General features: G+C 42.3%; 2 protein-coding genes across 8 annotated transcripts; one reads left to right on the forward strand and one right to left on the reverse strand.

The window, feature by feature from the left end:
- Nucleotides 1-97,817: 97,817 nt before the first annotated feature.
- On the reverse strand, nt 97,818-226,469 carry znf462 (zinc finger protein 462). Of its 7 annotated transcripts, XM_052019387.1 has the most exons (16): nt 208,171-208,320; nt 207,869-207,909; nt 207,152-207,210; nt 147,234-147,485; nt 139,661-145,440; nt 124,039-124,212; nt 122,037-122,140; nt 115,950-116,068; nt 110,316-110,510; nt 109,887-109,925; nt 109,057-109,318; nt 106,535-106,671; nt 105,236-105,459; nt 103,530-103,656; nt 102,045-102,168; nt 97,818-100,298 (listed from the first exon to the last, which is right to left on the reverse strand). In XM_052019387.1, exons 4-16 carry the CDS (start codon nt 147,454-147,456, stop codon nt 100,061-100,063), a joined length of 7,746 nt encoding a protein of 2,581 aa, XP_051875347.1. In that variant the 5' UTR covers nt 147,457-147,485; nt 207,152-207,210; nt 207,869-207,909; nt 208,171-208,320; the 3' UTR covers nt 97,818-100,060. The 7 variants fall into 7 exon arrangements, 6 of the variants coding, with proteins under 6 accessions (XP_051875347.1, XP_051875346.1, XP_051875345.1 ...); XM_052019386.1 differs by lacking the exons at nt 207,152-207,210; nt 208,171-208,320 and adding an exon at nt 208,674-208,786; XM_052019385.1 differs by lacking the exon at nt 207,152-207,210.
- Nucleotides 226,470-233,658: 7,189 nt separating this feature from the next.
- LOC127572710 (histone H2B type 1-B-like) lies at nt 233,659-233,973 on the forward strand. The gene has a single exon (XM_052020238.1). The coding sequence runs from the start codon at nt 233,659-233,661 to the stop codon at nt 233,971-233,973; it is 315 nt and encodes a 104-aa protein (XP_051876198.1).
- The last annotated feature ends 54,385 nt before the right edge of the window (nt 233,974-288,358 follow it).

Consider the following 288,358-nt stretch of genomic DNA (forward strand, 5'->3'; position numbering starts at 1 on the left):
ATATATTGCAGCTGGAACAGTCTAGAGAAAGAGAACATCACTTTAATTTGAGAATTGGGCCATTGAGTGATATCAGAAAATGCTTCCTCACAAAACAGTTTGGAAATATGGAACCCCACCCACACAGGCAAAGGTTGTTGAGATTGGTAATCAATTGAAAATTTGAACCCTGAAACTGAAAAATGTTATTTGTATTTGAGGTCATTAACCAGGGTGAGTAAATGAAGTTCAGATACAGATTATGCTTGATCTAATTGAATGCTAGAATGGACATCGATTTGAATGAACTATTTCTCTCTTCCTGTTGGTTCCTCTTACCTTGCTAATTTATCTGTCATGACATTTCATTGTCTAAAGAACTTCCAATTCCACTGTAACCTTTCTGACCTTGAACATTCCAAAATACTTACAGCCAATGAAATACTTTTGAAGGATAGACCCTGTAAACACCACAATGCGTGCTTATGTTCAAACATAAAGTGCAAATGTAAGTACCAGCCTTCATTCATAGATGGGTCTTTCCATCCCCATTTAAAATATTATGAAAGAATAAATTATTATCACTGAAATGGTATTACTAGTGCTGATCTTTACAGTTGCACCTTTAAAGTGAGAGTATTGAAATTTTGATTTGAGCATATTTTTGATAGGGTGTTCTTTTGTACTGTTTTAAGCTTTGTTCAAATTTGACATTAGAAGCAGGCACACAAGTCTGCTTTCAGCCGTAGTTACTTTCAGACATCTGGAATATGGTGCCTGTCCTTACTTGCACACACTTCTTGCTAAATTATACAGATCTATTTATCATATTCTGTTCCTGGAAGTGTGTATCCTTTTAATTTGCCCTCTTCTGTGCAATGCACCCACAAATTTCCAATAATTTTGTTGTTCTTTCATGAGAAGTAGAACATTAAAGTTGGTTGCTGCTGGGACCATTGCTTCTCATTGTGTCTTTCTACCTCACCTGAACAATTAACTTTTCCCAACATTGTACTCAGCACTTACTTAACAGCAAAGTGTTGACAATGCCATACTACTTTGTCCCTGCCTCAGGAGGCTTTCGGTTCAAAACCCACCCGGAAAACGTTAAACTGAAACCCTATCTGCCCTTACAGCTGGGTTCAAAGAAATTTCACATCCACTAATAGTACAGCTGTAGAGTTGCTACCCCACAGCTCCAATGGCCCAGGGTTCAATCCTGACCTCTGGTGACATTCTCCCTTTGACCATATGGGTTTCCTCTGGGTGCTCCGGTTCTTCCCCCCCCCCCCCCCCCCCCCCCCCCCCCCCCCCCCCCATGTCCCAAAGACATGCAGGTTGGTGGATTAATTGATTAATTGGCCACTATAAATTGCATCCAGTGTGTAGATAAGTGTTCAAATCTGGGGGGAGGATTGTAGGTGGGAATGTGGGGTAGGATTAGTGTAACAATGGGTGCTTGAAGGTTAGTGTAGAGTGGTTGGGCTAATGGGCCTCTTTCCATTCAGTATATCTCTCTATGACTATTTCAAAGAAATGCACAGGAATTCTCCTCACTTTACTTGTCCATATTAATCCCTCAACCAGCCGCTAAGCAGATGATCACATTGCGGTTAAACAAATCTTGCGGCATGCGATTTGGCATTCTTGTTTCCTACATTACAACAATGAATACATTTTGAAGATAGTACTTTTGTTTTGAAATGCTTTTGGTTATTCTATGACAGTAAAAGGCACTATGGAAATGCAAGATCTTTTCATGTGCTAAAAGAAAGCACAGGTGCTTTGGATGAATTAGAAGGGGCACTTCGATGGTTACATGCCAGACCCAAATCTATAAAGGTCAGTGTCAGGGGAACTGTTTGCCAACGAAGAAAAGAAACTTCTGAATTTCAATCCATAACATTTGTATTATCTTTTTTAAAAACCATTCATTGCTTTGAACTTGTGGTAAATTTTTCTGTGGAATTAGAAGGGAAGGTTAGAGTAAACAAAATAGCTGATTCAATAAAGATCAAAGGGAATGAAGGGCTGGGAATTAATACATAATACATAAAACATAAGAAGTAGAAGCACGTTTGCCTCTTGAAGCCTGCTCTGCCATACAATAAGGTCATGCTGATCCAATGCTTGGTCTCAACTTCACTTTTCTTCCTGATACCCATAATCTTTCATTACCCTAAGGTACAAACATCCAGCCATCTAATTAAGATATAAATAAAGGAATATTACATGCAAATTGCAAGGTTGATTTGATTTTCAGTTCCCTACAGTAAGGAAATAAATATATCTGACCATAGGGCAAATGGATGTACTTACAGCTGAATCCAATTCACACCACTGATTCATCAAGCGAGAGCAAGGTTTTGCAAGTGCAAGAAGAAGAAACTTTGTTCGGGATAAATCTTAATCCACAGCATTCAAAATAACTAGATGTAATCACTCCTAGCTGATAGATGTTGCCATAATGTTAGAGGAATCTTCAATGTCAGCATTCTCGGTTTGATGTTACATGACTCAGGGTGCTGGATCCTTGCAGTAACAGTAGAGCACAAGCTTGGAAATGAGCTATGGAATATTGTCGGAATTTTCTAGCCCAGAAGGATCTCAAACCAAGCCCCACATCAATGGAGAAATCCATTGTCCAAATAATGAAAAGGAGAAGATGGAAAAGGGCTGGGTTTGTGCATCGTTCTACAGTTTCACTGATTAGAACAGCGTCATTCTGGACATCAGACAAGAACCAGAAGAAGTTTTGCCCAAGGAGACATGGTGAAAAACATTAGAGAGAAAGAGAGAGAGATGAAGGCATGCAATCTGGTATGACACCCCATCATCAGACAGGCTGCATACATCAGCAGTGCTGCTCTCATGTAGAGCCATATATGCTACTTAAAGCATAAAAAGGATTGAATGAATAGATGGACAAAGACATAGAGAGATGGGGAGAGTTTTGTGTGGAGCCTAAATGCTAGTGGGTACCTTTTAAACTGAATTGTAGACTTATGTACAGGAACCAGGTGAGGAGGATACTTACTAAACTGTTGCCTCATGGCTGTGTGTGTGTGTACATGTGGTGTATATGTGTGCAGAGAGAAAGAGTGGGCTGGAAGAATTCATTAGGTCTTTTTCCTTTAGAAAATACGTGGAAGAAAATGTTGAATTAATTTTTCAAGCCAATTACCAAAATAATAATTGTCCTGATTTATCTCTCAAGTAACATCACTAAAATTGATTATCTGGTCATTATTAAATTGTTTTGGAACTCGCTATGCACATATTAACTGCCACTTTTCCCGTTTTAAACCATGGAAACACTTTTGAAGTATTTAATAGGCTGCACATGCATTGAATGTGGTGAATGGTTTCATATAAGTGGTATAATTTTGACCTAATAATCCATCCGATGTGACTGATTCTCCTCACCCCTCCATAACTCTAGCGTCTAATCTTTTTTTTATTTCCTTTCTGTCCTTTTAACTTTCTCTGTAAGCAATTCAGTGATGCAACTTTGGCTGAGAAAAAGATGAGGTTGTCATACTTATTACAACACAGAAGGAGGTTATTCAGTCCATCATGTTCCTGTTAGGCAATCCCCTTGCCCCTCTCTTTATTCTGTTGTAGCCTTGCAACTTATTCTCTCCCACCTGATCATCAACTTCCCTTTGGCTCTTTTGCCACCTGCCTACACTAAAGGGTAATTTACAATCATCAATTCGCCTACTAGCACAGCTTTGGAATGTGGAGGGAATCTGGCGCATCCAACAGAAACCAGCATGGCCACAGGGAGAAGTTGCAGGCTGCACACCGATAACACCTTGGTCATGATTGAACCAAGTCAACAAGAGCTATGAGGCAATAGTGCCAACTATGGTAGCACCATGCCAACCCCTATGGCACTAACATTGTACCATCGACCATAAACACACAATATACACACAGTTTTCCTATTTGTTGCATTTGTAACATCAGCTTGCAATTTTTGTGACATGTGTGCCTTATTTATCAGCTTATCCCTTCCAAAACTCTCAATCAAAATGTATGATTGGAGCTACATCTGTTTAATAATCGGATTCCCAACTTTCTAAAGGATTGCCTTCTCTTGTATTATCTTTGGGTCAGAGGGAAAAAGCATTCCGTGTTTCTTCATATTTTTGCAAGTATAACAGCAATACTAAATTCCAGCAGCAATTCTGCTGTAAGGGATAATGTAGAAAAGATGTAAACCACTTTTTCCCAGATGTGCCATTGCTGTATTATGTAAGCCCATGAGTTTCACAATATTGTTTTCAGATGTCCTGAACATGCAAGTGCACAGAACAATTGATCTTGTAGATTTTGAACATTCTTTGAAAATTGGTTGGTTGTTATAGCTGGTAAGCCGTCTCATATCATATTTGTCTCAAATAATTCTGCAACTCAGAAACTTTATGGGATTTATTCAAGAAGATCCATTTGACTACAATGGAAATTGTCAACTTCGAAGCAATGCTATGGACAGCTTCAAACACCTAAAGAATAATTATATTATCCATCATACAACAATGCAAATTTTGTCTTTGGGATTCTCATGATGGGCATCAAAGCCATTTCAAGTTGTTTCCAAAGCAAATATGGTACTTTTTGCCTCTAGGATCACAGTGTAACACAGTAACTATCTTTCAGAAACCCTCCTTTTGTAGAGATTTTGAATTTTTTTTATACTTACAGCCTCAAGGGTTGAGAAAAATGGCCTCTCGTCTTAAAATCCTGCTTACCATCTGAACTAATTTGAGTGTTTTGCAGCAGGTGAGATGACGAGCTGAAGGATATTATAGCATAGGATTGAATGATAAATTTCTGTTAACTTTACTAATTTGATTTACAATTGAATAATGGTTCACTCCTCACTATGGTAATGGTTCACTCCTCACTATGAATAATGGTTCACTTTCCTCATAATACATTCATATTTTGAAGGTATCATTTAGCACCTCTTAAGTTATCAACAGCTAACTTCAACTGGGTCACACTCACCTCTAAGACAAAAAGTTCATATTTCAGAGACTTGAGCACATAAACTGAGCTGATGCTCCTAGTGCAGGGCAGAGGGAGTACTCCAGTGCTGGAGCTGCCATCTTTTGGATCAGATATTGACTTCAATAGAATTAAAATGGGAAGAGATGCCTGTTGATTTATTGACAGATTATTTCCAAAATGTCATGGACTCAATCTTCCAGATGCGCCTACAATGCTGTGAAGATCACTATTTGATCTTTCACCAGTGTAATGTTGAAGCAGTTTGCCTCTTCCAGTGTCAATGGTACTAATGCAGCTATTTCATATATTTGCAAGTACAACAGTAACATTAAATTCCAGCAGCAATTCTGCTGTAGGGGATGATGTAGAAAAAACTTAAACCACTTTTTCCCAGATGTGCCAATGCTGTGATACGTAATAATGTCCTGATGCAGGGATTTGACCCAAAATGTTGACAATTCCCCCAGACAGATGCTGCCTGACCCACTGAGTTCCTCCAGTCTGTTGTTTCTTGCTTGGTGGTAATAATATTTATACCTCTGCTTGAAGAATTAGCACAGTGATTCTCCTCATTCACTGTAATAGGGAGCAGAATGAGCTGCAGAGTGCTAGAGTTTCCATTCCCAGAAAAAGTCTCTCATCTGAAACCTGCAGAGAAATTGAAAGCAAAGTATACTGCAGCTGCTGAAACATCAAAATATAAACAGAAAGTGCTGGAAATACTCAGCAGGTCACGCAGCATCTCTGGAGAGAGGAAAACGTTTCAGGTCAATGACTTTTCATCGGGAAAAGTTAGGAATAAAACCGGTTTTAAATGGCAGAGAAAGGGCAGAGAGAAGAAAAGGGGAAGTCTGTGGTTGGGTGGAGAGCAGGAGAATTTGAATGGCGGAAGTGGTGGGGGTGCTTGCTGAGAGAAGATGGTGACAGGTAGGTTTGTCTGGGGTGGTATAAGTAGGAAGAGATGACTAACATCTGAAATGCCGAGAGAGAGAGACAGAGAGACAGACAGAGAGAGAGAGACAGAGACAGAGAGAGAGAAACTTTATGTCCTTCATGAAATGCAATAAGTGGCTCTGCCACAATAGCCACCTTTTGCAAATCCCAAAAATCCTCCTCTGAAATCAATTTGAGCTTCAAGTTGGAATAGCTGCATGTCAGTCTTGCATCTGTGAATGTGTGCCATGGAAGAATCAGAGAACTGAATGCTGGAGAGGTGATATCCAAGACTAGAATGGCTGATTATCTGATATCGTTGAATTCGGTGTTCAATCCTGAACTCCTGCTCTGCCAGATCAGAAGATGAGGTGCTGTTCCTCATGGTTACTATGAAGCTCCAAGAAAAAGAGCTTCAGTGATGTTGCAGAATGAAAGTTATAATGTGTATGTCCATAAATAAAGTATTTTAGTACATTTTGTAACAATAGTTTTCTTAACTTTTGTCTACAATTTCTTCCCCAAACCTGAAATGTTCTAAGTGCATTAGCTCTGGCTCAGTGGAGTCTTGCCTCTAGATCAGAGTTCCCAACCAGAGATTTGAGTTTAGTCAAGTTCAAATTTATTGTCATAGACACAGGGTGTAAATGCCATGAAAATTGTTTTTTGCAGCAGCAGCACAGTACATTACAAACATGAGAAACATAAGTTACCATAAAGTTAAAGTAATATAAATTATACATAACCTACACAACAAAATAAACATAATGACACAAGTGCAGGTTGAGAGGGAGAGAAAAAGAAATATAGTCCAAGGTAGCGTTAGGGTTTCTCAGGTTGGTTCAAGAACCTGATGGCAGTGGGGAAGAAGCTGTTGTTGAAGCTGGCTCTTCAGCACCTTACTGAAGGAGTGCTGCGGTGCTGGAGGAGCAGTCCTGAAGAGTCCTGCAGCAATGGATGTGTGTTATGAAGGGGTTACTATTTGGGCAATCCTGTGTTGTAAGGGGGAAAGTATTGAAGCTGCTGCCTTTTGAAGGGGTTAATTACACCAAAGCCCTCTCTGCTTTCTCAGATAGGTGGAAGGAATCCCACTATTTTGAAGAAGAGCAGGGGTGCTCCCCCAGCATCCTACCTAATAGTTATGACTAAGAGAACAGATTATCTCTGGTCATTTCTGTTTGTGGAATCTTGCCATGCATATCTCTATCTTATAGCAGTGACTTACAACACTGACAGGACTGTTTTGGCTCATCCTGAGGTTGTGAGTGAAGCTGTATAAATGCACGTTTTTCTTTTTCATTTAAGAAGTCCAAAATTGCTCTGCATGACATTCCATCCCTAGTCAAACAAGCTGTCTCTTTAATGTTTGAAAACAGGCAAAAACAGAGTTACATGAGAGATAAATACAAGTCTTCACCTTAGAATAAATGTGGCATTGTTGGTGCCTCACTACCCCTGGACAAACAGAAAACATTTGCTCTATCTGTTACATTTCACCACTAAACTGAGCTTTTCTCTTTCTGCTAATCTTCATCAACAGGCAAACCCATCCTCTGGGCAATTTCCATTTAATGTTAGGATGATCTTTTCGAAAGGTAAATGATGAAATATACTATTGTTTGCTAAGGTACATATTTATATGTTTAGCCTAAAAGGATTTTACTTGCTGCGCCTTATTTATTTTCCTTTGACTTATGGTGCACTAACATCTCTTGGTGGTTATAAATGAGAGCAATTAATGGTAATTAAATATTTAGATTAACCAGTCCTATTTAATGCTGAATCAATGCAAATGTTTTCTGCTAGTGTACAAACTCCCCTCTTAAGCAGTTTGCAAATTTGGATCTTTTGATGATATTCTCAGTGCTCTGGACTGCTCCTTTAAGACTCTGCCTGTACTTTCACCCTGCCCAGAAAATAACAGGTTCTTCCATTGCAACCTTCTTGGCCGTGATTCTCCTCAGCTTTTGACTCCCGGTTTCCTTAAAGCCTCTTCTCAATGAGAACAAAAGAAGCCTGAGTGTAAAGCAAGTTGGGTGGGATAGAAGTTCAGTCAATAGTTTGGTATTTGCAATGAGACATTATCAATGCTTATCGTTATAAGGGATGAAATATAGCATCAAGATCTGGAGTATGCATACACAGTTAAAAATGGATTATTCCAAGATTGCTAGTAGTGACTCCTTGTCCCTCTGCTGGGTGCATTGTTGAAGGCTTCTCCAGTGCGGTCAGCTAACAAGAATGCAACAACTTTTTGCAATCTATTCTAACTGTCAACATCTAATGAAAATGACATGTCTTGTTGAATGCATTGTAACTGAGATTTTAATTGCAAACTGAACCATAATTAATGCTGGACACACTCTTTCCTTGAAAATCATGTGAAATTTTATTTCATCAGAACTCAAAATAAAGCTAAGCCAACCAATGTCGGTCTTTTCTCCTGGGCCAGCATCCCCAGCATTGAGGCTATAATTACACCCAGTTGGCTCAGACAGGCAGGGTCACGTCATTTGCGTACCTGAGGCTAGATCCCCAAAACAGACAATCTATTCCAAGCTCCATTACAGCAAGAGATTACCAGATTCAAGGAGGAGCTTAAATCCTCAGTGAAAAGTGGAATATTCACTCCTGACCACTCAAAATGAAGAAGAAGCATTTGGGATGGAGAACCTCGAGTCCTTGCTTCAGGAGCACACAGAAACCCACATAAACAGCAGGAGGAGTATGATGACTCTCAAACTACCTACCTGTTGGCACCCTTCAAGTATCTCCTGCCCCACCTGTACCAGCCTACTGTTGCCATTTTGGCCTTACCTCAGAAGCCACAGAAATGGAGTAGAAGCAACATACAAAATGCTGGAGGAACTCAGTGGGTCAGGCAGCATCTGTGGAGGGAAATGCACAGTTGACTTTCCGGGCTGAGATCCTTCACCTGGGCTGAAAGAAAGAGGGGAGAGAGCCTGTGTAAAAAGGTGAAAGGAAGGGGTGGAGCAAGAGCTGGCAGGTGATAGGAGGATCCAGGTGAGAGGGGGAGAGTGACAGGCAGAGGGGGGAGTGGAGCTAGTGGAGGTGACAAAAGGCTGAAGATGATGGAATCTGATAGGAGAGGAAGGTGGATCATGGAATCAAGGGAGGGAGGTGGGAAGGACAGATGGAGGAGGGGAAAGAGACATAGTGATGCGAGCCAGGTAGATCAGTAGAGGAGATAAAAGGGATAGAGGGGGAGAAGTTACCGAACGCTGAAGAATTCAGTGTTCATACCGCCAGGTTATAGGCTAATCCAGGCAAAATATGACATGCTGTTCCTCTAGTTTGCGTCGTCACCCTTGAGTCTGAAGGACTGCCTAAGTAGGGGATGTACCTCCTCTGCTATTGAAGTCCAGAACAAGAGAGCAGAATCTTAAAATTAGAGGCCATGATGATGTTAGGAAGCAATCCTTCACAGGAGCATAAGAAGCTATTGAGGGGTTCAATCAAAAACATTTCAAGCTGCCATTATAGTTTTTTTTGCAGGGCAAAGATATGAAGAGTTGTGGAGCCGAGGTGGTTAGAGAGAGAGTTAGGATGCAGATCAGCCATGTTTTATTTGAACAGTGGAACAAGCTTTGTCTGGATGTCCTCATATCAGTAAAAAAGTACCCAATTTTTGGAGATCTGTGGAAATTAGCTGCCCTTTTAAATGTCTTACCTCTGTTCACCCAGCCTGACAATTCTAGACCCCAGTTTGTTGTGAATGTCAGTGAAGAGGGAAAATGTGGAAATTTACCTGGCTATTAATTGGATATTCATCAGCAAAGCTCAGTGCATAGGTAGAGAGCAAGTTGAGATCTGATCTGCTGATTTCTCTATTGAAGCCTCCAATCCTGATATCAGACCAGTGTCTATAACACATTGGGCCAAAGCCAAAGGAATGGAAATCAGCTTACTATCCATTTCCTGTAGTCCCCATGTCAATTCTACTGCACTGGAAATCTGGGACAGTGTGCAAGCAAAAATGACTGTCTGTTTCTGTAATGAATTAGACTGTACAATTCTAACTGAGGCACGGACTCTAAACCAGGAAAAGTGAGTTAGTTTATTTAATTTCAAATTGTGTTCAAAATGAGTTAAAAAGAAGAGACTAAGAGAAAATAAATGCTGAAACCAACTCTTTCTTTATTTTTTTAAAATTTCCAATAATAATTAAAATCTGGATGTATGAGAGTCCAAGTTTATAAAGTTAAATATCTAGTGCAGTGGAGGTTGTTTAAATTTGCTTAAAGCTGAAATGCTAATTTATTTCTGAAATTTTAGTGGGTATGCATCCCATTTTGTACCTTTCATGTAGTTTACTAGTGACTGTCTTAGTGAGATACCTGTGTAGTAAAACTTGGCGACTCTTTGCAAGCTGCCCTCAGCAGATCTATTGATTACATTTATTATATTCATTCTACTCTTTTAAATCTCAATTCTAAGACTGCAAGAATATCTGTTTTTTTTTCCTTTTGTACTGCCTCATATACTTATGTATGGAATGATCTGTCTGCATGGCATATAAACAGAAGCTTTTCACTGTATCTCAGGACATGAGACAATAATAAAATAATTAATACAAAATTAAAAATCAAAAATTGGAGCACAACTCCATAACTTCCACATATAGCTGTCCACGTATTGATGTCTGTTAAGTCCTGAAAACTTCACTACTTTTCTTACTACAAGATCTAGGCCACTAGTACTCTCAAAATTCCAACAGAGAACAAGTATGATACCTGTACTAAGATAACCTTTTTTATTTTGCAGTCAAAATCTCATGCAAAATCACCCATCTGATAAATATAATCACATTTTGATGTGTCACTGAACAAAAGTCCCAGAGTCAATTGCCAGAAGGCAGCTTGATAAGTGGACTCAAGAACAGGAATATAGATTCATAGAGTTATATGGAAGCAGGCCCTTTGGCCCAACTCTTTGTATATTATATAATCCACTTGTAGCAAACTAGGTTTGGTTAAAATTATATTTTGGTCATGAGGTTTTGTTAAGTTGGAAGAAACAGCAGAATATGATATGGAAATAAAGATTTTGCATTCACACCAGTCGGTCTGTGAACCACAAAAAGAAGAACAAATATAATGACATGACCTTCTCTTTAATGCAGTTGTGCTGCATTTGGAAAGTCTGCCTCATTTGGTAACTTTAATCATAGCGATCAGTGCAAAGTAAAACTATTCCAAATTAAACAGCAAATTAAGAGCAACATTAGGTATCGGCCATTGTCATTGGCAGCTGTATCTTGTAAAGCTTCAGTATTCTGTAGCCCAAGATATTGAATCCCAAATGTTAACCATCAATTGAAGACCCGGAATAAACATCTTATTAACATCTTTAATGGCTGTATATTCTCTTCAATTTTTAATGCAGTGTATGTTATATTAGTCTGTGCAAAAAGCACTGGTTTTGTTTATATATAGAATTCAGCTTTCATACTTAAATTTCAGTAGAGATAGATACAGTACTGCTTTCAATATCTAGTACAAGGAGGACCAATTTTTAGGGACTAACCTCCCGTCATCCAAAAGAAAAACAGTCCAAAATTCAATCTTTATTCCTTCTATCCCCTCCGCCAACCCCCACAAGCACCCAAAATAGGTACAGGGACTCTTTTGTAAAAGCTCCAGTGCTTCTTGGCCAATATTTGATCCTGGAAAGTGGAAACTTGTCCATGATTCGTACAAGTTCACAGGGTAAATGAAACTGAAACGTGTTCTTAAATAAAGAAAAATACAAATCAATCACTGCTGTGGAGCTATGAGACTTAGGAATCAATCCCCTGCTGCCCTATCTCCATTCCCTTGTTCTGTATCCTGAGATTCCTTTCAAACCTTACTTACTAACATACAAGCCCATCACTTGCAATAAACATTAATCAAGGAGGATGAATAAATAAGAAAGGTTAATGTTAATGAAAGCTGGTAAATATTAACATGGGATTATGGTATTGTGGAAGTTATATTACTCGACCAATAATCTAGAAACCCGGACAAACAGTCCAGAGACAGGAGTTCAAATTCCACAACAGCCTCAGAGGAATCTACATTCAGTCAATTAAGTAAATCTGGAATTAAAAGCCAGTATCATGGAACCACAAGAATATTGTTGGATGTACATCTTGTTCACAAAAGGGCCTTTTCTTTAGGAAATCTCCTATCTTTATCTAAACTAGGCCATACGTGACTCCAAACCAATATCAAGTGTCTTCTGACATGCTTCAGCAAGCTATTTGGTTTAAGAGGCAACTAATGATCATCAATAAATGTTGACTTTGTCAATGATGCCTACATCTCATGAGGAACAATTTCTACCAATTAGGAAGAAATTGAATGCATCAATTTGTTAATCTGCATCATCCTCTCCCCTTCCAGGAAACTTTGCATCAATGAAATTATGCCCACCTTCAATAAGTGAAAGTTCTGAAAACTTAACTAAAAACTGCAATTCAAGGCATGTAATTGGCGTGGGTGGGCATTGTGCAAACCCACATACCTGACTCCCTTTATAATAATCAGTCACAATTTTAAGCATGCTGCAGACTTGTGTACTTAGTAACCATTTGTCATAAGCATGTTTTCTGACACAGAAAGGTGGATGTTGTGTACAAATATGAAAGACTGTCCTCCAGGCTATATTTGTTGGAGGAGGTGAATTGGTTTGTTTGGTCTTCACAGTTAGCTGAGTTTGAATACTGTGAATTCAACCATTTGACTTCCCTTCTTACTGGGCTGTTGGATGCAAAGAAGTGCAATAACAACATCGGTTGCCATTTGTAGAAAGAGCAATTTCTCATGCTAAGTGTTTCATCAAATTCAACATTGCAAAGATTCCAGATAACCATAAGCAAAAATAACAAAATGCTTTAAATGGACGTTAATCCGATTACTTCCCAGAATGTTTTCTATAATTGAAACACCTAAAGTGGCTTATGAATTTGTTTAATAATTGAATATTCTGTCTGATATAATCATGCAAAAAATATGATTTCTCATGCATTCTCTGAACATCATACAGTGCCTCATAGTTAACTAAATACTTTGTGAAATGTTTATCCTTGCTTTAATATGTGAATGCAACAGTAATGTAAATTGAGGGGTAAATATAGACCAGACCACTGGATAGAACTCCTCTTCAAAATAGTACCATGGTGTCTTTTACACCTACGAGAGAAAATAGATGCTGCCTGATTTTTAAGTCCTATCAGAAGGATGACAATCTCCCTTGCCAACAATGCAGCACTCCCTCAGTATTATACTGAAGTATTAGCCCAGATTTTAATACACAAGTTTCTGGAGTGGAATTTGAACCACAATATTCTAACACAGATTTTGAGAAGGGCACACATTGATCCAAGGGTGGGACTGATGAAAACAATAATATATCTCACATTAGCAGCGATGGTTCCCATATCATTAATGTTTGAATTCAAAACTTTATCATCTTTACTTTTATCGGTTAATATCAAGGAAGATGATAACTTATATCTAGTTATCTGTAGCATCGACATTCTTTCATCTCTAACTGAACTGTGGAAATTGTGGCCAATCCAGCATATGAATATCATAGTCTAAACCTTACTGACAAACCTGCATTCCCTCTCGCTATTTCACTGAACACTTAACACTGAATTATGACAAAGTTATAGACGAGAGGTTTTCCAGAAGTTACATTAAAAAATGCACTTGTCATGGTGACTTTATGTCCCACAGAGCAATGAGTGGTGTTTATAACTTTTAAAACCTTTATATTAACCTAGTGCCTCGATTTTGGATGCCAAGGGATCCAATACCAATTTGAACCAGAGCTTATTGCACTGAATCCTGATGCAAGGTTTCAACACGAAACGTTGACAGTTCCTTCCCCACTCCCCCCCACAGATACTGCTCGACCCGCTGAGTTCCTCCAGCAGATTGTTTGTTACTCCAGATTCCAGCATCTGCAGTCTCTTGTGTCTCCTGATCGTACTGGACATCATTTCTGCATGAAATTGGACTGAACTCTTCCACATGCTATTCATGTGAGTGCTCCTGACATTTTCCCAGCATCCTATAGGCATCATACAACTGTGACTCTATCACTAGGAGCACACTGCAGTAAGTTCTTACTTTCCTCGCTGACATCGGGAAATCTGACTTCAAAGCTGATGGCAGACTGCTAAGGCATCTTCCAAAGTCCACTGAGTGTGCAGCGATTAACCACATTTGTCTTTACCAACATTTAACTGCTGAAATGTTCATTCAATGAGTGTCTCATTGGCAACACTGCCCTTAGCACTCCATTAATGGATGTAACAGTATCACAATAACTGGCCATTCATTGGGTAGGACGGGGAACCAAGGGCAGGAGATTGTCCTCCCAGTAGGTTTTCACACAATCTGGTTCCCTATATAAGTTTCCCAGTCTCTCCTGATGTTACTTGTCAGGGGATTCTTCCCCTCTCTCCTGCAGAGGAGAGATAACAGTAATAAAATTCAAATGGTAAAATGGAAAGATAATTGAATAGATAAATCTACTGAGGACTAATGAAAGGTCAGTAGCAGTAGACAGAGAAGGGAGCTGCAGGATAGCGCAGAAGAGAATTGGAAACTCATCACCACAGTTGGCTTAATGATGGCCTCTTATGCTCTATGTTTCTCTGACTTTGAGAAAAAAACTATGTTATTTAATTAATGGCTATTTGATATGAAATGTGTAATAATATGGGATTAAATGATTCATTTAAATGGGAAATATGATTCATTGGGATTGAAGAAATGACATGAGATACAACAGCACCCTCTAGAGGCCAGAAGGCAATATGATTGGTCCTGGAGAAGATCACTGCATTTAAAGATTATGTGTGAAATGTTCATTAAGATCACTCTTATATCCAATTACATTGAGATTGCACCACAGAAACAGGCCATTCAGCCCAAATGTTCATACTAGTTTGTGCTCTAAACACCGATGTTGCTTAATCCGCTGAGTTCCTCCAGCAGTTTTTTGCTCCAGGTTCCAGCACCTGCGATCTCTTGTTTCTCCTTTCACTTCTCTCCGCCCACTCTATCAGTAAAACCTTTTTCCCAAATGCAGCTGCTGGAATCTGGAACAAAAACAGAATGTTGGAGGAACTTGAAGACACAAGGGTCTCAGCCTCAAACATCAACTATCCCTCTGCCTCCACAGATTCTGTTTGACCTGCTGAGTTTGTAACTCAAGGAGGACCTGTATTCTGTTCGTCATATTGTGTTTCAGTGTTCATAATCTGCAATAACTTTCTACTCTTTATACCACAATGGATAGCCTAACATAGTAGACAAGGAGAAGATTACACTGACTGCAATGATTTACTTGATAAGGTGAATGCGAAATGTCAGCTAACAATTTTGAAAGCTTTATTTATTGAATCAGGTCTTCAAACAATAAGAGGACATTTGGTCCATCCTGCTTATGCCAGCTCTGAATGTTTTGTTGCTTTGTAAGTACTTATTTAGTCCGCTACATAGTTGCTCTTTAATCTACCTCCACTGATCTTTCATTGCAGACCATAACAAGTCTTTGCTTAAACACACTTCTCCTCAATTCTTTTGCCATTTACCTTAAATCAACCTTCTTACTGCTGGTCTTCGTTCCACTAGAAACAGTTTCTCCATACGTACTGCAGCAAAGTCTCTCATGCTTTTTGGTAATTGGAATTGGTTTATTATTGTCACATGTACTGAGATACAGTGAAAAGCTTTTGTTAGCGTGTCATCCAGACAGATCATTCCATACACAAGTACAACAAGGTAGCACAAAAGGTAAAAATACAGAATGCAGAATATAGTTGTTACAGTTACAGAGAAAGTGCAGTGCAGGTAGACAAATAAAGTGCAAGGGCCATGATAAGGTAGATTGGGAGATCAAGAGTTCATCCTTATCATACTAGAGATCTGGTCAAGTGTCTTATAACAGTGGGATAGAAACTGTCCTTGAGCCTGATGGTGCGTGTTCTCAAGCTTTTGAATCTTCTGCCTGACAGGAGAGGTAGAAGGGAGAATGATCAGGATAGGAGGGGTCCTTGATTTGTTAGCTGCTTTCCCGAAGTAGCAGGAAGTGTAGACAGAGTCAGTGCAGGGGAGGTTGGTTTGTGTAATGGACTGGGCTGTGTTCACAACTCTCTGTAATTTCTTGTGGTCTTGGGCAGAGCAGTTGAACATCCCTATTCAATCTCCATTAGCCTTCTCTGACTTGGTGTTTTACTTGTTCGTGGAACTTGGGCATCGATGCTGAGGCCTGTAGCTACAGACCTATCCCTAACTGCCCCTGCCCTTAGCAGTGTGCCAGGCCATTTCACAGTGCAGTTAAGGATCTGGGGTCACATATCTGACAAGCTGGGGGACTTCCACCTCCAAAGGACATCTGATGAGTTTCTATAACAATTCAATCACTTCATCATCCTAATCGATTTGGACAGAGATTTTGTTGTGGAATCCTTAGAGGATGAAGGAAAGGGCAATCAGAGAAGGAAGGAGAGGGACGAAAGGTCCAACAGTAATGAGGAGGAAGACAGAGCTTTCATTGAAGACCCTGAACCCATTGAAGACCCTGAATTCACCACACTCGAGTGCCTCCATTAACGAATCCATGCCTACATTCACTCTCCACTCTAATGTCTTCCCATTCTACCTCATCTAACTCTGTCAGCAGTAACTTCTCTTCCCTTCTCACTTATACACATCTTATTTCCCCAGGGTGTAATTGGGCAGGACTGTGGCACAGGATCCCTCTCACATTTAGATACAATGACTCATTTTAGTCTATCAAGTAAGGATATGCCTGCCTTGACGTTCACTCCTCCATCATCCTATGAAGAAAGATTCAGTAAGTTTTGCCAATATCTATTGTATTGCAATTTTGATATCACCACAACTCCCTTTCCTGCTGAAAGACAGGACAATAAGAAGAGAATGAGATAGTCTTGCTCATTCTGAGACTCTTGTGTATAAGACATTCTGATGTCAAGGGATAGGGTCAGTTAGCAGATGCAATTGGGATGTGGGATGATTAGCAGGTCGATGGAAACCATGCTATTTTGGGCTAGGAAACCAATAAAGTGCCTCAGTTTGACTCTCTGTGGTATTAGCTCATAATTTATTGAGACTTAATTTTTTTAAAGAATGCAATAAATATGGAAAAGATGTCCATCAGAGTGACCTTAGGAAAAATAACGAGGTGATAAGCATACCAACATTAGGACAAGAAAGCAAGCCCACTCCCTTCCCTTCTCTCCCGAGGCTGAGTGTTATTCTTCATCCTCATTTCTGGGCAGGTTTATGTGGGATGTCATGTCAAATAATGTAAAACAATGCAGCACCATCTGGTTCCACTGAAATTAATGATCTCGTATTAAAACCTGCTCTCTGACTAAATCGCTTAATGCCACAATGTAATTTTACTTCATTGTTTGCCCTATCACCCACATACATTCACACACACACACACACACACACACACACACACACACACACACACACACACACACACACACACACACACACACACACAAACGGACATGCAGACACACCAATGTGGGTAGGCATACATGCTTGCATACACATACAGACCCACGGATGCACTTGCAGACACAAAGTCTCCCATGGACATATGGCCACAGTTACATACACACAAGCACACACCTACATGCAGACAAACATGAGCACAAAGACAGACCCACAGAGTGAGGTTTAATCATGCTGAAAGGAAATAACTTCAATGATGAATATACATTGGCCGCTGATGTTATCAGCCTTCTCCTTCCCCATCCCATGCCAATACATCTTAATTACCATAAAACTCCACCTTAAGTCTAAAGTATAGCCCAGAATTTTCTGGGTTTTGCCAGCAGTTCCACATGCCAACAATTCTCAGCATAAATGCCAGTAATTTGCAGGATTCCCACTAAATACTGAGATTCCAAATTTATTGCCTGAGCAGCACCAATGACTTCCCTGGCTGTCATCCACTGGTGGACCCACCTGCCAACAACACAGCCCCTCATCACCTACATGTGGAGTCCAACATCGGGGAAGGAGCTTCCTGTGATTCTGGTGGCTGTTATGCCAGGGCATCATCTCTTGGATCCTGCACTGGTCAGACCTGACACAGAATCAGTGATCCCATTTATTCAAGGAAGGAAGATACATGAGGAATAAAAGTATGAATAAAATAATTTACATTGATTTTAATTTGTATTTTGTTTAATGTTTTGATTTAAGTATCATTTTGTGTTTTTAGTAAATGCAATAGTGGCACTGAGGTTAGTTCACTAAACTAGTAATCTGTAGGGCTGGACTAACAATCCAGAGGTCTGATTTCAGATCCCACTGTGGCAACTATTGAATTTTAAGTTCAGTTAATAATTTAGAACAACAATTACTCTTGATAATGATGACCACAGAAGCTGCTAGATGGTTGTAAAAACCCATCTGGTTCATTATGTCCATACAGGAAGGAGATCTGCCACTCTTATGCAGTCTAGCCTACGTGTGACTCCAGACCCACCCCAAGTGGTTGAGACTTAAATGGCCTTGCAAAGCCACTCCATTTTACCAATACCACTACGTTCCTTCTGAGGAAGAATAATGTGGACCAACCATATAGATTCGGATACAACTAAGTTGCTCCCAGCCCAGTTGGTCTTACAAAGTCCACCTCACAAATGTATTGGGCTGGTGTCTAAATTGGGAGAGCACCCATGAGGTGCTGTGTACGTTAGTAGCAGCAGAAATGTACACTGCCACTATCTGTAACCTCATCTCCCCGCACGTCCCTCACTCTGCCTTTACCAAGCCAGGGGAACAACCGGGGTTCAGAGAGGAGTGCAGAAGAGCATTCTATGAGCAGTAATGGGTGTACCCAAAAATGAGGTGTTAGCTCAATGCAGTACTGAATTGCTTGTGTGCCACACAGCCAAACAGCATGCAAAAGGCAGAGTTAAGCATCCCACAGCCACCCAATCAAATCAAAGCTCTGCTGTCCTACCCCATCTAGAAATGAATGGTCGCAGATAATTAAACAGCTAATTGGACAAGGAAGCTCCAAGAACATCCTCATCCTCAGTGAGTGCGAAAGACAAGGCTGAAGCATTAAGGACCAGGTTCAGCTCGAAGTGCCAAATCTTGGCTTCCTCCTGACATCCCTACCATCAGTAAAGCTAGTCTTTAGTCCATGTGAAGAAATGGATGAGAGCACCTGATACAGCAAAGACAATGGGACCAGGCAACATCTCAGATGTAGTACTGAAAACCTGCACTTTCTTCCCTGAGTTGTGCCTGTCACCAAGCTGTTCCAATATAGGTACAGCATTGGCATCTATCTGACAATGCAAAAACCTGCCCAGGTATGTCCTGTTCACAACATACAGGACAAATACCATTGCGCTAATCACCACCTACTCTCTACAGTCTACTCTCAATCATCAGCAAAGTGATGGGAGGTGTCATCGACATTGCTGTCAAAAGGCACTCAACACAGCAATAACTTCCTCACCAATGGCCAATTGGCTCCAGACCTTATCACAGCCTTGGTCTAAACATGGAAGAGAAAACAGAATTCTAGAGGTGAGATGAGACTGACAGCCCTTGATATCAAGACAACATCAAAGAGCCCTGATAAAGTGGAAGTCAATGGGCATCAAGGGGATACACTCCAGTGCCGCACACAGTGGAAGATGGTTGTCGCTGTCGGAGGTCAATCATCCCAGCCACAGACATCACAGCAGGAGTTCTTCAAGGTAGTGTCCGAGGCTCAGTGTCTCCAGCTACTTCATCAATGTGGCCTTCCTTCCAACACAAGGTTCGAAGGGGGGATGTTCACTGATGATTGCACATTGTTCAGTTCTGTTCACAACTGCTCAGCAAATGAAGTAGCCCATGTCTGCGAGCAGTAAGACCTAGACATCATTTAGGCATAGGCTGACAAGTGGCAAGTAACACTCACACCACAAAAGTGCCAAGCAAAGACATTGCCAACAAGAGAGAGTCCAGCCACCTACCCCTGACATTCAATGGTATTACTATTGCCAAGTCCTCCACTATCAACATCCCTGGAAATCATTATTGACCAGAGACTCTACTTGAGCAGCTACAAAAATACCAAAGCTACCAGAGCAGGTGAGAGGCTGGGGATCCTGTAGCCAGGGACTCACCTTATGACACCCCAAAGCCTTTCCACCATTTACGCAGAACAAGTCAAGAGTGCTTTGGAATCCTCTCCACTTGCCTGGATGAGAGCAGCTCCAACTTCTCAAGCTTGACACCATCCAGAACAAAGCAGCCCACTTATATGGCACCTGATCCCCCATTCTAAACATTCATTCCATCCACTACTGGCACACAGTGGCTGCAGTGTGTACCATCTTCATAATGCACCACAGCTAAAGTTTTTAATTGTTTTATGACAATTGTGTCCATCTTTATTTTTTCACTTTTTTCAATAATTTTCATTTATTTAACATTTATTGTTATTGATTGGTCCCAGTGAGTTTGACTATCTCCGAGGTCAGAGTCACAGAGGGACGTAGCACGGAAACAGGCCATTTGGCCCACCAAATCCATACTGACCGCCAATCACTATTTACACTAATCCCACATTAATCCCATTTTTATTTTCCCCACATTCCCATCAACTTGCCTATACACTAGGGGCAATTTACAGCAGCCATTTAACCTCTTAACCTGCACATCTTTGGGATGTGAGAGGAAATGGAGCACCCAGGGGACACCCATGTGGTCACAGAAAGAATGTGCAAACTCCACACAGACAGGTCCCAAGGTCAGGATTGAACCTGGGTCCCTGGCGCTGTAAGGCAGCGGCTCTACTAGCTGCACCACTCTGCCGCCCAAGAGAAGTTCACAAGCGTTCAATTTATAGGGCAGCTTTGGGAGCCAGTGAGCCTCGTGGCAGTGTCAAACAGCAGTCAGAGCCATTCTATCATTGCAGATTTTGCAGATCTGTCATTGTCACATGACGGGAAAGGCTCTGTGCCGTCAATCAAACTGGGGGGCTGGTGTCCTGGAGGAAGACTACATCCAGGACAACACTGGAGAAAGTGACACGACCAGGAGACCAATAACCCAGAGTAGATGAAAATCTGCTCCCAGTTGAGCAGCACCATAATGTTCTGATGAAGGGTCTTCAACCTGAAACATTAACTGCTTCTTGTCCCACAGATGCTGCCTGACCTACTGAGATCCTCCAGCATTTTCTGTTTTTATTTCAGATTTCTGGCATTTGCAGTTTTGTTGATTTTCAGGCATCAGACCAGTCCCCACTGGTTAATCTCTTGCTTGGTGAGAGCTAAGATGGAATAAGTTTTAAAATTTGCTCACTGTTCAGTGCTAATGTGAAATAGAATGCAATAGTTAAAATAGAAATTGAGGTTTGCATTTCTTCCTAATGGATTGTCTGGGAAGTATTTAAACTTCTCTTGACACCAAACTACAAATGTAATTCTCAAGAGCATCAAACTTGCTTTGCCTAAATGCAGTTTAGCTGACTCTGTAAAACTTTTGTTGATCTGCGCTAAGTTTGGCGAACATGAAAGCGACCTTCAAGCAACCTCATATAACTTCTGATAAATGGAGGCTGATTTTCAAATCCTGGCATAAGTCAGGTTTAAGCAACTATGACTTGCTTTTGCATAGTGCCTTTAGCATATCATTAATTCCTAAGGGGCTTCATAGCGGAGTTAACAGACAAAATATGTCTTCAAGCCATGTACAAAGCTATTAAAGTAGTTGACTGTAACCTGTGCCCAAGAAGTGGTTTAGGGTGGGAATTCCAGGGCTTGGGACAACCAAAAGCAAGGTAGAGATTTCTGGGATGGTTGAGAGGCCAGAATTGGAGGAGCATTGAGCTCATGGAGAGCTCTAGGACTGGAGGAGTTTGTAGAGTTAGGGAGGAGAAGTCTACAGAGGGAATTTGAAAACAAAGCATTAGTCTTAAAATTAAGGCATTGCCATACCAAGAGCTAACATAGGTTAATATGCACAGAGGGCGATGGCCTAATATGACCTGATGTGTGTCAGGACACAAGCAACAGAACACACTCACAAAATCAAAGGCAGAAATTTATTCTTTGCAAGTAGCAGCGTGGATTTATCTCCCATCCCATCAAGATTTATTGTGGAGCTTTCCGTCTGTTTATGAGCACGCTGGATTATGACCCAGCTTTATACAAGCATGAGTCACATCTGCACAAAGCCATTACTATTTAAAGTCTGTCACATTATCTTTCTCATGTTGAACTTGGCTATTCTCATTTTAACGGCTTTCTCTTTTAAAATAAAATCTTGTATAGAAAGCATATGTAAAGGAGATCTGGTTTTCCTTTCTCTCACTTTAGCCGGTTATTAATTTTCAAAGTTTGTACCAGCAAGTTGGCATTACTTGAGCACACACATTCTTTAAGTTCAATCTTGTACCCAGTTACAAGAAATATTGGGAAAGGAAGGTTTACACATTTTCCGATATCTCCTTCAAAAGACACTAGCAGCTTCTTGGCAAATAGATCACGAGAATTTCTCGAATTCCTTTTACTTATTGAGGGTTTTGTGGATTGTTTTCATTGACATAACTGAGGTGTAATTACTATTGATATCAGGTTCCTTCTCAGTCTGTGGGTGAATGTAGAAGTGTAGAATACATTGTTGTGTTTATTCCATTTTGCACTAATGCTAACTTTGTTACCTCTGGACTTGACTAATACAGTGTTGTCTGGGATGTCCTCCCTCATTCCAATCAATAACTTTGAGATCATCCATAGGGTCCATCACCTAACTCTCACCGTATCCTGTTCACCCATCACTACAATGTCCTCTGACCAACACTGGCTCCTAAAACAGACAGCATTGATTTTAAAATTCTCATCCTTGTGTTCAGATACCTCTGTGGTCCTTGTCTCCAATCAACCTAATAGTCTGAACTGGAGACACAAGAGATTGCAGATGCTGGAACCTGGAGCAAAACACAAACTGCTGGAGGAACTCAGCAGGTTGAGCAGCATCTGTGGGGGAATAAGGAATTGTTGCTATTTCACCTATCACGCACCTTCTTCTGTCTCCCAACTCCATCTCTCCCCCTCCCCCACCTGGTTCTATCTGCCCATCATCCTTCACCCCCCCTCAGTCCACCAATCACCTACTGGTTCCTGTCTCACCCCTACCCCTCTCTTTATGCTGGCTATATCCCCTCTCCACTCTCAGTCCTGATGCAGGCACTCAACACAAAACATCGATAATTTGCTCAACCCGCTGAGTTCCGCCAGCAGTTTGTTTCTTGCTAATAATTTGATCTATATCTTTAATCTTCCATGATGTCCGTACTCCTGAAATTTCGGCCTCATAAGTGTCCTCAAATTTGACTCACTTCATCAGTGGCCAGACTGTCAGCTACCTGGCATTCTCTACTTAATCTCACCATCTCCCCCCTCCATGTCGAAGTTGCTCCTTAAAGTACTCCGTATGACTAAGCCTTTGGTCACCTACCCTAAGTTCTTCATGTGTGCTTCAGTGTCAATATTTTTCATTATAATATTTCTGAGAAGGATTTCACAATGTTTTTGCTATATAAATGGGAGTTGCTGTTGGATATTTGCTTCAGTCTAACAGAGCTTGGGAAGTTTCAACTCGAGCTTTATTTTGCAGTCCTAAAGTGTACAGAGTCATAGAGTAATACAGCACAGAAACAGGCCCCTTGGCCCAACTTGTCCATTCTGACCAACATGTACACCTAAGCTAGTCCCATTTGCCGCATTTGGCCCATATCCCTCTCAAACTTTCCTATCCATTTATTTATCCAAATGTCTTTTAAATGTTGTTATTATACCTGTCTTAACTACTTTCTCTGGCAGCTCACTCCATATATGCACCAGCCTCTGTGTGAAGAAGTTGCCCCTCAGGTCCCTTTTAAATCTTTCCCCTCTCTCTATGCCCTCTTGTTTTTGGTTCCCTTGCTCTGGGAGAAAGACAGTGCACATTCACCCTATCTATGCACCTCATGATTTCATACACCTTTATGAGATCATCCCTCAGTCTCCTACCTTCCAAGGAATAAAGTTCTAGCCTTCCCAGCCTCTTCTAACTCAGGCCCTTGAGTCCTGGCAATGTTCTCATAAATCTTCTTTGCACTCTTTCCAGCTTAATGATGTCTTTCCTATGATAGAGCGATGAACACTGTACACAATAAACTGTAACATAGTCTGATTATATAACAACTGTATATAGACTGATTCCTTTTTGTTGTCTTGTCTCATGCTTTATACCTGCTTCAACACCAGTGGTGTAAGTAATATTGAGTGTGTACCCCTTTGTGAATTGTATCATGTGACCAACCAGTCTCGGAATGTCACCACAGATACTTCAGTGTAGAGCAGACAGAATCAGTTTGCCTGTGTGGAAGTAAGCCAGCGTGAGCATGCTATCCCTCGTTGTAGACACTTGTTTTTATTTAATAATGTGTCCGTCTTGATTTGAATCACCGTTGAATCTTAGAGATACTGAGAGACCTGCTGGTTATGAACAAACATTTGAACCCACTGCTGATGTCATGCAATGATATGTGTGCTCCAACCCAACAGGTCCAGCCTTGATTTCATTTGCATTGTAATTACTGTTGTGAGCCAATGACTGGGATCATTCTCAGTACAGCCCATTGAGTAATGGGAAATTCTTGAAAAGCTAAATCCTCCATCGAGCTTGAGCTTTCACATTGTCAGGTGTGACTTATTGTGAGGCAGCAGGTGATGGGTTCAAGTCTTACTTCGGAGGTTTGAATGTAAAGTTCAGGCTGGTCTTCTTAGTGCAGAGCTGTGGAAATGCTGCACTGTCAGAGGAGCCAATTTTCTGGAGTGGATGTTGAGTCTGCCCTCTCAGGTTAATGGTATTGGTTTATTATTGTCACATGTACTGAGATACAGTGAAAAGCTACTGTTTTGCCATCCAGACCAATCATGCCATACATAATTACATCAAGGTAGTTAAAGAAAACAGAATGCAGGATATAGTGTTGCAGTTACACAGAAAGTGCAGTGCAGGTAGACAATTAAGGTGCAAGTGCCATGACGAGGTAGATTGGGAGATCAAGAGTTCAAGAGTTCATCTTCTAGTCTATGAGAGGTTCATTCAAGAGTCTGATAACAGTGGGATGGAAACTGAACTTGAGTCTGGTGGTTTGTGCTCTCAGGCCTTTGTATCTTCTGCCTGCCAGGAGAGGGGAGAAGAGAGAATCACTGGGGTGGGAGAGGTCCTTGACTACGTTGGCTGCTGTCCTGAGCCAGCAGGAAGTATAGACAGAGTCAATGGAGGGGAAGCTGGTTAGAGTGATGGACTGTGCTGTGTTCACAATTACCTGCAATTTCCTGCAGTCTTGGATAGAGCAGCTGCCATACCAACCTACGATACATCCGGATGGGATGCTTTCTGTGGTGCAGCTGTTAAAATTGGTAAGAGTCATCAGGGATATGCCAAATTAAGGTAAAAGATGCCCAAAGCACAATTTCAAAGAAGAGTAGGAGAGCTCTCCCTGGTTTCCTGGGCCAAGGTATTAAGCCTCAATCAGCATCACCAAAATTGGATTAGTTAGCCTCTGTAATGTTGTTCTTTGTGGAACCTTGCTGTGCAAAAATTGGCCACCACATTTCCTCAGCTACAAAAGTGCTTCATTGGTTATAATACACTTTGGAACATTCCAAGTTGGTAAGGACTTTCTTAAGCAAAGCCTAGGCTCTGGTGTTTTGATCAAGTTTTAGAAAATGGTGAAGGAATTTGATTGTGTTAAGGCAGACCAATTTGTTTTTACTCCATAGGTTAGCAAGGGCCAGAGGTCTCACATTGTTTGCATAAAGGACGAAACTGGATTGGATATTACGTAGCATTTTTCCACAGAGAACTGCAGGTTTCAGCAGCAGGGTTCCACCGATGAGCTGGACAGTTTCTGGCTGAGGCGGACATGCCCACTTGTAGGAACTTGAGAATGAACAGAATTCTGGGCCAGCGTAAACAGAACCTTGTCTTCTATTGCGAGCTCAAAAGTAGGAAAGTCATGCTGCAACTGTGCATGACATTAGTGAGATTAGACCTGGAGTACAGCAATCAGTTTAGGTCTCTTTATTGAAGAAAGGATAGAAGTGGATTGAAGAAGGTTCACTCAATCGATCCAGATATGAAAATGTCATTTTACAAAGAAAGATTAAGCAGATTGGGTCTATACTTTCTTAATTTTAGAAGAATGAGAGGTGATCTTATTGAGGCACATAAGATTCAAAGGGGGCTTGAGGAATAGATGTTTCCCCTCAGGGGCGAATCTAGAACTGAGGGCATAATCGCAGAATTAGGGCTCAGCCATTTAAGACTCAGGTGGGGAGAAATTTCTTCTCTTGAAGGGTTGTGAATCTTTGGACTCGTTACTAGTTAAATTGAAGGCTGAGAGGGATCTTTAGACTCTAGAAAATCAAGGATAGTGGGGATAAGAGAGGAAAATGGAATCCAGTGACCTTATTGAATGATGGAGTAAGCTTACGGTGTCATTTAGCCTCCTGCTCTTATTTCTTACGGTCTTATGTTCTCGATTAGATCCAATTGTCCAGAGAGGTCAGGGATGATTTTCCCATCTCTCTGCTAATTGGCCATATTTTTAATCTTGTCCTACTTGGTGGTAGAGGTTGAGGATTTGGGAATTGCTGTCGGAGTCATCTGGGTGAGCAATGGCAGTGTATTTTGTAGATGGCACGTACTACAGCTATTGGGCACTGGTGGTGGACAAAGAGATTACTTAGAGCAATGGATAGTAATCTTCAACTCACAAACCTTATGTTCTTTCCCGTTATTTTTTTTGGCTGTAGCATTTTTATGAATTTGTGAATTGACACTAAAACTCTTTTAAAGCTTTTCCTACCACTGTTGACTGCTTTCATTGAAACTTTCTGTTGTCATCAACCAATAATCAACAGTCTAGCTGGTGTTATTTGCAAATGACTTTGCAATTGATATGCTACGATTAAGTTTTTAAACATTCCATGCTGTTTTATTATCAAGTATAAAAAATTACAACATCTGTCCAATACTCTCCAATCTGGAGAAGAAACTTGTATTCTTTCACTTCCATGCACAGTACAAAAAGATGTTATTAAAATTGTAGAGACTGGATTGAAATAACTGCAAGACTATACTTCAAGGTTAAGATATTTTTGTTTATTTTAATAAAGTGTTTGAAACTCTCTACAGTGCTGGCAAATTTATTATATATTGGCTTTAATCTATTTTAGACGCTTTGTGTGCTTACTGTGGCCGCCTGGGTTATTTCATTCTGTTGAGTAATCTGTCTCTTGCTTTCTCCTCCGTTTTTGCCTCTTCCACTTCTTTAGATGTTTCCGTTTGGAACTCTTCTTCTGAATTGAGTTTCTTTCCTCTGAGCTTGATACTTCAGCCTGCCCCTTGAGATGTTTATTCTTTCGACTTTTAAAGCAATAGCTGTAGCAAAACCCAGAGGATAACGTGGACAGAGATTGAAAAGTTTGAACAGAGAAAGCCTGAGCTAATCTTGCTCAACATAAACGTGAGATTTAGTCACCCTTCTGCCTCTAGTGATTGTATCATCCACAATGTAATAGCACTATTATTTCATAATATTATTCACTACACCATAGTAATATTCAATAAAAACTAAGATGAGAAGAAATTTCTTCATCCTAGGATAGTGAATTTTTGGAAATATCAACCCGAAAGGGCCGTGGAGGTTCATTCACTCAGCATACACAGAGCTTGATAGATTTGTAGGTACTAATGGAATCAAGGGAAATTAAATTCGTGCAGAAGAGTGATGCTGATGTGAAATATTGAATGGGAAACAAATGCGAGATTGAATGGCCCCTTCTACTTCCAATGTTCTTAACATTATTAATGGTTTTAGAACATTATTCTGTCTTCAATACTCATGATGCCATATTATTAACTTCAGCATAACAATATTCATGAAGTATTAAGATTTTCAATAACATTATAATATGCATTAAGCAACAACATTTTCAATGAAGTCATGGAGCTATACAACAGAGAAATAGGTCCTTAAGCCCACCCTGTTCATGCTAACCAAGTTGCTTAACTGAGCTAGTCCCATTTGCCTGCATTTGGCCCATATTACCCTCAACCTTTCCTATCCATATAACTGTCCAAATGGCTTATAAATGTTGTAATTGTACTCACCTCTACCACTTCCTCTGGCAGCTCATTCCACATACACAGCACCTTCTGCGTGAAAAAGATGCCCCTTAGGTCCCTTTTAAATCTTTCCCCTCTCACTTTAAACCTATAGGTTTGGACTCCCCTACCCTGGGGAAAAGACTGTGACTTTCTACCCTATCTATGGCCCTCATGATTTTATAAAACTCTATAAAGTCTCCTACGTTCCAGGGAAAAAAGTCCCAGCCGATCCAGCATCTCCTCATAACCCAAGCCCTCCAGTCCCAGTAACAATATCCAGTGGGTAGTAACATTAAATGTGTTATCACATCATTCGATAAGTAGGGGACCGATAGAGCTGACTGACAGTTGGTAGTGGCCAAGATGAGCAACAAATCAGATGTTGGCACATTCAACCTGCCACTCCATTGCTGGAATTGCCATTGAGCTTCAGTGGTAGAGCACAGGTCTGATGATGTGTGGGTGCCCCTCAGCTCTGGGGAACCTCAGCGCAAGGATTATAAGCCCATTCATTTGGATATGGTCACAGACAATGAGGAAGACAGAAAGCATGAGTAAGTGCTGGAGTTACTTTATTTTATTTTAATTATTTTGTTACTATATTAAGGTCTTTTAAATAAGCATTTTTTAATTTGTGAAGTTGCTTGAACTTTTATTTTTAATTATGTAAATCTATTCAAACAATTTGGAACATCTCAGACATTTAAACGAAGATTTAAAAACTTTGGACGCGTTGAGCTGACAAAGGCTGTCAGGATGATTTGGGGGCGGGGTCTCAGCGGGACTTCACCTGAGGCCAACTCACTGTTTGGAGCTGCTCCTCCTTACAGGGGAGTGAGCTCATTCAACCCTCCACATCCAGGAAAGATAAGCCTGGGTCGAGTCCAGGCTAATCAGCCTGAACATATTCATTGTCATCCAATTACAGCAACTGAGAAGGCAACGTAATTCTAGTTATAATCTGATAATACCATCTGCACTTGCATTCTGGGAGGCTTTGGTTTTTTTTTGGTTTGTATATATTATGGAAAATGACATATTTTCCAACAACATGGTCTCCAGGAGTTCATCGCATACTATGAGACAAATGTGGCCGCACAGAGTGCTCCCCATCCTTGGGTACCCGTCAGTTCTGGCATCACCATGATTTTCTAATTTTCACCCCCGTTTTCAATTCCCTGTGTGACCACTCCATCCTTTATATTACACTGGGGCTTTTTGAAAGGGCTATTTTATTCCCCAAAGTCCACTTTGAAAGGTGCTATTGCATCTATTTCCTTCCAGCAGTGCCTTGCATATGACAGCATCTCACTGCAAGTTATAACTGACTTTTAACTTTAACATCATCACATCAGATCATGGACTTAATGGCCAGCAAAGGTGCATTGGAGGAGAAAGCATGGTGAATTAAAACAAACTAAATGTGTCTGGTTTCAATAAACCAAGTGTATTTGAATTCTTTAGCCATTAGCAAAAAATAACAGGAATGCACCTGCAAACTATGTCACTGGTAGCCTTAGGAAACCATTTCAATATGTGAAAGAGCAGTGCTAAGTGTGCACAGTTCAATAATTAGCTTCAACTTTTCAGTCAAGGATAGAGTGACTGGTTTTTCACCAAAATGTATAAAATTGTAGTTTCTGAATCCATGTCAATGATAGAAGCAAACGTGAAATTTTATCTACTCAACTATCATGTGGCATACACTAAAAATGCAAGATATGCAATAAAAAAAACCTATCCCAATCTTTGCAGTGTAGTGAACGAGAACAACTCCCATTTATGGTCCCTTTAACACGGTGAAAGCTCCAGGATGGTTTATGGGGACATATATCAGACAATAACAAAAGAAAATGCTGGAAAAACTCAGCAGGTCAGGCAGCATCTGTGGAAAGAGAAACAGTTAAAATTTCAGGTCCCTTCATTGCGGGTCACTGGAACTGTGAGGCAGCAGCTTCACCAGCTGAACCATTGTGCATCTAGTATCAAAATACCAAATTTGATAAAAGACTTTAAGGTTCTTGCAGAATAACAAAGATGTGTCTTCATTTCCAAATGTCAAACTTTTTGATCCTACTCAATCACCCTAAATCATGATGTGATTTAATGTATGGGTGTCCTGGGAACAGCATGCTGTATAATTGTGTCAGTTAATCCAAAATTCGTTCCACTGACTTCAATGGAACAGAATTCCACTTGCAAAGTAGAAGACACTAATGCCACCATCTAGTGTTCAGTGCAACTTACTGGGGATGGCATTTTTGGCATTTGTATGATCATTTTCATTGAACACTTAAAGATAAAGATACTGGGTTGGGGATGAGTGTCTGATTTGGGTCGTTGGAAACAAGAGTTCAATTGGTCTAGCAATCGGTGTTATAGAAGTTTGCAACTCCAACCACAATAAGGCTGTGATTGTGGCTCTCTAACTTGTAAAAGTCATTGAGAGATCTGGCTTATCGAAAGATGAGGATCTGCATCTGAAAGAAGGGCAGGCTGGATGCTTATGGCACCATTAGGCTCCAATTCCCAGCCATTGCTCAGTGGATTGCACTGCTATTTCTGCATTCAAGTCCCACTCCAGAGGGGCGAGCAGAAATTCAAGGCTGACAAGCCACTGCAGTATCGAGGGAGCGCGGCACTGTCACGGCAGTCACCTCTTAGATTAGATGTTAAACCATGTAAAAGGAGACTATAAAGATAAGGTGCCTGCTCTCATCAGGAGACATGACATACCATGAAAGTATTTGAAGTACTCCCCTATCAATAATATTGTAAAACAGATTATCCGGGCATTTTCACATTGTCAGAACATGTGTGCAACCTGGATGTAATGTTTCTTGTATTAAACCATTGACTATACATCAAAATCACTTGAAAATCAAAATCTGAAAATCTAAAATGGAAGGAGAAAATGCTGGAAACACTCAACAGGTCAGCCAGCATCTGTGGAGAGAGAAACAGAGTTAATGTTTCAGGTGGAAGGATCCTTCGTCAGACATTAACTCTGATCCCCTTTCTATAGTTGCTGCCTGACCTGTTGAGTATGCCCGGCATTTTCCACATTTGCTTCAAAATTATTTCATTACCAGTGAAAAACTTTGGGATATAAAGAAAAGTGTGAATGATGCAATGTACGTGATATATAAATATATCAAACAGAAAAGAAAGAGCAAAACAAAGGATAAACAGTTCAATTCTGTACCAATTAAATATGGTGGCTCTTGAACATTCTGGGGACAAGAGTGACTGTGGCAAAATGGGTTGGGTACTAATTACCCAACTGTTTTTCTCTAATGAAATCGAAAATCATAGCACTTGAATTTAATGTTCTCAACATCATTTTCTTTCATTTGCCTTACCTTTGCCTTTCTTAACTGAAGACATAACTAAATGTTTGAATCTTAAACTGAAGAAATGGAAGAATAACTTTAATTCCAGACTTACTGCAGGCCCATCAGAATGCCTAGAAGTAGAACAATGGCAGCAAGAAGTGGCAGGATGATTATTGGTGTCATTTCACTGGGGCTGTGACTTTTCTCTGTACTAGTGACATTCACTCCAGCATGTAACATTCCTCTAGTCTTCTTCACTGAAAGAGAATAGCCTCCAATTAATCTTGGTGTTTTAACTCAACTCTGCTTCTTTCACATATCACTTGGTTTACATAATAAAATTACCTGCGCGGTAACATTCTCTCTGATTGGTCTAAACACAATAACTGTCTGAGTGGCGATGGCAGGGTCAGGGCAACGGAAAGGAGAGGTGTGGGGAGCTAGGGTGGGATGTGTGGGAAAGCTCTGTGTGGATGAATATTTGCCAGTTGGTGAGGGTGTCAAGATAGGTGATGTTTAGGGTATCATGCTTCATCCCATTTTCCGACTGCTCACCTTGGGACATCACCAACTACATAGAACGTAGAACAGTACAGCACAGGAACACACCCATAGGCCCATGATGTTGTGCCGAACTAATTAAGCTAATGACACCCATTGCTTCTGCCTGCACATGGTCCATATCCTTCCATTTTCTGCATATTAATGTACCTATCTAAGAGCCTTTTAAACACCTCAATCATATCTGCCTCCACCACCACCCTGGCAGCGCATTCCAAGTACCTATCAATCTCAATATAAAAAACCTGCCCACACATCTCCTTTGAACTTTCCCCCTCTCACTTTAAATGCATGCTCCCATAAAATGGCAGTATGGAAATGTCCATATGCATGGTTTTAGACGTTGAGAAGCAAACGTGGTTGAGGACCTGTAATGAGATTTGTACCCATGTAGCTCAGAACTGAATGCTACCCATTCAGCCATGGTTAACGACAAATCCCCACTCCTGTTCACTAAACACAGTGTCAGGAGGTGGCTATTTTAAATATTTATTAAAGGGATCTTTAGCTGCAATACATGAAAAGTGGAAGTAGGAGTTGGTTGAGAGTTTAGAGCTTTACAAGCACATGTGTTGTTTGTGCCTGTTGCTCAAAGTCAAACCTTCTGCCAGTCATTCCTCCTTTAACAAAGTAGAAGATTCTGTAAAAGAAACAGGAATAGATGACATACCCTCTTAAACCTGTTCACATTTGATAAGACCATGGCTGACCTTTGACAGCTCTGCATTCCCACTCAATCCCTGTGTTTCTTGATTCCATTAACATCCGGGAATCTACCTTGAAAATACTCAACATCTGACCATGCCTGCAAAATTACTAAAGATTCATAGTCCTCTGAATGAGGACATTTCTCCTCATGCAGCCCTAAATGGCTGACCTGAGATAAAGTCCTTCATTTTCTCAGCATCTCTTGTTTCAGTCCCTCTCAGAAACTTGAATATCCCAACAAGATCTCCTCTCACTCTTCTAAACTCCACTGAGTATTGGTGAGTCTCACACAATCTCTCCACAAAGGGCAACCCCCTCAAAGAATCAAACAACTTAATCTACAATGCACTGACTCTAAAGAAGGTATCTGCTTTTTTACATTACAGTGAAACTTCCACCTCTAAGCTCAGCACCCAATGAGTCAACAAAGTCTTGGACCTTGGCCGTTAATCGACTACAGAGGTTGGCGGTGGCCTTGAATCTGGAGGGCAGTCGCTGTATGTTGAATTGCTTCTCATTAATTCTGAAGATTAGCTTCACACCCACAGGATGGTCGATGGAGGTGAGGTGAAGCCTTGAGGCAAGAAAGGTCAAGAAATGTGTTGGCCAATGAAGCAGCCTTGTTTGGCATTGGTCTCCAAGCAAGATTGCCTCTGTTGCAGACCTATTGGTTAGGATCTTGGCTTGCATGTCATCATGAAGTAAATGTTAGAGAATTCTAAATTTCTGTAGGCAGCTGATTCCCATCTTACAACAGTGACTACACTTCGAAAGTACTTCATTGGCTGTTAAGTGTTTTGGGACATCCTGAAATTGTGAAACATTTTTTACAAATACACGTCTTCTTTACTCAAAATCCCTATGCCTGCAGAGGATCAAATATCCTTCCCTCAGCTTGTGCTCCTGTTGCTGAATTTATCCCACCAGGAGTGAATAATTGAGATTCAGGCATGTGCTGACCATTAATTTAACTGTTAGGTATTTTGTTAAAAGCATATGTGCAGATTTATGATGTGTGTTCTTGGAATGGCAATCACTGCCAGAAATGGAAGGTCAGTGCAGGAATCATTTACTACTAATTTTCAGAGAAAGGGGGCAAATTGCAGGGACCTTTAAAGGGAAGCAGAGATTTAGCAGCTTTGTAGCACAGTGTGGTAATTCAAGCCGATGATTAATGCAGAGATAATTGTCCCATTTTCCTAGGTTTAATATGCCACTTGTAAAATGATTGTCGAGAAGAAAGATTGAATTATTCTGGAACCGTGCTGAATTTTAACATAATGTAAGCACCAGCATGTTTCAGGCAGATTCAGACCTGCACATTTCAGTGCAATCTCCCAGAAGCAGAGGCAAATTAAACGTCCTAAAGAATAAGGGCACCTATTTTAAATATAAAATGATCAACCACATCACTCTGCTGTAGGAAGAAGACAAGTATTGAATTCTCTCCCAGAGTCCCTCAATGTAATACACCAGTATGGTCCTCTCACCCATACACTGGAGTGGATTTCAACTTTTCCCGAGTTTGACTAAATGTGAAGTTGGGCAGGGAGCATGTCATCTGATCCAACTGCATTTATGCTACAGCCAAGAAAGCAACAATGCATGTCCCTAATGACCCTTACTAATTATTACAGATGCACCATAGAAAGCATCCTATCTGAATGCATCATAGCTTGGTATGGAAACTGCTCTGCCCAAGACCACAAGAAAGTGCAGAGAGTTGCGAACACAGCCCAATCCGTCATGTAAAGCAGGCTCCCCTCAATTGACTCCATCTACACTTCCTGCTGCCTCAAGAAATCAGCCAATGTAATCAAGTCCCCTCCCACCCTGATTATTCTCTCTTCTTCCCTCTCCGATTGAGCAGAAAAATCAAAAGCTTGAAAGCACATACCATCAGACTCAAGGACAGTTTCTATCACATTGTTACCAGACGCTTGAATGGATCTCTCATACACTGAAGATGAATTCAATAATAAACCAATACCAATACTAATTAGCAAGTAGTATGCAATTTGTGAGATGTATGGTGGGTAGACATGTATAATGGGTGGGCATATAATAGGTGGACTTTGTAATGACAAGTGTATGATAGGTAGGTTGCAAAACAGGCACGTAGATATAATGGCAGGGATATAATGTACATGTAATCAACTGGTGTAAAATGGGCAGAGCTCAAAATAAAAGGTTACATAATTGACTGGTGTATAATGGGCACGGGGTGTCTGATCTGTATTCATAACATGCAAGTGTGATACAGGGATGAGTGACAGAGTGGGAGGATGTAAAATAGGTGAGTGTAGGAAGTTTGGGTGTATAAATAACAGGGGTAAATATGTGCAATGAAAGGGTGTGTAAACTGTGAGAATATAATGCACTCATGTATAACAGACAAATGTGTAATGGGCAGGAGTATAATGGATAGGAAGGTAATGGGCAGGTGTATGTTATGCATTGTTTGGTGGGCATGGACATGATGCCTATCTACCTGTTAAACATGTGGGCATTATAGAACTAGTAGTTCACATCCTTCCATTCCACAGCCTTCCAGTATACACCTTTATACCTCTTGGTGGTAGGCGCTGATACGATAGGGTCATTTAAGAGACTCTTAGATAGGCACATGGATGAAAGAAAAATAGAGTTATGGGAGGTGAAGTAGAGAGGGTGATAGATAGAATGTAGATAAGGTTTATATAGGTCGGCACAATATTGTGGGCTGAAGGGCCCGTACTGTGCTGTACTGTTCTATGCTCTATGTTCTATGTACATATAATGGCCCTGTGTACAATGGGATGGCTGAGTAAATAACTGGCTGGTGTATACCCATTGTGTTATAGCAGGGAGGGTGTATAATTGGTGTAACAAACTGGCATGCAGTGTATGGTAAGTATAACAGGCCCTTACATCAGGCAGGTTACTAGAAATAAAAGTAATTTATCTGAGCATTATTAGCATACTATCTGTGGGATCTTGCTATGCACAATTGGTTGTCACATTTCCTGCATCACAACAGTGACTGCACTTCAGTCGCTGGTGGTAAGGTGTTTGGGACGGTCCAAGACAGATGCTATGGACACATGTGCCTTTTTTTTCACATTATGGGTCATTCAGATCTGACCTGAAATAGTGGTTGAGTCAGAGACCCTTGGAAATTTCAAAGGACAACATAGGTATGTACTTGGTCTGGACTAATTCGTGGACTCTGCAGAAGACGGGATTGTGGGACTAAATCGGACTGCCCTTCCAAAGATGGACTGACTGGCATTCTTCCATGGTGTGAGAATCCTTGATTCTATCCTGCCTCCAGTTTACAACAGGAACCCATGAACATATTTGTATTTTGTGGATAGTACACACAAATCCTCACTGTGTATCGCAATTAGCCCTTCCTGCATTATATCACTGATGGACCAGAGTTACTCACTGCGTCGTTTAACATTCTGACAGGATGGATACAACAAAGACACTATCAGGATTTACCTGAACAATTGTGGCCACATTCCACAGGTTTGGTTTCACAGTTTGTGCAGTCTATGTAATCAACTCTGTATATTCCTGCGAAAGGAAAAAGCTCTAATTACATAAAAGACAATACCCTTCATTTCCTAATCATTCAATTTTAAAAAGAACTGGAAACTACTATTATCTCCCTGAGGGAGAATATGTATATCACAATATGTTAAGGTAATTAAGGCATGTGGGATACTTCCTTTTGTTGACCAAGCCATAGAATATAAGGGGTGGCACAGCACCATAGCTAACAGAGCCACTGCCTCACAGTGCCACGGTTAACAGAGCCACTGCCCCACAGTGCCAGAGACCAGGATTCAATCCTGACCTTGGGTGCTGTCCATTTGGAGTTTGCACATTCTTGCTGTGACCACGTGTTTTTCCTCGGGGTGCTCCAGTTTCCCTTCCACATCCCAAAGAGGTGTGGGTCAGTAAGTTAATTGCCCCTATTGTGCAGAAAAATAACAGAACCTGGGGGAAGTTGATAGAATGTGAGGAGAAAGGGATTGATGTAGGATTAGTGTAAATGGGTGGTTGACAGTCAGTACAGACTCAGTGGGACAAAGGGCCTGTTTGAATGCTGTATATCTCTATAACTCCATAAGAATCAGATGGTCATAGCAGAACTGTATGAAATACTAACTTGGGCACAGTCAGAGGTAAAAATTCTGTTTTGCCCCCACCCTACCAACACATGTCACCACCACCCGACCACCAAGGTATCAGGAATTAAGGAATCATTGCACCCAGCCTCTGTCCCACCACTGATTTACTGACAAATCTTAAATTTGTCCCTTCAATGGGTCAAAGTCCACACTGGAAAACATGCGTTAAAATCAGTGCCAGGTTACTCACAACCCAGAAAAAATGCATTTACTGAAGTAATACCATGACAGCTAGGATCAGTCATGAGGAGAGATTATACATTTCACTTTGAGGAAATGAAAATCAATCTCCTGGATCAGTGGAGAACAATAAAAAAGCAGGAGAAAAATCCAATGTGCATAAATTCTTTAAACATTTTCTTTGTAGATAAGGATATTGGAAATAATGGAAGAGGCTGTTTGACTGGCAGTCAAGAACATCCATTTGGGTAACAAGATAGTCCCAATTGGTCTAGAGATGGACCAATGGCAGATGTATGGGGCTGGGGTCAAGGTTAGGTCATGTGATTAAACCTCCAGGACAGCATCCAATCAGAATTGATCACACAATCAGGCAGAAATGCTGGCTCTCTGCTTTAAGCCCCCCTTTGAAATTAGCCTTGGATTTCTGGTGAGTAGGGAATTTGTTTTTACAAAGCTTTTGTCTACCAATTGCATGATTTTTCAGCATCAGTAGGACCTTGGTGTCTGAACAGGTAAAACCAGCACTTTAGGTGAAATCGTCTTCTGTGACAGAATTCCTAAAATTCTCCTTATGTTAAATGATTTATTTCTACCGGATAGTAAAGGGTAAATAAAATAACAGTGTACTCACCGCAGTGTTCAGAACAGACTTGTGCGGCTGAGAAGGAGACAGGAAATATTAATAAATCAAACCACTTCAACTTCACCAATAACTTTGAACAATCTAGCATTTAACTTCCACATTACTCATGGAAGATAAGGCAAGGGCCACATTGTATGCCTGAACTATGATCTTAATCGACTGTTAAATTATGTTCTCAAATGGTACATGATGTGCATGTATTAATCTTTGATGTGATTTATGAACAACATTTGAAGGGTTTGTGATCAGAGGAAAATCTAGGTCCATTGGTCAGTAACTAGAAAGCATCAACTTACAATGGTTTGCAAAGGAATGAAGTAAACAGGAGAAATTTACTTACAAATAGGATGTGGAGGCGTTGGAGAGGGTGCAGAGGAGATTTACCAGGATGCTGCCTGGATTAGAGCGTATGGAATATGAGCACAGGCTTAAACTGCTAGGGCTTTATTCACTGGAAAGGAGGAGGATGAGAGGAGACATGATAGAGGTATATAAAATATTGAGAGGAATAGATAGACAGCCAGCGCCTCCTTCCCAGGTCACCAATGCTCAAGACGAGAGGGCATAGCTTTAAGGTTACGGGTGGGAGGTTCAGGGGAGATGTCAGGGGGAGGTTTTTCACCCAGAGAGTGGTTGGTGCATGGAATGCACTGCCTGGGGTGGTGGTGGAGGCACAGATACGTTGGACAGGTTCAAGAGTTTGTTGGATAGGCACACGGAGGAATGTGAGATAGAGGGATATGCGGGAGGAAAGGGTTAGATAGTGTGAGGGTGGTTTGATGGACGGCACAACATGGTGGGCCAAAGGGCCTGTTTTGTGTTGTATGGTTCTATGGTTCTAAATAGAGTTATTGGAATAAAAATCATCTAGCCCTTTGAAAACAGCCTTTGAACAAAAAATATTTACAATTGCCTGCCAATGAGCATGATGCAAGAGGAATATTCTGGATAAATTTGACAGGTCAGGGAGCATCTGTAGAGATAGAAAAATGGGGTTAATGTTTCAACTCAATGACTTTTCAGTGGAAATTGGAATAGATGAAGATGAAAAGATATTATGATTCAGACAAAAGTGGCGTGAAAAGGGTTGAAGAAAACAATAAGGTCTGAAGTAGTCAGGAAGGCAGGAGAGCTTAAATTACTGACAAATTAATCATTTCTTTTTGTATATTTGATTGTCCAACTTGTCTTTACCCGCCCCTTTCATTCCCTTAATCATTTAATCTCTTCTGCCTTCCCTTATCACAGACCTTTCCTATTCGTCTCTCATCCTCTCCCCTCTATATGTTAAACCTTCATCACAACTGGGAAAAGTTAGAGAGAGGTCTTTAATGTGAAACGTTGACACTGCTTCTCTGTCCACAGATGCTGACTGACCTGTTGAGCATTTTCTGTATTTACAACTCGTGCAGTATTTTGCTTTTGAACTACATGTCTTCAGATGGAGGATGAGATGAACTGAGCTTCATTGGAACTGCGAGTGTGGCCTCAAATTTCCAGTAACCTCTCACTTCAATTCTTCATCCCATTTAGTAATCGGAAGAAGACAGAGTACAGAGTGAGATGAAGAATCGAAGTGAGAGGTAACTGGAAATTTGAGGTCAAACTCGCAGATTGAATGGAGGTGTTCTGTAAAGTTGTGTTTGGTCTCCCCATTGGGGAAGAGAGCACATTGTGAGCAGTGAATGCAATGTATTAAATTGAAACAAGTACAATTTAATTGCTGCTTCATCTGAAAAGGGTCATTGGAGTCCTGGAAGGAATAAGCTAAAAGGACTAGTGTTGTGTCTTCTGCACTTGCACAAGAAGGTGCTGAGGACGGAATGAGGGAACATTGAGGGATGAACCAGTATGTTCCCAAGGGAATGGTCCCTTTGAAATGCTAAATGTAGAGGAGAAAGGAAGTTATGCTGGATTGGGGTTATGAAATGGCAGACAATGGTGTGATGAATATGGGAAAAGTTATATAAGAGGGATCATACCTTTTTCAATTTTTAAAAACATTATATAGATTAGCACAGTAAAAGTGGGCCAGTATATTGCCTATGAATGAGAACTCACAGGGTAGGCAAACAAATCTCAATAACAGTTCCATAAGGAGTATGGCAGCTAGAATCAGAATCCGATTTATTATCACTGACTTATATGACATGAAATTTGTCTTGCAGCAGCAGTACTGTGCAAAGGCATAAAATTACTGTAATTTACAGAAATAAATATTGTGCAAAAGGAAAGGAATAGCGAGGTAGTGTTCATGGACCATTCAGGAATCTGATGACAGAAGGGAAGAAGCTGTTTCTGAATTGTTGAGTTGCTTCTATACCTCCTCCTAGATGGCAGTAATGAGAAGAGGGCATGTGCTGGATGGTGAGGGTCCTTAACAATGGATGCCACTTCTTGAGGCACCGCCTCTTGAAGATGTCCTCAATGGTGGGGAGGATTGTTACCGTGATGGAGCTGGCTGAGTCTACAACCCTCTGCAGCATCTTGCAATCATGTGCATTGGTGCCTCCATACTAGACTGTGATGCAACCAGTCAAAATGCTCTCCATCGCACATCTATAGAAATTTGTAAGAGTCTTTTTGACATACTGAATCTCCTCAAACTAATGAAGTAGAGTCGCTGGTGTGTCTTCTTTATGATTGCATTAATATGCAAAGAGGGAGGAGGAAATGAGAATAATTTTTTACAGGGAGGAGGCAGAGCAATGGGATCAAGTGAGACAGTTTCTGCAGTGAGACAGTTTGATCAAAGACCTCCTTGATGCTTTAAGATTCTATCATAAAGTATTAGCCATCACAAGACATAATTATTTCAGGGGGTGCAATGCAAATTACCTGAACTTGAAACTAATGAAATTAAATGATGTGAACAGATTTCATAAACTAAGCGTGCATTGAATAGAAGATTAAGGGGTGATCAAAGTGAGGGGTATAAGATAATTAGTCAGTTTCCTCAATAGGGTGCATCGGGAACAAGGGAAGGAACCTTAATTAGATTTAGTTTGTTCAAGGGTGATGTCAGGAAGCACACTAAAGATAATGGAAATCTGGAAATCTGGAACTCTTCCTCGGCTGCTATTGAGACCAAGAGTCAACTGAGATTGACAATTTTTTTTAATTGGGCAAGAAACTTTCTTTAGGCCACATTTGCAGTATTGTGTGCAGTTCTGGTCACCCCATTACAGGAAGGGGTGTGGAAGCTTTGGAGAGGGTGCAGAAGATGTTTACCAAGATGTTGCCTGGATTAGAGAGTATTAGTTATAAGGAGAGGTTGGACAAACTTGGATTGTCAGAGGCTGAAGGGAGACCTGATAGAAATATAAAATTATGAGAGGCACAGATAGGCTAGATAGTTAGTCTTTGTCCAAGAGTAGAAATGTTGAATTCTAGAGGACATGGCTTTAAGGTGAGAGGAGGGATGTTTAAAGGAGATAAACAGAAGAGTGGTAGGTGCCTGGAACGTACTGCCAGGGGTTTGAGAGACATTTAGACAGGCCCAGGAGCATACAGGGAATGGAGGAATATGGATCATATATAGGTAGATAGGTTTAGTTTAATTTGGCATCATGGTTGACACAGACACTGTGGGCTGAAGGGCCTGTTTCTGTGTTGTAATGTTTTATGTTCTAAGAGTGTTAAGGGTTAGGGAACCATGGTGGATGAATGGAATTAAGATTGGTCGTGATCCCACTGAATGGCAGATGTTGGCTTATAATGCTGCCTGGTCTCCTATTCCAAATCCCTGCTTTATCAGCTTCTTAAAGGCAACCATCTTAGACTGTGATGTTAATTGTAATAGGAACCTTGAGATCTGTATTCAGTCACAACATCACAGTATTTTTGAATAATATGGATGCATTTAGAGGTGTGAAAGAAAAATGTGGCCTGAAGCTAGTTTGTTGAAAATACTGTGGGAACCTAAAGTAAATTTTCAGATAGGTACATGATATTTAAAATAACAAGATATATTGTTTTACCTTTTGAAGCTGTGGACCATTTGCAGGTGGTCATAGCATGGAAACAGGCCCTTTGGCCCAACTCATCACGTCAACCAAGATGCCCACCTAAGCTAGTCCCATTTGCCTGAGTTTGGTCCATATCTCTCTAAACCTTTTCTATCCATACCTGTACATCCTCTTGAGGAGAGTAAACAATCATGTAGGGAGTGAGTAGAAGCAGCAATAAACAGGGTAGTCAGATTAACTTGCTAGCTCTTTCAAAGGTGGTCAGTATTCTTGATTAATCACATTGTCATTGCAAGGTTAGAAAGGAATAGAGCTCCCCCATTATTACACACTTCTAGCACAAACCCCATATCCACACGTGTTGTGGATCTAACACCCAACCAGATTTAGAACTCACCTCCTACCATTTAAAAGATGTCAGAATTCCAGAATCATTGTTGGATATGATGGGTGGGAGAACTTTTGGCAATGGCAGTATTTGTTACCCTTGAAGGTGGTAATGAATCACCTTCTTAAACCAGTGCAATCCAAGCAGCAAAGGTACTCTTTTGGTGTTATTAGCTGTGGAGTTCCAGGTAACCATTTAGAAATGAAGTATTTCCAAATCAGGATGCTTTGTGGGGAACTTGCACATGTGAAACCAATACAAATTACCGATCACCAAATGATGGACTAATTGCTGTACATTGATATGCCACATTGTTAACTTCTGATCTGTACATGATAACCAAAATGGAAGTATTTTACTTTACTGTGACATTTACTTACATTTTTTAATGGCTTCGGTGACTTTTTCTACTTCATATCTTTTTATTCGTTGTAGAGCTTTAGGAAAGTAGCCTGAAATATTTCCAGAGAATGTCATAGAGTTATACAGCAGAAGCAGTCCCTTCGGCCCAGCAAGTCTATACTGACCAGCAAGCACCCATTTACACTAATCCAATTTTTTTAATTCCCCACATCCTCATCAACTTCCCACCTCCCCAACCCCCCCCCCAACAGATTCTACATCCAAGAGGCAATTTACAGTAGCAAATTTATTCTACTAGCCCACATGTATTTGGGATGTGGGAGGAAACCCACACAGTCACAAGATGAACATGCAAACTCCACATAGACAGCACCCAAGGTCAGGTTTGAACCCAGGTCTCTGGAGCTGTGAGGCAATAGCTCTACTAGCTGTGCCACTCCCAAGGTGCCATTAAGGACGGATCATTAGTATTAGAATAATTTGGCAGGCACGGTAGTGCAACAGTTAGCGCAACACCATTACAGCACCAGTGACCCGGGTTCAATTCCGGCCGCTGTCTGTAAGGAGTTTGTACGTTCTCCCCGTGTCTGCGTGGGTTTCCTCCGGGTGCTCTGGTTTCCTCCCACATTCCAAAGACGTATGGTTTAGGAAGTTGTGGGCATGCTATGTTGGCGCCAGAAGTGTGGCAACACTTGCAGGCTGCCCCCAGAACACTCTACGCAAAAGGTGCATTTCACGGTGTGTTTCGATGTACATGTGACTAATAAAGATCTTATCCATCGTTATTAACATACTTTTTTTTAAAAATCAGAGAAGGTATTAAGTTTCACTAGATGAGAAATTGATGCCAGTTACATGGTGCATTACATGTCCTACCCAACAGGAAAAGAGGGGAAATACATACAGCAAACAACAGCAGCCTATCCACAAAATTGTCTTCGCAACAAACAGTGAAAAGTAAAATCTAACCTTGAATTTCAAGCAATACAATTAATGTATCAACAGCCTCTCGTCAATCCAATCGGGAACTCGGGAGAAACTTTGTGACAAAGAGAGTTATGAGATTGCGCAAGTCTCTCTTACAGGGAGTGGTCAAACCAAACAGCAGGGAAGTATTTAAGGGAAAGCTGGATAAACAAATAAGATAGAGAGCAGTGGAAGAATTGCTGATAGGGGGAGATGAAGAGGGGTGGGAGGAAGTACATGGACCATAAACATTGACCTATGAACGTCTTGTTATGCTCTGAGATTCTATGGATGCAATTATCTAGCTTTATATATTGAAGTGAAAATTTACATGCCTAGTAAGGTAGCATCGTTAATAGTGATTTTTTTTTGTTCATTGGTGTATTGCTCTTCTGCATTTTCCCTCAAGAAGGTGGTATCCTACCTTCTTGAACACTTCAGTCCATCTGGTGAATGTACCCTTGTAGACCCTCTAGCTTGGCCTGCCATTTTCAATACCTTGTATTTGATACCTCCATTTCAATGGCCCAGGCCTCAATCCCTCTTCTGTGCCAGCTCCCCATTGCTGTCAGTTCCCTGGTCATTCAAAATTGTATCTGCTTCATCTTTAAATAACCCCCAGGGATCCAGCCTGCTCAATCCTCTGAGGTAGAGAGCTGCAGAGATTCACCACAAAGTGTAGGATTTAGAGGAAAAAGATTCCCAGTATGGCAAATACAAGACCTCTCCGGGTTACACACGCCCGATGTGTACAGCCTGTACATACAAGCAAGTATTTGGAAGACCGGTGGGATGGATTTGCCAGCTGCTGCAGGGCTGGAGGCATCTTCTGCTGTGTGAGCTTTCGGTTTGTGGCAATATCTGAATGGGTGAGTTAAACACCCTGGTTTAACTACATGTTGCCCTTGACTGGCCAATGTCTTTAGTCAAGTCAAGTGTATTGTCATATGCACAAGTACATGTATGCACAGGTGCAATGAAAAACTTACTTGCAGCAGCATCATTGGCACATAGTATTAGAGACACAACATTCACAAGAAAATCATAAATTAAACATAAATTATAGAAGAAAGAACACAATTAGAATTTAAAAATGTCCATTGTAGTGAAAAGTAGTCATTGTGTTGCTGTATTGAGTTAGTGATTAGGGTTGGATATATTTAAATATATTGCCAGGTGGCTGCATTTCTGACTTATGAACTGTTCGGGTTATGAACAGTTCTCAGAAATGGAACCCTGCTGGAACCTGGGGAGGACCTGTACATGGTAAGATTAGACAGTCAAATTACGGAGGACAAATTACCGCTATAACCAGGCAGCCAAAGGCATCTGACACCTTGAGCCTGAACTGCCATTTACCTCTACTATCCCAGAGGTGCAATTCCATGAGTCATAGGGTCATACAGCTTGGAAACAGGCCCTACAGCCAACCAGTCCATGCTGACCAAGCTGCCAAGCTAGTCCCATTCGACCGTGTTTGGCCCATATCCCTCTAAACTTGTCCTGTCCTAAACCTGTCCAAGTGCCTTTTAAATGTTGTTAATGTACCTGCCTCAACCACATTTCTGGAAGCTCATTCCATATACGGACCACCCTTTGGGTGAAGAAGTTGCCCCTTGGCTTCCTATTGAATTTCTCCTCTCTCCCCAGCCCTACAACTTATTCTTTCACACACAAGCCCCTCAACCCCCCTTTGATTCTTTTACTAAGGTGGTCAATGCTTGTTCCTTATGTTTAGCTTACACACTCAATCAAACCTCTGCCGTGAGTCAATGGGTAGTTTTCTCTGCTCATTCAGATGGCTAAAGGTTCAAGTCCTACTCCAGGAACTTGACCTGTGCTAACATGACAGTTCAGTGCTAAGAGGGTGTAACACTTTCAGAATTGTCATCTTTCAGACAGGACGTTCTTATAGCAGGATTGAAGGATCCATGTTGGCTCTCAATGTAACAATTCTATTAGACTGATTCCCCTCTCCTTTATTCTCTGTTAGTCCTGCAGTTTATTCTGTCATGCACATGCCCATAACTCCCTATTGATTCTTTTGTCATTTACCCTCGCTGAGGGGTAATTTACAGTGGCTGATTAGCCTGCCAGTGCGTCTTAGGAAGGAAAGCCACAATGGTGAGAGTGTGCACAGACAGCGTCTGAAGTTGGGATCAAAGTCAGGATGCTGACACTGTCTGCTGAGCCACTGATTCGCCCTGTTCATGTTAAACTCAGTCCCTATCTGTGCTGTCTCAGGTGGGTGTAAACACTGTTTGAAGGAAGGTTTGGGGAGTTCTTGCTGGTGCTGTAAGGCCTAAATTAATCCCTCAGCCAACGTCGCCAGAAAATGTCGTCATTATCACATTGTTTGTCATTGTCGTCATATCACATTGTCGTCATTATCACATTGTTTGTTTGTGGGATCTTGCTGTGCACAAATTGGCTGTTGCATTTTCCACATTACAACAATATGTGCACTTCAGAAAGTACTTCACTGGCTGTAAAGAACATTTCTTTAGTCAAAGGAAAGTTTCTTGGGATCGCCTCTGCAGAGCGCACCATCCAATTCCAATAAAGGATGTTTGAAATGGACCTTTGTTCCTCACCTATGCCTGTGTGGGACAACTTGTACTGCTGATCCATCAGACTGTAAACTTCCTGAGCAATTGTCTTGAGGTCCTCTTTGGCTGCAGGAGAGACAAAATTGAGTCACAAACCAAAAAGCACAGGCTTAGAAAACATGCCATGAAATCTGATTGGGAAACAGAGGTCAGTACAAACTGCATCATCTGATAAATAACACCAATGTAGCCACTATCCAAACCTCTGAAATATGTACCTGGGCAGGAACATAGGCCTTTCTATTAACATGTTTGAACAGCTCAAACTTTTGCATGATTATTTCTTTCTCTCTACATTAACTGCAGACTCAAAATTAATTACAACTTTAACCCACTGTAAAGTTGTCGGAACAACCCTTCTTAGGAAGTGGCCTCAATTTTGGGGTCTTTGATTCACTTCTGACCTCAGAGGAAAGCTACCCTCTAAGAGAAGATACAAAAGTCTGAAAGCATGTACCACCAGGTTCAAGGGCAGTGTCTATCCCGCTGTTATCAGACTATTGAACAGTCCTCTAGTACGTTAAGATGGACTCTTGACCTCACAATCTACCTCGTTATGGCCTTGCACCTTATTGTCTGCCTGCACTGCACTTCGTCTGTAACTGTAACACTTCATTCTGTTATTGTTTTCCCTTCTACTACCTCAATGCACTGTTGCAATGAAATGATCTATATGGATGGCACACAAAACAAAGTTTTTCACTGTACCTCGGTACATGTGACAATAATAAACCAATTTACACTGTGAGGGGGACTTGTCCTTTTCCCTTCTTGTTACTTACAGGCATCAGTTTAACAGGATATTTGGGGTAAAAATAGTTATGATATCATCAAGTTGACGGAGGAGCCAATCACAATAAAAAAAACTCTCATGAATAACGAAGGAACAAACCAATGGTTTTGAATTTGTATTTGAAAATGTTACAGAACATGGTGAAGACTGGAACAAGCATAGGAGCAGAAGTAGAAACTGAAATAAAATATATTTTGTTAAGAAAAATCTATTATTTTAACTACTTTAATATCATTTTAATGAGAGAATGATGATCCATACACAGAAAATTAGTCTTATTAGACCTAAGACACTGCTTCAATGATAATTTATGGCTTAGCACTTAAATAAAACTTAGCTAGCACTTCTTGCAATGAAGTATAACTTTTACAGGAGTTTTAAGAACAGTTTATGAATATTGGAAGTTTTTGTCCAATTCACAGATCTCTGCAAACTATGCATCCTGTCAAGGGTCAGGGGATTGCAGAATAACTTTGGGATTTCTGCAAGTCTGTGTCCCCCAAAGGCAGCTTTCAACTTTGTGATGTAATAATGCCAAACAGTGCTAACAAAACTTCTGAAACCTTGAGATCGAGTCTGAAACTCACGCATGGCAACCTTGGTTTCCTTGATCTCATTCATCCAGGAGTCGATGAATTTTTGGCAATACATCAGATCCCCTGCCCAAGTTGAGCGCCACCACAGATGCTTCCTGTAGTAGTTGAACTTGTTGGTAAATTCCTTCTCGCAGTGAAGGCAGCAGCGAGCATTCCTTGGCATCCCAAAGAGTGCAAGGAAGTAGATGGAAGAGGCTACCATGAACTCTTGCGTCATGACTGTGAAAGATTTGACAGTAACACCTTGAAGTCATTAGGGGAACAGGGGACAGGAGAGGCATGCAGAAGCAGCTAATGTACCCCATGGTCCTTGGAATCTCCTGTTATTCTTTTGAGTCACAAAGGACCCCCTGGAAACCACAGCAAAGCAGATGCCTTTGTGACCATATACTTGTGTCAGTCAACAATACCCTTTGCATTCTATTCCTTACATCTAACAGGAATAAGCAACCTCAAAAAGAGAAAGATTTGCTTATTTTAGCAAGATGCAACAGTAGAGAATAGGTTGAAGGACCCAGACTGCTAACTCTAATTGGATGAATTTCAGGTGATTCTATTGCAGTCAAAGCAGACACTTTCCCCCCAACTCCAATTACTTTTGTTACTCATTAATGAAAATATTTGAAGCAACATTAAAAAAAGCAAAGACTTTTCTTCCCTAGTTTGCTTTCATCAATGTATGCCACACAAGTCCCATTTCCCTGACTTTGGCCCATGCCCCTCTAAACCTTTCCTATCCATGTACTTGTCTAATTGACTTTGAAACATTATAATTGTACCCGCCTCTACCACTTCCTCAGCTCGTTCCATATACCCACCACCCTCTGTGTGAAACAGTTGGCCCTCAGATCCCTTTTAAATCTTTCCCCTCTCACTTTCTACCATGCCCTCTAGTTTTAGACTCCCCTACCCTGGGAAAAATAATTGAATACATTTATGAAAAGGAAAAAAACTTAAATGGGACATGAGAGTTGGAGGAAAGGAACACACAATGATGAGTTAAATATTCTATGACTACAAAAACATGATGGTGGAGGAATTATTACTGACTGTTTTAGGGCCTCTTTCTTTGGTACAGGTTTTAGAGGCAAGCTAGTACACCATATTAGTGAGTAGTTATCTGTATTCACAGCTCCTCTAATGATTCAGGCATGACACAACACCATTTTTGTTCCTTCTCCTTGACATGTTATATGTGCCATACTCCTGCTCTGCACAAGAGTATTCCACAGGTAGGGGTATCAAAAATATGAGGGCATAGGTTTAAGCTGAGAGAAAGAGTTTTAATGGATAACTAAGGGGTACATTTTTTACACAGAGAGTGGTTGATATCTGGAACCCACTGCCAGAGGAGGTGGTGAAGTCAGATACATTCATTTTGTTTAACAGGCATATAGACAGACACTTGACTGGGCAAAGAATAGAAGGATACAGACCTAATGTGGGCAAATGGGATCAGTGTAGATGGGCCAAAAGGTCAACATGGATGAGGTGTGCCAAAGGGTCTGTTTATATGCTGTACAACCTCTTTGACTTGAAGTCTGAGGTGCAGACTAGAACACAAGGAGAAGGGAAATAAGGAAGTGCGTGCAAAATGGTTGAGGGCAAGTGAGCATGGTGAATGTCAAATTGGAAGGCAGGACAAGATGGTAACTCAGACTTACTGGGAACCTTGGTTAATGATAATGAGCAGGAAGCTCTCAGTTCACACAGAGAAAGAATGGAGATACTCATTGAGGCGAATAATATTGTTGAAATAGAGGGTAAAGGTGCTCTGTAAGGGCAGGACCTCTTAAAATCTTTTCCCTTTCACATTAAACTTGTATCCTCTAGTTTTAAACTCCCCTATCCTGGGAAAAAGAGTGTGACCATCCACCTTATCTATGCTTGATTTTATAAACCCCTGTGAGGCCACCCCTCAACCTCCTTCGCTGAAGAAAACAGTCCCAGCCTATTCAATCAGTGCCTACACTGCAGTATACAAGCTCAGTACTGCAGCATCTAGTCTCTCACTCCACTGAATCCAAGGACTTTCCACAACTTGCTGAGCCAATGCATCAGATACATTTCATATCCAATCCCTGAGCTTCATAGCAGTGTTGACTGACATACCCAGGGCAACCTGGTTCACTTGAACAGGCTCGCTGACCAATAAAAAGCTAGGCTAGTTAAGTCTCATATTTATTTCTTTGTTTCACTGTACTGTTAACTTTTTAATGTGTTAAATAAATTTATTATTTTTAAAATGTTTAGTTTCCTTAAAATCCTTTAAAGTTGTCTTAATCAATTTCAATTACTTCTAATTATCAGAGAGAGAATTAGCAAAAGACAGAGAGAGAAAAATGGACATAGAGAAAGGAGGACAGTAACTAGAGCTTACCAGAAGAGAGGGTGGGGGGAAAGGCAGAGACAAATGGAGAAAAAGAAATAGCTACAGTAAAGGAGGAAATTGAGAAAGAGATACAGTGAAGGCCAAAGGGCAAGCAGATGGATGGTGAGGGAGTAGGATAGGGAGGAGGGGATAGAGACGAGTCGAGATGTAATCTTAACATTGCAAAGTAGACTTCTTTTTTGTCTTTTATTTCTGAGGGTTTTTTTGTTTTCAGAAAGAGAATGGTATTGAATTGTGGAAGCTCTGCATTTAATTAGAGCCAGCTAATTATGTCACTTTTATATTTTTGCTTTGTGTTTGAGCAGCTAAAGACAATACCCATCTCATCCAACTGTTTAATATCTTACAGCTGTGATGGTTACAATAAGTGTCGGGTCAGCAACAATGTTATTGACCACTTTTTCATTTAAAACTGGCTTCAGTTTGGGAACCAGAGAGTTGTGGACACAGCTCAGCATATCACAGTTCAGCCTCCCCTCCGTGGACTCTGTCTATACTTCTCACTGCCTTGGTAAAGCAGCCCACCCACCCCGGACATCTGCTCTTCTTGCCCCTCCCATCAGGCAGAAGATACAAAAGTCTGAAAGCACGTACAACTAGGCTCAAGGACAGCTTCTATCCCATTGTTATAAGACTGTTGAATGGTTTCCTAGTATGACAAGATGCACACTTGACCTCACAATCTGCCTCGTTATGACCTTGCACCTTATTGTCTACCTGCACTGCACTTTCTCTTTCTCTGTGACACCTTATTCTGCATTCTGTTATCGTTTTCCCTTGTATCACCTCATTGCACTGTTGTAATGAAATGATCTGTATGGACAGAATGCAAAACAAAGCTTTTCACTGTACCTCTGTAAATGTGACAATAAACCAATTTACCAATTTATCGATTTTACTAGCTTCCAGAAACAAGAACTAAGATGAGCATCCAGGCTGATGCTGCATTGCAGTCTTGACTGAGTGTGGCACTGTCAGAGGAACAAACACTTGAATCAAATGCTAAACCAAGGTTCCACAGACGTACTCCTGCACATGTGAAAGGACCTTTTGCACCATTGTGAAGAAAAGTATGGGACAATTCTTTGGACTACTTACCAATATTTATAAACAACCTAGATATTATCACTGCAGTTGGTGGGATCGTGCTGAACACATTTCTTACTGAGCGCAAATTGGCTGTTGAGCTGTCTTGTTGTAGTCACATTTGTAACACAAGTACTTCATCGGGGGTAAAGCGTAAAGGGCATTCTGAGGTCTTGTCAAGTACAAAGGAAATTTTGGGCTTTTTTCCCCTTTCAGTGAACTTTTGTGACTTCTGTCCAGCTTCATCACCAATCTCCCTCTAAAGGTTATAAAGTATGATCCCCATGGAAGTGTTGCCTGTTCTCGTCAAGTCAACTTTATTGTCATGTGCACAAGTACGGTGAGGTACGGGTGCAATGAAAAACTTGTTTGCAGCAGCATCGCGGGCATGTAGGTACAGACAACATGTAGAATATAAATTATACAAGACAGTGAAGAGAGAGAAAGAAAAAGACTGCAAATTCAAGATCTTAGTGCAAAACAAAAGACATGATCAGAGATAGGTCATGGTAGTGCAATAGATGGTTCCAAACTCTCTCATCATTGCTCACAGACCTTCCACAGAGCCCAATCCTCCCCAGGCACAAACACTCCAGGTAACTGCCACCTTCCACCTCCTGAGACATTTTGACCCTCAAAGCAACAGACCTGTAAGTAACTCCCAATGATCCAAGGCTCTGCAACTGTTCATGTTAAATGCACCCCTTCCAAATAACATTTCACTCAACACACAAGCCCCCACCTCACCATTCCCCCACAATCATGTAACCTCCCAAATGTACTTGAACAGAAGAAAGAAGCTGTTCTTTGCCGTTTATAAATGATACCTGGACTATCCATTTCAGTCACATGCAGGGTGAAGCTCATGTCTGGGATCAATTACAGAATGCCTGAAGGAAGATTTGTCCTTTTTATAACTTTCACTGTCTTCCTTTTGAAAGTTAGGATTATATTTGATAACACGTACAATTCCAAACCCACCATGTCTCAGTGGGAATGCTAATTCCAGAAACCTGGCTTGCTCTGGGCAGAAAAAAAACCTGCCAACTTCAAAGAAATTTTGGATCAGCAAATCCCACCCAGTTAGAATAAACTGTGGTTCACTTGGGCAAGTATTGAGAGAAAGTACACACAATTGTCCTTTTGTAAAAAAAACACAATGGTAAACAACAGATTTGGATAATCCTGATTGCAGTCCCTGATCTGTGCTGGTATGGATGACCTCAATAAACTAACAGTGGGAACCTTGAAATCTACTGGCATTTATAAATAGAGGCATCAAAAATTAGCATAAAAGGGAATGATGAGGTCTTCTATGGGTATATAAATAATAAACAGGTAGTACAATAAATGGCACGGTTGATTAGGGACCAAAAAGGAGATCTAAAGTAAAAACCGAAAATGCTGGAAATTCTCAGCAGTTCAGGCTGCATCTGTGGGAAGAGAAACAGAGTTAATATTTCAGGTCAATTTGAAATGTTAACTCTTTTCCTTCAGGGTCTTCAACCAGAAATGAGTATTTCCAGCATTGTCTGTTTTTTATTTTAGATTTTCAGCATCTTTTTCCCAGGGTAGAAATGTTATAAAAAGTTCATAATATTCATTAAGAAATATATTCAAGATAAGATATCTTTATTTGTCACATTAGTCACATTATTATCTTTATTAGTCACATGTACATCGAAACACACAGTGAAATGCATCTTTGAGTAGAGTGTTCTGGGAGCAGCCCACAAGTGTCGCCACACTTCGGGCACCAACATAGCATGCTCACAACTTCCTAACCTGTACGTCTTTGGAACACAGGAGGAAACCCACGCAGACACGGGGAGAATGTACAAACTCCTTACAGACTGCGGCCGGAATTGAACCTGGGTCACTGGCGCTGTAATAGTGTCACACTAACCACTACACTACCGTGCCTGCCAGATGAGCAGGACAAGTTTTTTCTAACACAGAGAGTGGTGGGTGCCTGGAATGTGCTGCCAGGGGTGGTTGTGGATGCAGATACCATGGAGGCTTTTGAGACACTCTTAGATAGGCACGTGAATATGCAGAGAATGGAGGGATATGGACTATGTGCAGGCAGAAGGGATTAGTTTAATTAGGCTTCATTAGCTTAATTAGTTTGGCAAAACATTGTAGGCTGAAGGGTCTGTTCCTGTGCTGTACTGTTCTATGTTCTATGAGATGTGCAGGGCAAGTTTTCCACACAGAGAGTGGTGGGTGCTTGGAACAGGCTGTCAGAGGTAGTGGTGGAAGCAGATATGATAGTGGCGTTTACGAGACTGTTAGATAGGCACCTGAATGTGCAGGGGATGAAGGGATATGGATCATGTACAGGCAGAAGAGATTTAATTTAAATCGGCATCATGTTCGGCACAGACATCGTGGGCTATCTCTTTGCTGTACTGATCTATCTGCAATTTTTTTTGATTTTCACCAAAAAGATGCAAGTTGGCAGAAGGCAGGGCAGTGAAACTGAATGAATGCTCTGCACCTCTCTTTGTCAAGAATAAATTGTTATACATAGAGGAAGTGGTCAAGATACAAGTTTTGCTGAAAGTTGGTACAGGTGAGGTAACTGGAAGGCTGGCTGTGTTGAACGTACCAAATCCTGAGTTGCAGCTGGAGGTAAGGGTTGAATTTGCAAAGGTGCTGGTCATGATCTCCAAATTTGCCTTGGGAAGGTGTCAGAAGACTGGAAGATTGCAAATGTCACACCTTTGTTCACAGACTTGAACTGGGCTGCACAGTGCAGCATTTCCAAATCGACATTTGCCACTAATCTTGGTAAATAGGGAATAGAGAGGAGAGGTGGAATAGATGGGCAGAAGGCAGATAAAAATTAATGTGGAGAAGGGCAACATAGAGATACTTTGACGGGAAGAGTGAGAGAAGGGAACCTAATATTTTGCATACACATTTCTAAAGCGGATGCAGACACAGAGAGACCTAAATGTATAGATGCTCCCCAGGTCAAAGTTGAGTTTCTTATCATATACACAAGTACATGTATACACAGGTGCAATGAAAAACTTACTTGCAGCACCATCACAGTCACACAGCATTAGAGACATGACTTTTTATGTTTGTTCTTCATCGAGAGACAAACTTCGTGTGGGTTTAACACCTGAACATTTTTATTAACCAACACCAGACCGGCTTGCTTTCCCTCTCTTTTTACAGCCTCTTCCTGTTCCCCATGTGACTCCTTGCATTGCCTACTGGGAACTATAGTTCTTTATTATAACTACATAATAACACATCTTCCCCCTTTAAGGAAAAACAAACACAATACTTTGTCCTTATAAACCTGCCGAGAATCCTTGTCCACTCAGCAGCTTTCAATCAGTCTTTGAGGTGGTTTAATGGTCCTTTTTGGTCTGGTACTTGTTTTCACAGGTGCGTTGCTTTCATTTGCTGCATTACTGTTGGTGTTTTCCTGGGAACTCTGGTCTACGTGTTCATTTTCTCCACATGCTGGCCCCTTTGGTGTACTGACAGGGGACAGGTCACAGCCATGGGTTGGAGCTTGTGATCGTAGACCCATGTGGTTCCTTCTCAGAGGTATCCCTCGCTCCATCTGGATCTGGTATGAATGTGGATTTATTCCCTCTTGCACAACTCCTTGCATGGACCATGTGCCAGAGTCATGATCTCGGATTCGCACTTGATCCCCAGGCTTCAGGACTGGTAGGCTTTTCGCTGTCTTGTGATTCTGCTTCTGTTTTTCTTTCCCTTCCTCTTTAGCCTGTTTGACCTTGTGTGCTCCTTCAGGTGTCAACAGGTTTTCATGTATTGGAAGGTTAGTGCGTATGCGTCAACCCATCAGCATTTGGGCTGGTGAAAGGCCGTTCTGCAGTGGCACACTTCTGTAAATCATTAGACTTCTGTGGAAATCCTCTCGTCCATCTTGCGCTTTCTTCATGAGGCCCTTCATCACCTTAACTGAACTCTCTGCTAGGCCATTAGCTGTTGGGTGACGTGGGCTTGAGGTTATATGTCAAAACCCCCAAACATTCGAAAAGGATTCAAATTCACAGCTTGAAAATTGTGGACCATTGTCTGATACTACTTCACATGGAACTCCATGCCTCACAAACACAGCTTTCAGGAATGTGATAACGGCTTTGCTGGATGTTGATTGCAGTGTCGCAACCTCTGGGTAATTGGAAAAGTAGTCTGTTACAACAATATGGCTATTCCCATTACACTCAAACAAATCCACTCCAACTTTGAAATATGGCCTGTCTAGTACAGGGTGTGGTGTAAGTGGTTCTGCTTGCTGCTTTGGTCTGGAGGTAAGGCATATTTCACATGAAGCAGTGGTCTGGCTGATGTCTTGGTTCATTCTTGGCCAGTACATTACTTTAAATGCTCTACGTTTACATTTTTCCTCCCCAAGGTGCCCTTCGTGTATCTTCTGGAGCATCTCCTTGCATAGTGACACTGGAATCACAAATCTGTTCCTTTTGAAGACCATATCTTTCACTACTGACAGTTCAGCTCTGCCTGCCCAATAATCCTGAATATACATTGGACAGTTATCCCTTGCTGCTGGCCACCCTTTCCGTATTGTATCATTGAGTACTTTCATTGTTTCATCTGCCTCTGCTGCTTTCCTAATCTGCTCTGTTCTATCTGGAGATACTGGAAGAGAGGTGACAATCATGTCAATATAGGCCTTTATAACTGCATTAACCTGTTGTTCACTCATTTCTGTCTTGTCAACAGCTCAAGACAGCGTATCAGCAGCAAACATATATTTTCCTGGTGTGCAGATCATCTTCACATCATATTTCTGCAGCCTTATCAACATGCGCTCTATCCTCATGGGACAGTCATTCAGTGGTTCGGACATAATTGACACCAATGGTTTATGGTCTGTCTCCACTTCAATAGCTTGCCCATAGATGTACTGATGGAACCTTTCACATGCATATGTACTGGAGAGAAGCTCTTTCTCTATCTGTGCATAGTTGTCTTCTGCACTTGTTAAAGCCCTTGATGCAGGTTGCCATGTGCCATCATGCTGCTGCAGTAGTACTGATCCAAGGCCATGCCGGGACGCATCAGCTGATATCCTGATACACCGTTCCGGGTCATAAAACTTCAGCACGGGCTTTTCAAGGACCCTTTTCAACGTCTGGAAACACTCTTCTTGCTCATGAGTCCAAATCCATTCATTTTGTTGCTCAAGGGGTGACCTACGTGGTGCTGACACTGTTGACAGTCGAGGGATGAACTTAGCCAGGTAAGTCACTATCCCTAAGAAACGTCTCTCCTCCTCTTTGTTTTGGGGCCTCTCCATGTTTTCAATGGCTGACATCTTTCTTGGGTCAGGCTTCACTCTCTCTTCAGATATGACATGTCCTATGAAGATCAGTCTCTTAACACCAAACTCGCATTTCTCTTTATTTAATTTCAAATTGACATTCCTTGTTACGTCAAGCACTTGTCTCAGTTGAGTATCATGTTCCTCCTTGGTGAACTCCCGGACAATGATGTCATCCATCATGGTCTCGACACCAGGTATGCCCTCAAAAATCAAGTAGATGGTTTTATGGTAGACTTCTGGTGCGGACAGGATCCCATATGGCAGCCAAAGATAGTGATATCTTCCCTGTGGTGTGTTAAAAGTACACAGTCTTGAAATTGCCTCATCAAGCTTCATCTGCCAAAACCCAGACGATGCGTTGAGCTTGCTAAGCCATTTGGCACCTGAAAATCGGGACATGATCTCCTCCCATGTTGGCAATTTAAAATGCTCTCTCTTGATGGCTTTATTGAGATCTCTTGGGTCTAGACGTATCTGCAATGCTCCATTTTTCTTTTGCACAATGACCAGTGAACTCACCCAGTCTGTTGGTTCTTCAATTTTCCGTATGACATTCATCTGTTCCAGGCGTGCTAGTTCTTGTTTAAGTTTATCTCTAAGTTGAAACGGAACTTTCATGCGTGCATGGACAACAGGAGCCACTGCCTCATCTATGTGAATTTTGTGTACACCAGGTAAGCATCCAAGCCCCTCAAAAACATCTGAATACTCTTCCATGAGTGTTGTGTGGTCATCTTTGGTATGTAAAGCTACTATGAAAACTCTTTTCACTAGGTTGAGCTTTTCACATGCACTCAGACCTAATATTGGCTGTACTCTCTTTTCTACAATCAGTAGTTGTGATTTTAAGTGCTGCCCCTTGTGCTTAACAGTCACTATACAGCCCCCTTTTACTGGAACTTTCTCTCCAGTGTAGCCTGTCACTTTTAACTTCACAGGGTAAATCTTACTCTTTACTGTGAGAGTTTTATAATCATCCATGGATTCGCCTGAGCTCTGGTGTCAAGCTTGAATGGAATTACTGTCTCATTCAGTTACTAGAGCAATCCATTCTGTTTTACCAGCAGCCACAATCTGTACAGTATCCACAAAGAATTCCTCCATTTCCTCATTAACTGTGTGCACCTTTCTCTTGTTAGCCCTAGCTTTGCAGCACCTTGTAAAGTGATTCTTCTTCCCACAGCTATTGCAGGACTTCCCATAAGCTGGACACATCTTTGGAATGTGTCTACCTCCACATCTGCTGTATTTGCTGTTTGAGTCTTCCTCTTTGCTTTGCTGTTGCTTTTGGAAATGCCTTGTCTGCTGCTTCTCTGTTTTCACAGCATGTACTGTTGTGTCTGCCCTGTGCGGCTCCTTAGCTTGTGCTCTTGTGGTTTCTGCTGAACTACACATATTCACCACCTTTTCCAGGGTCAAACCTTTTTCACGCAAGTCTTTCTCTGAGTCCATTATCTAGAATTCCACAAACTATTCTGTCTTTAACTAGTGAGTTTCTCAAATCTCCAAATTCACAAGACTTACTCAGTGTGTGAAGCTCAGCTAAGGATTAGTTGAAGCTAACACCTTGTTTCTGGTCACAGGAAAAAAATTTATATCTCTCAAATGAGTGTTTACTTGGGATAAAATACTCAAATTTTTTCATCAAAGTGCCCAACTCAAAAGCTGTCTCATCAATTTGAAAGCTGTTATCGATGTCCAAAGCATCTTTGCCAATTACGTGCAGAAAAATAGACACTTTCAATTTTTCACCGTTCCTTCCCGTTCCACAAGCATCTAAATGCATGTCGAATCGCTGTTTGAAGCATTTCCAATTATTGGTTAGATTGCCAGTCAACTGCATAGGCTTGGGAGGACTTAGCTTATCCATAACGGGAACTCTTGGCCTTTCACCCAGATCTCTCTTGGCAAATGCGGTGACTGCTGAACTTCAGGAACAATGTGCTCCCTCGCCACGCCGGCCAGCTTTTTCTCCGTCTTATTACAGCTTTTCTTTTGTACTCACTGAGTCTCTTTCTCAATTGCACACAGTATTCATCTACTCTCCCTGTTCAGACTTCACTCCAACTTCTGACACCATGTTATGTTTGTTCTTCATCAAGAGACAAACTTCACGTGGGTTTAACATTTGAACATTTTAACCAACACCAGACCAGCTTGCTTTCCCTCTCTTTTTACAGCCACTTCCTGTTTCCCCCATGTGACCCCTTGCATTGCCTACTGGGAACTGTAGTTCTTTATTATAACTACATAATAACACAACAATCACAAGAAAAACATAAATTAAACAAATTATACAAGAAAGAATACAATAAGAACAATAAAAACAAAGTTCATTGTAGTGCAAAGTGGTCATAGTGTTGCTATACTGAGGTCGTGATTAGGGTTGTGCAGGTTGGTTCAAGAACCAGGTGGTTGAAGGGAAGTAGCTGTTCTTGAACCTGGTGGTGAGGGTCTTCAGGTTTCTGTACTTGCTGCCCGATGGTAGTTGTGAGAAGAGGGCAGGGCCCAGATGGTGGGGATCTTTGATGATAGATGCTACCTTCTTGAGGCAGCGCCTCATGTAGATACTTTTGATGGTGGGGAGGGATGTGCCTGTGAATTATTGGGCTAAGTCCACTACTCTCGGCAGCATCTTACATTCCTGTGCATTCGAGTTGCCGTACCAGACCTTGACGTAACCAGTCAGGATATTTTCAACAGGACATCTGTAGAAGTTTGTTAGGGTGTTCAGTGACATGTTGAAACTCCTTAACCTTCAGGTCACAAACAGGTTTGTCAGGTTACAAATGCTCGAGTTACAGACACCCCAAACACAAGGACAAAAGTCTGGGAGACCAGCAGGATGGATGGGGACGGATTTGCTGGCTATTACGGGGTTGCAGGCACCGTCTGCCAGGTAGGAATAGGACATTTACACATGCATTCTCTCCCCACTCCCTCACCTCGAGCAGCAACAATGAGGGGGTCTGGGTTGAGCTTAGAGCACCAAGCAGACTCACTCGCTCACTCACCGAGTCAGTGAGGCCGGCTGGTGGCAGCTCTTCCTGTGCCTGCTCGCCCTCCCATCACCACTGCTTCCGCGATCCTCTCCTACATGCCATTCTTGACTGACAAACTGTTCAGTTTACAAACAGTTCTCAGGAACAGAAAGAACCCTTCTGTAACCTGGAGAGGACCCTGTGTATGTACATAAATCTTTAGATTGAGATATCGATTTTAAAAAAAAGAGAGATATTGGACTTTATGCAAGAACACAAAAAGCAAGGTGAAAAAGTTAGACCTCTATAAACCATTAGTTTGGCCACAACTAGAGTATTGCATCCATTCCTGGTCTCTTCTCCATAAAAAGAATGGAAAGATTTAGCATAATGTTCCCAGGGATAGGGGAGTTCAGTAATGCAGATTGACTGGATATTCTCCAATCATTGTAGAATGTTAAAAGGCAATTTAATAGAAATGTTGCACATAATCTTGAGCCTTCATAAAGTGAATGAAGACAAACTGTTACCACTGGCAAAAGGGCCAAAAGTAGAGGAGACTGATTTCAGATGAACGTCCAGCAGTAGGAATGTTTTCACTTGGTGTGTAGTCACGATCAGGAATCCACTGCCAGAACAGGTGGTGAAAATAGATCTGGTTGTCACTTTCAAAAGGGAGAAGAGCCTGGGAAAATGGGACTGACTGGATTTCTCTTGCAGAGGTCCCACGTGGGCCCAACTAGGTGGAATAACCTCCTTCTATGTTGTTATAAATCTTCATTTAGACTTCAGTTTGGTAGTTTGTCCATGACTGAGCTCTGTGCTTTAGGACGTCAAGGGTTTTGGAGGGGAAACCGGGGTGAATTAATAAGGAGATTCTGGGGTTATTCGTAGAGCAGCGAAGGCTAAGAGGAAATTTAATAGAAATACTCCAGATTATGAGGGGTGGGTTGATAGATTAAATAGGGTGAAACTGCTTCCAGGAGGACCATTATTAGAAAGGAGAGAAGGTAACTGGCAAAGAAATAGAGGAGAGGTTTTTCTTAATACAGTGAGCTGTTATGATTATCTGGGCAACAAGTTTCAGAAGAGATTTGGATGAATATTTGTATAAATAATAGATAAATGTTTGAATAACTATTGGATAAATATTTGAAAGAAGACATTGCCAGGGCTGTGGGGATGGAGCAGGGAGGTTTGGGGCTAATTGTAGAACTCCTTCAAAGAGCCCTGCTCAGTCACATCTGCTGAATGGATTGCTCCTGTATTGTCTTCCTCAATGAAGAGGAGAAGGTTTTGCAGTCCACAGTGGCGGTCAAAGGCCAGAGTGCCACGGGTTAAGTTTAGATCCATGTTACCTCTTGTTCTCCCATTGAACTTGATTTTTTTTTATTGCTCAGCAAAATCACTGGATAATTACTTTGGATCACAGACAATACAAAAATTGGTGGCGTTGTGGATAGTGTAGAAGATTGCCAAAGGATACAGTGGGATATAGATCAGTTGCAGATATGGGCAGAGAAAGGCAGATGGAGTGTAATCTGGCCAAGTGTGAGGTGCTGCCCTTTGAGAGATCAAATGTAAAGGGACGGTACACAGTTAATGGCAAGACCCTTAACAGTGTTCATGTACAGAGAGATCTTGGGGTCCCAGTCCATAGCTCCCTGAAAGTGGCTGCAGAGATCGATAGGGTGGTAAAGAAGGTGTATGGTATGTTTGCCTTTATTAGTCAAGGCACTGAGTTCAAAAGTTGGGAAGTTATGTTACAGCTTTATAGAACTCTATTTGGGCCACAGCTGGAGTATTGCATTCAATTCTGGTCGTCCCATTCTTGAAAGGATGTGGAGACTATGGAGAGAGTGTGCATAAGAGGTTTACCAGGATGCTGCCTGGATTAGAGGGCATGTGCTACAAGGAGAGAGTGAACAAACTTGGGTTGCTTTTTCTGGAGCAGTGGAGGCTGAGGGGAGACCTAATAGAAGTTTACAAGATTATGAGAGGCAATAGATAGAGTAGACAGCCAGTATCTTTTTCTCAGCTTTGAAATATCTAATCCTAGAGGGCATGCACTTGAGGTGAGGGGGGGGGAAGTTCAAAGGAGATGTGCGGGGCAGGTTTTTGTTTTACACAGGAAGTGGAGGGTGCCTGGAATGCACTGCCAGGGGTGGTAGTGGAGACAAATACGACAGGAGCATTTAAGAGGCTCTTAGATAGGCATCTGTGTGTGCAGAGAATGGAGGAGTATGGACACTGTGAGCAGAAGAGAGTAGTTTCGTTAGGCATTTAATTAGTTCGGCACAACATCGTGAGCCAAAGGACCTGTTCCTGTGCTGTGCTATGTTCTATACAATTTGAATATTTTCATTAAAAGAATATTTCCTGACCTAAAATATTGTGCAGAAACATCAGAAACCAATTATATCAGTAATGTGATTAGTAATGGGGATGAAGTTATTTGGCAGCAATGCTTTGCAGTAATAATGATAAACATCATATTATCTATATTGCTATTAGTGTAGTAGAGACTAAACATGCTTGTAACTTCGGCAGAATGACACAAAGACCTGGCTCTTCACAGCATAAAGTTACCTCAAAAGAATGTTGCTTTCTGTCTGCAAAGTTTTCTTTTGTTTCAATTCCAGACAGCTGATCTCAAGAAAAGAAAAGAATTGCACTTAAGAATGAAATAAAGAGGAACAGGTGAAGGCTGTTTGACTCCTCATGCCCACCCTCATATCTATGTGGTCAAGACTGAACTTCCCACCCAGTCCTCAAAGCATCATTCAACCACATCAGGGCATTCAGTCAATGAAGTGTCAACACAACTGGAAACGTAGCAGTCAATTTACACATGGCAAGATCCCAGAAACAAATCTGTTTGAATGAAACTTAAATTCTTGCCCTTAGATACTGGAGAAACCAACCCTCTGCAAAATAGTGCTCATGGGATCTTTTACATCCATCTGCCAAAAAAAAACTACTACTCAGTTGGTTGAGTAATCCTTCATTGATCCACAGGAGAACTTCTGTTCATTGGAATGGACACTTATGTTATTTATGGCTATTTCATGGAGTCACAGTGCTTAAAACAAGCCCTTTGGCCCACTATTAGCATGCTGACCCTCGAGTACCATTTCGTGAAAATATGAACTTGATGAGATACTGTTTCAAAGGTTATTATGAGAGTAACATATTACATGGATGAATTAGCTAGATAAAAGCAAATGGAGTCTAGGCATAAATAGGTCTTTTTATCTGGTTTGCAGAGTAAGGAGGGTTGCCACAGGGATCAATGCTAGGGCCTTAACTTTTTACACTTTATTTAAAATAACTGGGATAAAGATTCTAAGGTATACTTTCTGAATTTGCTTATTGCATAAAGTTTGGTAAGAAGTCAAGTTATGAAGAGGATACAAGGAGGGTACAAACAGATATCTATAGGTTAAGTGAATGTACAGTGATCTGTCAAATGGAATATACTGTAATGTGGGGGGAAAAGGGAATTTATCTATTTTGACAGAACAATAAAAATATATCATGCAAGTGGTAAGAGATTACAGTCTAAGGTGCAGAGGGATCTGAGTGTCTCAGTGCATGGATATTGCAAAAGCCGAGCATTCAGGTATAGCAATTAATTAGGACAACTATTAGAATATTATTTGTTTATTATGAGGAGAAAATAAATACAAAAGTAGGGAGGTTTTGCTTCAGTTATAAAGGGCGATAGGCGAGACCACATTTGGAGTAGTGTTGTACAGTATTGGTCTCCTTATGTGCATTTCTGGTTACCCAGCAATAGGATATCATTAAGGTGGAAAGGGTGCAGAAAGGATTCATGAGAATGTTACCAGGACTGGAGGGCTCAAGTTACAAGGAGAGACTGGAAAGGCTGGGCTTTATTCCCTAGCACATAGGAGGCTGAGGGATGACCTTGTAGAGGTACATAAAGTCATGTCGTACATAGATAAAGTGAATGGTGACAGTCTTTTTCCCAGGATAGGAGAGTCTAATACTACAGGACATAGATTTAAGATGGGAGGGGGAAGATTTAAAGGGGACTTGAGGGGCAACTTTTTCCACACACAGAGTGGTGGGCATGTCGAAGGAGCTGCCAGACGAAGTGGTAGAGGCAGGTATAATTACAAAGTTTAGGTGACGTTTGGACAGGTACATAGAAGGGAATGGTTCAGACAGATATGAATTAAACACAGGCAAATGGGACTAGTTCAGGTCGGCAACTTGGTCAGCTCAGACAAATTGGACTGAAGGGTCTGGTTCTGTGCTGTGTAACTCCATAATTCTCTGACTCCAAAGGATGTAATTGTGTTGGAAGCAGTTCAAAGGAGGTTTACAAGATATCTGGATTAAGCAGGTTGTCTTATGAGGGAAGGTTGGACAGGATAAGCTTATATCCACCAGATATAGACAAGTGGCAGGCAACTTGATTGAAGCTTAAGATCCAGAGGGCTCTTGACAAGGTGGATGTGGAGAAGCTGTCTTCTCTTTTGGGAGAATCTAGAATTAGGGTCACTGCTTAAAAATAAGAGGTTGCCTACTTAAGATGAGGTGGATTTTCTTTTTCTGAGAGCTGCAAGTCCTTGCATCTCTTTCTCAAAGACCACTGGAAGCAGAGACTTTGAATATTTTTAAAGTAGAGGTAGACAGGTACTTGGTAACTTTTCACTTCTTTGCTCATCAAGAGTAGAGGGGAATGCAGAATTGAGGGTGCAAATCGGCTCAGATCTTGTTGAATGCCAGAGCAGGCTCAAAGGGCTGAGAAGTCTATTCCTGTTCCAAATTCATATTTGTATATAAAACTAGTGGAAAGCACTGGGAGGAAGTAGATGCTTACCGGTATGTTAGAGGTACAGTATCTAGGCCGGCATTGCATAACATCATGAGGGGCATAGACAAGGTGAAAGTACAAACTTTTTCTCCAGGGAGGGGGTGCCAAAAATAAGAGGACATAGGTTTCAGATCAGAGGCAAGATATTTAATAGGGACGTCAGGGGCAGCTTCTTCACCCAAAGGGTGGTGTGTATTTGGAATGAGCTGCCAGAAATGGTGGTTGAGGGGGGCATATTAGCAAAGTTTAAAAGCCATCTAGATAAGTACATGGATAGGAGAGGTTGAGAGGGCAATGGACCAAATACTGGCAGATGGGACTAGCTCACTGGGCAACACAGTCAGCATGGATGAGTTGGGCTGACGGGCCTGTTTCCATGCTTTATGACTACGTATTTAGTACTGACTACCTGAGATGAATATCTCCCCAAATTTCCTGTGGCCAAGGAATTGCAGAGATCAGCAGCTTTTCTGGGATAAAGTGACATCACAGATTCAGGTATGACAGAAGTAGCATTCCTGCTGTTTACAAGCTGTGTAGGTCCCACCTGGAACTTGTTGCTCACAAGTCAGTAAAGGAGCTACGTAAGTGTAAGTTATTTTTTGTTGCATCTACAGCCCACAGCTGTTTCCCAGGTATGTCAGTCACCCTCCAGATTTCCTCCTATAAATTGGTGGTGGTGCTGCTGCTGCCTTAAAGATCCATCAATTCAAGTTCAATCCTGACTTTGGGTGTTGTTTGTTTGGAGTGTGCACATTCTCCTTGTGACTACATGGGTTTCCTGTGTCTTCTGCTTTCCTCCCATATCCCAAAGACATGGCGGTAGGTTAATTGACCATGGTAAATTGCCCCATAATGTAGGCAGTTGGAAAAGGAACTGGGGGTGGGCAGCCGATGGGCGTATAACAAAGAATAGGTTAAAGGGGAATAAGTGGGGGAAATCAGATTGATCTGAGAGACAGCATAAACTCAATGGGCTGAATGGCCCCAGTGAGAAATACGGAATTGAAACCTATTTTCTACTGAGCTGTACTGAGGCACCCCATTCCTCCTTTGTTTTAAAAAGGGCTAATATTCTGTGTGTCAGGCCTGTACGTTCGGACTTCCAAGAATTTATGACCAGTTTATCTTTGAAAACCTGGCTTGACTTGGTTCTGCTCATCACTGTATAAATTCAGCTCACTTGCTGCACGAGGGCCCCCTGCTGGTAGGGTATCTGTGTTACATGGAAACTTGGTCTCTTGGCAGCTGAACACTGGTTTGCCACCAAGTGGCAGTAGAGCCATTCTTTAATTGTTCTGGTTACTGCTGACAGCAGATCCAATCACATGTTGGAAATATCTCTCTCTTCCCCTCCCCCCATTTAAAAGGACAACTTTAATTCAGGAGGAACTTCTTCACCATAGAGTGCAATTTGTGTCACAGGGAATGGTTGAAGTGCAGAGTAGATGGATTTAAGCACAAGCACTTCAGGGAGAAAGGAGTGTGGAAGACATGGCAGACAGCAGCCAATCCTCAGGGATTGGTGGGGCTCATGCAGCGATAAACATGGTCAGGTTCAGCTGAATGGCATGTCTTTGTGTAGTAGGCTCAATGTAAATACAATTAAATAAAACAAGTGTGATTTGACACAAAATTATTTGTGTCAACCTACCAAGATTTTGGTGTTCCACCAATACTAGCCTTTAATCATCTGATTTAAATCACTCCTCCATTGGTGCCTGTGCCTTCAGTTGCCATGGCAATTTCCCCCCTCCCCAAACTTCTCCACCTCTTCATCTATGAAATGAAACTTAACTTCTTTGACCAAGCCCTTGGTCACCTGCTTTAACATCTCCCAATGCAGCTCAGTGTTTGGATCTTACTGTTTAGTGTGAAGTGCCATTTTATTGCAATTATAGATTCCCTTAAACCTTAGGCACAAGAGATGGCAGATGCTGGAATCTGGAGCAAAAACCAAACTGCTGAAAGTTCAAGCAGCGGTGGGGGGTGGGAAGGAGAAGGAACTGTTGATGTTTAGGATCAAGGTCCTGTTACAGGGTCTCAACCCAAAACATTGCCAATTCCTCTCTCTCTCTCTCCCCTCCCCCCCCAAAGAAATTATGCTCACCCACAGAGTTCCTCCAGCAGTTTTTTTTTAATGCTAGAAATCAGACTTATTATAAAGCCTAGTACCTTGCAATAATATGTCTCAGTATCTCTTTAAATAGAGAGTGATTCAACTTAACACAGACACTTTATTGAACAAACAGTGAGGGACCACATCCTTGCTGTGGCATACTCCTACACAGACAGACTGGTTCTTCTCAGTTCTGTAGTGAAACATTTGTGGCAATGCAGTGAGCAGCTGGTCATATACAGAAAGTCTTAGTGGTGCCAACCAATATTACACATGTTATACCCCTTTAATAAAAAAATAAATGTTGCATCTAAAATAACTCTCCAGTCTTTGCATACTTCATTAAATATATTCAGTAAGGAGATAGATAAGGCAGTGGAGGTCAAATCATTATGTGGTAGAGAGTTCCACAGGTTCATCACCCCCTAGGGGAAGACATTTCTCCCCTTTTCAGTCCTAACTGGCATATCCTGTATCCTGAGGCTGGGCCCCATGGTTCTGGACTCCTATTTGAACATCCTCCTTTTATCTAGTTTGTCTAGATCTGTTAGAATTTTACAGATATATGCAAGATCCTCTCTTTTTTATGCTTCAAAGAATATAGTGCTTCTTATGTCAGTCCTTCCAATCAATTAATACAATAGATTGATCCTGATAATAGATCTATTAAACCTTCCCCCTCTCACCTATCTCCTGCCTGCATGTACTCCTCCCCCACCTGCTTATTCTGGCTTCTGCCCGCTTCCTTTCCAGTCCTGATGAAGAGTCTCAGCCTGAAACGTTGACTGTTTATTTCCCTCCATTGATGCTGCCCGACCTGCTGGGTTCCTCCAGATTCCAGCATCTGCAGAATTTCTTGCATTTATTAAACCTTTGTTGCACACTCTCCAAAGGCAATAATATCCTTCCTCACATAAAAACCAAAACTACAACAAAACTCCAGTTCAGGCCTCACCAAATCTCTACAGATCCTCTTGCAGTAAAGGCCAACATACCATTTGCCTTCCTAACTGCTTGTTGCACCTGAACACTTGCTTTCAGTGACTAGTGAACATGGACATCCAGGTCTCATTGCACCTCACCCTTGCCCAACCTACTTCATTTCAGATAAGTGGCTTTTTGGAACTATAATGGATAACCTCAATTATCCACATTAAAATCCATCCGCCATGCACTTGCCACTCATCCAATTTGGCTAAGTTAGGAGCCTCTCTGGTTCTACTCCAAAGCTCCCATTCCCCCCAGCTTTGTATTGTTTGGAAAAGTTGCATAGTTTCCTCATCCAAATCATTGACTTATACTGCAAATAGCTGGGGTTCTTGCACTGATCCTTGTGGTATTCCAATGGTTCTCATCTGCCCCTTGGAAAACAGTATGTATATTCCTACCATTTCCCAAACTAAATCCATGCCAGCGTACAAACCCAATCCCATGCACTTTAAATTTTCACACCACCCTCTAATGCAAGACCATATCAAAAAGCCTTCTGAAAGTCCAAATATACCACATCCATTAGTTCTCCCTTATCTATTCATTATATCCTTAAAATTCCTGTAGATGTGTTCAGCATGATTTCTTTCAAATCTATACTGACTTTCCAATCACAGTAATAGTTAGTGTTCCATTAACACACTATAACAGGCTCTCTCATTTTCCTTGCCACTGTCTGTAGTTACCTTATACTTCTCTTTTAAACTCAGATTACATTTGCCACCCTCCAATCTGTATTATCTGCTTTTTGAAAGATCAGCCCCAATACACCTATTTCCAGGGCCTTTTCCTTTACTACTGTAGAGTGCAGAATCTCAGGATCTGGGGGATTTGTCAGCATTTAGCCCCATTAACTTCCCTAGCACTGATACCAACTTCTTTCAGTTCCTCCCTCTCACTAGACCCTGGATTCCCTAATGTATTGGGGAGAAGGGGATTATATCTGTGGCTCTGATGATAGAACTAAAGCATATGTTTAATCATTCTGCCATTCCCTTGTTTCCCCATTGCTGTCTGAAGGAACCTACATTTGTCTCCACTGGCCTTTTCCTCTTCACCAGCTTTTCTGGTTAGTTCTCTGCAAGATTACTCCACATTCCATCTTCCCTCTCAGTAAACCTTTGTCTTCCATTGTTGAACACTGAACTACTCCTAATCCCCAGGCCTGCAGCTTTTCCAGACAATTGTATACATCTCCAGATCTAATACTATCCCTAATTTCTTTCATATGCCACAGATGAGATATCTTTCCTGATTTAATTTATGCCAGACAGGAATGAATGATTGTTGCAAATCATATGCATTCTTTAAATATCATCCACTGCTATCCACCAACAACCTATTTAGTAAAGTTCCTCAATCTACTATAGCCAACTCACACCTTCTCCCTTCAGTTTCTTTTGCTTGGAAGCAACATCTTAGTTTCAAATTCAACTACTTCATCTTAAAGAATATCATATTATGCTTGCTCTCTCAAGGAAACAGAGCAGATTGTTAACCAATTCTCTCATACAAACTCATTTCACTCCAATGATAACTCAGAGGAGACATGAGAGACTACAGGTGTTGGAATGTGGAGCAACATGCAAGATGCTGGAGGAACTCAGTGGATATCAGGCAGAATCTATGGAGGAAAATAGACAGTTAGTGTTTAAGGTCAAGACCCTTCATCTGGACTGACAGATAAAATGGGAGATAACCAGTATAAAGAGGTGGAGAAGCTCATGTCCATCTGTACAGGTGTTCCACAGTTCCTTTGCATACTGCCTTTTAAATTTAAGTGTTACTCATAGATACAGTTGTCTAAGTCTAGATGATTTCAAACAATGCCTCAGCAATCATTCAATGGTTCTCCATCTGTGTATCTTCCAGTGTACAGCACATTGATCCTGTTTGCTGCTTCCTTACAAATTTGCCCAGGTTTCTCCTTTTAAAATACAAAATCATACCCATTAGTTTCATTGATACACTTTACTTTAACAGTGTTTGCTCACTGTTTGACTATGAAATGGTTCCTTCTCACCCCTCAATGAGTCCGCTGTCCTCTCAAGGGAAGGTCGTCCTGTTTGATGTTTTGTCCATTATCACATAAAGGAGTCTGGATGTAAAAAGTTCTGATTAACAGCAACTTGAAAGTGATTAGAGCATTAAAGTATCCAAGTTTTGGGGGATAAACCCAGTCTTGGTGGAATCAATTTTGCCTCTTCTATGTAGATTTGTAAGTCTCATGTTTGTCCAGACCACAGGGTTTCAGAAAAATACAGTTCATTTCCTTCAGCTCACTGAGCATTTTAAAAACTCACTTAATCCCTCAGTGAGGTGGGGTAGAAACAAGTCAATGTTGGTTTAACATTAATCAAATGCATTCTTGTTTCAGGTTTGGCTGAATGCTATATGATCATATCTTTGCCCCTTTGCTGTTCGTCTTATCCACTCCATGAGCTTTCAAAGTCCTCTACATTGCTCACTGCCTGTAGAAATTTTCCAATGCACATTGCATATATGTCTGTGGTGGGTAAGCTGTTAGAAAGGATTCTAAGGGATAGGATTTATGAACACCTGGAGAATCATGGACTGATTAGGGACAGCCAGCATGGCTTTGTGAAGGGAAGATCTTGCCTCACAAGCCTGATAGAGTTCTTTGAGGAGGTGACCAGGAAGATTGACGAGAGCAGTGCGGTGGATGTGGTTTACATGGATTTTAGTAAGGCGTTTGATAAGGTTCCTCATGGTAGGCTTCTTCAGAAGGTCAGAGGCCAAGGGATCCAAGGAAGCTTGGCTGTGCAGATTAGGAATTGGCTCGCATGTAGAAAGCAGAGGGTTGTGGTGGAAGGAGTGCCCTCGGATTGGAAGGCAGTGACTAGTGGTGTCCCGCAGGGATCGGTTCTGGGACCTCTACTTTTTGTGATATTTATAGATGACTTAGATGAGGGGGCAGAGGGCTGGGTTAGTAAGTTTGCTGACAACACTAAGATCGGCGATGTTGCGGATAGTGTGGAGGGCTGTTGGAGCTTACAGAGGGATATTGATAGGATACAGAGCTGGGCTGACAAGTGGCAGATGGAGTTCAATCTGGAGAGGTGTGAGGTGGTGCACTTTGGAAGGACAAACTCCAGGGAAGGGTACTGGGTAAATGGCAAGGTACTTGGCAGTGTGGAGGAGCAGAGGGATCTGGGGCTTCATATTCACAGTTCATTGAAAGTTGCCTCACAGGTGGAAATCAGTTAAGGCAGCCAATGGGATGTTGGCTTTCATAAGTCGTGGGATTGAGTTTAAGAGCCGTGAGGTGATGATGCAGCTTTACAAAACTCTAGTTAGGCCACACTTAGAGTACTGTGTTCAGTTCTGGTCACCTCATTATAGGAAGGATGTGGAGGCATTGGAGAGGGTGCAGAGGAGATTTACCAGGATGCTGCCTGGATTAGAGAGTATTGAATATGAGGAGAGGCTTAAGGTGCTAGGGCTTTATTCACTGGAAAGGAGGAGGATGAGAGGAGACATGATAGAGGTATATAAAATATTGAGAGGAATAGATAGAGTAGACAGTCAGCGCCTCCTTCCCAGGGCACCAATGCTCAAGACGAGAGGGCATAGCTTTAAGGTTACGGGTGGGAGGTTCAGGGGAAGATGTCGGGGGAGGTTTTTCCACCCAGATCTGTGATGAACAATTTTGCAAAACTGCAGTTATCTACTAATAATCATTGTTCCAATAATGAAGTATCAAAGGATCCTTCCTGCTCCTTATTGTGAATAAGGAATCAGTAACCATCAACTATTCCATTTCTAGACAGGTTTGCAATATGCTTGTAATGCATCTAATGTATTCTCCAAGGTCTTGTCTCAGGTCTTTATGGTAGTCAGTTCTATCCCCTTGTGACCAGTGGGAGACAATAACATCATAATGTGTGTCTGTTCAGCTTTATTAGAACTCAGTATGGAGTAAACCCTTTCCTCTATGTATACATTCTTTGGACAAGTTACTTGCCTGGAAATCCAGCAGCTTTTGTGCATTTGTTCTACTGTTTTCTCAATTGGGCCACTCAGAATACATCCACTTGTCACCTCAATGGTGGGGGGTGTAACACCCAACATCCAGTGTTTAGATTCAGGCACAGCATCCAAATTTTATGTCTGACACCATCTCTCTGACATACTGGAAAATAGTCAGTGAATCAAATTAATAAGCATACAGTTAAAAAGAGTACATTAGTAAATGAAAGCAAAGCTTAGTGATTTATAGCATGCTTGCTGTGGCTTAATTCCATGCTGTAAATATATTCTGTTTAGATCCAATTTGAATTGTCTGAGTCAATATAGAATGAACTGTCAATCACAGGCAGCAAATCCACCTTGGAGGAAAATAATGGAAAGGATGAGTATTTATTTTTCATTTTCCAAATGCAAGACATTAGGGAGGTAGAAGTTAAGTTGGTCTTCACTGTGAGAGAATTTGAGCACAAGAGTAGAAACATTTGTCCCAGTTGCATATAGCCCTGATGAGACTGCATATGACCTACCAAGCCAGGAATGATATACTTGTTGTAGAGGGAGTGTAACTAAGGTTCACCAAATTAATTTCTGAGAAGATGGGTTTGTTGTATAAAGAGATTAAGCAGGCTGGGCCTTCATTCTCTAGAATTCAGAAGAATAAGAGGTGATGCTATAGAAATGTACAACATATTTAATAGGCTTTAGAAGGTGGATGTGGAGTTCTTTTTCCTGGCTGGGATATCTGGAACTGGGGTCACAAGCTGAGAGGAGAAAGTTCTTCACCACAAGTAGTGAATCCTTGGAATTCTTTCCCCAAGACCATAGTGGAACTTCAGTCACTGACTACATTTCAAGGCAGAGACTGAGATTTTTAGGCATTAAGGGGTTAGTGCAGGAAAGTGGCACTGAGGCAAGTGATCAACCATGATCTTATTGAAAGGCAGAGGAGGAGACAAGGGGACAAATGGCCTATTCCTGCTTCCATTTCTTATTTTCTTAACTTCTTAAACTGCTAACCAGTATTATATACAGTATGTTCCATTGTAAAAGCAACTAATTTAAATAGACAACACTTGTCCAGTTCTTTGAACCTTCAGTTATGGACAACTACAGTCATGTTTGAACACTGTTCATTGGGCATGTTCCAAACATGGGTTACAAAGAACTGTGCTGCATAGTGAATCTACATTGGAAGCATGCAGGATTGCAAATCTTTGCCTGAGCCTTTACTAGTTTCAAATATTTCTCAGTAGATATCTTTTAAATAATATAGAATTATAGGCATGATAGCACTGAAATAAGTGCTTTCATTACTGATGCATGTCCAGACCTCTACACACTACACAATGCAACAACACAGTAACAGGGCCTTGCTCGAGTTCATCTCAAACTCCTGCCCTATTGTGACCCCAACAACCTTGGACAAGCTTGTTGTCGATAGTTTACAACTCTGGAATTACTTATTTGGTGTAATTTTGGATCTACTGTGAAGTAGAAAAGCTAACACATTGGGTTAAATGTTCAGTGCAAGCCATGGCTCATTGACTCAGACCCGCATGAGCTTGTGCACCAATGACTTGAGTGCCAAATCCAGCAATTCCTCAGTGCCCAAGTCTTTCAGAGGTGGGGTTAGACTGACTCTTCACTTGCTCTATTGTGTTATTGTAAAAGATTCTATGGTTCAATTTGGAGAAAGTTCTTCCTAGTATCCATCCTTCAGTCAACCAACATCTCTGACACCTATTAGCTGGTCATTATCACATCTAATGTTAATCAGCAGCAAGGTAGTGGAAGATGCTGTTGACAGGGCTCTCCAATCACTGACTCCCAACCTCAGTCTCAGTTCAAGGTGAACCAGAGAGTTGAGTTCCAAAGTGAATGAGAGTGACTACCCTTAATATTAAAGGTAGCATTTGACTGTAGTATCGAGGGGACTTTCAAATAATGGGCTTCAAAAGGAAAATAATTCAAATGGTTTAATCATACCTTGCATGAAAGAAGATAATTGTATTTATTGAAAGTCAATCTTCCTACACCCAGACATCACTGCAGGAGTTCCTCAGGGCTGTGCCTTAGGCCCAACGATCTTCAGCTGCTTCATTAATAGTCTTTCAACTACAGGATCTGCAGTGTGGATGATTACACAATGTTCAAACCCATTGGAACTCCTCAGCAAGTGAGGGCATCCTTGCAGGCAGCAAGACCTAGACAATATTTAGGCATGGATGAAAAGGAGCAGTGACCATCTCCAACAAGAGGGACCTGTAACCACTATCCAGTAGCATTACCATTGCTGAATCTCCTACCATCAAATCCTGGGTTACCTAGTTCATCACCAACCTATGTCCACCACCATGAAGGAGGGATTCAGGCACTTGGGAACACTACCATTTGCATGTTTCCCTCCAATGGCACACAATCTGATTTGTAAATAGATCACCATTCCTTCATCACTGGGTCTCAATCCCTGCCCTAGAGACCTTTAGGAGCATCTTCAGAGAGGGACTGTAGCAGTTCAGAAAGGTGGTTCCCACCACTTTCTCAAGAGCAGTTAGGGACAGGCAATAAATGCTGGCCTTGCCAGTTGTGCATCCTCATTGAACACAAGAAACAGGAGCAGGAGTAGGTCATCTGGCCTGTCAAGCCTGCTCCACCATTCAATAAGCTCACAGATGATCTGGCCGTGGACTCAGCTCCACCTAGCTGCCTTTTCCCCCCCATAATTCCCCTACTATGCAAAAATATATCTAACTGTCTTAAATATATTTAACTAGGTAGCCTCTACTACTTCCCTGGGCAGAGAATTCCAGATTCACTACTTTCTGGGAAAAGCAGTTTCTCTTCATCTCCATCCCAAATCTTTTCCCCTGAATCTTGAGGCTATGTCCCCTAGTTCTAGTCTTACCTACTGGTGGAAACAACCTTCCTGCCTCTATCTTATCTATCCCTTTCATAATTTTATGTTTCTATAAGATCCCCTCTCATTCTTCTGAATTCCAGCAAGTATATTCCCAGGTGACTCAATCTCTCCTCATAGACTAACCACCTCATCTTCAGAATCAACCTGGTGAACCTCCTCGGCACAGCCTCCAAAGCCAGTACATTTTTCCTCAAGTGAGGAGACCAGAATTGCACACAGTACTCCAGGTGCAACCTCACCAGTGCCCTGTACAGTTGCAGCATAACCTCCCTGTTCTTAAATTCAATCCCTCTAGCAATGAAGGCCAACATTCCATTTGCCTTCTTGATAACCTGTTGCACCTGCAAACCAACCTTTTGCAATTCATGCACAAGCACTCTCAAGTCCCTCTGCACAACAGCATGCCTCAGTCTTTCACCATTTAAATAATCTGATCTTCTATTTTTCCCTTCCAAAGTGGATGACCTCACATTTACCAATGTTGTACTCAAGCTGCCAGACCCTTGCCCATTCACTTAACCTCTCTGCAGACTCTCCACATCCTCTGCACATTTTGCTTTTCCACTCAATTTAGTGTCATCAGCAAACCTAGATGCTCTACACTTGGTCCCCTCTTCCAAATCATTAATGCATATTGTGAACAGTTGCAGGCCTGGCATCAACCTGTGGCACCCCATTCACCAACCAGAGAAACACCCATTTATCCCAACACTCTGCCTTCTATTGATTAACCAATCCTCTATCCATGTGAATGCATTACCCACCCCCCAACTCCATGTATCCTTATCTTATGGATGTCTTTTACGCAGCACCTCATCAAACACCTTCTGGAAATTCAAGTATAGAACATTCACCTGTTCCCCTCTATCCACTGCACTCACTATATCCTCAAAGAACTCCAGTAAGTTTGTTAAACAGAACCTGCCCTTCCTGAATCCGTGCTGTGTCTGCCTGATGGAACCACTTCTATCCAGATGTCTCACGATTTCTTCTTTAATGATAGCTTCAAGCATTTTCCCTAACTACAGGAATGAAGCTAACTGGCCTATAGTTATCTGCCTTTTGCCTACATTCTTTTTAAAACAGTGGCATGACATTCACTGTCTTTCAATCCACTGGGACCTGCCCAGAATCCAGAGGATTTTGGTAAATTATCACAAATGCCTCTACTATAACTGCCACCATTTCTTTCAGTACCCTGGGATGCATCCCATCAGGACCAGGGGAATTGTCTACCTTTAGGCCCACTAGTTTGCTCATCACTACCTCTTTAGTGAGGGCGATTGTATCAAGGTCCTCACCTCCCATCACATCCATAACATCACTTTGGCATGTTAGACATGTCTCTACCATGAAGACTGACAAAATATTCGTTCAAGGCCTCAGCCATTTCCACATTACCAATATTAATTCCCCCTCATCTTCCAAGGGACCTACATTCACTGTAGCCACCTTTTTCCACTTTATATAAACAATAAAAACATTTATTATCTGTTTTTATAATTTGTGCTATTTTACTTTCATAAAGTATCTTCCCTTATTGCTTGCTTAGTGGTTCTTTGGGAAAACTTAAAAGCAAAAATCTTCCAGTTTCCCACTACTCTTGGTGACTTTGTATGCATGAGCTTTTAGCTTGGTGCCTTCTTTTATTTCCTCAAGTTATCCAAGGCTGGCTGTCCCTACCCTCACTGTCCTTGCTTTTAACTGGAATATACTTCTGTTGAGCACTGAGAAATCTCTGGAAGTCTTCCACTGTTCCTCAACTGTCCCACCATATGGCCTGTGTTTCCAGTCGACACTAGCCAAATCCTCCCTCATCCCATTGTTGTCTCCCTTGTTTCGGCATAATGCACTCGTTTTAGATCAAACTATTGCACCCTCCATTTGTATGAGAAATTCAGTCATACTGTGATCACTCTTTCCAAGGAGATCCCCAACTACAAGATCGTTAATTTTACCTGTCTCATTGCTCAGGACCAGATCTAAGACAGCATTTTCCCTTGTAGGTTCACTAATATGCTACTCAAGAAAGCTGTCACTGATGCATTCTATGAAGTCCTCCTCAAGACTGCCTCAGCCAATCTGATTCACCCAATGCAGAAGTTGAAGTCCCCATGACAACTGCCGTTCCTTTCTTACATGCATCAAATATTTCTTGGTTCTTCCCTTTGTACTGATTTGTGCCACAAGTTCACTGACTTTGCTTCAAATATTACAGGCATTTGGATAAAGTGCCTTTACACTCATTGTCCTTTTAGAATTTAGTAACCTTTGTGTCCTTTGCATTTGACTTTCCTGTACACCACTCTTACTTTTCTCACTTTTGCTCTGGTCTCTGCTTTGTTTCCCTGTTTTTCTGCAATGAATTCCCATCCCCCTGCCATATTAGTTTGAACCCTCCCCTACAGCACTAGCAAACAATCCCCCTAGGGCATTGATCCCAGTCCTGCCCAGGTGTAGACAATCCAGTTTATACTGGTCCCACCTCCCCTAGAACCAGTTCCAATGCCCCAGGATTCTAAATCCCTCCCTCCTACACCACTGCTCAAGCCACATATTTATCCAAACTATGCTGCTATTCCTACTCTGACTAGCACATAGCACAGGTAGTAATCCTAAGATTACCTTTGAAGTCCTACTTTTTAAATCTATCTCCTAACTCCCTAAATTCAACTTCATCCTGCTTTTTTCCTCCATATCATTGGTACTTACATGCACCACAACTGGCTGTTCACCCTCCCCTTCCAGAATGCCCTGCAGCCAATCTGAGACACCCCTGACCTATGCACCTGGCAGGCAACACACCAACCGGGAGTCCCATTTGTGGACACAGAAGCTCCTGTCTATTCCCCTTAGAATGGAATCCCCTACCACTATAGCTCTGCCACTCTTTCTTGCCCTCCTGTGCAGCAGAGCCATGATCCTGACTACTTCTGCTTTCCCCTGATCTCCCCCAACAGTATCCAATATCTGTTTTGGAGGAAGATGACCACAGGGGATTCCTGCACTACCTTTCAGCTACTGCTCTGCTTGTTTGTCATCCATTCCCTATGCCTTTAAACTGTGGTGTGACCAACTCACTAAACATGCTATCCACATCATTCTCAGCATCACAGATGCTCCAAAGTGAATCCATGCACAGCTCCAGTGCCATCATGCAGTCCGTCAGGAGCTGCAGCTGGACACTTCCATCAGTGAGTCATCAGGGTCACTGCAGCCTCCCTGAGCTCCCACATTGTGCAGGAGGAGCATGACACAGGTCTGAACTCACTTGCCATGACTGAAGAGCTTTGAGGGAAAATAAAGAGATACAAAAAAAGTGAATGAGAACCTACCCTCACCTTCCCTTAGGTGTTGCTCACCCTCCTCACTGAAGTCTGGTATTCAGTGAAGCCCACACTTAGACAACCAGCAGCATTGACTAGACAGCAGCCCCTCTCAAAATGGCTGCTCCAAAAGGACCACGCCACTTGACCATAACTTCTTCTTAGCTGCTGATAATTAGCCAATCACCTATTAACTAACAATTAGCTGACTTACCTCTTAAATTCTTGCAAGTGAAACTCACAAGCAAGCAAGGAGATTCACTCTTTTCAAATCTCCCACTCTCAATCCAAGTCACCAACTCCTTGGCCTCTACCTCTTCTCACTGAAACATCAGCTTCCCCACTCACACAATAGCCAGCTCTTCTTTTTATTGGCTGCTGTTAACTAGCCAATGAGCCAGTCAACTATTAACAACTTGCAAATGTGCCTCTTGTAGACTCCTGCAAGGTGAAACTCACAAACACAAGCACAGAGGCTTACCTCTTTTTGAATCTCCCATTCCAAATCTTGCTCCAAGTCCCAACTCCTGCAAGGTGAAGCTTACAAGCACAAGCACAAGCACAGAGACTCAAATAATGAATAAACTGAATTAAAGGCTATGTGTTTAAATTTAACGTGCATGAATCATTGTCACCTTCCTTACATACTATCAGAGACTGTACTTCAAATATACGTAATTGGCTTTGAAGTGCTTTGTGGTGAAGTGGTGCCTTAGAATTGAAGTTTATCCTTCTGTTAATCTTAGTGCCAGTACAGATTACATCAGTGGAAGGTTTGCAACAGTTAAAAAAAATCCTGCTAGCACTTTCTTAACGACAAAGTAGAGATGGATAACATATCAATCCTTACCCATATCCCAAGAGCAAAAAAAATGTCACTTGGATACCACAATAACAAAAGCATTTTGTGTGCAAAGAACTCATAATCTTTGGCACAGAATTGCATTCCTAATATTGTGCAATATTACATGCAACAGTTTTCTCAAAGGACCTTACAAGTACTTCCTGCTGCCATTGCTGATATAGCAATCGCCACCTGGACTCTAGGCTAAAGTAGTCTTCTGATATGACGCACTGTACATGGATAGAATTTGCAGTCTAGGAATGGGCTATTTGGCTTAACAGGTCCATCCACATGTGCCTCTTTCCAGCCCTTTTCATCTCACCCAATCTGTAAATCCATCTATTCCTTTCCTCCTTGTGTATTTATTCCTTATTTTGTAGCGGTTGCTACCGCGAAATAAAACAAGACGCTAGTCGGAGGATTGTTGAACAAGAACTCATTTATTTTCCCGCCTTGCGCGGGCCCTTTAAGGGAGACTGTTCCCACCCAATGCAACCGGCAATGACGTAAGTACTACGTCATCAAGACTTTCCCGCGCGCGGGTTCTCCCCCGTCACTCGGGAAAGACGAGGCCTGCCGCCATCTTGGGCCTCGTCGCTCCGACGCCGCTCGACCCGACTGCCGTGCCGGTTTGACCGACTAAACGGTGAGTCGCCACAATTTTTTATTTATTATGTATTGAGAACTTCGAGTTCCTAGGTGTAAATATCAGCAACAATTTGTCCTGGTCAAGCCATGTGGATGCTACAGCCAAAAAAGCACACCAACACCTCTATTTCCTCAGGAGGCTAAGGAAATTCGGCATGACCTGATGACTCTTACCAACTTTTATGGATGCACCAAAGAAAGCATCCTCTCTGGATGCATCACAGCTTGGTATGGCAACTGCTCTGCCCAAGCCCGCAAGAAGTTGCAGAGAGTTGTGAACACAGCCTAGTCCATCGTGCAAACCAGCCTCTCCTCCATGGACTCTGTCTTTGCTTCCTGCTGCCTTGGGAAAGCAGCCATCATAATCAAGGACCCCTCCCACCCCAGTCATTCTCTCTTCTCCCCTCTCCTGCCAGGCAGAAGATACAAAAGCCTGAGAGCACGAAACACCAGATTCAAGGACAGCCTTTATCCTGATGTTATCAGACTCCTGAATGTACCTCTCATATGCTCAAAGATGAATTCTTGAACTCTTGATCTCCCAATCTACCTCATTGTAGCACTTTATTTGTCTACCTGCACTGCACGTTCTCTGGAACTGTAACACTATATTCTGCATTCTGTTTTCTTTTTACTTCCTCAATGTACTCGTGTATGGAATGATCTGTCTGGATGGCACACAAAGCAAAAGCTTTTCACTGTATCTTGGTACACGTGACAATAATAAGCTGATGTGAATATCAATTATTCAGCTTCCCCTTAAGTGCATATCTACTTCTCACCTCAACTACTCGCAGTGATAGTGAATTCCACATTTTTATCTTTTCCTTGATAAAGAAGTTTCTCCTGAAATCTCTGATTTCAATCCCACTGCTATCAGTGGCTGTATGATACTTGTGGCCCTTTTTTCAAACTACTTTATCAAACCAGGTCATTGTAGTAAAGATCTCTATCAGATCACCCCTCAACCACCTCTTTGCTAGAGAGACAAGCCCCAGCTTGTTCATTCCTCATACTTACAACCTCTTTGTTCTGGTATCATCCTTGTATATTTTTTATACCTTCTCTAGTGCTTCTAAATTCCTTATAAAATATGGCTAATGTTTATCCCTCAATCAACATGGGTTGAAAATAGATTATTTGGTCATTATCATGTTGCTTTCTTGTGTGATCTTGTGTAAATTAGCTGCTATATTTCCTGCAGTGCTCCAAGAGTATTTCATTGGCTGAGATGTCCTAAGGTTGCAAAGAGTGCTGTAGAGATGCAAGTATATATCTGATGTCATTATAATTAGTGGTCTTCTAGATGAAAATATCTGGACAATGAGTTATCCTGCTTCAAATAAATTGACCTGGCACAGTGTTCCAAGTGTGGTTTACTTATTAGAAGATTTAATCTGATTTTTTTTCAAACAATCCTGTCCTCTAAGCATCTATGAACAGGTCCTGTGTTCACACTGTGCTGTAACTGTTAGTAAGTGAGGATTTGCTCGTGTAAACATTAGCTTTCCTACAGAGATTAGAAAACCATTTCATAGCATAATTATAAACTGGCACCACCAAGAGGCAAAGACTGATGTAGCAGCTGTGAATTCCAATAATCTGGCAACCTTGAGACTGGCGATGCCGGACTGGGAGATTTTCCAAACTATTGGATATCACAACACACCTTTTTTTTAGATGTTATACAGTAGGATAATAAATATTACGCAGTGGTATAATAATGTTTCCGAGAGTGCCAAACAATAGGATAGCGGATTATCAGAGTTTTACTGCAGTCATTTTGTGGGATTCCATTTGAGATTTAGCTTGATGAAAGTTGTACTGTAGTACCATGGACTAGGAGCCTCACTTGCCTAAATGAAGCTTAACACCAAAGGTCCCTATCCACTACCTTAAATATTCATTTGACAAATAGCTATAATGTGTACATGTAGGAGATTAATTGTAGTTCTTGTTAAGGCTTCTCCCAAATCCCAGCAATAGGCACATGGGAATGCCAATACTTGTCACACAACATCTTGACTTGGAAATATGTTGCCTTTCCTCTGTCATCACTGTGTTCAAATTCTGGAACCCCCTTCAGATTATCTGGTTATTATCACATTGCTCTTTTGTAGGATCTTGCTATGTGTAAATTATCTACCACATTTCCTATATTACAGGAGTGGCTACAGTCATAATTAGCGGTCTTCAAAACTGAACAATCCTTCAACGAATTATCCTGTTCGAATAAATTGGGCTTGCAATACTTGTTGGTGTGGAAATTATCAGTTGATGCAAAGTATTTGGCAATTTTTAGAGAGAATAATTTTCTGGGCATTGAGTATCATTGGCAGATTGAGGGACTCAAAATCCTTATGGTTGATGTAGACTATTAAAAGATGGCAACCTTTTCCCCACACTGATGCAGCCTGCTGCAGCCAGCATCATTGGAAAGGCATCAATGGGCATGCAATTTGTTGTTAAGCTGCAGTGCCAGAGCAATGAATGAAGGATTTCAGCTATGTGGAAAGACTGGGCAAGATGTGACTGTTCCTGCAGTGAATTGTTATGATCTACAGAACACTTCCTGACAGGGAAATAGATGCAGATTCAATGGCACCTTTCAAGATGAAATTGGATTAATATTTGAAATGGAGAAATATTCAGGTCTGTGGGAAAAGAGCAGGAGGAGTGGGACATATTTATACTTTTAAAGACACAGGGAGCAGAAATAACTTTCTTCTGCACCTTTCCATGTTTTGGCTCTATTTAAAATCTATATAGGAATTTGAATAGCAAATGTTAAAATGGTTAATAAACATTAAATAAAGACATGTAAATTGGCTGAAATGCTTGGAGAGATTTTTTTGCAGATTGAAGAGGCTAAATATGTCATAGTCTTTTCTCAGAAATCTTTGTTCTTGGAGTGTAATATCTCAGTGGCATTAATTAGGTAAAATTCACAGGACTCCCAGTATCCGATTATTCTTAAATTGGGATCATCAACTGCAGAAATTTAGGTCTAGTTCCTTAGGCACTCCACAATTCCAACAATATGCTTATTTTTTTTTTACTTATCAATTATTTAAAAGACATTTAAGATTTATGAACTGTATTTTATTATATCTATGTAGCTCTACGTGCATAGTCAATGAAGATTTTGTGAAGTGTAAACAGTTCAGTGTTGCAGGAAACAAGGCAGCCAATTGGCACAAAGCTCGTTCCCAGAAATAGTAATGTGATATTGAGCTGTATCCTGTGGGAGAAAGACTGCATGGATTTCCTTGCATTTGGATTCCTCATGAAGTCCAATGACACAGCACAGACACACAACAGTTTCCACTGCCGAAGCTGAGAATCTACCTGCTGAACTTGCAGCAGGTCAGAACTAGCCCAGTAACAGCAACTCCATTCATCCCAATGTGGAGGGGCATTTGCAAAGGACAAAGAAGTATTAAGCCATTTATATTTTTCAATTACTTGAGCTTAGTTAAATGTTCTTAAGTGTTCTTGAGTGTTAATGGGTGTTTTTGATTTTGTTTCAATTTTCAGTAATTGTTTTAGAACTTTTGCTTCGTTGATGAATGAGTTTTGAACGTCTGAATGTCAGGGACATTCAAAAACTTTTGGAATTCTTGACGATTTGATAGCCATCAGTGCCATTGACATCAAGGCAGCATTTGGCCAAGTGTAGCACCAAGAAGCTCAAGTAAAACTGACATCAATGGGTGTCAAAGAGAAAGTTCCTCTGCTCAGTTTCCTAGGCCAAACCATCTTCAGATGCTTCATTGATGACCTTTCTTCCAGCATAAGATCAGAAGTGGGGATTTTTACGCCACTATCATGTCTGCTTCCACCACCACCCCTGATGGCTCATTGTAGGCACCAATGACTTTCTGTGTAAAGAAACTTGCCCTGCACATCTTCCTTAAACTATCCCCCTCTAGCGTTAAAGCAATGCCCTCTAGATTTGATTTCTCTATCTTGGGAAAGAGACCCTGAATATCTACCCTATCTATGCCTCTCATAATTTTAGAAACTTTTATCGGGTCAGAATATTACGGTTACTAACTAATCTGTGCACTTTTTCTCTCCAAACTTTCTTTGTGTCAAATTAGTCATGCCAAATCAACTTGGTTTGCAGAGAGCGTTCCTGGTCACTTTGCTACTTCTGTATGTTTAGTGTGTTTCCAGTGTAATTATTCCCATATTTGAAAGATTTATTCTGCAATTTAAGCTACTTATCCAGTAGGGTTGTTAATACAGCTGTAGTCATCATCTTGCCTCATTTGATGTGATGTACTTTCTCCAGCTGACACTGCTCCACCTCCTGTCGGCCCCATATCATTCCCTTGATTATGCCCTGTCCCTAGATTATTGTCCTCTGGCACCTTGGAATGTGTGTGCTATTAACCAGGGAGCCTGAACGTCTGAATATCAGGGACTGCCACACCAGCTTCACTGAGGTTTGACTTCTCACTACAGGATATGTGTGTTTCAATGGAACAGCCAAATTATCAGGAGACCAGCGTCTGTCAGGACCAACAGCAACACTACAATTCATTACTTAAAGTACACAGGAATGAATCATGCATTTTGGCAGCAACTTGAAAACATTTCTGGACAAATATTAGCTACATCAAATCTGCTCACTGGCACGAGCCACTTCTACTAGTTATCAATGACTATAAACATAATTGAAGTCACTGCAAGTTTAAGCCAATCGATTCATGTACACTGATAATTAAACATTTGTAAGGTTTTGAGGGGCAAATGTACTCATTTAACATAGGCATGCCTTCTCTGAGATTATTTTTAGGGCTGTTATACAGATTATTTGAACATGTGAGATGCTCTAAGCTTATAATTTTATTTCTGCTTACATAATAATAACAGCAGCTCAGACTGTTAAGTGAATGTTTTACCATGTTTTTTGAGAGGTGTGAGGAAATTCAAAGTATGATTCTAAGTTACATTATTTTGAATTAAATGGATTTTTCCTCGTTGCCTGATAATGTATCTGTTCCTAATCCTGTGTTCCAATTCACTGTCCTATTGCCAAGAGAGTTTAGGGCAACTTTAATCCACTGGTATCAATTATAAATCAACAATAACAACAATAATGGGCATTTATATAGTGCTTCAACCAATTAACACCCAGGATGTTTCACAGGAGCATTGTCAAATATAATTTGAAGCTAAACCACACCAGATTAGAATTGGTGACCAAAGCTTTGTCAAACTGCGTACTGAAGGAGGAGAGGGAGGGGGAGAGAGCTCCAGAGTTTAAGAGATAGCCAACTGAAGGGCTGGCTGCCTGTGATGGAGTGATGGAAATGGGGGCTGCTCAAAGACCGAACTAGCAGAGCATACAAAAAGTTGTAGGTATGAAGGAGATTACAGAGATTCTTTTGAATGGATCAATTGGACTCATTCAACATCAGCCCTGGATAAACAGTCTTCTTCAGAGGGATTCCTGCACAGTAAAGCTGATTAAAATCTCAAGAATAGTTAAAGGCATTTACCCCCTTCAACATTAGTATTTATGTCCAGTGTTCCTTGAGTAACAAAGAAAAAATCGTTTGTATTTCCACAGACTGCAGATGCTGGAAATCTGGAGCAACATACAAAGGCGCTGGAGGAACTCTGGGTCAGGCAGCATCTATGGAGGGAAATGGACAGTCGATATTTTGGGTTGAGACCCTTCATCAGGACTCGAAACGTCGACTGTCCATTTCCCTTCATAGAAGCTACCTGACCCACTAAGTTCCACCGGCGCTTTTGTGCGTCATATTTCCACCGCACTTTTCACCACCTCAGGACATCCTGAAGTGCTTTTAAATCAGTGAAGTACTCTTTGAAGTATAGCCACAGTGGTAGTGAAGGTAATGTAGCAACCAATTTAGACACAACAAACTCCAACAAAGGACAGTATGATTGTGACCAAATAATTTACTTTTTAATAATGTTGATTGAGGAGTAAATATTGCTTCAAACATCAGGGAGAACATCTCCTGCTCTTCTTTGAAATGATGTTTCTATTCAATGACACCGCCAGAAACACAGCCCTCCCTCAATGAGCACGGCACAGTTTGTGTGCTCTCAGGTCTCTGGACTGAGGCTTGAATTTGCAATCTGCATGATGGGATTGCTGCCGAGTCCCAGCTGACAAACCAAAGATATGCAGCCAATGTTTTCCTACCACACATGCAAAAGACCGTAACCAAATGAAGCTGTGGTGTTGTTTTGCCAGGAAGTTTTCATCCCATGTAGGTTTACAGCAGCTTAACCAACTTGTATGAATGCCCTGCACTGTTATCTGTTGTTAGTCCTGCCTCCAACAATAAAGGACTATGCCACAAGCCAACAACAGTAATGTGCATTTAATCAAAACCAATTACCACTGGGCCACGAAACCTGTGGCCCAAATTAAAACTGGCACAGGCCACTCTGAGAAAAACAGATAGTGATTTATCTGAACAAATAGCCTCTCAATTCATAATTGTAGATCTGGCTGCATCAGTTGTGAGTGTTTCTGTAGTAAATCTCTTTTGCTCTCTCCTGTTTGGCCTCCCACTTTTTTGGGTGAAGATTTACCCTGATGTTGCTTGACAGTGCATTGAATCCATTGTGTTATGCTGCCTTGTTGAGCGAGATCCCCAATTATTTCCATTCTCCTGCTCTTTCCTCAGAACTGCCAATTTCTTCCTTTCAAGTATTTATCCGATTCTCTTTTGAAAAGTATAATTGAATCTGCTTGCACTGCCCTTTCATGCTGAGCTTGCTGTTGAAAGCCATTCCTTCTCACTTCCTCTTGGGGTTATAAGAGTCACACAGCACAGAAGCTATCCCTTCAGCCCACTGAGTCTATGCCAACCATCAATTTACATCAGTCCTACACTTACCACATTTTATTCTCAAAGTCAAAGTCAAATTTATTGTCATAAGCACAAGTACATATATGCACAGCTGCAATGAAAAACTTACTTGCAGCAGCATCACAGGCACATAGCATCATATACGCAGCATTCACAAGAAAAACATAAATTAAACACAAATTATACACAAGTAGAACACGAGTAGAACTAAGAAAAATCAAAGTCCATTTTAGTGCAAAGAGATCAAAGTGGTCATAGTGTTGCTAAACTGTAGTGATTAGGGTTTTGCCAATTGGTTCAAGAACAGAATGGTTGAAGGGAAGTAGCTGTTCTTGAACCTGGTGGCGTGCAACTTCAGGCTTCTGTACCTCCTGCCTGATAATAGCCGTGAGAAGATGGCATGGCCCGGATAGTGGGGATCTTTGATGCTAGATGTTGCCTTCTTGAGGCAATGCCTCCTGAAGATACTACTGATGGTGGGGAGGGATGTGCCCCTGATGACTTGGGCTGAGTCCACTACTCCCTGCAGCTTTTTACATTCCTCCGCATTCAAATTGCCGCACCAGACCATGATGCAAACAGTCAAGGCATTTTCAACAGTACATCAGTAGAAATTTGTTAGCGTGTTCGGTGAATCTCCTCAACCTCCTAAGAAAGTAAAGATGCTGACGCATCTTCCTTGAGATTGCATCTACGTGTTGGGCCTGGGGCAGGTCATCTGATACATTAACGCCCAGGAATTTAAAGCTTCTGACTCTCTTCACTGCTGATTCCCCCAGTGTGGACTGGCGCATGTTCACCCTGCTTCCCCTTCCTGAAGTTAACAGTCAGCTCTTTAGTTTTACTGACATTGAGTGAGAGGTTGTTGTTCTCCCCACTTTCCCACCAATTCTCCCAGGACTCCAACAGCCACCTACATACTAGGGACAATTTACAGTGGCCAATTAACTAACCAGCCTGTATGCCTTTGCGATGTGGGAGGAAACAGGAGCACTCAGAAGAAACCCATGGGGGGGTCACAGGAAGCTCCACACAGGATTAGTTTAAATTGGCATTGTAGTCAGCACATACATTGTGGGCTGAAGGGCCTATTCCTGTGCTGTACCATTTCATTTCTATGACAGTTCCTGAGGTCAGGATTGAACCTGTGAGGCAACAGCTCTACTAGAGCACCACTGTGTTCTTCCCCTGAATCAATGCTCTCCAGTAACCGACCCTCCTGTCCCAGATACAGTTTCGCCCTAATGACTCTGTCAACATCCCTCATAACATTCGGTAATAAATTCCACCGCAATACAAACTTGAATTCGAAACAGTCTCAAGCTTGCTCTTCCATTTAATAAGATCATGTCTGAACTGACTGTAACATCAACTCTGTATTCTTGTCTATCCACAGTAACCTTTCACCCCTAGGTTAACAAGAATCTATCTACCTCTGCCTTAGAAATATTCAAAGACTTTGCTTCCAGTGCCCTTTGAGGAAGAGAGTTCCAAGGACTTGTGACCTCTGAGACAAAAGTTTCATCTCAGCTCCGTCCAAATGGACAACCACTTGTTCTAGTTTCTCCTAGAAGAGGAAACATTCTCTCTACATCCACCCTGTCAAGGCCCATCAGGATCTTAGTTTCAACCAAATCCCATCTCACTTCTCCAAACTCCAGAAGATACAGATCCAGCTTGTCCAACCTGCTTCATCAGACAACCTGTCCGTTCCAGGAATTAGTCCAGTAAACCTTATCTGAACTGGTTCCTATCCAGTAACGATGTTCCTTAAATGATGAAACCAGCCCTCCAAATGTGGCTTTACCAACGCACAACCTTCCTACTTTTAAATGAGTTTCCTCTCTTAATACACAATAACAATTGCATCAGGAAAGAGAGGCCGGCCAAAAGTGTTATAATGTCACAAAAGATATCCATTTCATGTTCTTTCTTAAGGTCTGTGACTATATGTGTTGAGATGAAAATAAAAACAAACTGCAGATGCTGGAAATCTAAAATAAAATCCGAAAATGCTGGAAATACTCAGCAGGTCAGGCTGCATCTGTGGGAAGAGAAACAGAGCTGATGTTTCAGGTCAAAGACCCTTCGTCAGAACTGGGAAGGAGACAAAAGAAACTTGTTAAGCTGCAGGGAGAGTCGAGGGATGTGGCTGATAGGGTAAAACCAGGGTGACCATGGAGATACAGTATACTGTAAACAAGGTTATCTGTTCAATGAGTGGATGGATCAGTTAGAGAGTGGGAACACAGAATGGAGTAAATGTTCTGAGGTTTGCTACTATAATAAACAACAAAATAACAATCCCAACAAGCTCATGAAGGGCAATTTTTTTTGTGGGATCTTAAAGCAAATAGAATCTATCAAAATGATATGGTATCACTTCACACTCAGGCGAGATGTGAAGGAGTCCGTATTTTACTTTTACTGATACTGTCTTTAAATGGGGAATAGGAAGTGCTATGTCAATGACAACAGGACATTAAGTTGTTCTGTACTTACACCCCTGAAGAAGGCCATTCAGGCTAACTGGTCTACCCACATGGACTCCTCCACATTTCCATATATCAGCATACCTGTGTATTCCTTCAACCCTCCTGTTTTTTCCAATTTCCCTTTTAACATGTCCATTCTGTTTACTTTAACCACACTCTCTGGTAGCAAGTTCCACATGTCATCCACCCTCTGAGTAAGGAACTTACACAATCAAAGTTGGGTTTATTGTCATACGCACAAGTACACATACTTACTTGCAGCAGCATCACAGGTACATAGCATCAGATAAGTGGCATTCACAAGAAAAACATAAATTCAATATAAATTGAACCAAATTATTACAAGAAAGAGCACAATTAGAATAAAAATAACAAAGAAAAAACAAAGTCCATTGTAATGCAAAATGGTCAAGCGCTCACAGTGTTGCTGTACTGAGGTAGTGATTAGAGTTGTCAGTTTGGTTCAAGAACTGAATGGTTGAAGGAAAGTAGCTGTTCTTGAACCTAGTGGTGTGGGACTTCAGGCTTTTGTACCTTCTGCCTGATGGTAGCTGCAAGAAGATAGCATGGCCTGGATGGTGGGGGTCTTTGAAGGTAGATATTGCCTTCTTGAATACCTGGCTTGATTTATTAGGGATGGTCTTAAACCAATGAGAGATTTCAGATCTGTGGGTATACTGGACAAACTGGGTTTATTCTCATTACAGCAGGAAACAATGAGAGAAAATGTATTGGGAGTGTTTAAAACAATAAAGGTTTTGAAGACAATAACTTTGGCTTTCTTTGAACAGAAATATCTTTTCTACATCTGTCCTACTAAACTCCCTCATGATTTTAAAGTCCTCTGTTAGGTCACTTCTCAGCCTTCTGTGTTCTGTAAAGACCCTTAGCTTATTCAGTGTAGGGAGGTCCAGCAAACATGGTCAATATTGGGTTAATGTTTTTGCCAATAGTCTGTTGGCAGTTTTCAAATCCTGTAGATACTGGTTCAGGTCTCTTATACAACTTCCTCTACTGCATGGTATGATGACACTGATGCAAAGCAGAAATGCCACATCCTGATGATAACTTCCTTAAAACAACTTGCTGCAGATGGCAAAGAGTCAAAAGGTGTTTCAGGAAATAAATTCTGAGTGTCGCTTTTCAGAGATTGCAATAACCCCATCCTTCTTCCCCACTAAATTATTACATTCATTATGAAAATAGTTCAAGCATCTGGCCTTATCACATTATTTGGCTGGATCTACATTGTGTTGGCCTTTCTCTATCTGAAGCGGAACTTCCTGTCATTAGTTCAAAGCTTCTTCCTTTACCCATAGTCAGCTCTCACAACTTGATTAAAAATGGCTTGGGGGATCTGCCTATTCTGTGCATTTTTACTCCCTTACTGACCTCAGTAGAAGGCCACATCTGAGTCATCTCCACCCAGGAGGCCCTCATTCCTCACGCTCAAGTGCTTAGACACTGAGAAATGGGTTCATAGTTCTTCTCCATATCATCCCCTGCAACTATAATCATACAATCATAGAATGCTACTGCAGGGAAGGAAGTAATTTGGCCTTTCGAATCTGGGCTGGTTCTTTCTAGTAGCAATTCTGTTGGTTTAGCACACCCAGCTTTTAACCAATTCTCTCTATTTGTTTATTTTGTATTAGCCAATTCCTATGTGCAAATTCCTAAATAATCTATTTCTGCCTCCTTTCAAGGCAATGTGTTCCAGATTACAGCACCTTGCTTTGTAAAATAGTTTTTCCTCCTGTCACCTCTTTGTCTTTCCAATCATCTTACCTCTGTGCTCTCTAGTTATTGATTCTTCAGATAATGGAAACCCTTTATCCAAAATCTTCATGATTTTAAACACTCCCAGCGAATTTCCTCCTCGGCTTTTCTGCTTTACTGACAACAGCCACAGCTTTTCCAGTCTTGCCATAGAACTGTATGCTCTCATCTCTGGAACCATTTCAGTAAGTCTCTCCTGCACCTTCTCTAAAGCCTTCACATCCTTCCTAAAGTGCTGTGTCTGGAACTCTACGTCATACTCAGAACTCCTTTTGGGGCTGAGAACAAGTAATATATAAAGGGTTTGGCATTTGGATTCTGCATCTCTATTTACAGTATAAGGTGGCTTGACTAACTGCTTTATTAACATGTTCTATCACCTTCAAAGATTTGTGTGTGAACACTGTCAGAACTCTTTTCTTGAATATCTCCTTTGTAGACTCTATGTTGCATTTTGTCAGGTTATATACCTTATCAATTGAACATATAATCCAATATCAGCTGTTTGCTACTCAGTTCTGATCAGTTAGATTGAGAATGAAACCTACTAAGAATTCTTTAACTGAGTTGTCTGATTGTGCAGGAAAGGCGAGAGACTAATTCAACAGTATATGTCAAACTGTGGCTTTACCTTGATATCCAATCTTGTCTGCTAAAACTTTGGGAAGCACTTTTGGAGCTTATACCACATAAAAGGGAATTGTTCATATGTCTGATTACTGGACCAATTCATACTTACTGTTGGCTAGTGGTTCATAAGGGAACTGCTAGCCATGCCTATCCCATGATGCAGTGAGTTTATAGCATCAGCACCTGTGCATTGTACAGAATTTGCTGCAGGATAGGTGTCTCTGACCTCTTTCTGCACCCTGCATTCACTACAAAGTTCTGGATCCTCCTTATACACTTCCTATTTGGTTTTAGACCAACAATGGATTGTGCCTCTAACGTTACCCAAGAACTTTCAAAAAAAGATACGTGAAGGTTATTTTTTTTTCTTTTTCTTTATTTCACTTAAATGTTTGGTTTCTTTTTATATAATCATTCAATTTTGAATTTTAAATATATTTTCACTATGGCAGGCACGGTAGTGTAGCGGTTAGCGTGACACTATTACAGCACCAGCGACCCGGGTTCAATTCTGACCGCTGTCTGTAAGGAGTTTGTACATTCTCCCCATGACTGCATGGGTTTCCTCCAGTTTCCTCCCACATTCCAAAGGCGTACAGGTTAGGAAGTTGTGGACATGTTATGTTGGCGCTGGACGCGTGGCAACACTTGCGGGCTGCCCCCCAGAACACTCTACACAAAGATGCATTTCACTGTGTGTTTCGATGTACATGTGATTAATAAAGATATCTTATCTATACTTCAACTGTTCCTAAGTGTCTTTGACTGGAAATGTGTAAAAGCAGATGATAAAGCCTTTGGCAACAGGAACTGTCAGAAAGCCATCAAGGGCGGTCTGGGGGAGATGGAGACTCAGATTCCACCATCTGAGGCCTAGTCATTACTGAGAGACCATTCTGCTTCAGGGAATTCCTGCAGCATCAAGGCTTCATGTGGCCACAGCTGTGTTATGGCAGGATTAGCGAGTAAGGTGGGTTGCTACATTTACAACCAATGTGGAACCCTGACCCATTTTCAGGCTGAGACTGTACACTGTATAATGAATCTGTGCATTCAGTACGTAATCCTCAGCTCTTCCCCAGGTGTCTAAATCTTATTATCACCCTATGATACTGTGTAGACTACAACAACAGGGCAAAGAAATAGAAATACAACAGTTTGCAGTTCTGTTCTACAAAGTTGATTTCCAGTGTAAAATTATTATTAAACACAATTGTGGTGTTAAAATGCACACTGTGCACAAGACCATCTTGTGCTTTTATCCAGGTGATACACCCTAACATGGGGCACGTTAAGTGAAGATGAGGGGCATCAATCCAGGTTCAAGATGCAGCTGGTGCCTCACTTGTGAAATAGACCCATGGGTTGGTAATAGCTCTTCCTGAGGGTTGAGCAGTAAATCAAATAGAGCCAAGTCCTGACTTACAGGTTAGCAATTGCTGGTGGGTTTGTTAGAGACTGAATTGGAGGAAAACTCACTTCTTTCACCAAGGCTGACGATTGCAATCAAGCTCTTGCCATGCACTTTGGTGAGCGTTGAGGCTGCAGGAGCCTTTTATTGCTGCTAGTTCAGGGAGCTTTATGGTCTCACTGGATGCCCACATATCCAGGAGTATGAGAGGAGCTCAAGATAAGGCTGATTCAGCAGAAAAAGCCAAAGCAGGAGCAGGGGGAGCTGGGAGTGCCAATTCCCTAAGGTTCTGCCAGGACATAGAGGGCAGTGGGGGTCTGGAACTCACTAACCCAGAGGGTGGTGAGGGCAGGAAGTCCCAGCACATTTTAAAAAGTTCCTGGATGAGAAAATGTGCCGTTACATCAGGGCAAGAGACTGAAAGTTGGCAAGTATGATTAGGTAGGATAGCTCTCTTTAGTTAGCTTGGACACAAAGGTCTGAATGGCCTCCTTCTACATTGGTGAACTTCTATGATCTTTGCAATCTAGACATGCTGATGTTTTCACCCATTCTGCATGGTCACTACTTGTGGATTTAGACCCAAACTTTGTAATTCTCTGTCCCTTTAAATCTACCTTTTCAACTTGACTATTAGGCATCTGTCCTAATAACTCATGTGAATTCTGTGTCTGATTTTGTTTGATAATGTTCAGTGATGCTTGGGATATTTTACTAAAGGTGTAATATAAATGCAGTTTTGAATTGCTAAATGATATCTTACTCTTATATCCTTCCAAATGTCTTAAGTTTCATCCAAGTGCAGTGCCTTTTGCAAGCACACATTTATTGCAGCTTAATCGACAGTAGTGATACTGATCAGGTCATTGCAGAACACCGTGTTCTTTAGTACGTGCCTGAACTGCTTGAAGAAACAGATGGAATCTCAGCTTAACAATATGGATACTGGCATCACTGACAAAGCAGCTCTCCCCATGGAGGGCATGGGTAGTGTCAGCTTGGATTAGACAGACGTGGGTGTCTTTTTCAGTAGAGAGAGAGTGCGTGCTAGCATCTCAACCACAATGCTGTATATTTGCATTGGTTTCCACTAAACCACCTACCAGTGAAAACTCTCAACCTCTAAACAACCAAACATAATGTGTTGAGTTACTGTGGCCTCGGGTGATGCTTTTCTAAATAACACATCCCTCAGGAAAGCACGATAGAGTCAATGTGATTTTATGAAAGGCAATGGTATCTAATAAACAGAGTTATTCGAGGATGTAATTAGGATAGATAACTGGAAATCTGCAATATGGAGACACAAGAGACTGCAGATGCTGGAAATCTGGAGCAACATAAAGGAGCTGGAGGAACTCAGCGGGTCAGCCTGCATCTGTGAAGGGAAGCAGATAGTCAATGTTTCAGGTCAAGACCCTTCATCAGGACTGGAAAGAGAGGGGAGATAGCCAGTATAAAAAGGTGGGGGGGGGGGGGGAAGGGTGGAGCAAGAGCTGGTGGGTGATACATGGATAAAGGTGAGGGGGGGGGGATAGGTAGTCTGCCCTCACCCCATCCCCCCCGCCAGACATAATAGGGGTATAGTTCCCCTAGTACTCGCTTACCACCCCATGGTCCTACACATCTAACGTATCATTCTCTATAACTTCCGCCATCTCCAATGGGATCCCAGCACCAGGCATATCTTCCCCTCCCCTCTCCGCTTTCTGCGGGGATCATTCTCTCCGTGACTCCCTTGTCCACTCATCCCTTCCCACTTATCCCCCTCCAGGCACTAATCCCTGCAACTGTTCTAGGTGTTACACCTGCCCCTACACCTCTTCCCTCACCACCATTCAAGGCCCTAAATAGTCCTTCCGGGTGAGGCAGCGCTCCACATGTGAATCCATCAGTGTCATTTATTGTGGCCTCCTCTACATTGGTAAGACCCAACGCAGATTGGGGGATCGCTTCGTCGAGCACCTTTACTCCATCTGCTGTACCAGCCGGGATCTCCCGGTGGCCAGCCATTTTAATTCCACTTCCCATTCCCACGCTGACATGTCTGTCTAAGGCCTCCCTGACTGCCAAATTGAGGCTAGACACAGATTAGAGGAACAGCACCTCATATTCCACATTGGTAGTCTCTAACCTGATGGCATGAACATAGATTTCTCTAACTTCCGGTAACCACTCCCCTGTGACCCTTTTTCCTTTATCCCACCGGTCCCCATCACCCCATCTCTTTCCCCTTCCTCACACTCTCGTTCTGTCCATCACCCATATATTCCTCCCACCAGTTTCCCTCCTCTATTTCATAGTCCACTGTCCTCTCCTAACAGATTGCATCTTCTTCAGCCCTTTGTGCCTCCACCTATCACCTCCCAGCTTCTTCTAGCATTCCCACCCCCCCCCCTCACCTGGATCCATCCATCACCTGCCAGCTTTTGCTCCACCCCTTCCCCCCACCTTTTTATGCAGGCTATCTCCTCTCCTTCTTTCCAGTCCTGATGAAGGGTCTCATCCCAAAATGTCAACTGTCCATTTCCCTCCATAGATGCTGCCTGACCTGCTGAGTTCCTCCAGCTCCTTTGTATGTTGATCTGGAAATCAGCAGTGTTATTTGTATTTTGAAAAGTCTTTCAGAAAGATGCCACATTAAAGTTTACTGAACACGATTTGGGCTCAGGAATGAAGGGTGACATCTAATTTTGGATAGAAGATTGGCTAATAGTTGGTTAAGCGATGGTTAAAAGGTAAAGCTAAATGGATCATTTTCAAGCTTTAGCTAGTGGAGTGTTTCAGGGATCAGTGCTGGGAACTTAGCTGTTTACAATTTTACATTAAGGACTTGAATTGAAGGAACCCAGTGCAATGTCGCAATGTTCACTGATGATACAATGATAGTTGGGAAAGTAAATTATGGGGAGAACACCAAGTGTTTGCAAAAGGATTCAGACGGGTTAAGTGAGTGGGCAAAAGTTTGGCAGATGGAATACGATGAGCGTTTATCCATTTTGGCAGAACGAATAGAAAAGCAGAGTATTATTTAAATAGCAAGAGACTGGTAAATGCTGTACTTAGAGTAATGTTGGTGTACAAGAATAATTATTTGCCATACCTACATGGTGAAATAAAAGCAAATGAAATGTTGGTCTCATGGTAAATTGGGTGGAAAATACCTTGCAAAGATTTGGTGAAACCTCACCTGAGTACTGCATTAAGGAGGTCTCCTTGGGTACAAAATAAGCTGGGGTCTGACTAGGTTCTCACCCTATCATGGCCAGTCCACAGTCAACCCAAGCTTGGGTATGTAATATTTCCTGACCCATTGTCTCTCTACATTCTTGCTCCCTCTCATACACTGAACTCTAATCTATATCTCTCATTCTCTGCTGGCACAGCAGTCAGACTCAACATGAACCCAAACCCAAATTATTCAGGAGCACATACACCCAACCAGAACCTGACACAGTGTCAGGTCCTGCCAGGGTTGAGTAAACTAGGCAGCTCTACTGCAAAAGGAAGTGTATACTTGCCTCAGTGGCAAGGGCTTATATTGGCTGGAGTCTATAAGAATAAGAAGTAATCTCATCGAAATGCAAGGTTCTTAGGGGGTTTGGCATTGTAGATGCTTTCCCTGATAGGGAGGTCTAGATTTAGGGGGTTGCTTCAGAATAATGGATGGATCCTTAAAGACTGAGGAGAAAAACCTGTCAAAGTTGAAACTTTGGAATTATGTGTTCCAGCCAGCTGTGGATGCTGAGATAGATTTTTTAACCACTGGTTGTTGGGATTGGGCAGGAAGATGGGCATGGTCTTTTGGATGGCAGATCTAGCTCTAGGGACTAGTTCTGCCCTTCATTTTCACTAACTAGTGCCATTTATTTATGTCCATCTCAAAGATGATCATGGATAATTTGAAGCATGATGTGGACATTGTAGGTTAGGCCATCTAGCATTTATTACCCATCCGTAACCACTCTCAGAAATTATTTAAACTAGACATTTGGGAGCAATTATTAGTCAACCTTATTGACCTAATAAGGATGACATATTTCCTTCCCTTGAGGACATTAATGAGCCTGATGAGTTTTATGGCAATCTATTAATTTCATGATTACCACTGCTATTATTTAAAACATATATATTTAATTTTAAATCCCCTCATTACATTGGTCCATCTTGAACCCCTATCTTCCTATTCAGTAGTCAATGATTGGTTGATAATACCTCCAACCAGCATAGTTGTCCATATCACTTACTAATATTTTGGGACTGAAGTGAAAAAAAGCAGAACCCAAAGGAATTACTTGTACAGCAGAGAAACTGGTCGTCTGGCCCTCCTGGTCTGTGGTGATGCTAATGGTCCACACAAACCTCTTCCCACCCTTCCGTCTCATCCTACCTCCAGATCCGTCATTTTCTCCCTCATTCATCCACATCCCCTTAAGGGTACCTCTGCTATTGGCTCAAACTCGTCACTCCCTGCTAATGGAAGTTTCTCCTGAATTCCTTGTTGATTATTCTATATTTCAGAGCATGGCTTTGGACTTTTCTAAGTAAGATTATGAACATTTAATAGGAAAGAGAAGGCCAAGGGTTGATCTGGAGCATTCACATGTTGCTATGTCAGGGTAGTGACCTTGGGGAACAAGTACATGTCACATCCAGAAGGCAGAGGTACAGTGTTACTATAAAGCTCCCTTTTAATTCCCCACATCAAATACTCACTCTTTCAGTACCAGGGACCCCTCTCTGCCAAGACGTCCCATAACACTCCTCATTAATTACCAACTGCTATCTCACAACGATTGGTTGGTTTACTAGGTTGCTGCCTGGATTAGAGGGCATGTGCTATAAGGAGAGTTGGACAAACCAGGTTGTTTTCTCTGGAGCGGTGGAGGCTGAGGGGAGACCTGATAGAAGTTTATAAGATTATGAGAGGCAGAGAGTAGACAGCCAGTATCTTTTTCCCCCCAGGTTGAAATGTCTAATACTAGAGGGCATGCTTTTAAGGTGAGGGGGGCAAGTTCAAAGGAGATGTGCAGGGCAGGTTTTTTTTAAACCAAAGTGGTGGGTGCCTGGAATGTGCTGCTAGGGGAGGTGATGGAGGCAGATATGACAGAAGTGTTTAAGAGGCTCTTAGATAGGCACATGAATGTGCAGGGAATGGAAGGAGATAGATCATGTGCAGGCAGAACGGATTAGGTGTCATTAGCTTAGTTTGGCACATTATGGGCTGAAGGGTCTGTTCCTGTGCTGTACTGATCTATGTTCTAAATTATTCCATATTTCAAAGATCAGCCTTGCATCCTGGTGCCTTGTGTAAAAGTGCTGTACTGTCACCTGACAGGCAAGATGTTAATCCAAGCTCCCACCTCCTCTTACAGATGCATGATTAAGATCCCATGGCCGTTGCTTTGCAGAGTTACTGGATCTTCCCCCTAGGGAGTTATCCTTCTACCACCATCACCAAAACAGACTACCTGATTATCCATCACATTGCTCTTTGTGGGAGCTTGCAAGGTGCAAATTGTCTGCTACTTTACCTACATTACAGCAATGACTGGATAATTGGCTAAGAGCTCTGGGCCAATATGAATGGTTGAGGAGACATATAGAAATGCAAGGCTTTTTCTCATCAGTGTAGAATTTAAACGGGAAAAAATGAATGGCTCAAGAACGTTACAAAATTAAAAAGGAGTCATCACTTTTTATTTATCAGGTCAGCAAAACAAAATCCCAGGAAGTACAGTATTTACAGATCATTCTAGAAACTAAAGCAGCATTATTTAGAAACTGCACTAACAAACACTGAGGAAGGCCAGTCAATTTTGGTAAATGTTTCCAGAGTTCATTTCCTCAACCCTTACAGTTGGCTTAAAACAGACTTCCAATGCATGTCCTAAACAGTCAACTTTAGAAGTATTTTAGATAACAAAAATATTTAAAAGGAGCTTCCTAAACTACAATGTAGACAAAAGAACACAATATACATGGTAATCTGCAATATCCCTGTCTTTTTTTCACAGAAACTGCTCCCATTTTGCCCTGTTTTCAACATGAAAATAGGTGATGTTAATGAACTGCTTCAAAGAACAAGTGTTCTTTGAAAGCATCATTTCAAAAATACCTTGATCGCAATAATATTTCATTTGATAATGCAAACATCTGGATCCAAATTGAGACCTAAACAAGTGTCCTAAAAAAAAGTCATTTATCAAGCAACAGGTTTTGAGAACCCATATAGTGATTTAATTAAAGTGTTTATATAAAACAAGAATACAATAACCTGTAAACTTGGCAAACAAAAGCTAACCTATGGAATTTTTATTCACGTAAAGTAGTCTCACTACAACATTGTAGCACACATCTCACAGCAGATGTGCAGGGAAGAAAAGTAAATCTACACAGTTTATGAACAGATATTACTGGTACAGAATGGACATTCAGTAAAGATTAATGCTGAGGTACTGCAAATTATGATCACTTTTTGCACCAACATCCTACATTAACAGTAATCGTTAGGACCACTTCTGCTATACAAACAAGTTTTCTTTTAAATAATAGATTAAAAAAAAACATTTTACCAGATGCATTAGTGCAAGAAAACAAGGAACTCTTTAGTATGGTAAGCTTTGTTCCGTACTGTATTACTTACAAAAGAAAAACACAAACAGTGTTGGTGCTACAAGTGACCTGGGCTCAATGTCTGCCAATTATAGCACCTCGGATCCAAGCTGGTCCTTCATTCAAGATTCAGAAATGCCTCCGCCAATCCGTTTTTAAACACCAGTTTTAATGCACACCATTTTAAGTGAACAGAAAACTATAAAAGTACAGGTGAGTTTCCACTTCTCAAGGTGTTCTTAACCCTTCGTTGAGATATACATGTTATAAATCATAACGCAGGGGCCTGCAAAAGCTACAGCCTGTAACACAACCAATTGAGAGTTAAACTAACCTGTTAAAAATGGTGCTTTGGATGTAAGAGAAAACAAGTGCCTTGAATTCAACCAGTTGTGGGCTAAAATATAGCAGCTTGCAAAAATGTCCCATCATAACATAAAACTCACTGAATCAGAGGTGCTGGATTAATCCATTAGTTATGGATCACTAGAGTGATAGTTGGATCATAGTAAAAATTTGGGGGATATTTTTGGTTTTCAATGCACGAGTTCAATATTGTTTTTTTTTAAAAAGAGCAATATGGAACATTACTTCAATGAATGTCAAAATCTTTACAGTGAAGTAATGACATTCCCACAAGATCACACTAACTTTAAAAAAAAATCACAACTCACTAGATTAATGAGGCAGTCCCCAGTATTTTTAAACACACAATTCATTCAAACACTGGAAACAAAAGGGTGGGGAGAAGCAGAGAGAGGGAAGGGAAGAGGAAGAGTTGGGGTTAGGGATGGGGGTGGAGGGCTCAAAAGAGGTAGGGGAGAGGGGATAAGGAGGACATCCCAAATAGCTCAGTAAGTAAACACACCGCACACCATGTGACCCAGAGCTTGACAGCCCAGGAGTGTCCAAAAGGTTTAATCCCTTCCGAGTTAGCTTTGTTGAGCTTACCTTGGAATTAGTAAGAATTCTACAATTAGTCTCGGACTAGGGAGGAGGTAAAAAAAATTGGCACGGCTTCCGGCTCTGGATCGTGCTGCAGCACCCTCATGTGTGGAGATGTCGACGGCAGGGCCAGTCTCAGCAGTGTGTCCACTCCTCTCAGTCAACAGTCAGCCTGTACTTACCGCTCACTCTTGCACGCGTGAAGAACAGACGCTTGGATGAGGTACTGAAGGATTGATTGTAACGTGAAATCCTGCTCCGTCATCAGTTGTCACTCCAGGCAAGGAGCAGAGAAGATGGTGAAGGGTTGGGACGAGGGGGTGAGAAGGAGAGGAGGAACTTGCACAACATTTCAAGTATACTAACAAAGCTCAGACTCTTTATTTTTGGTCTCAGTGTCCAGATCCTGGGAGTTTTCCTTTATTAATGCTATAGAGATTGGACAGGATGGTGATTCCTGGTAAGTGATTTCTGTCTCCGTGTTGTTAGCAGAATCCAGTTGCTCCTCCATTCTTGAAGGCGTAGTGTTATTCTCTTCTCCAGAGTTCTCTGTTGCTGGACATGTTTCACGTTCCTGATGGTTACTCTCACCGAGAGCCCTGTTTATGAAGTATTTAAGAGAAAAGTAAAGAACAGTACAGGAAAATGGTTATGTCCAGACTTGAGTATTCCACTGCACTCCTTGCTCTGTTCTCTGCAAAACTGAGCTTGTCCAGCACTCTTCAAACTGTGTCCTGACTTGAACCAACTCCATTTCACCCAACGTCACCCAAATAGGCTCCCAACTGAGCAATTCTCGGATTTGCATTCAAATCCTTCCACGACCTCATCATCCTACAACCCCCTCCACCCTCTTAAGACCTCTCTGCTCCACCAATTCTAGTCTGTTGACATTCCTCGAATTGCTAGCACCCCACAACTGGCAGATATTCCTCCCCCTAGGCTCTGCTTTCAAAAGCAACACCCTCCACTCTTCCCCTAGTTCTGAGGAAGGGTAAACGTCAACTACTTTCTCTTTCCACATATCCTGCATAACTGGCTGACATTCCAACATCTCTTTATTTCAGGTTCCGGCATCTGCAGTTTTATTTGTTTGCCATTACTGGCAATCATTTCTACAGCTGCCTGGCCCTCCCTCCCCATCTCTCTTTATGACAACCCACTTTGTCCAAGTTTTTGGAGACACAAGAGACTGCAGAGGCTGGAATCTGGAGCAACAAACAATCTGCTGGAGGAATTCAGTGGGTCGAGCAGCATCTGTGGGGAATAAAGGAGTTGTCGACATTCAAATCAAAACCCTGCATCAGGGCTAACGGATGATATGCTGGATGCAGAGGCTGGAAGGGTGAGGACCAGGGTAACTCTATCTCTGTTCTGTCTGGAGGGAGGTGGGGCGGGAGCAGAGAAACAGAGGAAATGCGAGGGAGGGCTCCATCAACCACAGCAAAAGAGAAGCCACATTTCCCGTAGGAGGACATTTTAGATGTCCTGGAATGGAAGGCCTCATCTTGAGAGGAGATGTGGCATAGATGAAGAAATTCAGAGAAAGAGATGGCATCGTTACAAGAGACAGGGTGGGAAGAGGCATAGTCAAGGTAGCTGTGGGAGTCAGTGGGTGTATAGTAAACATCAGCAGATAGTTAGTGTCCTGAGATGGAGAGAGATCTAGAAAAAGGGAGAAGTGTCAGAAATGGTCCAAATCTAGAAGAGGGAGAGAAGTCCTGATGCACAGTTTCGACCCGAAACGTCAACAATTCCTTTCCTCCCACAGATGCTGCTCGACCCATTGAGTTCCTCCAGCAGATGGCTGTTGTCCAGGTTTTTGGTCACCAGTTCTAATACCTAAAATGGTTCACAAAAGTACTAAACAAAGATTGACGATGTACCTTAGGACCATCTGCCATATTAAGACTCATACAGCATAAAAAGACACATTGCGGCCCATAGTACCAAGCATCCACCCACACCAATCCCATATTCCCTCTTGTATCCCCATCAACTATTCCTCCCTCCCCTGCCCACAATTTTGCCATCTATCTACACCAGGATCAATTTACAATAGCTAGTTAACCTCCCAACCAGCACATCTTTGGGAAATCAGGGCACCTGGGGAAAGCCGCGTAGTCACAGGGAGAACATGTAAACTCCACACCGAGATTACCCTAAGTAAGGATTGAACCTGGGTCACTGGAGATGTGAGGCAGCAGTGTTAACTGCTCCACCACTGTGCTGCTCCATACATGTGCCACATAAACGATTGCTGCTGTGGTTATAACTATTTAACGGTTGCATGTATTTAAACATTTTCATGAGCATGTTGTTAAGCTTGTTTCGGGTGTTCTTACATGCTGTGTCTCTGAATGTGACGCTCCCAATCAAAGCCACGAGCAAATGTACGGCCGCAAAATTCACATGGGAATCTTTTCTCGTTGTAGATCCGAGCCCCGCTTCCTGGGCATGCTTCGATACCTACAAAATAATTGGTTTCAAAAACTAATAGTCCAGAACTGTTCAGGAAAAATTGGGTAGTTGCAGACAATACACTAAATCATATCCCAGTTTAACAGAGTATTATAATAGAAAGTAAACATTTTTAATCACACAGAATCTGGAAGCTGTCATTTATCCCAGAATGTCCATTCCAATTGTAAGAGCCATCAAGACTCTTCTTGCTACCCAGTTCTAGGTCTGTAGCCTTGTAGATTACAGTATAGGAAGAGCTCATCAAATACTATATTTAAATATAACGAAGACTTCTGTCTCTACCATCATTTACTGCTGTGAGTTACAAATCCATTTGCTCTTTAGGTGAAAACATTTCTTTCTACTCACCTCGAATCCTTTTACTTACCAACGCAAGTCTGGGTCCAGCATCCAGAGTCTTGTGTCTCCCCTAGTTACCTCTCCTCAAAAGGGAAACACATCCTTCTTCTTTACTCTACCTAAATGTCTCATGAATTTATATTCATTTCCATTCCCCACAGCCTTCTTCCTTCTGACAAAAAAACCTCAGCCTGGCCAATTCTTCCACACAACTAAAACGTGTCCAGCCCCGTCAACATGCTCATAAATCATTATGCGCAGAAAGAAGTCCTTGTTCTTCAAAGTAGCTCCAAGGGACCTTTTGTGTCCACCAGTGAGAGCTGGCCAGGCCTCGTTATAACATTTCATCTAATGACAAGGTGACAACTGGACTATGCGCACAAATCCCCAGAGAGGGATTTGAACCCAAGACTGTGACTCACTGAGGCAAGACCGACCCTTGGAGAGTTTGCTTCTTATGGCAAGAATGCTGTGTGTGCTCCCTAGCAACAGAAGAGGCCCTATCAGTGTCCTGGGAGTAGACCTATAGCCGGCAAGGTTTTCATGAAATGTATATTGAAGCCGACCATTGAATCCTCATTCTGAAATGCACCAATGAACGAAAACTGGAAGCAAGATCCAATTATACATGAAATCAAGGAAAAGGAGCAGCAATAGATTCAGCAATGTGACCTGTGCTATTCAATAGGACATGTAAAGAAGCTGGGACATCCCAAAAAGAATGTGAAAGCTACCAGAAATTCCAGTCATTATATATTATGCTTCGTTGGTGTAGATAGTTTGTTGCAGGCCCTATTAAAGTCCTCCCCCCACCTCCAACTTACTAGGTGACGCAGTGGTGGCAGGTAACAGTCCACCCAGAAAGTAGCATCTTCCAATGGCTCCCAGCCACCTTAGAAAATCGTCAAAACGCTCCCCTTCTCATCTCTCCTACATCCATTCTCGAGGCGGTTAAAAACAAACAAGGTAAAAAAAAGTTTTTTTTAAATCATGTTTTTCGAACTAACCTCTTTGTTCAACAATGTGGCCTTTTTCTTCCTCTTTGGCCTCCTCTTCACTGCTGAACCATTCCTTGTCTTTGCAGTCTAACTGGTCCAGGTTAACGCGACCAACTAATTCAAAGTTGCGAATCACCTGCGATTGGCAGAAAAGAAGCAGGTTCAATGAATTGCATTGGATCTACAGAACAGAAGCTGGTGCATCACAGAGACACAAGGGATTGTGCAGATGCTGGAATCTGGAGCAACACACACAAAATACTGGAGGAACTCAGCAGGCCAGGCAGCATCTATGATGATCTATGAAGTCCTGATGATGGGTCTCAACCCGAAACACCGACTGTTTATTTCCCTCCATAGATGCTGCCCGACCTGCTAAGTTCCTCCAGCATTTTGTGTGTGTTGCTCAGAAGCTGGTGCATGCCGATTTCATAGTTGGAATCCTGCTAATATACACTACCAAAGGAGGCCATTCAGTCCTTCATGATTCTGCAGGGCCTTTGAAATAACAGTCCAATTAGACCCACTTTCCCTATCCGCTCCCCCAAATCTCAGTAACTTTATCTTTTCTGGGAGTTATTATTGAATCTGTTCCATCACAATTTCCAGATAACTTTGAGAGATAGAGTCATACAGCACAGAAACAAGCCCTTCAGTCCAACTGGTCCATGCCGACCAAGATTCCTATCTAAGCTAGTCCCATTTGCCCAAGTTTGGTTCATATCTCTCCAAACCTTTCCTAGTCATGTACCTGTCCAAATGTCTTTTAAATGTCTTTAATATACCTTTCTCCAGCACTTCCTCTGGCAGCTTATTCCATATACTGACCACCCTCTAGGTGAAAAAGTTGCTTCTCAGGTTCCTATTAAATCTCTCCCCTCTCACCCTAAACCTATGTCCTCTAGTTCTTGATTGCCCAAACCTGGGAAAAAGACTGTGTGCATTCACCCTATCTATACCCCTCATGATTTTGTACACCTCTATAATATCACCCCTCATTCTCCTACAGTCCAATGAATAAAGTCCCAGCCTACTTAACCTCACTCCATAACTCAGTCCTTCGAGTCCCAGCAACATCCTCATGTAAATCTCCTCTGCACACTTTCCAGCTTAATGGCAAAGTGACCAAATCTGAACTCTATATTCCAAATGCCACCTCACCAACGTCTTGTACAACTGCAATATAATATCCCAACTTCTCTCCTCAGAATCTTGACTGATGAAGGCCAATGTGCCAAAATCCTTGTTCACCACCCCATCTACCTGTGACGCCACTTTTAGGGAACCATGTACTTGAACTCCTAGGTCCTTCTGTCCTACAAAGCTGCCCGTGGGCCTACCGTTCACTGTGAAAGTCCTACCCTCATTTATCTTCCCACAACGCAACACCTCGCACTTATCCAAATTAAACTCCATTTGCCATTCCTTGGTCCACTTACCTTGCTGATCAAGATCCCTCTGTATTTCCTGATAAACATCTCCAGTCTTCGACACCATCTATCTCAGTGTCATCTGCAAACCTACTACGTTTGTCAAGTTTCCTGCTCCAGATAACTTGCAGACCCCAAAGAATTTCCAATCATCTCCCTCCGATTAGAATTAAGGACCCAGCACTACATTTAATAACAGTTAATGCTAAGGTTAATGAAATAGTTTAATTACTAAATTGCAAATCTGGAGAAAATGAATCAAACCATAAAAGCAATCAGAATTACCTTGTGCTCCTCCTGAAGATGGTTTTCCAAATCTTCCTTTATTCTGCTCTCATAGTAACACAGTTGGCACTTGTACGGTTTCATTTCCTTGTGCTTCTCCATGTGTTGCTGCAAAGCTTCGTCACTGGAGCAAGTGAAGGTGCACTTATCACAACGGAAGACAATTCCTCGCAAGTGTCTTGAGAGCTTCGAGCGACAGATCTCAATGGGAACAACTCTCTCTTCTGTGAAAGGGGAAGAAGGAATAAAGGAACGCTCATTATTATAGGTCCACCGCCAGTGAAACTTGTGCACAAAATGTCTCCCTTTAATGAATCTGGAAGAATTACATGGATATTCAATCAGACCAAGATTATTATTCTCTGAAGCCAATCATTGCATGAAAATAGAGATCTTTAATTACTTTGCCGCCTGTGATTGAACATGGTTGTCAATGTTAAGACACAAGAAACTTCAGATGCTGGAATCTGGAGCAACACACAAAGTGCTGGAGGAACTCAGCAGGACAGGCAGGATCTGTGATGGGAAATGGACAGATGACAGTTTGGGTTGAGACCCTTCATCTGGACTGAAAGATAGAGGGGAGATAGCCAGTATAAAGAGGTGAGGGGAAGCTTTGGAGCAAGAGCTGGAAGGCGATAGGTGGGATGGGGGGGGTGATAGGCAGATGAGGGAGGTGAGAGTGGGTATGGCATCAGAAGCTGGGAGGTAAAAGGTGGAAATGACAAAGGACTGGAGGAGAGGAAGGTGGAGCATGGGAGCAAAGTGGGGAGGGCAGACGGGGACAGTGGAGGGATGGGAACCAGTGGGAGGAGGGTGTGGGCGACGGGCAGATGAAGGGGGTGGAGGATGGGAGAGAAACAGGGTGATGGGGGGCTGTGGTGAGTGTAGGAAGAACTGGGTAGATCAGGAGGAGAAAGAAAAGCGATAGAGGGGGAAGCAGTTTACTGGAAATTGGAGAATTCAGTGTTCATGCTATTGGGTTGTAAACTACCCAGGTGGAATATGAGATGCTGTTCCTCTAGATTGTATGTTGTTGGAATAAGTATCAATTTGAAGATCCATTTAGTCTGAATACCCAAAGGGTCTCTACCATACTTAAGCTGTTACTGATTTAAGAGTCAGTGTTAACTGAAAGACTTTACGACTTCAGTCAAGAATGATATCTAATGTACCATCCTGAAAACACTCAAAAGGATCCATCAAAGCACAGGATGGTGTGACAAATGCTCAGGGATTTACCCACCCTCCACTGTGCACTTTTTGTTGATCCATTTCATGAATGCCCCAGAGCCTCACCTCTGTGAAGGACGATGTGATCGATCATGCTACTTTTGTATTTGGTGTGGTACAGGCAGAGAGGACAGCGCAGGTCCTTGGGACCTTCTACAGGAGGAGCAGTGTGGCTGCCCTCAACGTGCATAGAAAATGTAGACCTGCAACGCAAACACATAACACCTCAGTTTCACACTCAGAACAAAGTCGTACAACACCAAAGGAGGCCCTACGGCCCATTGTGCCCATGATGGCCCTTTGGAGGAATGACTCAATTTGGTCCCAGTCCCACCCTTTCCCCAAACCCCTGCCACCTTCAACAATTTATTCCTTCTGAGGGTCACTGTTGGATCGGTTTTTGTTGATCCTTCAGGTAGAGCAGCCGGGATCACAGTTCACAGCACAAGGAATTTCCACTCTTTTCCCCCATGGTTTTACAAAGGAACATCGGTATAAGTGGCCCCCTCCTACCCCACCCACTTCGGTATCATGGCTGTTCCTTTTAATCAATTTCACTTTCCAGCACGATTGTTATTCTTTTTCCAATCATCTTAAATCTGGTAACAACATTTCTACCAACACTATGCCAAATTAAGTTAAACCTCTTCTCCCTGTACATGATCCACATCCCTCCATGTTCAGGTGTCTGTCTAAAAGCCTCTTCAATGCCGCTATCAAACCTGCTTCCACCGCCACCCCGGCAGCTTGTTCCAGGCACCTACCACTCTGTGTAAAAAAAACCTACCCCGCACATCTCCTTTAAACTTTACCCATATTATGCCATAAACATCTTTTAACCCCCCCCCCCCCACCGAATCACACACCTATATTTGAGCGACACCACTCTTATCTGTCACATTTGCCCAATAACATAACACACTTTTAAATCCAGCATGCTGTATTTAGTGAAGAGAACCACAGTTAGCAGCAAGAGTCAACAAATGGAAAAAAAAGGGCCACTCCTTTGGGTCAGGATAGTGCCGGATGGGAGAGCCGGGTTCAGTATAAGCATGCCTGCAGTGGTTCAGTGAGTCACACTCATTGACCTGCATCAAAATATCACTGGTTCAAGTCCCAGGGAGTTGAGCACAAAAATCTAGGCTGATGTTCCAGTGCAGTACTGTGGATGTGCTACTCTGTTGTATTGTGGATGTATTGCATTGCCCAAGTACCATCTAATGGACATCTATTTGCCCTGGCAGACAAATCGGATGGCAATACTTTCAGACAGCAGAGGAATTACCCACATTGTCCTAAGGCCAATATTTATCTCTTAGACGTCATCACTAAAACCAATTATATGGCCAGTATTACATTGCTGTTTGTGGAAGCTTGCTGAATGTAACTTAACTTCTGGTTTTCGGAACGGTAGCATAGCAGTTAGTGTAACGTTATTACAGCGCCAGCGATTGGGGTTCAATTCCCGCCGCTGTCTGTAAGGAGTTTGTACGTTCTCCCCGTGACTGTGTGGGTTTCCTCCGGGTGCTCCGGTTTCCTCCCATTCCAAAGACGTATGGGTTAATAGGTTAACATGGGTGTAATTGGGTGGCGTGGGATCATTGGGCTAGAAAGGTCTATTACTATGCTGCATAAATAGAGTTGTAAAATAAAGTTTTTAAATTTCAGCAAAGAGAACTTTGGCTGTGGAATGTGTTGGGACATCCAGAGACCATGAAACGTGTCAGGGAAATAAAAGATTTATCTGTCTTCCTGGATAAATATCTGTGCAAAATGGTAATTACAGCAGAGTCCAACACCAGTGGTATCTTCAAGTATTTGGATTCAATTCACTCAAAATAAACTCTTTGTATCTGGAGAAGCACCACCATTTTTAGCCTTCTCCCCCACAGAATGCTGTGATTTTCAATAATGTTTTGATACGATAAACCTCAACATTCATGAATATCTCCAGAAATAAAGTATGATAGCTTTTTCAGCAAGATCTTATGAAGGTTAACAGTGTGCTGAACCAATATTGTTTTGGTTTTAAAAGATCTAGTAAAAACAGATGTGTTCAGGGAGTTCAATTGATTTTTTTGTTGCGATAGGGTATTCGAAGATGTGGAACCAGAGCAGCTAAATGAGGCGGAGGTGTGGTTCAGCCACAATCTTGGGCAGTTCGGTGGCAGACAGTAGCAATACTGCCTCACAGCTCAAGCGACTCAGGTTCAATCCTGACCTCCGGTGCTGTCTGTGTGGAGTTTGCATGTTCTCCCCGTGACCACATGGGTTTCCTCCCACATCCCAAGGATGTGCAGGTTCATAAGTTAATTGCCCCAATTGGGGAGAATTGATGGGAACGTAGGGAGAAAAATAGGATTGGAAATGGGAATGAAATGGAATTATTGCAGGGTTTGTAAACATGATTATTGTAGGATAGTTGGCACAGACTTTGTGGGCCAGAAGGCCCGATTCTGTGCTGTACAACCCTACGATACTCAATGATGGGACAGGCTTTAGCAGCCAAATGTTCTCCCATTATTTCCCTCCAAGTTCAAAATACTCATCGGCTTTTTCACCTCGCGCCATTTATTTTTCCACCTTACCTGAAGCCGGTGAAGAAGGGGCAATCCTTACATTTGTAGAGTTTCTTGCCGCAGTGCCTGTCTCGGTAGTGGCGCCTCATGCTCTGAATGTACTCAGAGTTGAACTGACAGAACTCGCAGCTGAAATATCCCTTAGTCATCTGGTCAGAGGAGGCGGTTGGCGATGGCACTGGGATGGGGCTGGAGCGGTTTCTTGCCATCGCGGCTGTCTGGTAATGGTTAAGCTGCTGCTGGACGTCGGGTGGCTCAGAGTATGAGGAGTCTACACGTGGAGAGTTGGTGTACACAAACTGTATAAAATCCAACAGCTTTTCTACATTGATTCCCACCCTCCTTCCCTTCCCCTTCAAACCGCAGAAGGCTTAAGCTACAACAAAGAAGCCCCCAGATCTCCCCATTATAAATAGACCCAAGGCCAGCTTAAAACCCATGCGACAGAAAGCCTTGGGAAAGCAAGTATAGTATCAGAAACCCCATGGAAACAGCAGGAAAAGCAAGATGGAGCAAGGAAAGCGAATCAAATTACAAATGGGAAGAATTTTCCCTTTCGTATCACCGTGATTAAGCATCAGATACCAGGGAAATTCCAGCCATTAATTAGAGTGAACAGTGTTCACAATGGAACAAATTGTCAGGCAACTAGCCAATTGGTGAGAAGGGTTACCAATTCCAGGACATTGCAGTGCATCCACCAGCTGGTTTGTTTAGGTTACAGAAGGAATTTGCTTTCATTAGTAATAGGGATGAATATTTTGTGGGATTGTAGGTGGCAATCAGTACATTGTTCACAGAAAAGGCAAGTGCACAGCAGAACGTTGACCATCTCTTACCTTTGCTTCTGATGGAGGGAAATTTTAGGAAGGTGGGGTCTGGAATAAGGACACAGAGTAACAACTGGGTCTTATAAAATTTCCAAGTGAGCTACTACTACTAAAAGTTCTTATTAAAAAAAACCCTAGAAACATATTGCCTCAACGAGAGCAGTAATTGCTTTTCCTGAGAGTTTCGTCCAGTTTTCATGAGGACAGTTTTTTCCCTATGGCGCTTTTTGCAAAGGCTCTTTTCGAACCAAGGCTATCATGTTCTTTATGGTGTTTGTTGCAGAATTTGAAGGCAAATTCGTGCAACGGAACCTTGGATAAACTGGAATTTTGTAAAAGTGTTTGAGTACCTATCACCTCTGCTAATTAACAGCTTGAAGGCATTTAAAATAACCAAGTAAGATTTGGATACACCAGAGATAGCCACGAGCAGCTTACCATCTGATTCTGCTGCTCCCTCAGCCTGGAACTCTGTCTGCCGTGCATTGTTACCAGAAGAGAAGGCTGCTGGAAGGTCAGTGTGATGTTTGGACACTGCCACAACATGGCCGTGCACTTTCAGAGTATGTTGTTTGAGCTGCTTTACCATCATGGTGGAAAAAGAGCAGTAGGAACAGCTGTAGGTGGACTCCACTAGTAAGACACAACACAAGGCTTCTTTTAGGGTTCCCATAACCATTCAAATTATGACTTAAAAAAAAATGAATTGTGGGCAAATTGTGTGTAAAAATCCCTAGTTGGCTCTCCATCGGTACAATACAGCCCGGGTCACTTTAAATGCCTTCATGTCATGATCAAACCATTGGATATTATAGATTTTAGAATATACTGGTTGGTCTCTCTCTCTCTCTCACATGCGCGCGCGCGCGCCCACACACACACACGGCAATATAGAATGCCTTCTTGACTTGGAACACCTTTTCCATTAAACACCATATCCATGATAACAGAAATTCCTATTGCCTAAACTGAGTGTGAGCAAAGTTACATCACATTTATTAAATGTTTGTTTCAGTTTGCAGGCATCAACTTCTCAGCTCACATCCTGAACACTCTGTTACAGGAGATGTTCCCTCCACATACACTGTGCAATGTACTGCTTTCAATTATGTGATGACAGTAACAAAAAACTCTGTTGTTGGTACCCAGACTTGCACAGTCCCATCCAATGAGCATCCTCTCATGCTCATTGACCCACTTGTGTTTGTGTTTTGCCTTGCAGAAGACACGAACAACATTCTTTCAAGTTCACAGAATGCACAGCACAGAAACAGTCCACATGGCTCTTCTGGTCTATACTCCACATGACTCTCTCACCAGCTTTCTTCAACTCCTCTGATCAGTCGATCTTTTTATATTCACTACTTTACACTACTCACCTTAACAATTCTCTGTGGGGCTGAGCTTTACAATCTCACCACTCTCTAGGTGAAGATTTTATTAGCGGATTTATTAGTGACCACTTTGTACTAACGCCATGTCTTGATGTGGAAATGTCTTCTCTACAGGTATCCTGTCAAACCTCTTATCAGTTACCTCTCAGACTTGTTTTGCTGTAGAAATGAGCTCCAGTTTGATCAACCTTTTTAATAGTTATAACCTCCAGTGTCTGGAAATTGCAGAAGTAGCCATTTACTGACCAAGTTATTCCAACTAGTTCCAGTTCCCTGCCCCATCCCCATTTCATTTTATGCTTTAACTATTTATCCAATTCTTTTTTGAACATTTAAATATGCTTCCACTGCCCTTTAAGGCAACCCATTTCAGATCATAATTCTGCACCATTTCTTCATGCATCATTAACCTTTCTGGTTCTTTCTCCAATCACCTCAAGTCTGTGAAAACAGTATCAATCTCTCTGGTACAGAACCACTTACACCAGATCTTTTAACTTTCCCTGTTCTAAGCATCTCTAGCCTTTCCTCATAACCAGAGTCCCTCTCAACCCTCGAGCCATTCATGTTAATCTCCTCTGCACCCTCTCCAAATCTCTCCTCAAAAGTGTGGTGGCAAGCTGAATAAATACTCCACCCGAGTATTCCAATGTTTAATAACAAGATTTAGCAAAACATTCCTGCTATTGTAGTCCATGACTAAGAATTCTCTAAGCCTTATTCCCTGAGAAACAGCCTTGCCAACTGTGCTATAACCTTCAAGGATTTGAGTAAATTCACCCCAGATCTTTGCTACTGTACCCTTTTTTCATGTCACACACCTGCTTAGATCTTGCTTTGCATTTTCTTCAATGCCTCAGTTATATATACTGATTAGTTAACCAGCTGAAGTTCCCTTAACCTGAAGCTACAGACCAGCACCAGAGTACTGAATAGGTCTATGTAAAGTGTCAAATACTACCATAGTTACAAGATCACATTCTATTCATTGATTTTAGAGCTCTCAAGACACCAGGAATTTCAGGCGTGGGAATCAATTTATATTATAGCACGTCAAAGACTTGGTCTAATCAATTACAACTGCAAACTCCAATTAAATCAGATGTCCAAGTTCCATAGTAAACCACTCCAATGTGAACTTCTTCAGATGCTTTTTAAAAAGAAATTTAAATATTGAGCTACAGTATAGGAACGTTGATCTTAATAGTGTCCCCTGGAACTATTCTAGGATATCTCTTCTGCATTCTATAGGTCTTCTCAAGTGTGAAGACTAGAATTGGAAACAATACTCCAGTTGGACCACTTCAAAGATGCAGCAAGAATGGTTTAGTTGGGCAAATGGAATAGAAGAGTGGCTAAACTCTCTGCCAGTTAACCACAGCTCAGTGGTGGTGTTTGAAGATGGAACAGTGGCCAAGTTTGTGGCTGGAAATTGGCAAGAATTTAAACTTCCCACCTTTCTTCAAAGTATACCAAGAATATTGAGGACTTGAGTTTGAAACAACAGCTGCCTGGGTTAGAGACGAATCTGCTATCCAGTGAGTCAGAACTGATACCAGGAAGACAGTCAGTTCCCAGCACATCCAGAATTCCAGTCAATTGCTAAAAAATGCCTCAGTTTTGCCCAGTCTTTGCCCAATCTTGCAAAGATCGAGACAGCTCAAAACACCGTTGCTCCACATTCCAATACCACACTGTGTGAAAACGACATTAACAGCAAACAAGAATGTTTATGACTGGTTTTACCGGGGATGATCTGTCCCACTTCACTCGAGTTTCAACCTTCCGCTCCAGCAGCTCTGTGATTTTTCACCCTCTCTGCACAAAACTGGACAGGTTCACAATTACTTGTGACAAACCACACACTCACACTGGATCACCTAATTGACCTCAGCATCAGTCACAATCTCTAACCAGTTGGGATTTGCCTCCTAAATATAAAGAAATGGTGGTACAGTTGCTACTCAAGTCTGGAATTTCCTCACTAAACTGCACTGCACCTCGCTACCTTTGAGATTCCCCTACGATACCCATCCCAATATTTAATGTAGCAAAATATTCCATGGGAAAAGCACTATATAAGTGAATGTTGTTGTTGTAGCCCTAAATGCCTTCCCATCAGACTTTTTCTGCTGCAAGGATAAATCCATGGAAAGCAATTGCCTTTCCATCCAATGCATGCAAGAGCATTGGCTAATGACTGTCGAATAAAATACGTGGACGCGAGTACAACTGTCATCTAAAGAAATTGCACTGGTAACCGAATGAGAGCTTCCATTCCCTTTATCTTGAATTTTAATTTAGATTCATGATTTCTCCTGACGCCTCAAGTGTATCTGATTAGCGAGGAAGCAAGAGAGAGATGTTCCAAGACAAGGAGACAAGGCAAGCTCAGACAAGCAGGAGAACCAACATCACATTTAGGTGCAAATCAAGACCAAATGCACAGTGCAGCAAAACAGGCATTTCTCCGATACGCAACACAATTAAAAAGCCATTGATTGGCCTAGAAATTCAATTGCATTGAGCACGATGGTGTCCAGTGATGCATAATGTTCATGGATGCTGCAGTTCTTCCCAACACAAAAGACTTGCTTTAGCGATACTTAAAGGGAATTTGTATGAACAGGTTCCAGCCCATGGAGTTTTGTGCTGAGAATTCATGTGGTAGGTGCCCTCCAAATAAAACCCTTTGCTGTTCCTCTCATCACACACCCCCAACACCCTAAGCACCCCCATCAGATTATGACAAGAACTACCTCATCTGATCATGACCCACCTCCACCATCACTCCAACCATCAAGGTCTTGACCTGTCCCCTCCCACTCCAATTAAATCCTGCCCCCTCCTACAATGACACATGGCCTGATTTTCTTCCACTTGCTCTGCAATGGCAGATTGAACAGAAGGCAGAGCTTTGAGTGTAATACTCATGCAAGATTTGTTCTACTGTGCATGATGCTTTCGGCATTGTATGTGATAGAATTCTGCAGTGCCAAGCCCTCACCAAAAAGATGCACTGGCCCATCACACACCCCATGTTTAATGTACCTTTCCAGGCACCAAAGAATGTCTAGATTATTGGGCTTTGTTGAAAGTATCAAAAAGCAAAAGGCATCTGCACAACATAACCATTGGTGGCCAGATCTGCCAAGATCATCAAGGATTTATAATGAGCACACATTTTAAACAGATGTGCTGTAATGGTTCAGCTTAGAACTTAATGTCTATGCCACACAGACTGGGTGTTAATAAAAATTATCTTGAGATATAATGAAAGATAATTGCCCAGAAACTGAAATCTCAGTAGGTGGCATTGAATAGATTATATGGTACTGTCTGAACATTTAACTCTGCTTTGAAAATTCATTCACCAAATTTCAAAGGTAGAGAATGCAGCCATGCTGCTCTGTAGTGAGTTACTGACCAGCAACATACTTCTATCTATCTTTTTCTGGAAAAACAAGCTAATTTTAGAATAGATGCTTCAGTTAGAGCACATGGTCACCTGCCATGCACAGGACATTTAAAATCTGTGATTGAAAAGGAATGCCCAAGGGCCAGGCAGTAATGCTACTTCATACTGCATAAAGTGTATATATTACCCCCAAAATCTCATCACAAATTATCTTCGACAAGGCAGAATTTCAACAGGAAATAGCAAAGAAATTGCAAAGCCCTGCACACTAGTGACTGTGCAGTACGCAACAAACTAATTGGAGAAATAGGTGATAAAGTGAAGAAGGACAACTCAATCCTCCACAATGACATCACAAGAACAGGTGAAACTGAAGCATCAGTAGTCTATGTAACCCCTTGAGTTGCTCTAACATTTGGTAAAATCATGACCTCTCCTGCACCACAACTTGATTCCCATACCTTCCCTTTTCAAAAAGCTACTGATCTCAGTTTCAATTATACTCAACAACTAATCAATCACAGGCCTCCGGGAAACATAATTCCAAGGAGTAAAAATAATTGTTCAACTCCATCCAAAATGGTCGGCTTCTTGTACCATGACTACAACTCCAGCTCTAGACTCTCCAGCCAAGAAGAACCAGCCTTTCAGCATCTGCCCTGTCAATCACTCTCAGAACCTTGTATGTCACAATAAGATCACCTCTCATTCTTCTATATCCCAGTGAATACTAAATTGTACAGTGTTTCTGCACAACACAGCCTCCACAGTCTAGGAATTAACCTGGTGAATCTGTACTACATCGTCTCCAAGGCAAGTACATCAATGTGCAGCTGGAGATGGAATTAAAATATTAATCCACCATCGTGTTTTGCTCATCTGGAATGTGTATGGTTTCAAGAAAAGAATTTTTCAAAAATCTTTCAGTGATCTAATGTCTGCTGCTTGTTTCCTGACTCTACATACTCTGATCTTTAGTCTTTGACATGCCAGGTTATTGAAGCTTATTTGGAAATCTGGAAATTCTACATCTTGCACATTATCATCATCTATTCTCAATTACACTCTCGTTGAATAACAGTACAGCACAACATATTACATGCAAACACAGACATCATTCACTATCATACTCTGACAGCATTCTCAGATTTAAAAGATTTAAATTTTACAATAATAATTATCTACTTATTTGAATCAATTAGTAATCTCAAACTGAACTGAACTCAGCAACATAGTGTATCCATTAAGATACCAGCCTACCGGCATGAGCTCTCTGAATATGGCTCTTCAGTCCACTTATAAAGGCAGTCTTAAATGAGCAAAGTTTGCATCTGAAAGGTTTCTGGTGTCCGTGCTGATTTTGCATGTGGCGTTCCAAGCTGGGAAATTAAAACAAAAGGACTCAGTACAATCATAAATGCCAAAGAATGCAGTTCGAGGTCTCTGCCTTAGGTAAACAACCGCGCATTACGCCTGGTACCAACGAAACTGCTCAACACCAAAAGGGAGCAAGCAGACAAAGTTTAGGATAAAGACAGAGACAGGGACAGAGGATTAGCAATGAAAGCATTGAACAAACTGTTTGGTGAGGTGAGTGGGCAAGATGAAATGACACCACTTGGCATGCTACCGAGATTCTACCCCATGCCCCCCAGCTCCTCCCTTATGACAGTAAACTCGACTTTGACTGGGAGAGGGCTGGGAAGGGAAAGGAATGGCAATGATTAGTCCCATAACATCTATCGCACCAGATACATGTGCTGGGACTAATCATTGCCATTCATTGTCACGTGGCAGCAAAGGGTTTTTTTTTGCCTTTAAGTAGGAACTTTTCCTTGATCTGCAAGACATCTCTTCCACCCCCAAGATCTCCAAGCACGTAGCCAATGTGGAAACTTAAAAGAATGTGGGTTTGTACAAAGTTCAGGAACCCAACTGCAGTTCTTAAAAAGCATTGAGGAATGACAGAGCACAGAAGGAGGCCACTCATTCCATCAGGCCATGCTGGCTCTTTTAAAGACCAATACATAGCCCTGCAAATTTACCCTTTTTAGGCATTTAAATTAGCTCCTGCAAACAAATTAACACCTAGAACGAGTTTTTAGCTGGTGATCAAAAACACTGGCCAAAGTCACATGATCTAGACATTGTTTCTTTGCTGTTTGTGGAAGCACACTTGAAAAGGGAAAAATCTTCATTCTTCAAAGAAGGGCCACTAATGTCAGAGCATAAATTGGGTCCTTCAGCCCATAGGGTCCATGCCAACCATTGTACACATCTACATAAATCCCATTTGTCCACGTTCATACCCGTCTATGCCTTGACTATTCAAGTACCCGTCTAGATGCTCCTTAAATGTGTGATCGTATCTTCCTCTGGCACAGTGTTCCAGACATCAACCACTCTCTGTGTGAAAAACTTTCCCCTTTGATCCCGTCCAAACCTTCACCCTCTCACCTTAAATCTATGCCCTCTTGTTTTATACATCCCCAACAGGGAAGAAAGATTCTTACCCATGCCTCTCAGAATTTTAAGTACCTCTATCCCTTCAGCCTCCTTCGCTTCAGGGAAAACAAACCCAGCCCATCCAATCTCTCCTTATAACTAAAGCCCTCCGATCCAGGCAACATCCTGGTGAATCTGCTCTGCACCCACTCCAGCACAATCACATCCTTAATGGATAAGTATTATCCAGGACAGCAACAAGAGCCCCACTATGCTTCTTTTAAATGCTTCTAGAATCATGGAAACAGGCCTGTTGACCCATCCTGATGTGCTGACGATCACTTTTTAAAACAAAATATAAACACTAATCTTACCCCAACTCATTTTATACTCTCCTCATTCGCAACTTTCCCCAGATTCTACCACTTATCTTCATACTGGGTGCAATTTACAATGGCCAATTAACCTACCAACCCGTACATTTTTGGGAGGTGGGAGGAAACCAGAGCACCCAGAGGAAACCCACACAGTCACAGGGAGGATGTGCAAACTCCACACAGAGAGCACTGGAGTTCAGGATTGAACCCAGGTCTCTGGAGCAGTGAGGCAGCGGCTCTACCAGCTGCACCACTGTGTTTCTGTGGGATGTTTTGAGTCTGCTTGAGGTGATGAACTGAAGCTCATCTAGAAGAAAGGGTGCACAACAGATCAGCACTCCCTCAATCCTGCAACCTAGACTATCAATGTCAGGTCTCGGGGTGGAACTTGAACCACAGTCCTTTGTCTCAGAGGGAGTAGCAGATTATGTTTAAATCAAACTGTATTTGCACTAGTAGGGGACTAAATCCATCCTTGTGTGCTGACAATGCATCTGACATTTGGAACCACTTCAACACAACTCTTCACTGCAGAAAGAGTAGCAGAATGACTTAAGTTACCGGACTAGTAAATCTGACCAATGATAAGAGAAGTAGTGACCTAATTTCCCCATTGCCATGGTAGGATCTGAAATTTAGTTAATTGCATAAATATGGAAAGACAAAAGCTTCAGTCAGTAATGATGATCATGAAATTAGTAAACTATTGCAAAAACCTATCTGGTTCTCCAGAAATGTCACAGCCCATGAGAAGGCCAGTTAGTCCAATACGTTTTTTTCCCCAGCACTTTGTAAAATAATCCATTTGGTTCTGTTCACCCCCTTTTCACCATAGTCCTGCAAAACTGTTCTTAAACCTTCAAATATTTATTCAATTCTTTTTTGAAAGCCAAAACACAATCTGCAACCAGTAGACTTTCATGCTGTACATTCCAAATCACAACCACAGAGTGGAAGAGCTTTTCCTTGTATCACTCCTGAATCTGTGCGGATCTAGATCCCTGAACCATTTACTCATGGGGAAAGAGTTCCTCCCAATTACCCCTGCCTAAACTGTCAGGATCTTGACAACCTCAATCAAATCTCCTCACAGCTTTCCTTGCAGCTGAAATCCTTCATTGCCTGAGCCCATCTAGCAAACCCTTACTGCCCTTTCTCCAGGACCTTCATATCCTGTTGAAATTGGTGACCAGAATCGGACACAATGTTCTAGTTGTAGTCTAAGCAATGCTTTATTTTCCCCCAAAGTTTTCACACAATCCCCTTGCTTTTGTGCTCCATGCTACTATTAATAAACACTATTACTATTAATAATAATTAACAGAATGGAGGAAGCAAAGAGGAAAAAAGAATCTCGAACATCGAGAACCACTGATGCTACACCTTCCCTGCACCTCTGTCACCTAGCAACATTTTAGCAGCCAACCTATTCGACTTTGATTGTGAGAAGTGACTTTTGTCAGTCATCCTTCAAGTAAAAATTTCAGACAAAGTTAAGATAGCTGCCCACAATTTTCTAACAACTTTTTTGGGTTTTATTGCTGTTATCCAAGCAAGGTAGAGTTGTTCTGGATCTCCAAGAAGTAGTTTTCCAAGAAGTAGTTTTCCTTGTGCTAGGATTTCCATATCCTGGAAACATGTGATGTATTTTTTTCATTCATTGGATGTGGGCATCAGCGACAAGGCCAGCATTTATTGCCCATCCCTTATTGCTCTCTAAACTGTGAGTCTTGTGTCACACACAGGCCAGATTAGTTACCTGGGTGTATGCATGCATAAATCTTTGAACAGATTACTTATTGATAATACTGTTTCAGCCACTGAATTGGAGTTGGGGTAGAATATGTCACAGTAAACAAAGTCAATTTACTTAAAAAAAATTCTACTTAAAGAGCAGAGGAAACACAAACTATAGCAATGTCTCTCAATAAAAAGCAGGGCCATTTCTCCAGAAGATCTGAGTTGAGGATAGTTGCATGTGAATTATGTGTATAAAATCAATCTCAGTTTTGATTGAGCCCAGATTGGTCTAATCAGCCATCTCCATACACATCGCAACACAAGAGACTAGATATCATGGTCTTATTCGAGAACGAGTGATGAACAACAAAAGCCCAGAATCCCATATGCTTGACTGACCACTATCTCAACTCAGTCTGCCACCTCCAGAGATGGCTGCATGAAGAGGGAATGCCAGAGCCAAATAGAGGGGAGATGACGGGGTAATTTCCCTGCCAATCAAACCTGATGTTTACACTGCTGTACAAAACTGAGATTGGTTTTATACACATAATTCACATGCAACTATCCTTAACTCAGATTTTCTGGAGAAATGGCCCTGCTTTTTATTGAGAGAAGTTGCTATAGTTTGTGTTTCCTCTGCTCTTTAAGTAGAATCTTTTTTTTAAGCAAATTGACTTTGTTTACTGTGACATATTCTACCCCAACTCCAATTCAGTGGCTGAAACAGCACTATCAATAAGTAATCTGTTCAAAGATTTATGCATGTATACATCCAGGTAACTAATCTGGCCTGTGTGTGATACAAGACTCACAGTTTAGAGAGCAATAAGGGATGGGCAATAAATGCTGGCCTTGTCGCTGATGCCCACATCCAATGAATGAAAAAAAATACATCACTTGTTCCCAGGGTATGGAAATCCTAGCACAAGGAAAACTACTTCTTGGAGATCCAGAACAACTCTACCTTGCCAGGATAACAGTAATAAAACCCAAAAAAGTTGTTAGAAAATTCTGGGCAGCTACCTTAACTTTGAAATTTTTACTTGAAGGATGACTGACAAAAGTCACTTCTCACAATCAAAGTCGAATAGGTTGGCTGCTAAAATGTTGCTAGTTAATGAACGGTTACAGTGCTGGTAATACCATTAATCTCCTTCTCTCTAAAGTTCTCCAATCCAAATAGCGGGGACAATCAATTGTCTATCAAAGAGCTTTTAAATTATGAGTATCACACTGTGAGTACAATATATGAAATGTGAGCTTCAAAACTGAATTTGTGAAGGCAGCTTGAACCATGATATGCAAGTAAAATAAAATGGGCTAAATAATATTAGCTAAACAATTGAATATTCACAGATTCAATTTTGAAGCTCATATTTCAGTAAATTAAGCTCTTCAATTTCTAGCGATTAGGGATCTCAACCATGCAGAGCGATTGCCTAAATTTATGCTAATATTGTAAGTGAGCCAACTGTAGCTCAGTGGGTATCACTCTTTCTACTGAGTCGAAGGTTATGGGTTCAAGCCCCACTTCAGAGACTTGAGCACAAAATCCAGAGTTTCCAGCGCAGTACTGAGGAAATGATGAGACATTAAACCAAAGTCTTGTCTGCCTTCTCAGGTGGATGCAAGAGATCTTGTGGCACCATTTCAAAGAAGGGAGGTGGGAATTATCAACTACATCCTGATCATCATCAAGAAAAAATATCTTGGTATTACCACAGCACTGCTTGTGGGATCTTGCTCTGTAGAAATTAGCTGCCGTTTTTCTTACAGCAGTGAATGCACTTGGAGTTTCTCACTGACTGTGAAGGGCTTTGGACATCTTAGCCCATAAAAAGGATTAGTAATACAAGTCTGCGTTTCTAATGAAGCCTATTAAATCAAATTACAGAATTAAGGACCTTTCTCGCAATTAAAGGTAGCAGCTTTATCCAAATAAAAAACTGATGCCCAGTCACATGAGATATTAGGGCAGGTAAAGCTTGGCCAAAGTGGCAAGTCTTAAGGAATGCCTTGAAAAAGATGGCTGTAGGGACAGTCACCAGCAGTGGAACTGTTAAATTCAGGGATATTTAAGAGGCCAGAACTAGAAGAGCACAAGCGTTGGAGAGTTAGAGGGGTTGACACAGATAGAAGAAAACAGGCCCTTTGGCCCATGATGTTGTGTAGAACTAATTAAGCTAATGACACATAATCCCTTCTGCCTGCACGTGATCCATATCCCTCCATTCTCTGCATATTCGTGTGCCTATCTAAGAGCCTCTTAAAGGCAGATAAAGGCACACTGACTGTTTACAAATTAGGAATAAAAGGACAAGATGCAGGAACGCAAAAACTGAAAGTCTCACCACATCCAACAGCGGTTAGCTGAAATATAAAACGAACAAGGGACAACTATATGGGAGAAGCTACCTTAGCAGGTGAAGCAAGTCAGCAATGTTACAAAGTTGGTTGAGTGGAATGTTTAAAAACCACAGTGTAAGGAAATGATGATTGGCTTGCCATGCCTGGGAAGATTCAGTCTCTGATATACAAGGCTTCCCTCAACTTTTTGATTCATAGTGCAAAACCTAAGTGTAAACACATCCTGGCCCTCTTCAGTCCAACTGCTGAGCAGCTGTGATATTTCTGCCTTGGCCTAATGCATTCACCCCTCCAGCAGTCAGAGCCACTGGGTCTGTTGACTCTTAGCAAGAGCGTTAGCACTTTGTGAGCCCTGTGGGCCACAGTCTCGTGGTACACAGTCGCAGTCAAACAAAGAGCTTGAATGTATACTTACTTCTGCCGGAAAGCAGTGACGAACAAACAATACTGGCAGTGATGCTTGCCTTCGCGGCTGAACAGTGCAGAAGCGGCGTGACTCCTCTCGTGGGAACGCAAACCCTGCAAGGACATTAGAATCCGATCACACTGACTGCACGGGTATCCCCAAGGGTGGCGTCCACACCAGTGGCATCCTCCTCCACCTCCAGCTCTGCGGCTCGTGCACTCCCCCTGGCAAAGCCTCTGACAATTTTTCCGCTGATGATACGGAAGTAGTTTCTCCATCTGTGTTCTAGTGGGAAGAACAACATTAGGGCATAAGAAATTTAGACCATTTCGGCCCATCGAGGCTGCTCTGCCATCCAATCAAGATCACGGCCAATCCTGCAACTAAGTCCATTTTCCTGCTATTCCCATAGTCCTCTAATTGGTGTCCAATAATCTATTGAGGTCTTAAATACAAGGAATGATTGAGTACCTGAGGCAAAGATTCAAAACCATCGAGTGAAGAAATTCCTCTTCATCTCAGTCTTAACTGGCTGATCCCTGATTCTGCAGCTCTGCCCTCTAGTTCCAGACTCTCCTGCCAGATGAACTAGCCTGTCGATCCTGCAAGGTTTTAATAGGATCACCTCTTGGATTCACTGGAGATTAGAAGAATGTGTCCTTCTTGCTCAATTCCATCCCCCGGACGATTCTCTCATCCCAGGAATTGATCTGGTAAACCTACAGTTGCATAGGCTCCAGGTACAATCTTTCCTTGGGTATCAAAACCAAATCTGGACTCAGTACTCCAGGTGTGGTCTCAAAGCCCTGTATAACCTCAGCAAGTAATCCCTTGCAAAATTTTGCTGTACGTTCTTGGGCGTTAACTTTCTGTAACTCAGGAGTACATATCCCTTCTCCCTCAACACACGCTCTGAATATCAGCATTTACTGATCCCTCACCCTCTGAAGAAAATATTCTGCTTTCTATTTTTCTGACCAAAGTGGATAATTTCACCCTTCTCTGGAATTTTTCTTCCCCAATGCCATCTCACTGAATTAGTCTACGTCCATCCAGAAACTGAATTTTATTGAAGAGCAATTTTGGACTGGCCTCCAGACAAATAATGCATCTTCCCTAGTAATCAAATGCCTCCCAAGATTAAGGAGAGGGATGAAAGTAAAAATGTGGGCTTCAGAATACGATTGGAATTTAGAAGGTTATAAGTGATTTAATCCAAATTTAGGGTGGGTGTAGAGAAACTATCCCTTCTAGGACTTGAGGGCATTGGTAAAGTATTGCTGCCAGGCTTTTCACGAGCAAGGTTAGCAGACACCTCCACTCACAAAAGGTAGCAAAAAAGCAAAACTCCTTTCCACAAGAGGCAGTCAAATTTTAAAATCTAAAGTTCATAGATTTCTAGTAGCCAAAGATTTTAAGGGTGAAAAGATGCATATATGGAGTTAATATACAGATCAGCCGTGATCTCACTGAATGGCAGAGAAGGCCCAAGGGAATGAAAGGCCAGGTCCTGTTCTGATGTTCCACACGGGCAGTGTACAACACCTACTTTCCCCAAAGGAAGAAAACTCACAGGCAACAGTATCATGTGATTAGAAATGGGTCTGGTGCAGTCAATCTGGCTGCTCCTAAAGAGTGCACCATCTGCCTGCCTATCAGTTGATTTATGGGTTAATTTCCAACGATCATCAGTCAGACACAAGGGCCTTTGTTTGAAGGAAGATTCAGCAGTGTATAGCCAAGGGGCAAGATGGGACCCTTCACTATGGCACAGATGCACAGACCCAGTAGAACACAGCTTTCTGTTGGCAGAACAGACCAATGTTGATAAATAGTACAAAGGCTCCAAAACGTAAATAGAAAGAAATGTTATCAGTTTTATAATACACAACAATGGCATGCACACTGCAATATCACACCGCATTCCAAACTGGATAGCAAGGCCCTTGTAACGACATATATAGGGACCCATTTGAAAAGCCGGCAATAAGCTTCCAACAATAAAACTCACCTCATCACCAGTGCGGACAGTATCTAGAGACTCGCCAAATGCAACATGCTTGCGAAGGTGGTTCGATATAGCTCTGGGTGTTGGATGGACTTCGAAACAAAAGCTGCACTTGTAACCAACGACATTCCGCTCCTTGACCAATGAAACGGGGCTTGATGCTTGAACATCAGCAGACTGAAAGATAAAACAGGATGAGTATTCAGATGTGGAGGCTTTGGAGAGGGTACAGAAGAGGTTTGCCAGGAAGCTGCCTGGATCAGAGGGTATGAGCTGTAAGGACAGGTTGGATGTACTTGGGTTGTTTTCTTTGGAGCGTCAGAGGCTGAGGGGAGACCTGATAGAAGTTTATAAAATTATGAAAGGCATAGACAGGGTAGACAGCCAGAGTCTGTTTCCCAAGGTAGAAATATCGAATACCAGAGGGCATTCCTTTGTGAGGAGGGGAAAGTTTAAAGGGATGACTGGTGGCAAGTTTGTTTTTACACACGGAGAGTGGTGGGTGTCTGGAAATCACTGCCTGGGGGTGGCCGTGGAAGCAGATATGGTAGAGGCATTCAAGAGGCTTTTCGATAGGCACATAAATATGCAGGGAATGCTGGGATATGGATCATGTGCAGGCAGATGGGATTAGTTTAATTTGGCATCACGGTCAGCATAGACATCGTGGGCCAAAAGGCCTGTTGCTGTGCTGTATGTTCTATATAGTTGTTTCAGGTTTACATCCTCAGAAGGTTCAGATTGATTAGGGGAAAAAAAACATTGGATGACTCTCATTTTCATGTTTTTTGGCAACAGTTGTGGTTTGTGGGAAGTATGCTCACTTCTGAATCACAGGGTCAATGGTTTGGGTTCTACACCAAAGGCCTGGTAATTGGTTTATTATTGTCACATGCACCAAGATACAGTGATAAGCTTTTGTTTGGATGCCATCCAGACAGATCATTTGCTAAGTACATCGAGGCAGTACGCAAGGAAAAAAGTTGCAGAATATAGTTACAAATAAAGTGCAGTGCAGGTAGACAAATAAAGTGCAAGGGCCATGGCGAGATAAATCGAGAGATCAAGAGTTCATCTTTATCGTACAAGAGGTCTGTTCAAGCATCTGATAACAGCGGGATAGAAGCTGTCCTTAAGCCTGTTGGTATGTGTTCTCAAGCTTTCACATCTTCTGCTTGATGGTAGGGGGAGAAGGGAGAATGACCGGGTGGGAGGAGTCCTTGATTATGTTGGCTGCTTTCCCAAGGCAGCAGAAGTGTAGATAGAGTCAATGGAGGGGAGGCTGGTTTAATCTATGCTGACACTCCACTGACCTGCACTGAGCAAGTGCTGGAGGTGTACTCTTTCCGATGAAACACTAAACCAAGACCCTTTCCGCTCTCCCTGGTGAATGTCCAACAACCCCATAACAATATTTAAAAACAAACAGGTGCGTCCACTAGCCGGATAAGTGTTTATACCCAAAATGTCATCATTAAAACAAACCCTCTGGTCATCAACTTGTTCTTTGTTGGAGCTCACTGTGAGCAAATTGGCTGCCTCATTTCCTAACGTAAGCACACCTTAGAAGCCGTTCATTAGCTATGAAATGCTTTGAGATTTCCTGAAAGTGATGCTATAAAAATGAAAAACTTTTTATCGTTTCTATGCATGCAGCGCAAGACTCAAACAAGAGGTGCTGTGACGTTGGTGTGCATCAGTCACTTAAACTGGGTACACATCCATCAGTACAGATATAGTTTTGGCCCTTCTACTGATTGGCTGGGTCCTGTGCAACAACCTCTCAAACACTGGATATGTTGTGTAAAGGGGAAACATGGATAGCACTGGTGCTTTGTGAGAGTGCGTATTGGTTTGATGGCACAATGAATGTAAAGAAAGAGACGTACTGATTGCATTGTATTTCCTCTATACATTTTTATAGAGCAATATCTGAAACTATAAAGTTTCTAGTCAAAGGAGGAACACTTGCATTTTGTTTTAAAAGATTATCTAAAACTGTTTTTTTTAAAATGTGCTAATGAAGAACCAGCCTCAGAATTTTCCTGACACCATTAGCAGTGACTTATATCTCCATGACAACTTTAACAAAGTAAAACATCCCATAAAGCTTCATGGGAACATTAAGAAACAAATTCTGCCATCAAGCATGTTAAAAATTTTTATGAAGTACGTTTTAACAAGGGTCTTAATGGAGGAATCCATTGCCACAGAGGGCAGTAGAGGTCAAGTCATTGGGTGTAATTAAGGCAGAAATTGATGGGTTCTTGATTGGTAAGGGAGTTAAGGGTTACAGGGAGAAGGCAGGAGAATGGAGTTGAAAAAAATCAGCTATGATTGAATGGCAGAGCAGATTTGATGGGCCAAATAGCCTTGTTCTGCTCCTGTATCTTACGGTCTTTTGGAAAGAGTGATAGAGGGGAATATTGGTTTAGAACTAGAATTCCAGAACATAAGCTCAAGCAGAGGAACTGCACATGGTGGATTGAAGAAAATGGGGATCAGCAAGTCCAGAAGTGGAAGGGGTGGGGAAATGAAGATTTCTTTATAAATTATATGATGTAGGCATCACTGGCAAGCCAGTATTGCCCTTGAGAAGGTGGTGGTGAAGCACCTTCCTGACCCACTGTAGTCCTTCTGGTGGACGTGGTCCCAAAGAACTGGTGGGTCGGGTGCTCCAAGATTTAGATAAGGAAATAGTGATACATTTCCAAGTCAGGTCAGGATGTCATCTGGAGGGGAACCTGCGCAGCAAACTCATGCACCTGCTGCCCTTCTCCTTCATGGCAGTGGAAGTCACTGGTTTGGGAGGTGTTGATTATAGAAAACTGAACGGAGTCAAGTGAAGTTCTAAAAAGCTTCATTTACTCAGGAAGGAAATACAAACTTATTCATATATTTTATTTAAATAAAAGTAACAGTTACATCACAGGAAGACACTAGATTTTTCTTTAAAAATTCATTTTATATACCCAGCTCGTTTCTTTAGAATTCACATCTTGATCAAATGTTACTACGAGTTATTTCTAACATCCCAATTAACACGGACTTTCTATTTCTGTCTCATAGTCCTGCCTGGCAATGGAATCTGCAGAGCGATCCAAAATAAACTTGAAAATTCATTAACATTTAAAATCAGCATCTTCACTTTGTGACAGAATTGCAGGTAGAGGAATAATGGTGATAAGGTGCTCTTAAAAACACCAGGATCACTTCTCCAAAAAGAATTCCCTCAGTCTCATCTTAGAAGAGTAGAAGAAATAGGAGAAGGAAGCTATTCAGGCCCTTTCGTCTGTTGCACCTTCAACAAGGTCCTAGCTGGTCTTTTACCCCAATACCATTTTCCTGCCCTATCATCATATTCCTCAATTCCTCCAAATCCACAACTGTTTCAATCTCTGTTTAGATGGCAGTCAATGATGAGCCTCCAGGGTAGAGAACTCCAAAGCTTTACTATACTCTGCGTGAGAAGTTTTCTCATTTCAGACTAAGACAGCCTACCCTGATTTAAGATAATGATCCAATTTGCAGAATCATCCCAATATAGCTTCCTGATTTCTATGGTTTTCCCAAAGCTTTTAGAATCTATGCTGAGATCTAAATGGGATGCAAGGTTTTACACGTAGTTTAATGAAACTGTAAGGGAATTACCATCATAACCCAAGCAACTACACATAGAATGTAGTTATATATTAGCTGGTTAACTGGAATAACAGTTCTATTACTTAACCAAACCTTTGAACTTTTAACTCTTTTGTGGTTCCACATAGTTGCATAGTAATAAGGATTCTGTTATCGATTCCTTTAACTTGCAATACATTGCCACTGAAAGTCATTTGTTACTTCTCAAATGTAAATTTTATTCTGTTAAATTCAATATAATCTGCCATTTCACAAAACTTGCATTTCTATAGTACCATCCATGAGATTAGAATATCCCAAGGTGCTCTGCTGCCTGCTGAATCCATTACAGCCATAGCATGAGAAACATGTGTAAGTTACATATAATTTATGTTAATTTGTTTATGCTAACTGATGTCTGTTTTGTAATGTACTGTGCTGCTGCTGCAAAAAACTATTTTTCATGGTAGAAAGATAGCAGACCGACGTAAGAAACAGAAAGTTGTAATAGTAGGGGATTTTAACTTTCCACATATTGACTGGGACTCCCATACTGTGAAAGGGCTGGATGGCTTGGAGTTTGTCAAATGTGTTCAGGAAGGTTTTCTATATCAATATATAGAGGTACCAACGAGAGAGAATGCAATACTTGATCTCCTGTTAGGGAACCAGACAGGTCAGGTGACAGAAGTACGTGCAGGTGAGCATTTTGTGTCCAGTGACCATAATGTCATTAGTTTCAAGTTAATTATGGATAAGGATAGGACTGGTCTTCAAGTAGAGGTTCTGAATTAGAGAAAGGCCAATTTTGTGGAAATGAGAAAGGACCTAGGAAGAGTGGATTGGGATAAGTTGTTTTCTGGCAAGGATGTGCTCAGTGAGTGGAAGGCCTTCAAAGCGAAATTTTGAGTGTGCATGTTCCTGCCAGGATTAAAGGCAAAGTTAACAGGCATAGGGAACCTTGGTTTTCAAGGAATATTGGCAATCTGGTTAGGAAAAAGAGAGAGCTGTATAGCAGGCATAGGCAACTAGGCACAAATGAGGTACTTGAAGAGTATAGAAAATGTAAGAAAAGACTAAAGAAGGAAATCAGGAAGGCAAAAAGACACGAGGTTGCTTTGGCAGATAATGTGAAGGTAAACTTGAAGGGTTTCTACAAGTATATTAAGAGTAAAACGATAGTAGAGGACAAAATTGGTCCCCTAGAAGATCAGAGTGATCGTCTATGTGTGGAGCCTTAAACAGTTTTTTTGCATCAGTATTTACTCAGAAAACTGGCATAGAGGATATGGAAGGAAGGGAAACAAGCAGTAGTGTCATGGAACATTTAGAGATTAAAGAGGAGGAGGTGCTTGCTGCCTTACAGCGAATAAAGCTAGATAAATCTCCCAGGCCTGACATGATATATCCTTGGACCTTGAGAGGGACTAGTGTAGAAATTGCAGGGGCCCTGGCTGATATATTTAAAATGTCCTTAGCCATGGGTGCGATGCCGGAGGACTGGAGGGTAGCTCATGTTGTTCCATTGTTTAATAAAGGCTCTAAAAGTAAACCAGGTAATTACAGGCCGGTGAGCCTGACATCAGTAGTAGTTAAATTATTGGAAGGTATTCTGAGAGATCGGATGTACAAGTAGTTGGACAACCAATGGCTGATTAAGGATAGTCAGCATGGCTTTGTGCGTGGTAGATCGTGTTTAACGAATCTTGTAGAGTTTTTTTTGAGGAGGTTACCAAGAAAGTAGATGAAGGAAAGGCTGTGGATTTTGTCTACATGGACTTTAGTAAGGCCTTTGACAAGGTCCCACATGGGAGGTTAGTTCAGAAGGTTCAGACACTAGGTATCCATGGAAAGGTTGTAAACTGGATTCGAAATTGGTTGTGTGGGAGAAGACAGAGAGTGGCAGTGGACGATTGTTTCTCAGACTGGAGGCCTGTGACTAGTGGTGTGCCTCAGCGATCTGTGCTGGGACCATTGTTGTTTGTTGTCTATATCAATGATCTAGATGATAATGTGGTAAATTGGATCAGCAAGTTTGCTGATGACACGAAGATTGGAGGCGTTGTGGACAGCGAGGAAGGCTTTAAAAGCTTGCAGAGGGATCTGGACCAACTGGAAAAATGGGCCAGAAAATGGCAGATAGAATTTAATGCAGATAAGTGTGAGGTGTCACATTTTGGAAGGACAAATCAAGGTAGGACATACACAGTAAATGGTAGGGCACTGAGGAGTGCGGAGGAACAAAGGGATCTGGGAGTTCAGATACACAATTCCCTGAAAGTGGCGTCGCAGGTAGACAGGGTTGTAAAGAAGGCTTTTGGCATCCTGGCATTCATAAATCAAAGTATTGAGTATAGGAGTTGGGATGTTATGGTGAGGTTGTATAAGACATTGGTGAGGCCAAATTTGGAGTATTGTGTGCAGTTCTGGTCACCTAACTATAGGAAGGATATCAGTAAGATTGAAAGAGTGCAGAGAAGATTTACTAATACGTTGGTGGGTCTTCAGGAGCTGAGTTACAGGGAAAGATTGAACAGGTTAGGACTTTATTCCTTGGAGCGTAGAAGAATGAGGGGAGATTTGATAGAGGTTTACAAAATTATGTCGGGTATAGACAGAGTAAATGCGGGTAGGCTCTTTCCACTTAGATTAGGAGAGATAAGTACTAGAGGACATGGCTTTAGGGTGAAAAGGGAAAAGGTTTAGGGTGAGCTTCTTCACTCAGAATGGTGGGAGTGTGGAACGAGCTGCCATCTGACGTGGTAAATGCGCGCTCACTCTTAAGCTTTAAGAATAAATTGGATAGATACATGGATGGGAGAGGTCTGGAGGATTATGGACTGGGTGCAGGTCAATGGGACTAGCGGAATAAAGTTTTGGCACAGACTAGAAGGGCCAAATGGCCTGTTTTCTATGCTGTAGTGTTCTATGGTTCTATGGTATTTATACCTATGTATGCCTATGACAGCAATAAACTTGAACAGTCCATTCGTACAAAGCAAGCTCCTACAAACAGGATGTGATCATAGCCAAATACCTGTTTTGGTTACTGGTCAGATGAAGACCAGGGAGAACTCCACTATTCTCTGCAAGAGCGCCATGGGGTCTTTTGAGAGCGCATAAAGGGCCTTGGTTTGACAGAGACACGGAAACAGCCTTCAGCCCACCCATTTACACTATAAATATCAACCCCATTTTTATTCTCCCCAAATTCTGAGCAACGAACCCCATATTCTTCTCCTCACCCACATATTAGGGGCTATCTACAGTGGCCAAATAACCTACCAACCCACATGCCTTTGGGACGTGGGAGGAAATCAGAGCACTCGGGGGAAACTCATTCGCCACAGGGAGAACGTGCAAGCTCCATAAGGACAGCACCGGAGGTCAGGACTGAACTCAGGTCTCTGGCACTGAGAGGCAGCAGCTCTACTAGCTGTGCCACCGTGCTGCCCTCAACTCAAAGACTGCATCATGTAATGCTATAGTGTGCCAAGTCTGCCAGAACACCAGCATGAATTTGCAAATCTCTGGAGGTGTTCAACCACAGCCTTTGACCTTAGGGACAAGAGTGATACTCACCAAACCTCAGCTGACACATCAGTTAGATAGCTGAAACTCCAGAAGGCCAAATCACAGAGCATTACAAGTCACACCTCCAAAACCTATGAAACCTTTCCAGAGTTTTTCTGCAGTTTCCTAATCCAAAATTTGTTCAGCTTGTGATAACTTCCTCCTAAAAATGAGTTCAATTTGTAAATCCTTCTCTATTTCTTCCCCTTTTCCAAAGTCATACATCAACTGCAGATTAGATGTCAGTTATGGGAGAATGGTACCTAGACTACCCCTCTACTCCAATGGAACGCTTTCATTTCCAATATTCTTTCACCTCTAAAACCACAGTCCATCAACTCATCTCAACATTCGGGAAAGTAAGATTCAGACTGACATTCACACTGCCAGTGACACCACAGTTCTGTTGACCCACACAATACAACCACCAATTTTCACCTTGAGCCCAAATGTTTAAACAAGACCGCCTGAGGTTTGCCCTTACTATTGCTGAAGCATTAACCATTGTGGAACATTCACTTCCTATGACCACACTGTGTGGGGTTCAAAAACAAAGAGAAACCTGCAGGTGCTGCAAATCTGAAATAAAAACGGAGCATTTCCAACATTCTCTGTCAGGCAGCATCTATGGAGTGAGAAACAAAGACAATGCTTCCAGCTGAGACCGACACCCCAGGCTTTCCCATGGACCTGTAAATACTCGGCATTCAATTATTTCTCATTAGCTTCAGAAAGTTATTTTTGAATCCATTTTACTCATCTTCCTATCACTTCAGTGGAAACACAAGAGACTGCAGATGCTGGAATCTGGAGCAACACACAAAATGCTGGAGGAACTCGGGGGATCAGGCAGCATCTGTGGACAGAAATGGCCAGTCGATGTTTCGGTTCAAGACCCTGAGAAAATGATGCAGCATACCAGAGTTTATAAGAGCAATTAGGGATGGGCAATAAATGCTGGCACGGCTGGTGATACTCAGAACCTACCAATGAATACGTTTTAACAATTCTATGAGAAACAACTTCCACTGGGGTTAGTCCAGAACAAGGAGGCAGCACTTTTAACATCAGAGCCAGGGTGTGTTTTAGGAAATAATATAATCACACAATGAGGCAAGGAAATCATAGACTCACATAGAGATATAGTATGGAAACAGGCCCTTCAGCCCGCCAAGCCTGAGCCAACCATCAACCATCCATTTACACTAATCCTACAATAATTTGCCAAACGCAGGCAAATGAGGCCAAAGAGTCTGTTTCCATTGTGTATTATTCTCAGACTCTAATTCCATTCTTTATTCTCCTCACATTCTCATTTCCCAGATTCTACGACTCACCTACACACAAGGGACAATTTACAGTGGCCAATTAACCTACCAACCCACGTCTTTGACATGTGGGAGGAGCTGGAGCACCCGGGGGAAATCCACAGTCACAGGGAGAACGTGCAAACTCCACCTAGACAGAACTCAAGATCAGCATTGAACCTGGGTTTCTGGTGCTGTGAGGCAATTGCTCTACCAGTTACACCACTGTGCCACCCTGCCTAATAAAACTTTGAAGGGACATAGGGAAGTTCTTCAGCAAGGTTAATGAAGTCACGAGTGGGGGAGAAATTCAGCCAAAAAATGTATATATTGGGGTCTTCACCAGGAAAGACAGCAACTGAAAGATATACAAAGACTGAGGGAGGCTTGCTTCTGAATGACAGCTCTGGCAAAAGGCCCAGAAACCCAGCTGCTCAGAGGCCAAGGGAGATAGCAACTGAAGAATCTTTTCTCATGAAAGTTATGCTCGGGCAGTGTTACTAAAGTATGTGTACAGAGAGAGAGCAGTGGAAGTAAATCTGGCTGAGGATATTTCAAATTAAATCAGGTGCAAAGAAAGACCATGCCCCATGTGAAACTGGGGTGGGGGTGGTGGGGGGGATGTGGAGAACAATAGCTACCACATACAAAATGTGGCATCAGATCCAACTGAAGGCAGGATCTCTCTCTCAGTCAGATTATCAGCACAGCCTGCAGACTGAAAGCAGCAACTGGACCGGGGAAAGCATTCTTAACGACCACTCCAGTTAGCTAATTTATTGCAACAAACGAGACACAGCAGGTTGACTGAGAGTGAAGTACTTTGTAAGACACACACACAAAATGGTGTTCTGAAGAGGCAACCAGCAAAGAGACAAGCCCAGGGCAGGTGTCAGGGTTTGGAAGCAAGGGTAAGGTTCTAGGAGGTGGTCTGAACGATGAGACAATATGGTTTGGTAGATTTCAATCCACTCCTGAGTTAAAAAAAGACTTTATAATGTGGAAGGAGAGATTATCACATGGGTGATTTCATTAGAGCGTATCACAAGCTCAGAAAGCTCATTCTTTGAGATCAAGTAAGCAACTGGATCAAGAGGTGAATAACAAAAGCAAAGGGGGGAGGGCAGAAGGATGTCCCTTTAAATAGGAGAGTGCAGCTCATTAAACTGGATGAATTGAGAAGAGTGGGTGGGAGTCACAACAAACACAAATTGGAGTATGGAGGTGCAGAGGGGGGAAATGTAATGTTCAAGAACGTGCTTAAATGAAAAGCGACAGTGAGAAAAGGCTAGGGAGGAAGAACTCCTTTTAACAAAAACCTGCTTGAGTCCTGAGGCAGAGATAGACAAACTGTGTGTGTGAGAAATAATAGACAATTTCCAGAGCATCTTTCTTCTCCCTTCAGCACACCCTTAACATTTACCTGCCAATGAAGTACTTTTGGAGTAGTCACTGGTACATGGAAGCAGGGCAAAAACTTTATGCACAGCAAGCTCCAACACACAGCACTCGGAAAATGGCCAGATTAGTGCATTCACGGTGATGTTGATCAAAAGATCAGTATTGCCCCCTGGACACTGGAGTGAACTCCCTTCTCTACTTCGATATTGCCATGGGATATTTTCTGTCCATCTGAGGTCCAAGTCACAAAATGGCACCCCCTGAACACTGCACTGGAATGTCAGCCTGGACTTGTGTACCCGAGACCGCAGAGAGGGACTGACCCCACAATTTGCAGGCTCTGAGGCAAGGGTGGTCCCACTGATCCATGGCTGAGTATACTAATTTATAAGCCACTTGCACAAAGGAAGATGGAAAATACAATCCACACATTTAAAGTGTTCCTACCAAAAATCCAACACTCTTCCATAAGAGTGTTGGATTTTTGGTAGTGCACTAGGGAGTGTAATGGAACAGAGGGACCTAGGAGTTCAAGTGCATAGTTCATTGAAAGCGGCGTCACAGGTAAACAGGGTGGTGAAAAAGGCATTTAGCATGCTGGCCTTCATCAGTCAGGGCACTGAGTGTAAAGTTGGGACATTATGTTGCGATTGTCTAAGTCGTTGGTGAGGTCACACTTGGAGTACAGTGTACAGTTTTGGTCGCCCTGTTACAGGAAAGACATGGTTAAACTGGAAAGAGTGCAGAGAAGATTTACGAGGATATTGTCAGGACTACAGGGCCTAACTTGTAGGGAGAAGTCGGCCAGGCTTGGTCTTTATTCCTTCAAATGTAAGAGAATGAGGGCCAACCTTACAGAAGTGGTTAAAATTACTAGACGCATAGATAGGGTGGATGGTAACAGTCTTTTCCCCAGTGTAGGGAAGTCTGAAACTAGGGGGCATAGACTTGGGGTGAGGCGAGAAAGATTTAAAAGGGACCAGAGGGGCAACATTTTCAAAGCAGAGGATGGTGAGTATATGGGACGAGCTGCCAGAGGAAGTGGTTTAGGCAGGTACAATGGTATAATTTAAGAAGCACTTGGATAGCTACATGGAAGGGCAGGGCTCAGAGGGATATGGGCTGAACACAGAAAATTGGGACTAGCTGGGAGGGGCAGTGTGGTTGGCATGGATTGGTTGTGCCGAAGGGCCTGTAATCGTGCTGTATTGGTCTATGACTGTAATGAGTTTACATCAAGGGTTGTTGGTGAAAACACTCTGAATTCTAATATACATCCTAATTATCTCAAAGTGATCTTATATCTGGTCGTTACACATTCTGAAGCTAAAGTGAATGCAGACCAGAAGTTGGTCTCTGTCTCTCACATACGCACGCACTTGGGGGTTGAACTATCATAGCTCAATACACAGAAGTCCCCCTTTTTAATATTCTATCATGATATTTGCATGTATTCAAATTTTAAATTGTGAAGACCATTTATTTGCCTTTTGTAAAAGAGGGATGGGAAATGGCAGCCCTGATAGTAAAAAAACAGGAGAAAGATAGGAGAGTAAAAAATGTTTTGGTAAGATCTAGATGAATCAATTTGGATGGAGCTATGAAACAAGATCCAATGGGAGTCCATGATCCCCCAAAGGGCTGTTATGGTGCTGGACAAAGTGCAAGTCAAAACATTAGGGAGCAAGCAATAAGGATAATGCGGTATTCATGGGAAGTTAAGTCTTCAAATACACTGGGCAAATTAATGATAGCATTCAGATGCACTCAGGGAATGCACTGAAGACAATTTACTGGTTAAGTATATTGAACAACCAACCAGCAAAATTTCAGATCATTAATTTGCTGTAAGATTGGATTAATCAGTTGGTAGTGAGATCTGGGGAAGCGTGATCATAATATGATGAGTTTTATTTTGAGGTTGGAAGTGGTGCAGCCAAATCCAAAACTAAGTTCTTGTATATGGGTTGAGTTGACCAATGTAAATTGGGAAGCCAGAAAGAAAAATTACAAATACCAATGATAGATAAGCAATGACAAATATTTAATGGAATAATGTAGCATTTGAAAGGAATATACTTAAGAATTTTAGAAAAATGATCGGCAAGTGGTTCAACTTTGGATTTCTAGAAGAGTTAGTTAGGCTTCAAGGAAGATGACAGAATAGTGCACCTGAGGATTATAAAGGTTTCAGAATCCAGCAAAGGGTGAACAGGAAATGATTAGAGAAAGAAAACAAACCAACAGCAAACTGGGAAGAGACAGAGAAACCATTGTAAACACTTCTATAGAGAGGCAAAATGGAAGGACTGTGAAAGTAAGCTGGTTGCCTGCAGATGAAGGGAATGGCTGTCATTAAATGCATTTGTTTTAAATGAGACTTCACAGTCGACAAAAAACAGTTTCAAAACATTGGGAAGTTAAGGATCTAAAATGAATAATGAACAAAGAAACCAAGCATTGACAAAGAAATAAAAATTATTGGGAATAAAAAACAAATCCCCTGAACCCAATGACCTACATCCTGGGGACTTAAAAGAGGAGACTGCAGTGACATTGGATGCATCAGGTTACATCTTCCTGGATTGCCCAAATTTTGGAATGGACCCCATTTTCAGGGAAAAGAGTTAATGGAACAACTGGCCAGGAATCAGTTGTCAGGAAAATGCTGGGATCTGTTACTGAGGACAAGTTAACAGGGCATTTAGAAATTAATGGATCAGATCTTTCATTGCCACAGAATCATTGGCTACCTGCTCATGTGGCATGCTATCTGTTCCAGTGTGGCCCCTGGCCCAGTCTTCTTCTGGAACTCTGGCAGGAGGGTACCAAGGCTCTCAGTGGAGGCAGCCCATTGGTCTCACAGAAGAGCTTTGACAGCCAGTGAAGCCCTGACCCTGGTCTGTCCAAGCTATGAGGTCAGGCCTGCTGAATATTTGTGAACATCTTTGACATTCTTAAGCATTCAATAACACTTGGGACACATTAAAAACAAAATAGTTAAATATATTGAAAAAATACATTTAAAATGCTAAATGAAACATTCACACACTAAAAGATAATTTAAATCACTAAGGTAATCAAATAATAAAATAACAATTCTCTCAGCTCATTCCTCTCGTTTGCTCAACTGAGCACTACTGTGCTTGAACCAGATTAATTCATCAGAAGCTCAGCAGGCAGGCTTTGCAGCCTTGAGAACTGAGAAACCCACTGGAGCAGTACTGGGTCCTCTGGCAGCATAAGATGCCAGGGCAGAAGACACCAGTGCCAACTTACACCCACAGCAGTGGTGGAACCCAGGTGTTCCGCAGAGTAACACAGGCAGGTCCTGGCATTAGTGCTGGCACTGGGGTCGAAGGATTGCCCCAATATTTTGACTGGCCAGAGTCAACATGTGATTTATGAATCAGAAATCATGTTTGATCTCCGTCTACCTTGTCAAGGCCCTTGAACCTTCTTGATTACCTGCACTGCACTTTCTCTGCAACTGTAATATTATATTCTGCATTCTGTTATTGCTGTTCTCTTTGTACTGCCTCGATGTACTTATGTTGTGAAATGATCTGTATGGATGGCATGCAAAACAAAGTTTTTCCACTGCACCTCGGTACATGTGACAATAATAAACCAATTACCGGTTTAATAAATGCCAGGGATTTTAAGGTTATAACCAGCAGAGTATATTAGAGGAACCATTTCAATATAGTTGATCAAAATTTTCAGAAGTATTAAATACCACATGAAGAGGTTATTACAGAAAATTAGGGCTCATCGGATTGGGGTAACATAATGAGCTGAAACTTTGACAGGTGAATACCAAAGGCAACAGCTAAAGTTCAGTCATTCCCATGGAAGCAACTCACAGACTAGCGTGCACTTGTCGAGTCAAATATCGACTGCTGGATTTGGGAGTGGATGGGGAAGTGTGGTTTCCAGCAGCAGGGCACAGTCTCTCTGGGATTCCCCAGCCTTGCACAGGGAAGTTGTCCCTCAGATTCTGCTTCACCTCATAACTGGTGCAGGATCCGAGACCTCAACAGGCGCTCCAGGCCTGGAGGGTGCAGTGGGAAAGCAGGTTCTGCTTCCATTCAGCTCAGGTAAGTGAGGGCGTGCAGGGTAGCATGGATTATGGATTGATTAATGGACACAGAACAAAGAGAGACTCAGGAGCAGCTCAGTTATGAGGTGACACTGGAGAAGCTAAGTGTTTTCTCCCTAAAGCAGAGAAAATTAAGAGGGGACATGACTGAGGTATACATGATTATGAGGAGTATAGATAGAAGAGACTGCAGGAAACTTTTCCCCATATCAGAGGTAAATAAAACTAGAGGACATAAGTTTAGGGTAAGGGGGCAGAGATTCAGAGGGGATACGAGGGGGACTCTCTTTACCCAGAGAGCGGCAAATACCTGGAATATACTGCCGGATAAGAGTGATTGAAGCTGGGTCACTGACAGCATTTTAGTAGTATCTAGATTGGCACTTGAAGTACTTAGGCACAGAGGGCTATGCACCCAGTGCTGGGCAAAGGGTACCCACTAGTTGGCATGGACAAGTTGGGCCAAATGGCCTGTTTCCATGCCGTATGATTCTACGATTTTATAACTCAGAACAAAGAGGGGGAAATGAACAGTTACTTTGGGGTTGGCAGTCAGTAGCTGGCAAGGTGCAAGGATCAGTGCATGGGTCTCAACCATCTATAATCTACATTATGAGGAGTTAGATGAGGAAACAGAGTGTAACATACCCCAAGTCTGCTGACAATACCAAGGTAGGTCGAAAGTTAGCAGTGAGGGGGATGTGAAATAAATGCAATAATGGATGAACCTTTTAAGCAAGTGAGTAAGAAGGTAGGGGTATAGTTAAATCACCTTGTTATGAAAAATGGGAAAGCGGAATATTTTTTAAAAGCCCAGGAGACTGAGCGTTGTTGGTACTTAAAGTTACCAGGTGTGTCCCTGTGAACGAATCACAGAAGGCAGATGCAGTTACAGCAAGCTATTAGGAAAGCAAATGGACATTGGCCTTTATTACAAAGAGAATGGAATACAAAAGTTGATGTATTGTTGTCATTGTATAGGACAATGGTGCATCCACATTGGGAGTAGTGTGGTCCTGCTCCAAATGGAAGATCTACTTGATTTAGAGGGGTGCAACAAAGGTGTGCTGAGCTGATTCCTGGGACGAGATGATTGTCGTGTAGGGAGACAAGGGCCATACATACGAGCCTTTAGTAAATAAGAGAAGTTATTTTAATGAAACATAGTAAAATGATTAATAGGCTGGATGGGCAAAAGATCCTCTGGTTGCAGAAAACAGAACTTGGGGAGAGTCTCAGAACAAGGAACCTGCCTTAGACTGCAGATGAGTCATAAGTTTTAGAATTATTGCAGTTCTCTAGCCCAAATGCTCAGACACTGAGGACATTCAAGACCAAGACTGAAAGATTTTTGGGAATCAAGGGACACATGAATCAGAAAGGAAAGCATGGCTGAGGATTGGCCATGATGTTGGAGGGGGAGGGGAGCAGGTGGAAATCAGACTCAAGGAGATCCTGTGGGTCTCCTGAACCTACTTCTTGTGTTCTGTTTACGGTGTGCTTTTGATTCTCTGTTCCTTCTTTATGTAAAATGAAACAGACATTGGAATCCATTCATATGAAGGATGCCTTTGATGTCCAGCATTAGATAGAGCATGTGATAGTTCCACATCCTACACACCTGTTTTTTATTGTTGTCTTCCAATTCTGTAGACTCTGGTCCCTCTTCTTTCAGGTTCTCCTCCTGGTTCTGGTTCTCAGCTCTCAGGTTTTCTTCCTTAAGGTTCTCTTCTTTCAGGTTCCCTTCTTCCCCCTCAGGGTGTGCCTTTGCCTCCAGCTGTGGTTCTCCTTCTGCCTGAGCTTCTCCCTCCGGTTTCTGCTCCCCGTCCGGCTGAGCTTCGCCCTCTGGTTGCGGCTCCCCCTCTGGCCGCGGCTCCTCCTGAGGCCGAGCTTCGCCCTCCGGCTGAGCTTCGCCCTCGGGCCGAGCTTCGCCCTCGGGCCCCATCTTTTCACGGTGCAGTCGTGCCCGCCTACTGAAGCGCTCGTTGTGACGGGTGAGATGGACACTGAGCTCCAGCGTGCTGAGGATCTTGTCATTGCAATGGTTGCACTCGTAGGTGGGGCTGTGTGACCGGGTACTCCCAGGTAGCAACGTGAAATCCAGCTTCAAATCTCGGCTGTGGTGGTCCAGGTAATGCACGCAGAGGAGCTCTGCTGTGTTGAACGAGAGCTTGAAGCACTTCACACACTTGAAGGGGAGACACCCTTTGGGTTTCCCTTCAATCATTCCAGCTGTCTCTACACCACTGGCCTTGTTCTTAACCTCCTCACCTCCCTTGTCATCAGAATATACCACAGTGAAATATCCATTATATTTGCTCACGTATTGCTTTCTGGGGTAGACTCCTGGGTGCCGCTTCATGTAATGAGACACAAGACCTTTCTTTGTGTAGGTTTGGAATGAGCACAGCGAACATTTCTTCTTTTCCACGGCTCTCCTGAGCTCCTCACTCAAGGGCGGCGACTCGGGTTTGGTCTCAATGGGGAGAATCAGTTTCTCTGGTTTCTTGTTGATCATGGTTTTGGAAGCGGCCAGGCAGTGGGTGTAATACGAATCAATGTCGTGGCGCTTTTGGTAGTGAGCTGCCAGCCCTTTGCGGAGCGGGTGAGTGTACGCACACAAGGCACATCGGAAGATGTTGTTCTTGCCCTCTGGTTGGGCTCGGACGTTGTTGTGTTTATTCCGGTAGTGTCTAGCGATACCCTTTCTGGAGGAGCAGAAGTACTTGCAGAGTTGGCATTTAAATAAGGTACTGAGCTCCGAACAGCCACTTACAAAGTGGTGGGCTGTAGGAGAAGGTATACTCGGTTTTACCTCGGTGATGGATTTGGCATCGTCTTTATAATCCTCGGAGGTATTTGGCTGTTTGGATTCCATTGCCTCAGCGGCAGATTCGGTGAACATATCGATAGCCGGCTGCCGGTGGTACTTCTCATAGTGGACCTTCAGCTTCTCCAGGGAGCCGTGCGCATAAGGACATAGCTTGCACCTGTAAGCGCCAAAACCCTGCTTCGGGACTTTGGTCATCTCTTCCAAATCGTTGCTCTGGCCGTCCGGGAGCTTCTCGGCCTCGTTCATGAAGTCGTCGGCAGTGACTTTTATGGAAGGGTGTCGCTTCTGGTAGTGGGTCAGGACGCCATGGATGCGCGTGTTGACATATGGGCAGTGCCTGCATTTGTACAGCGTGCTGGGCTTCTCGTCTTTCTCCAGCGCAAACTCGGCTGCCTTGACCTTTACACCTGGGTGCTTCTTCCCATAGTGGGTCAGGAGCCCGTGCAAGTTGTTGTACTCAGACTTGCAAACCTTACACTGGTACGGTGACCCGCTGGAAGCAGAGTTGGCGGGGGCGTCCTTTAGCAGGGAAGGGATGGAGCCCTTGGCAGGCAGCTCGTCCTCCAGTGGTCCGGACTCGGGGGCGTTGAGGGAATCAAGGGCGGCATAGTCATGGGCTGTTGGGTTGTTCTGCTCCAAGGTATCCTTTCCTAGGATGATGTCCAGCAGCACCGACTCATCGCCACTGACTGCCCAGGGATGCAAGGCTTGATAGTGGTTTGTAATGTCCCAGATGGAAGCAGCCTCGAACTCGCAGTCTCTGCACTTGTAGTGTTTGAGGTCAATCAGGGCAATCTGCGAGGGGTTGGCGGAGGGGTCGGGCCCTGCCCACAGCTTACTGGAAATGTAGGTGTAGTCTACAGGGTGCTCAGGGTGCCTCTTCTGGTAGTGTATTAGTAACCCACTGGGCTCCTGATGGGAGTAGATGCACCACTCGCAGTGGTAGCCAGCAGTCACCACTCCATCTTGATACGCCCAGCGTAGGATGGTGGTGACAGTGGCCTTCACACTCGGGTGCTGCTTCTTCAAGTGCTTCCGCACAGCATAGAGGTAGTGCGCAGTGTAGGAGCAGTGGCGGCACTTGAAGAAGCGCAGCTGCTCGGCCTCGGCCTCCTGCTGGACACCGGCCAGCGGGGCGCTGGAGCCGCCCTGGTTGTTGGTGGCCCTCTCCCGCTGACTCCTGACGGCCGCCGTGTGCTGTCGCACCAGCTCGGCCGTGGCTTTGACGTCGCGGTGCTTCTTCCGGTAGTGGATGACCACCCCCTTGACCGTCCGGTTGCCGTAGTTGCAATGCTGGCAGAAGAACATCATCTCACCCTCGCCCTTGTCGTTCACTCGGTGCTGCCCGCCCAGGTTTCCCACCTCGAAGCCCTTCTTGCTGACCTGGCTCAGTGACTGGGTCATGATTGGCCTTGCTGGTGTGATCTGCAGCTCCTCCATGGTCTTCCTCAGAGCGGGAGTCGGGGGTGCCTGCTTGATGTACTTCGCCGTCACCTTAACCTCGGGATGCCTCTTCTGATAGTGGACGAGCACTCCAACCACCGAGCGGTTACTGTACACGCAGTGCTTGCAGTAGTACAGCTGTTCAAACTCGGCTGACTGAGGAGCCATCGGGGGGTTGTTGGATGGAGTCACTGAGCTTGCCTCAGAGGCCTTGTTAGCGGTGAGAGCTGGGTTCTGGACAGACACGACGCGCATGGTCTTCTGAATCCTGAAGTAGGATGCCTTCTCCTCCGGGTGCTTCCGCTGATAATGGACCAGCACTGAATGCATGTTGGGGCTCGAAAACGAGCAGACGTCGCAACTGTACACCACGGCACTGATCATCGAGGACTCTCCCTGTTGAGGGCTCATGCCCTTGGGCGAATTTGCGTTGGAAGGACTGGAGGAAGCAGCACGGTGCGAGGTGGAGGACGAGGTCCCGATGTTCTTCACGCCCGAGTTGAGGATCTCTCGGAGGGTTTGGGACTCGGCGTTGGTGTCGCCTGTTTGCTGGACCACGTAGCTGGAAAAGATCATGGAGTTGTTGATCTTCACCGTGGGATGCATCCTTTGGTAGTGAGGCATGAGGCTGCGGACATTGGGGCTGGTGTATGAGCAGAAGCGACACCTGTAAATCAAGTTGGCTTGGTGGAAATTTAAGATGTTCTGCGCTTCAGGATGAAACTGAGCATAATGCTGCCTCAGGTCCTCGAACTCTGCATATTCCACAAAACACTCAAGGCATCTGTAGACTGCACTATGATCCGTTGGATCCTCTATGTACCTGAAGCTGTACTTAATGTAGGGATGCATTCGCTGGTAATGGGTGCTAACACTGCGGGCTACTTTGTTACTGAAGTTGCAGTGCTTGCAATAGTAAGTCTTCCCGGAATCTTCACCGGCCTCTGAGCTTTCCTGGAAGGTGTCCCGATTCTCCGAGTTACCCTTTTTGTAAGCAGCACTCCCGCCCTGCTTACGGGATGTGCCGTCGCAGTGTCCCGCTGTGTTTGAGGTGCCATAGAAATCTTCGTCATCAGAAAGAGTCAATTCAATCTCGGCACTGTTGCTGACAGAATAGTCCTGGTCCACTGGCCCGTAACCAGCTTCTTTGTGTATTCCATCAGTTCCTTCAACCCACATCTGGTGGCCACTATAGCTGTAATTCTGCATGTCCATTAAATGATCCACCTTCCCTTCCTCTTCATCCAGTTCTCCATCTGCATCCAATTCCACATCCTCCTCTTCTTCCTCCTCCTCCTCCTCCTCCTCCTCCTCCTCCTCCTCTTCCTCCTCCTCCCCCTCTCCCTCCTCCTCCGCATCCTCCACGGCAATCACAGACTCCACCTCGCTAGCCTGCTGGTTGGCCTGGCTGATCTTGCTCTGCAGGTTGTTTGCTATCTCGTCTATCCGGGTCCGCTTCTTGGCCGGGGACAGGTCGAGCGGGCTGTCCGACGCCAGCCTCTTTCCCTTCTTGAAGAGGAAGGAATTCTTCGACGTCGATCCGAGGATGGAGGTCTGAGTTTTCACGATACCTGGGGACGGAAGAGCTTCAAATTGCGATCCGGTGTCCTGCAACACATCGCCGCCCTCCTCGCTGGCTGCCAACAATGCATTATCGCAGAACGAGTGCTTATGTTGCTGATGCACTCGGAGACCTTTTAGAGTCACTGTTGAGTAGCTACACATGGTACACTTATAAGGGTACTGTTGCTTCGACTCGCCCATTACCACTGGCTTCTCCCCATTGACCGCCTGGTTCTGATTCACATCCATGTTCACTAAGCTGTCGTTCAGGGGTGCGATGCTGCTGTTCGCCGAGCTCACGGTCTCCCACTCCGAAGAATGGGACTGCTTGTGAGCCACCAATTTCTGGGCAGTGGTGCAGGTGAAACTGCAAAGGTTGCACTTGTGGACGATGGTGCGGCCGGAGAGGTGGATGTTCTCGATGTGGCGGGAGATGCTGCGGCGATGCATGGTGAGAAAGGAGCAGAAGGGGCACTGGAACCGGTTCATGTACTTCCGGAAGGGGATCCCCTTGGTCTCCAGCAGCTTGGTGTTGCCGATAGACAGCAACTTCTTCCCGGAGCCCTCCGAGCTCTGGGATGCCAGCGAGTCCATCTCGTCCACGTCCGGCTGCTCCTCCTCGTCTGAAGTGCTCCGCTCGTCGCTCAGCAGGCTGCTAGTTTCCAGGGCCGAATTGGGCATGTTCAGCTCCGACATCCCGAAGGAAGCCCTGCCAGTCACGGCGGTCTCCTCGGGATCGGGGCTGGCCTTGCTCTTCGTCTTTTGGAAGGGGAACTTGATCTTGATGGGAGCAAACCTGGGGACTGACGCTGGACCCTGCTTCGAGGGGGATCCTTCCATGGATCCCTTCAGAGGTGGGTACGGAGCAGACGGCACATCCCTCCCTGCTGCCTTCAGGGGAAGGTAATTCGAGTTCGGAGACGTCTTCTCCGCCTCTCCCTGTTGGGACTTCGTCTGACTGGGGCTAGATCCAGACTGCTGCTGCCTCAGCGAGGAAATGATCTTGACCAGCCCCTGGGCCAAGAGGTTGCGATGCTTCTTCATCAGGTGATCGCACCAGCGCTCCCTCCTGGAGGTGTGGTAGCCGCACCACTCACAGCAGAAGCTGCCCCTCGACTTAGTCAGGGGCTTCACCTGCGCCTCCAGGATGCTGCGCTCCACCGCATCCACTGGCACGTCGCCCAGCGGCTCCTGCACCTTCACTGCCGACCTGTGGCACAGCTTCTGGTGCTTGATGATGCGGGCCCGCCGGGGACTCTTGTATGTGCAGTAGCGGCAGGCAAAGACCTTGCCGAAGCCCTCATGCAGAAGGATGTGGAAGCTGGACGGCGATGGAGGCGGAGCCATGTCCGAGGGCTCGCCCCCGAACATCACCCCTTCGACCTGACCGTGAATCTTCCTGGTATGTTCGCTGAGAAGGCTCCTGGATCGGAAATAGCGGACGCAGTACTTGCACTGGAAAAACTTATTGGCGGGCTTCGGATGCTGGTTAACATGATGGCTGTACAGAACGGAGCTGTTGGTGATGAAATTGGACGAGCCAGGTTGGAAGGAATTTTGTGCTTTTAAAAAGAAAAAAGGATGCGTTACAATATCTTTAACACTGCAACATAAATCAGAGCAATAAGCTAATTTTCATTATTTCACTGAATACAAGATCAGAAAACATTGGTTCTTAATTGAGGTGAACAAAGGGATTGTGAACTGTACTTTATCAACCCTGTGCCGTGTGACTGCTTTGACTGAGAGAGGCCATTTGGCCCTGATACCTGTCCTGACTCTTTGAAATAGCTCTCCAAATAGTCCCACTCTCCTGGCCTTTCCCTGGAGCCCTGCCCATTTTCTCCACCTTCAAGTGTTTATCCAATTCCATTTTGTAAACTCCTATTGAATCTGTTCCCACTGCCCTTTGAGGCATTGTACATCACACCAATTCCTTCCAGTCATATAATACAGCTGTGGTTTAAACAGCCAAGGCCCCCAGTTGTAAAAAATGTGAAAGGTGTCATTGGTCTTTGGGAAACAAGTCCCTGAATTACCGTTACCCTTTTTCCCCCACTATACGAGTCTATTTAGATGTTGGTGATGGGAGTTGAAATAGGGCAGGTCTGATTTGTGTGAAGTGTAAAAACTGGCATAGACCAGCTTGGCCAAATGGCCTGATCTAGAGTATGGTAGCGATATTGTTCCACGTTACTCTCAGTACTTTAAGTCATTGACCACATAAGGCATTAAACCCCAGCCTTGAATTTTTAACTTATCCACAACAAAAGGTTAGGGAAAGAGTGATTTCTAAGAGACCCGATGAACTTGGATTCTTCCCTTTTTAGTGGCGAGTGTGTGCAATTAGCCAGCAACATAAACCCCCTGCAATTTCATCCCATGTCCCTTGTTAGCTAGGCAGAGTAGTTTTTGTCTTTGAGCTATGGCTCAATGACAGCTCTTATGCCTCATAATTAATTAACTATAAAAAAAATCTTTCTAATTGAAAGGCAAGAATTCTACCACACACCATCTGATGCACTGCTGGAGCCTAACTTGTGTGCTTGGGTAAATCACTTGGGAAACAGCATGTCACATAAGATAATGCAAGGGATGGTCTGACTTACTACATCAACTCATTTTGCTAAATAGTTTACAGTCACCTATGCCAAAAACATTTCTTATTGCAAAAGTAATTAGATGCTGTCCAGGCCACTGAAGATCAAATACCATCACCTTCTTCCATTCTATTTCATTAATAGAATGCAGTTAAGTACACTGGACTATATGTTTTGTCAGCGCTTCAGAGATGACATTAGCTCTTTTACTCAAGACCAATGGTCTCTGCTCAAAGAGAAATCATAACATCAAACTCTTCAATGTGACAGCCCTTACTTTCAATATGTAAGGCAAAATTACTGAGGGCCTGTAAAGCAAACAATGTGTGCTAAAGGACCTGGGTTATGAGGGAAGGCTGATACAGGGCATGATAAAATTTGTTGACACAATAATTTATTCTTAATCCCCATTGTATATGTAGGGGCTACATTTGGTTTTTTAATGAAGAGAAATTCAAGACAGCAATTTTTCACAATATGAGCCCAGGAAGGCATGCAGGATTTCCAGTCTGCTCTCCAAAGATCACCAGCCAAATGTAAAGCTGAGAAAATGCAGTTGGAAGAGGGAGAAATCTCAAAGCCAATTGAGAGAAGCCAGCCATACTCTACAAAACCTAAAGCCTGCCAACGCAAGGCACCTGGTGGAATCACAGCAATGAAGTGAAACAATAAAGCAATGAAATCACATCAGGCAAGAATCAATGTTTATGTGATGTGTGTTCATGCTTCTAATGTAATGGGAAAGCCAAACTCACCAGATGATTCCACTGGAGAACCAAGTTCAGTCTTCACAGTGGGAAGGCTGCTTACGTCGGTTTCTGAATCTTGGGTTGGTGTAACAGATCTGGGTTGACCAATATCCTCCTCAGAGGCCTCCACGTGGGGTAAAAAGACAGTATGAACATCCTGGATGTGAGCCTTTAGATCATCATAAGTTTCTGCTCGGTAATCGCACCCATCGCACTGCAGGGCCTCCATTACTTTGAACGCCTTTCAATTCGAGGGACCTGAAATAAGCAACCAAAGGATCAACTCGTTATAAACTGAAACCAAATGGAAAGATAAGCAGATGTCACTGGAACAGATGGATTAAACCAGTGTCTATTGATACAGTACCATGAACATGGAGGAACATCCAAAGACCTTCCCAGATGCATAATCAACAATTCTCCCAGATATCAGTGCTCCTCTTAATTCTGGCCCATTAGACATGGCGGAATTTACATGCAGCACCACTGACCACCACACATTCAGCTGGCGAGGCCCTAACTCTGAAATTCTGTGTAAAAAAAATTTAACAGCACATCATCTTGGTTCTTTTGCTAATTATCCACAACCTGTGTCCTTATAACCACACTCCTTCCACTTGTATCGTTTTGCTTTATTTGCTGATCAAAAGCTTTAATAATTTTGAATGCCTCCAATCTCCTTAGCCTTATCTGCTCTGGAGGATAACCCCAGCTATTAAACTCCATTGGCTGCTTCTGGTACCATTTCAACTTCAAAGCAATGTTTCTCATCAGCAAGAAATTCTAGGACAGCGAGGCATGTAGATTGAGAAAGTATATTGTACACTGTAACACTTGTGTGGGTTACGTGATGGAATATCACTGGAAAACAGTAACTGGATACTTACTGCATAGCATCCAACAAGGCCAACTTGATTCCAGTGATTATAGCATGCAGAAGCAAACAGATAGGTGCGCTGTTACAAGTCTGCATGCCCAATCCTGTGCAAGGACCTCTGAACAGTTCATACAGAAATAAACCTTCATAGTGAGCATGAGACTTGCTTCAGCAAGGTCTGTAGGCATCGAGGCTGAAGACGTGCAAGGCCATTTGGAAGCACTTGCACATAAGGTTATAGTTAAACAGCAAAGAGACAGGTCCTTCAGCCCAACTCATCCATACCCATGTCCCTCTAAACCTTTCCTATCCATGTACCTGCCTCTACAGCTTCCTCTGGTAATCTGTTCCAAATACCCACCACCCCGTGTGGAAAAACATTCCCCTCTGGTCCCGTTTAGAGCTTCCTCCTCACACTTTAAATCCACTCGTTTTAGATTCCCCTATCCGAGGAAAAAGACTTGCGGCTATTGCCCTGATCTATGCTCTCCTGATTTTATATTCACTCGAGTACATTTGCACTGTGAAAGGTGACAAAGGAATTCCATAAAGGGCTTTTATGTACGTGTCTCTGCATTAAGTTCTGTAATTAAGCATCTCTTTGGATCCTCCCTTCACCTTACCCTGCTCAATCCAATCTAACCCCCACCATCCAATTGTGACCCCGATCTCTGCCTCACCAATACCTAGCCACTCAAGTTTCTAACTGCACACCTCTCTCAAGCCCCCTCCCCTGCTCCCCCTCCATTATCCCTTTACTGAAGCTCCAATCCTCCTCTCCATCCCCATCTGGCCTCTCTCCAACAGCAGCACCCCTGACCTACCATTGTTCCTCTGCTCACTCCACAAAGACCCAATGAGCAAAGGAAAAGCCCTTCAAGGCATGAGGTGTACAAGGACAGTCCTAATGAACAATACACTTTGTGCCTCACGAGCCATAGATTATGCTGTCCAAGTACCAAACATACACCAGCCCACCGCACATCACTTGCTTAGTGCTGCTCTCCTGGCTTGGAATGATTCTTAGACCACACAAGGCATCCACAAATGGTCAGTCTGCTATAATCATGCCACAAGGCTTTTTATTGAATAAAAGCATTGCAATCTATCTACATTGGCCCAGGCTTCCCAGCAATAATAATGGGTAAATTACCAGCACCCGCCATCATTACTGTGAGATAAGCAGAAACTTTGGGATTTTTGCGCAATTTAACAGAGAAATCCCAAAAGTTGCTGTCGATGATTCAGTGATGCTGTTTGCAACCTCTCTCTAGGAAGACTATGAATATCAGTGAGCTTCCACAATCTCCAAGTGTTTGCAAGCATACCCTGTTACCAGCAAGACTAGCTAGAAAGAGTGCGAAGAAGATTTACGAAAATGTTGCCAGTTCTCTAGAGCCTGAGTTATAGGGAGAGGTTGGGCAGGCTAAGAATTTATTGCTTAGAGCATAGGAGACTGAGGGGTGACTTTATGGAGGTGTATAAAATCATGAATACTTAAGCTTTTAACTTATTGCCATGTGAATTTTTATTTTGTGCTCCATGATATGTTCGAAATTTTAATTTAAAATTGTGCTTTCTGATTCCTGCTTTGTTGTGAGTATTCTTTAACTTGATTGGCTGCTCAACCAGCTTGTTGCCTTCATATTACTGACTGCCAGAGATGCCTGACAGCCAGTGATGTTGGAATAGGGGAAGACCATGCCAGAGAGATCGTTGGATCTTTGCAGGAAGCTGCTCGAAATTAGCAGCAAGCACTGTCACTGACTGGAAGTTCTGAGCCAATAAGTAAAATTAGGATCAACAGGCTGTTGATGGGAAAGATTCCCAATGGGATTTGCCAATTGGAGATGCACCCAGAACCAAGGCAACATGTGGTCACAAATGAAAATCAAAAAAAAATTGCAGATGCTAGAAATCTGAAACAAAAACAGAAAATGGTGGAAAAACTCAACAGGTTGGACAGCGAAACAATTAACTCTTCAGATCTGGGCTCCTTCAAGGTCACTGGTTGGGAATACAAAACACCAATTCATATGCCTTGCCAGCCATCTTGCTACACCCAATTTCCTGGTCAGCTTCCAATATAACTTCCAGTAAGTCCTCCCCTCACCCTTCCAAAAACTCTTTTACACTGCTCCCTACTGCTTAATTTTGACCTGGCCTTATTGATAACTCAGCATGTATCAAAGGACTGCCTCCATTCTTACTCTGTTGGTGAGCCACCCCAACTCATTTACTTCCAACGCCCAGGCATTCCAGCCATTGCTACCTTTGCCTACGTCTCACAATCAAACTCTCACAGCTCTTCTTACGCTTCAGTGTTACCTTCCCTTGAGGACATTCAGTACAAAGCCCAATCACCAATTCCCTAAAATGTTCTGCATTCCCAAAACGAATGTGTTTTTGAAAAAAAATCTTATTGGAATGGCGCTACCAAGCCTGAAATTTATTGTTTCTCCTCAACTCATTAGAACTACACATCTTGCTTGATCAATTAAGCGCAGGTGAGTCAACCTCATTGGATGGAGTCACATACTGGCCCAGACGGGGTGAAGAGAGCAGATTTCCCTCCCACGAGTACACTAACAAACCAATCTGATGACTTGACAATTTATGAACAACAGTTTTATTTGCAAGTTCAAATTTTCAAACTACCATGGTGATTCTATGGGTATTTTCTCCCCCCCCCCCACAGTAACATAATTGCTACATCACCATAACCCCCATACCATGAACCTGCAAAAGAACAACTTGTTCCCAAAAGTAATAGTACACCATATGCTAAAGAAAACTGTAACCCTTTTCCAGTGATCAAGATCGTTTCTGGATACAAATCATTCAATCTCTACTTGTGGAGGTATCTCATGTCAAAAGGCAATGGGAGACAGAGACAGCAGCACAAGTGTGAAGACATCCAATTAGATTGTGTGGCCTTACACTCCTGCACTTTACAATGAGGATTGGACTGGTTGCCCTAGAGTTAACTACTGTGGAAGTCCACTGTTGCACCGCTTTGGGAAGACTTCTCACAGCCCCCAGTCTCCATGTTTTAGATGGTGCTCCACAAGGTCATTAATTTGCTGAGAAGCTGGCTAGTGTAAGTTAATTAAGTTATTAAACTGTGCAGCAAAAGTTTTCATTAAATGCATTTCCAGCAATTTTAAATCAGGTTTCTCATAGTGGGGAAAACATGCATACTGATTAAAATTCTCATCTTTCGTGTTAAACAACACATCCAGCTGCCTTGGCGAAACTGCCCTAGGGTACCACATGAAATTAGAGCGAGGAACACCTTAGAGTTGTACAAAGGGAAATGATTGCATTGAGTTGACTGATGGCACTGACTGACAAAATAAAAATCTTGCACCTGCAAATTCTGCAGACGAATTTTACTACAAGGCGTCAGGATTGGAAATTCATTTCTCGAGCAATTCACACAATTGAAAACTCTGAGCAGCGCCATGGACAAGTTCGAAATTTCAAGCCAAGTTGCATTTTAAAGTAAAACGCTGAAAAAAAAGTGACATCACTTCCAACCTGAGTATCAGCCCTCTCCCAGCAACAGAAAGTACTTGTTTCCAATTGTCTGCAAGCTTCATAAATATATATGTAAAGAACGTCAGCCTGACCTCTAATTGACCTGATTATCTGCCAAGAACAATTAGCTCTAATTGAAGCAGGAAGGCACAGTAATTGCACCTTGTAGACTTAAAGGGACATAACTTGTGTTCCACACAGCTCCACTTTGGCAGCAGACTGACGCACTGATGAACAATGTGGTGCATCCCTCTTGTCTGTTTAAAACAACAAATTGCACAGGGTGCCAAGACTGCAAAAAGGTCTGGTTCAGCCTGGGACTGTTGCCAAGGAGAAGGGAAAGAGGGGGAGAGAGAGAAAAGAGCAAAGAAAACAATGGAAAAAGAGATGAGTGGAGGGAGGAAGGGATGGAGGGGACAAGTAGGAGGAGGGGAGGAGGAGGAGGAGGAGGAGGAGGAGGAGGAGGAGGAGAAGGGGGTGAAGGGGGAGAAAATGTGCATTCCCATAGATCTTTTAGAACAGTTTCATGATATTCAACAGCATCACAGCTAGTAGTATTTTGTCTTTCTTGCAATGTGGCAGCCAATTTGCACACAGCAAGGTCTCACAAACTGACAAAAAGCAGATAATTTAGTTATATTGACTGATGGTTAAACATTGGCTCTGGGACAATGGAGAGAAATCCAAGGTTCTTTTTCAAAATAATATCCATGGGATATTTTACTTCCACTGGAAAGGGCCTGAGGGCCAAGGTCTTCCCTGCATTTAAACTGGGGTAAATGTTTGCTCAGCCAGCATCAGATGCATCACAGCTTAACAGTTGTAGTTGATGGTGAAATAAAGCTCAGTATTGTTGGCGGACAGATTTGTAGCATTGATTAGAGGGCATCCTCCAACCTATGCAATGCCACAGGGCAGATTTACTTTGAACTGATCTATAGACTATAACAGCATGCAGTCTGCAAAGATACATCGATCAAAGGAATAAAGATTTCAGAAATTAGTAAAAGCCACCATTAGCTTTCAGCACCCTGAATCGTTCCAAAGCCTGGGAGGCTTTCAAACTGAAAGGATGGAAATGGTTTCTTAGGTAAATTAACATAATTGAAAAGGAGGACAAGGGGATTAAACCAACTAGATGATCTTAGCAGAAACATGGCCAGATGATCATGCAAAGTTGTGAGTCCTGTAGAATTAAAAGGAACTGTCTCTCGGGTGGCACTCTCTTCTGAGTCTAGCAGTTGTGGGTTCAAGTCCTGCACAAAAATCCTGCACAGGCACAAAAATCCAGGATGACATTCCAGTGCATGACTGAGTGAGTACCACACTGTTGGAGGTGCCTTCCATCTGGATGAGATGCTAAACTGGAGCCTCACCTGCTCTTCCAGATGGATGTAAAAATCTCATGGGCACTCTACTGAAGAGCAGGGAGATAGTGCCAAGGCCAAAATTTATCCTTCAATCAACAGCGCCAAAAATAAAGAGAGTTTATGGTCATTACCACATTGTCGTTTTGTGGGAGCTTATGGAGCACAAATTCTATGCAGCTAAAAGATCCATAAAACTTGAATTCTAACTTGAGCAACATACTACCTCTTTTTTAAGACCAATTGTCCAAACTTACTCTAGGTGCACAGATGTATCTGACAGAGAATGAACATTTCAACGTGTGGAGGTTTGGTCCATTGCAACATTAGGTCTATTTTCTTGGATATGCCACGAGTCTGCTTTATGTAATATTGGCCATGAACAATAGTTGTCACTATAAATATTCATGTGACTACTGCAGTCCAGAGAACTGTCAATGTTTGTAGGCAGTTGCAGAGGCAGTCTGTGAAAAACCTCAGAACAAACACACACTTTGTTTGTCCTCTGCATGCCTCATGCATGTCGCTCTGTACATTCTGCATGGTCTTCGCTGGAGGAAAAGAACCCACTGAGTACACATAGTTTACAATGGCAATGAGGATAGCAAAGAACCCCCGCCACTAATTTATTAAGGACATTGAGTGACCAGGTAATTGAGCAAGGAGGAAACACCTGTGAACTTGCAGTAAGTCGAAGGTGTTGAAAACTTCACAAAAGTTAAAAACAGAGGTAGTGCCTGTAGAATATAGTGTGGATAATAAGTGAAATCTAGCAACCGCCAAACACAAAATGGCAAGTCAGTTCCAATCAATTATGGACACAACTACCATGCTTGCCCACTTGAATGTCAGATCTTGTATTAAGGAAATGGCCAGTATTAGCCCACACACAAACATACCTCCCCACTGCCAAAAAGGAACTTCACTGAAGTTGCAATACCATGGCAGATCCTCCAAAACAACATTGGTGTTCATTGTCTCTCCTGACCTCTGGTTACAATTTCCAAAGCCCAGAAGGCTTTCAGACTGAAAGGATGGAAATGTTTTCCCCGGCAAATTAACATAATTGAAAGAGAGGACAAGGGGATGAAGCCATTCATGAATGCAACAAGATGATCTTGTTAGCAGAAACATGGCCAGATGCTAATGCAAAGTTGTGAAGTTCTGCAAGATAATCAATGACTTAGTTAACACAGAAAAAGCTGTAAAAAAACCCATTTCAACCCAGCGCAGTGAGGAGTTACCAGTTTGGAAATTGTAACCAGAGGTCAGGAGATAGGAACAACGAGAAGGTCGTTCTGGAGGATCTGCCATGGCATTCCAACTTCAATGCAGTTCTAGACTGGCAGTGGAGAGGTATGTTTGTGTGTGGACCAATAATGACCATTTCCTTAACATGAACAAATGTTCAAATGGGCAAGTGTAATAGCTACATCCATGAAAAAGCCTTCTTAGAATATTAAGGAATTCTGGCCGTTCAACATCGGTGTTTAATGCAGTGCAGCAACCAACTGCTGGAACAATGATGGGAGCTCCCAAATCAAGATTGGCTGAAGTGTGCATGAGTGGCAAGAGACAACAGTCTTGTGGGGAAACCTTCCTATGGTTGCAATGGTTATTGCTCAGTGCAAGTTCAGAGCTACCATATGTTTTAATTATCATAATTATGGACACATAGCTGCTACATTCAACATTAAACACAGAACGGCAAGTCTAAACAATGGTGGTCAGAGCCAGAAGGGAAGAGAAGGGAAACAACTACAAGTCCTCCCCAGGTTACGACAGGGTTCCTATTCCCTAGAACTATCCGTAACCTGAACAGTTTGCAAGTCGGAAATGTAGTCGCCCAGCAATATATTTAAATAAAAACATATCAGCCAACCAAGGGCAACACGTAATTAAACAAGGCGATTAACTCAACCATTCAGATATTGCTCGGAACCGAGTTCCCACATGGCAGAAGATGCCTGCAGCCCTGCAGCGGCCGGTAAATCCATCCCGCCTGTCTCCCAGACATTCACTCGTATGTATGGGGTGTACGTAAACTGGGCACTCACAAACTGGGGAGGACCTGTACAGCAGAAGATGATGCGAGGAAGACTTACACAACATGGAGGCAAATGTACAACTGGAGGAACACATTTTATATGCCAGATACACCAGTAATGGCAATATTTAAAAAAAACTGATTTCAAAATTAGGGTGAAGATAACCATGATGCCAACATTAATACAAATGCAGCTGCAGATTGCTCCATCACAGGAAGGGGCACGTATATCATGGATTTACTAAGGCTCAATTAGCAAAAAGCACATTAAAATTGAGAACTCTGGCAAGACACTGAGAACATTAGATTACGTGGTTCTCTGTCATGGGCCAAGGCCAGCTATCACTTATAGTCATAAAGCAATAAACTGCAGGTGCTATAAATCTGAAATAGAGGCAGAAAAAGGGCTGGAAATACTCAGCAGATCAGACAGCATCTATGCAGAGAGGAAGAGAATCAACGTTTCAGGTTGATTATCCTGATGAAAGGCCTTCAGCCTGATACATTAACTTTCCAGGATTTTCTGTATTCACCACCACTTATAGTCCCTGAATGTCAAAGGAAGAGATTGTTTGAAGGAGTTGAGAATGGAGAAGAAAAATATATTTACGCTGAATACTTTACAACTGCATTTAAGCAAGCTTTGGGAACAATATGAATATTTCATACAGAGGCATTAAGGGGTGCAAAAACTCAGATTATTAAATTTAGTGCCAAGTCAATCTACTCACAGACCTGTACCCTGTGCACTAAAGATTCAGGGAGAGCTAAATAAATATGTGCAGCATGGAGTAATGGGGCACTGTTGAGAGTGATAGAGTGATTGGTGACATCTACAGTGGTGGCACTCAAGGCCGACAAGACTGGTCTGCTCGAAAAGATCATAAAGTGACTCGTTGTGGAGCAGTAGATAACGTGCAATACGCACTGCCCACATCCTAAGGTTTATATTCCAAACTAGGAGGAAAAATCTTCACTGTACAGGGTCTTTTCCCGCACTTATGCTTAGATTAATGTGGATAAAGAGAGTCAACTAACAACTGACACCCATAAAGGTTCACAATTATATATCAGTGGGTAAAATCACCCAAAATATTCCAGGCAGCAATGGATAAGATGTTGCTGCTGGTCCAGCATTGCATGTGCAATCATTATGAAAGTCTAATCACAAAAGCCACGTAGGAGGAACACCTTCAGGTAGTTAGTGTTCAGAAGACTGCATCAACATAACATCAAGTATTTAAACTAAATAAATAACATGCTTCCATGCAGAAGGATTTGAGAATAGATGACAATTGCTGCAGCTGGGTTACAAGAAAGCCAAAGCCACCAGAGCCAGGAAACCAGACACCGTTACTGAGCTCCAGTCATGTTTAAGGATGATCCAGTAACATGCTGGGTTCCACCCATGGGGTTGGCACCTCTTCACCAGTTGGTAAAAACAAGCCGTGGTAATGGGGCAAAAACTAGCAAAGAGCAAATGATCTGTGCAAGAAAAATCTCAGCTGCAGCTCATTTTTGGTGCATTACAACACCAATCATGTGGCTAAAACTTGTTTGCAATTCTTCCAACGGTGCAGTCGAGGCTGTGATTAGCCACGTCATGGACTCTGGCCGAGCAGAGCCCACATCACATTCGATAACCAAAAGTTTAAAAAAAATCAAATTGAGGAAGGGTTGGTGATTTTATCTGGAGTTACAGGGTTTCCTCAATCCTCACTGGGAAGATGCGGTTATCCATTTTAGTCATCAAGCCTGCTAACTCACCAGAGAAGGGCCACCTTTTTGTCTCAACACGCTTATGACATTAAATACAGAACATCTAAGCAAAATACTACGGCTGATAACTAGCCAAGCCTACCTTACAAAGAGAACAAAATTTCTATCTACAGGCAAATGAAGATGGGTTTCTGTCCAAGCAGAGGAGTTAGCCACACTTGCTTGAAAAGAACCTTTTTGAAGCAAGTCTATGAATCCACACTTAATGAGCGGACAGACTCAGACATAGGTCCAAAATAAGACAGGAAACCACACTGAGGGTGTTACCATGAATTGTCCACCAACTAAGGATGTATCAGAAGGACATGGGAACAGAGAGTGCTGCTGCCAAATAAAAGAATTGCAATGGAAAATCATTGAAGAACTCCATGCAGAACATCTGGGTATATTAAATATGAAGAATTTGTCTATTGGTCTAGCATCAACAAAGATAAGGAAACCTAGCCAATGTGTGTACGGCATGTCAGGACTGAAAAATGCAACCTTCTAACGCATCTGAATCAAGACCATTCTAATAGGTCCAGTGTGAGAAAGGATTAGAAACCTTCTCAATATTAACTGACAGTCAATGTGGCTAGAAGTAAAGCATGTGGTTATAAACTACCACACAACACTGGACAAACGAGTTAAGATCTATACTTGCCACACACAGTTTAGATGGTTTCAATTTGAACAGTTCACGATAAGCAATGCTATAAAAGTAAGTTTCACTTCTTACCACTCAGTTTCAAATAGGGAATCAGTGTTAGTGTGCAGAGTGAAGAAAAAGTTCATGGAAGATCAACTGAACATCATTACAGGATTACTCCTAAATTAATGGACAACATTGCACTCACAAGTATGCAAGAGAATAGGTACAGGAATAGACCATCAGCCAACAAGTCTGCACTGGCATTCAATATGATTATGGCCAATCTACACAGCAGGAAAAACTACTGCCAATATATAAATGAATTGAACACTCAGGTCTTGGTTGAGTCTTATGCAAACCAATTGGGAAGGAAGAAAGAGTGGTGGGGAGGCTAGTTAGACATGGAAAGTATGACATAGACCCCAAGAAGGCATTCAGCTTTCTTCATGGATTACATCCTGAGAGGCCAGAGAGGAGGAGATGGGATGGGGGTGGGGGTGGAAATCATGGAAGTCCATGCATCAAGGAATTCTCTTGTGAAATCTAGAGAAAAATTCTGTCAAGTCCACATTGGTAACTTAATTCACAGGATTAATATCTGGGAAACCAGCAAAGTCAACTGTGAGACTGAATTTCCGAATGGACTCGCTGTTGGATTCCTGCAGCGAGTCCAACCATTGTTCAAGGAGTTAACGTGCAGCGTTTCTAATGTAGTCGAGGTGAGGCTACATTACTCAGTCACTCAATGAAACCTGGTGAATCTAGAACTTCAACATAAGTAATAGCAGAACAGAGAAGATCACGGAGTGCAGAAATTGGTGACCTAAATTTGCAAATATACAAGATCGTGACTTTATTAACAAAAAGGAAAAATATGTACAGTTGTTTCTTTAAAGATGCCAACCCTTTAAGGATTGTGTCATGTGATTAACTTGCTCCCTGAGCTGCAACAACATTTGTAGGAAGTTCCAGAGAGACAAATCACTGAATGGCACTTACATAAACCAACACACACTTTATAGGAAGTTGGGGACATCTTGTGCATCACTCCATCCATTCTGTGATGGACATCATTGGGAGAACATACACTTTAACAGCTTTCAAATCAAGATTTTTAAAATCAGGTGAAAATATAGCGCAATTTAGATAGGAGTAACTTCCCTGCAAGTTAACTCATTCAGGTAGATAAGAGAATGGCAAACCAGGTATTGTAGCGGTTAGCATAATGCTATTACAGTGCCAGCAACCCAGGTTCAATTCCGGCCGCTGTCTGTAAGGAGTTTGTATGTTCTCCCCGTGACTGCATGTGCTTCCTCTGGGTGCTCCAGTTTCCTTCCACATTCCAAAGACGTACGGGATAGGAAGTTGTGGCCATGCTATGTTGGTGCCGGAAGCGTGGCGACACTTGCGGGCTGCCCCCAGAACATTCTACACAAAGATGCATTTCACTGTGTTTCGATATACATGAGACTAATAAAGAAATCTTATCTTATCTAAGAATAGAGTTCCAGTAGCCGCACTCTGCAGCACTTGTTTCTACTAAATTGAGGAAAAATCTTCAGCGCTATGTAACTAATACCAAATAATTTTTGGGGTTTACCTCAAGTGACTACTCTGAATACAAATGATCTTCAAGGGAGGTGACGAAACCCTGGAGATGTTTCGCACCACAGTTTGATGTGGCCTTAATCCAACATTTACAATAAACACTCTCGAAGGTGAAAGTGACAAGTGGGGGTCAATGGGCAGTAATTGAGGAGTCACTTGGGGAAATGCTTTTCCCCCATGCAAGTCCAGAGCACCGACATCAATCATGCAAAGTCTACTTTTGCCAAGCAGAAATTAACTACTGTAAAGCAAAGCCTAAATTAAGGAATTTCCTCCCTGAAGACGCTTTATACAAATGATTCCAGAAAGTGGAACGTCACTCACCCACGCGCATCACCATTTTCCAAAAGACTGGTATTTACACAGTTTTTAAAGCCCTATCATTCACGTCAACCCAAAGTGCTTCACAGCGAGTAAATTATTTCTGAAATATCGCCACTGTTGTAATGCACAAAGAAACGACAAGCCAATCTGCACCTGGACAGGTCCGGCTGAAGGCAATGATGTAATGACATTCCATAGCCCCTTTTCTGTAACACTGAGGGTTAGATAATGGCCCCAGGGCAGCAGAGAGAGCGCCTTGCTCTTCTTCAAAATAGTACCATTGGGTCTTTTACGTGCGCCCGAGGCATCTAATCTGAAAGACGGCCCCTTCAACACCACAATATTCCTCAATACTGCACTGGAAGGGTCAGCCCAGTCTCTGGAACAGGGACTCAAAGTCACAACTTTCGGACTTCCCAGGAACAGTGCGACCCACTAAGCCACAACTTGTACATGAGCTCACATGCAATAAAAAGGTGGTAAACAGAACTGTACATCTATTACCATTGGTAGGTTTTATCTCAAACATGAATACATGTAATTTACTGGTTGATGGTCACACCAATGAATTCCAAGGCAGCTGTATTGCAAAGGATTTAGTCAGTGTTTCTGTTGGGAGTTCCACCACGACCTGCAGTGAAGTTCACCAGAAGAGAGAATCAGTATATAACATTTTGGCCTCTCTCCCATTATTCCACCCTCAGCTACCCAGGCCTGAAACTCTGGAATTCCCTCCCTAAACCTGTCCACTTCCCTCTCGTCCTTCAAAACACGTCTTCATCCCCATTTCTCGGAATGGGTTTGTGCTCTAGTAGCTCACTGGGCAGACCTTCCATTGCCCCTGAATCACTGTGTGAATATCCTATGCCACACTATTAGTTTCAGGAAGGCCTCCGATGCAGTTTCCCGCTGGAAGCCAGGCTCCCAAGTACAGCACAGGGACTGTGTCATCAGAGGCTGCACTCATAGGATCACTTTGACAAACATTTTCCTGGCAGCCGATTCCTCCCATTCTCTGAACAAGGATTTCCATATTGGCTTAACCAGGTTCAAGCTCAACAAATCATAGAGTTATAGAGATACAGTTATAGAGAAACAAGCCCTTCAGCCCACTGAGTCTGTGCTATCACCCACCCATTTACACTAATCCTACATTAATTCTATTTCTTTTATCCTCCCCACATTCTCATCAACTCCCCCCAGATTCTGCCACTCACCTACACACCAGGGGGCAACTTACATAGCCAATTAATCTACCAACCCACATACCTCTGAGGAGGAAACCAGAGCACTCAAAGGAATCCCACGCAGTCACAGGGAGAACATACAAACATCACGCAGAGACACATTCTGGACTCCGGTACATCAGAGCAGAAGATGCTACCACCAGTTTAGGCAATTGCACTGGATGGGGAAATCCCAGAATTAGGGGGTGTCAGGATGGAACATCAGCCCCAATATGTGGCTCATTGGTAAACTTTGTTCGATACCACTCCTGCGATGGGGCTTCAGAGCATTCTACTCGCTTGGAGCACTCTTAACAAGAAGGAATTGTTTGTGTAGAACAGTATGATATCTTTCAGTACATTTCAATCAGCACTTTTTCACATATGAGAATTTTTTTTTTGAGTTTAACAAAATCCACAATTGGATGAAAATATCTTCACTCAGATGATGGAGCTGGTCCAGAACTCATGCCCAAAGGGTAGTTCAGGCAGAAATCCCAACACAGTTAAAGTAGCTGAGTAAGCTCGATATTCTGGGACTTGCACACTACTAATCAGGAGCTGGGAAGTAAGGTTAGTTTAGATAACTCTTCATCAGCTGGCATGAACATGACAGGCTGAATGGCCTCCTTTTGGTGCCCAAGATTTCTATAAACCTGGACACCGGGATTGGCTACATTTTCTGCAGTTGCTGAATATCAACATAAAACTTCCATGTTAGTAATCAAAAGCCCCTGCCTCAGGTATTAAGCCTCTGAAGTCTGGTTTTAAAAAGAAAGGAACTTGTAAAGCATCCAACGTACTTTGACATATTTCCAGGTTACCCATTTCAAAATCGGAAAGGGTGGCGAGTATGTTTCATGTGGAACGTTACCCTTGCCAGACTGTCAATGTCACTGAGATCTCCAGTCACATGATGTGTTGGGCAACCAACAGAGACAAGTTAAAGTTTTCAATAGCACCTTAACTTCTGTCACCCCAACCCCACTCCCCAAAGTACCTGCATTGCGATCACAATTTTGGCTTAAGTATCCCAGTTAGCATTCCTATGGACATTTGATACGTATTTTGGGTTTAATTTCACAACAGTTATCATGTCCTTTTTGTCTCTATTCAAAATAGCTACCTCTCAGCAGGAACAGCCATTACTTCTGTCATTGGACAGTATGCCATCTGAAACCATATGATATACTGTAGGAACAGAATTAGATTGTTCGGCCCTTCGAGTCTGCTCGATTCAATCATGGCTGACTTTTTTTTCCCCAAACCCCATTGTCCCCATAACCCTAAACCCCCTTACCAATCAAGAACCCATCAATCTCTGCCTTAAATACACTCAATGACTTGGCCTCCACAGCCCTCTGTGGCAACAAATTCCACAGATTCACCACCACTCTCTGGCTGAAGAAATTCTTCCTCATATCAGTTTTAAAGGGAATTCCCTTTATTCTGAGTCTATGCCCTCAGATCCTCGGCTCTCCTACTAATGGAAACATCCTCTCGAGGTCCACTCTATCCAGGCCTTTCAGTATCCAATAAATTTCAATGAGGTCCCACCCCTCATCCTTCTGAACTCCATCGAGTACAGGCCCAGAGATATCAAACACTCCTCATAGGTGGCCCAGAGGATAACTGTCTTCATTGGCCGTAGCACAGAATATGAGAAAAGAGGGGGAGAAAAGGCCATTTGGCCCCTCAAGTCTACTCTGCCGTCCAGTATCATAACAGTTCCACAACTTCATTTTTTGTCCAAGTCCTCCAGTCACTTGGTGTCCAAAGAACCATCAACCTTGGTCTTGTATATATCAAAGCCCAAGCATCCATAGCTCTCTGAACAGAGAATTCTGAAGAATCACAGCCCTCTGGGTGAAGTAGCAGGAAAAGAGTCCAATATGTCCAGCCCCTTATCCTAAGACTGTGACCTTGAGTTCTAGTCTCTCCAGCCAGAGCAACAGCCAATCAACATTGACCCTCTCAAATCCTCTCTAAATATAGTGTGTTTAATATTTCAGATTTAGAATGTCACAGTGTTTTGCAATAAACACCACCACCTGGGCAAGAGAACCATCTACATTAGGCCCCAGAAGGAATAAATTGGCTTTAAATGATTTACAAAGAAGCACTTTGCAAAATTCGAAGTTATATCATTAACCTACTATGTTGAAACACCATTGACAGTTAAGCAATGGACCAATATTCCTCTTTGAAAAGCAATGCTCTCTGAAGACCCTGGGTAATGAGCCAGATAGTAGGCTGATCTTTAATGGATCAACGCTCCATTAACCTATTTTTGTATTAAAATCCAACGCTACAAATACAAGAGGTTTTAACAACCCTTCCAAAATAAATGTAGAGATTTTCCCTCAATCATTGATGAAACTTTGTTTCAAATGAAAGAACACTGAGAAATTCAAAGGTACGCTGGGTCTTGGAAGCCCTTCTTCACATCTGGGCCTGGGGGTTTGATAAACTGCCCTCTATCAAGGTGCAAGGGTCTACAAAATGAGTTTGTAGAAGCTTCCACAAGCAGCTGACATCTCAAAGGAAAAGTCTGGTCATTTTACACAGAACACACACAAGTTGTCTAATGTGGGGAGTAAGAACATCAAGTTTATAGGGTGGTCTGGATTCGTAAATATGACAAAGGAAGTCTGTAGAGAGGTGGTCAGGAGAGGAGGGGGTGGTGGTGGTGGGAGCTGGTAACTAGTCCTTCACTTCTGAATTTGGAAACCAAGATTCAAGTCTAGTCTATTGTCATGTGCACAAGTACGGTAAGGTACAGGTACAAAGAAAAACCCGCTTGCAGCAGCACCACCACAGGCACGTACATTCAGACAACACACAGAACATAAATTATACCAGTGAAGAAAAACATTGTGCAAAACAAGACATTAGTGCAAAAAACACAATCAGAGACAAGTCCATGGTAGTGCTAGAGATGGTCCGAAGTCTTCCGTTGCTGAGGTAGGGTTAGGGTTGTGCAGGTCAGTTCAAGGACCTGGTGGTTGTGGGTGTGAGTTTGTTTTTGGGAAAAGATGTGGCCTTGCAGAGAAAACAGAAAACACTGGAAACACTCAGTGGGTCAGGCAGCATCTGTAGAAAGAGAAGCAGAGTTAACGTCTCAGGTCAGCAACCCTTCATCAGAAATGTTTGCCTGAAACAACTATTTTCACCTGCCTGAAATGTTGAATTTTCCAGCATTTTTTGTTTTTATTTCAGATTTCCAGCATCTGTGTTTTTTTTTAAATTTGGAATTGGAATATTATTGTCACTTATACCAAGATACAGTGAAAAGCTTTTGTTTTGCGCACCATCAGGAAATACCATTCCAGACACAAATACACTGAGGTGGTAAAAAGAAAAACAATACAGAACATAGTGTTATAGTTACAGAGAAAGTGCAGTGCAGGTAAATAAATAAAGTGCAAAGGCCACAGCGAAGCAGACTGGGAGATCAATAGTTCATCTTTTAGCATATGAGAGGTCCATTCAAGAGTCCGATAAAAGTGGGAGAGAAGCTGTCCTTGGGTCTGTTCGTATGTGCTCTAAGGTCATTTTCATGACCTTTATAGTGTTTGGCAAAGGCAATGGGCTTCTATCAAAAAAAAGATTCTTCAATTTCCTCAGTCCGCATGCAAGAATGAATGCGAAGTTATAAATTAAACAGCTCACAACTGGGTACAAATATTTGACTGCACCAGTTAAGGACGGCCATCCACTTGAAAGAAAATAATGCAACATTCTCAATGCCAATATACTTCTGATCAGCGCAACCATGTGCACAAGCTACTGATGGACCTTGCAAAATTACAACAGAAACTCTCATCTTTTAAAACAAGATCACAGATAAAGATGGCTCCTTTTTCCCCTGAATCCTCATGGGGTGGGTGGTGGGGTTGGTAAAGATTGGTAGATTAAGCAGACAAAGATCTCAGTTTAATTCTGTATATTTATTGCTTTCAGAAGGTTTTTTTGTTGGATATTTCTGAAAGAAGCTACACGCTGTAGTTATCTACCACATTCCACCTCAATCTCCCACTGCCAAGGCACTTTCCACCCCCCACCCACCCAGCACACTAAAATAGGGGTCATGGTGTAGAGAGAGAAGTGGAGCATGCATGACCTGGCTGCAACATTATGCATGAGAGCATACCCAGACACATAATGTCATCCTAAGTGTTCTTCAGATCCTGCTTCTGCTAATCTGCACATTAAACCATCCACCCCTAGCAGCACAGCAGGGTTTTGTTGAGGGAAAAAACATAACGAATCCTGCAAATTTTCTTTACTTACTGGTGAAATTCAGCTCCATTCCCCTCCATCTTCACTCACCCTCCTCCATCTTCTGCATGGTGTTAAAACAAGGGAGGTTATAATCCTAGTGCAGTTCAACTGCAGAACCTGTACAATGAACCATTTCATATACATGAGGACCTGCCAATGCTGTGCTTATAACAAAGGAAATCTAGACGCACACCTTCAGGGAGCTATGGTTCCTACATCTACAAAAAAATTAATAAAAATTGGAGAGCGAGAGAGAGGAGAGAGAGAGCTTTCCCAACTGAGATCTGGATCAAATTACAGCACACACAAAAAGGAGAGGCCCCACCCCATTCTTCTACAAGGCAGGCCAGCACATCATTGAACAAATCTCAAGGCTGTCTCTCTCTCTCTCGCTCGCTCTGTGTGGCTCCTGCTTTTACAGAGAATTAGCAGATCATTCAAGTCCTCTCACCTCCCCACCCACCAGCTCTTGAGCTCTTCTGCTCAAATGAGATCAGCTTGCAGCAACCATCAGATGTTGTGTGAGAGAGAGAGAGAGAGAGAGAGAGAGAGAGAGAGAGAGAGAGAGATAGATAGAGAGAGAGAGAGATAGGGGGAGAGAGAGAGAGACAGACAGACAGTATCTGCTGCCTCGTCAACACAGCTTTAAGACACACACACACACACAATAAAGCTTCCTAGTCCTTTGAGCTTCAGGAGCAGCCATTTTACCTCCAGACGTTCCATCAGCTCCTAGTAGTTCAAGCCTCCAGCCAGCTTCACAACATGGCCCCACTTATCTCACACACATCTCAAGCAGCTAAGGCACTGTGAAAATAGTGTTTCAAATTCCAAGCTAGCTCCCTTTGCCAATACCTTGCAGACAGAGATGTCAAGCAGTGTTCCTGCCTCTGGGGAGGTGGTTTATTTCACGCACTCCATCCCTCTCCCCACTCCAAAAAAACGACCACATTTCTTCCACTCTCAAATTGTCTCACATTGCAAAATCATGCCTCTCCTAGTTGCCTTGAAAAGGTGCTATTTACCAAAATGGGTGCATTGAGAAGCACAGATGCATGAGGCAAGGTGAAGAGCAATTTCTTTTAACAATATATGGCCAAGCCCCTATTTCTCTCTCCCTCACCACCCTCTCCACACCTTGTACCCATACCACCGATAAATTGGCTGCTGCTGTGTCCTGTGGTTCAGCTTTGGTACTAGAACCAAGAAGAAACAAACATTGCACAAATCCTGCACAACTCTAGCCACCTTCAATGGCTCTTGTAAAAAAGAGAGACCATCTGACACGACTCGTCAAATTCCAAAGTTTAGTGACCTCTGTTAATCACCAGCCAGCTTGTACGCAATCAGCAAAATCTCCCGGCACTCACAAGCTCCCTCCAAACAATTGCGTGCACACACGTACACACACATACATGCGCACACACACTAGCATGGACTACAACAGATACCCATAAAAAGTCATGCGCATACACTCTCTTTGTGCGGGTGACCATCTTTAGCTTTCTAAGTCCTCATTGTTCAGGAATGGAAGCTTTAAATTCTGTCAACAATTCTGCTCCACCAAAGTTATCTGCACTCCCTCCTCCCACCATGAATGCAGTACTGGTGTGCACACAAAGGGTTAAAGCCCAGCACCTAGGCGATGCCTTCAAGAGATCATTCAACAGTGTAGATAAAAAGCGCACTGTTCAAGAAGGATTGTTAATCAGCAAAAGATCAAAACACAAAGGGCCAGCTCAGATACACTTCCAGCTTCTCATCACATTACCCAGCTTTTTCTTAAGGAATACTTGCTCATTATATTTCTCTTCTTTCGGGAAACACTTCTTCCCCCAATCCACTGATGATCCTGCCTTGTTTATCGGTCAAACAATACAGGTTCTGTTAATGTACCATTAAAGAAGCACATACGTTAACATACTTCCTCAGCCCTGAGGGATTGGCTAAGAAGTTTCAACAAATGTCTGCAGGACATCAACCAAACATCTTTAACATTATTACTCTTGAATTTGGTAGAGTGAAATTCAAAACAAAGCATAGTTAATGTGTCTAAGTAATGTTGCTTCAAACAAGGGAGCGGTTTGATCAAAGGCAGGTTTACTAATAATTACCAAAGCACAGCCTTCTTCTGAATGTAAGTAACTAGACCAAGACCCTTCATTGTTGCATTTCAAAATGAGTTATGGTGTAGCTCCTCTACATTAATACTCTAAAATGTTATCGGGATCATGGATGCTTACAAAAACAAAGAAAAAAAACATTTACAAGTGCAGTCTAGGCTGGAGGTAATATCACATGGTATTACTATTGGTAACTTTCATTTATTATTGTCACATACCGAGATACAGTGAAAAGCTTTGTTTTGCAAGCCACCCACAAAGATCATTTCATTACATCAGTGCATTGAGGCAGTACAAGGGAAGACAATAACAAAATGCAGAATAAAGTGTCACAGTTACAGAGAAAGTGCAGTGCAGGCAGACAATAAGGTGCAAAGCCATAATGAGGTAGATTTGTGAGATTAAGAAGTCGAAGTTGAATTTATTATCATATGCACAAATACATGTATGCAAAGATGCAATGAAAACTTACTTGCAGCAGCATCACAGGCACATAGCATCATATAAGCAGCATTCACAAGAAAAGCATACATTAAACATAAATTATACATAATTTTTACAAGAAAGAATACAATTAGAGAAAAAAAATGAAGTCTATCTTATCGCACCAGGGTACCATTCAATAGTCTTAAAACAGCAAGATAGAAGCTGTCCTTGAGCCTGGTGGTACATGCATTCAAGCTTTTGTATCTTCTGCCCAATGGGACATGGGAGAACAGAGAATGTCCAGGGTGGGTGGGGTCTTTGATTATGTTAGCTGCTTTACTGAGGCAGCGAGAAGTGTAGATTGAGTCCATGGAGGGGAAGTTGGTTTCCGTGATGGACTGAGCTGTGTCCACAACTCTCTGTAGTTTCTTGCCGTCCTGGGCAGAGCAGTTGCCATACCAAGCTGTGATGCATCAAGATATCAGGAACAAGAGGGCAGCCAGGGAAAGAAATGGGTCCCTTTAGGGACCAAAGGAGTCATCTATGTGTGGAGCCAGGCTATGTGGGTGAGGTCCAAACTGAATATTTCTCATCTGAATTCACCAAGGGGAAGGACAAGGGTTCATGGAGGGGTACGTGGATAATCTGGATCAGGTTGATTTTAAGGAGATGTTAGATAACATGGGACGCGCAAGGGTCGATAAATACCAAAGGCTGGGAGAGATCTAACCCAGGCTGCTATGGGTAACAAGGGAGGAGATTTTTGCATCTTTGTTAGCCACAGGTGACATGACAGAAACCTGGAGGATAGCTGATGTTGTTCCGTAGTTAGGAAGGGCAGCAAGGATAAGCCATGTAACTACAGGCCGGTGAGCCTTACCTCAGTGGTAGGGAAATTATTGGAAAAAAATCCTAAGGGATGGGATTCACGTATGTTTGGAAAGGTAAGGGCTGATCAGGGACAAGCAGCATGGCTTTGTGAAAGGGAAATACTGCCTCAACAATTCTAATGTGTTTTTTTTGAGGTATCTAAGAAGATTGATGAAGGCAGGGCGGTAAACATTGTCTGTATGGACTTTAGTAAGGCGTTTGAAAAGGTCCTGCATGGTAGACTGAAAAAGAAGGTTAAGGCACATCGGATCAAATGCAAGTTGGCTAATTGGATCCAAAATTAGTTTGGTGATAGGAGACAGGGGGTGGTGGTGAAAGGATGCTTTTCTGTTTGGAAGTGGTGTACTGCAGGGATTGGTGCTGGGACCTGTGATGTTTGTGATGCATGTCAACCACTTGAATATGAATGAAGGAGATACGGTGAGTAAGTTTGTGAATGATACAAAAGTTGGTGGTGGTGTGGATGGTAAGGAAGGTTAAGGTAGTATATAGATCAGATGGAAAGATTGGCAGAATGTTGGCAAATGAAATTTAATCACAAGTGCAAAATGATGCATTTTTGGAAGTCAAATAGAGTTAGATCATATAAACGGTAGGGCATCAAGGAATGTTGATGAACAGAGGGACCTTGGGGTTGAAGTCCATAGTTCCGTGAAAGCGGTAACACAGGTAGTAGGGTGGTGAAGACAACATGTTTGCCTTTGTAGGTCAGATCACAGAATATAAAACTTGGGGCGTTATGTAGCAACTTTAAACTATATCAGTTAGACCGCACTTGGGAGTAATAGTGTAGCAACCAGAACTGCACACAAAGGAAGGATGTGGTTGTGCTGGAGAGAGTGCAGAGGAAACTCACGAGGATATTGCCTGGATTGGAGGACTAATTAGGCTGGGATTGTTTTCTCTGAAGCAGAGGAGGCTGATGGGTGACCCGAAAAAAGGTATATATTATGAGAGGCAAAGATAGCGTAGATAATCCAAATCTTTTTTCCCCATTTTCCCCATATCAAAAACAAGAGGGCATAGGTTTAAGGTGAGAGGAAGTTTTAAAGGGAATTTGAGTGGAAAGTTTTTTTTGTTTAAATTAATTGGTTGATATCTGGAATGTGTTTTCAGAGGAAATTGTGGAATCAGATGCATTTAGACACATATTTAAATAGGCAAGGAATAGAATAAGGAGCTAGGTGCGGACAAATGGGATTAGTGTACATGGGCGAAAAGGTTGGCATAGATGTGATGAACCAAAGGGCCCATTTCTGTGCTGTACAACTATGACTTTTTGACTCTATCTATTATACTGTGCAAAAATCAAGCTTGGAATCCAGCAATAATGCAGGAGCCACAGTTAATCAGAAGAACCAAGTAACCTCTGCCTCACCAGGTGCATTGGAAACATAGGCAGGTGCCACTCCTTTCTTCTGCTACCATGTCTACTAAAGTGGGAACAGATCCAGCTCTGGAGGCTGTTCTGCTATTCAAAGACCTTGATTGATCTCTAAACTTACTCTAAGAACCTGCCTCTGCCCAATAACACCCAATATCTCTGGTTAACAAAATATTATCATTCTCAGTTTTAAAATTAAACATGATTTTCAACCCTTTGCAGAAGAGTGCTCCAAAGTTCTACCAGCCTCGTGTGGAAGGCTCTTCCAACTTGGAAGAGCGTTCCACGTTTGAAAGGCCTGGTTCCAATTTTTAGACTCTGCCCCCCCAGTTTTAAGCCTCCTCCAACCAGCAAACATTGTCTCTCACCACATTCCATGTCAATTCCCCTAACTGTCTTGGAAACATTGATCAGTTGATCCTTAACCTTCTAAATTCCAGGCAATACAATCCTAGTTTGTGAGATCTTTCCTGGTAACCAAATCCTTGGAATGCAACTAGCCAACAAGAGCTCCTAACAAATCGAGGCCAAGATTTTTAACTTGGTTGCAAGCAAGTGTTCTCGTCAGAGAATTCTTGCCCTTGTTAAATGAAAATTAGTGCATAAGGTCTTACTTCAAGGGAAGAGAGTGAGGAAGTGGTATTGAGGCCAAGGTTGAAACAGCCATCATTTTAGTAAATGGTGGTGCAGGCTCAAGGGGTCAATTGGCCTTCCCCTGCTCCTGTTTTATTATGTTCTTATGACCTCCAGAAGAGATGTGTAACACAGCCTCAAGCTGCACAAGAGGCAACTATTCTTGTTGAATCAAACATGTAAACAAACAAAGCAGAAAATGCTGGCAAACACTCAGGTCAGACAGCACATATGCAGAGAGAAACGGTTGAAGTTTTGGGTTTGCGACCCTCCATCAGATTGGCTCTGACGAAACATTGAATGTTTCTGTTTCCGCAGATGCTGCCTGATCTGCTGAGTTTTTCCAGCATTTTTTTTTCCCCGAAGTCTGGTTTATTGTCATATGCACAAGCACATGTATGGATAGGTGCAATAAAATCTTATTTCCAGCAGCATCACAGGCACATAGCATCATATAAGCAGCATTCACAAGAAAAACATTAATTAGACATAAATTACACCCGTTTTTTGAAAGAAAGAACACAATTAGAATAAAAAAAAGTCAATTTTGGTTTCTGATTCTGATTTCAGATTTCCAGCATCTGCAGTCTTTCTAATTTTCATGAAAACAAACTGTCCTGCTCCAACAGTTATTTAATTGTAAAAGTCAATCTTCAAATACTATTTTTTTTTGGGGAACTGCATAAAACACTAAGACAAAACAAAGCCTCAAAGGGTTATTAATTAAACCAGAATTAGAAAAGATTCGAACAATTAGTATAAGGCCCACGATCTGGCAGTAGATATTTATTATTACGGGTCCAAGGGGAATATTCTTCACTGTACTTAAAGTTACTGGGTCTCAGAAAAAAAAGTCACAAAGTCTATCCAAGCTCCAAAATCTCCCTTGTTTCTTACTGTCCAAGAAACAATACCAATGATGTCTGGCAGACATTCAGGCTAGAGGGCAGCAGAACACATCCACAGAATCATCAAGCACATCGATAATGCTTGACCCATATTGCCTTTGAAAATGATATATGTGCCACATATGACACTGTGTACATGTGTAAAGCTCAGACACTTAAACGATGCACATTTCTCACAAACCGCTCTCAAATCCTCAAACAGTTGAAGGAGAAAACCACTAGTAACAAACTATGAAACCTCAAGATTCAGCGAACAGTGTGATGACACAATGCTTTCAGTCAGAATATTTTCAGCTCTAGGCCAGAGACAACTCCTTGTCTAAATCCTTTCCACTGAGCCCAGATCCTCCATAAAACATGGAGCCAAACCAGCTTTGCCAAGATGTGATTGAAAGTCCTCCAATAAAATGTTCTTTAGATCTGCCATGAGCATTCACAAACACAATTTTGTGCAGCACCAAGAGTCCCAATCAACATTAAGGATTTTATTTCCTCTTTCCACTGGTATCACTTCACAACTGTCTTTGCTAGCTCCCAACAGTGGTCTCCCTTGCCAATACTCAATGGGCACACCAAAGACATGGCAGGTTTTAACTTTCAACGACACAAGCAGGGCACACTTGCCTAGATCAGAAAGTGGAGTAACCAGTTTATGAAAGTTTATAGTTTAACTCGCACATACGCACCCACAATTCCAAAATTTCCTCTTTCACTTTTCAAACCAGAATTTAAATTTGACCAATTTTGGAGCGACATTTTAAACAGATGTATATTATGCACACAGGTGCATACAGACAAACGTTGTCTTCATGAGAATGATTACTGGCACGGAAACATGGCCCCACAATCACCTTTGCTTCCAAGTCAAATCGAGTTCTGTGCGGTTATACAGAACTGTACGAAATGTATAGGACAGACCATTTGACCCAAGTGATCCATGTCAATGTTTATGCTCTGCAGGACCTCCTGCCAATCTGCTTCATCTCATGTGTTTATCCAGGTTCCCCTCATATACATCTCTGCCATTTACCTCAACTTGTGTCTGCCATATACCCCAACTACTCCCTGTGAGAGCAAGCTCCACACTCTCACCAGTCTTTGATGAAGTTTGTCACCAATTTCTTTACTGGATTTATTATTATTTATGGTCCTGTCTGCTTCCTCCCTTCAATGTCTAGGCATGTACATTGTTTCCAATTCCAGCTCATTTTTTTTTATTAATGCAAAATCAGGGGACTTCCAACTCTTTCCTTTCTCTTAGGGTCTCCAGCTTACCCGCGCCCCCCCCCCCCCCCCCCCCCCAAACTCAGTGCAGTACCACATCTTGCCTTTTGTCCATTTTAATCTTGTAGGTTCCTTCTATCATGCAATTTTTGGTCCCTTTTCCACAAACATCTTCCAAGCCATCCCCAAGGGTTGGGGAATCAAGAACTAGAGAGCATAGGTCATAGGTTTAAAGTGAGAGGGGAGAGATTTGAAGAGAACCCGAGGGGCAACATTTTCACCCAGAGGATTGTCAGTATATGGAATGAGCTGCCAGAGGAAGTGGTTGAGGCAGGTACATTAACAACATTTAAAAGGCACTTGGATAGGTACAAGATCGGAAAGTTTCAAGGGATATGAACCAAATGCAGGCAAATGGGACTAGCTTAGATGGGAATCTTGGTTGGCATGGTGCTATATGACTCTATGACTCTAACTGAGGTAATGATACAGTGTCATCCAGCATCGGCAAACTCATAAGAAACTAAAATTACAGCCTTTGTTTTCAAACCCTCAATACCTCAGCCCTTCCCAACTCTGCAAGGTCCTCCAGCCTTACAACCATGAGATCTTTGAATTATTCCAATTCTGACCCCGAGCATCTCTGTATTTAATTGCCCCACCATTCACAGTCAGGCCTTCTTGTATGAAGACCCCAAATTCTGAATTTCCTTCCAACACTTCTCTACCACTTTGCCCCTTTTTCCTCCTTTAAAATTCTCCTTTAGAGCCAACTTGATTAACCTTTTGGTCACTTATCTTCAAGTGGGTCCTTGCCAAATTCAGTCTGGTTAAAGCTCCTGTGAAACACTGTGGACATTACAGATAAAGTTTGGAAACATACTTGCCAACACCAGCTCAGGTAACCCACCCAGAGAGACAACTTTTCAAGAGAATGGCTTTAACTCAGGAGAGACATCAGTACCCACAAAACACACATCACAACACTTAAGACAGTTGTGCATTGTCTTTTATTAGGCTGGTGGTATATACTCAGCACCATTCCGCACCCTGAATTCACCTCCCACAAAATTTAATGTTTTTTTAACCATAAAAGTAGGTGAATAACCATGCTAAAAATAATAATTAAAATTATAAGAATGAAAGGGGTTTGATGGGGTAGATGGATGTTCTCACTTGCAGGGAAGTCCAGAAGAGCAGACTATCAATACAAACACTCACTAAACCTCTTTACCTTATATGTCACCAAGCCTTTTAGTGGAACCTTTTCAATCAACTGTGAAGAGCTGAACTGTTTGAACATGGCCGCGGATGCACTTCCTTTTCTTTAAAGAAATGCACATGCCAGAAGTTACTTTTAAAAATTAACTAGCAAAATGGCACTGGAAACCCAGATCATGACAACAAGACTTTTATATGGGTGCAACCCAACAAAGATTTGATACAGCATCATGATCTCCCCTTGCATTTCCAATACACACGAAGTGTGAACTCAGTGAAATTAACAGAGTCCTTAACAGCAGAGACCTTGAATCTCACAATGAAGTCTTTCTCAAGTAATTTCATGCAAGACACCGACTGCACATAAGCACCTGTTTTATTACACGGTCAGCCTTGTCCAAAGTCCAATGATAATAGAGCATTTTTTCTCCAGATCATTTTCTAGTTCTTGCAACCCTGGATTCACATCTCTTTTCCATCAGTAACTGCAACGCCTGTGTCGAACTGAGCAGGAAATTTATGCAACAAACAAACATCCAACAAGAAGGTAGAAATTGTCAAAACATTGAGGGGAAATGCAGAATGGAGTTCCAAAGGGTGGCACCACACTGTGGCATAGCAGCAGCCTGGCACTTGCTGACACCAATAGCTGTTTCCTAGTCTAAAAATAGACCCATAAATCCAGCTGAGGATTCAGGATAATCCTTTTTATCCCCCCCCCCCCAGTGCTGGGAATGTGGAATTTGCTCCCACAGGGAATGGTTGAGGTGAAAACCAGGAAGCTGCGTAAACACATGAAGGGTACAGAAGTATATGGTGATAGGGCGAGACAAGGGTAGGAGACAGCTTGTGTGGAGACCAGTATTACACAAGTAGGGCTGAATGGCTTATTTCGGTGCTGTGCATTAAATGAAGATTGTTCTATTTTGGTCCAAAACAAGGTTGCTACTTTGTTCATACATTGTGCATGTGATGTCACAAAGTTGAGATTTTTACTTAAGTTTCTACCGAAGGTTATCCAGAGAAAATGCAGCAAAGACCTTCATACTGTGATTGATCGACTTCCAAAACAGGCAAATCCAGCTTGGTAATGTTAAAGATGAAAAGTCTAAGACATTGAGAATGATCACAAATATAATTATGGTGTTTAGGGTGAATGAGGTAGAAACTTAGGGGTTAGAAGGTTTGAACAGTTCAAGACACGGGCATCATTTGAATGTAACAGTCTGGTTGATCAGGTATGGGTGTCAAGAAGCACCTCAGAGAAAAAAAGTGGAAATCTGGAACTTTTCAGACCTGGGACCCCTGGATTTTTGCCACCAAGACTTTCAGAAGAGACACGGTTAGACTGAGTTCAGATATAGATCAGTCATGATCTGACTGAATGGTGGAATAGACTTGATGGGTTGAATGGCCTCCTGCAATCTTATGTTCCTAAATCATCAAAATGTTACTGCAGGAGATAAAACACTGAATTCCATGCAATCAAATGAGTACACGGCAAATAGATCAGAGATAATACATACATTATTCTGAAGAACCCCATAATTTGCTTGTGTTGGTAAATTCTATAGAGTCTATTTTCAGTTGGAATAACACTCAAAAACCTATGGTGCATTACAATTGGCACTAATCTTCTTGGGCTTCGGAGGGGATATAGTCGGCCAGGATTCTTGTTCCTGGTCACTGGTCAGCAAACCTTCCTGGAAGCACACATCAGGAGATTAGTAAGAACAGGAATGGGCTTAGCTGAAAGGAGGGCAAAACAGAAAAATAAAACTCATGGTCAGCAAACATAGGTGAATGTCCCATGCTCAAGCAGACCTCAATTAACCACATATTTACCAGGATTAGGAGGTTGTGGAATATTGGAAAGGATTGAACAGGTGAGGTAAGATTTCTCTCTTTTGATTTCTCTCTTTGGAAAGGAGATCTGGTGTAGAACTTGGACCCTGTGCTGCTCTATGCAATCCAATTTCAATGAAAAATAATTCATTATGAACTTCCCAAATTTCAATACAAGTTCCAGAAGTCTACATCAATGGATGAAGGGCCCCAGACAATATCCAATAGCAGGCAGTGCAGACCTGGACACCATTCCCACAGTATACAATGGCATATTTGTGACCAGCACAGCCCATGGGTCTTGCCCACAGCAGCAAGTCTGCTTCTGCATGACTTAAAAGTAGGACTGCATTGAACAGGTCCAAGTCCAACTCTGGGAACTTGGCTCTGGTACATCCCCTTTAAGGTAGGAACCTCCTCGCTTCTCCTTCACCTTAGGCCTTGTGGGCTACTAGGTTTTCCACCAGTAAACTCACAAACAAATGCTCCTTGGCCTGTCACCAACCAACAGGCCTTTCAGGATAGGTGACTCATGAGTGACTAGAGGTCTTTCAAAATTTTATGGGACAGATGTGAAGAAGCCATTTTCACTTCTGCAGATGACTGCAACTAGGGACCATCAGTGTATGATTAAAAAAAAAGAAATCAGATAGAAATTTAGGAGAAATCCAGAGGCTGCCTCTCACAAAGAGTGGTTGACGTAAACTGCAGAGATGTTTTCAAAGGGAAAATGGATTAAAACATGGAACAGAACATTGTAATTGGAGAAGAGATGAAGATATGTGGAAGGAAGGAGAAAAAGGTCTTGTGGAAGTCTGGTCTAGTTAATACAGAACAGTTAGTATGTGGGTGCAGCAAGTAATAAGGAAAGTTGACAGAATCTATCTCCCCATGATGTTGTGAGAATGTTATTGTTTATTGCGAGGGCAACTAAACACAAAGTAGGGCAGTTATGCTTCAGTAATTTAGCACACTGGTACAATCGTATCTGGATAACTGTCTACTATTGGTCTCCTTGTTTATGTTAAGATGCAAATGTGTTGGAAGCAGCTCGGAGTATTTATTAGACCAGTAGCAGGAATGGGCAGTTTGCCAATAGAAGGAATGGAAAGGCAAGGCATGTACCTACTGGAGCTTAGAAGAGCGAGAGGGGTCTTGACAAGATGGATGTGGACGGGACGCTTCCTCTTGTGGGAGAATTTAGAACTGCGGGTCACAGTTTAAAAATAAGGGTCACTCATTTAACAGAGATGAAATTAACCTTTTTCTCTCGGTAGGCTTGCAAGTGCTTGGAATTCTCTTCCTCAAAAGGTGGTGGAAGCAGAGCCTTTGAGTACTCTTAAGGCAGAGGTGCATTGCTTCTATATAAGGGGGTGAAATGTTACTGGGGTAAGTAGGAACTTGGAATTGAAATTACAATCAGATCAGCCGGGATCTTATTGAATGGCAGAGCAGGCTCAATGGATTGAATAGCCTACTCCTGTTTCTAATTCATGAGGTTCATACGGATTTGTACCCGCCTGGTATTGAAGTCAACACCTTCACCAGCAGAGAACGGGAGGTATAAAGTAAAAAGTAAGAGGAATCAAAACCATTCTGGAGGTGTGTGGAGGATGGATCACTTCTCCAGTCCAGTTCTTGGGCCCTTGAAGACACTGTCTCCACAGCTTAGCTCAAAATGCATTGAGACATGAATGGCCCAGTTTCATAGTTCTGACTGGAATGTTGCTAAATCTACCATGGAAGGAGAAACGTGTCAACCAGCACAGTAATCATCCGGCACACCCACAGAAAGCAAACTTATCCATTTGTTTCAATTAAGCAAATGCGATGGGAAATGGGCCTAGTGCCCAAACAAATAGTGCTATAAACCAGTGTGTTGGTGTTAAAAGAGTTGCACACCTTTCAGAATAACTTCATTTGATTTCAAAGAGCTCTGAAAATGAAGATCCTCGGTAGTTAATCACAAGACATAGATAGAAGCAAGAGTAAGAGGCCATTCAGCCCCTCATGCTAGTTTCATCATTCAATATGATCACGTTGATCTTTCACCTCAGAGCCACTTTACTGCACTAACCACATGCCCCTTGTTTCCTCAATATCTGAACATGCATCAATCCCTTTCTCGAATAGCCCTCTTTGGTAGAGGATTCCAACAATTCACTACCATTTGGATGAAGAAATTTCTCAGCTCAGTCCTGAATGGTTGGTCCCTTATTTTGAGACTGTGTTCCAGATACCGCAGCCAAGGGAAACCTTGTCTCTGCATCTACCCTGTCAGACCTTTAGGAATTTGCTACATTTCAATAAGATTAACTTAAAATTGCAAGATTAGATAAATGTTATAACACTTGTACAAGGACTAAAAGCTATGTGCAAATTGAGTCCCAGTGCCAAGGATGTACAGTCAAGGTTTATTATGTTCCATGATAGAAATGCTACACCTCAAAGACTGCTCTCAATGCCACAGAGCGTTTCTGTTTTAATTGACTTCATTTTCCAACTCTTCATTTCAGAGCAGCGATGGAAACAAGTACTACAGGAAGCATATGGCAACGGAACTAGGTCAACCATTAACCAAGCAGGAGGAAGTCCAACAGCATACACCCTACACAAGGATTTTAATCTCCTCCGTCCATGACCTTCACCAAAGTCATGCAGTGTGCTACAACAAAGGCAGGCTGAAATTCTCCTGTAGTGTATACACACAGACTCTCTGATGCACAAGCATCCAAAGCAGCTCAGCACATGGAACCTTGCAAACACTAATCCACACAACCAGAGTACACAGCTGCCTTTGGAAATGGAAATTTCAATAACAAGCCTGATAACTTTAGGAAGAAGAAAACTATAAGAACAGGTTTTGTGAATTCTCATATCGGGTTTACTACATGGTTAGTTTAACTCAACTAAAATCAGACCACAGCTAGTGATGTTTCTTTTTAAAAATATTTCTCCAAATTTCCATAATCTCCTTTACCCCTGCAACTCACCAAGGTTTCTACGCTCCTCCAATTCTTGTTCCTGCTTGAATTTCCATCGCTCCACCACTGATGGTTGTGCCTTCAGCTACCTGGGCTCTAACCTCCAGAATTCCCTTCCTAAACCTCTCCCTCTATTTTTAAAAAAATATATCTTTAGAATGTACTTTGTTACACTTTGGATCACCTAGTCTTGTATCTTCTGAAGGAGCCTGGTGTCAAATTCTGTTTAGGTAATCACCCTGTGAAGCATCATGGGACATTTTACTATGATAAGGATATTATAAAACAATGTAAATTGCTATTATTTTATTAGCATACAGAAGCCAAGTTGCAAATATTCCAACTACCCAAGATGAGGCAGATTTAAGAAGCAACCGTAATCCAGATAAATTACCCCTCCTGTTACGAAATGATGAGAAAAAACTAAACTTTGAAAGCAAAGGCCTATTCTCAGCACAAACCCATTCCTCAGTTCTTCCGTGCAACTAAACTGTGAGAGGGCAAGCTACAAGTGACCACACCCATTCCCTCCTCACACCTCTCCATCTCTCCCAACCCCACCCAACTCAATTAAAATGCAGTGACAATCAATCTGCAGGAGGAACTCAGCTGATCGAGCAGCATCTGTGGGAGGAAAGGAACTGTCGACGTTTCGGGCCAAAACCCTGCATCAGGACTACCTGAAATGGCAACAGTTCCTTTCCTCCCACAGATGCTGCTTGACCTGCTGAGTTCCTCCAGCAGATTGTTTGTTGCTCCAGATTCCAGCATCTGCAGTCTCTTGCGTCTCCAGTTAAAATGCAGCACCATTCTTAAAAGCAAAAGATGTCAATCAGGAATCACCATAAAACTGTGCATAAGAACAAAAGATTAGATAATGGTAGCACTGAAGTAGAAGAAAATTATCTCATCTTCCATTGGGAAATTTGAAAGGCAGTTCTTTCCCAGGCTTTGAGCCTGGAATCGTGCAATCACTAAGCCACAGTAGGAGGCCGAATCATCCAATGAATCTGTGCCAGCTCTTTCTATGAAGCCTAGAACCCAAACACTTCACTAACTGATCTCATAGCGTATCCTCTGCTTTCAAAGATTTATGTATCTACACTACCAAGTCCCTCTGTTCCTGTATAACCACTACACTGCGCTTGTTTTAAATGCTTCTTCCACGAGGTTCTATTTCAGGAAGATGGGCTTGAAGACTCTGGAAGTCCATTTGTTTGATCTCTACATAATTTACAATTCGATTCATATTCTCTCTTTTTTTTTGGTAACAAACTGATCACTGTGCCAAGTCTAAACTCAACTTTATTTAATTCCTGGCATCACTACTAATGCAACAATTCCATTGAAGGACTTTAAAATTAAGTGATCAACCAAAACTCTCATACAACAATTTGCATTTGTATGGCGACTCAGTGTAGGAAAAAAGCATCACAGGAACATTAACAAAGAAAGTTGGGCATCAAGACACAGATAGAGGTGCGAGGGCACATGACGAAAAATCAGATCAAAGGGAATTTTTCAGAGAATCGTAGAGGAGAGAATTCTGTATCTTAGACCCAACGTAACTGCAAGCTGGTAGACTGATTAGATTTGGAGCTAATCAAGATGCCTGCATTGGAGTGGAAAAACTTGAGGGTTATGGGACTGGGGAAGATTGCAAAGAGGAAAGGCAAACTCATGGAGGGAGTTGAAAACAAGTACAAGAACCTTAAAAAAAAATGTACATCTGGCCAAGAGCCAATTTAGTTCAGCAAGAACAATAGAGTACAGTGAGCAGGACTTGGGATGGACAAGAAAGCTTTGGAAGAGCTCAGGTTTCTGAAGCTGGGAAGCCAGAAATCAAGAAGTCAGTGATAGATAGACCAGGTTTGCAATGAGAAACAAATTCAAATCAAAAAGCCCCGAAGTCAATGCCAACAGAAAGATGCAAATCAGCTTTGAATAAACAGTAGCATGAACCAAAATAGACAGAAGCATGGTCAGCAGCAGCAGAGATAAGGGGTAGAGCAAAGCAGACCACATTAAAGACTATTCGCTTCATGTGACTAAGAACTCCTCAAGAACAAGGTCTTCCCAACCATCTGACTATTTTTTGTTTTTAAAACAGATTACGGGATGTTAAGTGTTTAACTGAATAAGTGGTCACCAATGTGGAGCGTGAAAAATTAGCACTTTCTGGCTTTCTGCAAAGTTGGTGTTAACCACATTAGGAGGCCTAGTATTTAAGTGGCTTTTATAGTCATTTACTGCAAATGTATAGTTGCATAAGTGAGACATTCCTTAATCAGGCAAGATGAGGTGAGGTACCTAAGGATGCACTTACAAAGTAATAATAGGATTGGGCATATTCAACATGGATTTATGAAAGGGAAATCATATTTGACAAATCTGTTAAGTTGTTTTTTGAGGTTGTGGCTAGTAGATTAAGGAGATCTAGTGGGTGTTCAAAAGGCCTTTGACAGGCCGTTACACAAAAATTTATAGGAACATCGGGAACTGGGGGCAATATACATATAAGGACGGAGTGTTTCACAATCTACATCAATGGCTTGGATGAGGGGACCAAGTGTTATATATTCAAGTCTGCTGATAATACAAGGCTGGGTGACAGTGTGGGTGGTGAAGCCGATGTAGAGAAGCATCAGGTGGATATAGGCAGGCTAAGTGAATGGGGAAGAACACAGCAGATGGAACATAATGTGGAAAAATGAGAGGTCATCCAGTTTTGTAGAAGAATAGAAAAGTACATTTTAAATGGCAGGAAGTTCAAAAGTGTTGGCCATCGGAGTGCACACAAATGACTAAAATTTAAACACATATGTATAGTAGGCCATGAGGAAAGCAAATGATAAGTTGGTCTTTACTACAGGAGGATTTAGGTATGGTTAAACACATCTTATTACAATTATATATGGCCCTGGTGACACCATACTTGGAATATTATATACAGCTCTGGTCTCCCTAAGGTACAATATACCAGTGAGACGGGAAGTGGAGCTAAGGTTCACCAGATTGATCCCTGGGATGAGGGCTTTATCCTTTGAGGAGAGATTAAACAGACAGCACTGTACTCTGGAGTTTAGAAGAGTGAGAGACAATCTCATTGAAACATACAAATTTCTTCAGGTCTTGACAGAGTAGATGCAGGAATAATTTTTTCCCTGGCTGGGATGTTTAGAAGTACAGATCAGTCTCCAAAAGAAAACAGGCCAGCTATTCAGGACTGAGATGAGAAGAAATTTCTTTATAAAGAGGATCGTGAATCTTTGGAATTCTCCATCCAATAAATCAGTCACTGAGAATGGCCTGATTCCATTTCTTATGTTCTTATCTGTATTTTGATTAACAATGGCTTACTGCACTCATACATATCTTCTTCTTAGGTAGTCCCTTAGGGTAGAGGCTTCCACTCTGGTTTTATGATCATGGGTGGTTGACGAGGTCAATGTGGCATCCACTGACTCTTCCACAGATGGGGCAGATGGCAGCTGATGGGGTGCACTCCCTCCACTGTTTAGGGGAGACTTCTAGGTGCTCCCAACACAAGGTCTCAATACCATCGCAAATGCTCCTTCCCCATTTTGGGAAGTCATGGGCCAGAGGTTCCCGGAAGCCAGTGAGGGTGTTGCACTCTAAGGAAGCTTTGAGCACATCCTTGAATCTTCACTTCTGGTAACCTCTTCCCATGACAGAGCTTTGGAGTCCAGTTCCAGGCAGCTGAACAAGGTGGCCTGCTCTACATAATTGGCTATACATATGCTCATATGCCAGATCGTTAAGTACATACAATCATAAGTGGAAGCTGGAGTGGGCATTGAGCTCTTCCAGCCTGCCTTGATGTTATGACTGATCCTCTGCCTCTAGTCCACTATCCTGCCCAACTCCCATTTCCTTGGAGGTCAAAAATCTATTGATTGAGTGCCTAACAACTGAGCATCCACAGTGCTCCCTAGGGGAGAATTCCAAATATTAATAACTCTTAAATTTCTTTTCATCCCCGTTCTAAAGGGCTGTTCTTTATCTTGTGACTATTCCCTCAGCTTCAGATTCATTGGGCTAAGGAAAAAACATGACCCTGTCAGTCACTCCCAGAACCTCAGTTTCTCTCAATGAGATCAACTCTCACTCTTCTAAATCCCAATGAGTATGGATGATCTTTATCTCTCTCTCTGAGGCAAATTGCTCATCCCAGAGAGATAATCTGGCTTAACTATACTGCTCTAACTTTAAAGCAATTTTATCTTTCCTGTGGTAAAGACGACCAAAATTTCACACAACATTCCAAATGAGGCTTCAAGTCCAAACGAAGGTTCTCAACCCAAAACATCGTCTGCCCATTTCCTCCCAAAGATGCCTGACCCACTGAGTTTCTCCAGCATCTTGTTATTTGAGGCCTCAAAGTCCTGTCCAGTTGCAACAAGACTTCTTTACATTGGATACCTTGTCCACTCAAACAGCATACAGTGACGGGCTTGCGCATGGGTTTTCCCTTCATTTCCTGACACACATAATCTACGCCAGGAAAACCAGGATAATTCTTCCGATACTTATTCATATTGTCTTTCAGGATCATCCAGGAATGAGGCAGCTCCTTTGCATTTTCAGCTTGTGCGTTTGCATTCTTTGAAGTTTGGACAAAAGCTAAGCTGTTTTTGTAATACAGAATTATAATTATACTAAAATACCCAATTAATATCCTCAATGCTACTTGAGTGAATTTACTTCTTTAAAAGCGTGTATGCACTACTGCGAAAGTCAGTATCTTTTTACCCCATCACTAATTGCCCTCAAGCATGTAATGATTAGTCACTTTCTTGAACTGCTGCAGTCCATGTAGTGAGGGTACTCCAGCAGTGCTGATAGTTAGGACTTCCAGGATTTTGACCCAGGGTTGAAAAAAAGAACCCTGGGTCAAATAGTTCCCAGGGTTATGGTTCCCACTCAGGATGGTGTGCAACTTGTAAATGATGATGTTCCCCAGTCCTCTTGGGTAGTAGACATGATGAGTTTGGAAAGGTGCCTTTGAAAAAGCCTTGGCAAGTTGCTGCAGTGCACCTTGTACAGGGTACTCAAAGCAACCATGCAGTGTACTGGTGGTGGAAGGACTGAGATGTTCCTGGTGTCTAAACACAGTTGGATCACCTTCAACAAGTTTCACAATTAGATTGGTACAACATGACTCACTGCAAATCCCAGAAATGCTAAGATGGATGACTGAATTGTGTTGTGCTGGAGGCTTTCAGATTGCATTAGCTTGGAGGTTGTTACTCTGAGAGGAGGCTGTTCAACTGGGATTTTGCTGCTGCGTGTTTGGCTACCCCGTCACTGGACAAAGGATTCTATGCTTTCCATGTTTGCATGGGTAGACCATCATGGACTTAAGACAATTACCCAAAGCTTGGTGAGATCCTCCAAAGTGTGCTGTTCAGAATTTTGGATATCTTCTTCGAAGGGGACAACATCAGAACACAGGCAAGGTGCTGACTCAGGATGTTGTTGAAACAGGTGCAGAAACATGCAAAATAGCTGTAGGAACCCACTAAGGAATACAGAAGCAAACAATTGACAAGAAGACACACACGATGCCTATCTGGGAAAATGTTTTAAATAGGCAAATTCAGACCAGCATACAGCTCACAATAACATTAGAGGAAGGGTGCTGCATTTTAACCATGGGAAAGTGAGAATGTACTTTCTCCATTCCGAAATGATCCGAGAAGTGGAATCTGAGTTTTGAAATTCACAATAAGAATGCTTCTGTCGAACTGAGACGCTAAGGTAGGGAAGCAAGCTGTGCCAGACACCTGCAAAGGGAAATAGGTTAAGTGAGAGGCAAGCAGAGGATAATTTGGGAAAATGTGAAGCATTTACTTTGAGAAAAATGAAAATGTGGTTCTTTTTAAAATGGTGAGAAACCAATAAAATTTTGGCATGCACTGGGATCTTAATGTGAAGGACAGTTTGTGTGGTGGTGCATGCCCTCTCCTGCTTACATCAGGATTCTGTGGGAAGGTAGAAGGAAAGTAACCATTATTAGAAGGGAGTTTGGAGTACAGAAGTCTTTACGATATTGGACAAAGCCTTAGATTGATCCCACCTGCAATACTGTTTGCAGTTTTGTCCTCTATTACCAGTGAGTATGATGCCCAGGACTCAGTGCAGCACAGACTAACTCAAGTTGATTGCTGATAAAGAAGGTTGTCTGATGAGGAGAGATAGAGGAAGCTTGGTCTGTACTCATTGGAGATCAGAAGGATGACAAGCAATTTAATTGAAGCATACACAATACAAAGAGGCATTGACAGGGAGATGCCAAGAGGCCTTTTCTTCAGGCTACAGTCTAGAACTAAGTAGACAGCCTCAGGATAAGGAGTTGGCCAGTTGGCACTGAGGCAATGAGAAATTTCTTCACCAGAGAGTAGTAATTCTTTACACCAGAAGGCTGTGGATTCTCAGTCATCAAGTATATTCAAGGCCAAGGCCAAAAGACTTTTGGACACCAAGAGAAAAGAGGATATGGGGGTCAGATGGAAAGTAGACTACAGATACAAGATCTGACATGGTGTAATTGAAAGGCATGCTTAAGGGATCAAATGGCTTTCCTCTGCTTTCATGTCTGATGTTCTTTTGTTCAGGAGTCTACAGGCCAAGTGCCAGTAGCCCACCTCACCGGTAACCGAAGAATTGCAGTTTCATTCATTTCAGCAATAGCATCATCTTGACTATAAATAATGCCTTTAAAATGTAGCTTATCCCGAGGCACTTCACTGAAACACTATCAAAGAAAACTTGACCATATATTACAACCAAAACCTTGGTCAAATGGGTAAAATTAAAGAATGTGTTAAAAGGAGGAGAGGGGGAACCAACTGGCAGTTTAACGGGTGAATTTCAGAGCTTAGAAACTTTGCAATTGCAGGCCTACTGGTGTTGTCAATGAAACCAAGAATACTAAAGAGCAGCTGGAATCTGAGAAGTGGAGAGATCTCAAAAGATAGCAGAGCTGGGGAGGTTTCTGAGATGGGGAGGAGTGAGACAATGGATTTGAGAACAAAGACAAGGATTTTATTGAAGAGCATGGGGACTGGGTGCCAGTAGCACATGGGTGAAGAGTGAATGGTACTTGGCGTGAATTAGGATATGGAGAGTAGAGACTTGGATAAACATCACTGATGGAGGGTGAAGATGGAAGGTCAGCAAGGAGAACATTGAAATTCATAGCTGAATCAGCTTCACACATCCACTCTCCCATCATAATTACTCAGCAAGCGTGTCTGACCTTTCTTCTAAATGAAGGAAAGTTATTCTCAACTTAAGTATTCTCTATAAAGTAGGCCATGAAAGTAAATGAAACTAAGGACTGGTTTCATACTAGTCTGACACATTCTTTGCCAACCACTAAATTATGCAATTGTTGCTGTGGGAAATCTGATAATGGTCTTGGTTTTTCGTCATTCTAAACAATCATGGTTTCTTCCACAAACCAATGTATTGCAACTAACAAGTATAGTGCAAACCAATTTTGTCCAACCATTCCCCCTCCCTCCAATGTATATTGTAGATGCTAACTTGAACTAATCACAGCTCCATCCTCCTATAAGGATGCTTCATTTTGTTTCCAGAGAGGGACCAGTTTTCTTGAATTGTATTCACTCAGAATCTTTAGGAATGAACAACAAATTTGAGCCTACGCAGCACTTATTTCGAGCAAACTAATAAAAAGCATGCACTGGCAAAGCAAGGGAGATGAAAAAGCAAAAAAAACTTGCAGATGCTATGAATTTGAAAGCAGAATGCTCACTGGCCCAAAATGTTGACTCTGTTTCTCCCTCCACAGATGCTCCCTGGCCTGCTCAGTATTTCCAGCGTTTTGTGCTTTGAGATGATTCAGTTTTAAAACTTTCACAGTCCAGACAACAGATTGCTATTCAAAGAGCAAATTATACAACATATGCTCCAATCTCAGAGTGATTTACTGAGGAACGAGATCACAATTACCGACCTTCTACAAGCTTCAACATTTGCACAGGAGTAGCTCGCAAAATTCTGTTAAGTTTTCCCAATTATTGAACTCACAATTTGCCAAGCTACTCAAAAGATTCATCAGCCCAGATGCTTGAATGCTTCATTTCTGGTAATCAGCTGCTGATAGAATTGTTGTGCATCTGCTATACGTTTGCTGTACTTGGTCCTGACAACTATGTCACCTTCCAGCCCTGGAAGGACATTCAGCTTGCTGATGTCCTGTTTTCAAGTGCTCAATTGTCAGGTCTTACTCATACTTTCCAAAAGCTCCTGGCTCCCAGTTATCAAGAAACAATACGAATGCTGTCCGAAAGGCATCTACAAGTGTATTAGAAACATCCCAAGGAATTTCACATAAACATAATCCAATAAAATAAAAATGACATCCAGCAACATCAGAAGGAATCTGTAACAACAAACAATCTGCTGGAGGAAGTCAATGGGTCGAGCAGCATCTGTGGGAGGGAAAGGAACTGTCAATGTTTCAGGTCGAAACCCTGCATCAGGTGTTAGGGCAAGTGACTGAAAGCTTGCACCTCAGAGGGGTGACAGAGAGAGAGATGTGGGGAAAGAATTCCAGTGCCCAAGGCCCTAGAAGCTGAAGGCACGGCTGGTGGAAATCAGGGATGTTCCAGAGGCCAGAATTGGTGGAGTGTGCAGAACTTGAAAGGTTGTAGGGCTGGAGGAGATTATGGAAATGGGAAAGGGTGAGGCCATGGAGAGATTTGAATTGTAAAGACGAGGCATTACTTCACCAGAAACCAGCATAGGTAAGAAGGCACAGCTTTGCTTTTTAAACCAGTTCTTCAGTAACACTGTACTGCTCAGCTTAAAGAACAAGTGAGGCAAACAAAGAAATCTCAACATATAGCACAGAGTCTTGGAAATAAAAGGCCCATCATGTTAGCACAGGCCTGACAGCTTCACACTAAATACCATGACTGGCAGTATTAATCTAGCATGTGCAGGAAAACGGAACACTAGTTTGTTACACTGAGCTTCATACTCCAAGAGACATGGTGACTGCCAGAGGGAGATCATGCAAAGATCCCTTCCCACAGGAACTGATGGTACACAGCATCAGTGCTGTGTGCAAGGTCTGGAGTCAGCTGGTACAGGACAACAATGGACCTTCACAAGCATTCGAGGGCTAGAGAGCTTCAAATGGCACAAAGAGATGGAGCTTTGTCTGTGCTCACAAGCTCGAGATGCAGTACGACAGGAGCAGCATACAGATGAGTGGCAGTGAGACACTGCACTATGTGGAATGCAAATAACTACCATTACTCTGGAGCCCTCCAGGAAACAAAGACATGGTATTGCGGCGCACTTCTTTACCCAAATACTGTCATTCCTATCACATACAATCCGTCTCTCAAAAGCAGCACCGGGCGTCCAGCACAGCGTGTCGTGTTACTCTGCCTCTGCTCATCTGCTGCCGAAACCCTCCTCCAAGCCTTTGTTAAGCTCCAGACCTTGACTACTCCAGTACGTTCCTGACCAGCCTCTCTCCGTCAACTTGAGGTCATCCAAAATTCTGTCCCAATACGCCCCACAATCACATCAGCCACCAGCCTCTACTCAGCGATGTACACTAGCATCAGGACCTTTCCCCCACTGAGTCTGCACTGAGCATCAACCACCCATTTACACTAATCCTGCAATAATTCATTTTTTCTTTATTCTCTCCACACTCTCATCAACTCCCCCTAGATTCTACTACTCACACCTACATTACAGGCAATTTACAGTGGCCAATTAACCTACCAACCCACACATCTTTGGGATGTGGGAGGAAACCAGAGGACCCGGAGAAAACCCACACATTCACAGGGAGGATGTGCAAACTCCACACTTCATCTCCCAAGATCAGGATTGACTTTTATTTTTAAATCAAAATTCCCTCTTGTTCAATTCCCTTTTATCATCACGCACCTCCCTATCCCTGCAACCGCCTCCAACCCTGCCTCCCTGCTAGACGGCTGCTGCCTTCCAATTTGGTTTCTTTCTCATCACTAATTTTAAACCATTCTATCAGTGATGGCTGTGCCTTCACTTGTCAAAGCTCTAAGCACTGGAATTCCCCCCTTAAACTCTCCGCCTCCCTTTTCCTTCAAAGTACCTTTTTTAAAAAAAAGTCTCTCTTTTATTAAGCTTTTAGTCACCTGTCGTTGATGCAGTCTTCTCTATCCCATGTTTTCCAGGGGATAAAGGAAAAGAGAATTAGCTGGAGGCAGTAGGAAGCCCAGTGCCAATATCTCCTCAGGTGCAGTGAGAAGATAAACATTTGCAATACAAAAAAAGTCTTACTTTGGGATTATTCCTGCCAAGCCATAAAAATAAAAATTAAGTTTACCTTGCCTCTAGAGAAAAAGAAACCAAGAGGAAGAAAGGAAAGAACATAGGTCAAAAAGTTTGCATTATTTTCACTGCAAAAAGTGCAAAATCTGAAGCACTTACATTTCTATAGCACCTTTCATGGATATCTCAAAGATCCTTATGGCCAATGAAGTGCTTCTGAAGTGCACTCATTCTTTCTATGCTGGCAACTATGCAACACGGAGCAAGATCCCATAAACTGGAGTAATAGAGATACAGCACAGAATCAGGTCCCATCCCCCATCGTCCACACCAAACATCAACCGCCTATTTGCACTAATCATTCATTAATCCATTTCTTTTTTTATTCTCCCCACATTCTCATCAACTCCCCCCAGATTCTATTACTGACATTCACATGACAGGCAATATATAGTGGCCAATTAACCCACAAACCTACACATCTTTAGGTTGCAGGTGGAAAACCAGAGCACCCAGAGGAAATACATGCAGTCACAGGGAGAACGTGCAAACTCCACATATCAGCACCCGAAGTCAGGATTGACCCCACGTCTCGGGTGCTGTGAGGGAGCAACTTCTACTAGCTGCGCCAATGGGACTCGGTGACATCAGTTGAGAGATAAATGCTGACCAAAACACCATCTTTTCTAGGAAACAGTCCCACCCGAGAGAGCAAAGAGGAACTTAATTTAATGTTTCATCCAAAAGACAGTGCAGCATTCCCTCTGTACTGTGCCCAAGTGCCCTCCTAGATTTGTGCTCAAGTCTCTGGTGTGTGGCATAAATTCATCACCTTCCGACTCGGAAGCAAGACAGCAATTCAGGTTGACACAGTAAAATCACGTAATGCATACTTCATAAACTACACAGATAAAGTTAGAAGTGAAGGGAAGACATTAGTACACAAAACAAAAACTGACTCCTTCCTCAGAAGAACTGCCATTTGGCCACATTATTAGCACTCTCACCTCAGTCAAGGTAGTAGATTAAAGCCACAGTCTGGAAATTGAAGCATACAATTCCAGGCAGATATTCCCACTGTAGTACTGAAGGAGTGCTGCAAATTCAATGGTGGATCTTTCAAATGAGATGAAAATTAAAAAGATTATCTCGTCATTATCACATTGCGGTTTATGGGAACTTGCCATGCGAAAACAGAGCGTTGTGCTTCCTACATAACACTTCAGTGAGGGTGAAGTGACTTGGGATGTCCATGATGTCAAGAAAGGAGGTAAAGACCTTTCTTCTTTATTATTAAGTCAGCTGACGGCTGGCTATTTTCACTTAGTGCTCCTCATCACAAAACTGACAGAGACCATGCAAAGAACCTTCAATATGCCAACCCAGACAATGGACGTAGCAAATGGTCATCATTATACATGTTCCCAACCTACAGAACCTTGGAGCATAAAACCATTTGGCCCATCATGCTTACATTAGCACTTTGAAACGAGCTCTCTAATTAATGTCATGTCCCTGCTCTTTCCTCACAGCTCAGTATTTATTTTTCTTTTCAATTATTTCTCCAATTTCATAAGAAATGAAGTAGAATTAGATTATTTGGTCACTGATGTCTGCAGCACCATTGAAAAAGATCATGGCTGATCTCCCTCAAGTACCCTCCCCCAGCTCTATTCCCATATCAACACACAAAACTGCTGGAGGAACTCAGGTCAGGCAGCATCTATGGAGGGAAATGGACACTCGACGTTTCCAGTCACAAGTCTTCACCTGGACCCAACTGCTGACTGTCCATTTTCCTTCATAGATGCTGTCTGACCCACCGAGTTCCTCCAACACTTTGTGTGTTGCTCCAGATTCCAGCATCCGCAGCCTCTTGTGTCTCTATTCCCATATCCTTTAATTGTCTAATATAAAGAAATCCACCAATCTCTGTTTTGAATGAAACCAGTGACTGGCCCTCCATAGCCCCCAGGGATATAGAGTTCCAAAGATTAACCATGTTCTGAATGAAGAAATGTTTCATTTCAATCCTAAATTGTTCACCTCTTATTTTGGACTCAGCAATGGCAACATCCTCCCTGCATCTACCCTATGAAGCCCTCTAAGAATTTTGCATATTTCAATGAGGTCACCACTCATTCTTCTAAACGAAAGAGAATAGAGGCCTAGCTTTCTCAATCTCACCTCACATGCCTGTCCCCCCATCCTAGGACCAGTCTGATGGATCTTCGCTATAATCCCTCTATAGCTGGAAAGGAGACCAAAATAGATGGGGTTTCCAAGGCCCTATATAACTATCATAAGATATGTTTACTCTTGTACATAAACCTTCTTGCAATGAAGGCCAAAACACCATCTCACCAACTTCCTTCTGAAAGATCCCATTGAATCTGTCTCCATCAACGTATCAGTGCATTCCAAATCACAACTCCCTGCTGAAAATAAAATTCTCCCACCAATTTAAAACAAAACAAATTTATTTTGATCCATTTAAGAAGAACAAGATAAGTCTCCTGAAACCATTTATATACCCCTTGTTAACCAAATCTGTTGAAAACTTACATGAAACCACATATTTTGCAAAGGAAGCATCCATTTATCAAGCTCAATATTACCTTCAGGCAGAGAAGGAGGCAGGTCCTGACACAGTATAATTCAGAAATGGTGCCAGATTCCATGTAGGAAATATACTAGTAGCACTGAGATTGTCTTTTAATAACTCAGTTTAAAGAGCAGAGAAAGCCCAATACTTTTCCCTTCCCCTGCCCCATAAGAAAATGTGCAGAAAAGTAGCTCCTTCATGAACATCAAGCTGCTCATCTTTAAAGCACGAGCAGATTATGAAGCAGAAATTTCAATCCATCAACACCAGTTACTCGTGTTCTTCCTCCATCTCACGACTGCACCTGCTCAAGGTATTCCTTAATTCCTTACACCTTCTCACAATCTCCCTCTTCTGCAACTGCCTTAAAACCATTTTATCCTTTTGTCTGCCTTAGCCAACTTCTGTAACGACTGCCTTTTGAGTGCAGGACTTCCACTTGACTTCCCTTTTCAGTATTACCATGTGGCAGTTTATGCAACAGCTTTAGCCTTTCACTAAACCATGTACCCCTAATACTGGAACCCTTCCACAAAGGGAATTATTCACTGTCTGACAATTTTTAATAAAATGTTAGCATTTGGCCACAGTCTCCCTGGATCTCCCACTGGAGACAGAATCGGTTGCTTTGCCACACAACTAACTGCAACGGTATTAGTCCTGCAAACGTCACACTGGCCAGTTAATAATTGATACACTGAGAACCCTATTGTGCACCACAGTGGAAGAAAACATAATGATTGTGCTGTTACTGGAAATTCATAGGTTTTCCAACCAGGGTACAATAGCCAAGAAATTTATAACAACACAAGGAATAAGAGTAGGCCTTCTGACCCCTTGGGCCTGTTTCACCATTCAATAACATCATGGTTGATCTAATTTTAGACTCAATTCCACTTTTATACATGTTCCCCATAACTCCCGACTCACCTGTTGTTCAATAACCTGTCTGTTTCAGCTCTGAGCACATTCAATGACCCAACCACTATAGCTCTCTGGGGTGGAAAATTTAAAAAGATTCACAACCCTCTGGAGAAATTCTTTCCCAGCTCAGTCTTAAGTGCATGACCCATTATTCTGAAACTGTGCCAGTAGTTCTAGAAACCCCACAAGGGAGAAAAAAAATCTTCTCAACATGCACCTTGTCAAGCCTGCTCAGAATCCAATGAGTAGAGGCCCAACTTGCTTAAACTTCCCACATGAGACAACTCATTCATCCCAGGAATCGACCCGGCGAAAATCAAAAAAAAAAGCTGTAGATGCTGTAAACTTAGAATAAAAACAGAAAAGGCTGGAAATACTCAGCAGATCTGACAAAGGGTCTTCGACCTGAAACGTTAACAGTTTCTCTTCCCACAGATGTGGCCTGACCTGCTATTTCCAACATTTTCTGTTTTTATTATCAACCCAGTGAACTTTCTCTGAACTGTCTCCAATGCAAGTCTATCCCTCTTTAAATAAGGCCTAAATTGTATACAGTAGTCTAGGTGTGATCTCACCAATGTTCTACATTGTTGTAGGAATACTTCCCGACTGTTATATTACATCTCTATTGCAAGAAAGGCCATTATCTTCCCAGTTATTTTCAGGTGTCATGTTCAGAGGATATTCTGATCTGCCTCTCTGCACTTATACAAAATTCTGTTTTCCTTTTCTGCCAACCTTTGTGGACACCCTCACATTCCCCTGTAATAGCCCACACGTCAAACTTTCACCAATCATCTATAGACCTTGTTAATATTTTGTCCCATCCTCGCAACTTCCCATCTCTCTTGTATCGTCAGCAAATTTGGATTCCACAAACTCATCAATCCCTTTATCCAAGTCAGTAATATACTGTAAATAGTGGAGGCCCCAGCACTCATCACAGTGGCACCCATGAGTCACTAACTACTAAAATATAAAAGACTCATTTATCCCAACTGGAGGCACAAGAGACCGCAGGTGCTAGAACCACTAGTTCCCTTCCCCACCTCCCTCTTGTTATTCCATGCTCCACCTCCCATCATCTTCAGCCCTTTGTCACTTCCACCTATCACCTCCTAACTTCTGATGCCATTCGCACTCTCCCCTCCCCCCTGTGCCCATCAACCCCCCCCCCCACCTGGATCCACCTATCACCTGCTCTTGCTCCGCCCCTTCCCTCCATCTTTTTATACTGGCTACCTCCCACCTATCTTTCAGTCCAAGTGAAGGGGTTCAACCGGAAACGTCGACTGTCCATTTTGCTCCATAGATTCTGCCCAGTCCAGAGTTCCTCCAGCGTTTTGTGTGTTGCTCCTTTATTCCAGCTGTTTCTTTTGTTGGTTAGTCAATCCTAACTGTATATCATCCCAACACCATGCACACTTATTTTGTGTAGTAACACCTTACTGTGACACCTTACCAAATACTCATTGGAAATCCAAATACACTATATCTATGGATTCTTCTTCACCCACCCTGCCCTCTGCATCCTCAAGAACCTGAATACATTTCCAAAAGACTGTTTCCTTTTCAAATAACAATGTTCAATTGTGTTGTTATTTTAAAATGTCCTGTTACTACTTACTTTACAATGGATTCCAGCAAATTTCTAATGATAGATAATTGGCCAATAGTTTCTTTTCTGTATCCTTTTCTTGAAAAGGGGTATGCATTTATGGTTTTCCAATCTGTTTGTATCTTCTAGAATGTAGGGAATTTAAGGATAACAATCTTCCATGCATCCACCATGCCAGAGCCACTTCTTTTCAGACCCTAGGAAGTAGGCCATCGCGTCAACCTTCAGTCCTGTTAGTTCACCCAATATATTTCCTCTGGTGACATGATTGTTTTAAGTTCCTTCCTCCGTTTTTGATCATTTTCTTTGCTATTCCAATAAAAGCTTTACTATCCGACATCTGTGAGGAATGGAAGGTGCTAGTCAGTCAAGAATGAATGTGTTCATAAAATCAATAGTACAAGAGGCAGCACAATTCCACAGCTCACAGCACTGGAGACCCGGTTCAATCCTGACCTTGGGTGCTGTCTGCATGGAGTTTGCACATTCTCCCTGTGATCACATGGGTTTCCTCCAGGTGCTCCGGTTTCCTCCCACATCCCAAAGACGTGTGAGTTTGTAGATAAACTGGCCACTGTAAACTGCCCCTAGTGTAAAAGTGAATGGTAAAATCTGGGAAGAGTTGGTGAGAATGTGAGGGGAATAAAAAAGATTAAAGGAGGATTAGTGCAAGTGGGTAGTTTATGGTAACTGTGGACTTAATGGGCTGAAGGCCTTATTTTCATACCGATCATCTCCATGACTATGACTGAAGGCTACAGAATAAGGGAAGTTAAATACAGTGTATAGTGTTCACTAATGATACAAATACACTATACTGTACCCAGTAGCTTAAAATTAAATTGTACACAAGATTAAATGTTCACTCAAAAATAGCATTACTATAGTACTTACAAATTTTCACTACAGTATTGAACAGTAATTTAATGTTTGCACACTGTTCTTCTGCCTCAGGAAGGGAATCTACAACACCAGCTGTTGATGGTGGTGTTGGTGAAAATGCAGAGCCTGAAGGTTGAAGAAACATTTGCAGCAATTTTTGAACATCTGACTACCTAATACTAAACTGCCTTTTCTTCACAAAACTGTTGTGATGACATGCATCGCATCACTTCCTGAACAGAATAACTGGAATTCTTTTCATAGAATTTGATGAATGATTCCAGATCTTTTCCAGCGTCTGTTTAGGATATTTTTAGCTGATAAGATGGGTTGTCGTTTTCTTCAGAATCTTCATTTGCTGCAGATTAACTATATGTTGGAGGATTTGCTCATCAGTTAAAGTTGAAATGACTTTGACATCAGCATCCCTATTCACCCCATTTTTCCACTTCAGTAAGTGGATTTTCAGCACTCCTGGGGACATCCAGGATTTCCATAATTAGCTCCTCTTTACTATAAAATCTTCTTCATCAGATGAATCAACTAAATACAATGGATGGTAAGGAGTTTGTTTCTCCAGGCACTCCTCAAAGTTGGATTTTTCACAGAATTCCATGTACGTGCTAAATTATAAATTGCTGGTGGACGCGGATTGAAATTCTCATAGTTCATTAACTTGTGCATTAAATACTTCCTATAGAGCACTTTTGGAGAATTCCCTTGATCTATCAGCTGTAGAAGGGATGTCACACTTGGTAGCAGGAAAGCTTGAAGATATTCCCAGACTCTAAATTTATCCAGAATAGGCATCACTTGCTACCTTCTGGCTTTCCTGTTTCCCTTGAGATATTCATTTACCACTGGGGCAAGAACACAATGGAACCAATAGAAGATTTCTCTGTCCATCCAGGTATTAGGTTGTGCTTTGCATTCCACTGGTAGCTGTGCAATGCCCTTGAAAGCTCTTGGTTTGTTGTATTTTCCAACAACTTTAACTGCTGCATTGTATAAACAAGCACCAGCAAGACCATTCTAACTTTGCTTAAGGACATAGACTGCTTTCTCCGTTGTTCCCATTAATGTCAATTCTAGAAGACTTATACAGTGCACAAGTCTCACCGGGACAGGAAATTTGTTTGGGGGATAAATTGCATTCACCATCAGCTTCTAAAAGAAACACTAGATTTTCAGCACTCTTTTGATCAGCAGATTTTTTTCTCCCCTTGAAATATCGAGCCACCAGATGCCATGCCAAAGTCTAAAGCATAACAGCCAACCATCCAAAAACTTGTAGCATTCCATAATCTCCATCTTCATTGGATCATCGAGGGTCCAGAAATCAGCGTGCCTTTCAAATGTTTCAAAGCAAACCACTCGTACAAAGCCTTGTCCAACTGGACGAGTTTTGTAGAGTACAGTGGGTTTTGATAACCATTGATCATAGCCATGAAACTTGAGTTTTTATACCATAGATCGTCAATGAGCTCATGTGAGTTCCTCCTTTCCTTCCTACTTTCATCCTTCTCTCGTTTCTTTGTCATCTCCAACTTCTAGATGTGACTATAAGCACAATCCACTTGCACGTCTGTTTTACGCCATACTGCCACCATGTTGGATGGTGCTACATGCCAGATAGAAGTGGAAATTTTCCCAGAGAGCAAAGGTATGAATTATTATTGGCTTGTGGAGGAAAAATGCCCTTTTTCCAGTCAGTTGGGGGCTAAATGGTAAATCCTGCGACAGTTATAGGATACACATGGCACCTTCCACCATGAAGATAAGACACAAAATATTTGTTCAAGGAGTTTGGTCATTATTTCCCCATAGTGCCCCAGTTTCTTCCCACATTTACTTTAGCTACTCTTTTCCTTTTGTATTCTGCTGAAACTCTTCATATCTGTTTGCATATTTCTTGCTTATTTATTCTCAATTTCTTTTCCTCCTCTTTATTAGTGCTTTCATCTTTGTTTCCAAAAACCTCATGGCCTACAAATCATCTCTCCATTTTTTTTTAATCCCTTTGATCAAGTCTCATGTCTCCATTTTATCCCTTTGATGCCATCCTTAAATTCCACAAATGCATCATTCTCCCCATGAAGCCTTTATTTCTTAATACCACACAAGTTTGCTGGGAAATACATCTTAAATATCTCCCATTGCTTATTTATCCATTTACTTTTTAATCTATTTTTCCAGTTCACTTTAACCAGCTCTGTCTTCTTAGCATCGTAATTGCCTTTAGACTCAAGACACTAGCTTCAGGCCTAAGATTTGCACTCTCAATTCATCATGTTATGATCATTATTCCTCACAGAAATTTTTTATGATGAGATCACCGTCCCCCACTACACTACAATGAACCAGCCCCAACGATCTCCAAGAATCTCCATGCTGCTCCCCTGCAACATGTGACCCCAACCTCCAACAACCACCCCCCCCCCCCCCCCCCCCCCCCAAAACAAGCAAGGCCAAGGCAGCAAAGTCCCAATCTGGCACCCTGCCACTCTATGGCCCCCACTTCCTCCACTGACCCCAAATCCCAATGTTTTAATCACACTCTTTGACTCCAATCTGCTGCCACTTGGCTCCCCTCCCCACCACTAAACATCACCACTGGTCCCCAATAACTAAACTCTCTCCTCAACTCCCACTCATCCATCTGTGCTGGTCACCCTCTAATTGTCTCCCATTCCTCACCAATCCATTGGCACTAGGTTCCTTCCCCAATCGCCCTATCCCCACCAATCCGCTGGCACCAGGCTCCCACCTCATCCATCCACGCTCCATCCAGCTTGGCCTTCTGCTCTCTCCATTTCCCATCTATCCACTGGCCCCAGACTCCCTCCACTCCCCGTCCATCCATTAGTGTTGGGCTCCTTCCCAAATCCCCCATTCTCAATCCATCCACAGGTACTGAGATGCCTGCAGAATCCTCATCCATTCATGAGTACTGAGCACCCTTCCATTCCCATTCATCCATTGGTGCTGGCTTCCTTCAAATTCTCCCCATTGCAGGACTCCCTCCAATATCATTATTCCCCATCCATCCATTGCTGCTAGGCTCCATCCAATGCCCTGTTCTGATAACCCTCTCTGGCCCATCCAGCCACCCTGACTCTAGCCATTCCCATCTGAGATAAAATGCAAGGCTGGTCATTTGTAAGCCTCAGTCTAACAATCTGCCATAGATGCCCATCGACCAAAATAATTGAGGTTTTATCTGCTACTTCCATCCAGATACCCATGAGCGTGCCTCAGAACTTCTAGGCCCAAAAACACTTGGTATAAACTAATATGCAAGGAATATGATGATTGAAATAAGTTACTAATTCAAGGGAATATAGTTCTCGTGAAGATCAAGTAAGGTCACAAGTCGGAAAGCAATATCTTCCCCTTGGAGACAGGAATCTTTTGAAGTGGTCGGTTATATTGCAGTTACAGTAAGGACAAAGGGGCACCTGATAGTTCAAATCAGAGCTTTTTGCTCTGGACATTTGGATTTTATCTGTGTTTTTATTATGAGCTGGCGAAACAGCTTTTAAAACTACAACCTTGTTACCCAACTTTGTGCCATTGTCCATTTAGTGGTAACATGTTCCCATGCTTTACTTAGTTTGCTGCAGCTTTAATGTTCAAATGTTCCATCAGACACCCAAAGTAAACAGCATTCAACAGGGAGTTGAGAGATAATAAAATTCCCTCCACAACCACCAACACTTGCACAGAAAAACCCTAGCCAGGCTCAACACCAAACCAGATGACCTCCAAGTCATCTATGTGCTTCACCCATAGACGTCTCCTTTTGAAACTCTGCTTTATGTAGTCTGAAAGAAAAAAAAGTGCTTTCAATGTCAGTCTGTGTTTTCCCCAAAAAATTCACAAAAGAATTTTGGAAGATTGAGCAAGTCCATCCAATTTGTATTGCTTATCCAATCCAAATATATGCACCTAAAGGGGGAGAAAATTTCCCTGTGGGGTGATGAGGAAGAACAGGTAGAACAGAACCAAGTGGATAGCTCCTTCAAAGAGCCACCAAGGACACAATGGGCTAAATGGTTTCCTTCTGTCCTTGATTCTGGAAGAGGTCCTTGTGAGTAATAGTAGATTTGAAAATGGCCAAGGCAGGAGAAAAGAAATAATGGTTGGCCCTGGGACATACCTGAGAATAAGGTCCACAGGCAAGAAATGGATTTCCAAGTGGAATTCTCAACCCCAAATCTTATAGCTACTGTTGAAGAAGCCTCTGCACTTCTTTAGGCAGAATAATGGTGTGTCTGAAAGATGCTATAGAGAATGCATCACGATGCCCAATAATGGAGGTTTGCATCAAAAAAACTCCAATGTCTCATCTCTTCAAGGTTCCCTACTCCTCAGAAAAGGAATTCACCTTTGGACCAGACACCTTCAAGTAATCCTTTGCAAGTATTTTTAAAATCTCTCTCTGAGGAAAATACTAATCCCCTTTGTGCAGTGCTTCAGTTTGATATTTACGTGCACACTGGCACATGTCCTAGTCTATCAAATGCCAGGAATGAATAAAATGGGACTAGGACAGGAGCTGGAACCCGATCTAAGATGTGCTGTAGCCATGGCTTGTCCTGCCATTGCAGACCCAACTCTAATACAAGAGACCTACAATGCATTCTCAAAAGGTCCAGTGTGTTTATCTCGGTGGGATATTTTACACCCACATATAGGTAGTATTATTCCACCAGTAAATGCTAATTGCATTAATGTTTATCAGATTTTGTGCCTCTGAGCTGATTATCCAACACCTCTGACAATGTGTATGAAGGTCCTGCTGCTAAATAACACAAACAAAACAGAAATCATTCTGTGGGTAAGACCCTGGACTCATAATACAGACTTGAGTTCAAATTCCATCAAAGCAGGCTAGAAATATAAATTTAGTCTAATTAGTTAATCTGGAATAAAAATCTTGAATCAGTAACACAGCTCAGGAAACTGCCAAATTCTCACCTGTCTCACTGAGCTCCTTTCAGGAAGGAATTAAATCTGCTAGTCTGGATTATATGTGCCTCCAGTCCCATAATTTTGAACCAGTCAGTTGCACCAAAGTACCCAATACCCACCTCCCACTTATGAATACAAAAGAGAAACCATCCACACCTCCAAAGTTAGAACCCATAAACAACTTACAATTATGATTACAGCAAACTGCTGTAAATATGGGCAAGGAATATCACTTCCATTGGGATGGATTGGTTCTGGTTTGACAGGACCATCTAGTTCTTGTTCACAGAGCAGACAATACATCCAGCGATCTATCTACAAGCTGCAACTCAATACCTAGTCTGCATGCACTGTGCATTTCAAACAGGTTGGTGAAGTTCAACACATCGCCAAGCTGCATGCAAATTAGCAACCAGCATCTGAACTTTGAACAATTCCACCAGCGCACATGCTAGATAAAATATGGAAGATAAGAACTTTAATTATTCTTCCCCAACTGTTTGCTAATTCTATTCCCCTCCCTACAGCTTTAGAAATTTTCCTCAAATTAACAACTAAAGTGCATCTCCTGCAAACTACCACTTTTTCCATGTACTTCAGTTTATGAATTTTTGACCCGAGGAATTCTGCCTAGGAACTGTGGTAGGATTACACAAGGCTTCTGCTTTATTGACTGGACTTTATCCGTGTTTAACAAGTTGGGGAACTCTTAGTAGTTATTAGAAAGATGATACCAACATTTCAACAGGTCTTACACTGAAAGAAATAAAAATTGCCAAGGTAGTTAACACCACTTTTTTTTAAAAAGCTTGCAATAGTTTTACAAATCTTTAAGTCAATGAAAGCAAAAGGAAGTAGTTCATAGAGAGCTGGGGGGGGGGGGTTGCGAGAGGTAACTGAATGAAATGGTCCTTTCATCAGCTAAATTTCTTCTCAGAAAATAAAAGTTCAACAGTTTTGCCAGGTGTTTAAAAAAAAAGATGTTCCTTGAAGATTCTGAACTTAACATTATGCAGTGAAATGCCCTACATTTTTCTTTTATGGCCCTGGTCTGAAACTTCCTTTGCAACCAAAACTATAATCTACTGAGATGAAATGGCTGCCTGCTCTCTGCCAAGCCAAGTTCTTCAATGTAGACACTACATCCTTCTATGTGGACCCACCCCCCAGCTGCTGCTGCTACCCAACAGTTTTATCTCCTGCGTCACAACTCTGGCAGCAGGCTTGCTGGCTCTGCAGATCAGAGGCCCCAGTTTGCAACTCTCCATATGCAGGTCTTGTTTTTTTTAAAGAAAGCACTGAACAGGACCACACTTCATGTGCTCAATCCCCCTGAGCTTTGACAAAATCTCAGTCCACTTACCCACCTTGGAAAGTCAAAATGTAAAGCTATTTTCTTTCCCTCTGCAACCTTGGATAAAATGTAGGACAGGGCAGATTATCCAAACACTGTATCTCATTTCTTAGACAATAATCACTGGGCGCTTTCTCAGCTAGTGACATCAATCACCAAGCCATTATTTCCTTTAAAGGGGCATTGTGTGGACTTGCAGGATCAGTTTAATCCAAACAATTGAGTTACAGCAGATTGCTTCACACTTTCCTATCTTCTGCCACACAAATAAAGGCAACTGGAGATCTGAAATACAATCAGTTTCATATGCAAGACTCCCAACCTTCCCACATAAATCCAGGGTTTTATAGCACACCTCAATCACCATTTTCTGTATGAAAAATAGATTCCTATTGGCAACTATCCAAAAGCTTGGAATCCAGTTTGACAAGATTTTGGTGGCTCCTCAATTCTCTGCTCCAACACTTCAGATCTGTGTGTACTACTCTAAAGACATCAGGCTGCAGTATGTAACTGAGCATAAATATTAACACCACATTTGCACCCACTCTCAACAAAGATTCCTGAAAGGAAATCCTAAATTCAAGGATCACTACACGCTTTGATATCTGAGATGTTTACTATGGACAAATGTTATTTCTCAAATCAAGATAATTTAACCCATAGATGAATCTTCTGTGGACTCCAAACCTTTATTTCAAGTATTCACCAGGTTCCATTTACCAAAATCTTCCTAGAACATCTTGAAAATTAAAAATGCAATGGACATCACATTTACTTAGGATTTACCTCTACATTGTGAGCCATTATAAACTTTGAACACCACCATTATTTAATGTTCTGTTGCAAGACTCTTGAGCCAACAGTGTTTATCTGAGAACAGTACCTCTGTCAGATTAATGCAAATCTATAATTTGGAAAAGCAGCCAGAGACAGTAGTGGATTTCTCTAACCATGACTCTTTCCACTTTTTAAAACCTCTTTCCTTTTAACTCTTTCCCATCACTATCCTGTTGTATTGCTGATGCCTGATATCAATGAAAGCTGTGGGAAAAGCAGGCATTAGCTCAAAAAAAGTACCATCTGGTCACCTGGAATTTCTCTCAGTATGATTCTTATATTGGGTGGGCTAGGGGATGGCAGAAGGGATGAGAATAGTGGAGATGGAATTAAAATTTCCCTGGTACAAAATAACTACTAGTTCTGCACTTCAAACTATTCCATGTACTTCTAGCTTTCAACTAAGGAGGAAAACTTCTCAGAACATATGAATTTCTTAAAACAAGATGAAAATAAAATAAAATTCTTAAAGTTCAGCACCATGACAGACAAATACTTCTCAAAACACCATACTTACAATACATGACTGTGAAAGACAATGTACTTCTACTAAGACACATAGAATCTGTCTATGCTTTAGCTTCACAAATACTTTTGATAAAGAACATGAATTAAAAGCTATCACACAATATATGTTACATTATGTGTCCCTCACTATCATTCAACCATTAATCAAATTTTTGACCAGAATGAGCGACTTGCTGCTCATTAACATCTGCAATGACAAACAAATAGTCTTCATCTTCTAACTTGAAGCCGTAAACTCTAAAAGTAATTCAAGATCTCCAGGCCCATAAAGGGATCTTATTTCCATTATCAAGGAGAAAGTCTCAAAACATTTTTCGCAAGCTTGCACACAAGCTGAAGGCTAATCATATTTATTTACGTTGATTTAATCTGTCATTCTTAAGGATTTCATTTAGTTTACCATGAGAGATTTTATAATGACTGAAACTGTTCCAGCAGGCAGGATAAGACCACTGTCTACACACGCTCTGAGATTCAGGAAGCACAATTAGGTAACAGCCATTACAGATCTCAACAGGCTACATTCTTGGAGAGTCTTAACCACCATCTTGTGCTAATCTCATTGGAAAGAGCTCAAAAAAAATAATTCATTGAACCGAGAGCAAGTCATTGTTAAGCAGTCTAAGCCATGGACACAACAATCAATCATGTGGCTCAAATGCCCACAGGGGACCCAAATTTTCATGCCTATTTTGCCAGATTCTCGGCACATAACTTCCCTCCTACTGCAGTACCTCACAGACAGATGCACAGCATTTACACACTCCTTGCCAACTCGCTTTACCATACCTTACTCTCATGTGGTAGCCCGTTGCAAAAGGGTGCAGCATGTCGTCTGAAAGCTCAGCTCTTCCCAGACTGAAGAACAGCTTGAGAAACTGTGACAAAAACTTGGTGCATACATTGCTGAAGGTTGTGGGCAGATTAACATCATTCAGACTTAGAAAGACACACCTTTTGCATTCAGGACCTCCAGAAGATATAGAACAGGGATTGTTAATTAAAATTAATACAATGCAGAGGCTGTAAAAATAAAAAGACTATAAATAATGTAGTTTCCATCAGCATCAAAATATTAATGCATTTCTTTTATGGGATGTTGGCATAACTGGAAATGTCAGCAAACACCACTCATCTTTAATTGGCCTTGAGGAGGTGCAGGAGATCCACCTTCATTTATTGGCTTCACTGACTGGATGGCCAATAATTCAGAGAGGTTTTTCTGAAAGCCTACAGTATATTTCCCCACCCATAAGATCAGAAGCGAGGATGTTTATGGATGACTGTCCACATTTCACTTTTATTAGCACCTCCTCAAAAAATGAAGCAGTCCATAACTTGATGACATTCAGACGTGGTCTCATAAATGGCAAGAAAATTCCATCACACACTCGCGAAAGACAAAGACCATCTCTAGCAAGAGAGTTTTTAAACCAGCTACCAACTACATCCAATGGCATTACCATTGCTGAGCCTTCCAACATCTTTGGGGCCACAAGTGAGAAATGGCAAAACAGTTATTAACTTAACCGGATCAGCCATATAAAGGTAATGGCTACAGAAGCAAATCAGAGGCTGGGTATTCTATAATGAGTGACTCAACCCCGGACTCCATAAAGGCCTTTCCATCATCTACAAGACACAGGGTGTAGTGGAACACTTTCCACTTGATCACTGCAGTTTCAACAACGCATGAAGCTCAATCCATCCAGGACAAAACAGTCCTCACCCACCCTCACCTTTGCACTATGTACACCATCTACAAGATCCATTGAGTTACTCGTTGAGGCTACTCTGACAGCATCAACCAAACACCAAGGAGGACAAGGGCAAAAGATTCAGGGGAACAACACTACCTACAAGTCTCTCTCCAAATCACTCAATTTCTTAACTTGAAAATTTATCTCTGTTCCCTCATCAGCTATGGGATTAAATCTCGGAACTCCCTACCCAGCATCATTATTGGAGCACCTTCACCAGGACAGCAACAGTTCAGGCAGGTGGCTCACCTTCTCAAGGGCAATCACAGTGGGAATTAAATACTGGCCTTACCAGTAATGCCCATAAATTAATAAAAAATAAACTTGGATAGTTTGAGGAAACCTTGTAAAAGCAATCACCTTTGAATAACAATTTTAACCCACATAAAAGCATTTGCAAACTAAGAACAGTGCAGTGGCCATGATCAGTCAACAAGATGTGGAAAATCCTAATAATTCTCAAGAGGAAATGACTACTGTAGTTTAGAAGCTAGCCAGCAATAACACCATACTGCAGAAAGATTTCAGCTTTGTTCACAAGGATTTTGTTTCAGATAAAAAAAAGAGGCTTTGAAAGAACAGTTGCAAAATTGAAGCCCATAACTCAAAATATCTCATGCAGTGCTTGCAAACTTAGTCCAACATTTCACAAGCCAGATTCTTGGATGAGCCGTGTGCTCTACCAACCTTCTCTCAAAATAAATTCCACCCTGTGACCTGACTTGGTTTTATTTCCAGTCACAAGTTGCCTTGCAGAGAGACTGAAGTTCTACAGACGTTGCAAAAGTGCATCAGAAATCCTTGGTAAGCATTCTACCCGTTACCTATATTCCTAGTGTGCTTTTAAATTATGAGGATATAGAGCAGAGACAAACGGTCTCTGTAACATTCTGGAAGTTTCCATGCTCTCCCACCAAATCAAACAGAAGCAGCTTTGAAAAGTACAAATTTCTAAAGCCCATATCCTCATTCCTTCTAGAATCTCTTCTTAAAAAACATCAGCATTTTCCAAAACAATCACTTTTTCACTAGAACATACATACAAAAATCTAACGTAGTTCCCCAAACAGAAATAAGGAATTATCACTTGAAATCTTAGAATTTCTAAACCTTATGTCTAGTAATGTTAAATTTACACCAACACATTTACATTTTTTAAAAAAATCTATGAATGTGTATTTCTTTCCAGTGAAGTCAACATTAATGCCGGGTTCATGATAGGTTTTGATTGTTGAAAGGCACACTCTGAATGTGAATTACCTCCCACAATACACAAACTGACTGCTTCTGGCCATAAATGGACCATCAAGTCACAAAAAGCCAACAATAGTTCTTATTTCATTCCTAAACTATCCTTTGCTTGCCATTCTATTTTCAGACACTCCTACATTATCAGAAGATTGACACATGGCAGATACTTCCTTTAATAAAATTATTTAATCAAATGCTTAAAAATAATTTGCAAGATCCCCACAAAAGCTTGGGTTCTTTTCAAATAAACAAAGCCATTTTGTTTTCAGAAAATGGCACTAATCCAGAATACTTTCACACTTCTAGTGAAACTCTGGTAGCTCTCCATTGTGAGGTTCACTAAATCCTGGTCACCAAATTAAAAATGGAGAAAATAAACCTCTTAGTTATCTACCTTTAAAGAGGAAAACAGTGAAGAGTATCCAACATGGATTCTTGGATTCGTAACATGGCATCTTAACTCAAACAGGAAGATTCAATGAACAATTAAGCTCAATTTTCTCCAGGAAATTTTCCACAGGAGCTTCTCCATTGAAGTGAATGAGCAGGAAATGCCAGAGATTTACAACTGTTCTGGTTCTAACACCAGAGCTTCCAGATCCAAAATGCTATCGCTCTATAGCCAAGATGGAAGCAAAATGATTCATGGTCACAGCATAGCTCCCAAATCCTCAATCCAACCACCAACAGCTCCACACTGCAGCCCTCATCCTCCAGAAGATCACTACAACTGGCCAGCTCTACATGAAGCTAGAAAAGACACCACAACATGGCAGCCTCTGTACTGACAATATTCTTGATTAACCATTCTTCCACAGTACATCTTTCTTACAGTTACAAACAATCACATATGAAGTCCTTTTTCTCAACAATGCATTTTGAAAACCAACAATTTTTTTTGGGCTGATTATACATGATCTGTCTGTCACATCAGAATAATCCAAGGTCTTTAATTTAATGGTCATCTAATACTCATGATTCAGCACTTTAATTTTTGAAGCACACACACTGCTACCAGTATAAAGTCTGGAGAAAGCACAGATGAAATAAAAATCTCAATCAATACCAATACTTTAAAAATAAAGAGCTCATTTTAAATCCAACCAACCCATGGAAGCTATGCCACAACCCTCTCAAATTTCTGCAAACCTCAGCTTAATTGCAGCTGAACAAGAGAAAGACATCTCAAAAATAATTAAACTCAATAAGCAAGGTTCTTAGAATGCATTATGCCTAATCCTGAAGATCCTTCAATACCAAAAGCTTCTGTCCTTGAGGCTTCATAAGAATCATGAAAAGACTACCAGATTCTGAACTGTCCCTTTTAGTCCATCTTTTCATATCAAAGCCAGGATCTGCCTTAAGAGCAGAACTAATTTCACATTCCCAAACAAATGTCAGATCCTTTTGAAATCAACCAACATCATACTTAAAAAAAAAATCAGCCCAGCCACAAAACAGAATAACAAGAGCCTAATGTCAAAATAAAATCAAATTGGGAACTTTTCTTAAATAATGTAAAAAATCTCTCCCTTACCAAGGTATCTCAATTTCCTGCAGAATTCAGGTTTCTTCTCCACCATTTTCTGTGTGCTTCTGAAGGACAATGACATGGGCCTACCTGAATACAAGAGCTCACAAGAGGGATCTCTAGTGCTTACAGTAGCAGCAACATCTAAAGGCTCTCTGAGCAATCGCCCTTCTCTTTCACACACACAACTCAGTCCCTGGAGCAGGCTTTGAAAAACATGGCTTCACATCAGGGGAGAGGAGGAGTCATTTCTCCATGGACCCTCCTGTGGAGGGAAGAGGGTTCTCCTGCACTCAACAGCAACAAACAAAAAAGAACCTCCTGCAAACCAGAGACACAGACCTTGAAAAGAGGGGGGAAGGAAGCCACGAGGATCTGGGGCAGATTCAGGAAAGAAACTAAAGAGAAAAGGAGGAAGGGGGGGGGGGGGAGGAGAGGTGGCCCATGAGGAAGTGCAATGGTTTCCAGCCGTCTTTTGTGTCTAGTCTTGGACCAGATACACAGCAACCAGGAGAAGCTTTTCCTTTTATTTAAGTGCAAAGAGAAGCAACCAATGCTCAAAAAGGAGAAAGAAAGAAACAAAAGACCAGCTGAAGCTCCTCGGTTGCAATGGCTCCTCCGCCAGCTTACACAGAGAGAGAGAGAGAGCGCGAGGGAGAAGCACTTTCCTTTCTCAACTCAGAGAAACATTCAATAAAACAAAGCAACAAAGACACCACTCACCTCCTGCACGGCCACAGTATCTCGAGAGAGCCTCCCTCTTCCTGGAAACCCACAAGATTCATGCAAGATGAGCAAATAAAGACAAATATTAGGAGGTTTAAAGAGCTGTGGCTGTGGCTCCGCGCTGGCTCCTAGTTCTCCAGCCTCTCTCCATACACAAGGCAGTCCCAGCACCAATGCAAGACAGAGGCACTCGCACACACCGCTCTCTCTCTCTCTCACACACACACATTCACATCTCCACACAGGCTCTAACTCATTAATCTTGAACACCAACATTATTCCCGACGGCATTCACTTACACACAAGGAGGATGTCCTTCTCTCTTCCAATCCCCCCACCCCACCCCCAAGGGCGAGCCCAGAGCCTTTTTTCTCTCTCTCTTGCTGCCTCTCTGTTGAAAGTTCCTCCACCACCACCTTCTCCTTCTTCGTCCAGCACCCCCCACCGTCCCTTTCAGGGCTCGCAGAGAGCGGGGGGGGGGGGGGGGGGGTGGGAGGAAAGTCTACAAGATCTGCATCCTTTACTGAGAAAAAGATGACCAGATCTGTTCAGATGAAAGGAGGAGGAAAGGGAGAAGGCAGAGAAAGAGAAAGAAAAGTTGATGACAAAGGGGGTGTTAAAGAGTTGAGAGCAAACCAGCCACAAGGGGGGAGAAAGGCTAAGCTTCCTCAAGGCACGGTGCCAAGCTAACAGGTGCCAGGGACAATCATTGCAACCCAATTTTTTTTGGGGGGGGTACATGATTCACATCACTAATCAGGAGAAGGAAAACAAAGTTTGCATCTGCTCTGTGGATAATTACCTCTTGTCAACCCCAGGCATTGCAGAACATTTGGGGGAAAAGAATCCTCTCTTGCACCCCCTTCCTCGTTTTAACATGCAGCAAAATACAAGACCAGCGAAATAATATCTCAGCTATCTAAGAGGTTCTTCGCATGGCTAGGTGTGACTTTCTGTTTTAAAAATAAAACTTCTCTTCCCTTCCCTGCTGGTGAAGTGAACTAGTCTGTGACGTAAGCCCCTGCCCAAAGAGATAAATTGAGGAGCCTTTGTCCAACTCTTGGTGTTTTTCTAGCAGTTAGTGTCCTGGACATCTGGCTTCTTCCAGCACCCCCCCTCCCCAGCACCCTAATCACCCCCCTCCCTGCCAATCTCAAGCCCTCTTCTCCCTGTCTGAGCTGTTGAAGTGTAGGGAATGTGAAGAGCATTAATCACCAACGGTAAACAAGGCAAAGAGTTGCATTGTACGTAGCAGCAATCGGACTTGACGTTTTTTCTGCTGGTATCTGATTATCTGCTGCGGGCAGAGAGTTTGCAAAGCAACAGACCTTCAGGCAGCCTGTGCTTTGAATACCGGGGTAGGGCTTGTGGGGGAGGGGGTTGGCGGCAGAGGTGGCAGGAAAGCTTTTGATGCATCGCAGATCAGATGAGTCTGTGATTGCACAGGAGAAAAAGGGAGAGAGGTCGCCAAAGCACAAGAATCCATCCGCTCGCTATTGTTTCTCCTGCGTCCTTTCTGTTGTCTTTTGCTCCCCCCTCCCCTTCACTTGGCTTAGGAATTGTGATCGTTTTACCAGTTTGGGTCGGTGTGTTAGAGCTGGGAGGGGGGGAGGGAGCCATACCATACCTGGCACAGAATAATCTGCAAATGGTTTCCCCGCAGAAATGGAAAACATCAAGCGGAATTACCGTTTCCCGCCACACATACACACACGTAGACGTGAAAAGATGCACACACACACACACGTGCATACATGCCTATACAGATGCATATGCATGCACATCTACATATGCATCCACAATATACACGTGGACATTTATGCACACACATACATTTGCATAATACACATATGTATGATTTCTACACGTACACACAAATAATTTCAAGCAATTCCCTTGGGATGAGGATGACTTGCTCTCACTCCAGTTCTGTGGGTTCTAATGTAGTCGATGAGGCCAAGGAAAGTTCTGCAGAGTCTGCCACAGATGGGATAAGAGGTGCTTGATGGGGAGGAGGGGTGGGTACTTTGGCAGGGGTGAATTCCTTCCACTAGGCTTCTGTGTCTTCCCCAACGAGTAGATAGTTCTTGACGCCATCATTTCCTACTTTGAGCAATAATGAACCAAGGATTCCAAAATCTCAGTGGGGACTTCCCACATTTGCAACAAGGCTTTGGGTGCATCCTTAAACTTTTTTTTCTGTTGCAGTGATGGAAGTCTGAACAGGGTATCTGTTTCAGGATTCTGGTGTCAGGCATGCAGATAACATTGAGTATAATCAGGGCATCAATGTTGGAGATGTTGGACTGGGAGAGGACTGATGTTGGTTTCCTTACCCAGTCAGTGGATTTGTACGATTTGGTGGAGATAGTGTTGGTGCTATCTCGCCAGTGCTTTGAGGTGTCTGTGATAGGTAGCTCAACCTTTGCCTCATATACCATGTGCTGGGCTTTCGGACTTGATCTTAAAACTTGATTTTTCTTTGGGTGGCCAAAGTCTATGTTGGCACACTGAAGCTGATGTTGAGTTTCATCATTGATGCCTCCCTTCATTAAATAAGTGGCACCCAAGCTATATGATTAAGTCATGATAGATCTCATCATAGATCTTTATTATTGGAGGCTGGTATTGTACAACTGGGTCAGGTCTTATAAAGTACCTTTGTTTTGTTAAATATCAGGCCCATTTTCTCACATGCTTCAAATATAAAATCCATTTTCTCAGATGCTTCAATGAATGAGTCAAGGATGTCTTGGAGCTCACCCTATGAAAATGCATGTCAGGATTGCAACTCGATGACTAAAGTTGTGGTGATCTTAGTTCTGGAGTGAAGGCAATGTAGCTAGGATAGTTTTCCCTTTGTCCTGTAGATTAGCTCCACTCTAGCTGGAAACATGTTGGAGGCGAGGTTCCGCATCGTGGCAAGAAAGATTGAAGAAAGTGTTTGGGTAATGACATAGTCTTGCTCGATACCAGTCTGTTGTGGGCCTGTTGGTTAAGATCATAGCTTGTGTGGCATCATAAAGCAAGTGCAAAGTAGAGACAGGTTTCTTCAAGCAGCCAAATTTGAGAAGAATGCTCCACAGTCCCTGTCGATTAATGGAATCCAAGGTTTATGTGAGGTCAGAAAAGGCCATGTACAGTAGTCATTTGCTGGGCCCTTCATATCCACTGTACCTCTAGACAGACAGAATCCACACAGTGATTCAGCAAGGAGCTCTTTGGGCACAAGGAGGACCCTTATGGCAGACAGCTGGGAGACCCCTCTGTGGCTACCACAATCACCTTTCTTGAAGAAGGTCACAATGATGCCACCTCAGAGCTCCCAGATGTATCCTCCTCTTCCCAGAAGTGGGAGATGACGCTGTTACTTGATGATTTAAGTTCCCCTCCATCAAGTTTTAGAACTTAAGCAGGGATACTATCTGTTCCTGAGGCCTCGCTGTTTTTCAGTTGGCATATGACCTTTTCGATTTAATGTTAGTCAAGGCTGGCAGAGAATCTTTGCTGTGGACAGAGTTAAGGGCACACATGGACTGAATTGTTTACTGTGGACAGAGTTAAGGGCACACGTGGGTGAATAGGTACACATATGAATGCATGCAAAACACACGTTTATACACAGAAATATCTATGTATGCACACATATCGGTACATGCATTCAAAATAAATTCACTCACACAGATACATAGAAACATATTTGCTTAAGCATACTCATATTTACACACATTTATACACATGGATATACAATATGCAAGTGCACAATATATACATGTAATTGATGAACATTAATATCGGTTAATATATGGATAAATGCATATATAGATACATATACACATACACCTACATAAGTCACACACATACCAACAGATAGATGCTCACCCACGTGCACACATATATACACACCTACACACAGAAAATATAATCTGTCTTCAGCAAACAGGCAGACTTCTTTGCATGAAGGCTGTTGGAGCAGTGTTATATTGAAATATAATTCCTGTTTTATTTAAATATTGTACTGTCCCAACTCTACATAAGTAACAGCTTGCATTTATTTATCGTCTCTCACTTAGGGGCAATTATCAAAGTCAATATTTGCTCAGGTAACCAAATAGTTGGTCAAAAAGTTAAGTTTTAAGGAGCATTCTAAAAGAATAGTGAGAGAGGTAGAGAGCTTTAGGGAAGATTTCACAGCTTAAGACCTTGGTTGCCAGCATTGCAGTGACAGAATTCAAGACAATCAAGTGGGAAGAATGGAAAAGAATGAAGATCCTATTGGTCTGGAGGGTTACAGAGTCAAGAAGGAGACAAGCCATGGAAGGAAAGCAACATGAGCACAAATTATAAATCTCTAGTAATCTACTGATAACTTTCTATATTAATGGTATTTTTCTCCAATATCTTTTACCATTCAAACGTTTAATAAGTGATGAGAATTTGCAGGTATTCCATTTAATCCCATTACAGAGATGTACTATTTGAGAGTTAGGAAAAAGGTGAGTAAGAGGTTTGCCTTATCAGTTACAAAATCTGATTTGTTTTTAATCTCGAAAACAATCTAGTAATACAGATGCTGGAAATATAATGAAGGAAAAGCTGGGCAACACATAGATTGTCCATCATGGTCAAGTTTCTGTGTGTCATTTCATTGGAAATGCCACATTGAAGGAAACCTCAACTCAATTCTCAACCCGATGACAACAACAACAACTTTCTTCTTTTCTATGGTAAATTATCTCAAGGTCCTTCGTAGCAGGATTATCAGAAGAAGTGGAAGGTTCATGAAAGGATGTATTAGTACAGATAGCCAATGGCTTGGTCAAAGAGATAGATTTTAGTGTGCATTTTAGAGGAAGAGAGAGAATTCCTGACTTGAGGACATTGGCAGCCAATGGTACAGCCACCAATGGAAAAGTGATTAAACTGAAGGATATCCAAGCATATTGGAGGAGTATAGTGACCTCAGGGGATTGTAGAACTGGAAGAAATTGCAAATATAAGGGGGGGGGGGAATGAGACCATAAAGCCAAACAAAGAGAATTTTATAAACCAAGCATTGTTTAGCCAGAAGCCAACACAAGTCAACAGGAACCAGGGGTTACGGATGAACTGGATCTGGTGCAAGTTAGCCCAAGGCAGCAATGAAGTCAAGCTTACATAGGGTAGAACAAGAGAGATCCTTATTTATCCCCATGGTCACCTCAGTTTTACCCTATCAGGTACATGGATAGGAAAGGTTTACAGGGATATGGGCCAAACATGGGCAAAGGGGACTAGCCTAGATGGGAACCTTGGTCGACATGGACCAGTTTGGCCGAAGGCCCTATTTCCATGCTGAATGACTCTATGACTCCATCAGAGACATCTCCCTGCCCCCACCCTCCCTGCAGCTTAACAAGCTTCTCTTGTCTCCTTCCCAGTTCTGACAAAGGGTCTTCGACCTAAACCATTAGCTCTGTTTCTCTTCTCACAGATGTAGCCTGATCTGCTGTGTATTTCCAACATTTTCTGCTTTTAATTCAGATTTCTGGCCTCTGCAGTTTTTTTTTATTTTCACTTGTTTTTAGAACAAGAGAGGTCAGCCAGAGTGCATCGGAATGGCCAAGTCCAGAGGTATCAAGGGTATAGAGGAAAAAGACAGCAACAGGTGATCTGAGGCAGGGAGAGTTGGGAGATGTTACCCTGGAAGAAATGGACCTTCTTAATGACGCTATCTCACATACAGGATCAAATAATCTACCAAGGTTGTGAAAAATCTTGTTTGGCTTCAGATACTCTCCAGGGAGAAGGATAGTGTTGGCTAGGAAACAGGGTTGTACTTTTTCCAAAGATGATGGCTTCTATTTTCCCAAAACGTAATTTGAGGAACTATTGTCTATTCAGCAATTTGATAAATTAGGAGCTGGGAAAGGATGGTGGGGAAGATAATGTTTATAAATTCACTGGATCTGATGTCATTGTCAAGAGTAGCCTTTATTGTCCATTCCTAATTGAGCTTAAGAAAGTGGTTGTGCACTCTTCTCTTGAAAGGTTGCAGTCCATGTAGTGAAGGTGGAATCCACAGTGTTGTTGGGATGGGGAGCTGCCTCACTGCGTGATACCAAGCCTCTGATCTGATGAGTTCATTAAGTTTCCGATCAACAGTGACCCAAATGATTCTAACTCTTGCTGCTTGCAGGCTTGGACTGCTTCATTCCATGGGAGGTTTGTGGATCTTCAGCTTCTCTGGGTCCATTAAAGCTGTAATCACTGCCTCCCCTTTCACAAACACTGCCTATTCTGCTGAATATCTTCCAACTTTAGTTCTAGGTTTCAAGCAACTGGGAGGGTTTTGGCGTGTATTTGCAGAACCTCCAGGCTACTTAGAAGCTTTCTGGCCTTGCCAACAAAGGTCTTGCAGATATGTTCCTTTCCTTTACATGTAGTTAGAACCAAGAACTGCAAGATGCACCTTGTTCTCACTCACCCAGTGGCATCCAATATCAGAGAAAAATTCTGCACCAATGTTCTTTGCACTGTGCATGTAGCCACCCTGTATTTGCAGAATCCATTTTACACAATGATGCTACTGTTATGACTAAGCATATGTTCTCTTTCCAGAACATGTTGTACTGTTAACTCTACAGAAATAAGGATCTTAAGATGTGATTGTTTCTGCTCAATGGCTGGAGTTACCTGCATCAAAACCCTTTTATAACCAAAACTCTTAATCATTCTCATGTTAGTAGATATTTCTTCCAGAGTTGCCACAACTCTGTATCTGATCACAAGAATGACATTTGCTGCATGAATATATTGGTAAGCTAAAGCTTTCTGAGTAGTTTGCCTAGTTAGGTGCTAAAGTTGTGGTTGCCATGGGTCATGTTGATGGTACATTTAACTAACACAGTGCAGTGTAACTCAATACATGCTACGTTGATGTGTGAATGATAGAAACATCCCATACCTCAGGTCTGAACCTCAGCAAGGCTTAAGTGCCACTTACAGCAATTTTATAGTAGCCTCAAACTTTCCTTGTTTTATTTATTCCTGTTGGTATAATTAAGTAACAGCAATATACAATCAACATTTAGTTTGTTAGAGGCAAAGATGGGAATTAGGAGCAGCATTAGACCACTCAGCCCCTTGACCCTGCTCCCCAATTCAATAAAGTCATGACTCATCTGATTGTAGCCTTATCTCTGCAATCCTGCCAACTCACACCATCAGCCTCTCTCTTTCCCCTCTCCCACCCTCTCCATTTGCCCATCATCCACACACTCCTCCCCTCCCTTTATTTCATGCTCCACCTTCCTCTCCTATCAGATTCCATCATCTCCAGTCCTTTCTCACTTCCACCTATCACCTCCCAGCTTCTGCCACCATTTCCACTCTCTCCTCTCCCATCTATCTATCACCCCCTCACCTGGATCCACCTATCACCTGCCAGCTCTTGCTCCACTCCTTCCCTTCACCACTTTATAGTGGCTATCTCCCCTCTTTCTTTCAGTCCAGATGAAGGGTCTTAACACAAAACATCAACTGTCCATTTCCCTCCATAGATGCTGCCTGACCTGCTGAGTTCCTCCAGCATTTTGTGTGTAACTCACAATAACCTTTCACTCCCTTATCAGCAATCTGCCTGAGAAGATTCTGCTTCCACCGGCCTTTGAGGAAGAGAATTTCAAAGACGAACAAACCTCTAAGAGAGAAAAAAATGCCTCATCTTTGTCTTAAGTGTGTGACCCTTTTCCACAAGACCAGTTCAAGAATGTTGGTGAGACTGGGGATCAATTAAAACATGGATCATTACATTTTTTAAAAAATTTTTTAACATTTTATTTACAGCGTGGTAACAGGCCCTTCTGGCCCAAGGAGTCCACGCCGCCCATTTTTTAAACCCAATTTAACCTACCTGTACGTCTTTGCAATGTGGGAGGAAACTGGAGCTCCCAGAGGAAACCCACGCACACACGGGAGAACGTACAAACTCCTTACAGACAGCGATGGGAATCGAACCCCAATCGCTGGCGCTGTAATAGCGTCGCGCTAACCGCTACGCTGTTGAAAGAAGATTAATAGTACCAGAACCAAGGAAAGTAGTTGGAGTTAAGATATAATCAAGAATTATGTCTTTGAATGGTAAAAAGGGCCCAAGGTGCTGAGTGGCTGCACAGTAGTGTAGTGGTTAGTGTAACAGTATTACAGCGCCAGTGACCCGGGTTCAATTCTGGCTGCTGTCTGTAAGGAGTTTGTATGTTCTCCCTGTGTGTCTGTGTTGGTTTCCTCCAGGTGCTCCAGTTTCCTCCCACATTCCAAAGACATACAGGTTATGAGCTGAGGAAATGCTATGTTGGGGCCAGAAGAGTAGCGACATTTGCGGGCTGCCCCCAGCACATTCTCAGTAATGCAAAAAGACGCATTTCACTGTGTGTTTCGATGTACATGTGACTAATAAGTAAATAAATATCTTATCTTAGTTATAATATCCCAAAAATTCCAACTTCTTTGTCATTCATAGATTTAATCTCCCCACTATTCATGACCATGCCCTCACCTGCCATGGTCGTCAGCTGTTCTTAGGGAGAGAATTAGCAAAATTCTCTCTCTCAGCTTCACCACCTCTTCCTCCTCTAAGATGCTCCTTAGAGTAACATCTGCCTATTACGTCAGTGTTAAAAATACACCTAGAGAATAGTAATAGCATTGGAAAATGTCAATATGGATTTAAGAAAGGGAAATTATGTTTGCCAAATCTGTTGGAATGTTTTCGTGTTGATACAAGAATAAATAAGGGGAAACTAATGGATGTGGTGTATTTGAACTATCAAAAAGTATTTGATAAGGTGCCACAGAAGATGTTATTAAATAAATTTGATGACTTGAGGATTGGTTAGTGGACAGAAGACTGATGTTAGGAATAGGACTGTGTACCAAAGAGGACAATACAGGTGTTTCCAAACAGGAAGCCATGGGTGAACCAGGAGATCCACTCCCTACTGAAGGAGAGGACTGCTGCACACAAATCTGGTAATCCTGATCTGTACAAGAAAGCGAGGTATGACCTTCATAAAGCTATAAGGGATGCCAAGAGGCAATACCAAGTCAAAGTAGAGTCCCTGACCAGCCGCCAGTTATGGCAGGGCTTACATGCCATAACAGGCTACAAGACGAAGTCAGGCTGCATAGCTAACAACAGCGCATCCCTTCCTGATGAACTTAACGTGTTCTATGCACGTTTTGAACAAAAAGGAAGTGGATTGTCACCATCCACTCTGACAGCCACCAATGCAGCTGAACCTATGATCACAGTGGAGGATGTAAGATCAGTCTTCCAAAGAGTGAACATGAGGAAAGCACCTGGCCCAGATGGTGTCCCGGGCCGCGTGCTCAGATCTTGTGCTGATCAGCTGGCAGAAGTATTTGCGGACATATTCAACCTCTCCCTGCTTCAATCTCAGGTTCCCTCCTGTTTTAAGACGACCACTATCATCCCGGTACCAAAGAAAAGCAAGGTAACATGCCTCAATGACTACCGACCAGTGGCTCTGACATCCACCATCATGAAGTGCTTTGAGAGGTTGGTCATGGCACACATCAACTCCAGCCTACCAGACAACCTGGACCCATTGCAATTCGCCTATCACCGAAAAAGGTCTACAGCGGATGCCATCTCCCTGGCCCTTCACTCAGCTCTGGAGCATCTGGACAGTAAAGACACTTACGTTAGACTATTGTTTATTGACTACAGCTCTGCCTTCAATACAATAATACCAAGCAAGCTTGTCACCAAACTCCGAGACCTAGGACTCAACATCTCCCTCTGTAACTGGACCCTTGACTTTCTAACAAACAGACCGCGATCAGTGAGGATAGGCAGCAATTGCTCCAGCACGATTATTCTCAACACTGGTGCCCCACAAGGCTGCGTCCTCAGCCCTCTACTCTACTCCCTATACACTCATGACTGTGTGGCCAGATTCTGCTTTAACTCAATCTACAAGTTTGCAGATGATACCACTGTTGTAGGCCGTATCTCAAACAGCGATGAGTCGGAGTACAGGAAGGAGATAGAGAGCTTAGTGGAATGGTGTCATGACAACAACCTTTCCCTCAATGTCAACAAAACAAAAGAGCTGGTCATTGACTTCAGGAAAGGGGGCGGTGTACATGCACCTGTCTACATCAATGGTTCTGAGGTCGAGAGGATTGAGAGCTTCAAGTTCCTGGGAGTGAACATCACCAACAGCCTGTCCTGGCCAAATCACGTAGATGCCATGGCCAAGGAAGCTCACCAGCGCCTCTACTTCCTCAGGAGGCTAAAGAAATTTGGTTTGTCCCCTTTGACTCTCACCAACTTTTACCGATGCCCCATAGAAAGCATCCTATCTGGATGTATCATGGCTTGGTATGGCAACTGTTCTGCCCAAGACCACAAGAAGCTGCAGAGAGTTGTTGACACAGCCCAGCGCATCACAGACACCAGTCTCCCCTCCTTGGACTCTGTCTTTACCTCTCGTCGTCTTGGTGAAGCAGCCAGCATAATCAAAGACCCCACCCACCTGGGACATTCTCTCTTCTCTCCTCTTCCATCGGGTAGAAGATACAGGTGCCTGAGGGCACGTACCAGCAGACTTAAGGACAGCTTCTACCCCACTGTGATAAGACTATTGAACAGTTCCCTTATACAATGAGACGGCTATGACCTCACGATCTACCTTGTTGTGACCTTGCACCTTATTGCACTGCACTTTCTCTGTAGCTGTTATACTTTACTCTGTACTGTTATTTTTTTTACCTGTACTGCATCAATGCACTCTGTACTAACTTGAAGTAACTGCACTGTGTAATGAATTGACCTGTAAGATCAGTTTGTAAGGCAAGTTTTTCACTGTACCTCGGTACAAGTGACAATAATAAACCAATACCAATACCAAAATGGTAATATCCAGGTGAGGGCTGTGACAAGGGGGTTTCCACAGGGAACACACTAGGGACCCTAGGTATTCACAATTTATATCAATGATTTGGATGATGCAGCCAGTGTTCCATATCCAAGTTTCCTGATTCAAAGCTGAGTGGCAGCATGAGCCTTCAAGGGAACATAGATGGGCTGAGTGAATTTGCTGATGGAATATAATGTGGAAAAATATGAAGTAATCTACTTAGGTAGAAAAAATAGAAAAGCAGGGCATTTTTTTTAAATGGTGAGAGATTGAAAAGTGTTGGTGATAGAACAGACTGCAGATGCTGGAGTCTGGAGCAACAAACAATCTGCTGGAGGAGCTCGGTGGGTCGAGCAGCATCTATGGGAGGAAAGGAATTATCAACATTTCAGGTCGAAACCCTGCTTCAGGACAGCATGCAGGGTTTCAAGCTGAAACATCAACAATTCCTTTCCTCCCACAGATGCTGCTCAACCCACTGAGTTCCTCCAGCAGATTGTTTGTTGAAAAGTGTTGCTGTTCAAAGGGACCTGGGTGTCCTTGGTATTGATATTGGTTTATTATTGTCACTTGTACTGAGGTACAGTGAAAAACTTGTCTTGCAAACCGATCATACAGGTCAATTCATTACACAGTGCAGTTACATTGAGTTAGTACACAGTGCATTGAGGTAGTACAGGTAGAAGCAATAACAGTACAGAGTAAAGTGTCACAGCTACAGAGAAAGTGGAGTGCAATAAGGCGCACTGTCACAACAAGGTAGATCATGAGGTCAAAGTCTCATTGTATAAGGGAACCGTTCAATAGTCTTATCACAGTGGGGTAGAAGCTGCCCCTAGGTCTGGTGGTACGTGCCCTCAGGCTCCTGTATCTTCTACCCGATGGAAGAGTAGAGAAGAGAGAATGTCCCGGGTGGGTGGCATTCTTGATTATGCTGGCTGCTTCACCAAGGCAGCGAGAGGTAAAGACAGAGTCCAAGGAGGGGAGGCTGGTGTCCGTGATGCACTGGGCTGTGTCCACAACCCTCTGCAGTTTCTTGCGGTCCTGGGCAGAGCAGTTGCCATACCAAGCCATGGCACATGAATCACTGTGACAGAATATGCAGGTAAAGTGAGCAGTCATGAAGGCAAACTGTACGCTGGGCTTTATTGCAAGAGGCTTTGAGTACTACAGTGACATCACACTTGGAATGCTGTGTATAGGTCTGGTCTCCCTGCCAAAGGAAGGAGAGAATCATAAAGTTATACAGCATGGAACTAGGCCCTTTGGCCCAATTTGTCCATGTTGACCAAGGTGCCTACCTGAACTAATCCCATATCCCTGAGTTTGGCCCATATCCCTCTAAACCTTTCCTATCCATGTACCTTTCCATATGTCTTTTAAGTGTTGTAATCACACCAACCTACACCACTTCCTCTGGCAGCTTGTTCCATATACCCACCTACCTTTGCATGAAAAACTTGCCTCTCAAATTGCTTTAAATCTTTCCCCTCTCACCTTCAACCTATGCCCTCTAGTTTTAGACTGGACTTGAGATAAGTGAAATGCAATGAAGGTTCAGCAGAATAAATCCTGAAATGAGTGTAGGGATTGTTTTAAGGAGAGAGATTAAGCAGACTGGATTTATGCTGCCTTGAGTTTAGAAGAATGAGAGGCGTAAAAAGTTCTTATGGGACTTGACATGCAGGATGATGTTTCTTCTGGCTAGGAAGTCTAGAAACAGGAATCCCTGTCTCAGAATAAGAGGACTCCCATTCAGGACTGTAAATCCTGAGGGCAGTGAATATTTAAAATCTTCTACCCAAGAGATCAATGTATGCTCAGTCGTTAAGTATATTCAAGACTGAGATGATAGATTTTTGAATATTAAAGGAATCCAGTGACATAGCGTTACTGCAGGAAAAAGACCCGGAGGTAAAAGATCAGCCATGATGATCTTATTGAAAGGTGCAGCAGGAATGAGGGAGAAATGGCCTTCTCCCAGTTCTGTTGCTACAGTATGTTAATCAAACCTACCTCATTAACCAGGGTTTTAGTCATGAGCTTTAATATCTCCTTATGGGGTTTGATTTCAGTATTGTTTGGTGATACATACCCCTTTCATGCACCTTGGATTATTATGGTACATTCATAAAGGTGCTGTAAATAGATGGCATTATGGTTATTTTGCAGCCATCTATATATTGCAACAAATGATCTCTTTTCAGCATCACAGCATCTGCAATATTCACTTGCTGAAACCACTAGTGCAGGGACAGCTGGCTAATGATAACAACAGGAGAATTCATCCATTTGATTGGACCATAGGTGATCTTGGGACTAATCAGGCACAATGGGCTGAATGGCTTCTTATGTTCTGTGTGATTCCAAGGAGCCATGCTCAAACTCACACATTAGCAGGTCGTCCAAGCCTGTTCTGCCAATCAATAAGATGGTGACTGACCTGGTTATAACCTCAACTCCACATTCCTGTCTATTTCTGGTAACCTTTTGCCCTCTTGCTTATCAAGAATCTATCTGTAATATATTCAAAGTCTCTGCTTCCATTACTTCAAACATTCTAAAGACTCACAACCTTGTGAGAGAAAAATCTTCTTTTCATCTGTCTTAAATGGACAACCTCCTATTTTTAAACGGTGTTCCAGGTTCTTGCCCAAGAGGAAACATTTTTTCCGCATTCACCTGTCAAGAACCCACACAACTTTATATATATATATATATATATATATAAATCAAGTTCTTTCTCACTCTTCCAAACTCCAATGGATACCAAATAGAGATACAAGAGGCTATAGATGCTGGAATCTGGAGCAACACACAAGATGCTGAAGGAACTCAGTGGCTCAGGCAGCATCCATGGAGGTAAATGGACGGTCAACATTTCAGGTGGAGATCAGGTGAAGAGTCTCAACCTGCAACATTGATTGTCCATTTCCCTCCATTGATCCTGCCTGGCCCACAGAGTTCCTCCAGCATCTTGTGTGTTTCACCAGTAGATATAGGTTTAGTCTGTCCAGCCTCTCCTTATAGGACAACTTGTCCATTCCAGCTATAGATCTAGTAAACCCTCTCTGAACTGCTTCCAATACATTTATGTCCTTGCTGAAATAAGGAGATTAATACTGCACACAGTACTCAAGATGTGATCTCACCTTTGTTCTGTATAACTGAAGAATTAACTCCCTATTGTTATATTCAATTCTCCTCAAAATAAATGCTAACATTTTGTCAGTTTCCCTAGTTACCCGCTGTATTTGCATACCAGTCTTCTGTGCGAGGACATCCCTCTGCATCACAGAACTGCAATCTCTCACCATTAAGATAATAAACTCTAAATTTTACCTCTGAAATAAAGAGTGTCCCATTTTCCCACATTAGACTCCATTTGCCAGACTTTTACCTACTCACTTACCCTGTCTATATTCCTTAGTGGCTCCTTTATATCCTCTTTACAACTTACTTTCCTTCCTATCTCTGTGTCGTCAGCAAATTTAGCTCCCATATCTTAAGTACTTTCATCTAAGTTATTTACATAAATTGTAAACAGTCAAGGCCCAGCAACTAATTTCTATGGCACACTGTCCATTACATCTTGCCAACCACAATAAGACATACAGGATACCCCTATGTTACAGCTGTTTGGATAACAGAAATTCACCCTTACAGAATTCACAAATCACCTCCAAAAAATCTGAGATTCAGATAAGATATCTTTATTAGTCACAAGTACATCGAAACACACAGTGAAATGCATCTTTTGCATAGAGTATTCTGGGGGCAGCCCACAAGTGTCACCATGCTTCCGGCGCCAACATAGCATGCCCACAACTTCCTAACTAGTATGTCTTTGGAATGTGGGAGGAAACCGAAGCACCCAGAGGAAACCCATGCAGTCACAGGGAGAACATACAAACTCCTTACAGACAGTGACGGGAATTGAACTCGGGTCACTGGCACTGTAATAGTGTTACGCTAACCGCTACACTACCGTGTATGTGGAAAATAGTAAATAAATAAACATAAAATAATTTTTTTTAACTCGGATTTCTTCACGCACACATAGATGGTGCAGTTGTGCGATATGGAAAATCATAATACAGATGGTTTTCTAGGAATGTAACCCCTGCCATAACATAACAGTCGCCTGTATTTATAGCCACTCTCTGCTTGTCAACCAACTTTCTATCCATGCCAAAACCACCAGCTTTTCCACAATAACCTTTCAAACATATAAGGGTTCTTGACATGGTGGACGTGGAGGTGATGCTTTCCTCTTGTGGGAGAATCTCGAACTAGGGACCACTGTTTAAAAATAACAGGTCTCACACTTCAGACAGGGTGAATATTTGGAGCTCTCTTGCTCAAAGGGTAGTGCAAGCAGATCTGAGATCTGCTTTGAGGCAGAGATAGATTCCTGATAAGCAAGGGGATGAAAGGTTGCCATGAGTGACCTCATGGGAACCATAAATGTGGCCTGAGCAGGTAAGAGTGGGCTGCAGTCAGGATGGGGAGCGTTAATGAATAGCTCAGGTTCCAGCTCCTTAGAGGACAAAGTCACATATCAGCTCTGCTCTGGAAAACTTAGTTGAGGACTTTGATGATGTTGCCTTCAGACAAAGGTAAATAAACATGCACATGGAGGGGATTGGAACTCCCTCCAGCCTGCCTATGAGGTTCCAAGAATAATAGCAAAATTCAGGTCCAACCCTGGGTATGGCTTTGAGCTGAGCCTGGAACCCATTCATTCCCGCTTTGAAATGGCAGCTGACTCCAAGGCAACACCTGGGAACCCCAACGCATTGTGGTATGTGATGGAATGGTCACATCTTCCATTGCTGCACAGGCAGAAGTCATCGACCTCTGCTGCCATGGCACTGGGTGCCTGTGTTCAAAGGCTTGTGAGGTGTCTCAGCACTCCGGCAACATGTCCTCCCAACAGGTTCTGGAATAGCTGTGATCTACTTCAGGACTCCATTGGTGGGTTTCCAATGTGTTGAATGTGGCTCCAGGCTCCCATTGCAAAGGAACTTGTTATGGGTGAAGACTGACTGCAGTGAAGAGCCAAGGGTTCAGGTGATAGCCCTTTATCCGCAGGGGCCACTTGTTGGTCTGGCAATGGTGGCTTGAATATGGTGAATTCAGGTATCTCATAATTACTCAGGTGAGATGTCTGGTTGCATAGTCTTGGCAGTCGTGACCACCAGTCTGTCACCATAGGCTGTTTGAAGGCGAGGAAATGATAACCATTGGTAATTGGTTTATTATTTCCACATGTACCGAGATACCGTGAAAAGCTTTTGCTTGCATGCCATCCAGACAGATCATTCCATACACAAGTACATCCAGGTCATACAAAAGGAAAAAAAAAACAGAATGCAGAATATGGAATTACAGTTACAGGGAAAGTGCAGTGCAGGTGGACAATAAGGGCGCAAGGGCCAGAGGGAGGAAGATTGAGAGATCAAGAGTTCATTTATATCATATGATGTCTGTTCAAGAGTCTTATGACAATGGGATAGAAGTTGTCCTTGAGCCTGATGGTATGTGTTCTCAAGCTTTTGTATCTTCTTCCCAATGGGAGGGGGGAAAAGAGAGAATGACCAGGGTGGGAGGGGTTCTTGATTACATTGGGTTCTCTCCCAAGGCAGTGGGAAGTATAGACAGAGTTAAATGAGGGGAGGCTGGTTTTCATTATAAACTGGGCTGTGTTCACAACTCTCTGCATTTCCTTGTGGTCTTGAGCAGAGCAGTTGCCACACCAGGCTGTGATGCAACTGGATAGGATACTTTCTATGGTGCATCTGTAAAACATTGGCGAGCGCTATCGGGGACATGACAAATTTCCTTAGCCTTCTGAGGAAGTAGAGGCACTGGTGTGTTTTCTGCTCTTGTCCCAGATAGGGTAGGATCTTGGTTTAAAGTTCTTAACTGATCTCCCCAAGGTACAGTCAGCCTTAGACCCTGGGGAGATCAGTTTATCAGCAACGTTATGTGCCCTTGCCACCAGCTATTCTTTACTCAAAGAAAAAGAGATGAATTCCTCTTGCTGTGGTGACCCTTTGTCATGGAGTCATCGAGAGATAAAGCATGGATGCAGGGCCTCTGACCCACCGAGTCTGCACCAACCATTAACCATCTGTACTAATCCTGTATTAATCTATTCTCCCTACATTCTATCAACTCCCCCAGATTCTACCATTCACCTACATACTAGGGGCAATTTGCAGTGACCAATTAATCCACTGAAATGTTCAACAATGTGCAAAAAAAAGAGTTAAGAATGGTGCTTGCAGTAACTTCATGACATAATCCTAAAGCAAAGGAATTAAGGGTTCCTGTAACCTTTATTACCACAGCTGATGGCTGGAGCAGGTTAGAGCTCTCAGAGATGACCCTTTGGAGAAACTTAGCTTCCAAACACGCTGCTTTTCAGTCAGATGCACTTATAATGTTCCCTGAATGTTGTTGGAGTGTAGGTCGGTCTGCTAAAGGCCCTCCTCCTTCTTCCAATCGGACCTTATCTTAAGGTCCTCTCCTCCCCCTTCCTGTCTTCTTGGACTGTCAACAAGCACAAGCCATTTCTGGCACTCGAAGGACTCCCTCACAGCCCAGCATCAGACATAGCAAAAGGTTTTACCTTTCATAAAAGTGTGGACTCGTCACTGTTCTCGAGTCTCCCAATCCAGTAATCAATCCCCACCAAACTTGAAAGTCCTTGAGGACCCCTTTCAACAGCACAGATTGGTGTTCTTCCTGCTGCAGAGATCAGGTTTCCCAGCAAGGTTCACATAGTGCTCTGTTTGGACCAACACAGGGCAGGCCAGGGCAGGTTGTCAAAGCAGCACTGAACAAGAATTGACATCACTAACTACTTCCCCTACGCACTTCCAGCGTGCTCACTCAATGTACCTAGTATCCCGCAATTCAACTTGACAAGTCAGACTCAAAATGCGTTGCACCAATCAGCACCCAAGAGAAATCAAGCCATGTAACACAGTGCTGCATTGAAGGATTTAATCCTGTATTCCACTTCAGAACACCAAGAGGAGGAAAGTTGTTCAGGCCTGATCAATGTGAGGGTTTGAATTTAGCCATCTCAACATACACAATTACTTGATAATCAGTAAGCAATAAGGCAAATAAAACATTTTTACCCCCTGAGCATTATTGAGACAATGATAGTTGAAAAGAATTGCCATTCACAAGCAAAAATTATATGTTGATAAACAATCCATACATCGGATGTTTACCAGACTTAGAAAAATAACAGTTATCAACAGAATAGTGTATGGATCATTGTTATGTGTTTAGATAATGCACAGCAATTACTATCGAGCCTTCATTGGCAGAAATCAAAACAAAGTCCAAATACCTCTGGATCTTCAGTTCTGTCCACTTGACCATCCTTGAATTTAATTGCTCCATCATAGGTGGCTGTACCTTCAACTACTAAGCTTTGGAAGTCACACCCTAAGCCTCATTATCTTTTTGCCTCACTCTGCTCTACAATGACTTCCTTTACAACCAACCTCTTTGATCAAGATTTGGATCATCTTTTCTAATCTTCCTATTTGGCTTACTCTGACAATGCTCCTAGGCGGTGCTTTGGAACATTTTGCCATGCTGGAAATGCCTTATAGATGTACCTAGTTTTTGCTGTGATGTTTCTCCAGTTGAACACTCAGGATGATTCACAGTGAGAAGAATATTATTTGGGTTAGTCAGTCATGGTGAGTAACTGCAAAGGTCTTGTTTGACTGAAACGTTTTGCGCCAAGATTGATCATTGTGGAGACCACTCAGCAATTAGATTTGGTTATCTCAGAAGAGATGATGTGCAGTACAATGAATGCAGAAAATACAGTCAATCCCAAATCTCTGATCAAATCTCTGAAGTTACTTAGATGAGCACCTCAATGCATCGGCAAAATCAATGTCATTCTAAAGAAGCAAATTCCTGAGCTGAAAATAAAGAGACCTTTGGTGACTAGAATCCACCAAATCATTTTTTTTCTTCTTGAGCAGCATTTGGTGGTTGACCTTGATATTAAACCCTTTCCATTGCTTGTGGAAGGGTAATGATCCCACTTATAAAGTGGTTGCAAACACAGTTGATCTGGGTTACGGTCCTTGAAGAGTAGTTCAACCCAGGATAAAAAACAAAACCACGTTCAGCTTCAACATAGCCACAAAATCTCTTGGAACTTCATTTGACTCCAGGTGACAGATGTCTGAGCAGATGGCATCTTTCATTCTTTTAATATTAGATGATATAACAGTATGCAAACAAGGTCAGATGTCCCATAGATTTGGCTCTGATATTTCTTCAGAGGATAGAGAGGCTTATGGACTAAAATATACAATGTAACATTAGTAACAAGCAAGCTAGTATAAGATGTTTGACCTGAACTGTACCATTGAATGTTAAAATTACATGAAAAAGTGAATTCTAGACTGTTTGTAAGCTTATTCATTACCAATTCTAAACAATGTAATTTTAGTCTGTTGGGGAGTAGTACTGACAGCCAACAAACAGGTTGTTTGCTGTTAGTTCAACAAGCTTTGTTGATAGTTCAACAACTATCAAGTCCTCAAGGAATGAGGTCAGACACTTGGAAAGGTTCAGTTGGGATTAACGGGAATGGCACCTGGGATGAAGGTTATGAGGAGAGGACAGAGAAGCTGGGTTTATTACCCCTGTAGAGAGGTCAAGGGGAAAGTTGATAGAGATGTTAAAAATAATGAGTAGATGCACTGAAGGAAGGGGGCACAAATTTATGGTAGTTGGCAAAAGGACAGAAGGTGACATGAAGACAAATATTTTTAACTCGGTTGCTATGACCTGGAATGTGCTGGACCAAAAGACGATGGAAGGAGATTCAATAGTAACTTTCAAAAGGGAATTGGATAGTGCAAGAAATGAGGAAAGAACAGGAGAGGCAGGAATGACCAGAAAGCTGCCAATGGCATGATGGACAGTATTGTCTCATTCTCTCCTGTATCATTCTATGATATGACACCTAGGTAGAAAAAAAAACGCTCAAATCTCCCCATGCTCTTCCCCTTCTCTATCCCTTTCATCCCCTCCACCCCTGCAACTGCCCCAATTCTGACTTTTAATCCCTCTGCTTTTGGTGGTGGTGTCCTACTTCACACACCTTGGAATTCCCTCCCCAAAACTTCCTGCCTTACTGAATTTCTTTCGTTCTTCAAGACATCCCTTAAAACTTTGACCAAGGCTGTGATAGCTTGCAATTCCAAAGCCGTACAGGTTAGGAATTTGTGGGCATGCTATGTTGGCACCGGGAGCATGGCGACACTTGCGGGCTGCCCCCAGAACATTACGCAAAAAGATGTATTTCACTGTGTGTTTCGATGTACTGTACATGTGACTAATAAAGATATCTAATCTAATCTAATATTATCATCTTTTCTGGCCTTGTATCAATTTAATGCTCATGCTACTATGATGCACCTTGGGCCATTTAACCACAGCTAGGATGCTTCATCAAAGGAAGTTGTTGTTGTGCTTACTGATAGGCTGAAAGAAGACTGAAGTACAAGTTAATTTCACAACCAACTGCATCATCTGAAAAGAACTACTTGTCTATTGGTTTTCAGTAATTAAGTGCTTTAAGCAACATTCAATGCTTAATCAACACCAGAGAAGCAGAGTATTAAGCTAACTGATGTTTACAGGACCTTGTTGTCCACGAATTGTCTGCAAAACCGTACCTCATAAACAAATTCATTGGCTGTGAATGCTTTGGGCTTCCCTGGTGATGTTAAAAGAATAACTCACGAAAACACATTGTCCTGTGGTGGAATCATTACACTAGAGCCCCACTGCTGAGGAGTTCATGGATTTTATAAGGATTGTCAGAGTTAAATTTATAATATAAATTATTAGTGTGTGGGTTTCATGTAAATGAATTGCCCTTCCATTTTCTTATCTACAACACCAAGACAGTCAGTTCATGCCAAGTTTAATACTTACCAGAGTGTTAATCCATTAGCTTGACTGATGCATCATAAGTGTCCTGTGCTGTTTACATTAATGCATAAAATTCCAGATTCTGGAAATCTAGTACAAGTCCTGCTGAAGGGTCATTGACCTAAAATGTTGACTTTTTATCCACCTTCGTTAACCCTGCCTGACCTGCTGGGTATCTCCAGCATTTTCTATTTTGTTTTATATTAATGCCCACTGGCTCAGTTCTAGGATTATGAAATATCTTGAATTTTACACAACACTTCAGAATATATTTCAGGAACAAATACTTACTCCATGCTTGCTAAAAGTTGGGATGCATGTTTCATGAGAATAGATGGTCCATTATTCCTGTCCCACACCATGTTGGCCGCATCTTCACCACCAAATTATTCCTATATCCCCTTACCCAACCTTCCTTCCCTACATATATAGTGATGAACATCTTTACAGAGATGCATGGGACAATGGTTAAAAGCCTGTGTGGAATGCAATGGGAAAGGCAGTGTGTCCACATTTCAGGAAACAACTTAGAGATGACATCCTGGAGGGCTCATCCAGTGAGGCAACATAGTACAGGAATAAGAAAGGTGCAATCACTATGATGGGGTTATACTTCAGGCCTCATAATAGCCAGTGGGAGTTAGAGAAACAGATATGTAGGCAGGTAATGCAAAGATGAAAAAGCAACAGGGTTGTTGTAGTCGGTGATGCTAATTTCTCCAATATTGACTGGGACTCCCCTAGTGCTAGAGGTTTAGATGGGGCAGAATTTGCTAGGTGCATTCAGGAGGGTTTTGTGACACATTGTGTAGGTAGTCCAACCAGGGAAGGAGCCATACTGGACATTGTATTGGGAAAGGAGCTTGGCTAGGTGATCAGAGTTTTAGTGGGAGAACATTTTAGGAACAGTGATCATAATTCCTTAAGTGTTCAAGTTGTTATGGATAAGGATAAGACTGGACCTTGGGGAAAAGTGCTAAATTGGGGGAAGGCTAATTACAACAGTATTAGGCAGGAGCTGGGGAGAGTAGATTGGGAGTGGCTGTTAGTGGGTAAGTCCACATCTGACACATGGGAGTCGTTTAAAGGCCAGCTGCTCAGAATTCAAGACCAACGTGTTCCTGTGAGGATAAAAACAAGGATGACAAGGTTCAGGAAACTTGGATGATGAGAGATGTTGCAAATTTAGTCAAAGAGGAAAAGGAAGCATATGTAAGGTTTAGGAAGCTGAAACTGGATAGGGCCCTTGAGGAATATATAGGAAGCAGGAAAGAACTTAAACAGGGAGTCATGAGTGCTAAAAAGAACCATGAAGTGTCCTCGGTGAGTAGGTTTAAGGAAAATCGCATGGCATTTTATACATACATTAAAAACAAAAGGCTAACAAGGGAGGGGGTATGACCACTCAAGGACAAAGTAGGCAGTTTATGCCTGGATCCAGAGGAAGTGGGCGAGGTACTAAATAAGTGCTTCACTTCAGTATTCTCCAAGGAGAAGGACATGAAGGATAGTGAGATCAGGGAGGGGTATACTGATATTCTAGGGCATGTTGATATCAAGAAGGAGGAGGTGTTGGGTCTCTTGAAGAACATTAAGGTGGATTAATCTCCAAGACTTGATGGGATCTACCCCAGATTATTGAAAGAGGCAAGTGATGAGATTGCCAGGGCCTTGACAGAGATCTTTGTACCCACCTTAACTATAGACAAGGTCCCAGAGGATTGGAGAATAGCTAGTGTTGTTCCTTTGTTTAAGAAGAGCAACAGGGATAATCAAGCAAGTTATAGAACAGCGGGATTAGAGATAATCAGTGTGGCTTTGTGCAGGGGAGGTCATGTCTTACAAACTTGATTGAGTTTTTTGGGGACGTGACAAAGATGATTGAAGAGGTAAGGCAGTAATGTTGTTTACATGAACTTTAGTAAAGTATTCAACAAGGTCCCTCATGGTAGAAACGTTGACAGTTCCTCTCGCCCCACAGATGCTGCTCGACCCGTTGAGTTCCTCCAGCAGATTGTTGCTCCAGATTCCAGCATCTGCAGTCTCTTGTGCTTTCAAGATTGTTAAGGAACTTGACAGGGTAAATGCATGGATGATGTTTTTCCTAGCTGGGGTATCCAGAACTAGATTCACACTCAAAATAAGGGGTCGGCCATTCGAGAAGGAGAGATTAAGAAAGTTCCTCACCTAGACGGTAGTGAATGTTTGGATTTCTCTACTGAAGAGGGCTGTGAAGGTTCACTCACTGAATATAGTTAAGACAGAGTGATAGGTTTTGGATATTAAAGGAATCAAGGGATATGGGTTCAATGCAGGAAAGTACTGCAGAGGTGAAAGATCAGCTATAAAAACACTATGATGCTGGAGGAACTCAGCAGGCCAGGCAGCATCCATGGAGAAAAGCAGGCGGTCAATGTTTCGGGTCAGGACCCTTATTCACGAAGGTCCTGAAGAAGTGTCCTGACCTGAAACGTTGACCGCCTGCTTTTCTCCACGGATGCTGCCTGGCCCACTGAGTTCCTCCAGCATCATAGTGTTTTTCATCTAGATTCCAGCATCTTCAGTCCTATGTTTCTCTCAAACGATCAGCTATGATCTTATTTAATGGCAGAGCAGGCTTGAGGGGTCAAATATCCTACACCTCCTCCTATTTCTTACTTTCTTATCAGACAAAAAAAGACCAGAATATTGGTCCAATATCACAATCAACATCATCCCAGATGGTTGCAGAACTGAGCAGAATGTTTGATCATTGTGTCGCAGTGGGTCCATCCCACTTGAATCAACATGCGTTTTAATTTTAACCTTTAGTTATGCATTGCATATAATTATACCTTCAAGAAGAGAAGCGGACCATTCCTGACTGTGATAGGAATCATGTTACAGTTCAGTCATAATGATTAAAATACCTTCATTGTAAGGCAGTTTTGAAAGTCTATTTGGTATATCCCCGCCTGAAATATTGTACATTTGATTTTACTCGTTACAGGGGAGGAGACATTTAATAGAGCTACTTAAAATCATGAAGAATTTTGGTAGAATAAATAAGGAGAAACTCTAGTGGCAGAAGGGTCAGTAACCACAGGGCACAGATTTGAGATGATATGCAAAAGACCCAAGTGAGAGATGAGGATTTTTTTTAAATATAGCCTGAAAGGGCAGAGGCAACAGATTCAATCAGAAGTCTTACAAGGGAACTGGATAATCACCTGCAAGGAAAAATGCACAGCTCCAGGGAATGAGGAGGGGGAGTGAGACAAATCAAAGAGCTCTTTCAAAGGGCTGACACTCGCACAATGGGCCAATTGGCCTTCTGTCCTGCATCACTTTGTAATGTTGCATTATATGAATGAAAGGAACGCTACCATTTCTCTCAAGGTTGTCAGGTTCAGACGCAAGAGGGTGAGGCTGTCTGCAAGAACACAGTCCTGGTTATCTGATCTAGTAACCGATCAGGTTAGGAGTTCTCAGCAGTAGTCTTGTGTGGCTTTGTTCCAGCAAGGAATCTCACCTGATGAAGCATAGACTTGAAGGCAAGGCTATTATAAGAATTTGGCTGAGTCACACCTTCCTAATTCATTGCCACACTTGTGATCATTGGCTGCCAGATGTGTGAAGGTTATGAGTAGATGGGCAGGTTTGAGGACCTCCTCGTGGGTGTGCCTCTGGGCCTAGCCAAGGATGTCATCACAGTTTAAGCTTGTCTTGCTTTAGATGGAATAGGGAGTAGGATCACTCTAAGATGTCTCTCCCTGCTCCATTGTTCTACCTGTACCTTTGGGGCTGAGCGCCTGATATGCTTGAAACCTTCCACAACATGCACCACAGAGATAGCCAGTCGTATAACACAGCAACAACAACAATTTGCATTTGTATAGTGCCTTTAGCACAGTAAACTGACCTGAGTAGCTTCACAGGAGCAATATTGGACAGAATTTAACACTGAATCACATAAGGAAATATTAGAAAAGCTTAGTTTTAAAGATGTATTACAGCGGGATTCCAGAATTAGGGCCTAAAACTAAGGCAATTATTTAATGATCTACTATTTTAATGACATTGTTCCCTGTGGGTTGTGGCTGACTAAAAAGGTGGCAAAGCTGCTCTTTTAGCAAGATGACATCCCAGTTTGAGATTGCGGGAAAATAAAATGGCAAGAAGAGGCTGGGTAGTTTCTACAGTTTGGCGGGTGAACACTCTGACTTGTTTAACAGCTCTTGTTGTCATAGCTCATTACTTGTATTCTGCCATTGTGTCTCTTGTTCTGCTTTTAACTGAGGCTGCCTCACCCCAGAAGTAAATAGACAAGCTCTCAGTTGCTATTTTAGTTTTATTTGGAAAGTATCTGTCTGATTGGAAGCAGAGGGAATGGAGGTCTTTGTCTCCAGTCTTTGGTACCTGTTTTGATTCATCAAAACTCAGTGCAAGGAATGGTAAAGAGGAATGAGAATTAGAATGTAAACTCACTCATTAATCTCAGCTGGTTTATCCATGTAAATTGAACAAGTGGGTGTTAGTGTAGGATGTCCATAATTAATTCAGCATTAACTAGCATTAAATTGACATGTCACTCAGAAAGGCCCATGGATAATGGGAAAGTAGTGGTGGTACTCAGATTGTAATGGCAATCCTCAGCATAATCTTGGAAGTTGCTAATACCAGTTGAAGCAAGTTATCCGCTGAGTGAGGTCTTGCCTTCATCTCTTAAAGGAGCAGCTATTCCTGGAAATCACTTCACAGCTTTGGGAAGGTTGTGTCAATCCATGACAGATCAGGGATGGGAACGGGCCCCCTGATTTTCTGGTTTTGAAGTTGACTGGAGAAATGTCTGAGCTGGGGAAAGCTCCCAAGAAGGGTGCCAAGAAAGCCATGTCCAGAGCACAAGCCAAGGGTGGCAAGAAGCAAAAGAGGCCGAGGAAAGAGACTTATGCTATCTGCATCTACAAAGTGATGAAGCAGCTTCACTTCGACACTTGCATCTTATCCAAGGCCATGAGCATCACGAACTCGTTCATGAATGATATCTTTGAGTGCATTGCGAGCAAGGATTCCCATTTGGCCAATTACAAGTGGTTGACCATCACTTCCCAGGAGATCCAGACCATCGTGCACCTGATGCTGCCCGGAGAGCTGGCCAAGCATGCCCTGTTCGAAGAGACAAAGGTGGTGACCGTCTCCAAGTGAAGCTCCACAGAGTGCTGACAAAAAAAAAATCCCTGATTTTCAGCAATGTTCTCAATGCCTTGGTCAAAGTGGCAGAAGGGAAAATTGGCTCAGGAAGTCCTCAGCATCCATAAATGGTACCTGTGGCAGGAGACTGCTGACAAGGTCACCCAGGGTCTGAATGCAACACCAAAAGAAAGTTAATGAACACATAAACCAACACCGTCTCCCAATCGTGTGTGATAAAGGAAAGGGAAAATAGGAAAGATGTTACTAAACTGGAAAGAGTGCAAACAAAATTGATAAGGATGTTGCCAGGACTTAAAGGACCGAGTTGTAAGGAGAGGTTGGACAGGCTAGGACTTTATTCTTTGAAGCGTAGGAGATTGAGTGATGATCTTATAGAGGTGTATAAAATCATGAGGGGCATAAATCGGATGAAAGCACTCAGTCTTTTTCCCAGGGTTGGGGAATCAAGAACTATAGGGCATAGGTTTAAGGTGAGAGGGGAAAGATTTAGTAGGAACTTGAGGGGCAACTTTCCTATGCAAAGGGTGGTATGTATGTGGAATGAGTTGCCAGAGGAAGTGGTTGAGGCAATTTTTGAATGGATAGGAAAGGGTTAGAAGCCTACAGGCCAAACATTGGCAAATGGGACTAGCTTTGATGGGTATCTGGGTCGGCATGGACCAGTTGGGCCGAAGGGCCTGTTTCTGTGTGGTATGACTCTAATTGCAGCACCAAACTCACACACTGCTCAATGCTCTATACTCCCATTATTCACAAACACTAACTAACAATCATCACATCAGTTACCTCATACTTATGTGGTACTTGGCACCCTTATACACTTACCACTATTACAATGCTCACACATACCTCCCATAGCTTACATATATTCACATCTATTCAATCACATAGGGCATGACATCCAAATACATTGCGGCACAGTTCTGGCTCTCTTGCAGGAGAAGTTGGAACACAATGCATACCAACAGCAGCAGCAGCCATTGTTGGCTTGGCTGCCATAGAACCATTTGGAGGGTAGCACTGACTGAAGGTAGCAGCATGCTCAAACCTAATGTGTCTTCCTGCATCTCCCTTCACCCTCCGCCAAGCATCCCTTCTAATTTGGAGTATCCAGGTGGTTTTAGCCTGGGTCTCTTACATGTGTGGAAGCAGCATGGACCCAAAGGGCCTTGTTAGTGTTGTATTAAGTAACCTGGTAACTCCTCACCAACACCTCGCCCTTGCTCCCTTCTGCTTTCAACCTTGCAGGATTTCTCAGTTAGTCAGGCTCCAACTGCTGAGCCACAAGAGGATAAGGAAAACGATGCCCTCCTCACCTAATCTGTCACCAGCTCAGAAAATGTCATGCCATGGAGCGTAGAGGCTGGGTCGAGGGGCGGGATTAGCATATGAGGAGTTAATAGGCATGAATGGACTTTCACCAGACTGGGGGAAAACAAAGCTCACCGAAGAGGGAAGTCTCACAATAGTCCTGCCCTGCAGGAGCAGATGAGAAATATGGTAGGGAAGCCTCCAAATATGGCAGATAAGTAAATATATAGATTTGTTTGGGACAAGGTCCAGGAAGCCTGCATACAATGTCAAGGATCAGAGAGAGTCCAGCTACCCAGCTGTACACACAGGTTAGCGTGAAGCTTGAATCCCATCATTCTTTCAAGGAAATGGTGGCCAGGTCCAAGTTAACACTTGTAAACCCAACCACTGGGCAGAGCGTGATGGCGGAGGTCACCGCTTCTACTACCGCTCAGGCAGAAGCCACTCAGTGTATGAGTTCTGCAGAGGAAGCTTGGACCTCCCAAGCAAGCTCAGGCCACTGGCTGTCCAAATCTGTTTTCAAAGGAGCTTATGGGTGTGTTACTGCATTCCAACAACTTGTCCCCAAAGAAGGATTAATGAGGTGATGCCCAAGTGTTGCCAATTAGGACATAGAACAACACAGCACAGGAACAGGCCCTTCGGCCCACAATGTCTGTACCGACCATGATGCCAATCTAAACTAATCCCATTTGCCTACACATGGTCTGTCTCCCTCCATTCCCTGCACATTCATGTGTCTGTCTAAATACATATTAAATGTTGCTGTCATACCTGCTCCCACGACCTCCCCTGGCAGCACGTTCCAGCAGTCTCTGTATAAAAAAAACTTGCCTTGTAAATCTTCTTTGAACTTCTCCCTCTCACCTTAAACCTATGCGCTCAAATATTTGACATTTCTACCCTGGCAAAAAGACACTGACTACCTACCCTATCTATGCCTCTCGCAGTTTTATATACTTCTATCAAGTCACTCCTCAGCCTTTGATGTCCCAGGGAAAACGATCTAAGTTTGTTCAACTTCTCCTTATAGCTAATACACTCTAATCCAGGCAGCATCCTGGTGAACCTCTTCTGCACCCTCTCCAAAGCCTCCATATCCTTCCTCTAATGTGGCAACCAGAATTGCACACAGTACTCTAAATGTGGTCTAACCAAAGTTTTATAGAGCTGCAATATGACTTCCTGACTTTTATACTCAAGGTCTGGACCAATGAAGTCAAGTATGCTGCACACCTTCTTTACCACCCTATCTATTTGTGTTGCCACTTTCAGGGAGCCATGGACTTGCACCCCAAGATCCCTCTTACATTAATGTACCTAAGGATCTTGTCATTTACTGTATACTTTCCTCTTACACTTGACCTCCCAAAGTGCAACACCTCGCACTTATCCAGATTAAACTGCATTTGCCATTTCTCTGCCCATATTTCCAAATGAGTTTCTCCAGTAGATTGTTTGTTGCTCCTTAAGAATCTTGTTTGTTTCAGAGATCACCTTTTAGTCTAAATTGCAGAGAGCTTAGGGCCAGTCTGCTTAATCTCTTCTCATAGGATAAATCTGCCATCCTAGGAATCAATCTGATAAACCTTCACTTTGCTCCGTCTAACACACATATATCCTTCCAGCTGCAAGTATTTTTGTGATGCAGTCTAACCAGGGCCCTATATAATTGCATAAAATGCCTCCACTCTTGTACTCAAAACCTCATACAATAAAGGGCAACATACTGTGTGCCTTCCTAATGGCTTGCTGTAGCTGTAAAATCACTTTCAGTAACTTGTGCACAAGGACAACCAGGTCCTTCTGAACGTCTTTCAATCATTCATAATTTTAAAAATGTTCTGCTTTTCTATTTTTGGATGACCTCACATTTTTTCACATTATATCCCGTCTGCCATGTCCTTGCCATTTATTGAGTCTGCCTATATTCCCCCCGAAGCCTCTCTGCATCCTCCTCACTACAAACAAATCCACCCAGCTTTGTATCTTCCAGCAAACTTCGTTACGTTAACTGGTCCCTGCATTCAAAGCATTGATAGAGATTGTGAGCAACAAACAATCTGTTGTGGGATGACAGGAATTATCCACAACATTTCAGGTCAAAACCCTGTGTGCTGGAGCCCCAGCAACAATCCCTAAACCACCCAATGGTTATATCCTCCCAATAAAAAATAACCCATTTATTTACCCTTCTCTCTGTTTTCTGTCCATGAACCAATCCTCAAACCATGTCAACGTATGACCTATAATCCAAAATCTTTGTATTTCATTTACTAACCTCCTGTGTGGCACCTTATTCAAGTCCTTCTGAATGTCCAAATACGCCACATCTACTCATTCCCCCTTAGCATTTCTGCTAATTACATCCTCAAAAACTGATTTTCCTTTTCCACATACATGTCAACTCTGCACAGTCCTGTGACTATTTTCTCAGCATCCCACTACCACTTCCGTAGTAATATATTGCAACATTTCCCCTCCCCTCCCCCCCATTGATATCAATCCAACTTGTCTGTTTTTCTGCCTCCTTGCTGCCTTCCTATCTGTGGGAATGATTCTGAAATCCATGGAAATTTGGAAGATGACAACCAGTGCATCCATTATCTCTACAGCCACATCTTTCAATGAAGGGTCCAGATGAAGGGTCTTGACCCGAAACATTGCCTATCCATTTCTCTCCACAGATGCTGCCAGACCCCCTGAGTTCCTCCAGCACCTTTGTGTGTTCCTCCAGATTCCAACATCTGCAGTCTCTTGCGTCTCCACCTCTTTCAATAGCTTGGGATGCAGGTCATCAGATCCTGGGGATTTATCAGCTTTCAGTCCCATTAATATCTCCGATACTTTTTTAATGACTAATGCTAATTTCTTTCGGCTCCTCCCACACTCTTGACCATTGTTCTCCAATATTTCTGGAATGTTTTCTGCATCTTCTGCCATGAAGACAAATACAAAATATTTATTAATTTCTGTGCTATTTCTTTGTTTCTCAATATAATTTCTCATATTTCAGTCCAACCTGTGCTAATCTTTTCCTTTTTACATGTCCACAGAAGATTTTACCATCTGTTTCACTGGATTGTGTTTCATTGCCTTGACTTGGTCCTCTGCTGAATTCTCAATCCTCAGTCCTTTGCCTTTGTTCTAATGCTATCCTTAGCTTCTCTTGTTAGATGTGACTTGCTAGTTTCCTGTCGAGTTTTTGTGTCTTCAACTACATACTGTAAACTACATAATACTTATAGTTACCATCATATCTTTTAATGTAGTTTCCCAACCTGCCTTAACCAAACCACACTAAATAACTTTGTAGTTTGCTTTGTTTACATTTCATATTATATTCAAACCTTCATATTTCTTTACAATATAGAAGGAGGTCATTTGGCCCATTGGTTTATACTAACTCTCAGAGTAATTCCATCAATACCATTCTTGCACTCACCTTCCTCTAACCTGCTCTCACACATGTCCATTAACACCCCTTGACTTTCCTACCTCCAACTTACACTAGGGGTAATTTACAGCAACCAATTAACCTGACATCTTTGAGGTGCGCGTGTTAACCAGAACACCTGGGAGAAACCCACGCGGTCAGAGGGAGAAACATGCAGACTCCACACAGACAGCACTGGAGATCAGAGTTGAAGCTGGGTTGCTGGAGTTGTGAGACAGATCACTACCTGCAATGTCACTGTGCCACCCAAAACAGTGGTTTCAGATTGAATCCGATCACTTTTAATTTTGCATAAAGTTCTATCTTTTATGATCATTCTTCGCTAAAACCCTTTAACTACCAGATTAGGAATTAACCTTCACTCATTGCACAATACTTGATCGAAGATATCCTGCTGCCTTGGTTACTCATCTAGAAATCCACCTGATATACACTTCATGACTTCATCCTCCACACTATTACTGCTAGTTTAGTTTAGCCTGTTTGTATATAGATTACAGTTCTCCATAATTATTGTTTTACCTTTGTGACATGCACCTCTAATTTCCTGATACATTCAATGCCCTACATCACTATTGAATTATTGAAGTTTGTTTTGGGTGGCTTTAACTTTCAATCAGAAAACTAGGCAAGAAAGATTCACATTTGTACTTACCTTATATTATATCCCAAAGCACATTAAGCCAGCAGACTGCTTATAAAGTGTGGTCACTGTTCTGTAGAAAACAATTTGAGAAAGGCAAGCTCCCATAAACTGGAATGTGATAATGACCAGATAATCTGTTTTAGTGATGTCTATGGAGGAATAGATACTAGCCAGAACACCAGGGAGAATGACTTTGCTCTTTGAAAAAACTCTGAGATATGTTTTAAGTCCTGAGAGAGCAGGTCAGCTGGACGTCAAAGATCCCATGATACTTTTCAATCATGCCGCACTCCCTCAGTTGTGCACTGGAGCGTCTAAGTCAAATTTGAGTTTATTGTCCTATGCACAAGTACATGTATGCACAGGTACAATGAAAAACCTACCTGCAGAAGCATCACAAGCACATAGCATCCTATAAGCAGCATTCACAAGAAAAACATAAATTAAACACAAATTATAAACAATTTTTACAAGAAAGAACACAAGTAGAACTAAAAAAAACAAAGTCCATTTTAGTGCAAAGTGATCAAAGTGGTCATGGTGTTGCTAAACTGTAGTGATTAGGGTTTTGCCAGTTGGTTCAAAAACCAAATGGTTGAAGGGAAGCAGTGGGTTCTTGAACCCAGTGGTGTGGGACTTCAGGATTCTGTACCTCCTGCCCAATGGTAGCTGCAAAAAGGTGGCATGGTCAGGATGGTGGGGACCTTTGATAATAGATGTTGCCTTCTTGAGGTAGCGCCTCCTATAAACTCTCTGCAGTTTCTTACGTTCCTGTGTATTCAAGTTGCCGTACCAGACCATAATGCAGTCAGTCAGGATGTTTTCAACAGTACATCTGTAGAAGTTTGTTAGAGTGTTTGGTGACAAGCCTGAATTTTGATGTGCATGCTTTAGTGCCATAATCTTCTGATCTAGAGATGAGAAGTCAGCCCATTTGGCCACTGATGACAAAAGAGAGCACAAGCTAAAGTAAATTGCATCCAGTTTGTGCCAAGCAATGAGTACATTCAGGCAAATGACTTATTTTCTGATTTGCATTCATCCAACACGTTAATAGTTCACTTTTTTTTTATTTTCTGTGGAGGCATAAACTGTATCATTATACAAAACAGCACTTGACCGTACATGGTCTGGATTCCAATCTTTTCTTCTGGATCTCCATTCCGATGCTAATTGTAGTTGTATTAAAATTCCATGATAATGGACTTTCTGGGAATTAGCTGTTGGCTCACTGGTATTCTTGCCCAAATCAGAAGGTAAAAGGTCTTCCTGCCCACTGTGTCTAAATCATAGAATGGGATGGCACAGAAAGAGGTCTTTCAGCCCATAGAGTCTATTTACAAGAGCAATAAAATTAGTCCCATCCCTTGACCTTTCCTTACACTCCTGCACTTTTTCTCCTTCAAGAATTCATCTTATTCCCTTTTGCAGGCACCAACTCAACCTGCATCCACTACCCCGTCACAGGGAGAACGTGCCATCTCTTCACAGACAGTACTCGAGGTCAGGATTGAACCCAGATCTCCGGCGCAGTGAGGCTGCAGCTCTACAGGCCACACCACTGTGCCAACCTTGACACTGCCATTTACACTTCAGCTGGACCCCTCTTTTACTTCTTTACTTGTTCATTAGCACTCTTGTTCATCTTGCATGACCATCCCTTTCCTGTCATTTAATCTATCCTGTCTTCCACTGTATGACAGACACCTCCTTTGTTCTTCCTTTCCTTCCCCCCTTACCTCACTATTGTACTTGCTTGAAATCAACCACACCTGCTACGGATCAACCTGAAATCATCAACCCTCTTTCTCTCGCCACAGATGCTGCCTGACTTGCTTAGGTTTTTGCCCACTGAGATGAGGTCACTGTTAGCTTCATTGGTTATTGCTATTTGGGCTTCATTGTGCAACTGTCTTCTGACATATTGCATTGACTAATTTCTCCATTCTGTATTTGACCTCAATATGAATTCTGGTCCACACTCAAACACTCATGAACCACTACTTAAAGCAATCTCCTGGAATCCCTACTGAAAGGACACCATCATTTTCTATTGGCCCACTTTCACTTGGCCACATATCTCCTTATGTGGCTTGGTGTAAAGTTTCATTCTGTAATACTCTTGTGCAATGCCTTAGGACATTTTAAGAGTTTAAGGGCACATTTTAAATGGAAGTTTTATTTTTAGGAAGTTCTAGTTTTATATTTTAGGAGGGGGAACTAACTGAGGGAGTCATCTGAATGGAGTTTATCGACTTCTGTGGCTTTAGCAATGTTATTTCAAGCTACTAATCAGATAAATAAGATGTTGGAGCTCTCAGATTTTCTCAGAATAGATCAGAGTTGTGGTCTTAAATACTCAGTGGTCGGTAAAGGCGATCGTTTTCAAAGGGAACAGAAGTAGGCTGGGGATTGGTCACTACAATAACATCTTGCATTTATTCATTCAGTGTAATCAAACGACACAGGGCACTTCACTGGGACATTATCAAACAAAGATTAATGCTAAGGAAGATGAAGGGATATTAGAGTGCACCACTCTGTATTAGGAAAAGCAATCCCAGCTCCCATTTGTCCCTGCATTCCTTTAACTTTGGAAAACGGCCGTCAATCCTCTTTGCTCTTTTGCTGAGGATGGGGATTTTAAAGTTGAGAGATTGTCAGACTGTGAACCAATATAGACCAGCAAACAGAAGTATAAGACAGAATAACAAAGGCCCATCTATATCAAATCCATCCTGTATATTGTGTCATGAGACCCTAAAAATCAGCCCTTTGACCTAACATTCTTTTAGATCATGGCTGATCTGTATCTGAATTCCAATGACCTGTTTTTCTTCTATATGTCTGTATTCCCCTACTTCTATGATCCGTCTCTATTTTCATAGAGTCATACAGCTTAGAAACAGTGCTTCAGCCATGCCAGCCATTAAGTTCCTTCTCTACTAATCCCAGTACTTGGTCTGTAACTTTCTATGCATTGGTGATTCAAGTGTTCATCTAGATACTTCTTAATTGTTGTGAGAGTATTTGCCTCAGGCAGTGCGTTCCAGATTCCAACCACTCTTTGGGTGAAAAGGTTTGTCCTCAAATCCCTTCTAAATAGCTTACCTCACACTGTGATATCTCTTAATAGTGTAGTTTGGTATGTTGCAAGAATTTAAAGACTAACTTGAACTGAATGCTATGCCAGAGGATGTATGGACTTATGTGAAACAAGGGAATACAGAATTTTTTTTCTTTTTTCCCTACAGGATTGTGATTATGTGGATTAAATTCTGGCAACACAATTAATGGTAAACTGGTTATAACCTTCCAAGACAAACATATAAATGGTATTAGGAATGAGATCCATTACGAGACCAAATAGAGAAGTTGGGGTTGTTCACATTGAAGCCTGGTAATTCCCTGGCACCTTTCCATTGAATCTCCCAGTAACCTTCTCACCGCCCTTCCAGGCAGTGCAAATCCAAACCACCAGTCATGTGAAAACATTTCAAATAGTTTTTTAAATCTTTGTGTGATTTTCAAGACCCTCCATGGTCATGCGTCCTCTCTCTTCCACCCCAACAGCTTTCTGTCCTGCAAGCCTTCTATATCTCTGTGGGTCTTTGTGCATTCTGGGGATTAATCACTCCACCAGTGGTGACCGTGCCTTCAGCTGCTAAAGCCCTAAACACTGGAATTCCCTCCCTAAATTGTTCTGTCTCTCCACCTCACTCTCCTCCCTTATAGTGCTCCTTCTACTTTTTTGATAAAGCTCTTGGTCATCTGTCCTAATACAGGCCATCTCCAGGTTATGAACGCCTCACTTATGGACACCTCGGTATACGAACGAGCTCCAAATACATTATTAAATTTAAAAGTCTGACGTATGAACATACATTTGTTCCTACGAACAGCAGAACCTGTCTCCTCTCTCTCCTCTTTTAGTTATTGTACTTTCTTATCAGTCTTATGTGCTTTTGATGCCATTTATTACAGTACTGTGGAGGTGTGGTAACCATATTGAGTGACTTTTTGTATATTTTCTGACTGATGGACAAAATTGACTTATTTATGTCAGCAAAAACAGAACCCATTTTTTACCCAGGGATGATCCATATCTCCTTTGATAGTTTGTTATCAACTTTTTGTTGTTCCCACTCCTGCTAGGCATCTAGGGATGTCTCATCACATTCAAGGTGTAATATAAATGTGTGTAGTTGTTGGTACTAAACTGGGGTCTTAATGTTGTCAGAGATTCGATTTACAAATTCTCTCAGTTGTTCTCCTTCTCCGTGTGGCACCTTTCTTGGCAATGACATGATCAGCTACATATAGGCAAGGGCCAGGTAGGAACAAGGTTACTTTAACAGAGTTCTTACTCCTTTCCTCCTGGGACAGAGACTGCCAGAGTTAAAATTCTCCCTTCGCCAATCATTCTTGGAATTTGATTAAACTAATGGGATTGTTTGTGACTTTTAAAATTAAAAATAATGAAGCAATTTTAAAAGCTAGAACATGCAAAGGGACAAAAACAACAGTCACATTGGGGAATTATTTTAAGTGAAAAATTGAAAGAAAAACTGTGGATGCTGGAAACCTAAATAAAAACAGAAAATGCTGAAAAAAACCCAGCAGGTCAGGCGGCATCTGTGGAAAGAGAAAAAGTTGACATTTCAGATCGAAGACCCTGCATCAGAAATGAGAAAGAAAGAAGCAAATTAGTCTAGGTAGAAGAGCAGGAGGCAGCGTTCAAACACCCTGAGAGTCTTTTGTTTGCACCTGTGTCTGAAACAATGGAGACATTCGAGACAGGGATGAAATATAAGGCTGATATTCACATGCAAATCTGCTGGTCTCATTTATTGCATCTGGTGCTCCCGATGTGGTCACCTCTACATCAGTGAGACCAGGTGTAAACTGGATGACCGCTTCACCGAGCACCTGTGCTCCATCGGTCATGGCTATCTGGAGCTCCTGGTTACTAGCCATTCTATTTCCCCTCCCCATTCCCATACTGACCTGTCTGTCCTTGGCCTCCCCCACTGCCAGGGTGAGGCTAAACACAAACTAGAGGAACAGCCCCTCATATTCCACATGTGTAGTCTACAAATCGATGGCATGAACATTGAATTCTCCAACTTCGGGTAAACTGCTCCCCCCATCTCTTTTTCTCTCTCCTCATCTACCCAGTTCCTCCTACACCAACCCCAGTCCCCCCATCACCCTGTTTCTTTCCCCTCTTCCAACCACACCATCTGTCCATCACCCACACACTCCCCCCACTGGTTCCCCTCCCCCACTAGCCCCATATGTCCCCCCCCCACCTCCCTCACTTGATTTCATGCTCCACCTTCCTCTCCTATCAGATTCCATACGTCGACTGTCCATATCCCTCCATAGATACTGCCTCACCTTCTGAGTTTCCCCAGCACCTTGTGTGTTGAAAGCCCTTTCTAGCCCAGAAGCGTGGTCATAAAGGTATTTTCCTTCTCTCTGAAGCTGCCCTCACCTTTGTTCAGCTGCTGGGTTTCTTGAGGCTTGAGAAAACCCAGCTGACTTATGTTAAACCTTCAAAGCAGGTTAAAGCAGAGGGTCACCGATTCATTAAAATATTGACTTGCTAACCTGCCTCCTGTAAGTGAATTGGCTGCCAACCACTTATCTCGCTCTGCTGAACCCAGTGAGTGGGTCAGAGCCTTGCTGAAATCAGGTTTTGTACTTTTAATGAAGATGAAAGAGACGCTGGAATCTAGAACAAAAATCAGAATGCTAAAAGAAGTCAGCGGGTCAAACAGCATCTGTGGAAGCAACATTTTTGTCAACATTTCAGGTAAACTTTTTTGACGTAAACCTTTTACCTCCATGGATGCTGCTTGGCCTGATAATTTCTTCCAGCGTTCTGTTTTTTGTTTGGAATTTTAATATCTGACTCAAACTTAATGGACCTGTTTTTGAGTGTTGAAATCACACCTAGTGTACAACAGCAACCACACCAGGAAAACCTAATTGGCCATAAAAAGTGCTTTGGGATATTCTGTGGTCATGAAAAGCACTATGGAGAAGCAAGTCTTTCTTTATGTTCTCAGGTTTATAGAGTGGGATCAAGGAATGGGTAATATCACTCAATAGATGCTGAAACAGGTTCTTTACTCAGGGGAAAAAAAGCGTTAAATAGAATTAATTGGAATTGGAACAGGATGAGGGAACAATCCTGTTTTTGCTTTCTAACTGACCCAAATAGGAAATAGACCAAAATTTGACTACCTACTGCCACTAAACAACAGATTTTGTGCAACACTTTAGGGCTTACCAAAACTGAGCAAAGCTTTCTGTGGTTTTTATTTAATTCAACCCAAGGGAATAATAAACGAGTGGTGTTTGTAATCTATAATTTGCTGTAATTGCTAAAATTATTGTCTCAGGGATTTTTGAATTGATCAGTGGCATGCATTAATGAATAGTGTCACATGATACATTCCCCGTTGTGCTTAAAGCCTTTAGGGCAATAGTTTACCATAATGGGTGTCAAAGGCCTCCAATGCTTGAAACATGATGTAAAGCAGAATTTTCAAGGAATCTTATTGTACTGTGAAAAAACATAAACCACACGGCATGGAAATACAGTGAATGAGCAGTTTCCTGGAGAGAACAGTTTTAATATGGATCCTGATACAGCCATCATTAATTGGGTCATCTACAATCTCAAATATGGTTTCAAATTGATTTGTGGAACACTCATTTGTGCACTCCTTTGATTCCAATCCTCTTTTATTTTCTCTGGTAGTGCTACACTACTTCAACACGGCACTTTCTGCCTGCACCTGTCCAAACCCACTCCAAGTGTGCCTAGATTCACCACTGCCAAGCAGAAGTCTTGACACCAGTGGTTCATCATTGCGACGTGCAGGGGTGGGTGGTCTGGCAGGCCATACCGAGGGTGTGCTGCACTTCCAGGAGTGCTGTTCTTCAGCTGAGGCATTAAACTGAGGATCCCATCAGCTCTCTCCAAAGAACCCATGCAAAGATCCAATTTCGAAGAAGAGTTATCTCCCACGTCCTGGTAGAAGTATAGTCCTCAACAAAAATTGTTAAAAATAAAGACCTGATCATTATCATATTACAGTCTCTGTAAGTTTACTGTGGACAATTTGTTAACTGGAGCACCCTCATTTCGGAAAGTATTTCATTGTCTATGAAACACTCCATTGACTCCATCTAAGCTCCCCGCTGCCTCAGGAAAGCAGCCAACATAATCAAGGACCCTTCCCACCCTGGTCGTTCTCTCTTCTTCCCTCTCCTGTCAGGCAGAAAATACAAAAGCTTGAGAGCATGTACCACCAGGCTCAAGGACAGCTTCTATCCCACTGTTATCTTGAATGGACCTCTCATTCGCTAAAAGATATCTCTTGAACTCTTGATCTCCCAATTTACTTCATCGTGTCGCTGGCACTTTATTTGTCTACCTGCACTGCACTTTCTCTGTAACTGCTACACAATATTCTGCATTCTTTTCTTTTTACGACCTCAATGTAATTATGCATGGCAATAATCTGCCTAAACAGCAAGTAAAACAAAAGCTTTTCACACTATCTTGATACATATGACAATAATAAACTAATACCAATAAGCCAAAACTAATACCATCCTGAAGGCCATATTTTTGATGGTTTACAAATTTATGTCTTCCTTTCGTTTAGACATATCCCACACTCATTGCGAGACCTCAAATGTCTTGCTCCATGTAATATCATGTAGATGACGTAGCAAGTTTTAGATCTCTGTTAGCTTGCATGCCAACCCCTCTTGATCTCCCCATCTTTGTGTTTGTTTGAAACTCAATTTGACAACTTCTGGTAAGACACTTTCTCCATTTGTATCATAGAAAGTTACAGCACAGAGAAACAGGCCCTTCAGCCCACAGAGTCTGCACTGACCACCAACCACCTATATTACACCAATCCCCACATTACTTCCAGTTTTTTATTCTTCACATTCTGTTCAACTCACCCCCTCTTCTGCTGTAGGTCATCCCTCTGTAATAATGGCTCAGATTTTCTCTTTCACAAGCACAACCTGGCTTTCCCACAGCTCTGCATTTCAATTCTATTACATACCTTTCTTTGTGTTTTCTCTCCCTACCTGACTTCATTAACCTATCAACCAGATAATATCATCATTAGAGGGGAAGGGCTAGTGCAGATTGAGAATCAGGTGAGGGAGGGGGATAGTGGACACAGTCTGGTCCATCATGGGCACAGCTTTCCCCACCATTGAAAGCATCTACATGAGGCACTGCCTTAAGAAAGCGGCATCTATCATCAAAGATCCCCACCATCCAGGTCAAGCCCTCTTCTGGCTGCTACCATCGGGTAGGAGGTACAGAAGCCTGAAGTCCCACGCCACCAGGTTCAGAAACAGTTACTTTCCTACAACCATCAGGTTCTTGAATTGACCTGCACAAGCTAACCCTACCTCAGTAATGGAACACTACAGACCACGTCTTGCACTACCATGGACTTTGTGTTTTATTTACACTAATTTCCTCTTTTTGCACAGTCTTTTTCTTCACTGTCTTGTATAATTCATGTATAATTTACGTTCTGTGTGTTGTCTGAACGACGTGCCAGTGATGCTGCAGCAAGCAAGTTTTTCATTGAACCTGTACCTCATTGTACTTGTGTATATGACAATGAACTTGACTTGACTTGCACTTCATGTCATCTCACCCCTTCTGTCTGCACTTCCTGATGCCTCAGTAAAGCAACCAACATAATCAAAGACCCCTCCCACCCTGGTCATTCTCTCTTCTTCCCCCCTTCCATGGGGCAGAAGATACAAAATCCTGAAAATACGCACCACCAGGCTAGAGGACAGCTTCTGTCCGACTGTTGTAAGACCCTTGAATAGACCTCTTGTATGATAAAGAACTTCTGATCTCTCAATCTACCTCATCATAACCTTTGCTCTGTATTGTCTGCCTGCACTGCTCTTTCTCTGTAAGCGCAATACTGCATTCTGCATTCTGTTATTGTGCTTTTGTTTTTCTTTTTGTACTATCTCGAGGTACTTATGTATGAAATGATTAGTATGGATGGAAATGATCAAGAAGATGCATCAGAAAAACTTGCCAACCATTTTCCACCCCAGTGACATTATTTATCAATTATGGTGGTTTATGCAATTGCATTTTTAAATTCATAGATATTTCTAAGTCACCCACTATGATGTGGCAACAACATTATGGAAACACCATTGACTCTAAGTCCTCTACCACATCACTAGGTCAACATAATTGGAAATACACTGTCCTTCCTTCAGCATTGCTGGGTCAAAATCCTAGAATACCCAACCCAATTCAGAGCAGCACGGTGGCACAGTTAGTAGAACCACTGCCTCATAGCACCAGCGACCCGAGTTCAATCCTGATCTCAGGTCCTGCTTGTGTGGAGTCTGCATGGGTTGTGAGTGCTTGGGTTTTCACTGGGCACTCCAGCTTTCCCCCCACATCCCAAAGGTGTGTTGGTGTGTGGGTTAACTGTGCCTTGTGTGTAGGTGGGTGTTAGAATCTGGGGGCAGTTGATGAGAATGTGTGGAGAATAAAACGGGATTAATGTGGTGTTAATGTAAATGGCAGGTTGATGATCAGCATAGTCACAATGGGCCGAAGGGCCTGTTTCTATGCTGTATGTCTCTACTACTCAATGACTCTATAACTCTTCCACAGACATGACATCAGCACAAGGAGCACACAGGTCAGGGAAGCTCACCACCAGCTTCTCAAGACATCGCGTGCTGAATAGTAAATGTGCCTTTGCAGATAATTCACACATCTCAAAGGCAAATTGAACTGCTTCAATATTTACCATTGTTACAAAATGAAACTGATAGCACATCAGCATTTATACAGCACCTTTGACATAGCAATTGGCCAGAAGGCTTGAGTTTTAAGGAGAGACTGGATAGGCTGGGGCTGTTTTCCCTGGAATGAAAGAGGCTGAGGGGTGACCTTCTAGAGGTTTATAAAATCCTGAGGGGCATAGATAAGATGAGTGGTCAGAGTCTTTTTCCAGGGTAGAGGAGTCCAAAACTACAGGGCATAGGTTTAAGGTGAGAGGGGAAAGATTTAAAGGGGAGCTGAGTGGCAACTTTTTCACACAGGGGGTGGTGGGTATATGGAATGAACTACCAGAGGAAGTGGTAGAGGCAGGTACAATTACAACATTCACAAGACATTTGGACAGGGACATGGATAGGAAAGGTTTAGTGGGATATGGGCCAAACGCAGGCAAATGGGACTAGCTGATGAAGACACCATGTTCGGCATGAATGAGTTGGGCCGAGGAGTCTGTTTCCATGCTGTATAACTCTACGATTTTAGTGATTATTCTACCACGGTGGCCCAGAGTGCATCATAGGCACATCAAAGTTTTACTCTGAGCTATCAAATGACCAAAAGCTTGGCCTGGGAGGCAGATTATAAGGAGAATTTCAAAGGAGGACATCATGGGAGAATGGCAGAGAGACTTAGGGAGTGACTTCCAGAGGTGGGGGCCAAGGCAAGTAGAACTGGTACCCAGTTTATTTCATTAACTGGTGTCTATGACCAATGAGGACCAGTATCATTGATAGAAATGTTCCCCTTAAATGAAACAACTGCCAATTAACTATTTGTGAAGCTCCCCTGCATCCATTTCTGACAAATAGGATGGCATACCCAAAGGCATCATTGATATAGCTTCAAAGGAACTGATGGAGCCCATACAGAGAAGTTATTTCCATTGGTCGTGGAATCAAGGATTTAGGGATTGTGTAAAAATTACAGCCAGGCCTTTCTGAAGAGGTTGAGAATCATTTCTGCATGCAGAGGGTAGAAGAAAGTTAGTGCTCTCTTGAAGAAATGGTTCTTGATGTTGGATCAATTCAATTTTGGAGGTAATAGACAGTCAACATTTCAGGTCGAGACCCTCATCTGGACATCTGAATTGTATCATGCCTTCCTTTAAATACAAAATTGTTGCAAAATATTTGACAACCTTGTATAGCTGATCAATTCTTCGGATGATACAGCAGAAGAACTTGAGTGGGGAGAGCACACTCCTGAATAGTACTTAACCACTCCATTCCCATCACCTGCAACAACTGTGTGTGCAGTCGGCACTGCCAACAGAATGGACTCTTGTAGCCTGCTAAGGCATCTCCAAGTCCCCAAACTCTAATGTGGGAACACCACCATCTTCATCTTCCCCTCCAAATCATACCCCATCCTGACTTGGAAATAGAGACACAAGAGACTGCAGATACTGGAATCTGGAGCAAGAAAAACCAAAATGCTGGAGGAACTCAGTGGGTCAGGCAGCACCTGTGGAGGGAAATGGACAGTTGACGTTTTGGTTGAGACCATTCATCTGGACTTGGAAAGATATCATTGCTCCTTCACCATCTCTGGATCTAAATCCTGAAACTTCTACCCAAAAGACTGCCACTATTCAAGGTGGTGGCTCACCCCACCTTCTCCAGGCTGTTGAGAGAGGCATTAAAAAAAGCCATGCCACATGAATGAATTTTAAAAACTCCAGAGACTGTGTGTATGGTAGCTGGCAGATAAATTGAAGGTAAGGGGCACATCTGAAAGGAGCAGGGCTTTAAGGATTGAAATTACATCTTCCTGGTGTAGAGAGTTGTGGACTGTAACATTTCCCCTGCCTTAGCTTTACACAGATTAGGGAAAAGCAGGTCTTTCAATATCCTTACCATCAATTTTTATCCGTCATCACTCCTTGCATTAACTTCATTGATTCTGTCAGAGAATTTGCTGAAGCTTATGCTAAAATGGATAGGAAATGCCAAGTGCTGTGCACACAGAATAACAAAACGTGAATAAACTGTCCCGAGCATTTCAACCAAAGAACCCATAATTCTTCCTCCCAATTAAGCTAACTGAATCAGAAAATTACTTTCAAATACAAAAATTCTGGGAGAAAAATAGCTACATTTATTTTAGTTTGGTTGAAATCAGTAAAGATAACCGTGTGCTGAATTCTGAAAGTGAAGCAAGAGTACTGTATACATTTCTGGCCAGCATACTAGGGCTTGAGAAAGCTCAAGAGGAAATTTGCAAAGGTGTTTCCAGCGCTGGAGAACTTTAGTTATGAGGAAAGATTGGTCACGGTGGGAGCCGCTTTCTATGGAAGAGAGGGGAGATTTAATCAAGGTATGTAAAACTGTGAGAGAAATGGACAGGGTAATCAAGAAGGAGCTGTTTCTCTTTTTGGGAGGTCAATTGTAAGGGGAAGTAGATTGGTGGAAGGATTAGACAGGAACAGAGGAAGAATTGTTCAATGCAGTGGGTGGTGGGGTCTAGAACTTACTACACAAAAGTGAAAGGGAGATGGAGGTAGAAATCCTGACAGTATCTGAAAGGTATCTGGTTGAACATTTGAAGAGTCATAATCTACAAGGCCTTAGACCAAAAGCTGGGAGGTTCCAGCCATGTGAAAAATTTCTATGATCTCATGAATACAGAAGTCTGAAGGTGATATCATCAGATAGGAAACATTGTTGTAAAATGGTCCTACACATACCCTCATCACCTGGAATTTCTCGGCAACAGCACCTCTTAGATTTTGATCACTATTAGTATTTAGAATCTACAAGAGTTTCACAGTTTGTTCATAACTCTTAAAATGTTTTATCAGAGCATGAGAAAATCTCACAGAAACATATGAATTAGTGGAAGGTTTTTGTTTTAGTTTACACCATGGTCATTAATGGCAAGGCCAGCATTTATTGCCCATCCCTAGCTGCCTTTGAGAAGTGACAGTGAACCACCTTCTTCAACTACTATAGTCCTTCTGGTTAGGGTACTGCCACAGTGTTGTTGGGGGAGGTGTTCCAAGATCTAGACCCAGCAATGATGAAGAAACAGTGGTGTATTTACCAGTCAGGATGGTGTGTGACTTGTTGTCATGTGACTTCCACTGTTGCCCTTCTTGGTAGAGGCGTGTTTGGAAGCTGTTATTGGAGTAACCCAGGCAAGTCACTGCAGTGCATTTTGTAGATGGTCCACACTGCACCCACTGTGCACTGGTGGTGGAGCAAATGAATGTTTAGGGTGGCAAATGGATCTTAATGAAGTGAACTGCTTTGTTTTGGATGGGATAAAATAAGATAAGATAAGATAAGATAAGATAAGATATCTTCATTGGTCACATGTACATCAAAACACACAGTGAAATGCATCTTTTGCATAGAGTGTTCTGGGGGCAGCCCACAAGTGTAGCCACACATAGCATGCCCACAACTTCCTAACTTGTACGTCTTTGGAATGTGGGAGGAAACCGGAGCACCAGGAGGAAACCCACACAGTCACGGGGAGAATGTACGAACTCCTTACAGGCAGCAGCCGGAATTGAACCCGGGTCACTGGCGCTGTAATAGTGTTACGCTAACCGCTACACTACTGTGCCTGCCCACACACTACCATGCCTGCCCAAATTAGGTAGATATGGAAAAGACTTGACTGGAGTGTCCAGAACTAGGGGACACTTTCAGGATAAGGTGTGGGCTATTTAGAATTAAGATAAGTAGAAATTCGTTTTGGAAGGAGCATTGTAAACCTTGGAAATCACCTTACCATAGACCATGGTTCCTCAGTGATTGGGTATATTCAAAACTGAAATGGCTACTACAGGAATAATGGGAAATGGATATGGGGGAGAAATAGGGCTCAAAAATGAATGGATCCAAAGGAAATATTGCAGTGAAATCATAGTTTACATCCCCTCATCACCAGGAATTTCTTTGCAGCAGCATCTCCAAGATTTTGACCACAATTAGTATTTAGAATTTGCAACAGTTTCACAGGTTGGTTTAGTATCGTAAAAATGTTTTGTCAGAGTGTGAGAAAATCTCACAGAAACATATGACATATGACTGTGTGGCTAAGCACAGATACAATGCCATTTACAATTTGCTGACGACACCATTGTTGTTGGACGAACCACAAGTGCTGATGAGTCAGCGTACAGGAGCGAGATAGGGCACCTGGTTCAGTGGTGCTGCAACAACAACTTTTTGTTCAACGTCAGTAAAACTAAAGAGCTAATGGTTGGCTAAAGGAAGGGGAAGGAGGGCGAACATGCGCCAGTCTACATTGGGGGATCGAAAGTGTAGAGGGTCAGCAGCTTTAAATTCATGGGCATTAGCAAATTGGATGAGCTGCCCTAGGCCCAGCACATAGATGCAATCACAAGAAAGGCGCGCCAGCGTCTTTACTTTCTTAGAAAGTTAAGGATGTTTGCATTGACACCAAACACTCCAACAAGCTTCTACAAATGTACTGTTGAAAGTATCCTGACTGCTTGCATCATGGTATGGCAATTCAAATGTGCAAGCATGTGAGAAGCTGCAGAGAGTAGTGGACTCAGCCCAATACATCATAGGCACATCCCTCCCCACCATCAGTAGCATCTACATGAGGCGCTGCCTCAAGAAAGCAACATCTATCATCAAAGATCCCCATCATCCAGGCCATGCCATCTTCTCACAGCTACCATTGGGCAGGAGGTACAGAAGCCTGTAGTCCCAACCACCAGGTTCAAGAACAGCTACTTACCTTTAATCATTTGGTTCTTGAACCAACCTGCACAACCCTAATTACTACCTCAGTATAGCAAAACTGTGCCACTTTGACCACTTTGCATGACAATGGACTTTGTTTTTTTTTGTTCTAATTGTGTTCTTTATTGTAATAATTGTGCATGATTTATGGTTTATTATTTTTTTCTTGTGAATGTTGCATATCTGATGCTATGTGCCTGTGATGTTGCTGCATGTAAGTTTTTCATTGCACCCGTGCATACGTGTACTTGTGCATATGACAATAAACTCTGACTTTGAATTCATAGAGCGTTTTTTGCTTTACTTTTCATCTTACAGGTAATGTTCATTACTGACAAGGCCAGCATCTTATTGCCCATCCCTAAATGCCCTTGAGAGGTGGTGGTGAACCATCTTCTTCAACCACCACAGTCCTTCTGGTTAAGGTACTCCCACAGTGTTGTTGGGGAACACTGTTGTTGCTAGGTTTAGACCCAGTGATGATGAAGAAACTACAGTATATTTCCCAGTCAGGATGGTGTGTGAACTGAGGTTATTTGAGGCTTGGGGCTGATGAGAGAGTGAGAGAAACAGAGAGTGAGAGAAAGAGAGAGAGAGAAAGAGAGAGAGAGCCTGTTACATACTCAGTTACCATCCTGGCAAAGATCAGCTAAGATCAACACAGTCTGTGGATGGAAGCTGGAATCTCTCAACTAATCACACCAGGCACTGAGAGTGCTGTTTTAGTTCAAACCATATATTGTGGGATTATTTTGTTTCAGTTAATCAGAAGCCTCTGAAGTTATGGAACTTTCATGTTATAAATAGTTGCAAGCTTGTGCCTGATACAAAAATCAAAAAGGTACTTGAACAGATGCCTGCAAAGAAGTTGAATAGGAACTGACCTTTCACCTCTTCAGTGCTCTTTTCCTTAACAGATTACACTGATATTTTTCTCCAGGCAGTGCTTCCTTATTCCTTGAGGACACTCATTGGCTAAACCTTCAAGATACATATCTGAGGGATTTTCCAACCAGCTCAGTACTCAGGACAATCTAGCACAATCCCAGCAATTTAATCCAACCCTGAGGCTGACATGTTCTGTACCAAAGATTCAGTTAATTGGCCCAGAATCCTTCTCATCTGTTCAAAGTAAATATTACACAAATATCAACCAATTGTTCCATTGGAGCTCTATTCCATAACTATTTTGCATCTCTGCTCATTACTAACACCCTCCCTGGCAACAATAATATCATATACTGTATATACAGCAATTTTTAAAGTAGCAAAATATCCCACGTTTGTATATAAGTATATAAAATTATGAGAGGCATCGGAAGGGTAGATGGAGTCTTTTTCCCAGGGTGGAAATATCAAATACTAGAGGGTTTAATGTGAGGGGGGAAAATTTAAAGGAGATTCATGAGGCAATTTTTTTTTGCACAGAGAGTGGTAGGTGCCTGGAACACACTGCTAGGGGAAGTGGTAGAAGTTTAAGAGGCATTTAAGCAGACACATGAACAGGCAGGAAATGGAGGGATATAGACTATGAACAGGCAAACATGCAGTTTAAATTGGCATCATGGTTGGCATAGACATCATAGGACAAATGGACTGTTCCTATGCTGTACTGTTCTATGTTCTATAGAAGAGTTAACAGAAGAAAGTTAACACTGAACCACAAAAGGAGGTATTGGGCTGGATGAGCAAAGGCTCAGTTAAAGAGACAGATTGGAAACAGTAAATTAAAACTGGAGAGAGAAGTGAGGTTCACTGAGAAAACTGCCAAGCTCTGGGTCTTTGATGGTGAAGTTATGGCTGTTAATGGTGTATTAGTTAAAAGTATAGTTGTGCAGGACACCAGAATAGAAGGAGCACTAGAAATCTCAGAGAGTGAAGTTAACAGATAGAGGTGAATCATGGAGTAATTTGTTAAGAATGTTAAGAATTAAACTGGAGGTGTTCCAAGCCCAGGAGTTAAAGTAGATCAGGGAGCACAGAGGTCTTGGTTGAACAGGAGTTCAGACGCAGGCAGCAGAGCTTGGATGAGGCCAATTGCCAAGGTCACTTTCAATACAGCAAACTAGTTTCTATTAAAACCATAGGTGAACTTTAAATAGAAAACTCAGGACTCATACCAAATGCCTCTGAAAATCTAGACAACTTATTTCCACAATTTGACTATGCCCATCACAGAAACTTCCTTTATATTTTTTGAGACCTCATGCTTTTAAAACCATGCCATTCATATTTTGCAACCTATGTAGTCTTGAAATGAAAATTAGAAACATCTCACAAAATGTTCCTGAGCATTATCCTGTCTAAGAATGTTATGTCAAATCATCTTTCTTTCCCAGATCTTTGTCTTCCTGTAGCTCACCACCGTAATCCTTCCAACTGACATTATGAATTTGTTTTACAAAACCTGCCAATATTTATATTTCAAATTGGTATTTATATTTAAAACAAAACACGTAATTTATCCATATGGAATCATGGCTTTGATATTGATCTTCAAGTAATGGATAATGTATTCTTCCATCAATATCAAAAGGAAATTAAAGACGCCTTGAGAAGGAAAACATAAAGCAAAGAGCAGGTCAATAGGAAAAAGACCAACCCATCATTGGCAGAATGGATGCTCATTGTCAGAGTCATAGAGAGACAGAGAACAGAAACAGACCATTTGGCCCACCAATTCTGTGCTGACCACCAAGCACCCAGTTACACTAATTCCATTTTATTTTCCCCACATTCCCATCAACTCCCCCCAGATCCTACCACTCACTAATGCAGAAGGGCCAATTTACAGCAGCCAATTAACCTACCAATGCTGTAATGTAAAATTCCAGGTTTCAATTAAACTTTGTTTAAATCTCAATAAAGCTTTAATTGGAAAAGAGGATTTGCATTTCTATCATGCCTCTCACTGCCTCAGGATGTTCTAAAGGACCTTACATTCTAATATAATGCTCTTGAAGTCTATTTACTGTTGTAGGAGATGAGATAGCCAATGTGTGCAGAGCAAGCTCCCACAAACAGAAATGACTGGACAGTCTGTTTGCGCGATGTAGAGTGACGGGTTGTCCACTGGGGTGAACTCAGATAAAAACAGAAAACGCTGAAACACTCTGTAGGTCAGGTGGCATCTACGGAGAGAGAAGTAATTAATGTTTCTGGTTAAGGACCCGACATCAGAATCGTTCTAATGAAGAGTCCTGAACCCAAAGCATTAACTGTTTCTCTTTATGCAGATGCTGCCCGACCTGCTGAGTGTTTCAGCAATTTTCTTCTGTTTTTATTTCAGATTTCCAGCATCTGCAGTTTGTATTGATTTTCATTTACTGGGGAGAACTCCCCTGCTCTTTAAAATAATGCCGTGGGATTTCTCATAGACCAGACAGAAACTCGGGCTCATGTCACACCTCAAAGATCACTCTGTTGTTCTCCCTTGGTCATGCAAAGGAGTGCCAGCTTGGATCTTGCCCTCAAATCTCTGGAGAGGAACTCAAAGGTGAATGAAACCCATTGAACCATGGCTGATATTGAAGCCAAGTAATGTGTATAATTGTATGTATGCAGATAATAGTTGTTCACCTCCAAGCCAACAGGGGTCATGTGCTTTTGGGTATATCTCATGTGTCACTGTTTTGAGCTTTGGCAGACACCATTTGGTTGAGCTCAGTAAGGTCCTTATTTGCAGATATGAGCATTCAGCAGGCCTGAAGAAAGTAATTAAACTTCCTAAAGGTGACTGCAAGAAACCGCAGAGAGTTGTGGACACAGCTCAGCACATCACAGGAACTGGCCTCCCCTCCATGGACTCTGTCTACTCTTCTTGATGCCTCGGTAAAGCAGCCAGCATAATCAAAGACCCCACCCACCCTGGACATTCTCTCTTCTCCCACCTCCCATGAGGCAGAAAGCAGGTACCACAGAGCTCAAGGACAGCTTCTATCCCAGTGTTATAAGACTATTGAATGGATCTCTTGTACGATAAGATGGACTCTTGACCTCACAATCTTCCTTGTCATGGCCTTGCACCTTATTGTCTGCCTGCACTGCACTTTCTCTGTAACGGTAACATTTTATTCTGCATTCTGTTATTGTTTTCCCTTGTACTACCTCAATGCACTGATGTGGTAAAATGATCTGTATGGATAGCATGCAGAACAAAGTTTTTCACTGTACCTCCGTACATGTGACAATAGTAAACCAATTTATCAAACTCAGTCTTCACCTTTTTATGTAAATTAACATATGACAAGTATGGAATGAATCAACCAGTGGCGTGCCTTCTTGCATTACGTTATGGAGGCATGGGGAGGAATCGGAGGTGGAATTCAAATACATGGAAGCATTTTATCACAGGAACTAGATAAGTTTTTATCTGTGAATCATCCTGTTCTATTTCTGTAGAAACCTCTGTAAATTTTCAAAAGCTGCACACAGACAGCTGTCCTGATTACTCAGCTTCTAAACATAATACTGCCCTTCAGTCTCACTATTTCTGTCGTCATTCTGCCTTATCCTATATTGATGGCTCCTGGTTTTTGAACTCCAAAAGTGGAACAATCTTAGGACAATAAGAGGAAAGGATTCTCAGGGTCCAGTATCAGTTGGTTCTAACCCCAGGTCATTAGAGGACATTTCCTTCCTGTTTCCTCATCAATGTTAGCTGTCTTCATGGCATTCCAGAGTCAAAATACCATTGACTCACTGGGAATTGCCTCACAGCCCCAGTGACCCAGGCTCGATCCTGGTCTCAGGTGCTGTCTGAGCAGAGTTTGCAGGTTCTCTCTGTGTCTGCGTGGGTTTCCGCCAGGTGTTCCAGTTTCCTCCCACATCCCAAAGACGGGCAGGGCAGTAGATTAACTATTCACTGTAAATTACCCCAGATGTAGGTTTGCAGCAAAAAGAACCAAAGAGGAGGAGAAGGATGTGTGAGAGAATAAGTTGCAGAGGTACAGGGATATAAGAAAAGTGGGTCTGGGACTAATAGGATTGCTCCCCTAGGAACTGGCATGGACTTGATGGGCTGAATGGCCTTCCTCTGTACCATTACAAGCATATATACATCTAAATAAAAAACCACTTGAAGCTCATTTCCCAAATGCTCAGAGGGGACTCCCAGTCCATCAGTCTTGGCTCAGTTCAACCTCTGGTCTTAGCGTTGGAAGAGCAATTATACAAGCTCACCACGTTGTAACAGCCCTCCTTACTGCTTGACAAAAAGTCTCCCAATTTACGTCCTGTGGCCAAGAACTTCCATAATGAATCAAAGATTTAAATTATGGATTTGCCTCATTCTAATAAAACTGTGGGGATTCGATGATGAACTCTAACAGTTTTACCCTCAGAATGACCAGGTGGTAAAGTTAATCTTTAATCTGCCCATGCAGGATTAATTGTCAGAAAGCTTGATGCAGCTCTTTAGATTTGGTTGGCTGACAATGCAGGTCCTCTGCCGGTGAAGGGTTAGGAATAACATGGCTCAGGGATTCTTTTGTGGCTGCATGCAGTGTTCCTCGGTTGCTTGGCAGGGCAGATGATTCATAGCAGAGCCAGTTGAATAATGATCATTCCCTGTTCCCCTCCCCCCTCTCTCCAGATGGAATGTCTAGCTCACATGTGGCACTCTATCCAGCAGCCCAGCTAAGAGGTTGCTTACTCAAGCGCGATGGGCTGGTTCAAGTGTCAGGCAGCTTCTGGGACAGGCTTGTGATCTTCTGATTGCAACCCCAGCGCTGAATAATAGATCGAGCTGACGCATTGCTTCTGCATACACCCGCCTCTCTCGTCACTTTGATGACACAAACTCAACAAGAATGTGATCGTTTGCAGGAATCTGCAATTGTGCAGTTAATGTGGCAGTTATATTGCAAGGTTTTCTTCTCATCGCTGTTCAGTATTATAACATTTTGCACTGCACCTCAACTTTTGGTGATTTCAGAGACTTATAATTTGTTAAAAGAATGAAAGACTTGCATACTTATAATGATTCTCCCATCCCAGAGCTTCGCAGCCAATGTAGTCCTTTACTCAGGTGTTATAATGCATGGAATGTGGAAGGTGAAAAAAAGGATTTTCTGCTTATTAACCTTGCTGCTTCTGGAAGCTTGCTGTGTCCAGATTGGTTGGTGTGGTCCCTCTATTATAAATGTGGCTTCAAAGTGTTTCATTGGTTGTACAGTGCTTTGAGGAGCCTCTAGGTTATGAAAGGTGCTATAGAAATGCATGTCTTTCTTGGAGCCGTAAAATTATCTCTCAATCTACTCTTTAGACTCTTGAGATCCCTGTCATCACAGAAGCTGGTCTTCAGTCATTTCAATTTGCTTCTCATGATATCAAGAAATGGCTGAAAGCTTAGGATTAGCAAAAGTTATGGGATCAGACAACATCCCAGCTGTAGTACTGAAGACTTACACTCCAGAACAAGCTGAATCCCAAGTCACTTACAGAAGGGAGTCAATATTAGCATCTACTAGACAATGTGGACAATTTCCCACCTTTGACCTATTCACACAAAGCTGGAGAAATCCATCCCAGCCAATTACTGCCAAAGCGGTCAAATCTCAATCAGCAGCAAAGTGCTGGAAGTGTTCATCAACAATGCTGTAACGTGGTTCTGTCTCAACAATAACCTAGTACCCAATGCTCAGACTGGGTTTCATCAGGATCACTCAGCTCCAGGTTTCACCACAACCTTGAACCAAAGCACTGACTTCCAGAGGTGTGGTGAGAGTAACTGGTCTTGACATCAAGGCAGCATTTGACTGAATGGCATCAGGGTGAAACCAAACTCAATGGATGTCAAAAGGAAAAGCTCACATGAAGGGAGATGCTTGCGGTTGTTGCCGGTCAGTCATCCCTACCCTCTGAGATTACTGCAGGCTTTCCACAGGGTGTGGGCCTAGACCCAATCATCTTCAGATGCTTCATCAAAGACCATCATAAGGTCAGAAGTGGGGATGTTTGCTGATGATAGCATAATGTTCAATTCTATTCACAACTCCTTAGCAATTAAAGCAATCCATGCCTGAATGTAGCAAAATCTCAACAATCTGCAGGCATGGATTGAGAAATGGCAATAACACAAGTGACACTAAGTGCCTGGCAATGGCCATATCTCCGACGAGAGTAAGTCTAATCCCCTACCTTGACATTCAATGGCTTTGGCATCATCGTGTCCCACTTCATCAACATCCTGGGGGTCACTATTCACCAGAAACTCAACTGGACCAACCATGTACATACCATGGCTACAGAGGCTGAGTATTCTATAGCCAGTTACTCACCTCCTGACATCCCAAAGCCTTTTCACCATCTATGAGGCACAATTCAGGAGTGCGATGGAATAATTACCACTTGCCTGGATGAGTGCAGCTTCAACAACTCCCATGAAGCTTGATACCATCCTTTCCCAGGGAAAGGGAATCAAAAACTAGAGGGCATTGGTTTAAGTTGAGAGGGGAAAGGTTTAAAAGGGATCTGGGGGGCAACTTCTTCACACAGAGGGTGTTGCATACATGGAATGAGCTTCCTTGAGGCATGTACAATAACAACATTTTAAAGACATTTGGACAGGAACATGGATAGGAAAGATTTAGAGGGTTATGGGCCAAACGCGGCCAAATGGGACTTGTTTAGATAGGCATCTTAGTTGGCATGGACAAGTTGGGCCAAAGGGCCTGTTTCTATGCTGTATTACTCCATGACTGTATGATCATCCAGGACAAAGTGTGATTTTGACTCCATCAATCCTTCTAAGCATTCATTCTCTCCATCACCAGTACATACTGCCTGCACGCACACGATCTACAATATGCACTGCAGTTGCCCAATCCACCTTGGATTTTCCAACAGCATCTATCAAAGCTGTAACTCTACCTATTGGTTTATTGGTTTATTGGTTTATTATTGTCACTTGTACTGAGGTACAGTGAAAAGTTTGTCTTACAAACCCATCGTACAGGTCAATTTATTACACAGTGCAGTTACATTGAGTTAGTACAGAGTGCATTGATGTAGTACAGGTAAAAACAATAACAGTAGAGTAAAGTATCACAGCTACAGAGAAAGTGCAGTGCAATAAGGTGCAAAGTCACAACACGGTAGATCATGAGGTCATAGTCCATCTCATTGTATAAGGGAACTGTTCAATAGTCTTATCACAGTGGGGGAGAAGCTGTCCTTAAGTCTGGTGGTACATGCCCTCAGGCTCCTGTATCTTCTACCCGATAGAAGAGGAGAGAAGAGAGAATGTCCTGGGTGGGTGGGGTCTTTGATTATGCTACACCAAGACAACGAGAGGTAAGGACAGAGTCCAAAGAGGGGAGGCTGGTGTCCGTGATGCTCTGGGCTGTGTCCACAACTCTCTGCAGCTTCTTGCAGTACTGGGCGGAGCAGTTGCTGTACCAAGCCGTGATACATCCAGATAGGATGCTTTCTATGGGGCATCGGTAAAAGTTGGTGAGAGTCAAAGGGGACAAACCAAATTTCTTTAGCGTCCTGAGGAAGTAGAGGCGCTGGTGAGCTTCCTTGGCCATGGCATCTACGTGATTTGGCCAGGACAGGCTGTTGGTGATGTTCACTCCCAGGAACTTGAAGCTCTCAATCCTCTCGACCTCAGAACCATTGATGTAGACAGGTGCATGTACACCGCCCCCTTTCCTGAAGTCAATGACCAGCTCTTTTGTTTTGTTGACATTGAGGGAAAGGTTGTTGTCATGACACCATTCCACTAAGCTCTCTATCTCCTTCCTGTACTCCGACTCATCGCTGTTTGAGATACGGCCTACAACAGTGGTATCATCTGCAAACTTGTAGATTGAGTTAAAGCAGAATCTGGCCACACAGTCATGAGTGTATAGGGAGTAGAGTAGAGGGCTGAGGACGCAGCCTTGTGGGGCACCAGTGTTGAGAATAATCATGCTGGAGGTATTGCTGCCTATCCTCACTGATTGCGGTCTGTTTGTTAGAAAGTCAAGGATCCAGTTACAGAGGGAGGTGTTGAGGCCTAGGTCTCGGAGTTTGGTGACAAGCTTGCTTGGAACTATTGTATTGAAGGCAGAGCTGTAGTCAATAAACAATAGTCTAACGTATGTGTCTTTACTGTCCATTTGCTCCAGAGCTGAGTGTAGGGCCAGGGAGATGGCATCCACTGTAGACCTGTTTCACCGATAGGTGAATTGCAATGGGTCCAGGTTGTCTGGTAGGCTGGAGTTGATGCGTGCCATGACCAACCTCTCAAAGCACTTCATGATGGTGGATGTCAGAGCCACTGGTCGGTCGTCATTGAGGCATGTTACCTTGCTCTTCTTTGGTACCAGGATGATAGTGGTCTTCTTAAAACAGGAGGGAACCTGAGATTGAAGCAGGGAGAGGTTGAATATGTCCGCAAATACTTCTACCACGAAGGGCAGAGAGTGGATGGTAACATCACCAGCTCCAACTCACACACCATCCTCAATTGGAAAATTGTTGCCATTCCTTCATTGTTGCTGGGTCTAAATCTTAAAGCTCTCTCCCCAGCAGCAGTAGTGGGAGAAAGCAGCTGAACATCATCATCTCGAGGGCAATTAGAGAGAGGAGATAAATGCTGGCCTTGTCAGTGGTGGCCAGATCCAGAGAAGTTAATATAAAAAAGAAACTGTAAACTGCAGACACATTGGAAAACACAGGCTCATAATGGTGTCTGCAATGTATTTGTTTTGCTGAGCACCTGCGCTCTGTCTGCCTTGGCCTTCTGGAGCTCCTGGTTGCCAGCCATTTTAATTCCCCTCCCCATTCCCACACCGACCTGTCTGTCCTCAGTCTCCTCCACTGCCAGGGTGAGGCTAAACGCAAACTAGAGAAGCAGCACCAAATATTCCACCTGGGTGGTCTACAACCCGACGGCATGAACATTGAATTCTCCAGTTTCAGGTAAATTGCTCCCCCTCTCTCCTCCTGATCTACCCAGTTCCTCGTACAGCCTACAGTCCCCGTCACCCAGTTTCCTTGCCGTCCTCCACCCACTCAATCTACCCTTCACCTACATACTCCTTCCACTGGGACCCCTCCCACTACTGTTGCCATCTGCCCACCTTCCTTATTTGATTCCTCTCCTATCAGATTCCATCATCTGCAGCCGTTTGTTGCCTCTCCCCATCACGTCCCAGCCTCTGTCACTATTTCCACTCTTCCCTCCACCACCTGCCTATTAGCCTTTCTCACCAGGATCCACCCATCACCTGCCAGATCTTGCTCCAACCCTTCCCCTCACCTCTTTATATTGGCTCTCTCCCCACTGATCTTTCAGTCCAGATGAAGGGTCTTGACCCGAAATGTCGACTGTCCATTTCCCTCCACAGATGCTGACCTGCTGAGTTCCTCCAGCAGTTTGTTTGACGTTCAACAATGTATTTAAGAAACTGAGGTGGTTGCATTGTGGGATCTGAGCTCTAGTCCTTTAGATGGATACAACAGTCTCCTTTGCTATAGCCAACCTGGATATCTGCAAGCGCTAGCTCCAGTGATGCCATTTATTATGTGCAAGCTATAGCTGCTCATGCTTAGAGGATGCCAGACAAGCATTCAAAGGAAAAATTAGGATTCCCATTCACATTGATCAGTTCCACTGATGCTGTGCACTGTTTAATGGAAATTATTGATTTTGGACTCCAATCAAATTTTAGATCACAGAAGGCATAAGAGTGAGCTGAATCGTCAACAGGGTTATACCACAATACACTTCAATGGGTGAAAAATATATCCGTTCATCAATTTAATGGTATGGTTCAATATGTGTCCGCCATGGATCAGTGGTAGCTCTGTTGATCCTTGGTCAGAAGATTGTGGGTTCGGAGTGAAAAACATCAACATTGAGACTCCAGTGCAAAACGGAGGAAGTGCTGCACTGCCAGAGGTATTATCATTTGGATGAGATATTCAGGTGAGCTAAATATCCCATGCCAGCATTCTGAAGCAAAACAAGACAGTTATCATGGTCCATACTTATTGCCTCAATCAACATCACTTTAAAAACACAGAAAATGTTGTCATTATCGCATTGCTGTCAGTGGGAGCTTGCTGTGCTTCTACATTAACCAGTGATTACCCTTCAAGACATCCTTTGGTTATCCACTGAGCATGACAGGAAAGGCTAGGAGTGAGTGAATTTGTATGGGTGTAATAGGTCTTAATTACACCCAAACAATTTCCCTGGCACTGCAAATTAACTTCCATAAGTGTACTGTCTCATTGCTTCATGGTAAAATACTTGAAGACATTCCGAAGTCATGAAAGGTGCTATTTGAAATGTTTATTTTTAAACCTTGTTCTTTCATTCTTTATCTGCTTCTTCAGCGCTTAAAAACCAGCCCATTGGTACAATCTTGCTAAATTTTTCAAGATCGCATGAAAACATGCTTTGCTTCTGGACAGTGTAAAATCAACCAAACCATTTTCATTATTGGTATTGGTGTTGGTTTATTATTGTCACTTGTACCAAGGTACAGTGAAAAGCTTGTCTTACAAACCCATCGTACAGGTCAATTCATTACACAGTGCAGTTACATTGAGTTAGTACAGAGTGCATTGATGTAGTACAGGTAAAAACAATAACAGTACAGAGTAAAGTGTCACAGCTACAGAGAAAGTGCAGTGCAATAAAGTGAAAGGTCACAACAAGATAGATCGTGAGGTTATAGTCCATCTCATTGTATAACGAACCGTACAATAGTCTTATCACAGTGGGGGAGAAGCTGTCCTTAAGTCAGGTGGTACGTGCCCTCAGGCTCCTGTATCTTCTACCCGATAGAAGAGGAGAGAAGAGAGAATGTCCCAGGTGGGTGGCGTCTTTGATTATGCTGGCTGCTACACCAAGACAATGAGAGGTAAAGACAGAGTCCAAGGAGGGGAGGCTGGTGTCCGTGATGCGCTGGGCTGTGTCCACAACTCTCTGCAGCTTCTTGCGGTCCTGGGTGGAGCAGTTGCCGTACCAAGCCGTGGTACATCCAGATAGAATGCTTGCTATGGTGCATTGGTAAAAGCTGGTGAGAGTCAAAGGGGACAAACAAAATTATAAAATATCCTCTTCACTGAAGACATTTTGTTTTAATATTCATCCAAAATTGGTCTTCATTTCTTTGTACCTTCTTTCCGCCAAGACAATGGCGTAGATCAAGAGGTCAGTCGGAAAAGAACTATTGCCTTTCACTGCATCCACAGCTGCCCAAAGACTTTTAGTAGACTATTGAGCACAGACATATTGTCATCAGTAAGATGATCCAATGTACCACCTCTACCAGGGGTTCTGTGAAGTGTGAGAGCAGGCAAATCAGCAAGAGACATACAAGAGACTGCAGATGCTGGAATCTGGAGCAACAAACAATTGACAATTCCTTTCCTCCCACAGATGCTGCTCAACCACTCAGTTCTTCCAGCAGGTTGTTTGTTGAAAGCAGCAATAGAGCTCTTCATCAAAGCAGGCATGAAGAATCCTTAATGAGATGTGTAGTCTAATCCAGAAAGCATAATGATTTAACTCATGATAATAAAGAGAGAAAAAGAGAAATGGGATTGAGACAAAGGCCTAAAACCAATAAAAAATAAGAATTTTTGTTCTTAAATATTCAAGAGTAAATCTGAAGAAATGACACTCTGCGCTGGTAAAAATGTTTTTTTACAGTATAAAAGAAGTTGCAGCTGAATGCACCAACCTTGACTTTATCTGCTGTGTTTAGCTGGCAGCTACAGTAAAACTCCAATAATCTGCCAACCGATAATTTGGATATCCCACATGGTCCCATTTGCCCGCTGTACTGTTCAATAAGATCATGGCTACTCTATCTCAGTTCCACCTGATCCCCACATTATTAGATTTCTTGGGCATCCAAAGATCTATCCAGCTCAACTTTGAATGTACCCAATGATTTTGTACCATATTCCTCTTTGGTTAAGAATTCATGGAGTTCTTAATCAAAGAGGGATCTTCAAGGAGAGTGTTGTAGAACAGCAGGACCTAGGAGTACAAGTCCATGTTTCCCTGAAAGTGGCGTTGCAAATAGACAGGGTGGTGAAGAAGGTTTTTGGCACACTGGCCTTCATCAGTCAGGGCATTGAGTACAGAAGTCAGGATGTTATGTTGCAGTTGTAGGAGAATGAGGGCTGATTTTGTAGAGGTGTTTAAAATCATAAGGGGCACAAACAGGATGAATGCACACAGTCTGTTTCCCAGGGTTGGGGAATCAAGAACTAGAGGGCACAGGTTTAAGATGAGAGGGAAGAGATTTAATAGGAACCTCAGGGGCAACTTTTTCACCCAGAGAGTGGTCAGGAATGAGCTGCCAGAGGAAATGGTTGAGGCAGATACATTAACATTTAAAGGGTACTTGGGCAGGTACATGGATAGGAAAGGTTTAGAGGGATATGGGCCAAATGAGGGCAAACAGGACTAGTTTAGATGGGAATCTTGGTTGGCATGGACCAGTTGGGCTGAGGGGCCTGTTTCCATTCTATATGACTCCATGAGTTAAAATCCTTTGAATAAAGAATTTTCTCCACATCTCAAATGTAAGTGGTTGACTTATTATTCTGAAAGTGCGCTCCTAGTTCTAGACTCTCAGCTAGGGAGATCTTCCCATCTTCTATCCTGTCAATATCCTAAAGAATTGTATGATTCTGTGAAATGATCTCTGTTTCTTCTAAACAATTCCAGATCTTCTCTACTCAATCTCCACTGAAAAGAAAATATCCCCCCAACCCATTTTAGGAATCAGTTTAGTGAATCTTCATTGACAAGGAGAAGCAAATATGCCCTTCCTTCACTTCCTTAGGTCTGGAGACCAAAACTACATGCAGTGGCCTTATATTAATTTCATCAAGACATCTTTAATCTTTTACTGCAATGCTTTTGCATTAAGAGCCAACCTACCATTACAAAGGACAACTTGGCTTTTGGAATTCCAAACATGTCCTTTAATCCTTTTACTATGTTCTTCAAATGAATGCCTAATCCCTGAGTTTTCACGGAGGACTATTAACTCAAGAAAAGATTTAAAATTTTCCAATGGATCAGAATAATGCTCAGAAAATTAGATAGTATTTGTATTGATGTCAATTCTATTTCATTTCAATATCTTATAGAAAAAATATAACAGGAGGAATGAAAAATAGCAACACACAAAGAAGCTGAAGGAACTCAGTGGGTCAGGCAGCATCTATGGAGGGAAGTGGACAGTCGGTGTTTTAGGTCGAGACCCTTCATCAGGACTGAAAAGAAAGAGAGGAGATAGCCAGTATAAAAAGGTGGGGGGGGGGGGTGGTGGGAAGGGGTGGAGCAAGAGCTAGCTATCTGTTTTTGGGATAGCTTTGATGATCTCGCCAAGCACCAGCCCTTGCTCCACCCCGTCCCCCCCCCCACCTTTTTATACTGGTTATTTTCCCTCTTTCTTTTCAGTCCTGATGAAGGGTATTGACCTGAAATGCTGACTGTTCATTGCCTTCCATTGATCCTGCTTGACCCGCTGAGTTCCTTGAGTTCCTCTGTGTGTTGCTCCGGAGTTCCAGCATCTACGGTCTCTTGCGTCTCCATGAAAAATAGTTACATATATTTTGTATCTGTACATTTACATCTATCTTTTATACGGAAGATTTTGGGTTCAAATCCCATTCCAAAGACTTGGGCACAAAATTTCAGGCTGACACTCCAGGGCAGTACTGAGGGACAGCTACATTGTCAGAGACGTTACCTTTCAAATGATGCATTAATTGGAGGCCATGTCTGCTCTCATTGGTGGATATAAAAGATCCCGTATCAATAATTTGAGGAAAAGCAGGGGAGTTATTCTCACTCCCCAGTCAATATTTATCCCTCAACTACACCAAAGAAGATCTTTTGGTGGTTATTACATACTGTTTGCCGTGTAGCCTATATTGCAACAGTGATTATTATTCAAATGCACTTCATTGTCTGTAGAGTATTTTTGTAATTGGAGCTATAGAAATGAAATTAATCTTTTTTATATATTAATGGCTATATACATTATGGTTACTTGCAGATCAATTAATTAAAAAGAAATCACTATTGCTTTTGGAATTGGCACTGTATTTGATAGATACAACTTTTAAGTTCCAAAGTATTGGGTAACTTCTCTGGCCTGCAATAAATTAGGTGAGTGGTGACCACACACTAGTTAGTAATTGGTGGCTCAATCTGCCACAATCGGCTGTTGGTGAGAAAAGAGGGGAAGGCATACTCAGTCAATAGCATCAGAGAATTGCCCTTCCCTTCCTCTGCACCAAATCAGATGATTCAGAAGGTCCTTTCAGAACAAATAAAACATTACCAAATGAACTGACTCTTGTGGCCATCAGTTGGGTTTCCCTTGAAATGGTGTAAATGGTCCTCAGATTAAATTCTAATAAAAACAGCTTGTTAAGGAAGTGGTTGAGGTGGGTGCAATAGCAACAAATAAAAGACATTTGGACAGGTACATGGATAGGAAAGGTTTAGCGGGATATGGGCCAAATACAGGTAAATGGGACTAGCTTATTTGGGCATCTTGGTCGGCACAGACTAGCTGGGCCGAAGGGCCTGTTTCCATGGAATTAAGAGTAGAATTTTGCAAGGAAGAGATCTCAAGATTCATTAAAAATTGAATAGAATGAGGGAGGACACCAAAGCTCAAATGTGTTGCGTTGTCATCCTTTTGGTTATTGAATGGACTGCATTGAAGGAAATTGGGTTTTATTTCTTATGAAATCAATTAGAAGAGTTTCTCAATACAATTATTGGCCTTAATGGAAGTTTGGATAATCGCTGGATTTGAATTGTAGCACTCAACTGTCACGACAGAAACCTTCTGTTCAGATTTCAAATAATTCTGGACAATTATTAGCAATTCATACAACCTGTGGTGTCCCTAATAACTCTGAACTGATTGAGCTTGTAAGCTATTGACTAAGTGACTTATTGACTGATTGAATTCAATGAGATGTTAAGGAAGCTGACAAGAATTCACTGCATGGCACGTGGTGAAGTATTCTCTCGTGGACACTGAAAGGGGCAAAGTCTGTTACTCCATTAAGTAGTTTAAACTTGTTTAGAAACTAATTAAATGGGGAAAGTGAGAGTTTGATGATGTCGTGTGCACATCCTTCTGGCAAAGTGATCTGAACTGATATGACAGGTGATTAGATAAATACAACTGATTGATATAGTTAATTCTAAAGCATAATTGTTAATCTAATGTTGTCCATAGACTAAATAGCGAGAAAATCATAAACAGACTATGTATGAAAGCAGAGAATATACCTAATATAATGGAAACTTTGAAATTTGCTATTATAATGATAATAAAACTCTTGCCATTTACTGTCAATTCTCTAAGAAACTCTGAGAAGATTTTAATGGCATCCTAAACGTTGCTTGACTAACATCTTAAAAATAATTTTATTTATGCAGAATGTATTCCGTCATATAAATCTTTCAACTTTTAGAGATTTTAAAATAAAAAATATATATTTCAACTTCTACCTTCAATGCCCCTTATAATATTCTAAAAAAAGTTAATTAAAATTGCTTCCCGGTTTGCAATTTATGGGAATTCTTTAATGTGATTGGTTGCTCAACCAGAGAACCCTCTGAATGCCTGACAGCAGGTGTTGGAAAAGATTGCCTGCTATTTGTAGGCAGCTTTCTTCGACTTCAGTGACCAGCGCCTTCTCTTTGCTGCTTACCACAAGTTCTAGACATTTAAGATCAGCTTGAAGCTGTTTTAATAATGTGCTTCTAATTTCTGTGTTGCTTCCAGGATTAAAGCAAAATTCAAAACATCATTGTGATGTAAAATTACATCGTCCTGCCATATCTAGGGACTTTTAGTTTTAGGAATAACATGAATGTGAAGATATGGGGACAAGGTTAATGTGACAAATCTGATGTTAAAATCTCACAATCAATCTGCCCTATCACACTCTTCTGAAAAATTTAAAGGAAAAATAAATATTTCCATCTGCATCACATGGCTAAAAATGACACTTTCTACAAGGGATATTTTAGGAGGAGACTTTTAACCTCTCAATTCTGTTCCACAATTTAGTTAGAACACGGCTGACCTGTATTATAACCTCATCAATCCCCCTTGGCTCCACAACTTTGCCGAATAAGATTCTATGGGTACCACACAGCTGGATCATTGACAAGGTGCTAATGAATTTTGGGACTTTATCTCCCATCTGAATATTACTAACATCAGTTTGAGTATACCAAAGTCTTCACAGACTCTATGGATTACACAGTTCGTGTCTCCAGAGTAAGGGGTATGTTTCTGGACTTGTAAACTAGAGATCGAATGAACTGTATTCATGTTCAAATCCCACCTTGACAACTATTATTTAATTAATCATAAAACAAGACCATTGAATCACTGGCATCCATCAGGGACCTCGTGCGGAGCCCTCTGTGGGGAGCTTCCTGTGACCACCTGGGTTTCAAGTGAGTGTTCCAGGTTCCTCCTACATCCTAAAGATGGGCCGGTAGGTTAACTGGCCACTATAATTTGCTCCTCGTGTAGGTTGGTGGAGGGAAAATCAGGGGGCAGTTTGTGTGAGAGAGAATAGGTTGTGGGGAAATGGCACTGATGGGAATGCTTTGAGAGCCAGTATAAACTTAATGGGTTGAGTGGCCTCCTTCCAAGTCACAAGGAAATATAACATGAACATCACCTATTCTGTCTTACAATGCCTAGATGTTTTGCAGAGGCCTTTACTCATGTAGCCATCACAACTGACTTTCAGAATTCCTTCCGCTTTGTTTTAAGCTTGAGGTTTTAACATTGTGGCTCATTTGCCGTACACTTGAATTAAGTGAACACGTTAAGATAAGCCAGGGCTCTGCAGTGCAATGGACAAATGCAAGTTTTTTCTATTTGGCTAGATTCCATTGTTCAACCCAGTACAAAGCTGCAAATTTCAGTCTACAACTTGATGGAAGCCTCAGCAAATCATCAAAGACCATCATTAGCAGGCTTCACGTTATTTATTTTTCTTACTATAAGACTTAAGCTTTGGATTTGTCCAAAAGATATAATGAAGTGCTGAATCCTGCAGTAGAAATCACAGTGATGGTTGCCAAGGAGGAAATGAAATAACAACTTCCAATGTCTGAATGAATACTGTTGAAGATAGAAACTGGAGGGTTGATGACTAATCTTCCTGTCCCTCTAGAAACACAGTATCACAACACATGGGTCATCCTGAAGTTGGGCATTGGCATGGCCGATACCCACTAAAGATGCCAGAAGAAGATAGGGCTTCTCTGTTTCAATGTTGTGAATTTTTAACAGCTTTATAGATTTTAACTCCTGCCAAACAATCTCTCTAAAAATGAATTATAAGTAGTAAAAGAAAATGCTGGAAAACCCCAGCAGGTCAGGCAGCATCCATGGAAGGGGAAACAGTCAATGTTTCAGGTTGTAGAACTGAGAAGGAGAGAAAGCAAGTTAGCTTAGGTAACAGAGAAGGTGGAGAAGGCAGCGGGTGGAACAAAGGGAAGGTCTGTAATAGGGTGAACTAATGTAGCCATTGAACAGACAGTTAAGCTGTTTTGTAACATTCTCTGAAAACCAACTTTGACAAGTGTGGAGCCACATTACCTTGGACTTTAATTATTGATGGAGGTATTAAAAGATTCAAAATAGTAAATGATTTTTCAAATGGAGACACAAGAGACTGCAGATGCTGGAATCGCGAGCAACAAAAAATCTGCTAGAAGAACTCAGCAGCTCGAGTAGCATCTGTAGCAGACCCATTGAGTTCTTCCAGCAGATTGTTTGTTGCTAATGATTTTTCAAAGCTTTTTTTTAATTTCTTTCTCTTTCTCAGCAAAATATTCCTTTCTTCTTTCTTATTTCATTTTCTGATGATATTGAGCTGATGATATTGTAACTGACACCTCCAGGCATACCTTGGTAAGAGATCGTCAATCTGATTGGTTAACAAGAGATAGATTGGTCTGGTTTGTACAGGGCTCTATCCCCCATAGAAGCTGAGCTGTTTCAGTTTGCTGCAGTCACATAGTAAGTCTGTTAGTGAGTGGTGATGAAGGTCTGGTGTTGTTCATTCACCCCTCACCACAAAATCTATTCCCAATTTCTTTCAGGTGTTAGTTGAGGGATGGATATAGGCAAGGACACAGCGGAGAACTCAACTGCTTTACAAGATTCCACAGTAGGATCTTCTGCATCTAGTTCTTCCAAAAACATTGGCTCCAACAGTGCCAAAAGCATAAAACTGAATATAAAAACTGAAACAAAACCCAGAAAGTTTAGGAATACTCAGGCAGCATCTGTGGAGAGAGAAACAGAGTTATCACTTCAGGTCAATGACTGATAACAGGTTGCCAGCCTGAAACGTTACCTATTTCTCTCTCCACAGATGCTGCCTTACCTGCTGTGTATCTGCTGTACTTTTTTGTTTTGAGCTCAAACAATGCGGCAGTTTCTCAACACTTCACTGATCTGCTTGCCCTGTAACTCTGGTGCTCACATATCTGGAGCAGAATTCAAACCTAGGACATTCCGAGGCAAGATTTCTGCTCACTATGTCATTGCTAATCTACCTCTAAATCCAAGATAAAGGATTAACATTGGGTATAATGAGCTGAAGTTGAGAAAAATGTATAAAATGCTTTGAGAGCTTGAGGGGACTGATGCAGAAGTTTTCTATAGCGGGAGAGTCTAAAGCTGCGGGGCATGTTCTCAGCAAATGGGGTTGGAGTCTGGAGCTAGGGGCCATATCCTCAACAATAGGAGTGAAGTGAGGAGAAATATCTTTACTCTGAGATTTGTGAATCAGGCAATCCTTACCCCCGAATTCAGTTACTAAGTATATTCCTGGTTGAATTCAATAGGTTTTTTTGGAATCAAGGGGTGGGAGAATGAAGATATGACAATTAAGTGAGGAAGCAAAGCTGATATGGAAATTTAGCTCTGACTGAATAATGGAGCAGACTCAAGGTGGTCTATGATCTTGCTCTTATTTCTTACCTTTTAATGTTGAAGTAATTCTTGAAGACACTCAGTCTCATCTAATGCTAAATGAGCAGGGGTTCTCTCACTCTGAGTCACTAACTTAATTCAGGTTGTACCTTGGAACTGCAGGCAGAAGGATAGTTTGACACTTCATACTGAGACAATGTTGCACTGTCCAAAGTGCCGACCTACTGACTCTCTCTCCTCCCCCTCTGTGATGTCTGCTGCTTTCCAACTCTTTGACCACCCCTTCCCTTCAACTTTTCATACTGGCTACCTCCCCTCTATCTTTGAGTCTAAATGAAGGGTCTCCACCTGAAGCGTTGACTGTCCATTCCACAGATGCTGCCTGACCTGCTGAGTTCCTTTAGCGTTTTGTGTGTTGCTGCAGACTCCAGCATCCACAGTCTCTTGTGTCTCCATTTTAGAGAAGACTAATCGGTTCTAAATAGCAGCCTGGGATCAATACTTACCTGTCAACCAACGCAACTAAAAGAGTCATTATCCCACTGCTATTTGTGGGAGCTTCCTTTGTGCAGACTGGCCATCATGTTCCCTTCATTATGACATTTGCTCCACCTCAAGAAGTATTTCCTTTGCAATAAACCATTCTGGAATGTGATGAAGTGGTAAGGGACAATTCAGAAATGAAAGTATTTTTTGCACTCAAGGAAATACCTTTGCATGAACTAAGGTCAGCTTTACCCCTTTTGAACATCTGGTTGTTTTGTAGAGAGCTTTATTCAAGAAGCCATCACTTTGTCTTCCAGAATTCCTTCCATTTTGCTTTAAGCTCAAGGTCTTGACATTCCAACTCCCCCTCCTCTAATGGATCAATCACCCATACCCTGAAGCTAAGTGAACACATATTGTTTCACTAGCCAGGAGAAGGAAAGCAGTCAATTCCTAACCTGCCGTCTATTGTCTGCAGATGTTTGCTGTTTCCTTTGATCTTTCTCTTCACTAGTAGCTCAGCGAATTTCCTTTAAGTTACGCCTCCTCAATCCAAAAGAGAACAGTGAACCTTTTGGACAAGTGAAACATAGGGACAGTGGAGGCCTTTCATCCCCTCAGGCCCATTCTGTTGCTTAATGAGATCATGGCTAATCTTCAGCTAAGCGCCTTATACCTGCCTCCGCCTAATGTCACTTAATACCTTTGGTTAACAAAAATCTACCAACCTCAGATATAAAGCTATCGACTGATTTTGCATCAATTGCCATTTATGGAAGACAATTCCAAATTTCTACCAGTCTCCGTGTAGAAACGTTTCCTTACATTTGGAGCCATGATTCAAGGACAGAGCAGTTGGTTTAGGTGAATATCTGAGCTGTGCTTCCCTCCTCCCTGGTCTCTGTATCCTTAACCTCTTTTTTACACACTGGAGGTGAACTAAACCGAGAAATTAAGTACCTTATTAATGAAAGATTTTAAAGTGAGCCAATAAATAATTTGCTGGAGAAATTCAGTGGGTTGAGCAGCATCTGTGGGGGGAAAGGGATTATTGACATTTTGGGTCAAAACCCTGCATTAGGACTGGTGCATGGTCTCGACCCAAAATGTCAACAATTCCTTTCCCCCCAGAGATGCTGCTCGAGCCACTGAATTCCTCCAGCAGTTTGTTTGTTGCTTCAGATTCCAGCCTCTGCAGTTCCTTGAGTCTCCATTAAAATGAGCCAAGTCTTACAAGAAAGTTATAGTAGCGAATAATCAACCGCCACCCCCTTCCACTCCCCTTGCTTCACCCCCAACCCTTCCCCCCCCCACCTCCGCCCCACCCGCGCTGAGGGGGCTATAAATTTTTAATTGTTAGTTGAATTTTTCGGCATAGTAATTAATGGGCAAATCTCTATCAAAGTTCACCTGTTTCCTATGTACAAAGTATTTGTAAATTGTGCAGGTATTGAAAAGAAGAATTAAAGTGTCCATAGACTCAGAGCAAAAAGATGGCCATTTAGAACTGAGATGTGAAGAAATCTCTTTACACTAAGGGGTTGTGTATCTTTGGAATTCTGTAGCTCGAAGGGCTGTGGATGCTCAGTTGCTGAGAATATTCAAAGCTGATGTCAATAGGTCTTTGGAAATTATGGGAATTAAAAGATGTAGGGATGTTGGATGCCACAGCGGGTGCAGAGGTTCACCAGGATGTTGACCAACAAACAATCTGCTGGAGAAACTCAGCGGGTCAAGCAGCATCTGTTGGGGGAAAGGAACTGTTGACATTTCAGGTCAAAATGATGCATCAGAATTGATGCAGGGTTTTGACCTGAGACATCAACAGTTGGAGGAGCTCGATCTGCTGAGCTCCTCCAACAGATTGTTTGTTGCTCCAGCTTCCGGCATCTGCAGTCTCTGGAGTCTTCATTGCCTGGATTAGAGCATTACAGTTATAAGGAAAGACTGGATAGTCTGAGTTTGTTTTCCCTGGAGTGAAAGAAGCAGAGGGGTGACCTGATAGAGGTGTATAAAATTATGAAGGGGACAAATAGGATAAATAGCAAAAATATCTTTCTCGTAGTGCAGGTGTCTAGTACAAGAAAGCATGGGTATAAGATGAGAGATAAGTGTTTTAGAGGGCAGCTAAGGGGGAATTTTTTCACACCATGTGTTTGGAATCTGGAAAGTTCTGTCTGAGGAGGTGGTGAAGATAAGATAAGATTTCTTTATTAGATACCGGTACGTCGAAACACACAGTGAAATACATCTTTTATGTAGAGTGTTCTGGGGGCAGACCGCAAGTGTCGCCACGCTTCCGGCGCCAACAAAGCATGCCCACAACTTCCTAACCCGTACGTCTTTGGAATGTGGGAGGAAACTGGAGCACCCAGAGGAAATCCACGCAGACACGGGAAGAATGTACAAGCTCCTTACAGACAGTGGCCAGGTTTGAACCCGGGTCACTGGCGCTGTAAAGCGTTATGCTAACTGCTACACTACCGTGCCTGCCCTTTAAGTATCATAAGGCAGAGGGTCTTATGATATTTAAGAAGCATCTAGCTTGTTTTGCTCTCCATTAGAATGTGCAGTAATGACCTCAGTCCTACGATTACTTCACTCGATTAGTGATCTAATAACTCTCTCAGCATTTAGGAAGTTTCCAGATGAGCACTTCAATCACCAAGGCATAGAAGGTTATGGACCAAATGTGGGTGAATAGGTATAGTGTAGGTAGATACAATGGTCAGCATGGTCATGGTGGGCTGAAGGGCGCATTTCTGTGCTGTACGACTCTAAGACTGGGTGTGGGAAAGTGTAGTTCAGGCGTGGGCTCACTACATTGGATGGCAGAGCAAACTTGAAGCCCACAATGCCACCCTGCTTCTAAAATTCTCATTAGAAGTCACTAGCCGTTTAGATAAAGTAAATAGCATTGACCATGAGGTAAACCTAGTTTTATGCATAGCTGAATGCACCAGTTAAATAATCCAGAGAGTGTAGAATTACAAAACCTATAGGAAAACAGTGCTGTAGTGCTCTAGAAAGGTGTATTGTATGTCAGTTGCAGTAGAGGTGATGCATTCTGCTGATTTCTCATGCAGGGATACCAGCCTCCCCTCCATTGACTCTGTCTACACTTCCTGCTGCCTCGGGAAAGCAGCCAACGTAATCAAGGACACCTCCCACCCCAGTCATTCTCTCTTCTCCCCTCTCCTGTCAGGTAGAAGATACAAAAGCCTGAGAGCATGTACCACCAGACTCAAGGACAGCTTCTTTCCCACTGTTATCAGACTCTTGAATGGACCTCTCATATGCTAAAAGATGAACTCGTGAACTCGTGATCTTCTAATCTACCTTGTCATGACCCTTGCACTTTATTTGTCTACCTGAATTTCACTTTCTCTGTAACTGTAACGCTATATTGTTTTCTTTTTACTACCTCAGTATATGACGTAATCTGTCTGGATGGCAAGCAAAACAAAAGCTTTTCACTTTATCTCAGTACATGAGACAATAATAAACCAATACCAATACTAATACCAGGAATCCATCCAAGTACGGACTATATCACAGAGTATTCCTTGGATAGATCTTACAATCAAGCCGTGAGAGATGTAGATACGACTGTTGTTTGTTTGTGGGAAATGCTTGATTGACTATCTTGCTTAAAAATAATTTGGCCTTCCTTGGTTTCTGGTTACAATTAAAATCTTTAACCAAACTGATTGATTACTGGGGTTGGAGAGAACTGCAGCGAATGTCTAACAATGGTCAAATGAACAGTGGAGTATTACAACTTAAGTGCAGAATTTGATACTATTGCACTGTCCACCAGAATACATTATCGACTATAGTGGTACACAACACAGAGCCCATAGCTACATCCGGCCCTCATTATTCTTCTTTCTGGCCCACCTTGGAGCCTTGTGGGAGCCACATGGCAATGTCAGCTGGATCAATGCGAGGTCAGATCAGCTTCCTTCCATGAGAAGCCAAACCGTAAACACTCCAAGCAAGCAACCTAAAATGCAACTGTTCTTTTTGTAAAATTTTACCAAGCTTCCATAACTAGATGCACAGAGCATCTTATAAGCAATTTAACCAGCCGGCAACCAATGTTTCCGCCGTGGCATGATCTGTGCCTATTGGAAGCCCTGGACCAGTGTACACCATTTAACCTTGCAACTTTCAGTGATCCAGTGACTGTGTGATGTTTGTAGCTTATATCTCCAAATGATTACCTCAAATCCATACCAATAATAGTAACAAACCTCATGCAATGTCTCAGCAAGGAGTGAAATATGGTGAGGTGAATCAACACACATCTTGTCAGATCGATTTCTTGAGTGGCATGTGTGAATATCAGAAAAAAATATCTTGTCTATTTGCCAAGACACAAAAGGTACCTGTTGTTCTTGGGTCAGTGCATTGCTTGGACCTTCAGAAGATATACAGATCACAGGAAAATTACAAATGTGAGGAGAGCGAAAAGAAGGAAAGCGAATATTGGAAGAAATTCCATCTACCTCTCCTTACCCATATTCCTACACACTAAATTGCACTTAGTCTCTGGTTGGTTTACATAGTGAATATTCATGTGCCTATCTAAAAGCCTCTTAAATGTGCTATCGTATCTGCTTCCACCACTACCCCTGGCAGCCTGATCTAGGAACCTACCACCCTCTGAGTAAAAAAACTTACACGGCACATCTCCTTTAAACTTGCCCCCTCTCATCTTAAGAGGACCTTGTCTTTTACACTGTTCTGGGGCAGAGTGCTAATGTGGTGTTGAAAATTTCCAAGAAGTAAGCATGAGGGGTGTGATGAATATTTCTTCCTTGTGGTGTCAAAATTCGTTTATTTTCCCTAATTTTTTCTGTTGGCCACTCAATTCTCAGATCAGGATAACTATCATCATCTTTAAGAGTTTCCAAATCAAGCTGGCAAAGTATTCAAACTTGCAAAGCTACTCTTTGCCTGATTTGGTATACACATCAGGTATCCCTCACACCTCAACCTCTCTCCAGCCCAAAACCTAACAGTTCCCCTACCATGCCCACCAATGTCTTGGTAATTAATATACAGCACATCCAGAGAGGAGTCCTGGGAAAATCTTTCTTTTTAATGGAATTGACTCCACTAGTTCAACTGGAGCTCTGTTTGATTTTTAATTTGTAAAACACCGGTAGTATATCTTGAGCCTACTTAGTGCTCCCTAGACCCTCTGTCAATCTATTTGTAAACCTGATGGATTGTATTCCAAAAACATAACCTGTATGCCCATTGCACTGAGACTTTGGTGGGACTGGAGCTGGTGTGGTTCGATAGGGAGAGAGGGAAATGGTGTGTAGAGCATATCAGGCAAACAGAAATTATGGAGCTTCAGCGATGACACAAGAGACTGCAGATGCTGGAATCTGAAGCAACAAATGAGCTGCTGGAGGAACTCAGCGGGTCGAGCAGCGTCATGAGTCCTGATGCAGGGTATCGACCCAAAACCTCAGATATTCCTTTCCTCCCACAGATGCTGCACAACCTGTTGATTTATGTCAGCAGATTGATTATGGGGCTTCAGACTTTTCAGTAACCTGAAACAGTAGAGTCTGGTGTCTAACAAAGTAAAATAATTAATTCTGGTTGAGTATGGATTGGTAAAGTTTTAATAATTAAAGTTTAATTTGATTTGAAAAACAACAAATGTCTTAAAATCAGTGATATGATGTTGTTTTGGTAAAGGCTCAGACTGCAATTGAATCTCAAGAACAAGGTTAAAAATGTTTTCAAGCAAATACATAAATCCTCAAGCAAAAATTCTCTGAACTTTAAATAAGGAAACGTTACATTCCTACTGCTGTTTGGCACCAACCTGAAGAGAACTAGGTTGTTAATTAATACTGGAACTTGCGCCTTCAAAAAATGTGACTAAATATTGGAGGGGAGACAATGGTGATGCTGCAGGTAGTGCAGCTGCCTCACAGCTCCAGGGACGCAGCTTCCCTCCTGACCTTTAAATGCTTTCTGCACCTTCTGCCTGTGACTGATGGGTTTCTGTCATGTGCTCCAGTTTCCTCCCACATCTCAAAGGTGTGCTGGTTGGTTGCTGGTGGGTTATTGGCAGGGAATTATAGCGCGCAATTTTATGAGTTTGCTTGAAATCATTTTTAGGACTCCTATGCCCAACTTTTTAAGATGACTAGAATTCATCATCTCTGTACTTTTAATGCATTGGAAAGTATTATGAAACAAAAAAACTTAAACAAGAAGTGGGACTATTTACACCCATTTTTTGGGCACTACAGATGCCATTAGAGCTCTGACAAGGCCCACTGCACCGGGCACCACTTTGACAAGAGATTAAAAATTGCAATGTCAATCAGTCTGCAGTGCTGTCTTGGTGCCAGTGCTGTCATTTCACAGCTCAATGCCTTTCATTAACCTTGCACAATGCAACACAAATTCAGCAGTTGGATGGACCTCCCCCCTTCATGCAGCACCATTTTAAGGGATCATCTGCTTATGGTCTGGTTTCTGGTTGATTTCTACTGGGTGTTGCTACCATTAGACAATTGTTTGGCGCTATCTAGATGTGATGGGTGCTGAGGAACATTGTTCATGTACATGAAGAATAGAACAGGCTGTTGGAGGTGGGATGCAACATCGTGCAGGGAGTACTTCATTTCTTTGCAGGTACTCCCCGACATAGGAACTAGAAAGGACTGAGCTGTTGTGTCAAGGAACATGGCAAATCATGTTGTCAGTGTCCTGGCACCAGTTATAATGCCGGCATTCTATAGCAATCTGCTCCGCCATCAGGGCATTGGAGCCAACATGGCATCAAAATGGGGGCTATTGAGCAACAAGAGGTATCTACTGCCCATGTGGCTGATGAGTCATGCACGTGAGGACAGCATGCATACAACAAAAAACATGCTGCCATACAGAATGTGATGAAGTGGGCCATCGATGTGCTCAATAACAACTCCATTGCCTGGAATACTCCAATGGAGAGACAAAGTACTTGGCAGAACTGTTAAGATTCACTATGGTCTGATGTGCAAGTCTTTCCACTATGGAAGGACATGCCTTGGCACCAGTTGTATGATGGACACCTGAGGAGGAGGAGGAGGAGGTGGAGGGAGAGGAGGAAGGGGGGAGGCGCTGCCAACTTTCTATTTCTGCCTAGATTCTGTAACTGCTATTCCAGTTATTGCAACCCAACTTCCTATTTTATTATCAGATCATTATCCCTTTGCTGTTCATGGGAGCTTCTTTCACAAATTGGGCATGACATCTCTTACATTACAGTACCTACATTTCAAAAAAATACTTCATTGATTCTTCTGTGATCTGAGGCAATCTGAAGCCATGAAAGATTGCTATAGAAATGTAAAGCTACTATATTGTCTCTCCTTCAACCATGTGGTAGCCATGATTTGACTGCTAGTATTGTTGCCCCCTGTGGTAGTTATGGGTTCAAGTCCTGCTCCCTCTGTTAGCAACCATTTTAGTATCTGCTTGGATACAAATCAAAATTAAAATCAACAGTTCACCTACCTTCTTTCTGTGATGCACAGCAAGCTCCCATAAATAGGAGTGTGATAAATGATCAGGTCATCTGTTCCGGGTTTTGGTTGAGGGGTGAATATTAGCCAGCACACTGGGAAGCACACACCAGCTCTTCTTTGATCTAGTCCCATAGGATCTTTTACATCAGCCTGAGAGAGCAAACAAAACCTTGGCTTAATATCTCATTGTTAAGGGTAGCACGTCTGATAGTGCAGCACTCTCTCAATACTGCACTGGGATTGTCAACCTACATTTTGACAAGGCTTCTGAAACTCAGTAGTTTCATAACGTTACCTCGTTCTGCTAATTTCACCTTCGGCGTTAAGACAAAACATTCCTTGTCAAATTAAGGCAAAACACCCAACACTGTTCTTTCTCAGCTGTTAATCCTCCCACACACTCTGGATTTTGACAGCCATGGACTCCTTAGTATTCAACATTTTAATGCTGGTCTTTGCTTTTGATGAAGATGTAGAATTTTCAAAATTCTGCACATACATAAATTATACAAATGAAGGCCAAAATTATCTTATTGAATTCAATGGTGCAACAAAACTTGATGATAGTCATATTATGATAAAATTCAACAGAGTCTTACTGACCAATCAACTACTTGCCTCTGACCCATTGCTATAACTGGCAGTGAATGTTGCATAAAAGGAAAGTTTGCACTTTTAGAGAGATGCTTCATTAAAGGAGGGAAATAATCTGACCTGAATAACCAACTCAAGGCTCTTCCTCCCAGCACTAAATCATTGTAAATTAAATCAACCTCCATGGGAATTAAGTCAATGTTTGCCTCTTGCTATGAAAAGGTGGGGACTATTCTAGAGTCGATCACAAGCATCCTATGTCACAATACTGCACAGCTAAATATTAGAAGACAATATTCAATGATCTACGTTCTAATCCATGGGCTTGTTTGCAAATCCAATAATGAAGCTAGGATGGAGGAAAATGGACCATGTGCAGGCAGAATGGATTAGTTTAATTAGGCATCATTAGCTTAATTAATTCAGCACAACACTGTAGGCCGAAGAGCCTGTTCCTGTGCTGTACTGTTCCATGTTCTATAATGCATACAAGCATGGGTGCTCAGGGAGTTCTGTTGATCATTACTTTGTTGGGTGAACCTTGGAACTATCTCTTTACTTGTTGATTTTAATCCCCTCCCACCCTGCCTCATTTCTCTCAATTTTTCCTTCTCTGTTGCATCTGTTCTCAAGATAAGGTTTTCATCTAGGATTTCTGAAAAGTCCTCCTATATTTTATACAATGTATTAGTATGGACAGTGAGAAGCACTCTTGCCTGTGTTTCTCTGTGTGTCTTACATACGGTCTCCGCCCTGACCACACGTTGCTATGAGTTAGAATGCTGTGGGATTAAGCCCCATCCCCGAGCTTTGCATACAAATCTAGACTAACACCACTGTGCAGTGCTGAAGGAGCACTATAATGTTGGAGGTGCTGTCCCTTGGATGAGACATTAAACTGTGGCCTTGCCTACTCCCTCAAGTAGGTATAAAGGATTCCGGGGAACTATTTTGAAGAAGGATAGGGGAGTACTCCCTGAAGCTCGGGCCAATATTTATCTATGACTCGCCGACAAATTCCACAGAACTGAATCTGTCAGTTTGTTCAGATGCAGGATTCCCCATGGAGCCCAATGTTGGGGCCTGACTTGGCAAAGGACATTTCAAAACTGTCAAAATCAGAACAAAATTAATTATAGTTGGCAAAGTCCCATCTCCAGCTTTGCCAGCTGTCAAAGGCTGTCAGAGGTGTTTTGGGGGTGGGGCATTCTCCCTGAGCTGCCTAATACCATATTGTCATCTAGAAAATGCCATTGGACACCAGGGTTGTAACCTAGACCAGGCCATTGAACACCAATGTTGTCATCTAGAACATGCCATTGGACACCAGGGTTGTAACCTAGATGATGCCATTGAACATCAATGCTGTCATCTAGAACATGCCATTGGACACCAGGGTTGTAACCTAGACCATGCCAATGGACACCAGGGTTGTAAGCTAGACCATGCCATTGGACACCAGCGTTGTAACCCAGACCATGCCATTGGACACCAGAGTGCAGAGGGTCAGTGGATTGGCCCTCCTTACCCAGCCAGGTAATTATGAGCATAGATGGACCTCCAGCAGTGACTCCAAGCCTGCACACCAGGTTGGAACAAACCCCTGCTTATCCCCAACATTTATATTTCATTACTTTTTCATTATACATCTATGAATGACAGGGGACTTCATTGTTTGGAAATATCACTTACCTTAGTTTTGACTTTTACAAAATGAAAGCATAGGATCGGGGATGAGGGGTTCCATCCACCTCCCACCACAACTCCAGAGAGACCACTAGAGGTCTCCTCAAGAAAAATTAATGGACTTATGAAAATTGAGTTCAATGTCTGTCAGGCTGTCTGTGTGGAGTTTGTATATTCTCCCTGTGACTGCATGGGTTTCTTCTGGGTGCTCAGGCTTCCTCCCACATCCTGAAGATGTGCAGGTTGGTAGGTTAATTAGCCATTGTAATTGCCCCTAGTTTGTAAGTGAATGGGTAGAATCTGGGCAGTGGGGGTGGTGGTGGTGAAGCGGTGTTGATCAGAATTTGGGGAGAATAAAACAGGTTAGGATAGGATCAATATAAATGGATGGTTGATGTTTGGATGGAGTCTGCAGGCAGAGGGGCCTGTTTCCATGCTCTTTCTCTCTATAACTCTCCTGTCTCAGCTGCTGCATCACTTTCAGCCTTCTGCAGGACCCCCAAACCTCTCCCAGAAAAGTCTCAGCTGCCCATCCATAGTTGCCTCGTGAGAACAGTCCATGGTCACCCTGCACTCTTTGGTAGGTTGGGTTCTGGAAGGTGCTTTGCTGGCCAATGGCAATGAATTCATCCTTTCTCATTAGCTAACTACCATGTTGGCACTAACTCACAACCAGTTACACATGCCTGCTTTGAGGACTCTTTTCTGATGAGGAATTATATTGAGTTACAATAATCATAATAAACGTTGTCTGTGTGTTCAGGTGATGATAAATCCATCCTGTGTTTATGTCCCACACAAGCCTCCTCTCATCCCACATCTCCAAGTCACAATGTTGTAGGTTCAAGAACCAGTCCAAAGGGGCAACACAAATATCCAGCCCTGAGACTCCAGTGCAGTACCGAGAGAGTGCTGCATTGGCTGAGGTTCTGTCTTTTCAGCATCATTGAACCCAGGCTTTGGGGAGCCTTCTAAAGTGGCTGTTAAAGACCCTGTGGTCCCCATTCAGAAGAAAAGCTGTGGAATTACCCAATTTTAACTGTTTAATGTACATTACTGGGAAATGAATCATCTGATCTGTTTGCTACATGACTGTTGCTTCTCTACATTGCAATGTCACTTTCGAAGTACTTCACTAGCTGAACAAAGCTCTTGAAAGCTTTTACACAAACACAAGGTCCTCCTTTATTTTCTCTGAACTTGTGTAACTGAGTGCAAACACTCTGGATCGCATCAGCAGGGTCATTAATGAGATAAGATGCCAAAACATCTTCCACTTGTAAGTGTCCTGAAACCTGCCAACCCCCTTTATGTGGACATTCATTCTTTAAACAGTTTGGAAGGAACTAGGGAATCATGGAACATTCTCAAATTCCTAAATGTTCCAAGCTTCATCACCTGCTGATTGTCTGTGAGCAAAAGGAGTACCTCGAGCTGCCTCTTGTGATGTACTGGATGTACTTACAAATGTACCAACAGATCACAGATCTCTGTTTATGAAGTCCTAGAGAGATACGGCACAGGAACAGGCCCTTCAGCCCACTGAGTCCGTGCCGACCATCATCTTTACACTAATCCTGGTCTAACCCATTTTATTCTCCCCACATTCCCATGAACTCCCGCCAGACACAACCAGCCCGCACATTTTTGGAATGTGGGAGGAAACCAAAGCATTCAGAGTAAACCCAGGCAATCAAAGGGCTATTGTGCAAGCTCCATATGGACAACACTGGAGGTCAGGATTGAACCCAGGTCACTGGAGCTGTGAGGCAGCAGCTCTACCAGCTCACAATGCCACCTTATATCGAGTTAGGTATTTAAAATTGTTGCAATCTGAGACATATTTCATTGGTTATGACAGTTCTGTCATTCATTATTCATCTCTCCTCATTAAAAACAGAATGTCTGGTCATCTACCATGTTGCTGCTTGTGGGAGCTTACTGTGCAGAAATAACCTGCTATGCTCCTTATTTTGCAGCAGTGTTTCAAATGCATTGACTTTGAAACTCCTGAGGTAGCGAAAGCACCTACAGACAGACAAATTCTTGCATGTATAATACTCATCCCAACAACAAGAAGCTTGTGTTTAGTATTGTGTAGCATCTTAAGGCACTTCACAGGAACCCTACTTGACAGCACCTGGACCACATAAGCAGGTGGCCAACAAACTTAGTCAAGGCCTTAAACAGCAGTGGACGGCAAAGATGGTGGGAGGGATTGGTGGGTATGGAGTCAAGCTGATCCAACATAGTTTAAAACATTGTCCGTGATTGCAGATTGGTTAGTCCACCCATGGAATAGATTTACTTCAATCATTTTGCTGACGCTTTCACCAAATGTTTCATTTTTGATCAGGTGCAGAGGAAATACCCAGTTCCCCAGTAGTTATGAAGACAATGAAGAGTGGCAGTTCATGTTGACTGCTGCTCTCAAAGCAATGGATCCAGGGGTTGCTGTTATGTTAAGGTAGCTGCACAGGCTCTCATATTGACCAAGGTTGTGCTTGTGGAAATGTCATTTTGAGACGAGCCAATATGTGGCAGGTGTTGCAAGTGTGGGTTGGAGTGGGTAGGGGAGTACTACAGAACATAATGAAGTCTGAGTAAGGAGCCATTGTAATACTCTCCAAGTAAACGTTCAGGTCAAATGTGATCCGAAGGTAGGATAAAGAATACAAACCAATCGATGGAGATAGTCAGGATTGACAAGTATTCAGCAGACTGTCATCTGGGAACATGCTGGATTGACAAGTCACCTGAACTGGTTAGAAACAGTAAAGATATGATTCCAAATTTAGTAAAATTAGAAACAAAGATAGAAAATATTTCTGTGAAGGTAGCAGAGAGGTCGGTCCTCGCCTGTACAAAGTTAATAGTGTAAGACTATCCATTAGCTCTAAGCTGGGAATGAAGCTGGATAAACACCTGGGATCCAGGTGTCAAAACGATGACAACCAGACCTCGAAAAAGCAAATTTTGGAACTATTAGGTAATTCCTGAGTTCTGGAATTCCCTCCCTAAACCTCACTCCCTCTCTCTCTACTATTTTGACTTGGCACCTTGCAACCTTCCAAAATCAACAATATGTTCAACAATTTTGGGTAATGACCCTGATTTTCCCATTTACACCTCTTCTACACTGACCTTTTCTTTCTTTAAATGTCCCATTACTATATCTTTTAGTCTTTTGGTATAAATTGCTCCCATCTTCTACCCTCTCACAATCCTCCCTTTTTGTCCCCTCTTCCCCTCCACCCTCTCTCTGCCACTTAAAATTTGCTTATCCCAAACCTTTACCAATTTTGATAAAGGGTCAGTGCTTGGAATCTGTTTTCATCTTCACAAATGCTGTCCGACCTGCTGACCTGTATACTGTGTTTTTATTTTCACTCATTATAACCTGCCTCTATGACCAAGCTTTTGATCATTGTCCAAATATGTGTCTGAGTGTTTTTTTTTGTTTTGTACCTTTCCCCTGAGGCTGCTTGAGACAATTACCACAGTAGAACATGACACATAAATGGGAATTATTTGTTTGAGCAATGTTAGTTTTGGGATAAATTAATAGTTGAAGCAGAAAGTGTACTTAAAGGTGCAGAAAAAAGATGTAAATGGAAAGGATGCCAACACAAACAGGCCACTGTTAGCTTCCTGTTGCTTAGAAATTTCTCCCTCATTGTCAACCACATATAATTGTCTGCTCCATCATCAGCCACATCAGTGAAGTTCTCACAAAAGAAAACATCTTCAAAGTCGTTGAATTGACAGAAAATTTTTCATTTCAGCCTTTGTGAGTATCTTGATTTTATTTGCTCCAGTGATGGCTCTAAGATTCCCTCCTTAAATCTCTCCACCACTTTTTTCTCGTTTTCAAATGCTCGCTTAAGGCCCAACTTTGAGCTTTAAAACATCAATTTTGGAAAGATTAGAAGGTGTGCAGATTAATTTGTCTATGACCTGCACTTGGTGAGGTGAATGTTATACTTTGGAAGCTTCTGTGAATGAAAGTGAATGAAAATGTTTTGTGCACATAACTATTTCCTCCCTCTGCCTCCCATCCCCTACATCC

Source organism: Pristis pectinata, chromosome 7 (genome assembly GCF_009764475.1).
Source record: "Pristis pectinata isolate sPriPec2 chromosome 7, sPriPec2.1.pri, whole genome shotgun sequence".
In the NCBI taxonomy this organism is placed as follows: Eukaryota; Metazoa; Chordata; class Chondrichthyes; order Rhinopristiformes; family Pristidae; genus Pristis; species Pristis pectinata.

Excerpts from the sequence above, each read along its gene's own strand:
- znf462 (XM_052019389.1), bottom strand. The coding sequence starts at position 147,456 with ATGGAGGCCCTGCAGTGCGATGGGTGCGATTACCGAGCAGAAACTTAT. Across the intron at positions 109,926-110,315 it reads GGGAGCAGCAGAATCAGATG|ACCCCACCTTCCTAAAATTT; the intron begins GTAAGCTGCTCG and ends TCCTTATTCCAG. Across the intron at positions 109,319-109,886 it reads TCCCTCCATCAGAAGCAAAG|ACTCCTCATACTCTGAGCCA; the intron begins GTAAGAGATGGT and ends CTCCACGTGTAG.
- LOC127572710 (XM_052020238.1), top strand. The coding sequence starts at position 233,659 with ATGTCCAGAGCACAAGCCAAGGGTGGCAAGAAGCAAAAGAGGCCGAGG.